Source organism: Camellia sinensis, chromosome 15, assembly GCF_055761805.1.
Source record: "Camellia sinensis isolate YWXY chromosome 15, ASM5576180v1, whole genome shotgun sequence".
In the NCBI taxonomy this organism is placed as follows: domain Eukaryota; kingdom Viridiplantae; phylum Streptophyta; class Magnoliopsida; order Ericales; family Theaceae; genus Camellia; species Camellia sinensis.
In genome coordinates this window covers 106731157-107019514 of record NC_138975.1, presented here as the reverse complement: position 1 = coordinate 107019514, position 288358 = coordinate 106731157, and the positions used below count along the sequence as shown (strand labels likewise).

The 288358-nt window shown below is 36.9% G+C and overlaps 3 protein-coding genes and 5 pseudogenes across 12 annotated transcripts; 3 read left to right on the top strand and 5 right to left on the bottom strand.

The window, feature by feature from the left end:
• Window positions 1-27225: 27225 nt before the first annotated feature.
• LOC114301583 (ABC transporter A family member 12-like) lies at window positions 27226-53943 on the bottom strand (annotated as a pseudogene). Its single transcript, XR_014356287.1, has 17 exons — window positions 53707-53943; window positions 52592-52943; window positions 52405-52481; window positions 51909-52044; window positions 51264-51383; window positions 51053-51177; window positions 49369-49530; window positions 48267-48631; window positions 48064-48147; window positions 35147-35514; window positions 34421-34621; window positions 34050-34159; window positions 33852-33936; window positions 32402-32528; window positions 32191-32296; window positions 31997-32085; window positions 27226-27699 (listed from the first exon to the last, which is right to left on the bottom strand). The product of XR_014356287.1 is annotated as an ABC transporter A family member 12-like (transcript).
• A 17363-nt stretch (window positions 53944-71306) lies between these two features.
• Window positions 71307-84754, top strand: LOC114320172 (ABC transporter A family member 2-like; annotated as a pseudogene). Its single transcript, XR_014356288.1, has 12 exons — window positions 71307-71619; window positions 80260-80413; window positions 80767-80961; window positions 81136-81295; window positions 81385-81586; window positions 81892-82009; window positions 82347-82423; window positions 82566-82661; window positions 82780-82923; window positions 83009-83302; window positions 83388-83468; window positions 83608-84754. The product of XR_014356288.1 is annotated as an ABC transporter A family member 2-like (transcript).
• Window positions 84755-86853: 2099 nt separating this feature from the next.
• On the bottom strand, window positions 86854-91471 carry LOC114320173 (protein IQ-DOMAIN 31-like; annotated as a pseudogene). The gene is made up of 4 exons (XR_014356340.1): window positions 91346-91471; window positions 89342-89413; window positions 87645-88676; window positions 86854-87186 (listed from the first exon to the last, which is right to left on the bottom strand). The product of XR_014356340.1 is annotated as a protein IQ-DOMAIN 31-like (transcript).
• Window positions 86854-267338, bottom strand: LOC114318326 (protein IQ-DOMAIN 31). 3 transcript variants are annotated; one of them, XM_082907942.1, is made up of 8 exons: window positions 266796-266963; window positions 264628-264728; window positions 264111-264404; window positions 263623-263826; window positions 262167-262247; window positions 260476-261508; window positions 259663-259703; window positions 86854-87144 (listed from the first exon to the last, which is right to left on the bottom strand). In XM_082907942.1, exons 2-7 carry the CDS (start codon window positions 264709-264711, stop codon window positions 259672-259674), a joined length of 1728 nt encoding a protein of 575 aa, XP_082764068.1. In that variant the 5' UTR covers window positions 264712-264728; window positions 266796-266963; the 3' UTR covers window positions 86854-87144; window positions 259663-259671. The 3 variants fall into 3 exon arrangements, with proteins under 3 accessions (XP_082764068.1, XP_028120988.2, XP_082764069.1); XM_028265187.2 differs by lacking the exon at window positions 86854-87144 and adding an exon at window positions 266984-267338 and having other exon boundaries at window positions 259429-259703; window positions 266796-266835; XM_082907943.1 differs by lacking the exon at window positions 86854-87144 and adding an exon at window positions 266972-267061 and having other exon boundaries at window positions 259429-259703; window positions 266796-266835.
• On the bottom strand, window positions 110403-120375 carry LOC114320123 (ABC transporter A family member 7). Of its 3 annotated transcripts, none has more exons than XM_028267232.2 (18): window positions 120129-120375; window positions 118555-118936; window positions 117861-117940; window positions 117548-117692; window positions 116908-117027; window positions 116700-116824; window positions 115703-115861; window positions 114559-114721; window positions 114354-114479; window positions 114160-114243; window positions 113038-113411; window positions 112478-112678; window positions 112077-112186; window positions 111868-111952; window positions 111492-111620; window positions 111281-111386; window positions 111055-111143; window positions 110403-110873 (listed from the first exon to the last, which is right to left on the bottom strand). In XM_028267232.2, the coding sequence occupies exons 1-18, from the start codon at window positions 120204-120206 to the stop codon at window positions 110574-110576; spliced, it is 2856 nt and encodes a 951-aa protein (XP_028123033.2). In that variant the 5' UTR covers window positions 120207-120375; the 3' UTR covers window positions 110403-110573. The 3 variants fall into 3 exon arrangements, with proteins under 3 accessions (XP_028123033.2, XP_028123034.2, XP_028123035.2); XM_028267233.2 differs by having other exon boundaries at window positions 115724-115861; window positions 120129-120370; XM_028267234.2 differs by lacking the exon at window positions 112478-112678 and having other exon boundaries at window positions 120129-120370.
• Window positions 176977-184616, top strand: LOC114301582 (ABC transporter A family member 2). The gene is made up of 16 exons (XM_028246529.2): window positions 176977-177515; window positions 180058-180289; window positions 180377-180546; window positions 180641-180826; window positions 180939-181034; window positions 181115-181315; window positions 181481-181640; window positions 181726-181952; window positions 182157-182274; window positions 182361-182437; window positions 182546-182635; window positions 182772-182915; window positions 182996-183298; window positions 183384-183464; window positions 183956-184132; window positions 184238-184616. Exons 1-16 carry the CDS (start codon window positions 177147-177149, stop codon window positions 184502-184504), a joined length of 2898 nt encoding a protein of 965 aa, XP_028102330.2. The 5' UTR covers window positions 176977-177146; the 3' UTR covers window positions 184505-184616.
• Window positions 184306-206061, bottom strand: LOC145789063 (ABC transporter A family member 7-like; annotated as a pseudogene). Its single transcript, XR_014356339.1, has 16 exons — window positions 205892-206061; window positions 204760-205111; window positions 204563-204639; window positions 204127-204207; window positions 202636-202820; window positions 198650-198813; window positions 198448-198573; window positions 198233-198316; window positions 194020-194384; window positions 192545-192745; window positions 192171-192280; window positions 191978-192062; window positions 187474-187602; window positions 187260-187365; window positions 187060-187148; window positions 184306-186195 (listed from the first exon to the last, which is right to left on the bottom strand). The product of XR_014356339.1 is annotated as an ABC transporter A family member 7-like (transcript).
• On the top strand, window positions 252431-258821 carry LOC114298658 (ABC transporter A family member 2-like; annotated as a pseudogene). Its single transcript, XR_014356291.1, has 16 exons — window positions 252431-252878; window positions 253813-254044; window positions 254280-254485; window positions 254604-254790; window positions 254934-255028; window positions 255171-255365; window positions 255537-255658; window positions 255748-255974; window positions 256224-256341; window positions 256447-256523; window positions 256666-256755; window positions 256872-257015; window positions 257101-257394; window positions 257497-257574; window positions 257704-257880; window positions 258459-258821. The product of XR_014356291.1 is annotated as an ABC transporter A family member 2-like (transcript).
• Window positions 267339-288358: the final 21020 nt, after the last annotated feature.

The window sequence follows — 288358 nt, the reverse complement described above, 5'->3', positions numbered from 1 at the left end:
GAGCAGCAACACAGCAGCTTTTGGACCAAGAAATGGTGCTCCTATCCTCTGAAAAACAGCCTCAAGTTGCTGGAATGGAGTTTGGAGGTCTTGTGTTATGTGTTGTAGTGTAAATGGTGCAAGGCTTTTAGGGTTTAGAGGGTTGAAGTAGAGAGAGAGTGAGAGTTGTAGGCAAAGGCTCAAAACCAATTTTTGTAGCCCTCAAACAAGGAGCTGAGGGGCTGGTTTTATAGAGGAGAGGAGTGGAGAAAAGGGGGGAAAATCAAATTCAAATTTCCCCCCCAAAAGACCCCCCATCGGATACAAGATCTGGGGGGAAACAGAGGGTGCAGCTGTAAGGAACCAGGTGAGAGGGTCATGGCCGGCCAGGTTCAGAAGGTTCAGGGGGCCGGCCGGCCACCCCCCATGGCCGGCCGACCAAGGGTCAAAAGGATCAATAACAATTGCTGGTCGGCCACCTCAAAAAGGTGTCCTCCCATGTGTGCACAACACAACTATGTGGTCAAAACCCAAAAAATGTGAACCAGGAGAGAGAAAAACCCATTTTTCAGAGGGGTTCAAAAGGGTCAGGCACAATTACTGGTCGGCCACCAAATATTGGTGGCCTCCCAGGTGTGTACAACACAAATATGGGGTTTAGGGTTCAAGAAAGTGGCCCCGGGGTGGTCAACATTGGCTTTCAATTGAGGAAAACGGGCGTCGGAGAGCGATGAAGAAATAAAGCTGGCTTTTCAGAACAATTGCTGGCCTCCCACCCTCCTACAAGCTTCCTAACTATGAAAATAAGGTCTCCACCAAAAATGAACCAAAACGGATGCAAAACGGAGGTTCGGGGACCGAAACGCACGGCCTGGGGCCCCGGAAATGGGCTGTTAAGCACCGGAGGTGGCATTCGACCATGAAGTTGGTCTCTTGGGCCACAGTGTCCTCCAAAAGGGAGTAAATAAGGTGTATACCAAAAACCAGAGCAAACGGAGGTGGTTAGGTGGTCCCGAACCGAGGCACACGGCCGTCAGCTCCGAAAAATCGAAAACCGGGCTCCAAACGGGAAAAATGGCCTACGACCACGAAACATAGCCTACGGCCACTAAGAGATGGTCTACGAGACCTCTCCCTCCCTTTGGGAAGAGAAAACAGAGAAAACAGAGCCTGGTTCGCAAACCGAGGCAAGGCACGAAAGAGTTCGAAAGTCCGGAGGCAAGGCTTGCAGCCGGGACTCTGAAACTTCTGAACGAGCACAATATGCAATATCACCAAGCGCTCAACTAGTGACGTCTGAGTCTTAAGGTCGGTCAAAAATGGAGTGTCTACAAACTCTTGTGCAGGTCCTCAGGTGGGCTTGGTCATTCGAACATAGGCCTAAGGAGCGTGGATCAGTCCGGCTCGTCCAACCATCACAAACTGTAACATCACTATTAATGCTCCTCCTTAAATTATACAAAATTAATTTTGTATTTTAAAAATTTTAAAAGTAGTCTATTATATATTGGCCATTCATTCTTGTATACTCCGAAAAGTTAATGGTAAGAATTGAATTAATTGATCATTTGTTTAGTTGATCATTTTTCTCCATTGTGGGGCTCGAGTTGATAGTGTTGAACTTATTAATCGTGGATTGAGTTGAGTTGTTAATTGTGAATTTCTAAGCCATATCGATATATAATTCTCGTTATAATTGTAATATTGAATCTCAACAATCTCTTGTTGTTTATTGTGAGCAATTTGTAGCCCCTCTGCATTGAATCAAAACTTCACAACAAAAAAAAAATGGAAAATTTAAAATGGATAGGACGATGAAACCTTGTTAGAAGGAATAGGACAAGTAGGATTGTTGTTCATAATTCGGTGGACAATGGATACAATTAGAGCAGTATCATTGCCGCTCCAGGCGAAGTCGATACAGGGGAGAGTGATGAAAAACTTGTCCTCGCAGGGAGGAATTGGAGGAGCGAGAATGTAACAACCCTCACCTTACTCTTGTCATACTTGCATACATTCATGCATGATCTTGCCTTGATATGTTGATTGAAAGGATTGGTTTGCCTTATTTTGTTTGTGTTGCTTGCGTAGTTTTGTTCCTTGTTTGGTGTGTGTGTGTGTGTGTGTGTGGCCGAGGTCATCTTGAGCTTAGTTCGCCTTTGAACCCTTGTACTTACAACTGATTTGAGACCTTGGTCAACCCCCATCTTCACCTCGGGCATTATTGCCGAGATGTTTTACACGTAGTGAACCCTGTCCGCAGGCAGGTATGGCCTAGGCCGAGATGTGGCACACCCCGGCCAAGGTGTGGCACAGCTTAGTCCAGCGTCGTCCTCCCTAGCCGATGTCTTTGTTATCCTGTTTCCGGATCCTTGATTTGAGCCGATGTCATTTCTTGTCGGTGTGTCTTACCCGAGCTTGCTGCATACGCTTTGTCAGAGACTTGTCTTATCAATCAATCACCTTTTTGAGCTGAACCAACCCGATAGTGCCACGTGTCTGAGCTGATTGTTAAGACAGCCGGCAGACCTTGAAACAAATCATTTTCTTGACTCAAATCTTTGCCTTTAGAGAGAGAAGCTCTAGAGAGAAGGAGGAGAAGTTCTTGAGTGAGAATAGATTTTTCCAAGCTTGATCTTCGTGGTTCGAGCCGTTAGATTCGAGCTTTGGGGTAAGAATCTTGATCTACCTTGGTTGTTGTTGTTGATCATCTAGCTGCATTGCAGGATCGGGATCGTTTTGCAAGTCATGCATCGATTTGAAGTTGGTTTTGGAAAAGAGAAAATGGTTTTCATGTGTTCTTGAAGGAAGTCTCGTTTTGATCCAAAAGTTTGGAGCGAAAACCATGTTTTCATGTTTGTTCTTGCATGATCTTCTTGTATGGGTACCCAGGTCCATGTTTTGAACTCTTGGCATGAAATCTCGGTTTTTTTTGTAACAAGTTTTGATCTTGCATTCATCTTTCTCATGATCATGTTCTTCATGTGCTTAAAAAGGGAAACCCAGGTTTTCCCGACTTTGCTTTTGAATGAGGCCAGCGGGACCACACCTCGGCAAGGATGTGTGGGACCTCGGCAAAGACCTAGATGGTACCCAGTGTGTTTTCATGAGACGAGAGCAGTGTTTAAACTCCCAGCATGTTTTGCTTTGATATTTACTTGGATCTGGTGAGAATGCCGAGATCATTTGCGTGCATATAGAGCTTGTTTTGAGAATGTGATTTGCCATGTGATTGTAGGTCCTTGATATTTGCTTTGAGCCTACACCCGTGGAAAACTATGTGAGTGGTATTATTGATAAAGCTATGTTATACTTGTTTTGATAAATCTTGCTTTGCTTTGTTTTGACGAAAGTATTTGTTAAGCATGAATGAATAGCTCTATTTTGATGTATCCAGTATAAGCTTCGTTTGATGTTAACCTTGGAAAGTCCCTTGTACTGGAGGACTCTAAACTTTCGCAGTACTAAGTATAAAAGGATACGGTCCTCTCTTGGAAAGTCCCTCGCACTGGAGGACTCTAAACTTTCGCGGTGCTAAGCATAAAAGGATATGGTCCTTGTTAAATCGGGCTACGGGCCTAAGTAACACCAGTTTTGCTATGTTAAATCGGGCTACGGGCCTAAGTAACACAAGTCCCTTGTGCTGGAGGACTATAAACTTCCGCAGTACCTTTGACTAAACGATTACGGAACGTACAGCCCTCGTTTTGATGAGCTTGATGTGTTTTGCCGATGTCAGTAAGCATTCCTTGTGACTTGTGATACTTGATTGATGAATACGGTTCATCCCTTATTTTGCCGATGTCAGTAAGCATCCCTTGACACTTGTAATACTCGACAGATGAATACGGTTCATCCCTTATTTTGACGATGTCAGTAAGCATCCCTTGACACTTGTAATACTCGACAGATGAATACGGTTCATCCCTTATTTTGCCGATGTCAGTAAGCATTCCTTGTGACTTGTGATACTTGATTGATGAATACGGTTCATCCCTTATTTTGCCGATGTCAGTAAGCATCCCTTGACACTTGTAATACTCGACAGATGAATACGGTTCTTCCCTTATTTTGCCGATGTCAGTAAGCATCCCTTGACACTTGTAATACTTGACAGATGAATACGGTTCATCCTTTGTTTGTTCGGAAAGCTCGATACTTGTAAGATTTGATTGATGAATACGGTTCATCCCTTGTCTTGATAAAGTTTGATGCGTTTGTTTTGAAAGACTTCGGCTATATTCATGCAAAACCTTTATTTCTAGTACCATTCACTGAGTATCCAAGTTCACCCTCTCTATATATATGTAGGTGATGAGCAGGACGTCGGCGACGCCCAGACTGTTTTGAAAGCTTATTTGGACTCTTGCTTGTGTCGGCTTTGTTTTGTATTTACGTCGGCAATGTCATTTATCTTTATGTCGGCAATTCTTGAAAATCATGCTTCTTGGCTCGTATTAACTGTATTTTGTATATGTCGGCTCAAGAAGCCTTTTGATCAAGATGTAATCCGTCTTTTACTTTGCTGTATTCAAGTTGTAAAGTTAATTGGAAATGTATGGCATTACATTTGATCTATGCACAGCTCTTATGGACCACTCGTATTTGATTTATTTCTTCCGCATTTGTGAGCCCCCCTATATCCATACTCTGATTGTGTTAAGTTTTTGAAAGTTGGCCTTTGGTAATTACGGATTTCTGGCCATCACGGCACCAAACTACTAGGGGCGGTTTGGGGTCGTGACAGAATGGTATCAGAGCACAAGTTCCTCGATATACGTTAATCACACACTTTGAGTCCTTTAGAGCATAGGATTTCCCTTAGAAAGATGTTAGGGTTGCATCATGGTATTTGCTGTTTGAGTGAGGTGTGCATTGTCTTGATATGCTTATTTGTTGCTTGCCTACGGGGTTATTTGCTTATTTGTTTTAAAGTCGTACTTTGCACACTCATAGCATCATGAGGAGAGGTAGACCTCCAATTGGTCGGGATCAGCCCGAAGACAGAATGGATAAACTGGAAAGATTAGTTGAGGGTTTGGCCCGCGAGTTGAGGCAAACAAGACAGCAGTTCGCCAGTGCTACGTCGACTCAGGCCGAGCAGACCAACGGCCGAAATGTAGTTCCACCTCCACCTCCTCCAGTGCCGCAAGTTCCCCCGCAGCCTGCCTTATATGGGGATGGCACGATAGCTTTGATTCGGGAGTTCAAGAAAATGAGACCACCAAGATTCTCTGGGGGTATAGAGCCAATGAAGGCTGAGGCATGGGTTTTGGAGATGGAAAAGTTGTTCGAGATCTTCCCTAGCACCGACGCTCAGAAAGTGACGTTAGCAGCATTCACATTAGATGATGACGCTCGCAGATAGTGGATGATGGTTAGAGGGAGCAATCCAGATCTGACTTGGACTCGATTCTTAGAGTTGTTCTACAAGAAACATTTTCCCCTAAGTGTTCGAAACCGCAAGGCTACCGAATTTCACACTTTGACGCAAGGCAACAGAACAGTGGCGGAATATGACCGCACTTTTACTGAATTGGTGAGGTTTGTACCTCACATGGCCAACGATGAATATATGAAGGCCAGGAAGTTCGAGTGTGGGCTTCGTGGACCGATTCAAGACCGGGTTAATTTGCTCGATATGCCGACTTATGCTGAAGTATTGGACAAAGCCATTCAGGCCGAAGCTAATTTGAATCGATACCAGAGCTCGGGAGAGAACCAGCGAAAGAGGCAGAACTATGACAATCGCCCAGGACAGCTGGGCACCAAGAAGAGAACGAACAGGGGCAATACTAGTGACCCAAGACAGGAAGGGAGTACTAAGCCGACGTGTTCGGACTGTGGGAAGCAACATTTCGGGATCTGTCGTCGGACGTCTGGAGCTTGTTATGAATGTGGCGAGATGGGCCATTATGTGAGAGATTGCCCCAAGACAAAGACTGATAACAACAAGAAAGGTGAGAATACCTCGGGTTCCGTTCAGAAGGGAAATGCTGGGAAAGGACAGATGAGACAGGGCAGAGTATTTGCGTTAGTACCAGGAGACACTCAGAATGCTGAGGCAGTGGTGTCAGGTATACTTCTAATTTGCTCCCAAGATGCTTATGTGTTGATTGATTCGGGTTCTACGCATTCGTTTATATCTACTAAGTTTGCCGAGAAAATTGATAGAGAACTAGAGCCCCTTGATTTCATATTATCTGTGTCTACTCCATCTGGGAGACCTATGATTGTTGTGTCCATTTATAGAGCTTGTGTTGTTATGATTCAGAACGTCGAACTGTTAGTAGATTTAATGTCTCTGGATATGATCCATTTTGATGTTATACTGGGAATGGATTGGTTGGCCGCAAATCATGCATCTATTAATTGTGTTTCGAAAACTGTCACATTGAGACCCCCAAACCTAGCTGAGGTTACCTTCCAGGGTAAAGGGCTAGTGCCCCCACCTTACTTGATTTCGTCCATTAAGGCCTGTAAGTTAATTCAGAAGGGTTGCCGAGGCTACTTGTGTAGTATACTGAGTGTTCAGAATGGAAATGTTAGCTTAGCCGACATCCCAGTTGTTAATGATTTCCCCGACGTCTTCCCAGACGAATTGCCTGGCCACTTGACCGATAGAGAAATAGAGTTTACTGTTGACATCATGTCGGGAACACAGCCGATCTCCAAAACACCTTATAGGATGGCCCCAGCTGAACTTAGAGAGTTGAAATTGCAATTGCAAGAGTTGTTAGATAAGGGATTTATTCGGCCGAGCACTTCACCATGGGGAGCACCTGTTTTATTTGTTAAGAAGAAGGATGGCACACTCCGTCTTTGCGTCGACTATAGAGAACTTAATAAGGTCACCATCAAGAACAAGTACCCATTGCCTAGGATCGATGATCTACTTGACCAATTACAAGGAGCACGAGTCTTTTCTAAGATCGACCTTAGGTCTGGTTACCATCAGCTTAGAGTTAAAGCCGAAGATGTTGAGAAGACCGCTTTTCGGACAAGATATGGCCACTACGAGTTTTTAGTAATACCTTTTGGAGTGACTAATGCCCCTGCTGCATTTATGGATTTGATGAACAGAGTCTTCAAACCGTATTTAGATGAGTTTGTAGCTGTCTTCATTGATGATATATTGATCTATTCCAAGAGTGAAGTTGAACATAAAAATCATTTGAGACTTGCCTTGCAGATCTTGAGAGAACGGAAATTGTATGCTAAGTTTAACAAGTGTGAATTTTGGCTTTCTACTATCTCATTCTTGGGTCATGTGATTAATGAAGAAGGTATCTCGGTAGATCCTAACAAAGTTGAAGCCGTAGTAAATTGGCCAAGACCGACTAATGTATCCGAGATTCGTAGTTTTCTGGGTTTGGCAGGTTATTACAGAAAGTTTGTAAAAGATTTCTCAAGGATTGCAATTCCATTAACGCAACTGACTAAGAAGGGAACACTGTACGAATGGACTGAAGATCGGGAATCAACTTTCCAGGAACTGAAGACGAGGTTAGTTACAGCACCAGTACTCGTACTTCCATCAGGTAACGAAGAGTTTCATGTCTATAGTGATGCATCGCATAAGGGTTTGGGTTGTGTGTTAATGCAAGGGGGTAAAGTTATAGCTTATGCATCCCGTCAGTTGAAACCCCATGAGAAGAACTATCCTACCCATGATTTAGAGTTAGCGGCCGTGGTATTTGCTTTGAAGATTTGGCGTCACTATTTGTATGGAGCTTCTTGTTAGGTTTTTACAGATCATAAGAGTTTGAAGTATCTATTCACACAGAAGGAATTGAATTTGAGACAGAGAAGGTGGCTTGAGTTGTTGAAGGACTATGATATGCAAATTCAATATCACCCGAGTAAAGCTAACAGCGTAGCCGACGCTTTGAGCAGAAAGTCAGATGGAAACTTGGCGTGTTTGACCATGATAACAGTGCAGCCGACTATTGTTGATGAGGTAAAGACAAGACAGATGGAAGATAACTTCTTCAAGAAAACAGCCGAGGAAATTGTCACAAAGCCGAGACCAGGGTATACCATCGAAAATGAAGTACTCAAGTTTGAGGGAAGGTTATGTGTGGCCGACATCCCAGAGTTGAAAAGGAAAATTTTGCAGGAAGCTCACGGTTCCAAGTTTGCTGTTCATCCAGGGAACACCAAAATGTATCAAGATGTGAAGCAGACCTTCTGGTGGCCAAACATGAAAAGAGAGATAGCCGAATTCGTGTCCCAGTGTTTACATTGTCAACAAGTGAAAGCAGAACATCAAAGACCAGCAGGACTTCTTCAACCTTTGCCGATTCCTGAGTGGAAATGGGAACACATCTCCATGGATTTTGTGACTGGTTTACCGAAGACACCGAAAGGTATGGATTCGATTTGGGTTGTTGTTGATAGATTAACTAAGTCAGCACACTTTTTACCTGTTAAGACTACCTTCAACGCCGATCAACTTGCTCTGTTATATGTGAACGAGATCGTCAGACTTCATGGAGTGCCGATATCAATTGTGTCAGACCGAGATCCTAAATTTGTTTCTAGATTTTGGCAGAGCTTACAGAGGGCTTTCGGAGCCGAGCTGAGATTTAGTACAGCTTTTCATCCCCAGACAGATGGGCAGACAGAGAGGACAATTCAGACACTCGAAGATATGCTTAGACTTTGTGTATTGGACTTCCTAGGGAGTTGGGGAACACATTTGCCCTTAGTGGAATTCGCTTACAACAACAGTTATCAAGCTAGCATTGGCATGGCGCCGTATGAGGCCTTGTACGGAAGAAAATGTAGGTCGCCGATATGTTGGACCGAAGTTGGAGACAGAGCTCTGCTTGGTCCCGAATTGATTCAAGTGACGACAGAAAAGATTAAACTTATCCAACAGAGGATTAAAACTGCCCAGAGCTGACAAAAGAGCTACGCCGATCAGAGAAGGAATGAGTTAGAATTCGAAGTCGGGAATCATGTATTCCTGAAGGTTTCACCCATGAAAGGAGTTTCCAGATTTGGGAAGAAAGGTAAGTTAGCACCTCGGTATATTGGACCATTTGAAATTCTTGAGAAAATTAACCCCGTTGCCTACAGACTTGCTTTGCCGCCGGATTTGAGCCAAGTCCACAATGTGTTTCATGTTTCGATGTTGAGGAAGTACATCCGAGATCCACTACATATAATCGATCACTCCGAGATCATGGTTAATGAGGATTTGGGCTACGAGGAGAAGCCGATGAGGATTATTGATAGACAAGTGAGGCAGTTGAGAAACAAATCGATACCGTTGGAAAAGGTCGAATGGAAGGAACATTATGGCACAGAAGCCACGTGGGAAAAGGAAGAGGATGTGAGAATCCGTTATCCAGAGTTGTTTATAGAGCAAGGTAATCTAAAGTTTGGGGACCAAACTTCTTTAAGGGGGGTAGGATGTAACAACCCTCACCTTACTCTTGTCATACTTGCATACATTCATGCATGATCTTGCCTTGATATGTTGATTGGAAGGATTGGTTTGCCTTATTTTGTTTGTGTTGCTTGCGTAGTTTTGTTCCTTGTTTGGTGTGTGTGTGTGTGTGTGTGTGGCCGAGGTCATCTTGAGCTTAGTTCGCCTTTGAACCCTTGTACTTACAACTGATTTGAGACCTTGGTCAACCCCCATCTTCACCTCGGGCATTATTGCCGAGATGTTTTACACGTAGTGAACCCTGTCCGCAGGCAGGTATGGCCTAGGCCGAGATGTGGCACACCCCGGCCAAGGTGTGGCACAGCTTAGTCAAGCGTCGTCCTCCCTAGCCGATGTCTTTGTTATCCTGTTGTCGGATCCTTGATTTGAGCCGATGTCATTTCTTGTCGGTGTGTCTTACCCGAGCTTGCTGCATACGCTTTGTCAGAGACTTGTCTTATCAATCAATCACCTTTTTGAGCTGAACCAACCCGATAGCGCCACGTGTCTGAGCTGATTGTTAAGACAGCCGGCAGACCTTGAAACAAATCATTTTCTTGACTCAAATCTTTGCCTTTAGAGAGAGAAGCTCTAGAGAGAAGGAGGAGAAGTTCTTGAGTGAGAATAGATTTTTCCAAGCTTGATCTTCGTGGTTCGAGCCGTTAGATTCGAGCTTTGGGGTAAGAATCTTGATCTACCTTGGTTGTTGTTGTTGATCATCTAGCTGCATTGCATGATCGGGATCGTTTTGCAAGTCATGCATCGATTTGAAGTTGGTTTTGGAAAAGAGAAAATGGTTTTCATGTGTTCTTGAAGGAAGTCTCGTTTTGATCCGAAAGTTTGGAGCGAAAACCATGTTTTCATGTTTGTTCTTGCATGATCTTCTTGTATGGGTACCCAGGTCCATGTTTTGAACTCTTGGCATGAAATCTCGGTTTTTTTTGTAACAAGTTTTGATCTTGCATTCATCTTTCTCATGATCATGTTCTTCATGTGCTTAAAAAGGGAAACCCAGGTTTTCCCGACTTTGCTTTTGAATGAGGCCAGCGGGACCACACCTCGGCAAGGATGTGTGGGACCTCGGCAAAGACCTGGATGGTAGCCAGTGTGTTTTCATGAGACGAGAGCAGTGTTTAAACTCCCAGCATGTTTTGCTTTGATATTTACTTGGATCTGGTGAGAATGTCGAGATCATTTGCGTGCATATAGAGCTTGTTTTGAGAATGTGATTTGCCATGTGATTGTAGGTCCTTGATATTTGCTTTGAGCCTACACCCGTGGAAAACTATGTGAGTGGTATTATTGATAAAGCTATGTTATACTTGTTTTGATAAATCTTGCTTTGCTTTGTTTTGACGAAAGTATTTGTTAAGCATGAATGAATAGCTCTATTTTGATGTATCCAGTATAAGCTTCATTTGATGTTAACCTTGGAAAGTCCCTTGTACTGGAGGACTCTAAACTTTCGCAGTACTAAGTATAAAAGGATACGGTCCTTTCTTGGAAAGTCCCTTGTACTGGAGGACTCTAAACTTTCGCAGTACTAAGTATAAAAGGATACGGTCCTCTCTTGGAAAGTCCCTCGCACTGGAGGACTCTAAACTTTCGCGGTGCTAAGCATAAAAGGATATGGTCCTTGTTAAATCGGGCTACGGGCCTAAGTAACACCAGTTTTGCTATGTTAAATCGGGCTACGGGCCTAAGTAACACAAGTCCCTTGTGCTGGAGGACTATAAACTTCCGCAGTACCTTTGACTAAACGATTACGGAACGTACAGCCCTCGTTTTGATGAGCTTGATGTGTTTTGCCGATGTCAGTAAGCATTCCTTGTGACTTGTGATACTTGATTGATGAATACGGTTCATCCCTTATTTTGCCGATGTCAGTAAGCATCCCTTGACACTTGTAATACTCGACAGATGAATACGGTTCATCCCTTATTTTGCCGATGTCAGTAAGCATCCCTTGACACTTGTAATACTCGACAGATGAATACGGTTCATCCCTTATTTTGCCGATGTCAGTAAGCATTCCTTGTGACTTGTGATACTTGATTGATGAATACGGTTCATCCCTTATTTTGCCGATGTCAGTAAGCATCCCTTGACACTTGTAATACTCGACAGATGAATACGGTTCTTCCCTTATTTTGCCGATGTCAGTAAGCATCCCTTGACACTTGTAATACTTGACAGATGAATACGGTTCATCCTTTGTTTGTTCGGAAAGCTCGATACTTGTAAGATTTGATTGATGAATACGGTTCATCCCTTGTCTTGATAAAGTTTGATGCGTTTGTTTTGAAAGACTTCGGCTATATTCATGCAAAACCTTTATTTCTAGTACCATTCACTGAGTATCCAAGTTCACCCTCTCTATATATATGTAGGTGATGAGCAGGACGTCGGCGACGCCCAGACTGTTTTGAAAGCTTATTTGGACTCTTGCTTGTGTCGGCTTTGTTTTGTATTTACGTTGGCAATGTCATTTATCTTTATGTCGGCAATTCTTGAAAATCATGCTTCTTGGCTCGTATTAACTGTATTTTGTATATGTCGGCTCAAGAAGCCTTTTGATCAAGATGTAATCCGTCTTTTACTTTGCTGTATTCAAGTTGTAAAGTTAATTGGAAATGTATGGCATTACATTTGATCTATGCACAGCTCTTATGGACCACTCGTATTTGATTTATTTCTTCCGCATTTGTGAGCCCCCCTATATCCATACTCTGATTGTGTTAAGTTTTTGAAAGTTGGCCTTCGGTAATTACGGATTTCTGGCCATCACGGCACCAAACTACTAGGGGCGGTTTGGGGTCGTGACAGAGAAGAGGCTGGGGATCGTAGATGGAGTTTGGTTGATTGGCTAGGGCTTGACTGATGGCGTAGAGGAAGAAGACGAAGAAGAAAGGAGAGAGAAGTTGAGCAATTGTGGATCGCTTGTTACGCCATGAAAGGATAATGTTCTTCTTCAACAGAGCTTTGTATTATTGAATCAACAGACCCAATCCACTCTGCAACTCCATTTCTCTCTCTCCCTCTCTCTCCTTCCTTTCTCTCTCAGTTTTTCTATTTTTTTTCCCTCTCTAGAAATCTATGGTGGGGCGTTCAGGTCAGTTATAGAGAGGAGGTCGATTCTGATGTTACAGTTCATGATGATTGGACGAGTCGGACTGATCCACGCTCCTTAGGCCTATGTCCGAATGACCAAGCCCACCTAGGAACCTGCACAAGAGTTCAACGGGGAACTGGGAGTCCCCCAGCGAACCCTCCGACGAGCAAGTTAGACAGAGAAGTGGAATATAGAGATAGAGTAGTGATAAAAAACTTAACCTTCTTTCTGTCTTGGACCTTTGCTTATATCCTCTGGTAATCATTTCGTCGTCCCTTCCGACCTGTCACCTTGGCCAAAAGTTTATGCTCTAGCTTACCTTGTTCATGGTGAAGACGTTTTGTCCCGACGGAGAGGGCTTATCATAATAAATGCTGTAAGGGGCTTTATTAATGGCGATGTGCAGTGGCAATAACTTTGCAGATCTTTGTCTGCTTATGTGGCTTGCCCTTCTCCTGACACGTGTCTTGATGTCATTGGTTCTTATTGCTATGTGGGGCTTCAGTAGTGTTGGGCTTCATTAATTGGGTTATGTATTAGGCCCTAAGTGGTGGGCTTGGGTTGTTTATAGTGGGCTGTAGCCTTTATGGGCCTACCCATGTCAGTAGTCCCTCATTCCCAAGTACAGCTTTAGCCCAACAAAGGGAATAATGAAGAAAATAAGGGTTGTTAAAGACCGGCAGGACGGGGGCCGACCAATAGGAGTGACCGAGTGGATGGACCGACCATGAGGAGGGCCGACCGCGGAGGGTGGCCCAGTGGAGGGACCGACCATGAGGAGAGGGAGGTGGCGGGGTGCGGGGCTCGAGAGGCAGCGGGTCACGTGGTGACTTGAAGTGAAAAAGACAGGGTAGGGGAAGGGGGCAGTGAATCGTGGCCGTACACGTGGCAGAATCACGTGGTGGGGAAGGTTAGGCGTTGGGCCAGAAGTGAAACGATAAGTCATTATGGGTGTTGAAAAAACAGTTTTTGCGGATGGTTGAAATTTTTTTAAATTGGCGAAAATTAATTATGACCCCTGGAATACTTTGGGCTTTTGGTATTATACGTTTTACCTATCTTTTTTTGAAAAATCAAAATACTCCAAGTATAGACTCCTTTGTTGCGAGTGATACACCCTTGCGATATTTTTTGAATTTCCTTGCGCCTGCATCCGAAGCTATTCGTAGACACGCCACAGAAATGACCCAAGAAGAAACTGCAAACGCCAGGGTTGATCCGTTGGGGGACGACGACGTAGTGGATTTGGCAGAGCAATATAGGACGGAGAGGCGAGTAGGGAGTAGGGAGCAGCCGTCGGGGCGACTGGCCTTGGGAAGCAAATGCAGAGTGGTGGGGTCGGCGCTGAGCCAAGGATGGAGCCAAGGAAACAGCCACAACCACAGGGGGGTCTGGCACCCCAAGGAGAGGAAGAGAGGGCTGTGTTGAAGATCGCCTTCTACCATGTCCCTGCGGTGTTTAGGTGAGTGGAAGGGGAAGGGAGAGAGGCCAAGATGGCTGCAAACCGCCTCTTGGGGGTGGTAGAAGACGCAGTCGTTCGCTCAGTGGCTGGTTATACTGAGGTTGAGCTGATGAAGGGGTTGTGCTCAGCCTAGATGAAGGCGGCTGCTTTAGCAGGAGCCCTGTTGAATAAGGCGGTGGTGGCGAAGGGCGAATGGAGGAGGGAGAGGGAGAAATTGGGACAGGTGGAGGCCCAACTTGAAAATTTCAAGAGGGAGAGCGTGGGTTGGAGGAGGGCTGAGCGGAGTGTGTGTGCCAGGGGGTTGGAGGAGGCGCAAAAAGCGAAGAAGATGGAAGTGTTGGCGATCGTGCAGCGTAACGTTTCCGCACGAGCCCATGCTGAGCTGCATGCGGTCAAGGTGGAGCTAGAGGACGAACGCCGCAAGGTAGTGTCGCTCGAGCTCCAGCTGGCTGGTGAGCAGAAGAAGCTGGGGGATGCTCGAAATGCCCGCACGATCGCCACCGAGCGATTTGAAGAGGCTATGACCAGCAATGAAGAACTGCGTGCCCAGCAAATCAAAGAAAAGGATTAAGCAGACCTGAAGATTGCTGGGCTGCAGAAGGAGCTGAAAGATGAGCGTGCGAAGGCAATGGAGGAGAACGGGAGGTTGGAGAAAGAGTTAGAAGAGGAAAAAACCAATGCAGCCTCTGAAAGGGCAGCATACCCCGACCTGTATGTCGCAGCAGTGGAGCAATTCAAGGGGTCTGCTGACTTCCAGATGGCGATTGATGCCGCCGTTGCCAGCAACTTGGCGAGAGAGGGGGCTGGGGGGGCTGGCCCGTCGAGAGCGGCCGCTGGGGACAGGAGTGAAGCAGAAGTGATCGAGAGCTTCCGGCAGTCGGACTTCTACAAACACGAAATGGCTGAGTTCTGGGATAGCGGGTGGAAAATGTTCAAGCGTAAAGCAGAAGAGCTGTTCCCAGACATAGACTTCAGCAATGTTAGAATTGACGAAGACGACGTGGCCAAGACCCCCCTAGATGAGGGCATTGAAGAGGAGGATCTCGCCTCAAGTGAAGAAGAGGAGTGAGTGGAGCGGAGAGAATATGTACTTAAAGTTTTTGTTGTTGTTGTTGTTTTTTTTTTTTTTTTGAATGGCTATAATAAACTTATGTACCAATTTGTGGATAAATAAAATTTGAGTCTTGTTTTCATGCTATTGCTTTTGTTTGTACATCTGAAATGAATGAGAATGGTGACTTGTATAAGGCTTGTGTATAAATCATTGTGAAGTGCAAAATGTGAGGAAAACTCAATGTAAAGTGAAGTTTAAAATGTAAGGCAACCTGAGGAATGTTAAAAATGAAGTTCAGCTTGTAAGAATGTTAAAAATCGAAAGTTTCAAATCATGACCCAAAAGTGGAGTCAGTCTGGTTCGTAAGGGTCCCCAAGAGTGAAGTTTTTAAATGACGATGTAAGTAGGGCTGTAATCGAGCCGAGCCAAGCCGAATTCTACAATATTCGAGCTCGGCTCAACTTATTTATAAGGTATTCGAGCTCAGCTCGAGCTCGGCTCGTCTAAAATTTATATAACTCGAGCTCGGCTCGTAATGGCTCGTTAAGCCAAAAGAGATCCATGGAAACCACAAACTAACCCTCTGCACTTGCACTTATATAAAATTTTGTCCAACTTAAAATGAATTTTGCAATCGATGTGGGACTCCAAACAAAGACACCAAACGACGTCGTTTGGCACAACATTTCCGTTTATTCTTTGAGTCCCACATCGCTGGGAAAGGAAAAACTCTTCTGTCCAAATGCTTATAAAGTCATGAGTTGTTGGCAGTCAACGAAAGTAAAGAAAAGCAATGGCAAACATTTGAATATTTTTTATATTAAAATAATAAGAATCAATAATGATGATGGACCAGTTAAAATATTTTAACTGTTAAAGTATTTTCATATAATAAATATAATATAATATATATTTAAAATATAAAAATATAAATTAATATTTATATTTTGAGCTCGCGAGCCTATGCGAGTCAAGCAATAGTAAGCTCGAGTTCGGCTCGTTTATTAATCGAGCTTGAAATTTAAGCTCGAGCTCGGCTCATTTATTAATTGAGTCGAGTTCGAACGAGCCTTAACGAGTCGAACTCAAGCTTGTTCATGAACAGCTCGGTTCGTTTACAGCCCTAGGTGTAAGGGTGTTGATAAATGAAAGATTAGTTTGGAATTTGACTAAGTAAAGAATGTTGTAAAAACATAGACCTGAAATTTTGACTAAGTGTGGCCAGTATGCCATAACCATGAAGTTTGCATGACTGGCCTTGACCGAGCTCTACATCCGTGCTCAGTTTGGGAAAAGCTATGATTAACTGACCCTTCAAGTAATTCAGTAGCTTCAAGTAACTTAGTTTGGCTGAGCTCTTCGGGCTCAGTCTGGCTGAGGCCTTAAGGAACTCAGGCTGGCTGAGGCTTGTTATGCTCAGTCTGGCTGAGGCGTTGACTAACTCGGTCTGGCCGAGGTCTTCGTGCTCAGTCTGGCTGAGGCTATGAGTCACTCGGTTTGGCCGAGGTCTTCGTGCTCAGTCCGGCTGAGGCTATGAGTCACTCGGTCTAGCCGAGGTCTTTGCGCTCAGTCTGGCTGAGGCTTTAAGTTACTCGGTTTGGCCGAGGTCTTCGTGCTCAGTCTGGCTGAGGCTTTAAGTCACTCGGTCTGGCCGAGGTCTTCATGCTCAGTCTGGCTGAGGCTTTTTATGCTCAGTCTGGCTGAGGCGTTGAGTAACTCGGTTTGGCCAAGGTCTGCGTGCTCAGTTTGGCTGAGGCTATGATCAGAGCGTTATCGGAATATCACGCTAACAACTGAGATATAAGCTTGTTGTCATTAAAGTGTAGCCCATTTAATCAGAAATTTACATCATGTGAAAGAAGAATAAGAACAATAAAGTGTGCAAATTGCCAAAAAGAAAATACAACAAAAGATTGATACAAGAATTGGACTTTTATTGAAAATAGCACTTCAAGTGCTCGGCGTTCCATGGGTGGGGGAGATCTCGGCCTTCCATGTCCTGAAGTCGGTAAGTGCTTCGCCGAGGTCTGGCTTTCACAACGTAAGGTCCACTCCATTTGGCTGCCAGCTTGCCCTCAGTCGGATTTTTGGTGGCAAGAGTAACTTCTCGCAAAACAAGATCCCCCACGGCGAATTCCCTCGGTTTGACTTTGCAGTTGTAGTGTGTTCTCATTTTCTATTAGCATGAGGCCCGTCTGACAGTGGTGGTTTCTCGAAGTTCTTCGATCAGATCTAGGTCTGCCCGACGCAGCTCTTCAGTTAGTTCTGGATTCAGGTGTAAAACCCTTGGGGTTGGCAGACCGACTTCTACTGGGATGACCGCCTTAGCGCCATATGTTAGGTAAAAAGGAGTCTCCCCAGTGGGAGTCCGAGTGGTGGTGCGGTAAGCCCAGAGTACATTGGGTAATTCCTCAGCCCAAAGTCCCTTAGCAGCTTCCAGCTTGGTTTTGATGATCTTCAGGAGGGAACGGTTGGTGACCTCAACTTGGCCATTGGCTTGGGAATGACCTGGAGAGGAGAAGCATGGCTGGATTTGGAGTTCCGCACAAAATTTCCTGAACTTGGCATTGTCAAATTGTTTACCGTTGTCGGAGACGATGGCTTGGGGAATGCCAAATCTGCAGACGATCGACTGTCAGATAAATCTGGTTGTGTTCCGCTCGGTGATTGCATTTAGTGAAGTAATCGATGGCGACAACGGCGAATTTGGTTTGGCCTCGGCCAGTGGGCAATGGGCCGACCAGGTCGATTCCCCATTTGGCGAACGGGTATGGACTGCAGAGTGTGATCAATTCTGTAGGAGGAGCATGGGGGATGTTGGCAAAGCGTTGGCACTTATCACATTTGAGCACGAAGTCTGTCGCGTCTTGATTGAGAGTGGGCCAGAAATAACCAGTGCGAAGTATTTTGTGGGCTAGGGATCTACCACCCGAATGATTGCCACATACACCCTCATGGATTTCTCTCATCACGTAAGTCGCCTGAGCAGGATTGAGGCATCTGAGGTATGGGCGTGAAAAGCCCCTTTTGTATAAAAGACCATCAACAAGAATTTAATTGGACGATCGGGCCCTGACTTTGGCGGCCTGCTGTTTGTCGGCTGGAACTTCCCCCGTTGTCAGATACAGAAAGATGTCTGCCGCCCAGGGGATAGGTTCGTTTTGGAGAAAGTAGACTTCCTGTTGGTTTGGGGAAATGACAGGGTGAGTCAGGTATTCAAGGCGGACACCGTGACTGAGATTTGACTGGTCTGCCTAGGCCAACTGAACCATCTCATCTACCTTGGAGTTTTCCGCCTGAGGGATATGCTGGATGTGGAAGTATTGAAGAGGTGAACAAGGGCGAGTGCCATATCCCTGTAAGCTCGCATTTTGTCCTCCTTGGCATCGAATTCCCCCGTAATTTGTCCGACAATGAGCTGGGAGTCGCTAAACACCCGGATGTGGCTGACACCAATATCCTTGGCTAGGCGGAGACCTGCTATCAATGCCTCATATTCGGCCTCATTGTTACTGGCCTCGAACAAGAAACGGAGAGCACATTTGAAATAACCACCCTCAGGGGTAGTGAGGATGAGACCAGCTCCACTGCCTTCCCTGCAGGATGATCCGTCGACGTTGAGAGTCCAAGAGTGAGGGTCTTCTAGGTTGGTAAGGGTTGGTGGGGGTAGAGGGGCCGTGGTTGGGGTAGGATTAGTGAATTCCAGGATGAAATCGGCGACCGTCTGCCCCTTAATCGCTGTTCGAGGCCGGTAGGAGATGTCAAACTGGCTGAATTCCACTGACCACTGCATGAGTCTGCCGGAGAGTTCTGGCTACTACATTACCTTCTTCAAGGGTTAGTCAGTGAGGACCACTATGGAATGGGCTTGGAAGTAAGGACGGAGTCGTCTGGAGGCGGTGACCAAGGCCAAGGACAATTTTTCTAACAGTGGGTAATTCTACTCCGCTCTCCTGAGAGCCCGACTGATGTAGTAGACCGGCCGTTGGACAGAGCCACCTTCCCTGATAAGAGCTGCACTGACTGCGGTGCTTGACACGGCTAAATAGAGAAAGAGGGGTTTGCCCGTGATTGCCTGTGAAAGGAGAAGGGGTTGGCCATGCACTGTTTCAACTACTGAAAAGTCTCTTCAGATTCGGTCGTCCATTCAAAAGTTTGCCGAAGAACTTTGAAGAAGGGGAGGCACTTATCCATTGCGCGGGAAATGAAGCGGTTGAGGGCGGCAACTTGGCCAGTGAGTCTTTGAACCTCCTTAACTGTTCTGGGTGACTGCATTTCAATCAAGGCCTTGATCTTTTCAGGGTTGGCTTCAATGCCCCGCTGACTAACCATGAAACCCAAAAACTTCCCAGATCCTACGCCGAAGGCGCACTTCTCTGGGTTGAGCTTCATTTGGTACTTTCGTAGGGTGGCGAAGGTCTCCCACAGGTCGGTCAGATGATCAGCGGAGAGTTTGCTCTTGACTAGTATGTCGTCGACATATACTTTCATATTTCGACCTATCTGATGATGGAAGACAGCATTGACCAACCGTTGGTAGGTGGCCCCAGCATTTTTCAGTCCAAATGGCATCACACGGTAATGGTAGGTACCTCAGTCGGTAATGAAGGAGGTGTGTTCCCGATCAGATGGGTGCATCAGAATTTGGTTGTACCCAGAGAAGGCATCCATGAAGCTAAGCATTTGATGAGCGGCCGTGGCGTCAACCAGTAGATCGGATAGCTATCTTTGGGGCAACCTCGGTTGAGGTCGGAGTAGTCGACACAGAGTCGCCATTTACCATTGTTCTTACGGACCAGGACGACGTTTGACAACCATCTAGGGTAGTCCACGTTTTGGATGAATTGTGACTCAAGGAGCTTGTCGACCTCTGCGGCAATGAGAGTGTTGCGCTCCGGATGAAAGATGCGCTGCTTCTGGCGGTAAGGTCGAAAATGGGGTTCAATGCTAAGGCAGTGGGTTATAAATGAGGGGTCAATACCCGGCATGTCTGAGTGGGTCCAGGCGAATACATCGTTATGCTCGATCAGGATGGCAATAAGGTCGGCCTTTGCTTGGGGGGATAATTGGCTGCCGATTTTGGAAGTTTTCGTCGGGTTGGCGGGGCCGATGGGAACCTCAACGAGCTACTTCACAGGCTCCCCCCTGACTAGCTCGTCCTCATCTCGGACATCGAGCCCTTCAATGATCATTGCCTCTTTCAGCTTGACTTCTTTGAGTGAGGCGACATAACATTCCCTGGCAACTGTCTGCTCTCTCCTCACTGTCCCGACCCCCAAATCGGTGGGGAACTTGATGGAAAGGTAGTAAGTTGACATGATAGCTTGAAAAGCATTTAGGGTGGTGCGACCAAGGATGATGTTATAGGCGGAGGGGCAGTCGACAACAAGAAAGGTGAGCAACTTTGTGGTCTGCCTGGGGTACTCGCCAATTGTGATAGGAAGATCGATGGAGCCGATGGAGGTCACCCAGTCGCCAGTGAAACTGACCAAAGGGGTTTGGAGGGGAGACAGACTTTCTTTCCCAATCTTGAGCTGGCGGAAGCAGTTGAGGAAAATGATGTCTAAAGAACTGCCGTTGTCGACGAGAACCCATCTGACCTTGTAATTGGAGAAGAGGATAGAAATGACGAGAGGGTCATCATAAGGATAACGGATGCCTGTGCAGTCGGCGTCCATAAAGGTGATAGGCACGGTCCACTGCCTGGGGTGTTTGGAGGGTCGATCCAATGTGGCAACTTCTTTGTCTGAGCCTTGCCTTATTTTTCTAAGTTCTGCCCGCTGAGCCGAGCGAGATGGTCCTCCACACGCAAGCCTGCCGGAAATAACTCTGATTTCTCCAACAGGTGGGGCGGGATTACCTTGTGCCCGAGGTTGCTGTGGTGGGCGATCATGGCCTTGGTTAGGTTGGACTGGCTGCCGGGAAGGGGTGCGCCGGCAGTTGTTTCTGATGGACTCAGTCCTTTGCCTCTGCTGAGGACAGGTATCTGTGAACCGGCTAAGGCGTCCCTGACGTATTAAGGTCTCAACCTGATCTTTGAGGTTGACACAGTCATCGGTATTATGGCCGTGGTCTTGGTGAAAACGGTAATATTTGAACTGGTCTTTCCGATTGGAGGGGGTTCGTGATGGTTGGGGCCATTTGAGGGGGTAATCCCGCTGGATCTGATTAAGGACTTGTTCCATGGGAGAATTAAGGAGTGTGTACCGCTCGAACCGGCCGGGCGGTCAGGCTGGTGCCGACCGGTCGGCTCGGGGGGGTCGGTCGGTATAATGCGGTGTTTGGTTATTGTACTGGGTGTTTCTGACTTCTGAGTCTTTTCGCTTTTCTCGGGAGGACGGGTTTTTTGTTGTAGGGTCTTGGCGAGCGGCTAGGGAATCTTCTGCGTTCATGTATTTTTGGGCTTTGGCGAGTAGGGCTGCCATGGAGGTCGGGGGGTTTTTTGAGAGGGAGAAAAGGAAATCAGACGACCGTAGGCCGGCCATGAAAGCCGTAAGGATGACCTTGTCATCGTTTTCTGCTACCTGCAAGGCTTCGGTGTTGAAGCGGGTAACAAAACTGCGTAGCGACTCCCCCTTGGTCTGATGGATATCGAGGAGTTAGGTTGCTGGGCGTCACTGGTGCTGGGCCCCTATGAAATGGCTAAGGAAGGAGTCGCTGGGGTGCTGGAAAGTGGAGACGGAGTCTGCTGGGAGTTGACTAAACCAAAGTCGAGCCAACCCCTTGAGTGTTATGGGGAAAGCCCGACACATGATTTCGTCGGGGAATGCATGGAGGATCATGAGGGTTCTGTAGGTCTTTAAGTGATCGACTAGGTCTGGTGTACCGTCGAAAGAGTCGATGGTGAGCATTTTGAACTTAGGAGGGAGAGGTTTGTCTCTGATGGAGGCAACAAACGAGGAGTTGGCTGTGGTAGGTGGTTTATGTTGTATGTTCTGCATGACCCCTTGGAGTTGGAGCTTCATGGCTCGGAGTTCTGCGTCCCAGAGAGGGATGTTGTCACCACCGGAGGGCAGCGGGGCTGGACGCTGCTGGCCTCCCTTTCAGGGGTTGGTGTCGGGATCGATGGTTGTGGGCCCCGAGGTGGCAGGTTTATGCCCAGGGGAGGGGGTTGCAAGCCTTCCCAGTTAGGTGGATTAGGCTGCTGGATAGTATGGCTCGGGGCTCGTTCTTGGTTGGGGGGAATATCTGGAGGTGGTGGATGGGGCATAGGAGGGTTTCTTTGGAGTAGAGCATTAATCAGGACTTGGTTTTGCTCGGCCATGCGATTAATGCTGTTGGTAAGCTCGATAAAATATTGTGGTGGGTTGTTTGGATTGGGGGGGTCGGTCTGATGGTCGGCAGCATTATGGTGAGAAGCCATGGATCTAGTCGTGACCATACACTTTGATGGGTAGTAGGAAAGCGTTATTGGGACAGGGTCTCCAACGACAATGAGCACAACTGACGTGCGGAGCAAAGCTTTCCCACAGACGGCGCCAACTGATGTTACAGTTCGTGATGGTTGGACGGGTCGGACTGATCCACGCTCCTTAGGCCTATGTCCGAATGACCAAGCCCACCTGAGGACCTGCACAAGAGTTCAACGGGAAACTGGGAGTCCCCTAGCGAACCCTCCGACGAGCAAGTTAGAGAGAGAAGTGGAATATAGAGAAGGAGTAGTGATAAAAAACTTAACCTTCTTTCTGTCTCGGACCTTTGCTTATATCCTCTGGTAATCATTTCGTCGTCCCTTCCGACCTGTCACCTTGGCCGAAAGTCTATGCTCTACCTTACCTTGTTCATGGTGAAGACGTTCTGTCTCGACGGAGAGGGCTTGTCGCAATAAATGCTGGAGGGGCTTCATTAATGGCGATGTGCAGTGGCAATAACTTTGCAAATCTTTGTTTGCTTATGTGGCTTGCCCTTCTCCTGACACGTGCCTTGATGTCATTGGTTCTTATTGCTGTGTGGGGCTTCAGTAGTACTGGGCTTCATTAATTGGGTTATGTATTGGGCCCTAAGTGGTGGGCTTGGATTGTTCATAGTAGGCTGTAGCCTTTATGGGCCTACCCATGTCAAATAGTAAATATTACAAACTTACGGGCGTACGTGACTTCCCTAGTCCTATGTTGGCTCTTATTTTTCTAAAATTTCTTTCTTTTGTTGCCTTGTGTTTTGAGTTTGCAAACTCTGCTTACATAATGATACAAGTTTTGGGTGGGTGGGGGGGGGGGGGGGGGAGGAGATGCTACATCATGTAATTATAGCATGTTTTTTTGAATTTTAGATTTGTTAGATGCAGTAAAACAAAAGTTCTATTTTGGTTTGAGTTAAATCTGTTTGGTTTTGCTTCCAAAATCTCTTTTTTTTTTTTCTTTTTTTTTAAAAATGTTAGAAAGTAATTTGGTTAAACTAATGTCAAAAATATGTTTTCTAGTTTTCAAAAAACACTTCTGCACAAAACAACATGAAAATGAAACGGCTTTTGAATTAATTGTTTTTATTCACCAGATTAGTTTTTGGTGTTTTTTGGAAAACAGATTCTAGAAACGAAACCAAATAGAAACATTGATTAGATGTGGTATTCATAGTTTTGCTGATACTTTTTAAAATTTCTTTCTGGTTCTGTATTTTGAGTTTGCAAATTCTCAAGTAATAGTGATAAATGCAAACCATTTTATGTTTTTCGGTTGTTAGTTTGTGTCTGTAGACTCTAGCATTTTTGGCTAGATCAGTGAAATGAAACGCATTAACTTTGACATTTGAAGAAGACGTGAGCATGGAAAATGTTTTTGTCTATGCTTTTCCCCCTTGTAATAGTGCATATGATCACATATATAACCCTATATAAAATTGTGCAGGTTAAATCATTTAGAACAAAGAAGGAAGTAGATGCATGGCTTTATAACAATCCTACGCATTGCCCTGGAGCTCTGCACTTTGCAGTAAGAAATAAAACTGTCATAAGCTATGGTGTACAAACCAATTCAACTCAAATTGCCAAGCGAAATCAAAATGAAGATCCCACTTTTAAATTCCAAATACCACTTCAAATAGCCTCTGAGCGTGAAATAGCAAGGACTTTAATTGGAGGTATTAAATGCAGATTCATGTTATGAGATCCGTTGTTTCCAATTTGCATTGAGATGCTTTGATGCCTGAAACTGGCACAAGATCCTCTGTATCCAAATTTCTTTAATTGGGAGTGCATTGAGTATAGAGAAATAGAGATTTTGATCACAGAATTTTGGGTACAGAGGATATCTGGACATATGTAACTTTATTTGGCTAAATGTACCGCGTATTCTGTGATTTTGTATGTGCTCAGATCCCAACTTTAGTTGGGTGGTCAGTCTGAAGAAATTTGCTCACCCTGGATTGGGAGCTTCTCTTAATGACCCTAATGAGCAAGCCAAGTTAAAAAGTAAGCTTATACAAGAAGCAGGCCCAGCCTTTTTCCTTGCAATTGCAATGTTTGGTTTTGTCTTTCAAATTAGCTCTTTGGTGACTGAGAAGGAACTCAAACTTCGCCAGGTAATGATTTGTTACTATATGTTTGTTCTTAAGAGAAACTAGACTTCTTTGGTCCTTGATTCCCAGAATAATTTGTTATTATTTTTTTTCCACATAACATTTGACTCACAGGCAATGACTATGATGGGTCTTTATGATACTGCCTACTGGTTGTCATGGCTTACACGGGAGACACTTTTTACACTCTTTTCATCGCTTCTCACTGTTCTCTGTGGAATGATGTTTCAGTTTCCCTTTTTCACGGCAACAGCTTTGCAATTGTCTTTCTTGTGTTCTTTCTCTTCCAATTCAGTATGGTAATTCTCTTTCTTCCAGTCTAAATTTTCTATCTGTATACTCAGGCCTAGACACCTGGTTTCCTATTTCTGATCAAGACTCGAGCAAGCCTCAGTATGAGATTTTGATAGCTGATCTACTTTCCCTTGCTCCTGACACTAGATTGGTTTTGCCTTCACGCTGTCAACTGTCATTCAAAGGTCATCTGCAGCCACAACTATGGGTTTCTTAATATTTATTCTTGGCTTTATGGGCCAGGCAAGTTTTATTCATCTATTAATTTTTTTCCATCTCCACTATAGTTGTAACATAATGGAAAGAGTTCTTGGGTCTCCTTTTATAAATTCTGAAGTGAGCTATTGACTGAATGGTCATAACAGATCTCTTTTTTTTCTTTTTCTTTTTTCTAATTGGCAATTTTGTCCCCACAGAATTTCTTTGCAGAGCTCCAAGATAGACAGGGAGAATTCGGCATAGCAGATATCCAACTCGGACTTACAACTCTTGAAGAAGTTTTCCTAAACATTGCAAAGCAAGCAGAGCTGGAATCTGCTGCAGCAGAGGGGAGCTTGGCAACTCTAACTTTGACTTCTGGAAATTCAGTTCAGGTGTGCAATGGATTTGATTTTCTCTGTTGTATAATAATAAACTACATTAGCACACTTGTTACAAATGGATTTCAATTTCCCTCCCTTTTCACAATGATTATGCAGATACCTGTCGGAGCCAGGTTCGTCGGGGTTCCAGGAACAGAATCTGCAGAGAATCCGAGAGGTGTTATGGTTGAAGTATACTGGGATCAAGACGATTCCGGTGCCCTCTGCATTTCTGGTAACTCTCCTGAAACTCCAATACCGGCTCATGTTCAACTAGTGGCTTCTTCAGCAACCAATTCCAGCAGAACTATCTTAGGCTGAGCAGGACCAGTTCGAGGAATCGTCATCGATCCTAATCAAATTGGTACTATATAAATTCTCAATGATATTGTTAATCAGCAATGCTAGGTATCATGAAAAATCTTTCATGAAAATGATCATGAAAGATTTGTGACCTTTAGATTACACTTAGAATAAAGCACCACACACTAATCAAGGTAATCTAAGAGTCACAAATTTTTCATGATCATTTTCATAAAAAAAATTTCATAATCCCTAACATTTCTCATTGTTGATATATAGTTTGATGTAGTTGCTATTTATTTTATTTGAACTTTTTTTTTTTTTTGGTAAAAGATCACAGAATTACAAAACTTGCTTTAATAATATTGTTGTATATTGTTTTTGTTATCATTCATACGCTAACTTTTTTCACTTTTAACATGGAATGAATACAATGAGTAAATTAAAAGTGCAATGATTTTAGTGTCACAATTGCTTGCTGGAAAAGGACATGGTTTTCACAATTTCTGGCTCTAGTACTAGTAACTTATTGATGCAGAGCTCCACAAACTCTACATTCCAGTGAATCCTAAACCCATGATTACTTATCATATGTTAGGTTTAGAATACTTTTGGATTTAGAGGAAGGATTAGTTAAATCTTATCTTATCACATGTTGTTTGAAATCACCAAATAGACAGTGTAGTCCAGAGGTAGAGCGGCGATCAATAGGGCAGCCTGCTTTCATTTTTAAAATTATGATGGTAGGGGTGCTTGTAGTTTGGGGGCGTGCTAGCCTGCTGAAAAACGTAAGGGCGTAGACACCTTTAATCTACTATTTTGTATTCCTCTCATGGGACTCTATATATAATCCCTAATATGGGGATATCTAGGACTCTTCTCATCTAAAAGTCCGCTTTACATCCAAATTAAGGGTTGACCAGGACATAATTTAATCCCATACCCTTATCCCCAAAAAAAGAAATTATGGCATTCCATGAATCAATGGTTCTATCTGCCATCTCACCAAAAAAAAAAAGCCTCTTTGGCATTCCTTCTAACTCCCAAAAAAATATGACAAAGGAAAGAAGCAAAGAGCAAGTATACAAATTGTTGATTGCCTTATGCCAGGTCAAAAAAATAAGTATGCTCTCTCTCTCTCTCTCTCTCTCTCTCTCTCTCTCTCTGTGCTTTGTGTTGTGTTCCTCTTTGCAATCCCTTTCCATTTGTTGCAACCATCCAAGAGCTAGTCCTGCGATCATGTTGTGAGCTTCTATCAAACTTGTCTCCATAGAATGGTGTGTTGACAATTGATGTAGACATTGGTGCAAACCATTCTGCTTATGGTGCTGGTGAAGGTGAAGATGAACGTTTTGATGATCAAGCTGTCAAGGCAGCTGACTTTGTTGACACACTCAGGCTCCAATAGCAAAGAAGAACATCAAAGTGGGCTTCTAAGTTTCACTCACAAAGCTCAGTGAGCTTCAATTTTTCATGGAAGAGCGTGCATGATGACAGTAGTCTGCTGTTTTCATACCACAGGGATGGTGCCAAAGGGTTGAAGGAAGCCGAAGTGTTATGAAAATGAAATGGACTACTACCGAAAAAGGGGTCAAAATTGTGCCCCAAATTGAGCACGCCAACTTGAGGGACACCTCGTCCTTTCAAAAAAAAAATTGCCTGTTATATGAATCATGCAACATTGAACACCTAGACCCCGCGTGAAACCTTGATGAAGACATCCTCCAAAGTAGTATCAACAAGTCCCCGTGCCTGAACTGTGAACCTGTTCTTGGCCTCATCAACTGCTTGGAACACATCTGCAATTCTGACCTCATGTTTGGGCACAAACTTCTGGGTTCCTGATATGTGGTATGTCTTGTTTGCACTCGGGAAGAGACGACGTACCATGCTGTCCACTTCTTGCTCATAGTTTGATGGTGTTGTAATAGTGAACACGTAAGAGCCCCCGTATCTGGCCTTCAACTGCCAGTTACACGTTTGAAGAATAAATATGCACAAAAGCCTGTTTAAGTAGCTCATACATGTACCTAAAAGGAGTTTTAAAAAAAAAAATAGGAATTTTTATATAATTATGACCAAAGTTGTGTCTGGCACAAAAGATTTTCTGTTATTGGTGTACAAAATTACCAAAAATGAAAATAGATCATCTAAGAGAGGGCTACAGCTGTTTGAGTCCTTTGGAGTTAATACTCACCCTCATTGTGGATTGTAGGAGATACAGTTTCTGTGGGATACAAAGTCTCCTTCACCTTTAGGTTGTGGGTTTCAATGGCGGTGGTGGGTTTTGTTGCAGGGACGATGGCTGATCTCTCTCTCTCTCTCACAGATGTGGAGGTTGGTTTCAATGGTTGTGGTGCTAATCTCAGGTGGGCTTGGAAGGTAGTTGCCAGTGGTTTCTAAGTGTTCCCTCAAGTTTTGGCCCAAAAAAATCGAGCTTTGATGTTTTATGTTAAAATCCACCCACTACACCACTACCACCTCACCTACTCCACTAAACCTAACCCACTACACCACTATCACCTCCACTTCACCTACTCCACTAAACCTAACCCACTACACCACTACCACCTCCACTTCACCTACTCCACCTACCACCTACTACCACCTACTTTTCTATATATAGGAATCATTGTAACATATCTATACATCAATCAATAATACATCAATTTATTTTACATAGTATCAGAGCAAGGTTAAGAAGCTAGTAATTTTGCTTCACCTGCGGGCGGCAGCCTCGCCTTGGCCGCCCGCCGGACCTCTACACATACCTTGACTCCGCTGCCACTAAACCCAATTCAACATTCACCTTCAAGATCAGAGCATCATCACCATCATCCATCTTGGTCACCTCCACCAACACACATGAGCTAAGACCAAGGCCTCTCTCTCTGTCTTTTCTGCAAAAAGGGCCGACCCGTCAGAATCTCGCATTTTCGAAGCCGTGCAAGTCATTCACTCTATTCAATGGCTGATGAAGCCACTTCCTCCTTCTGGTTTGCCACCCATTGCTTAGCAACCAAACCAGCCTTCAATATCTCTGTTACCAAAAATGCATTCTTGGGTTGTTCCGAGGCAATTAGTTATCAAAAAAAAGACCCATCATCTATCCCCGATGCAGTTAACAGAGCTGGATTGATGCTACCTCTTGTTGCAAAGCCTTTGGTTGTCGATGGAAGTGCAAAGTCACATGAATTGTCACTAGCATATGATCAATACTCCCTCCAGATACTTGAACCTCCACTTGTTCTACAGGAGTTTGTTAACCATGGAGGTGTTCTCTTCAAGGTTTACATCGTTGGGGAAGCTATTAAGGTTGTCAGGCGCTTCTCTTTACCTGATGTTAGTAAACGTGAGCTATCAACAAATACTGGGGTATTCCGCTTTCCAAGGGTTTCTTGTGCTGCAGCATCTGCTGATGATGCAGATCTGGACCCCATGGTTGCTGAGCTTCCTCCACGACCTTTGCTTGAGAGACTTGCCAGGGAACTTCGTCGGCGACTGGGCCTTCGGCTATTCAACTTGGATATTATTAGAGAGCATGAGAGCCTCACCATATCTCTAGCAACTTTTTACTTATTTTATAATAATAATAATTATTATTATTATTTTCTCTCCTCTTTTTTGGCAGTTTGAAAACATACTTTTCACACTCTCTCTCTCTCCACACAAGGACACCCACCATTTTGTCAACTTTCTAACCTATCTTCTTTCACCTTTTGCACCCCACTCACCGACTCCCTCACCACCAAAAGGAATACCTTTATTTATTTATCTTATCTTTCTTGTGTTCCATTTTTCACAAAAAAAAAAAAAAAAAAAAACAAACAAACAAACAAACAAAAAAAACAAATCTTACTGATTCCAATTACCCCCACTTTCCTTTTATTTATTTTATTTTATCTTCCTTTTTTTTTCGTAATCAAAAAAAAAAAAAAAAAAAATCCATTCCCAACCAACTCGGTTTTCATTCCACAAACTTGTCATTTTTTCATATCGGGATCAAGCCCGATCACCATTTTACACCACAACAACAAAAAAAAAAAAAAAACAAAAAAAACAAAAAACACAAAACAAAACAAAACCAACACAAATCGGAACAGTGGCATTTTTCTTCTCTACTCTGCCGCCGGCCTCTTCTTCTTGCCTCCGTCCTGAGCGGCCCTTGACGGTGCTGCCTCCGTGTTTTCCACGCCGCCGAGCACGTTCACTCCCCCATACTCCTCCACTGCAGCATATGGCGGACCTCCAAATCGGAACATCACGGTGGCCTTCCGCTTCAGCTCCTTGTTTTCCTCCTTTAGCACACTTATCTCTGCTCGCGCATTCTTATACATGCGCTGGAGCAGAGCCAGTTGGGCGTTTAACTGCTGCACCTCATTTGTCCTACTCTGCAGCCGGTGCAACAAGTTTGTGACCGCAGTCATGGTTTCCACACATGACTTCAGAGTATACTGATTGGCCTCAATATCAGTTTGCACCGCCATTTTTTACTCCACCGACCGCATCGGAAAGTTCAACGGAGCAAACACAGAGGTGTTTGGTTGAGGTTCACTGGCCACCGCACCAGTTCTCTCTCTTGTTAACTCATTGAGGTCGGGAAAGAGAGTGAGTAGACCACGGGATGAAGAGGCCATATTCTGGGTAGCTGAACGGGAAGAAGAGGCCATGTTTTTTAGGTTGCTGAGTGTTTCCGAGAAGGGTTGGATACAGAGTATTTACAGATTGTTTCAGAATAACAAGTTCAGAGGTTTCAGTCTGGTTTGGTTTCCTCCGCCTCCGCATTGGTTTATATTGACACAGACGACGCGGCCGACACGCCGCTCTGTCGCTCACGTGCCTCGCCGCGTCTCCGGCTCACCTTTTGATGGCTCGACGCTTTCTGTCGGGCACGACTTTTGATGAAGTGGGCGCGCCTTTTAAGGGCGCAACTTTTAATGGCACGCCTTTTTATGGATTGGGCACGCATTTTGATGGCACGTCTTTTTATGGATTGGGCACGCCTTTTGATAGCACGCCTTTTGAAAGATTGGGCACACCTTTTGAGGGTGCGACTTTTTAGGGGTCCGACAAGACTCTGTAAACTGTCCCGACATTGATTCCGGTTAGCTCCTTCAAGGGTCCGACAAGACTCTGTAAACTGTCCCGACATTGATTCCGGTTAGCTCCTTCATGGGTCCGACAAGACTCTGTAAACTGTCCCGACATTGATTTCGGTTAGTTTCTACAAGGATCCAGCAAGACTCCGTAAACTGTCACAACATTGTCTGCTACAACGGTCCGACATGACCCCATAAACTGTCTTCTACATCGGTCTGACACCGCCATCCAGTGTCCTCTACACCGTTATGACACTACCATACAGTGTCCTCTACAACGTTATGACACCCCCATACAGTGTCCTCTACAACGTTATGACACCACCATCCAGTGTCTTCACCAATGGTCTGACACGACCATACAGTGTCTCCTATCCTCTTTTATTTTTATGTATTTTCTTGTTTTGTTACTCTCTCCAAACTCAAGTTGGTTAGTTCCTATCCCCCTTGAGTTTGCGGGGGGCTGTTAAAATCCACCCACTACACCACTACCACCTCACCTACTCCACTAAACCTAACCCACTACACCACTATCACCTCCACTTCACCTACTCCACTAAACCTAACCCACTACACCACTACCACCTCCACTTCACCTACTCCACCTACCACCTACTACCACCTACTCTTCTATATATAGGAATCATTGTAACATATCTATACATCAATCAATAATACATCAATTTATTTTACAGTTTTTTTGGTTGTTGATAGTGGCGGGGCTGGGAGTTGTGGGAGGGTGATGCTGGGGATTCAGGGTTGGTAGTGGCTGGTGGTAGCAATGGCAGCAAGTTTCCAAGTATGGGGAAGATGGGCAGTTGTAGTAAATATACCATTTTGCCCCTAGAAAAGAAATATGGCACATGAGGTGCACATTTTCATTTTCCGTCAAAAACCTAACACCCGTTATTGATTGGACCAAATTGAGATGAAATCAAAAAATTCGAAGGCAAACTCGAGTCAATTGGAATTACAATGAGCAAATTGACACAAGGGACAAAGAACGGGGACTACAAATGTATTTTGCCCTTTTATTATTACATTGGCAAAGAAGATTTTATCTTTATATATGCCATCACCATGTCAAGGATATTGCACATTTTACCACACTAGAAGCATTTAGGAGAACTCCACTAGACAAATGAAAATACTACAAGCATTACCTGTTTTGCATTTCCTATGCACTGCAAACTGCCATCCACAAATATTCCTAGTCGGTCACAGAGATGTTCTGCCTCTTCCATGGAATGTGCTGAAACCATTGAGCTATATCAGTGAAATTGTATGGGGAAAACAATTAAGACCAAGTTCAAAACTAGTGAGAAAGAAACTAGTGAGAGAGAGAGAGAGAGAGTACTAGTGAGAAGAATTGCTCTATCCCTCTCTGCCTTCATTACAACATTCCACAATTCATTTCTTGAATCTGGATCCAATCCGGTACTTGGTTCATCCATGTAGACAACCTTACAAAAATTTTCAAAAATATCGATATATTAGCATGTTGGGGATACAAATCCATATCAAAAAAGATTTGAATAGCCTAGGTAAACATGATGATAAAGACATACTTTGGGATCTCCAATCAGTGAAATGGCAACACTAAGCCTCCTTTTCATACCCCCACTGTATTTTCCAGCTTCCTTATGCAACTCCTCCACTATGTAGATTGACGCCCTTAAGAGATTCTTCCACTGCCTGCACCAACAGAATAGGAAAGGATAATAATACGTCAAAACTTGTCTCCTCAAGAGGACCACCAAAAAAATACACACAAGAAAAATACACAAAGATGTAAGTGGTTCAGCTCAGCACAACTATGCCTACGTCCATGGGCAACAAAGATGATACACTAGATATGAAGTATGGGTATTTTGAAAAACATGCCATACCCGTACCGGATACTTACCGGTATATGGTACCTCGTATGGTAGGCGTACCCAGACGTACTTACTATATACCCAAGTCGTACCGTACCTCAGTTGAAACAATATTTTCTTTTACTACAGAGATAAAACTCATTTCACTAAACTTCTTTTTTATTTTTAGTTTTATGTTTAGCATGTTTTTAAAATTAAACTATGATTTATAAGTTATTTAATATATTGACATTTAATTTTGATTGATACTTTTACTTTTGGCATTAAATGTTAATTGTATGGAGGATCTTAACAAATTAAAGCATTTAATTAATTTATGCATTACTCTAAATTAAAAATAACTATTTTTTTACAAGCATGCCAAGCCGTACTCGTACCCTACTTTTTTTGAATTTTATCGTATCGACGTACTCGTATCGTACCCGTACCAATACTCCTATCCATACCCATGCTTCATAGACTAGAAAATAGTGGAGATTACAAATATGAGATATAAAATAACTAAAAACCTAAGCCCTGAAATTGTACATACTTCCCATGCTCACTCATCTCACCCTCTCCTCTCTTGCTCTGTCCGTGTGCAAACCCAGAGCACCACTTTTTTTCAGTCACCAGTTTCTTCATACAATTCGACACTTCCCATAAACCTGTACTGGTTGCCAATCAAATATCCATTTTATCCATGGATGTATGCTATAAGCTGAACCAAGTAAATCATTTGAGTATTTGTGTGTGCTAGTGTTTATTTCCCATTGATTATTGCTTGTTACTTTGATACCCAAATCGCCACCATTCCATAACAAGAACAACATGTAACCATATTAATCCATAAATTTGCTTCGAGCCCATAATCTTGTTGCCATCCAAATACAACCTAAGCTTTCTGGCTTTCTATAAATCATGATATAAGCTAAGTCTCCCAAACTTCAGTGAAGTAAAATGGCCATTGGACATTAAGTTCATATCCTAACAAATGATTAAATCATTTTTACCATTCTCAACGAAAAAGTCCATTAACCTATGGAGGGGCCTGGCAACCCTCCAAATACAACTTCCTGTTCTCTATTAATCATCAGTTTGTTCTCAAATGGAAATGGATCTTAGCATGATAATCTCAAAAGTGAAGGGTGCATTGACTTACTTGGTTTAACGCAGAACCTTTAAGATTCTTAAGCCTTCCATAGAAAAGTAGGTGCTCCCTCGCTGTAAGTGTTTCCCAGAGCAAGCTGAATAATTGTTCAAGAAATTGAAAGAAAAAAAAAAAAAAATTGAGAATTTCTCGACTGCGAAAAAAGAAGCAATGGAAACAGCTTACAGAGTTTAGACACTTCAACCTTACTCGTGCTGCGGACATACACCCATGCTGTTATATATTCTATCCATATCAGTACTCATATCCAAGCCCTGAACATATGCTGTGCCAGAGCTTGGCTCTGTCAGTCCGATCATCTGCCGACAAGGTCATGTCAGCAGACCAAATCTATTTCAAATATTGTAAGAGAAGAACAAAGACATAAAAGACCCAATGAAGCTTGGTTCAACATTATCGAGGATCTTATATAAAGCAAGAGCTGAAGAGATCGCAACTATGAAGCTACCTTGATTAGTAACAGAATTTGGACCTAAAAATCTCTCAGAAATATTTGACGAGGACAGAATATTTTAAAAAAATGTCTACATATTATTTAAAGAGCGGTTTTTTATACTGACCATCTTGATAAATGAGGTTTTGCCTGCACCATTGGGGCCGAGCATACCAAAACATTCCCCTCAAGGCAAAGCTAGAGACAACCCTCTCACTGCTAATTTGGGAGGGTTTCCATCCACTGCCGGATACACTTTCTTCAGGTCATCACAAATGATGGCGTAATTCGGGTCTGGTTCAGTTAGCAATTGTTCAACCTTTTCTCTCTATCAAAAATAAATTAAAAATTAAAATTAACCAAAAATAAAATGTTGAGGTGAAATAATCAATCATGCACTTACATGAAGCACATCATGAGAGTGAGAGAAACCTGATCCAAAATCAACAGAAACCAATACAAGGTACAAAACAATACAAAGATTCATAAACTTTACATTCCTACTGTGACAAATTTTGCTAACATGCAATAGTGAAATTCAACAGAAGTGCCACATAGAAATCACTTTTTTCGATAGACACACGCAAATGGAACGATCCTCTGCATCACTGTTTTGGATGGTGAAGACCATGATTGACGATCCCATCCCAAAGGATACAAATAAAAATAATAATTAGAAATGAAATCATTAGATTGCTTTGATGCAAAATTAGGATAATCTTGTCTAATAAGTTTTCAAATAAACGATGTGCGAGTGATGGGAACAATATGTATCACACTTGCATGGGGAACAAATAGACGCTACGTTTACAAAGCTCTTTTATGAATAAATAACAAGAATTAAAAAAGTTACCTCTCGAGCAACATCAGCTTTCTCCGCTTGATCAGAATCTCTAGATCCATCACTAATCAAACTAGTTTTTCCGGAAGATGAAAAAGGCTGCCCTTGGAACTTTCGCAAGAGAAATAGAGGACTCTTTCTAACACCGCTTCCTGATGATATAACTTGATCTATGTAATATGCGACAAAAAGTAACACAAACCATTCCACAACCATGATTATCAAGAGTTCTTTCATGCCATTAGTGCTATCATTCAGATCTTTCCATTTCATCCCGCCTGCGTTCGTATCACTTCCCTGTATGGCATATTCTGAAAACTCATATAACATACGATATAGAGCCAAGCCAGGATATAATTCCATAACAGCAATCCAGCCTCCTACAACAACGAAATATCAATCTTGTGATGAATAGATTCCACAGAAAAGCATAAACCTTAAGACAAATTGGAGGCAAACATAAAACACAAAGAAATCAAAAGCCAAAAGCTTTTTTGGTGCAGTTTTTGTAAGCTGAAAACTAATAATCAGAAAACAGAGGACAAAAACACCCCTCCTCCAACTTCCAGATAATCAGCTATTTTTAGCTTATTTAAGCTATTTTGCCTACTAAGTTGAAAGCTGAAGTTGCACCAAACAGTCTGACATAGACTCCCAAAATAAAAAATAAAAAAAAAAAGCTATAAGCAGCTCATATAAGTTGTACCAAACAGCCCCAAAAGAACCAATAAGCAGATACCATTCTCCCGACCAACAACATAACAACGTATTTGATGTATTGAAACACTGCTCCAACAATGGAAGTCATATAACATAAAATCTCAGTAGCGTTTCCCAAATGCCATTATTGTTGAGTCGTCCCTATATTACTAATTTGGAGCATCGCATTTGTTCATAAAAGAACACACAATGGCTTCTCTTCTTACCTTGGGAATGGAAAACCAGCAGTTGGACAGAAAAAGCACATAGAAACTTATTTCATGCCTTTAATGGTATCAAATTACTTATGCAGCAAATTTCTCCCATTGGAAAGAGTAACAAAAATGAATTTATCATCTACGAAACAAGTTTTAATTGCATGACCCAAAATTTGGCATTTTAGAACATGTGGTTGCAGTCTGAGGGTTTTTTGGACAAGGTCCATGGGTGGTGGAATAATTATGTGGTCAATGGAACCCCTAGTTGCATGTTTGCTCAGAAATTAAAGTTGCTGAAAGGAGACTTGAAACAGTGGAATAAAGAGATTTTTTGCCATGTGGAGGTTTAGAAAGCGGAAGTGTTGGGTCTTCTTCAGTCCTTGGATGAGCAAGAGGTCTCTAGCGGGCTCCTAGACGGGGACGTTGCTAGAAGGGAGGCGGCTAGGCAAGATTATATTCATATAGCTCGGATGGAAGAGATTTGTTTTAGATAAAAATCTCAATATTTGTGGCTAAAAGATGGAGATCGGAATCCTAAGTTTTTTCACAGAACGGCAAATGGTTACTGGAGGGCCAACCAGATTGTGAGGATGCAGGAGGATAGAAGATGCTGGAAATTGTGTTCATGCATATAATATGATAGTGGTGTTGGTGGTAGATAGTGGCATGTATAGAATATGATAGTGGTGTTGGTGGTAGATAGTGGTATGTATAGAATATGATAGTGGTGTTGGTTGTAGATAGTGGCATGTATAGAATATGATAGTGGTGTTGGTGGTAGATAGTGGCATGTATATAATATGATAGTGGTAGATAGTGGTAATATATAATATGTAAGTGGCATATAATGGGTTATGATGATGTTTGTAATATCTCCTATATAAGGAGTGTCATTTGGTCTTGTAAGATAAGAAGTTTTGAATATAACTGAAATATATTCCTTCTTCCTCATATTTTCGGAGTTCTTCTTCTTCATATTTTCTAAGTTGGTATCAGAGCAACAAAAAAAACAGCAGCCCTAAAACCGTCATAGCCATGTCGGAAGTCACGTCCGGAACCACTTCAACCCCTGCCGCTGCCATTCCGGTGAAAACGTCCAACTCTCACTCTGTCCAAATCACCACCATCCGCCTAAATGGTGATAATTTTCTCCGCTGGTCACAATCTGTCCGGATGTATATCCGTGGGCAAGGAAAGATCGGTTACATCACTGGTGACAAGAAGGCTCCTGCTGTTAATGATCCGTTGTTCGACAATTGGGACGCTGAAAACTCCATGGTTATGACATGGTTGGTCAATTCCATGGAGGAGGATATAAGCTCTAATTACATGTGCTATACTACTGCACAAGAATTGTGGGATAATGTTAGTCAGATGTATTCTGACCTAGGAAATCAATCTCAAGTTTTCGAATTAACTTTGAAGTTGGGAGAGATTCGTCAAGGAGATGATTCCGTCACCAAATATTTCAATTCGTTGAAAAGGTTGTGGCAGGATCTTGACATCTTCAACACATACGAATGGAAATCGGTTGACAACTGCAACCACCACAAGAAAACTGTGGAAGACAGCCGTATTTACAAGTTTCTTGCCGGCCTCAACATTGAGTTCGATGAAGTGCGAGGAAGAATTATTGGCAGACCTCCTCTCCCATCCATTGGCGAAGTATTTGCTGAAGTCAGAAGGGAAGAGAGCCGAAGGAGCGTCATGCTTAAGAAAAAAGGTAATGGTGAATCAATTGAAATTTCTGCTTTAATTAGCGATGCTGCGGCCAACAAGGCTGCAAATTACCAGCGCAGGTTTGATGATAAGCCACGGGTCTGGTGTGATTTTTGCAACAAGCCTCGCCATACACGCGAAACGTGTTGGAAGATTCATGGCAAACCTGTCAACTGGAAAAGCAGCAAACAAGGAGAGAAGAATCGTGGCTTTCCTACCGCTAATGAAGCCGATTCAGGTCCCTTCAACAAAGAGCAGATTGATCAACTCTTAAAGCTGATAAAATCCAACTCCTCAACCGGTACTCCTAATGTTTTGTTGGCACAAACAGGTAGAAATCCTAAAGCCTTCTCTTGCCTAAACTTCTCTCCGTGGATCATAGATTCCGGTGCCTCCGATCACATGACTAGTTTTTCCCATTTATTTAGTACCTATTTCCCTTGTTCTGGTCATGACAAAATCAGAATAGCCGATGGTAGTTTTTCACCTATTGCAGGAAAAGGATTTATTAAACTAACTGAGAAAATTAATCTCAATGCTGTTCTTCACGTCCCCAACTTAGCCTGTAACCTTTTGTCTGTCAGTAAACTATCTAAGGATTCTAATTGTCGTGTTACATTTTTTGAATCCCATTGTGAATTTCAAGACCAGAACTCGGGGATGATGATTGGGCGTGCTAGGATGCTTGAAGGTCTTTACTACTTTGATGAAGTACCTGTTAGTAATAAAAAAGCTCAGAGCTTTAATAGTACCAGTTCAATCTCTTGTTTAGGGGGAGAAGTACTACAAAATGATCTAAATCCTGAGCTTCAGGTTTATACTAGGAAGCGATTTCATCTGAGGAATAATGACCCGAATGTCCATCCTAATGACCCGAATGTCCACCCGAGTTCTGGCATCGAAATTTTAGGTAATCCTATTCCTTCTATTTCCGACCTTGATGTACCTATAGCAATTAGGAAAGGTGTCCGAAATTGCATTAAACATCCTATTGCAAATTACCTCTCCTATCAAAGACTGTCTAAAAACCATAGAGCTTTCACATCTAGGATTTCACACTTGTTTGTTCCAAGGAATATACAGGAAGCATTGGATGATCCGAATTGGAAATTAGCAGTCATGGAGGAGATGAATGCTTTAAGGAGAAGTGGTACTTGGGAGATAGTTGATCTACCCAAAGACAAGAAAACAGTTGGGTGTAAATGGGTGTTTACGATAAAATGTAACGCAGATGGAAGCGTTGAGCGATACAAGGCGAGACTGGTAGCTAAAGGCTTCACTCAAACTTATGGGATCGACTATCAGGAGACGTTTGCTCCTGTTGCTAAAATAAATTCCATCAGAGTACTGTTATCTCTTGCAGTAAATTCAGATTGGCCTCTACATCAACTTGACATTAAAAATGCATTTCTCAATGGTGATCTTGAAGAGGAGGTGTTCATGAGCCTACCGCCGGGATTTGAGCAGAGACTTGGAAGTGACAGAGTATGCAGATTGAACCAGTCATTATACGGACTCAAACAATCACCAAGAGCGTGGTTTGAACGCTTTGGGAAGGCAGTTATCAGTTGTGGCTTCTCGCAGAGTCAAGCAGATCACACAATATTTTATAAACATTCAAAAAACAGTAAAATTGCAATTTTGATTGTTTATGTTGATGACATCATTTTAACTGGTAATGATGAAGCAGAGTTAGCAGCCCTCAAAGAGAAACTCGCAAAAGAATTTCACATTAAGGATCTGGGAGCCCTCAAGTATTTCCTCGGAATGGAATTTGCAAGATCCAAGGAAGGTATATTCGTTAATCAGAGAAAATATGTTCTTGATCTCCTTGGAGAAACAGGTATGCTTGGTTGTAAGATGGCGGAGACTCCGATCGAGCCTAACTTGAAGTTACAAGCTGCTAAGGCTGAAGAAGTCAAAGAGAGAAAACAATATCAGCGACTTGTAGGGAAATTGATTTACTTGTCTCATACGCGGCCTGATATTGCCTTTGCAGTCAGCATGGTAAGTCAGTTCATGCACTCACCAGGGGCAGAGCACTTTAAGGCCGTTTATAAGATCTTAAGATATTTGAAAGGAACTCCAGGGAGAGGCTTACTATTCAAGAAACATGGACATCTTCAAGTTGAAATATACACAGATGCAGACTGGGCAGGAAGTGTTACAGACAGGAGATCAACATCCGGATACTGCTCCTTTGTAGGTGGGAACCTAGTTACTTGGCGGAGTAAAAAACAGAATGTGGTAGCTAGAAGTAGTGCAGAAGCAGAGTTCAGAGCTGTTGCCCATGGAATCTGTGAAGTAATGTGGATTAAAAGAATTCTTGAAGAATTAAAGCTTTCTCACCCGACACCTATGAAGGTCTATTGTGACAACAAAGCAGCTATATCTATAGCTCATAATCCAGTTCTACATGATCGCACCAAACATATAGAAGTGGATAAACATTTCATCAAGGAGAAAATCAATGCTGGCATAATCTGTATGACCTACCTTCCAACAGGTGAACAATTAGCTGATGTGCTAACGAAGGGACTACACAAGAAGCAATTTGATAAGCTGACTAGCAAGCTGGCTATGGAAGATATCTTCAAACCAGCTTGAGGGGGAGTGCTGGAAATTGTGTTCATGCATATAATATGATAGTGGTGTTGGTGGTAGATAGTGGCATGTATAGAATATGATAGTGGTGTTGGTGGTAGATAGTGGTATGTATAGAATATGATAGTGGTGTTGGTTGTAGATAGTGGCATGTATAGAATATGATAGTGGTGTTGGTGGTAGATAGTGGCATGTATATAATATGATAGTGGTAGATAGTGGTAATATATAATATGTAAGTGGCATATAATGGGTTATGATGATGTTTGTAATATCTCCTATATAAGGAGTGTCATTTGGTCTTGTAAGATAAGAAGTTTTGAATATAACTGAAATATATTCCTTCTTCCTCATATTTTCGGAGTTCTTCTTCTTCATATTTTCTAAGTGAAGAGACTTGCTTATGGATGAAGAGATTATTGGGGGGTATTGTGGGTTTCTATCAGAGGCTTTTTCGAGCTCAGGAAGGGGATTGGAGGCCGAGTCTGGATGGAGTTATGTTTGATGTTATTTCTGCAGGGGATAAGGAGGGGTTGGAGAGGATGCAGGAGGATACAAGAGACTTGCTTATGGATGAAGAGATTATGGGGGGGTATTGTGGGTTTCTATCAGAGGCTTTTTCGAGCTCAGGAAGGGGATTGGAGGCCGAGTCTGGATGGAGTTATGTTTGATGTTATTTCTGCAGGGGATAAGGAGGGGTTGGAGCAGGCTTTTACGGAAGGGGAGGTGTTTGAAGCTCTGAAGACCATGTGTGGTGACAAGGCTCCAGGTCCAGACGGATTTACTATGGCTTTCTTCCAACATTGCTGGAGTGTGGTTAAGAAGGATGTTATGGCAATGGCTGAGGATTTTTTCACTACCGAACAGTATGAGAGGATTTTTAATGTGACCTTTTTAGCTTTGATCCCGAATAAAGGGGTGTTGAGGATGTAAAGGATTTCAAGCCTAGCTTGGGAGTGTGTATAAGTTGCTAGCAAAAGTTTTGGTGAACAGGCTTTGAGAGGTGTTGCAAAACGTGGTGTCTGAGTCTCAGAATGCATTTTGTAACAATCCCGACCCATGATTAACGTTAATCCATGCTTAATTATGCCTAACAAGAAATTAACGTGAAAATTTGTACCATGTGTTGTTCTATTTGTGTTTATATCTGTTTAACGTAGAAAGATATGTTCATGTTTTTATTCGGTTTGCGAATTGAAAGCCTTATCGGCATCCGATTCAGAAATTGATTTGATTTGCGTGTTATTTAAAATTTTTAGAATTTTAATGTTGGTCCAATTGAAATTCGGTTCAGAACGATTAAATTAGATTAATTTAATGGCTCATTTGATTAGTCTTAGCCTCCGTTTGGGAAGTGGGTTGGCTTTTTGACTTTTTTGGCTAATTTAACCTGGGGCTAAAAAAGCTGGTTTGGGAAGGGCTTTTTGACTTTTTGGCTTTTTTGACTTTTTGGTGAGGTGTCTTCATGGTGTATGACCAAACTGCCCTTGAAGTGATTTTTTTTATTTTTATTCCTTGCCATACATCCTCCACGTCAGCATCATTGGTGCGGATTTTTATTTTTTTTTTTATTTTTTTTTTGGAGGGGGGGGATTAGACGTATTTTTATGGTTTTTTTTTTTAATTTATGTTTTTGTCATTTTTCTTTTTGTATACATTAATTTGTTCTTTTTCTTTAATTTACGTTTTTGTCTTATTTATTTTTCTTGGTATACAATAATTTGTTTTTATTTTTCAAAAATGGGTTTTCATGTGTTTTATTTATTTGTAAATTACGTGACAAATGGTAATTTCTGTTTTTAATTTTTTTTTTTTTGGATGAGGTGTATTTTTCCGGTTCTTTTTTTTTAATTTACGTTTTTGTCATTTTTATTTTTATTTGTATACATTAATTTGTTTTTATTTTTCAAAAATGATTTTTCATGTGTTTTATTTATTTTTAAATTACGTGGCAGATGCTAATTTCTGTTTTTAATTTTTTTTTTTTTGGATGAGGCGTATTTTTGATGTTCTTTTTTTTTTAATTTACGTTTTTCTCATTTTTATTTTTATTTGTATACATTAATTTGTTTTTATTTTTCAAAAATGATTTTTCATGTGTTTTATTTATTTTAAAATTACGTGGCAGATGCTAATTTCTGTTTTTAATTTTTTTTTTTTTTTGGATGAGGCGTATTTTTGATGTTCTTTTTTTTTTAATTTACGTTTTTCTCATTTTTATTTTTATTTGTATACATTAATTTGTTTTTATTTTTCAAAAATGATTTTTCATGTGTTTTATTTATTTTAAAATTACGTGGCAACTGCTAATTTCTGTTTTTAATTTTTTTTTTTTTTTTTTTTGGGTTGGATGAGGCGTATTTTTGTGGTTCTTTTTTTTTCATTTACGTTTTTGTCATTTTTTTTTTATTGTTTTCAATTTGCTTTTTTTTGGGGGGGTTTGGAAAAAGCTTTTTTATGTTTTGTTTTTTTTAACATGACGTTGAAAATGTAAATTTGGGTGTTATGTTGTTGTCTTCTTTTATATATATATATATATATATATTAATTTGTTTTTTTTTATTTTGGAAAAGGCTTTTTCATTTTTTTTTTTTTTTTGAAATGACGTGGAAACTGCTAATTTCGGTTTCATTTTATTGACTTTTTATTTTGTTTAAATTTTTTTTTTTTTTGAAAAGGTTTTTTCTTGTTTTTTAATTTTAAATGACGTTGACAATGCTTATTTCAGTTTCATTTTAATGTGTTTTTTTGTTGTTTTTTATTTGTTTTTTTTGTTGGAAAAGGCTTTATTATGTTTTTTTTTTTTTTTCAAATGACTTGAAAAATGATAATTTCGGTTTTTTTTGTTTTTTTGTTTTAATTTGTTTTTTGTTTTTGGAAAAGGATTTTTTATGTTTTTTTTAAATGACGTGGAAAATGCTAATTTTTGGATGAGGCGTATTTTTGTGGTTCTTTTTTTTCCATTTACGTTTTTGTCACTTTTTTTTATTTGTATACATTAATTTGTTTTTATTTTTCAAAAATGGGTTTTCATTTTTTTTTAAATTACATGGCAAATGCTAATTTCTGTTTTTAATTTTTTTTTTTTTTTTTGTGGATGAGGCGTATTTTTGTGGTTCTTTTTTTTTTAATTTACGTTTTTGTCATTTTTATTTTTATTTGTATACATTAACTTGTTTTTATTTGTCGTTTTTCATTTGGGGGGAGTTGGGGGGAGTTTGGTAAATTTACCTTGAAGTGGGTTGTTGCCAATCAATTGCAGTGGCTTTTGTCTCCATTTGGCTACTTTAGCCTCTTTTGTCCCGTAGTGGCTAAAATAGTCCCAATTTGCATTGTCAAATGGTGCCTTAATTATCTACCATTAGACAAGCCTATATAAGGCTTCTTGTGTACTCCTACTCACTCTTTTCCCTCATGTCAACACATTTTGAGCTCACACACACACAACCAACGTGAAAGAGGGAGAGAGAAGAGAAGTTGAGCCCAAATTATTGAGATTGCTAGAGAACTTGTGAATTTGGACTTAGGAACTCAAGGATCAAACTTCTAGCTCTCATCTAGACAAGTTTAGGTAAGAATCCAACCCTTTGTTTGGACAACTATGAAGTGTAAGACATGAACTCTAGAGATTTGAGTTGATTAATGTAAGAATTGGGTTAGAAATGAAAAGTATTGAGCCATACCATGCATGCATGCATATTTTCTCATATTTTGAGTTAATTTCCAAGAATTCCCTCATGCATGTCTTGAATTCACCTTAATTTTGGGAAATCATCAAGTTTCATGTTATTTTGTAGCATTTGATCATGTTTGAGAAGATTAAGTTCAAAGAAATTCATGCATGTCATGTTCATGGAACATTCATAAATTTTAAGTTGAATTTTTTGCACAATTGGCAAGCTATTGGGCCATGATTTCTTGAAATGATCCTTAATTCATGATGTTTTATGAGTTTCTAAGTGTTCCCTCAAGTTTTGGCCCAAAAAAATTGAGCTTTGATGTTTTAAGATTGAGTTTTGAAGCTTGGAAGCAATTCTAGAAATTTCAGAATTCTGCTTCCGCGCTCGAGCGACGGATTCCACGCTCGAGCGACCATTCTGTGTCTCACACTTCCGCTCGAGTGACAAAGGGCTGGCTTGAGCGTAAAATGCATGCTCTCAGAAGTTCTTACGTTTTGTAGCACGCTCGAGCGACAACAGTTGCACTCGAGCGAGGGCATGTCTCTTACGCTCAAGCGAGCGTCAAGTGGGAAAAGCAAACAACCAGTACTTTTTCAAGTTTGCAAACTACTCGAGCAAAGGAAGTTGCGCTCGAGCGGACCCTCACATTTTGCATGTCCGCTCCAGCGAGGAAAGCCACGCTCGAGCGTAGACCCTATTTTCAGCAAGTTTTGAAAAATATTTTCAAGTACAATTTTTGCATCCTCATTCCATCCTAGGCATTCCTAGGCCAAAATCAAGACACACTGTGATGAGGATAAAGGCTAGGAAATGAAATAAGTTATGTACAATCCGAGCATGTGTTCCAATGTATGTATCTGTCATGTTATGTAGGTCACAGGCCTCAAGTTAAACGAATTGCCTACTCTACTCGTCTATTTGGAGCCACTGGTTATTTGTGAGTAATAACTTAGTAAAGTTATGTTCAAGTTAAATTATTTTCTGTCTATGAATAAGATCTATTTTATGAAATGTTATGAATGATTGTCCAATTTTCGATAAGTATTTATGATAAGTATGTTATCTGTTCCCGGACTGGAGGTTCCTTATGAAACTGACAAGTTATCTATACCCGACTGGAGGTTCCTTTATGGAACTAACAAGTTATCCGTCCTCAGTCCGGAGGTTCCTTTATGGAACTGACAAGTTATCCGTACTCGGCCAGAGGTTCCTTTATGGAACTGACAAGTATAATCTATGATGCTCTGTATATAATCTATTAGCGCTAATGGATAAACCATGTATGATCAAGCATAAATTCTGAATTCTGCATATGATTTGAATAAGAATACAAATGTGAACTAGCTTAGTCATGGGGCATCATTCATTTAACCCCTTTATTCTGTTATTATTCACTGGGCTCCCGCTCACTATTTATATTATGTATGTAGGTAATCAGGCACATGACCAGGCTCAAAGTTAAGGACCTGGCGTCTCAGTTTTTGTCAGCCTACCTTTGCGCCTCTCAAGGAGGTTCCAGATTAAGTCAAGTCTAGTGGCTGTGTTGTTATGATTGTATAAGATATTGTTCTTTTGCTCCCTGAACAAGTTTCTCTGTTTTTATGTACATGAAGTGACGTGTAAATACTGTATTTTTTGACGTCACTCACATATTTGTAAAAGTTTAAGATTATCTATTCCATGTATGTCTTCACAGCTCGATGGACTATATATACATTATATGTAATTACTTCCGCAGCCCCTAATTATACATTATTATGTTATGAGGCCTTTGGTAATCTAAGGATTACTAGCCGGTTACAACGCTAAACCTATAAGAGCGGGTTTGGGTCGTGACGCATTTGTAGGGGGACGGCAAATTTTGGATGCAGTTTTGGTGGCCAATGAGTGTGTTGATGCTCAAATTCGGCAAGGGTGGCCTGGTTTGATATGCAAGTTGGATATTGAGAAAGCCTATGATAATGTAAATTGGGAATTTCTTCTTTACATTATGAATCAGATGGGTTTTGGGGCTAAGTGGTGTCAATGGATGGAATTTTGTGTATCCACGGTGCAGATGTCAGTTCTGGTGAATGGTTCACTGGCGGGTTTCTTTCCGACTTTTCGGGATCTTCAGCAGGGGGATCCTCTATCTCTTTTGCTGTTTATTTTGGTTATGGAGGCATTTAATAGACTGTTATCCAAGGCTATGCATGGAGGTTCGTTGGAAGGTTTTAGTGTGCATTTGCCATCTAGGATTGTCATTGGTGTGTCTCATTTATTATATGCGGATGTGGAGCAGCTAAGGTACCTACGATGTGTGTTGCTTTGTTTTGAGGCAGTTTCGAGTTTACGGGTTAATTTGAGCAAGTCACAATTGATCCCGGTTGGGGAGGTTAGGAGGATGTCCACATTGGCAACGATTCTGGGATGTAAGGTGGCGTCTTTACCGGTGACTTATTTGGGGTTGCTGTTGGGTGCTAGTTTTAAGGCGAAAGGGGTATGGGATAGGGTGGTGGAACGGGTGTAACGTCGTTTGGCAGGATGGAAAAGGAAATATCTATCGAAAGGTGAACGGTTGACATTGATGGAAAGTGTGTTGAGCAGCATTTCAACATATTTTATGTTATTGCATGATATTCCAGTTTCTGTGGCTAGGCAGTTAGAGAAACTTCAGAGGGATTTCTTATGGGGGAGTGTTGGGGAGGATTTCAGATATCACTTGGTTGATTGGGGGGGCGGAATTGTTGTCCAAAGAAAGTGGGTGGTTTAGGGATGCGGAGTTTGGTGCAGTTTTAATAGGGCATTGTGCAGTTTGTAGGGGAGTAGGATCGGTTATGGCGCAGGGTAGTGGCTTCCAAGTTTGGGTGGATGAAGGGGATTGGCAACCGAAGGATGTGATGAGATCTCGTGGGTGGATTTATGGAAAGGGATTTGGTTGGGAAGGGGAGAGTTTTGGGATAGGGTGGATTTTCGAGTAGGGACAAGGGAGAAGGTCCACTTTTGGAAGAATAGATGGTGTGTGGAGGTTGTATTAGAGGTACGGTTCCCTTTGATCTTTGGCATTGCTCGGGATAGAGAAGCCACTGTTGCTTCTTGTTTGGGGGGAAGGGATGTAGTGGTTTGGGATATTCAGTTTCGACGCCAAGTTCAAGTTTGGAAGGTTTGTCAGTTGAGGGAGTTGCTCAGTTTTTTGTATGGTTTGGGAATTTTGGGTATGGGGGAAGATATGGTGGTTTGAAATGTGGTGGATGCTAAAGGCCAGTTCTCGGTTTGATCCTTATATCAAAGTTTGGTGGGGGAGGTGGTGGGTGAATTTCCCTAGAGGAGTATCTGGGTGCCTCACATTCCTTCTAAGATGGTGTTCTTGTGGATGACCACTTTAGGTCGGAACCTTACAATTGATAACTTGGTACATCAAGGGCATGTGTTAGTTACTTGGTATTGTATGTGTTGTGCTGCTGCGGAGTTGGTTGATCATTTATTTCTTCATTGTTCTGTTGCTTCGCATCTTTGGGGGTTGATTTGTTCGTTGTTTGGGATTATTTGGGTTCAGCAAAAGGGGGTTTGGGAGATGTTGTGGAGTTGGAGAAGGGCTCGAGTTGGGTGGCGGCAGCGACGAGTGTGGTCGTTGGTGCCGTTCTGTCTAATGTGGTTGGTTTGGTTGGAGAGGAATAGGTGAACTTTTCAAGAAATTCATCATTCTATGTCGTGGTTGGACAATCGGCTTTTAGTTACTTTGCATAGTTGGTTAAAGAGTAGAGTTGATCCGAATTTGTTTGCATTCTTGCATTTTTTGGATGATGTAATTGGTTAGGCGTGTTTAATTTTCTTTTATAGTTTCTTATATTTTTTGCATTATCTTGATGCTTTTTCAACGAAGTTCTATTATTTATCCAAAAAAAGAGAAGAAAAGAAAAGAAAAGGTAGCAAATAAATAAATAAATAAGAGGAAGAAGAAATGAGCAAAAGCATACAACATTCATTATAGACTAATAAAAGCTCTATTTCCGATATTTCTTCTACTTACTTGAGAAAGCTGAATCATCAACTTTTTTCCCAAAATAAAAGGATCCAAGGAGCCCAGTTCCAAAGACCATTGCATATGCTATGACTGTAATCATCAAAATTATCATCAGACCACTCATGTTACTCATTTTTTTTTTTTTTTTTGGAAGTGAGGAGGAATTCAACTCATTACTCTAACAAACATCAATAACTTGAGATACAAACCTGAAGCAGTCTTCACTTTTGAGAAAATTCCAGCAGCAAGAAAAGAAAAGGCAATTTGCAAATTGAGATAGACACAATAAAACACGAATTGCAAACTGTAGTCATTGGCTTCAAAGAATTTTATATCTGCAATGAAGCAAGATGTACTGAGGCATATCAAATACAAGTCAGGAAGAAAATTGTTAATTTTCAGTATTATTACCAAGAATTGAGCAGGATAGCACAAAACATAACATGTAAGCTAAAGATATGACAAGGAAATAAATGTAAGAAATCATCCAATAAGGGCCATCGCCAAGCCCATGCATTTTCATCATGATACGTAAATTCTCTTGCTTCTCATAAACCAGAGATGTCAACATAACCTACATCAAAAAACAAGAGATGCATAACATAAAATAATCGGAAAAATAAATAGCATAAAGCTGATACAAGGAAACTAAAACGGAGATACGAATAGGAGGGGACCATTTTCCTCAAAAAAGAAGCTGTCAATGTCATTAGCCAATGCCTAACATTATTGATCATAGGAAATATTTCAAGAGTTTGTTGCTGAAAACTTGGGAATAAACATAGATATAAACGACACCAAGAAAGAAACAAGAACATATCTAAGACCGTTTAATCACCAAATTAATCATCACAAAGCATCAGTTTATGAAGATTGATTTTGCTAAAGAACAGTTTTTTGATACGGAATAGTCACTCACATTCATGATAAGATGACTACACTCAGTCCCATACACCTCCAATATGTAGACAATTTTTAGGATGCATTTATTTCAAACTTTCAGCAGATATATTCATTTCAATTTTTTACACTTTCTTTTATTTTTTATGGGGCATATCTGCAGGAAAATCTCAATTATGTCTTTGTCTCACCTATCTTGGTGGCTTCAGTTTTCTTTGTGCTAGAATATTCAAATCATGATCTCACAGTCAGGATAAAGAAAAACAAAATCTAATGAAATTGTTAAAATAAAAGCCTTGTCAAGTATAATTTGATAGAATGGATAGATTTTTAGCAATAAAGTAGAACATGCAAGACTCAAAACAATTCACTAAAAAAATTCCTAGTCTGGCAGACCATTTAAATGCTTACCGGATATAGTTGTAGAATGACCCATGTAAAGAAGAGTGTACTAACAATATAAGAAATATCAAACCCTCCACTAATGGTTGGATGCTGGGGCATTTCTTTGACAAAATCAAATAGAATCTTGACACCAGGCCCACGCAGAAACTCAAGGTAGGCATTGGAGGCCTGTATATTTATGCATGGTGAAAGTCAGTATCTGCCCTTATTGGTTGTTTGAAGCTTTTCTCATAGTTGGACATTTAATACAGTTAAATATACACAAACAAAACATTCATGAACCCAGCAAGCGGAGATTTAATGTCATGTGGGGGGAAAGAAGAAAAAAAAAGCCCTACAGTGCTAACTAACAATGAAATGCATCTTAAGGAAACCATATTCTAGTACGGAACTAAACTAATCAAGGTACATCAGAACAAAGGCATGTGACAAGAAAAAAAGAAATTGTTTTCCTCCACAATATTAAATTAACTAGAGAATCTTGAGATAGCATTGTATATACTTTTGATGACTATAGACAAAACCCACCTCTATAGGCGAGTTTTAGCTTTCCCTTGTTTGGAAGTTTAAAAAGTGGAATGGGGAGGGACACAGAGGAAGATGAAGCTTTAAAAAGTAGACCCTTCTCATCAAAAACTTGGAGAGCATGATTGGAATTTGGACCTGATTGCCTGTAGAGAGGGCACGATTTTACTGCAAACATGGCCCATGCAGACATGAACCTGTCAGCAGTATTTAGCCATGAAGATTAACATTTTGTAAGGATGTGAGACTATTATCTGATGAGTCACATTCAAAGATGACATATCATCTTATAAAAAAAGATTTGACGGTTGGAATACTTTTAAAATGTTTGAGGAATCAAAAGGTTAAATTTCTTTAAAACAAACCGAGTTTTTTGAGAGCAATACATTTTACTATTTTAGCAAAAACTACGAATGGTAGGACCTGACTTTTTAATAAAATAAAAACATGGCAAAAATCTGAATGACAGCACCAAACTCAACCCCAATAGAGAAAGAGCCCCGACCACTCAAAACATTCTCCTCCTTAAGTTTGTACCAATGAGGAAAGGAAAGGCTCCTACAAGGGCAAAACTTGGAAGCTATGATGAATTCTAGGACTGCCAAAAATTGAAGAGACGTACAGGAAAGTGCACCCTATGATTTATGTTTTCTTGACCATACTAATGTTAAATAAAGAGTAATGATATACAAAGTAATAAACAGAACTTTAATTTAAAAATAAAAAAATCATGTTATAGGAGCTTTGTTTCACCTCTTTGATGCAGTACGCATGAATAAAGTTTTTTTTATGCGCATGTAGGGTTTTGTTTACCGACCCCTTTTTTTACTTGTCACTATTTATAGTTCCAAGTTCCAACGTTAAGCTATTTGATAGCTCTCAATTCCACCACATCTTTCTACATACAATATTTGTATATTTTTTCTATTTTCATAGGCATTTGCCAAGCAAATAACAAAAGTAGTGGCAACATAAAAGAATTCAGTCGAAAAATAATACTCCTTTGTATACCACTTATTGTATTGTGTGCATGATAGATACATTTATATCCGAGAAAAACAGGTCAAGGAGGCAAAGACAAATAGGTTTGGAATTTGAGCTTCCCAACACGTCACATTGCAACCACTGCAATCTGGAAATAGATTGAGAAGCTTAGAAAAGATACCAAATTCACTAGGCGAGAAACCCGCGCCACTACATACTCCCCATTATCTGCAGGATCGCTCATGGTAGAATTGTACCATATATTCACATTAAAGTTTTTGTTGCTCGAGTTCAAGAAATCATAGGCTGTGAAAAATTAAAGGCCAAATGAGGTAATTGAGAATACAATTATTTATCTTGCAAAAACCATGAAGAGTATCCAGTAAACCAACCTGCTACTATTTCATTGGTCCTCTTCTCTGAATTACCATTCCAGTAACCCTTAAAAAGCTCATCATTGATCTCATTAGATCTATTTCGCCACAAATTCAAACCCTGAAGACATTGTATCACTAGAGAGAGAAAGGGAGGGAGGGAGGGAGGAAGAATTAGACAAAAACCTTTCCAAGTTAATAACCAAAACAGTACTTAACATGGGTCCATTTGTCAACTAGTCCACCCTACATCAAGTGAGTACCACTTACATTTTTAGAATCTCCCAAATGAACAACAAAACAAACACACTTTCTAGTGACTCTTTAATTTGTGAGTTTCCAGAAGTTTAGTGATCGTGCAGAAGAATTTCATGATGAAACAGATGGTAGGATTTGACTAAAAAGACACAAATCTCTTAGGCAGAATGCAAAAATGGAAGCTTTCTTTACTAGATATGTTACCCAAAGATAAGTCGAAGTCCTATTTTCTCTAGCCAGGCTTTGTCAGTGTGGCTGTAACACGTGGATTCTGTGACTTGTGTCCATGTATGCATGATATAGATGCGAACTTGAAACTTATATGACAGGAATTTAAAAGAAGATAAAATAAAGGGAAATGCTTTCCTAAAATAAATAAATTAATAAAGAATTGTGGAGCAATACGCATCGCTGTTCGTTTTCCAGTGGGAATCAAAACTACATCGCTTGGACTGCATGTAGGTTGAAGGATATAGATAGGAAAGGGAACCAATAAAGCTGGATCAACGAACATTGTCTGTGCAGGCTTGGAAACTGTTCCCTGAAATAATTTCACTACTCGCAGTAGGAGCAGAACTGATATTATAAATAAATAAATAAGTATGCAACAACAAGAGAATCAAAAATAAAAAATAAAAAACATTTGGAGCGCTAATGACTAAGAAAGAAAGATGTTGGGTTGCCTTACTAATCATTCAAGAAGAATAGCTCAAATTTAATTATGGTAGTTGAGATATGGATGATTATTGCATTTAAGGGCTGCTCAATCTATCCATAATAGCTAACTCTTCTACAATTTTTATAAAGTTTAACCTCAAATTTTTCTATTGAAATTCATACATCCAAATGGAACCTTAAAAATTAAGAACAAAGGAATTAATTAAATAAAAAGAAAACTTACAAATACACCATTGGGTAAAGTATTTACGACAGGTGATTTAAAAATAGAAGACCTTGGGAAAAAGCGACCACCCAAATCTATCAAAAATTAAAGGATCAAGATTAGAACACATTCAGATATTGATTATTACCAAAACATCAGAATTCAGATAGATGTCTGCTGTTGAAGAGAGAGAGAGTAGGATTACCTAATCCAAGGGTTTTGTTATTCCCAGTAAGAAGAATAGTTGCAGGACATGAATTGGTCTTCTTGCATGACTCATCTGGCAAGTCTTCAAATGGTGTAAAAGGATTTCTTGTTGCGCGATCATTGGGAAGTGGAATTTGCAACATTGGAGGGTTTTCAGGTGGGCTAGGGATGTTGCATCGGGTGTCTCTGTCCATGTCAATGGCGGGGCAGACATACCCAGGTGGGAATGGTTCTAGGTTTAGCCCCTTTCCCTTAAAATATTTTCTCGCATAATAATTGATAACAGCAAGCAATACACACAGGAAAAATGGGAAGGAGATGAGCCAACAGTTTGCCTTCTAGTTTCGTTTCTGGAAAAAAAAAAAACTCAAAAACACAGAAAACAATCTCAACAACAAGACATATCTGCAACAGAATAATTTAAAAGTTGCCAAATTTTATAACCAGAAATGATGCTATCAAGCCTAATTTCATGAGAATTCAATAGAAAACATTGAGAATATCCAGAAATGATGTTATCAAGCCTAATTTCATGAAAAAACACCAAGATTGGCCGAGCCGTGAAGACTTGAGAATAAAATCCAAGGTCTCGAGTTCAGGTCATCCCAAGAGCCACTGAAAGTTTGTCCGGTTGTTAATTTCAAGCCCTGAAACTAATCAAAATGCGCACAAGTTGACACGTTATATATATATATTTTTAAAAGGCCTAATATCATGAGAATTTCAATGACAAAAAAAGTTTAAAAGAAAAAAAAAACATTGAGAATATCCAGATATATGTAGGAAAAATAATTTGAAAAAATTGTGTTTCTTAAACGGTGAGTTGATTCAAGAAATTTTTTCAAAATAGTAGATTTCCAAAAAAACAAAAATGAAAATAAAAACAATACCAAACAAGCATTTTTGTAGAATCGCCCATATCAAAATCCCAAACAATTTTTAAAAATCTAAAAGCAATGAAAAATAATTGAAGATTATTAATGAATTTAAGCGAGTATCATCATGAATTCACCACATTTTGGGGTTTCAACCAAACATTCAAATCTCCCAATAGATTTATCACATTTTCGGGTAAAAAAATTGATTGATTGAGAGAGAGAGAGAGAGAGAGACCTGGTAAGCCAAATTCTTTCGAAGCAAAGCATCTGTTTGGGTACAGAAGTTGGCAGGACCTAGCGATGGATTGTCCATTGAAGGATGGAGCTTAGAGGTAGAGACCCAGATCCAAATGTGACCGTTACAGAAAAAAGTTCTCTCTTGTCCCTCCCTCCATAGGAGAGAACTATTTCTCTCTCTCTCTCTCTCTCTGTTTTTCAACTCAGAATCGCACTACCTCTGCGCCCCGTTTGTTTCCACCGATAGAAAAGAAGATTAATAGTGAAAGGGTGAAGTAAACTTGTATTTGTTTTTGATAGTAGTCGTTGGTCTGATTGTTAAATTATTTTTATATAAAATAAATATAAAATAATAAAATAAATATAAAAAATATAAAAATATTAAATATGAATGTTTTAAAAAACTCTCAACATGCAAAAAATAAAAATAAAAAAAAATAATGATTTTTACTTAACAAAAAATATAAAAAATTAAACATTAATGTTCAAAAAAAATACCCGACATATAAAAAATAAAATAAAAATAAATAAAAATAAAAAATTTCTAATCCGCCAGACTATTTTTCTAATACCAAGTCTTAAAGGCCCATCTGAATCCCCTTAGAGAGGCCTATTATAATCCGGAATTCACTATCAATCCCCTCCTCATCTCTCAAAACAAACACAGTATTAGTGGGTCTCATCTCACTACCAATCACAATCCCCCCTCTAACTCTCCAAACAAACAGGGCTTTATCGTTATATAGTTCGTTATAAAACGGTTACAGTAATAAGAATTAAAAAACAAAATTAAATGGTTAAAGGGAAAAAAAAAAAAATATATATATATATATATGTAATAATGATACATCTCTCTAAGTCAATGAGCTCTAATGACATAAAAAGTCAAAAAAAAAAAAAATACAAACATCACTATCACAGTAGGACTCACACCCCATTAGAGCTATTAAAACTCCTTCATAAGAGTTCCAAAATATTTTTGATATATATAAGGGTGATGCTACTCAGATTCAAAAATTAAATTTATTTTTTAAACTCAATGATATCGTAATTCTCTCTTGCGTTCTGCTCTAATTATCAATGGACTTGTATTTTATCTTTCTATAAAAGAATAGTCCAAAAAAACAAATTAAAATGGGTCCGCCTTAAGTTAGTTGTAAGAAAAATTACAAATCAAGTATAATTTTCAAAAAATAATTACATTCTCATGAAAAAATTTATAACTTTAATAATTAAAATTTGTTAGATTTAGGATGAATCTGAAAAAAGAAAAAAAGAAAAAAATCAACCACACGCTAATTAGTTTTCTCCTTTGTTTTTTACTTTTTTTATTTTTATTTTATAGAGAGTGCTTTTTCTGATTCTTGAGTAGGGATGGCAATTTAAACTCGGCCTGACGCGAACCCGCCTCCCCAACCCCGATTCAAGCGGTTTTTCTCCGAAAAATACCCCTGACGGGCCGGGGATGGTATTTAAAAATGAATCCCCGATACGTTTCCCAACCCTGTCCCGGCCCCGACCCCCGCCCCCTTCTCCCTGAAATAAAATTACTACTTTACCCCTGTGTATATATATGCGTGTCTTTATGTTGGCAGTGCCACTTCGCTGCTGCGTGAGAAAAATGGAGTGAGAGGGAGCTGCGTGAGAAAAATAGAGTGAGAGGGAGGGAAGGAGGGAGGGAGAGAGAGAGAAAGAGAGTCAATCCTCCGCCGTCGCCAATCTCCTCCACCAAGAGAAAAGAGTCATCTTCTTTACAGCGCCGACCTCCTTTACCTACTCCTTCGTCGATCTCCTCCGCCGCCCTCCTCCGTCGACTCCTTTACCGATCTCCTCTTCACAGCGCTGATCTCTATCCCTCTCTCTTTCTCTGTGTTATCGTCACGACCCAAACCCGCCCCTATGGGTTTAGCACCATAACCGGCCAGTAATCCGTGATTACCAAATGCCTGCTTAACAGTAATGATAGTAATACAGAGTAAGGGGCTAACGGAAGCCAAACTGTAAATTAAAGATGTCCAATGAGCTGTGACAGTCTGAATGCGAAAAGACTTTTATAAACAAACCACATTCATAAACAAAACATATATATACGTCTCAAATACATAAAAACATTCAGGTTAGAGCATCTCCAACGCTTAACTTCTTTTTTCATCAAATCTGATGAAAAAAATGACGATTTTTTCAATTTGATACGAGGCGCTCCAACGGTGAGCATCAAAGCAGAATTGGGGAGGTGGTCGACCGGGTGGTCGACCGGCCGGTTGACCAACCGGTCGACCGGTTTGGGCAATTTTTTTTTTTTTTTTTTACCTGTTTGAACCTTTTTTGACCGGTTTGAACCTAGTTATTTCAAAGGGAACTGGTTGACCGGTTGGTCAACCGGCCGGGCAACCGATGTATCTCTTTCAACGGTCAGTAACAGTGATTTGGTAAAATCCGGAGCTTGTTCTCAGTTTGATACTTTTTTTGCTGATTTCTCATTTTGATATTCATTTGATGCAACGGTTGGAGCATGGAAAAGTATATTTTTCATCAAAATTTAAATCTGATATCAATTTTGGTTCACCGTTGGAGATGGTCTTAGGGACCAAATCCCTTCACTATAGTTGTACAGCCAAGTCTTAAACATTTACTACAGAACAGAGACAAAGGGTGAAACTGAGACACCCCAAAATAGCCCTAGCTTGGACAGACTTGGAACCTCGAGTGAGGCACAACGGTTGGCTTAACAAAACGGGAGCTTGACTTGACGCTCCTAACTTCACTCCGGTGCCTGGACACCTACATATAAATATATATAGTGAGCTAAAGCCCAGTGAATAACAGTTGTGTAAAGAGGTTAAGAATGAATGTCCTTTCAGTAATTAAACAGTCATATCAGTCACTTAGAAGCCATAGCAGTCATATGTGGTACATCCAATAGCAAAACAGTACAGTAGGTCTTAACAGACCAAACAGTCAGTTGATGGCCATCATAACAGTAAACAGTAGTAGTTCCAAACATGGGAACCGATAGAGATCTCTGTGACAGTAGCACTAACAGTACAGTAACAGTAAGTTGCTATGGATGCCATGAATACAGTTTACAGAAAGGACAAACATTCATTCATTAAACAATAACGTTTTAGTAAGCAGAACAGTTGATCATTCAGAAAATAATCATAATTGAACATATCTTTACAACATTGTTACTCACAGAGCACTGGGCTATAGAAAAGCTAACGAGCGTCCTTGGATGCCAACCCTACAGTTGCAGAACAAACACACATTCAGGATTAATAACTTAGCCCCTATTTATACTTGGTGTGGTTCTATAACATTATCATCATTAAGATGCCTTAATTATGGCTTTGGAATGCCTAGGATGAAATGAGGATGCAAAGATGTACTTTAAAACACTTTTCAAAATTTGCTGAAAACAGGGGTTTCGCTCGAGCGTGGCTTTCTTCGCTTGAGCGAGCTTATCAAAACAAAGGGGTCGCTCGAGCGTAAACTCCTCCGCTCGAGCGGTCTGTAAAAATGCAAAAGTACTAGTTGTTGAAAATCTCTGCTCGATGCTCGCTCGAGCGTGAGACACAGTCCTTGCTCGAGCATAGGCTTCTTCGCTCGAGCGTACGTCTGCACACACAGAAAACCTGAGAGCTTGCAATCTACACTCGAGCCAGCATTCCTTCGCTCGAGCGGAGTTCTGAACAAAAGATGGTCGCTCGAGCGTGGAATCCTTCGCTCAAGCGAGGAAGCCAAATTCTGGGTTTTCCAGATTTGCCTTCAAAGCTCAAACAAAGCAATCAACACATCAAAACTCAACCTTTTGGGCCCATTTTCTAGAAAACACTTGAAAACTCATACTACAACATGTTTTGAAGATCAATTTTGTAAAATCAAGCCCAAAGGTAAGCTAATTGAACACAATTCCAAATGTAAACATGAAGAACAATGCAAAGCCATACATGCATGAGTTCCCATGAACTCTAATGTTCCAAAACATGATCAAATGCAAGATTTAGCTCAAAATCATGGTGAATTCATGGGCTACAACTAAAATATGGACATGCATGTAAGGATTTCATGAAGAACAACTTCAAATTTCAAGAACATGTATATGCATGCATAAATTCACTCTCAACTCAACAGTTTAAACCAATTCTTGACTTAGATCACTAATTTTCCCATGAATCATGCAAGAATAACTTAAATTCACAACCAAGAAGGTGAATTCTTTACCTTAAGTCTTGAATTCCAAATATGCTAGCTCAATTTTGCAATTAACCTTCAAATCTTCTAAGTTCAAGCAAAATCTAGGTGAATTCAACCTTTTTCTCCTACTCTCCCTCTCTCATACGGTTTTGGTCTAGAAAAGGCTGAGGAGATGATATGAAATGCAACAATGAAGTCCAAACAAAGTTTGTAGGAAATGGCCACTCAATGGCAATTTGATAATAACCTCAAACTAATGTGATTTATCTTCATTTATTCTAATTTAATCATTCCAAATCAAATTTAAATTAAATCTACCATAAAATCACATAAATTCTAATTAGCATAAAATACCGATCAATTTCAGATTCGATCGCCGATAAGGCCTTCAATTTATAGTTCAAAACTTAAAACATGAACAGATCAATTAATGGCAAACAGATAGAGATGCAATTAAAGCAACATACACATGCAATCAGTTCAGAATTTCAGTTTAATCAATTATTTATCATGCTCAGTCATAGTTTAACACTAATCAGAGGTGAGGGTTGTCACAGTTACACACACACATATATATGTATATATATTATAGATTGAAGCTTAGATCTTGAGATCTATTCTATGATGATGATAATATGTTGTTGATCTGTTTTTTTTTTTTTTTTTTTTTTTGGATCTGTTGGTTTTTTTTTATCTGTTATGTTATGTTATGTTCTTTTTTTTTTTTTAATCTGTTGTTGATGATGATACATGATGACGATGATCTGTTGGTGTTGACCTCTCTGTTTCTCCATATTGATCTTCTTTTTTTTGATCCTCCAGCTTCAAAGCAGTTTTCCAAAAAAAAAAAAGTCAAGGGTTGTTCAAGGTCGGGGAAACCCGATCCCCGTTAGGGGGCGGGGGCAGGAGCGGATATAGGTTCCCTGTCAGGGATCGGGGCCGAGGACGGGGGGAGTGTGATCCCCGACACCGCCTCGCCCCGTTGCCATTCCTATTCTTGAGTTATTTTTCACGACGATGGCTTTTCTTTTGTGATACTTGGATTGAAATTCTTTTTATTATATTAATATAATAAGTAAAATCTTTGAGTTTATGATTAATAATTACATAACATTAACATTGATATATATTTATAAAAATATGAGAGACTCCAAAAATTTTACTAAATATCGTATGCGACCCATATGGGACCCACATTGTGTGGATCCACACATAGGTGAGACATTTGACAGAATTTTTAATAGAATTTTTGAGATCTCTAGCATTGCTCATATATTTATTATAATTTTGATTTGAAAATGTTTAAATGTGATTTTAAAATTTAAATATTGTATTATAATATTATTTATTGAAATAGAAATATTTGTTCAAAGCATGTTATGGAGAGGAGCTAAATTCATGTTTAACTATGGTAATAGCAACCCCTATTATCTTTATTTGAAATTGAATTCAATAAAGATAATCAAATTACCTGAAAAAGAAAGGTCAAGTTTCACTTCTGCTTATGAGTTTTGAAGGAGATTTCAGCCGGTCTGATGGTCTTTTCGGGGTGTTGCTTAGTAGCTCAAATGATGTGGTGATGATGTGAAAAATTATTCAGTTTGCTTGGTTTCATTTTTTAAAAAACCCTTTTTAGAAAATTCTACTTTTTTATTTTTCGTTTTTTTTTGTTTTTACTGAATTTTTTTAATATTTTAAACAATTTTTTACTTTTCAGACACACCTAACATAAATACACCTAAAAAGTAAAAAAATTGTAAAAAAAATCTTTTAAAAATTCACTATATATCAAAAATACAAAAAAATACAAGAATTCATTGTATTTTTATGTATTTATTAATTTTTAAAAATATTTTTTTTTACAAATTTTTTACTTTTTAGATACATCTAAGTAAGGTGTATCTAAAAATGTAAAAAAAATGTTTAAAATTTTAAAAATATTCACTAAAAACAAAAAAACACGAAAATCAAAAAAGTTAATTTTCAAAAAACTTAATCCAAAAAACTCAAACCAAACACGCTGATTGATTTTCTATTTTTTTAGGATACTAAATCTAATTGTTCTTGATAATATACGATTTCTTAAGATATTTTATCAATTCTTTTTCTTGTAAATTCTATATTTTTAACAATACCAGTATTTAGTAGATTTTGTAAAAATCCATAACGTTGGACAGTTTGCTATTAATATTATTACTTGATTACGATCTAGCAATAAGTCTTGGATATAGAAATAGAGATAAAAACTCATAAAAAAAGGAAAAAGTTTTAGATGTTTTGATTTTAGGCCCACTATGCTTCCAAAATAAAACAGTATCTAAAGATTTTGACTGTTACTTGAACGTAGTGCGCATGGCTTTGGCATTGGCAAACTTCCAATTTACAAAGGTAGCTATCGTCAACTTTTTCTTCCTTAGATTAGGTTTGGCACAGATCTGTTTCGTTTCCTACCTCAGACCGTAACTTCAGAAACTACTTATTTGGTTATGCAGGAAACCTAAGATCAATAACTTAACATACAATAATAACGCACTCTCTTCTAAAAATGAAAACTTTTTTATTTATTGAACAAAGATTTACAAGGAAATGGGTGTCTGTAGACTGCTGGATTGCTAGAGTATTGTTTGCTCTAAGAAGGCTTGAGAACAAGACTTATTATTTTAGTTTCAAGTATACTCTAAGTAATCCGTCCCCTTTTTCTCTCCCTCAAGACCTTTATATAGGCACCTTGTGGACTTCCAAGTCTGGATTTCTACCAATATTTTATATTTTATATATTATATTTTATTGTTACTAGAAGACAAACAAGAGACAAACAAACAAGCAACATGGCTACATGTTGATTTATTTATGAACAAGAGACAACTAGTGGAGTAGTCACATGGAAGTGTAGTCTTCAGCCTATGGCTTTGCCAAACTGCTCATGGTTTTGTCAATCCATTGCATTGTCTAGATTCCACATCCCTTCATCACCCATGATATTACTAAGATCATAGTTCTCATCATACTCTTCAAATATCTCATCACATTCTTCTAGATCTTGTTCCATAAGATATTTCTCCAAAATTTTACATCCTCTTTTAGATAAATATGTCCTCGATTCTACTTGTTCCAAATAATCATATACTGATTCATAAGACAATCCTGGAATAATTAATTTTTCTTCCAAGGACAGTGTTATTGCAAACATAGTCCTCCCATAATGAACTAATTTGAATCCAACTCTTGTTAATTCTGTAGTTTCGTGAGATATTAGGAAAAATCCTCTTGCCCTTGCTTCTGGTGGATATAATATAAAAAGTTTATCCCAATCTTTGAACCAATCACATTTGGAGAGGATCACGTCTTTATTGTCTTTGACTTTTATCAGATAATGAGTTGCATTTAGACGTTCATCATTTACTTATGTTTGGGCAGTTGTAAATGTAATGGGTGCCATGCTTGGATATATTCTTCAAAGACTTTATAAATTCTTCTGAACATGAATTGTGGGTGAGATGGAACGTCGAATGTATTGATTATTCCCAATTTTCACATTTGAACCAAAGGATCTTTTGGGTTGATAACATTGTTTGGATCGAATGAAACTTTTAACATTCTATAACTATACAAGGCGGTCCGCCCGTTGAAGTAGCACCACTAAGTTTTCCAGATAAGTGACACATTTTTCATACTATTTTAGAAATAACTTAATAAACGTACATCTTTTTATTTTATCTTGGATGTCATCGGGTAGTTGAAGAAACGAATATAATACTTCTAATCTTAAAAAAGTTTTTGCTACTAAATAGGTTGTTCTAATAAGCTTGTTCATAGAACATCTCTTCCCTGCAGCTTACATTTTTCTGATAATTTCAACACTGTCTTGTGTCACTAAGTCCAGCACTTCTTGAGTTTCTACCAGAAGTGTTTCTGCCAGGAATGTTTCCTTCTCTGGCGGTGTAAGTCTTGTGGATGTAGATGTCTTTTGCAAGTTCTCGAGTTAGAGTATCGACTAAACTATTTTTATTACCATTAAAATGTTCTATATCAAAGGTAAATTATTTTAACCAGAGTTGCCATCGTAAAAGCCTTCATTGCGCCTGCATGTTAGATAAATTCTTATTTACGAATTCTAGTAGGCCTTTGCAATCAGTTCTTATTAAAAACAGTTTTGGTGCCAAAAATATTTAAAAAAATTCTATGCCTTTTATTATGGCTAATAATTTTCTTTCCATGGTGGGATAATTACATTCAACTTGATTAAAACTCTCACTACAATACCTACATAGTTGATTATTTTCTTTTACTTTTAGCACTGCGCTCCTGTGATTGTACTTGCATCAAGTTCTAATACTAACTTATCATTTTCATTACAAAGAGTTAAGGTAGGTAAATCTTTACATTTTTTTTAAGAATTTTACTAAAGTGGAGACGACGGAATTCCAAGTCCAACTCTCATCCTTTTTTAGTTTCTTTTGTAAAGATTTTCTTATTTTGACTAGGTCTTTTATAAAATCTGAGGCATAAGTTAAACATCCTAAAAATCTTTCTAATTGTTTTTTATCCGTGAGTTTATCAGGAAATTTATTAATTTTTTCAAGAACACGACTTTGCATTTCTATTAATCTTGCCTTGATTTCAAGTCCTAAAAATTTTATTTCCTTTTGTGCATATACACATTTCTTTTCACCTAACACTATTTCACGTTCTTCACATTTTTCTGTTATTATTTTGATATCTATTCTACGTTGTTCTATGGATCTAGAAAAAATTAAAATATCATCTATATATACAGGACAAATATTATTCAATTCTTTAAAAATGTTATCCATTCTTCTTTGAAATATTTAAGGTGCATTTTTTAACTCAAATGGCATTACAAGCCATTCATAATGTCCTTGTGATACACTAAAGGCTGTTAGTAAGATACTTGTGAGACCCCTAACTTTTGTAAACCTTGTTAGGTCCCTAAATTTTGAGTTATTATAATAAAGCCCTTAGTTCGTCTATTATTCACAAATTAAACTCTAGAACCGAAAACGCATCACGGATGAACCCATACAAACTTTAATCAACCCTGGAAGCTTAGAAATCATTTCTAACACTCTAATATTAATTATTTAACTCTAAAATTTTATATTAATCACTCTAAACCTTAACTTTTGATTTTCACAGTTTTCGTTCGATTATTTACCTTTAAATTCAAAGCAAGATAACACAAACCGAATTATTTTTCCTAATACTAATTTATTAACTCTACACTTGAAATACATACTTTAATTGAGCCCAAGCCCTCACATTTTTATTAAATCACAAATTGACTCCAAACAAGTACCATTATATATTTATATATACACTTGTACCCTAAAATCTTTTTTTTAACATTATATTTTACAATTTTCAAGATTTGCACACAAAAAAATATAAAAGAAGTCCCTCAAATCACCATTTATGGCCAGCCATACCTACATAGATATGATGAATGTACTTTTTGAGACAATTTTGCATGATTTAAGGAAAAAAATCTTTGACTTGGTACAAACTTTTATATATATGTATATATGCAACTAGATTGGTTTGATTAAGAGGAAAACCTTAACTAGATCATATTTAGGAACCTAATTAAGACCTTTAATCCTCCACTATTCCATTAAATTCAAACTAAATCCAAACTATCCAATCCAATTCCAACCAAGGGGCATTTAGTACCTTTTGCACCAAATTCATTATATAAACAACCCCTCCCTTAGCATTTTACATACAAGAACAACACTTATACACACTATATTCAGCTAAGAGAGAAGAAAGGAAGGAAGGTGAGCTTGGTAGAAGAGAGAAGAGAAAGAAAAAGTTTGCTAGCAATTCCAACAATCCTCAAGCAAGTCACAATACAACTCTCTCTTTCGTTTTCCTTTTTCAAATACATGTTATTAGAAGTTTAAAATGGTATTTTCAGATGTGTTCTAATGGTATTCTTGTGTTAAAAATGAAAGGAGTTGAGCCTTGATTCTACCATTCTTCTATTTCTCTTAATCTGTATAAGACTACCTTTTTTCCATATCAATCTCTCAAAATTTTCAAAGGCACACCTTCACCTTAAATTTCTGAGTTTAATACATATTATCTAGCATGTTTTCATCACAAGAGAAGTGGAAAATTTCCCCTAGCTGACCTCTTTTCTCACCAACTTTCTATTTTCAAGAACTGTGCCAGAAAAATCTGTTTTACAGCCACCTTGCAAAAATTTTAGAAAAATGTATAAAAATCTTATGGACCTCCATTTTATATCAAAATATTTCTTAAGGATTTATCTTTCAAGGAAAATTGGTTCATTGAAAACAAGTGAGCGGTTTGTGAGAAGATCTGATTTTCGTAACGGTCGACAAATCTGGACAAAGCTGGAGTATTTCTGAAATAACTAAAAATCTAGAAAAGCTATTCCATTTCCAAAAAATGTTCTGAGAACTAGATAAAATTCCCTACGAACCATAGGAAGGTCGGGCTCTGGAAAAATCTTAAATAGCCTTTTTGAGTATAATCTTTAGGTAGTACTAAATCTGGAAACTTTGTTTTCATGGGTGTTTTATGCTCTTGTTTTCATGAATATGCTTATTAATTTATGATCATGTCTCAGTATGATATTACACGTGTCATAGGTTTATGTATTTTATTTTAATCCTTCGATGGTGCTCACACTTATGCAAATCTGAAAATTATATTCTTGTGCAAAATTATTCCCTTAACTACTTGAATATTCCTAGAGCTACTTGTGCCTATCTTCATATGTGAATCTCATGTGTTGTAACTTTACTTCCTTCTATTTGTACTATTTAGTTGTTCATACTTGTGCAATAGATGTTGTTTCAAGAGCATGTCCTAACTCTGACTTAAACTATCTAACTCAAACGGGAAACTTAATGGGTGATAATGGGTTGCAAATTTTTGGACAAGTTACTAAGATATTGATTGGTTGATGGGATGCGTTCCTTATTTGGAAGTTAAAGTCTTGCACAAATAGTTTTCGGAACCTTTGAACGGAGCGGTTGTATTCGGACCTTAGGTATTTGGTGTAAGGAGGGATTTGGGCAAGGCCAATTATTACCATCTCTTTTGAGGCCCTGCGGTTGGTGCTACGCGGTATATAACCATTGCTAAGCATCCGAGGAAAGTTCTGTAACAAAGCAGTAAAAGATGGGGCATACCGAATAATCCGCGTCAGATTCTTGCGGTTGGGAGGACGAAATATCTTTGGGGGATTTCTAGACTACTAACAACTAACCCTGTAACTTGTGTTAGTTACTTGAATGTCATGCTCCTTTCCTCTATTGTTAAAATTTACTATTGTGTATTAGATTGGGAAAAATAGACGGGGTATGTGTGTGTTTACTAGGCATTCAAAGCTCATGGCATTTCATGCCAGGTATCGAAGAAATGTATGAAGCCAACGAAGAGTCAAAGACTTTTGAAGACTTAAGTTTGCCTTAGAGAAAGTTCAGAACCATTTCACTTATTACTTTGACTGTGCTTTTATTTATTTTTAGATTGTAATAGTAATGGGACTCGTTTGTTAAATTTAAAATTTGAGACACTGTAATTATTATTTACCTTGTAATCCTATACCTATCTCTGCGTTGCTTATGAGACTTTGCGATAATGTCTTTTAAGATTTGTCAAAAGAGTAGTGCGCTACCTAAGAAAGCTGGAGTTAGAAGGGAGGCTAACTTGACTCCTCCGGCGATCTGGGATCTTACTTAGTTATTGGCCATAGGACTCATTAGTGTCGTTTCTTAGACTCCTAACCTTAGATAAACTCTGTATTTAATTTTTAATATATTCTCTGATGTTCGCGATTTTTGGGACGTCACAATACTGTCTTTATCCATTTTTATTTGCCAGTATCCATTTTTACAGTTCATTTTGAAGAACCAGGAGGCGCTTGTTAAAACCTTCTTCTTTTGTTGAAATTATAGGGTTTTTTCTTATATTTTTCTCCTCTTTGCTTATTAAAACTTTTTCTTTTATAAAATATTTTCTTTTTCTTATTGTATGTTTTGTGTTCTTGAAGGCTCACATCCCCATGAATTAGATGTTTGCCAGCAATGTAAATATTATTTTTGTCATTTTTCTTCTTTGTTTCATTTTCATGCATTGATGCTCTACCTATTCTCTTAGATATTTAATTCTATGACTATTGTTTGGGGTGTCTTAAATAAGTGCACTTTTTGTCTTTTTAGACTAAAAAGTTGAGGGAAAAAATATGGATGTTTGGGTTACTTTTTGACTTTTTATGAAAAAATGTGTATTAAAAAATTGTATAAATCTATACTATATATTAAGCAAAAGGAGGTTTTTAACCCCAAGCCTTGTGGGAGCTCCAATCTCTCAATCTAAATTTTCTGATTTTTTGATTTAAAAAAAAAAAAACCTTAGCATTTATTAACTTCTCCCAACCCCCAAGTCTTACCCTCATAATAACATTTTAATGCATTAAAACAAGCATAAAAAAAAATTCTTTGAAATCCAACACATATGAATTCCTTGAAAAGTCCCAACACATATGATTATTATCCTTCATAATAACACTTTAATGCATTAAGAACAAGCATAAAAAAAATTTCTTAAAAAGTCCAACACATATGATTATTATCAAAATATTAAACTTTAATATAATATAATAAAAAAAAGAAGACATTTAATTCCTTGAAAAGTCCAACACATATAATTATTATCAAAATATTAAACTTTAATATAATATAAAAAAGCAAAAAAAAAAAGACATTTAAAAATTGCAATTCATATATATAGATAATTGTAAATATATTAAGAAAAATGGGGTTTTTAAGCCCCAAGCCTTGTGGGAGCTCCAATCTCTCAATCTTAATTTTCTAAATTTTTGATTAAAAAAAAAAAAACTCAGTATTTATTGATTTGGTCAAAATCTCCTGATCACCATTTATTGACTTTTTTCAATCCACATGCCTGCATTTATTGATTTGGTCAAAATCCCTGATTAACATTTAAAATCCCCTCATACAAATAATTATAGATACAGCCCGTGCATAGTTACTGCAGTAGCTTTTTTAATTTCTCCTGTACACTATGGATATTGATAAGATTGTTAAATTATTTTTATAAAAAATCTTTAAAAACATAATTTATATATTAAAAAAAATTAAAACAAATATAAATATCTATAATTATCCCGTGCATAGCACGGGTGATAGGCTAGTTAGTGTGTAAGGGAAAATTAGGATTGAGAGTTGTGCAGCCGTACTTTTTGACTTTTGGTGAATAGTGATAACTTTTTAACTTTTTAAGTAACTTTTTGACTTTTTGGTTTTTTTTCAACTTGCCAAACTTGGCCAAAGTGTCACTTGTGACATCCCCTAATTCTTTTAACCATTTTCCGTATTTGTCTTTTATATTAACATTTATAGGATATGGTAATTTCTGAAAAAAACATGGTTCAATGAATTGTATTTCTACCTATTTGATAATAACAATAGGATCATTCACATGTATAATTTTTTATATATTCCATATTACATATTTCTATGTTATTTAGTGGATGTTTGGCATCCCCTAAAAAAGTTAAAAAGTCACTGAAAAAATAAAAAAGGTAACACCATTCACAAGTTTGGGCGGGAAAAAAATCTGAATAGATAGAGGGCAAAATTATGAATTTGCCCTTTTGAATTTAACACTTTTGAGTGTTTGTCAGTGCTGATAAATGTACCTATCTTTACGAATTTTACCAAAGGCACTGATGTGCCTAATTGTAAGCCACAAATTCCCAAAGTCAACAAAATTTTGACATGCACTGAGCACTGATGTACCTATCAGTATGTGTCTAGAAGGTACAAGTCAAAAATTTAATATTTGATATAATATTTTATTACACATTTTTTTGTAAAAAATTAAAAAGTTATCCCAAACATATATTTTGTTTCTCTACTTTTTTAACCAAAAAGTCAAAAAGTGCACTTATATAAATCATCCCAAACAACCCCTAAGTTCCTAACTCATTCTCTTTTTCTTTTATCTTCATCCCGCTCTTTTCCTACTAATTCTTCTTCAATATATTTTACAAATATGTTTAACATACTTTCCGGGGTAGTTTCTACTATTAATTTTTCTATCACTTTCTCTTAGGTTGTCATACCAGCTTGCTACTATACTCGTAAAGCTATGTTCAATATAATTTAGAAAACTTTGCGCGCTTCAACTGCTGCTATGGATATTTAAGACATGGTGCATGCCTCTCTTCCATTGTTTTATTACCTCACTTGTATTTGTAGCATAATCAATATCTAATAAATACCATGTATTACTTATTGGTTTTAATGGATCTCCTTTTAGAATACTTCCTTCCTAGAGGTTAAATCAGCATAATTGGATGTTCCTCTAACAAAAGACCCTCTATTTAGATAACTATAATGTCTCGTTCTTCTTCTACATTCATAATTTCTGGTATCATTTTATAGTTGTTGTCTGGTAAAATTTCTAAAATCTGGATGATTTGGATTATGTGGGGCAGACGAGCTACTTTCTTCTTGTTTTACTACTGCCATATCGATATCATTAGCGCTATTAGTTTCTTCTTCTAAGGCATTATCTTTTTCTATGTCTTTGAAATTTTCTAGTATATTATTTTCTTTTTCTTTTTCTGCGTCATTATTTTCCATTATTAATGTGCTCCATTTCTCCCAAGTTGATTAATCCTAATTGTTTATAGATATCTTCTTCTAATTCTATTCTCTCATTATTTATTTCTTCTATTATTTCTTCATCTACCATATCAATAGTTCAGTTATTTGTAATATTGTCTTATATTTTATTTCCTTATCATTTTCTTTTTCAACCATTTCTTCTAACTGTTTTAAGCTATAGTTAGTTAACTCTATTATCTTTTTGTTTTGCAGGTGAGATTAATTCATACAAAAAGAATTATTTCTTTTATATGGATAGGGATATAGATCTAATTCTTTTTGTTTTTCTTCAAATAAGGCTACTTGTTTTTTCAGATCTTGTACAAAATGTCGAATTTCGTTTATTATTTCTAATTGATTAGTTCTAAGTTTTTTGTTAATTTCTTTTAATAGACTAATTAAGGTATTATTTTGTTCTATTATTATTTGTAAAGAAGTATTATTATTTAAGTTATCAGATTCTACTTCTTTACTATATTTAATACTCATGCAAATATTATTGGCAAGGCCGAGAAACCGGGCTCTGATACCAATTTGCGATGAATCTAATTTAATATTAACTCTTGTAATAGTTTTCATTGATATTCTACACATGACTTTTTTAATGATATTTTATTTTTAATTCTAGCAATTCTTTAACAATAATTTATTATAGATTGTCCTAAGGCAATAGCCAAAAGAGAATTTAATCTATTTAACTCACTTTCTAATTCAGAAATATAATCTAAACTATCTTTTATTTTAGCTCTAAGTGTTATGATTAAAAGCATATAATTACTAATTCTAAGTTTATTCGAAAATATAATTTTTATTTACTATGTATAATTTTTGTAATTTTATTTTATTTTATTTTTTTATTGGGTCAATTTATATTTTTATGGAAATTATAGATGACAAGGATTACTAAGGTGGCTTTGATTTAGTGAAGTGAATGTCCAGATAAGATTTGAGCTAAATTGTGACTCAATCTCTTGAGCTACTAGAAATTAGTGGTCTTTTTGGGCAAGAAAAATGTTTCAGAGCTCGAAATTTTCGAGGCTCGAGTGGCCCCGAATTCAAAATGACATCGTTTTGAATTCTTTATTTTTTCTTCTCTTTTATCTGTGAAACAAAAGGAGGGAGGAAGAGAGAAAGAGAGAGGAAGAGAGAAGAAAGGAAGAGAGAATAGGGAGAGGGAATAGAGAGACCTACGCCATCTTCTACAGATTTGTGTATACAAAGATCTGTATTGATCTGTGTATCTCTCTGATTGGTTTTGATTTGAAACTCTCTGGGTTTGATTTTTGGTTTTGATTTGTGGGTTTGATTTTTGGGTTTGATTTGTATTGATTTCTCTATTTGTTTCTTAGGATACTTTTCTCGGAAAATGTAATCTTCGTTCAAGCCATAGGAGTACCAGTTACCTATATTTTTCCCCCACTTGATAAATGTGGAGTCCTTGCCCAAAAATTTCTAGTCTTCGGAGTTGCTACTTTTTCTAATCCACTGTGACTTGTTCGACCTTGTCCTACTCTTTGAAAATCAATCCCAGAGAGAGAGAAAGGGAGAGAGATATTCACATAGCATTCCTCATGAATCTGTATGTATGGGTTTTGATTGAATTTTGAGCTTCCACTTCACATGTTCACATGTTGATGTCAAGATTTGTGGTTTCTATGGAGAAAGCAAAGTATGCAACTCTGGAACTGGTCTCAGTGGTAATTTTGTGCTTATGCAACGCCTCTGTGCAAGTGCAATGACAAAAGAGGTCCTCAATTAATCATGTCTTCTTCTTTCTTATTTCCTCTTCTACGAGTTATGGATCTTCTTCTCCTTTCATCTTCTCTTCTTTCTTCTTCCTTCGTTCTTCTTCTTTTTTTTTTTTTTTTCTACGAGTTATGGGTCTTCTTTCTCCTCATCTCCTCCTCTTCTTTCTTCTTCTTTTGTAAGTTACAGAAAGGAAGAAAAGAGAAAAAAATTAAATTAAATAAAAGTCAAAATGACGTTGTTTTGGAATTTCAGGCAACTTGCGCCTCTAATTTTCAAACTACCTAGCGGGATTGATCGAGCAAAGACCATTAAGGTCTCTGGCAAAATGTCTAATTGGCAACTAAGCAAAAGGCCTAACTTTGGAAACATAGCAGACATTTTGCACACTTGAGCATAGCAAAGCATTTGATCGAACAAAGACCAACAAGGCCTCTCACATCTACCATTATCACCACCGCTATTGTTATCATCACCGTTATTATCACTGTCACTACCACCCTACCATCATGCCACGACCTCTACCCTCGTTTCACCACCCCTATCACCAAATATAAAAAACTAATTTTATTCACAAAATGTTTTTTAAAAAATGTTTTTCACTTGGCATGAGCTATTTTGGCTAAATTATCCAACAAGGACAAAACAGATTAATTTAATCGATAATATAAAATATCACATCTAAATCATAATGAATTTATTTTTTCTTTCATAACTATCAAATCAATTATAAAAAAAGACCTCAAAATTTATCAAACACAACTTTTGTAATCATGTTAAATTAGCTCATCCCAAACGATCTATCATGGTTTCTTATTTTTTCTACAACTCAATTGGCGAAGCACACCAATACAAAGCTGTTCTATAACCATAGCATAATTTCTTAAGGCCTTCGAAAATGGAATTGCCCCCCTCTCTATGACTGACCTGAACGCCCCGCCATAGATTTCTAGAGAGGAAAAAAAAAAAACAGAAAAACAGAGACAGGAAGGAAGGGGGGAGAGAGAGAGAGAGAGAGAGAGTTGCAGAGTGGATTGGGTCTATTGATTCAACAATACAAAGCTCTGTTGAAGAAGAACATTATCCTTTCATGGCGTGACAGGCGATCCACAATTGCTCATCTTCTCTCTCCTCTCTACGCTATCAGTCAAGCCCTACTCAATCAACGAAACTCCGTCTCCCCAGCCTCTTCTCGCTCCTCCAATACCGCTCTAATTGTATCCATTGTCCACCGAATTATGAACAGCAATCCTGCTCGTCCTATTCCTCCTAACAAGGTTTCATCGTCCTATCCATTTCAAATTTTCCAGTTTTTTTTTTTTTTTTTTTTTTTGTGAAGTTTTGATTCAATGCAGAGGGGCTACAAATTGCTCACAATAAACAACAAGAGGTTGTTGAGATTCAATATTACAATTATAACCAGAATTATATCGATATGGCTTAGAAATTCACAATTAACAACTCAACTGAATCCACGATTAATAAGTTCAATACTATCAACTCGAGCTCCACAATGGAGAAAAATAATCAACTATACAAATGATCAATTAATTCAATTCTTACCATTAACTTTTCAGAGTATACAAGAATGAATGGCCAATATATAATAGACTACTGTTGGCACCATAAATCTGCAATTTTTTGCAGGACACGTGGCATCCTCTTATTCATTTGGAAATTAAAAGAAGTTATAGAGATGATGGAGAATATGAAGGACAAAGTAGATGAGTGGAAGGACACATGGCAAGACAAGAATAAAGATGGAAGAAATGGGTAGTTACTAAGTAGTTATTGCTGTATTTTTTCCTCTATAAATAGCCATTAATGGCTACATTGTAAAGGGATCCAGAATTCATAATCAAAGACAATTGATTTTAATATTTCTTGTCATTTTCCTTATCTTAGGAGTAGTTTAACATATATTTATATTTCGAAGTATTTATTTTCAGCATTTCCATTTCGAAGCATTTTATGCACTTCCTTTTTGAAGCATAGGAGTAGAGGTAAGTAATTATTACTTTGATTGTTCACTCAATCGTCTTTCTCCGTCTCCCTCATTCTTCTTTTAATTTTTCTTTTTTCTACACTTGGCAATTTTGAAGTCCTCTTTGTTGAGGCAAAAGAACCGTCAACACAATCGCTTGATAATTGGCTTGAATTTAATCTGTAAGGATTTTTCAATTCTTGCTGGCACGCTCGCATTTATGATATTTTCCTTCGTAGGAAAAATAAGCCAACAATTTTTGGCACGCCCAGTGGGACTGCCAAGTGTAAGAAATGACAAACGATTTGGATTTCGCCATTCGAACTTGTCAATTTGAAATATATTGGCGTGAAAGAAAAATTTTGGATCTTCAAGAAGAGATCCATTTTCTTGATGAAATAAACTTTCATCCATTACAGTATTATTTGGTGAAAGAAAAAAGACACCATTTAATTGGAGAAATTCATCAACTTGATATGGAAATTCGCCAATGGAATGATGAGTTATCAACTCTCACTACCAAGTCTTTAACTGAGGCTTTAATGGCCGGAATTGGTGAATTTTTTCAGAATTTTTCTATGGTTGAAAATAGCAAAAGCAAAGAGTTGATTTCATCAATAGCTCGGGGGGTTCAAGAGTCCGTTTTTAAAGTGCCAAATTATGAAATTAACATAACGAAAGAGCATGTTTTTGAGCCAAATTTGGCTAAGAATGATGTTTCATACATGGCTCAGGGGGTCCAAAAACCAATTTTTAGAGAGTCAAGTCATGAAAATAACATTCTTATGGGGGATTTTCATAAGCTATTAATGGCTAACATGAAAAAACAACCCACTTTGCCAAAGAATTATGAAAATCAATTCGGCGAAAGTCATGTTTTTAAACCAAACATGGTCAAGAATAATGAACAAGCCACTGTTCATGAATTCAAAATTTTTGACATTTTTCAAAATGTCAAAAAGTATGAATTTTCATGGTCACACTATACCATGACTTTTGGTGTTCAAAATCCTTTTTGGATTTGTGGTTCACATCAAAATATAATTCTGATGATGTGGCTAATAAAACTAACAAATTGTTCTTATGAGTTCGAAGCATGAACTTGGCTAGAACAAGGGATGACCATTTAAAATGCATGAACTTGGCTAGAAAAAGTCTATGCATTTAAATAAATGGTTGAAAATGGCTTATCTTTTCAAATTGATGGCCAGTTGTACACAATCAAAGCATCGAAGATACATTTGAAGCATTAAGAGTTGTTTCGAAGGTTGATTACTTCGCCTTCGAAGCTGTATAAAGCTTTGAAGATACATTCGAAGCATTAAGAGTTGTTTCGAAGGTGAACACCTTCGACATTCGAAGCATCAAGAGTTGTTTCGAAGGTTGATTACTTCACCTTCGAAACTGTATAAAGCTTTGAAGATACATTCGAAGCATCAAGAGTTGTTTCGAAGGTTGATTACTTCACCTTCGAAACTGTATAAAGCTTCGAAGATACATTCGAAGCATCAAGCCTAACCTTGAAACTTCATTGTAAGTATCATCATCCTATATCAATGCTTCCAACCTTCGAAGGGTGATGTTGTTCCTTCAAATTTGTGCCGAAGACCTTTGAACGATGAATTTGGTCTTTTATACCACCTTCGAAGCTTGTTATTGGTCATCTAGTCATAATTTCATGCTCATTCGAAACACTTTATTGGTGCTATTATATCATTCGAAGCACTTTGTTGATATTATTCGAAGCACTTTATTGCTTAGATTAGTTGTGTGCTTGATTTGGCCCTTCAAAAATTCAAAGTAAATATCATTTTTAAGGGCCGCGGGGGGTAATGTTGGCACCATAAATCTGTAATTTTTTGCAGGACACGTGGCATTCTCTTATTTATTTGGAATTTAAAAGAAGTTATAGAGATGATGGAGAATATGAAGGACAAAGTGGATGAGTGGAAGGACAAAGTGAATGAGTAGAAGCACACATGGCAAGACAAGAATAAAGATGGAAGAAATGGGTAGTTACTAAGTAGTTATTGCTGTATTTTTTCCTCTATAAATAGCCATTAATGGCTACATTGTAAAGGGATCCAGAATTCATAATCAAAGACAATTGATTTCAATATTTCTTGTCATTTTCCTTATCTTAAGAGTAGTTTAACATATATTTATATTTCAAAGCATTTATTTTCAGCATTTCCATTTCGAAGCATTTTATGCACTTCCTTTTCAAAGTATAGAAGTAGAGGTAAGTAATTATTACTTTGATTGATCACTCAATCGTCTTTCTCCGTCTCCCTCATTCTTCTTTTAATTTTTCTTTTTTCTACACTTGGCAATTTTGAAGTCCTCTTTGTTGAGGCAAAAGAACCGTCAACGCAATCGCTTGATAATTGGCTTGAATTTAATCTGTAAGGATTTTTCAATTCTTGCTGGCACGCTCGCATTTATGATATTTTTCTTCGTAGGAAAAATAAGCCAACAACTACTTTTAAAATTTTTAAAATACAAAATTAATTTTACATAATTTAAGGAGGAGCATTAATAGTAAATATTACATGACTTCCCTAGCCCTATGTGGGCTCTTATTTTTCTGAAATTCCTTTCTTTTGTTGCTTTGTATTTTGAGTTTGCGAACTCTGCTTACGTAATAATACAAGTTTTGGGGGGAAAAAAATGCTACATCATGTAATTATAGCATGTTTCTGTGAATTTTAGATTTGTTAGATACAGGAAAACAAAAGTTCTATTTTGGTTTGAATTGAATTTGTTTGGTTTTGCTTCCAAAATCTGTTTTTTTATTTATTTTTTATTTAAAATTATTAGAATGTAATTTGGTTGTACTAATGCCAAAAATATGTTTTCTAATTTTCAAAAAACACTTCTGCACAAAACAACATGAAAATGAAACGGCTTTTGAATTAATTGTTTTTTTCACCATATTAGTTTTTGGTGTTTTTCGGAAAACAAATTCTAAAAACGAAACCAAATAGGAACATTGGTTAGATGTGGTATTCATAGTTTTGCCGATACTTTTTAAATTTTTTTTCTGGTTCTATATTTTGGAGGCTTTTCCCAATATAAGCCTTTTTTACATTGTATTTCCAAAACTAGGCCAACTTCTGACGGAATTCCAAAACTAAGCTAAAACGCCATTACTATTGGCGATTTTACTGTTAGGAGCGCAAAAGTAGATGAACAGCAAAATCGCTATTACAAATAGCGACTTTGATTAAGAAGTCGCTGTTACGAATAGCACTTCTAGGGTTAATTTTTTTTCCCAAGGAAAACGCTGTTAAGAACAGCGCTTTTTACACAAAATTTTTTTGCGAAAAAACGCTATTGCTAATAGCGCTTTCACTGTACATATAATTTTTTTTTTTTTTTTTAGAAAACGTTATTTCAAATAACGTTTTTACTGTTGAGACATTCACCAAAACCAACCCACCTCTGACACACGCACACACCCACACACACCCAACCCACACTAAGCATTGCTTTTAATATAATTTTTATATATAATAATAAATTATATAATTTTTATAATTTTCGTAAATATAAATCATTTTTAGGTTATGGATGGTTTGATTTATAACACGTATATAAGGGTAAAAAATTTTGTAATCAAAAATAATTTTTGCAATTTTTATAATCAAAAATAATTTATAAATTACCAAAAATAATTTATAATACGTATGTATTATTTAAATCTTTACATTTTTTATTTAAATTTTTTTACAGTAAACCCATCTTCACATTTTATAATACGTATGTATTATTCAAAAATAATTTATAAAAATTTATAATTAATACGTATGTAAATAATTTAATACGTATCTTCACATTTACATTTACAGTAAACTCATCTTCACATTTACATACGTATGGTTTAAGGGTAAAATTTTTGATAAATGATAAATCAAACCATCCATAACCTAAAATAATTATTATATATTTATTAATAATTTATTTAAAGTAAATAATTTATATATATAATACATACGTATCAAAAATAATTTATTTAAAGTAAATATATAAAAATTATATATATAATACATACGTATGTAAATGTGAAGATGGGTTTACTGTAAATGTAAATGTGAAGATACGTATTAAATTATTTACATACGTATTAATTATAAATTTTTATAAATTATTTTTGAATAATACATACGTATTATAAAATGTGAAGATGGGTTTACTGTAAAAAGTTTTAAATAAAAAATGTAAAGATTTAAATAATACATACGTATTATAAATTATTATAAAAAATTTTATAATACATATGTGTTATAAAATTTTATTAGTAATTTATTTTATAAAATAATTATTATATATTTATTAATAATTTATTTAAAGTATATATATAATACGTACGTATCAAAAATAATTTATTTAAAGTAAATATATAAAAATTATATATATAATACATACGGATTATATATAATTTATTTAAAGTAAATACATATATATTATAAATTATTATAAAAAAATTTTATAATACATACGTATTATAAATTATTTTTGGTAATTTATAAATTATTTTTTATTATAAAAATTGTAAAAATTATTTTTGATTACAAAATTTTTTACCCTTACATACGTGTTATAAATTAAACCATCCATAACCTAAAAATGATTTATATTTACGAAAATTATAAAAATTATATAATTTATTATTATATATAAAAATTATATTAAAAGCAATGCTTAGTGTGGGTTGGGTGTGTGTGGGTGTGTGCGTGTGTCAGAGGTGGGTTGGTTTTGGTGAATGTCTCAACAGTAAAAACGTTATTTGAAATAACGTTTTCTAAAAAAAAAAAAAAAAATTATATGTACAATGAAAGCGCTATTAGCAATAGCGTTTTTTTCGCAAAAAAATTTTGTGTAAAAAGTGCTGTTCTTAACAGCGTTTTCCTTGGGAAAAAAATTAACCCTAGAAGCGCTATTCGTAACAGCGACTTCTTAATCAAAGTCGCTATTTGTAATAGCGATTTTGCTGTTCATCTACTTTTGCGCTTCTAACAGTAAAAGCGCGAATAGTAATGGCGCTTTAGCTTAGTTTTGGAATTCCGTCAGAAGTTGGCCTAGTTTTGGAAATACAATGTAAAAAAGGCTTATATTGGGAAAAGCCTCTATATTTTGAGTTTGCAAATTCTCAAGTAATAGTGATAAATGCAAACCATTTTATGTTTTTCGGTTGTTAGTTTCGTGTCTGTAGACTCTAGCATTTTTGGCCAGATTGGTGAAATGAAACGCATTAACTTCGACATTTGAAGAAGATGTGAGCATGGAAAATGTTTTTGTCTATGCTTTTCCCCCTTGTAATAGTGCATATGATCACATATATAACCCTATATAAAATTGTGCAGGTTAAATCATTTAGAACAAAGAAGGAAGTAGATTAATGGCTTTATAACAATCCTACACATTGCCCTGGAGCTCTGGACTTTGCAATAAGAAACAAAACTGTCGTAAGCTATGGTGTACAGACCAATTCAACTCAAATTGCCAAGCGAAATCAAAATGAAGATCCCACTTTTAATGATTTGTTACTACATGTTTGTTCTTAAGAGAAACTAGCCTTCTTTGGTCCTTGATTCCCAGAATAATTTGTTATTATTCTTTTTCCATATCACATTTGACTCAGAGGCAATGACTATGATGGGTCTTTATGTTACTGCCTACTGGTTGTCATGGCTTACATGGGAGACACTTTTTGCGCTCTTTTCATCGCTTCTCACTGTTCTCTGTGGAATGATGTTTCAGTTTCCCTTTTTCACGTGCAACAGCTTTGCAATTGTCTTTCTTGTGTTCTTTCTCTTCCAATTCAGTATGGTAATCCTCTTTCTTCCAGTCTAAATTTTCTATCTGCATACTCAGGCCTAGACACCCGGTTTCCTATTTCTGATCAAGACTCGAGCAAGCCTCAGTATGAGATTTTGATAGCTGATCTACTTTCCTTTGCTCCTGACACTAGATTGGTTTTGCCTTCATGCTGTCAACTGTCATTCAAAGGTCATCTGCAGCCACAACTATGGGTTTTTTAATATTTATTCTGGGCTTTATGGGTCAGGCAATGTGACGATCGTGTCTCTTTTCCCTTTCTTTTCATCCTTTGTTCACTCCATTCTCCTTACTCTCATTGGGTTTAAGACGTTCGGAAACTATTTCTGATTCTTGTTTTTGGTTCGGTGGTCTAATTTCATCCAGTTCGGAGTGGGCACGGTCGAGTCCGGGATGTCCGGGAATCGAGCCAGAAAAATTTGGGCTGGAAAACAGGGGCCGCACGTGCGGGAAGTGGTGTGTTTGGCTGGGCAGCACATTGCTTAAAAAGCAAGTGCGGGCTGAGGTGCGGGAGGACTTCCGCACGTGTGGGGTGAAGGCCGCACGTGCGGGAAGGGGGCTCCGCACGTGTGGGAATGGGTGCCGCACGTGCGGCACTCTGGCAGTCCAAAGACCCTGTTTTTCTATCTCATTTTGGCCGAAAATATCTCATTTGCTAACCCATTTCTCTCACTCTAAAAGTCATTTTAGCTCCTCCTCTCTAAAAACTTCCTACAAACCTCCAAAACCCTTGATTTCCTTGTGATTCCTTGGGCTTAGGATCATCACCATCCTCCATCCTTGAAGATTAAAGCTAGAAGTTCTTCTTGGTGTAGTAGAAGAGTGGAAGATCCTCCATTTAAGCTAGGGTTTCATCATTTTCTTCTCCAAAACATTGAGGTAGGGAAATCTCCATGAGTTATATATATATTTATGTTAGATTTGGTTGTTTTTTTTAAGGTTCCATTAATGGCACTAAATGTGTAGATTTGCCTCATAAATGCCAGGGTTTCAAATCAAATCACAAATGGGTTTTTGATTTCTCTCTTTCCTTAATCTATTCTCTTGAAGCTTATAACTCATATAATAGTAGGTATGCTATTTTGAGAGAACAACCCTCTCAAAAGAGGGGGAAAATGGTTGTTTTGGCTTTTGACTTAAAACCCTAGAAAATAGTTTTGGGAATTTTGAAAGGTGAAGTCATGTTTAGAGATATCTTGTGGTTTTCAAAGATTAGAGAATGATATTTTCATTACATTGTGTAGCATAGTGGTAATTCACCTAATGTATGAGAAAAGGGTTATTATCTTAACATTATTATTGAACATTTGAAAGTGTATTGTTGTGAGATAATAAGTGGTTGTGCATCTTGGTTAGAGAAAATTGTGAATATTGAAATTGGCAATTGAAGGCATCGCATGTGACCTTGAAGAGGCTAAATTGTTATAAGTGGAGCACAAATAAATGTTGATATAGCTATGAATGGATGGCATGGCCATTGGTGCATTAATGTTGAGGAGAAGTAACGAGTAAAGTGGTGAATTGGTTTTGTTGTAGAAATGTTTTGAAATGGAAAGATGTTTGTAATATTTATATTGCATCATGTTCCCATTTGATTCATCGTTATTATTGCACACTCATCATCATGTTGTTTTGAGTAAGCTTGCACTATAATGAGATCTATGAAACTGTGTATAGGGTAAATACGGTGGTAAGTTCGGTTAGGGGGTGTAGATGAATTTGAGAAGTTGGCTGGAGTGTCCATGGTGAAAGATCAGAAAACTGCGCGCATAGGTATCGAGCCTTCCGGTTAATACCGGTAAAAATGACAGTTTGGTAGTACTTGTAGAGTCTAGTTGCAGACATCAGCTTAGGGATTACCAGTGTCGTATTTGCTGCCTCTTGTGCGTAAAAGGTTTAAATTGGAAATTGATGAGATTGTAATTGTTGATGAAAGGCATGGTGATTTTCAAGAAAGACATGAATAATATTTTGAAAAAGTATTGCATCGCATAGCACTTGCATTCGATTTTGGCCATAAACATAAATGTATATACTTTGTTTGGTATTTCTCTACTGTGCTTTATGCTCACCCCTATGGGTTTTGGTGCAGGTAAAGACGTGGTGATCCCGCCAAGTTGAAGGCGTGGATAACTGTAAAGAGCACATGGCTCTTCTTTTGTTGTGATTTCTTTTTCAAAGCCAAGGGCTAACGTGTATGAGTTCGAAAGACCCCTTTGTGCAACCGGGCTATTGCCTCGGAAGATGTAAGCCCTTAAGGGCATTTTGTAAATTGAGACTAAGTGCTTTACATGCTATAGATTCATATGTTTTGTATTGATGAATGTACATCCGCATGTGAAACTTTTGGTAAAGACTCATTATTAAGTATGTAAAGATGGATAGATTATTGTCATTATTGGATGAATGTTGATTATCATGAGTAGCTCATGTTGAATAGATTTCGGGGTGTTACAGGCAAGTTTTATTTATCTATTAATTTTTTTCCATCTCCACTATAGTTGCAACATAATGGAAAGAGTTCTTCGGTCTCCTTTTCAAAATTCTGAAGTGAGCTATTGACTGAATGGTCATAACAGATCTCTTTTTGTCTTTGCAGATGCTACGATTAACAGGTTTTCCCTACAAGAAGAAAGTTGTTGTTATATATCGAATCATGTGGTCACTCTTCCCTCCAAATCTTATTTCCAAAGCCATTGAGTTACTTGCATTTGCAACTGCTACCACTAAAAGTGATGGGATCAGCTGGAGTAAACGATCTGAGTGTTCAGTGCCAGATTGTGTGATAACAATTGTATGTTTACAGCTAGCCTGATATATTCGCATGATTTGGTCTCTTATACTTTCTACTTTAAAGTAATCCCACGAATGTCTTTATCTGAATCTCTTTTGTTCTCTTCGTGGTCTTGCTCTCCAATAAAGCTCAATGCATGCATTGAAGTTGATTCCGTTTCCATGTTTTTGACAGAATGGCATTTTGATATGGTTTTTAGCAACATTCTACGTTTGGTTTGTTTTGGCTCTCTACTTGGACAATATTATTCCAAACTCATCTGGTGTGAGAAAGTCTGTCATCTACTTTTTGAACCCAGGGTACTGGACAGGGAAAGGTGGAAACAAGGTTGAAGGTAATTGAATTTGAAATTATTATCTAATTTCCTTTTGCTCTCTTGTTGTTGGCTAGTTTTGGTGACACCCTTTATCTTTGTTTCTTTAGACGGTAGCATTTTTAGTTTCCTAAATTCAGTCCCACAAGTTGAACATAAAACTCCAGATGATGAGGATGTCTTTGAAGAGGAAAACACGGTCAAAATCCAAACGTTGCAGTTCAAATATGTGGGCTTGTAAAGACATATCCTGGGAAGATAGAGATCGGTTGCTGTAAGTTAACAAGGAAGTCACATTTCGATGCTGTTAAGGTAAACATCTGCTTTTACCTTTCGCCTTTAGTCCTCGGCAGTGTCTACTTGGTCAGGTTGAGATAAAGCACTATATTGTATCATTTACACTATAATTGAGGTCCAACTAACTTATTCATTGTTCCTACTTCCTGCAAACAGCATAGTTAAATTTAGTGTTTACACCCCATGAAAGAAGAAGAATAATGTGCTTGTATCTTCATTGTTTAGCATGAATCATGTTAACTAGTCCAAACACTACAACAAGTTGAGGGAGGAAAGACTTTCTGCTGAGAATAACCATATAACATAAATGCAATCTTCAGGGCATATGGTTGAACATTCCAAAGGATCAGCTATTCTGCCTCCTTGGACCTAATGGAGCTGGAAAAACCACTTCAATTAGTTGTTTGACTGGCATTGCCCCCGTGACAAGTGGAGATGGTAATTGGTTTTATTTGAAGTTTTTATGTTCATGAGTTACAACTAACTTGGCTTGCTTGGATAAAGTGAGGAACAACCCAACTAACCATAGGTCTCGTTTGGGAACAAGCTAATTTAGTAACTTTTTGGCTATTTGGCTAAAATATGAGCTAAAAAAAACTAGTATGTTTGGGATGACTTTTTGATTTTTTACGAAAAGATGTGCAAAAAGTAGAGAGAAAAGAGAATCTTTAACTTTTTGGTATGGATTGTTAGCTTTTTGGCTAATTTAGTAACTTTTTGACTTTTTGACTAAAAAAGATGGTTCCCAAACGAGGCCTAAGTATCTTGTTAACAGCACTAATATATGGACATTCTGTTAGAAGCTCCGTTGGCATGACAAATATCCGAAAAATTATAGGAGTCTGTCCCCAGGTAACTTTTTTCCTTCATTTTTTATTATTTTTCTTCAGTATTCAAAGCGTAAAAAAGGGCAGCCAGTGCACGAGGCACTCTTGTTACTGTAGGGTCTAGGAAGGGTCAAAAATTGAGGCTAATTTTGTTCCACTTTTCGTAGTTTGATATCCTTTGGGATGCATTGACTGGTGAAGAGCACCTGCACATCCACCTATTTGCCAGTATCAAAGGCTTGCCGGATTCTTCAATCAAATTGGTGCGTGCTCAACAAACTGCAAACTCTCTTCCAATTGGATGAGCTAAATTAATAGTCAGAATTGACTGGCTAGATTATCAAATGTTTTTCTAAGACTAATGCTTTTATTCATACACAGGTTGCACAGAAATCATTAGCAGAGGTCAGACTTACCGAGGCAGCCCAAAGGAGAGCTGATAGCTACAGCGGAGGAATGAAACGTTGCCTTAGTGTTGCAATAGGCCTTATTGGTGACCCAAAGTTGGTCATTTTAGACGAACCGGTAAACAAATTAGAAGATCATTGCTCTTCATATATATATGCTCATTTACTTGATCTGGCTATGGAAACTTCACTTTATTGTGCAGACAACCGGTATGGATCCAATAACTCGGAGGCATGTCTGGGACATAATTGAGAATGCAAAGAAAGGGCGAGCTATTATCCTAACTACACATTCAATGGAAGAAGCTGACATTTTAAGTGACCGAATACGAATCGTGGCAAAGGGTACGCTTCGCTGCATTGGAACCTCCATCAGACTGAAGTCAAGGTTTGGATCCAGTATAGTTGCTAATATGAGCTTCACCGATACCACTACGTCTGAAGAGGAAGCCATTGCTAAAACACGCCATGAAGCTTTAAAGAAGTTCTTTAAACATGTAAGTTGGGTTTCAGAGCTTGTTTTGAGAAATTTTTTTTTTCGCTGGGGAATGCTTTGTTTTGACTTGTGTATTGTTTTGACAGCATTTGAATGTGGTGCCGAAGGAGGAGACCAACTACTTCCTCAGTTATGTTATTGCCAACGAGAAGGAGCACTTATTGACGGTAAGCATTCATGATTTGATTCGCACAATTCGATACGAGTTTCAAGCCAAAATGCTAATAAAAAGTTTCCCAGTCTACTTTGCCTTGCTTTTGATATGCATTTTCATTCATTTTCTTGCAATTGAATTTTTTGTATCAGAATTTCTTTGCAGAACTACAATAAAGGGAAAGTGAATTTGGTATAGTTGACATACAACTCGGCCTCACAACTCTTGAAGAAGTCTTCTTGAATGTTGCAAGCAAAGCAGCACTAGAAACTGCCACTGTTGAGAATAATTTGGCAAGTCTGACCTTAACATGAGAGACTTCAATGTTGGTAAGTAGATGCCTCTAACCTCTATTATAAATGACAAACAAACAAATAAATCAATGCTCATTATTTAGCCTGAAGGCCACAACTTGGCCTGACCCCAGTGAGAATTGGGCTAGGCTTAGGCCTAGAGTTGAAGCCTGGCTTGCAGTTGGCTTGGTCTGTTGATCCATGTGATGTGGCATGTTGACTTGTGAGAGGCAGCCTATTAGTCCGAACCTCAAGCTAGGTAGAAAATATGAGCAAAAACAAATAAAAATTCCTTGTCACAATCATTGGGTTAACCTCGACAGCCTAGCCCATTGACAAGTGAGAGGTAATCTGATGGTTTGGCCCATGTGCTTGGATAGTTAGCCTATTTGGCCTTGCACCTAATTATTGGCCCGCACCTTATTACGTTAGAAAAAAAACCCATTGTGGGCTTGGGCACTATTTTTGTGGATCGGCCTGGCTCAATCACGATTCTTATACATGCCTAAATGATATGTCTCTTATTTTTTTTCTCTTTTTTTTGGGGGTTGATTTTTGTTGTTAATGAAATGATTTATACAGATACTAGTGGGAGTGAAGCATATAGGAATTCCTAGAACAGAATCACCACTTAACCCTAGAGGACTGATGGTAGAGATATACTGGGGACATGACTCCAATGGAAACCTCTGCATTACTGGGCACTCGGATGAGACACCAATCCCTGATAAAATTCATAATACAGTACTTCCATCTCCTCTCACAAGATTAGGCCATGAAGGGCCGGTTCATGGAATTGTGCTCAACTTGTAAGAATTTTGAAATTTGAAATTCCTGACATCATTGTAGAACAATGGGAGCTGTGTGTTTATAGTTTTTAGAGGTTTTTTTTTTTTTTTTTGATCAACAAAGAAAAATTGCATTAGCAGCATGAAATTAAAGGTACAGGAAGATGACATGCATCGAGAGAGATTCGGAAAGTACAGAATACCCTTACTACTGCTACTCGCATCCATACAACCAACCCCTTGGTCTCACGATTTTTTTTTTTTTAAACAAAAAAGTTAAGAAGAACTTAACTAGAAAATAAAATACATGACTCCCCTCAAAATCAACCCACACAACCCGACTCCCAAGTTGCTGCACTCCCAATTCACCTGTGCTGCCAAGACCCACGCACCCCACCAAAGCCAAGACCCACGCCTGCTAACTCACCATCACCCAACCAAGACCCAATTCACCTGTGCTGCACTCCCAAAGCCCACACCACCCAACCTAAAAACCATTCAGCAACCCACCCAAACCAAGACCCACGCTACCAATACCAAGACCCATGCCTTCCAAGGCCCAAGCCTGGTAACACTTGCCAAATGAATATTAGCCACCTCCTCTACCTCTACTGCTGACTCACCATCATCAGCCTCTTTTTCCACTCTTCTTTCACTCTGCTGTTGCCCCTCTACCTCTGCTCCGAACCTACCCTGGTACACCATCCTCCTTGCCTATGTAACCATCTTTTAACTCCATGCTAGTAACCTCTTTGAAGGCCAACTCCTATGCAAGCCCCTGAACAATAAACTCACACTACCAGCCGAGCCTACCAAGACCCCTGTTAGAACACCCATCTCCATTTCCACGATCGAAACACTGCTTTTCCGATTCAAAACTCACAGCAACCGAGCACTGCTATTCCGATTCAAAACCCACTGCCATCACCAGTTCCATGATCGGACACCTCTGTTCAGATCCAAACTCCGAACACACCCACTGCAGAAGCTCCAAAGTTAACAACCTAGAACAACAAACAACCTCCGAGGCAGCTCCATACATCTGGATGAAGATCACCCCTCAAACACCCACCCGAAAAGGAGCGCTCGAATGAAATCTTAGATCTGGATCGAAGATCTGTATCTAGATTTGAACTCTTAGATCTTAGATCTGGACCGAAGCATCACCATAGATCCGAACCAGAGTTCATCCCTCAAACTCCCACTCGCACAGGAGCGCCCGAATGAAACTCCTAACCAGATTAGAACAACCTCTATTCCGGTTTCAAAACTGACCACCTTCTACTCTGTTTTGACCCCCATACCAAGTACCCCCTGGTGAAACAAAAACATACAACCCCAATGGAAGCTGGACCAGCAGCACCGAAACACACCTAAGTGGGAAAACATTGTGGGAATCAAGTTATTATAAGGAAAAACCAACACACAAACACAAGAGGGAGCTGGACCAGCCGACCGTCATAGCTAAAGACGGCGGCCGGTCAGCCAAAAGTGAGGCCCGGGGGTGGAGGTTTTTAGAGAGAGAGAGAGAGAGAGAGAGAGAACTCAGGCAACAATGTGTTGTTGAAAAAAAAAATCACATTTCTTTGTCACACCAGTTGACCCTAGTAATTTTTCATCCTTCCAACATCTCTACAAACACTTTCAATCTCATTTTTAGAGGTTTTTGAAGAAGCTTTTGCGTCAACAGTCCAGTTTTTCCAAGTGTTGGGTGTTCTTTGTTGTGATACATTTTTGTTGCCAAAATCAAATTATAGTGAAATATGAATGGAGTTACTTCAATTTGCCAGGAGCAAAGTTTAGAGGGTGTTTGGAATTTATTCTTTTAGCGTCTTTTTTTAATTTTCACTTTTTTAGAAGTTTAAAAAGAAAATATAATTGAAAAGTAGTTAAAATATTATTTTATGAATGAAAAAGTTACTTTAGATATTTGACTTTTTTTCAACTGATAACAAACAATTGTTTACATACGCCCCACCCGCTTCAGATCACATTTAGAAGACACTAAACATTTTACAATTTCATAGCGTGCTGCAAATTTTACGAACTCAATAAGCTCACAAGAAGTTCAATAAACAAACTTTGATAGAAAGCATGAAATACTGTAAAGCTCAAAAATTCAAATTCAATCCTGTAAAGCTCAAAAATACTTCTCCATGTATGTTTACAAGATGCATGAAAACAGCACCGGTGAAAATTTAACACATTCATGAAAACAATAGAGAAAAAGCCCATCACTATTGCATTCTAACACACTTAAAAAGGTGATTCCATTGTGTAAACTATTCTGCATTTTCAATTCACTGAGTAGAGCAAGTAGGTCAAAAGCAAAAATGCATTATGAACAGAACGCCAGAACCATGTCAACACCAACCAGTTTCAGAGTAAATTTAATTGCAAGTATATAGCACAACACAACATATGATATACATCACTCAGAAAAAACACCTCAGATGCGAAGAAGACAATATGGAATTGCTTTTTTAACACACCCACATACATCTATAGTTACATGTCAATATAATGGTTTATATGACATAATCATACACCACAAAGACAAACTCAGAATTCTAATGGACTTAAAACCTCGCCTTTGGGACCCTGATTTTCCATCAAAATCATCTTCGCCATTCTGCTTGGATAGCCTTCACTGAAATCAACAGAAACAAGCAAACAACTTTCAAGGATTAGATAAATGGAGAAAATTTTAGTTGGGTTTTTATTTTATTTTTATTTTTTTGACAATTAATTAGTTCTAAGAATAACAGATATCACCTCTGTAATGTAGAAAAATGGTTTGATAGATTGAATCAAATGTGAAGTGGTCAACAATGGACTTTTTCCTTGATTTCTAGATCCTCCCAAAAAGAATATCCTATCAGAAATTAACATGACAATAGTCTATGAACTGTTCAAGGTGTGTTAATCTACCTCAGTCAGCGTCGAGATATTGCACTTCAGTTTGAAAGAACAAAACTACTAGACAATGTGGGGTGGGGTGGGGTGGGGTGGGGTGGAGGATGAAAGTGGAGGAAAGGGCGTTTGTTTCGCATGAGAGCGGTGGAAAATGCACAAAAGTTATCTTTCTTGAGTTCTTCCATTTCTTACCATTTCCATCTCTAGATGACAACATAGATCTATAGCTTTTGTTTCCACCTTTTCCACCCGAATGTATTGGTTTCTGTGCCCTTGGCGACGGCAAATTTGTTTTCATGTTAGTTGAAGCTGGCAAAGAATGGCGCCTAGTGAGATTCTGATTCTCAATTCCATCTTGGTCCAACCTTGGCGAGCCTTGTGCTTTCAGTTTTGCTTTTGCAGATTCTGTTGCTGCCATATAACTTGGCATCGCAGGTCTGTTTTGTACCCCATTCTCCGCACGTTCCTGCTTTGCTGCAGAAGAAGCCTTCCGGGCAGATTTCTGACTCTCATTGACAGTTATATCTTCCCTAGATCTTAACTCTCCATTAGTCACAGGAATACCCTCATGTTTTCCACTATTTTCTGGAGGCTGGATTCTATTGCAGTTTGGTCATCACATAACAAATCAATTGCCTCACTCACCACTGGTGGTTCTAGAGTTGCCTCTATATCAGGCAGTTTGGACACAGTGACAATTGTTCCTTTCTTTATCTTCTCACCTGAGTCACTGATGTTCTCCTCTGCAGTATTTTGATCTAAAAAGCTCAAAACCTTTTCCGGACCATACTTTGGCTTCTCACTATCAGCCTCAGACTGAATGGTGCCATCCGTATTAGGGTTGTGAACCTTTCTCAGACTGCGTTTGACCTTCTCAAGCTCATTTTGTGGATGTTCCTGCACTGAATCTGCTGGATGACTCGAGACTTTCCGAAGGTTACGTCTTGGTTTCTCAATTTCAGAGGTGGATTGAGTCGAGACATTGTCAAGGTTTAAAGGAGGAATCCTCCGGACACTAAGCTTGATCCTGCCTGTTTCAGAGTCAACAGTTTGTGGGTTAACCTTCTTCTTCTGGGATTTTGAGCCCGGAACTTTCTTTGTTGTGGGAATTGGTTTCCACAAGAGGGATGCTGACCAGCGTTCTAACCAGTTTAGGACTGAATTTGGTTCTGTGGAATCATACTGTAGACGTAGAGACTTTGCAGTGGAGGATGAAGCAAGAAGCTATAAAAGACCCCCAAAAAATGAGGTAATCAGTCACCTGCCGAATATGAAACAAAATGGCTACAAAGGAAAAGACCAGAGATCAAGGGACCAATACGCAATTGAAATGGGTACATACTAACGATTAATTATTACTTACTACTTTTTAAACCTAAACTTCCTCACCATCAACTATGAGGTGTGCAAAAAATTCAAAAGTTAATGAGCTTTCTATAGTTAATTTGATTGAGTTGTGTTTTTTTGCAAGTTATGTCACAGGTTTATCTGTTGCCAAATCATGTCGTCAGAATGGTTGAACTTCTAAAAGCCTCTGGAGAAGATTTTAAAAATTATGTCTAAGTTTGCAACTTCATATGCCCATTTCCTACCGAACAATGTTAGCCTAGATCAATTATTAAGACCTCGATCAATCAAAAAATTTAACTTCAATTTTTTATCCGTGACTTGAAATTCTCGGGTGGAAACTATAGATGCAGCACTTTGGCTAGAAGAAGAAGAAACTTGTATAGTAAAACTATGAGCGATTATAAATAAAATTACCACTATCTTGAATTATATGACCTACACTTATGATAACTCTGTGGCTAGTTCAGGAGAAAGAAACATTCACAAATCACAACCACATATCTTCACTCATGATGCAATGCAGAACTTATCTCACGAACAAAAACATATGTTGACAGCTTTGGTATCTTCCCAGATGGGTTAACTCCAATGGGGTCCACAAGTATACTTTCCTGATTAAAAGATGTATATAAACATGTGAGTTAGAATTGAGACATGCAATACTACTTCAACAAGGTTAACCTCAGAATAAGGCATGCAATGTACAAATCTCAATCAACAAACCCTTCCTTCTTAACAAATTAATGATACAAAAGGTTACAAAAACAAAGTTCTTTATTGGCTACTACCTAATGTGAGCCGCCCCCGGACTTAGAAGTACTACATGAAATATAAACAAAAGGCGCACAGGCTTCTACTTTATGAGTAGTAATATCATTGCTCCTTTAGGTAACAATGGTGCCACTCTTTGGCACCATTGTTTATTACTACTCATTGCTTCTTGGATTTTTTTATCAAAACCCTAGCTACTATCAAATTGATTATAAAATATCCATTCGGCCTTCAAACCAACACCAAACCAAACTAAATATTTTTTAAGGGTAAACTATCAATAGGTTCTAATAGTTGAACTTAACTCCCATCAAGTCCTATTAAAAATAAGTCTTGATAAAATTGTCACTAAAAATAAATTTTTTGTGACAATTTTTTATAAATGTCGCTAAAATTGACAATTAGTAACTTTTTTTTTGTCATGATTTTTATAAATTGTTGCTAAAACTTACAATTAGTGACTTTTTTTATGACAAATTTTTCTCATAAGATCTATTGCACAATAAGTCCACTTATTAGGACCTACGTGTAAGTACCCCATATTTTAATAAATCAATTGGGTCCCATACTACACTAAGAAGGTATATCCAACAATTCTCCCCCCATCAACTTAGGTGGAGACATCAACCATACCCGCCAAAGTTCGACACTTCAAATGTTTGTCACTCGACAAAGTCTTAATCAACAAATCTGAAATATTATCATCCGTGTGAACCTTTTCGAGTTGTAACAATTTCGAATCTAACATATTATGAATCCAATGGGCACATCAATGTGTTTCGATCTGAATGAAAAGTGAAATTTTTGCTCAAATGAATAGCACTTTGATTATCTCAATAAAGTACATATCTTTCTTGCTTTAAACCCAACTTTTGCAAAGAATTCTTCAACCATAACTCTTCTTTGCAAGCTTCCGTAGTGGCAATAAATTTAGCTTCGGTAGTTGAGAGAGCAACACATTTTTGTTATTTAGATTGCCGTGTCATAGCTCCTCCTGAAAATGTCATCAAATATCCCGAAGTAGATTTTCTAGAATCAACATTGCCGGCCATGTCAGAATTCGTGAACCCATCAAGCATCAACTTACCATCACCAAAACACAAACACACCTTCGAAGTCCCTCGAAGATATCTTAGAATCCACTTTGCTGCTGCCTAATGTTCTTTACCTGGATTAGAGAGAAACCGACTCACCACACCAACGGCGTGAGCAATATCTGGCCTTGTACAAACCATAGCGTACATCAAAGAACCAACCGCTGAAGCATAAGGAATTTTTTTCATCTCTTTCTTGTCTTTCTCACTTATAGGACATTGATTCGAATTAAGCTTGAAATGACCCGCAAGTGGACAACCAAATGACTTTGTTTTATCTATGTTGAACCTTTCAAGAACTTTTTCAATATAGCTTTCTTGAGACAACCAAATCAGCCCCCTTTTTGCAATCACGAGCAATGTTCATACCAATTTTTTGCTTTGCCGACCCCAAATCTTTCATAGCAAAAGATTTACTCAACTCTAACTTCAACTTATTAATCATAGTAGAATCTTGACCCACAATTAACATGTCATCAACATAAAGCAAAAGAATAATAAATTTGTCATCCGAAATTTTTTTCACAAACACACCATGGTCCAAAGTGGTTTTAGAAAAACCATTATTTATCATGAAAAAGTCAAATTTTTTGTACCATTGCCGCGGGGCTTGCTTGAGGCCACATAAACTTTTTTTCAATTTGCAAACAAATTTCTCTTTCTCTTTCTTCACAAAACCCTCCGGTTTCTCCATGTAAATTTCTTCTTCAAGATCATCATGAAGAAATCAGTCTTCACATCAAGTTGTTCAACTTCAAGATTCATACTTGCAGCAATGTCAAGTACAACCCGAATAGAAGACATCTTCGCAACTGGCGAGAAAATCTCATCAAAGTCAATACTTTTCTTTTGCCCAAAGCCTTTCACAACAAGACGTGCTTTGTACCTCAGATTCTTGCCATCATTTTTCAATTTGAAGACCCACTTATTTTTCAGAATTTTTCTCCCTTTAGGCAACTTCACTAAATCATAAGTGTGATTTTCAAGCAAGGAATTCATCTCCTCTTACATGGCCTTTTTCCAATCATCTTTCTTTGCATGCTCAATTATTTCTTGGTAGCTCTCGGGCTTCCCTTGATCGGAAATCAACACAAATTCATTGGGAGAATACTTTCTCGAAGGTTGCCGGTCCCTTGTAAATTTTCTCAACTCAAGTTGTGGTGGCAGTTCTTGAGTTGGATGCTCTTCCTCAATTTCAGGCTCAACTTCATTTGGAATAGCATCATCATCTACGTCTTTAAGAGGTGGCTGCACATCTCCCCTATTTTCATTATCCATCGAAGACGAAGGAGATGGATCAATGTCAATGAGATCACTAGTTTTTAGCTCCGGTTGATCACCTTTGCCAAAGTTTTCAATTGTTTGGTCTTCAAAAAACACAACATCATGGCTTCGAATAACTTTCTTGTCAACTGGATCCCATAATCTATAACCAAATTCATCACGCCCATAGCCAAGAAAAATACATTGTCTTGACTTACTATCAAGCTTGGACCTTTCATCTTCTGGAATGTAAACGAAAGTTCAGCAACCAAACACTCTCTCAAGTGCTCATAAGACACATCTTTGTCGGTCCAAACTCTTTCAGGAACATCACCATTCAAAGGATAGGAAAGAGACAAATTGATCACGTCAACCGCTGTCCTCATTGCCTCACCCCAAAAGGATCTTAGCAATTTAGCATGCGAAAGTAGACACCTTGTTTTTTCCATAATGGTGCGGTTCATCCTCTCGGCAACGCCATTTTATTGAGGAGTTTTCTTAACTGTCTTTTGGTGCCGAATACCTTGGCTGCAACAATAATCATCAAATGGCCTAATGTATTCACCACCATTGTCTGTTTCGATGCATTTCAATTTATGCCCTGTTTCTCTTTCAACAATAGCCTGAAAATGCTTAAATACATCTAGAACTTAATCTTTAGTTTTTAGTATAAAAGCCCAAACTTTCCTTGAATAATCATCAATGAAAGTAACAAAATAAAGTGCACCACTATGTGTTCTAACTTTTAAAAGACCACAAACATCCAAATAAATCAACTCCAAAATATTTTCTTTTCTAGAAGCAACATTTTTATGAAAAGAAACTCTATGTTGTTTACCTGCCAAACAATGAACACAAGTTTTAAGATGTGTACCTTTCAAACCGGGTAGAAACTCTTTCTTGAACAAAACTTGTAGCCCTTTTTCACTCATGTGCCCAAGCCGCTTGTGCTACAATTCGTGTAGCGATCCTAGTTTTGCCACTTCGCTGAGTATGTCGGGGATCGAGCTACCCGGTCAGCTCGCGGGGGTCCAAGGGGCAGCGCCCCTTGGCTGGTCCTAGGGCAGCGCCCTGGCGGGGTTGAGGGGCAGTGCTCTTGAAGCAAAAATGCAAAATGCATTAGAAGTTGCTTGTCAGCTCGAGCAGTCGTTTATACGCTCGAGCGGAGAATGTTTAGTTCCATAAGTTTAACTTGTCTGTAAAAATACTGAGAAAGTGTATTTGACGCTCAAACGGACCACGTTATATCACTTCGTGAATCTGATATTTCAGATCACTTTTGTATATCTCTCTCTCTAAAAACCCTTTCCTCTTGCTTCTCTCTACATTTCCCTACGTCAAATTGGATCAAAACCTTGATTTCTTAAGATCCATTAAAGTTCTGCCATAAGTTCTTCATCAAAGTTGGTTAACTTCTCGAGGGATTTGTTGTGTGCGGTGAAGATCGAGTTTCGTTACCGTTGATTTTGGGGGTTTCATCTCATTTTTTCTTCAAAACTTGAGGTAGGGATTTTCTTAGAGTTATATATATATTTTTGCAAGATCTATATGATTTTTGAAATCATCTTTCGATAGCTTTGAAAATTAATTGTTGATTTAAGAAGTTGAGCGATTTTGAAAGTGGGTTTATCTCTTGTTCTTTTAAAATGATCTTATGGGTTTTGATCTTCGTTGATTGAAGAAAAGATGATTTTGAAAAGTTTTCTTTCAAAATATTTAAGTTGTATAGTTTTGGTGAGAAAACCTAGAATTTGAGGATTGTTTTTAAAGGAAACTGAAAATCCATGAATGATATTGTCATATTTATTTTGTGTGTCAAAATAAATGGATCTTTGAAAAATTTCTTATTTATATTTATATAAATGATGAATTTCAGAGAATATGAGAATTATTGTTCATTTTGAAAATTATTGTTCAAAACGTTAAAATAGTCTTGAAATGACTAATTGTTGAGGATACTTGAGAAGAGAGAATTGTGTTATTCCTTGGATGATGAATTGGAATAAAAGTATTTATATTCATCTTGTGTTATTGGCATATCAATTCATTTGATTATATTAAACTTTGAAAGTTAATTTGAAAACTTGCATTGAGAAAAGAATGTTGAGAAATAAGTTTTCACGGAATAATTTTGGGGTGAATACGTTAGTAACTCTTGATAGGTGGTGTAGATGATATTGAATAAGTTGGCTTGAGAGTTCGGGGTGACAGACCGAAAACCCGCGCGGATAGGTGTCGAGCCTTCCGGTTAATACCGGTAAAAATGACAATTTGATAGTACTTGTATAATCTACTTGCAAACACCGACCTAGGGATTACTAGAGTCATATTTACCACCCTTGAAATAAATTGTTAAGTTTTGAACAATTAAAATTGCATGACATCATTGAGCATGATGGTTTTCAAAAGATGAAAATGTGATTTATCTTCAAGAAGGGCATAGCATGGCATGTGCATTTCAGCTCTTGAGACTTGTGTAAAATGTATATACTTTGTTAAGGATTTCCTACTGGGCTTTATGCTCACCTTACAGGATTTTTGTGCACGAAAAGATGTGGTGATGCCGCCTAACTAAAGGCGAGGAAATGTGTGTTGAGAGTACGAGACTCTCATTTTGTTGTGACTCTGTGTGTAAGCCAAGGGCTGTATGTGTGTGGGTTTGAATAACCGTTTTGTGTAACCAGGCTCAAGCCTTGGAAACTGGTAAACCCTTGGGGATATTTATTTGTTTATTTACTTCTTGTTCGATTAATGTATTATTGTATGAAGAACTATTGTATCATGTAATGTAAGTTTGGAGATTTATATTTGGTTTTCTTTGAAAGAGCCATGATTGTTATATTATCATTTGGGCTAGAAATTTGGGGCGTTACAAGTTGGTATCAGAGCTACCGGGTTTGAATACTAGGAGCTCGTGGGAAGTGGTTATTTAACCACAATGGATTCATTTAGCATGCTTAGGAAGTGTTATGCATTTTTTGACTATGTGATAACATGGTTATGTGACTAAATGAGTATGAGATTGGACTTTTGGGATGTTGTTTGTACCTGTTAAATTCCTTGAGGTTTTATTAGAAGGGTACTTGATCAATACTCATTCTACTAAGAATTTTTTATTTTTCATGGGACGAATCTCATCACAAGAGTATAATCCGTATGTGTTTATATGACTAGGTGCTTATGTGGAGTGAAATTGAATTGTGTATGTGGTAAACAAATATATAGAATTGTTGTAGTTGAACGTATGAGTCAAGTTACGAGCACATATGAGTTAATGTGCTAATTATTTCTCTTGTGTCCTTTATTAGGATGTCTGGAAGGGGTCAAGTTCGTGGTGGTAGAGGTGGGAGGCGTGGTAGGGCTTGCCGAAGTGTGCATGAGGTACCGGTCCATAAGGTTCCGGTGCAAGAAGAAGGGTTCGGCCAAGCTAATATGGCCGAGCAAGCAGGCCAAGCTAATGTGGCCAAGCAGATGGGACAAACGAGTCAAACCGCAATAGAGGCCCTAGCTTGAGGAATGACAGGGGCTTTAAGAGAGTCTATGAACTTGTTAAGGGTGGAGAATCAAGCCCGAGAGAACACCGCGGAGTCAAGGGCGAGTTTCCTTACTAGAGAGTTCTTACGGGCCAAACTAGATGAGTTCCATGGTGGTCCCGAGCCCAAGAAAGCAGATGAGTGGCTCGAACAAACTGTGAAGACATTTGAGATGCTTCACATCGAAGATAGTGAACTAAGATTGACTCTAGCGAGTTACTACCTTAAGGGAGGCGCGGGTCAATGGTAGAAATATGCCAAGGGTAGAGTGGAGCCAACATGGGAAGCCTTTGCTGTTGCTTTCCAAGATAAGTACATACCTCCCACTACTAAGGAGAGATTGAGGCAAGAGTTCAAAGACCTCAAACAACTCGACATGCCCGTGGCCGAGTGTAGACACCCTATTTTTTACCGTTCTCAAGACTTGGACGTCATCATTTGAACACTCGATGATCATCCATGCTCGTGTTCGTTTTGAGTTCTCGAAGGTCTCGGCTACGTGCCTCACCTCAAGATCTCTCAATTTATCTGTTTTTGTGCTTAGTTGTATACCAAACACTTGTGTTTTTGCTTATGAGGGCAGGGAATGGCTTGTTGGCCATCCCCACACCTCACCGGCCTTGGCTTGAGGCCGTCGGCCCTGTTTTCTTGCTACCAGCCAAATATTTTGGTCGGTCGGCAATGTTTTTGGTCGGCCGGCCCATTTTGTTGGTCAATCTGCCATTTCTGCTGGTCGACCCCTTTCCATCTGCTTTTGGCAGATATTTTATGCCATCTATAATAGCTGATATCCACATTACACCCCCTCCATACACGTGTATGGAGGGATTTGCCTCTTGGTTAGCTTCTCTTAGAGGCTTTAGAATTGAACCTCTATAAGAGGAGGGTTTCTCCTCCCTCCTCTAAGGTTCAGAGAATTAGGGTTAGAGAGTGAGATACAACTTTGTATCTATATTCCCTTATTTGATCCCATTTTGTGCCTCAAAAGTGAGTTTGTGTCTTACTTTTGCACTTGAACACCTAGCATTACACCACCCTTGGGTTGCTGAGGCATTAGAGGATTATTGTTAAGGTTCTTGAGCTGATTTTGATCAGAGAAACCTGCTGGAGCTTGGTTCTTGAAGAGGTTCTACAATGGTGAGTTCTTTGCTTTAGATTTCCCTTTTTTGCACAAGCTTTTAGCCTATCTTGCATCTGTTTTGAAGCTTAAGGTATAACTGATAAAAGTTCTATTTTTAAGTGCTTAAAATAGTTTTCTAAGATCACTTTGGTGTTTGGGATTGTTTACCCTCTCTTAGGCCTTGTTTGGCCTCATTTTTGTGCCTTTTTTGTGAGCTCTGGGACCACCTTGTATTGGCCTTCTCACCACTGAAATCCAAAGGGATTTCAGTGGTGGGGATGGTGTTTTGAGGTCCTAACAAGGAGAGGGCCATCCCCTCTCTTTGTTGTCTTCGATACTTGTCATATTTACTCCATGTGTGAGCACGTTGTTTAAGTTCATGTTGGCCATGTCTTATTTGATATTTGGTGTTATTTTGCCATGATTTACCTCTGTCCAAAGTTGGTTTAGACATGCCATGTATGCTTCATACACTTGTCTTGTAATCCCATGTTTTGGACTTAACATGCATCATGTTGTAACATGTGTTTTTAGCATGATTTTGGCTCAACTCCATGAAGCTTCTAGCCTTGTTTTAACATGCTTGAGCTTTGATTTTCGTTATTTCGGCCATGCTTGACATGCTTCGTATAGCTACCATGCAATCTAGCTGTAGGCTTTGAGTATTGAATCCTCTAGCATGCTCTATTTGGATCATTTCAGTGGTTTGGCATCACTTATAATGTCATTTCAATCCATATAGTATACTTGAATACTTGCATTTATCACCTATTCCATGCCTTGGATAGTTTGTGTTTTATGCCTCATGAGTATGTCATTGCGTATGCCATCATGTTTAGCTCATTGGGATACCACCTAAGTGGGTTTTTGGACTCAATTTGGCATGTTAAAACTCTGTTTTGATTGCCTAAATCATGCTATGTTTGGTTGTCTTAGGTGTAGTGTAACACCTCTTTGTTGGTTTGCATGCCTCATGTTTTAGGAGTTGTGTCCTAGCATGTTTTGGCCTCTTTCCTCGCATGTTTTAGGCTCATTTGGACTTGCCTTAGGACTGTTTTAGGTCCTGTTGGCCCTTTGGGCCTTGCTTCATGTAGCCTTGGTTCGAGTCCTTGGGCTAGTTTCAAGTTTTGGGCTTTATTGCATGTCATGCTTGATTTGTTTATGTGATTTGGCATCACTTCTGGCCTCATTTCAGGACATGTAATGTTGTCACATTTGCATGATTCCCTTTCCTTTTAAGTGTGCTTAAAAGTTGCCCCTTTGATGCTAAGTGTTAAGCCCATTACCATGCATGTTTGCATGTGTATTTCATGCCTTTGTCGCATCATTTTGGCCACTGTTTTGGAGCTATTGGAGAGCTGCCCATCTTGGTGTAAGTCCATCATTTGCATGTTGTTGCATGCTTGCCTAGTATGTTGTTGCATACTTGGCCCATTGCATATTGTTGTATGCTTAAGTTGCATTTTGCATGCTTGTTAGCTTGCATTTTGTCATGAGTTTAATATGTTGTTACATGCTTGCATGTTTGCATGCTTGTTCACATGCTTATGTTGCATTAGTTTGCTTGCATGTCTAGGTTGCATAGCATTGTGCATGTTTGCATCCCTTGCCTCTTGATCAATTATGATAGAGGTTAGGATCATTATGTGTTTGTGTGCATTTCATTTGATATCAAATTGCACACTTGGCATCTTGGGCCGTCATGCATTGAAATGCGTGATTGATGGCCCGAGGGCCTAGAACCATACTCCTTTGAGTCTCAAACATGATAAGGAGGGTGGTGGTGCAAACATTGCTTTGAAAATGCATTGCCATGCTCTGTTTGTCCTCTGCTGCAGCAAAACAGGATTCTGCAGGAAGAGATGGTTGGTCAACCATCTTTAGTGCCGGTCGACCATTCATTGTTAGCTGAGATTACCACAAATGGTCGATGACCAGTTCTCCATGGCCGGTGGTGTTTCTTCTTGGTCGGTGACCTCCCACAGTGCTTAGAGAGTAGTCCAGAAGTAACCTTGAGACTTGTGCAGTCCTCAGAGGTGCACAGCAGTGTAAACAGAGGCAACATGTGACATGGCGGTGGATTTCCGAGCGGAGCCGAGCGTGCATGCATTCGTCCCTCTTCCCGAGGCTGTTTTACTGCTTTCAGTAGTTTAATTAATTTGTTTAATTAATTAAGGGTCTGTAATATTTAATTAGCTTGTTAGTTAATTAATTTGTATTATTCATTCGGACCCTCCGAGAGAGGGCAATTTTGTAATAAGCGTGCATGTGTGTGATGCATGTCTTCCAACCACCATTTCTTTCTCCCTTTTACTTAACCGCTTACAATGGTTAGTTCTAGGGCACGTTTCAATTAGCATCCTTATGCTATGCATGTTTGCATCATTCATCTGTATTGCATACGCCGGGCTCGACACATCATACTAATTACATAGTATTTCAATTCCAACTTGAATACGTGTATCGACTTGTCGCATTTCATATGCCATTCTTAAGGTAGCCGAGCCTATCTTAGTTGCATTTTGCATGCGTTGTATTAGCCATTGCTAACATGAACTAGGATCATGCATGATTACTAACTAGTTTCTTGTTTTGGCTCGGAGTACACTGTGAGTGTTTATGCTTTAGCATCTTGCACGTATGTGAATGTTAACATGATAGCATGTTTGCCCTGATGCTATTTGCTTATGTGATATAACTGCCTGAACGCCTGTGGGTGAAGGTTGAGTTGCTTGAATTAGAATAATTCGTCGAAACCTATGTTTTAGCCTACTTGCGGTAGCAAACTTCAATCCATTTTCAAAACAATCGGATATGTGATGCTTTGTTCCAACTTAGGCAATCCAGTCTATATTTGTATGCTGTGCACATCACATAGTAATTCTAGGTTAATAAACCGGAATAAGAGCACATAATGTTTTCAAAACTCGATATCATGGTTAGTAGAGGCCGATCTTTGATCGGGCAAGCGGTGGTGCTCACGAAGTGACCTTCCCCAATCGTACCCATGTTTCCGAGCCGAGGCAACTTTGGTGATGATGGACACGTGGCCTTAGGCAACGAGTCAGGGTTTTCTAAATTCCCCCAAAATAAAATATTTAGGTGGCAACTCTGTATCTGGCAAAGCAGTCCATGTTTGACACTTCTTTCTAAAAATCAATTTTTCAAAAACGATTTGTCAGATTTGGACTCTTTGGTGATTTATTGGTCTTGCATTGCACTCTGCGAGATTAGATACAGGACCGTGACATTGAGTCCTGAACTGTAGTAAGCCCAAATGAATAAAACGGGATTCTTCCCGGGATGTTCGGGGACGTCTACACCGAGTTTGAGGCGGTTTTCTCTAGTTTGTCCAGATTTGCACCAGAGTTGGTGGCAACGAAAAAGCGTCGTTGCATTGAATTTGAAAAGAAATTGAAAACAAAAATTATATTCAAGCTTGTCGAAAATATGATTTGGGAATATGACCGTCTTGTGGGGATGGCGACAAACGTAGAAATTTCTATACAAGCTGAGGAGGAGAGGCTTCGGAGTTCGAGGCCTAGAGGCCAAGAGTCTAAAGGAGACTATAGGCAGAACAAAAAGAGTAGGAACACCTATCCATCCCAGTCCCAACCACAACAGTCTAGATCCACTTTTCCTTTGCCTAGTGCGGGTCCGGGAAAAAGTGTATCGAGTAGCTTCTCGTGTTTCAATTGTGGCCAACTGGGTCACAAAGCCTTCTCATGCCCACAGAAGGAAGGAGGGAAGTTAATATTACCACCACCTAACCGATCTCAATGTCAGTCTCAGTCTCAAAATAAAGGTCAAGGGTTTAATTATTATCAGTGTGGTCAGCCGGGGCATATGAAGAGAACTTGCCCACAGTTGGGAGGCGCATTTGGTACATCAGGGTCGAGGCAGACTCAGAGCCACCAGCAAGCTCAATCAGTCTAAGCTTCGCGAGTTAATCAGAGAGCCGCTTTGGCTCAGTCATTACAACAAGCCTATGCTCCGAGAGGGGAGCAAGTCAATCAGGGCCCACAGGGGCGCGTATATGCTGTTACCGTGCCAGAGCAGTTGCTAGAATCCTCAATTGTGAGAGGTATTTTTGTTGTGTGTAATTCTTTGGCTAATGTATTGATAGACACGGGTGCGTCTCATTCATTTATATCTACTGCATTTGCTTATGCATTGGGGTTAGAGGTAGCACGGTTAGTGCCTCTACTTAGAGTAGAGTCACCTGTTGGGGGTATAGTTGATTTAGACTGGGGTTGTCGTGATTGTGAAATAGAAGTTGCCAAGCGTCGACTTTCGTTTACTTTTGTGTTGCTAGATATGTCGAGTTTTGATGTCATTTTAGGCATGGACTAGTTGTGTTCTTATCAAGCTGTGATTGATTGTTACTGTCAGAGAGTTACAGTGTGCACTTTGGGTGGTGATCGTTTCTATTTTCTGGGGAACCAAGTTAATAGAGCCTTGTCGCCAGTTGTTGACCCTTGTAGTAGGAGCAAGCTTAGTGGCCTTCTTGCAACTCTCTTGGATAGTGAAAGCGACGGGACTCGTGTTGAGTTACTAAGGGTAGTTTGTGAATACTCGGATGTCTTTCCAAAAGATCTTACTAGTTTACCACCTCACCGGGAGATCGAGTTCCCCATTGAATTAGTGCCTGGCACGGCACCAATTTCTATGTCACTGTATAGATTTGCACCCGCCGAATTGCATGAGTTAAAGATTCAACTCCAAGAACTTTTAGACAAAGGCTTCATTTGCCCTAGTACATCGCCTTAGGGAGCATTTGCTCTCTTTGCGAAGAAGGATGGGTCATTGCGGTTGTATATTGATTACTGCAAGTTGAATAGAGTTACAGTTAAGAACAAATATCCTTTACCCAGAATAGATGATTTGTTTGACCAATTTAGAGGGTCCCGTTGCTTCTCAAAAATAGATTTGAGGTGTGGATACCATCAGTTGAGAGTCTAGGCGGAAGACATTCAGAAAACGGCCTTTTGTACTTGTTATGGCCACTATGAATTCCTTGTAATGCCTTTTGGGTTGACCAATGCACCAGCTTCCTTTATGGATTTGATGAACATAATTTTTCGGGAATACTTAGACTGTTTTGTAGTCATCTTTGTGGACGACATCTTGATTTATTCAACCTCTGAAGAGGAACACGAGACTCACTTGCGGGTAGTGTTGAGTTTACTTAGTGAGCATCAATTGTATGTCAAATTTGAGAAATGCAAGTTTTGGTTAAGCGATGTGAAGTTTTTGGGGCATGTGGTGTCTAAAGAGGGAGTAACTGTGGACTCCTCAAAGATAGATGCCGTACAGGATTGGGAACAACCCAAGAATATTTTTGAAATTCGGAGTTTCTTGGGATTAGCGGGGTATTATCGACGTTTTGTAAAGGACTTCTCTAGACTAGCTGCACCTTTGACTAGGTTGACTAGAAAGGGTATCAAATTTGTGTGGAGTGAACCTTGTGAAAAGTCATTCCAAGAGCTTAAGACTAGATTGACTACCACACCGGTTTTGATAATTTCGGAAAGGGGTTTGAATTACACTGTCTATTGTGATGCGTCCAGGGATGGACTTGGTCGTGTCTTGATGCAAGAGGGAAAAGTTGCGGCCCACGGTTCACGACAATTGAAAAACTCATGAGAAAAATTACTCTACCCATGATCTAGAATTAGCAGCAGTGATTTTTGCTTTGAAAATTTTGAGGCATTATTTGTACGGTGAGAAGTTTGAAGTCTTCTCCGATCAGAAGAGTCTAAAGTATTTGTTTTCTCAAAAAGACTTGAATTTACGACAACGGAGGTGGATGGAATTTATGAAGGATTATGACTTTGAGTTACACTATCATCCAGGGAAGGCCAATGTGGTGGCCGATGCTTTGAGTCGAAAATCTGTGAGTAGTTTGCCAAGTGTGGCCATTCGGGAATGGGTTATGCTAGATGTTATTGGCAAAGTTTGATTTGCACTTGGGTGAGTCCGGAGAGAGTGCTACCTTGTTTACTTTGAATGCTCAACCTACCTTGGTTAGTAAGGTCATAGAGGCACAACGGGGAAACCGTGATATGGAATCAATCCGTGTTAAGATTTCCAATGGAAAAGTAGAGAAAGGTTTGAACGTTCACTCGGATTTAAGTGTACGTTACCTAGACCGTTTGTTTGTACCAGAATCTTGTAGAGAGGAAGTACTTCGGGTGTTCTATCACTCATGCCTTGCGGTACACCCGGGAGGCACTAAAATGTATCATGATCTTAGTCGTCAGTTTTGGTGGAGGGGTATGAAACAAGATGTCGCTTTATTTGTATCGAAGTGCTTTACTTGTTAACAAGTGAAGGCCGAACACCAAAGACCAACAGGTTTATTACAACCCTTACCGATAGCCGAGTAGAAATGGAAGCGTGTTACCTTGGATTTTGTAATTGGGTTTCCTAGAACACAACGAGGCAATGATACCATTTGGGTGATTGTTGATAGGTTGACTAAGTCTACCCATTTCATTCTGATATGCACTAACGACTCAGTTGAACGCTTGGCAGAGTTGTACATTAGAGAGATAGCTCGACTTCATGGAGTCGCTGTGACTATTGTGCTGGATGGGATCCTCGTTTTACTACCCGGTTATGGCAAAGCCTTCAAGAGGCGTTGGGAACTAAGTTGACTCTTAGCAATGCTTATCATCCTTAAACCGATGGACAGTCAGAACGTACTATTCAGATTTTGGAGGACATGCTTAGAGCTTGTGTCATTGATTTTAAGGGGCCTTGGGAAAGACACTTACCATTGATTAAGTTTGCTTCCAACAATAGTTACCAAACTAGTATTGAGGTGGCACCATTTGAGGCCTTGTATGGCCGACCTTGTAGATCACCGGTTTGTTGGGCCGAAGTGGGTGATGCATCGTTACTGGGTCTGAAAATTATTAGAGAGACAACTGAAAAAGTTGTTCTCATTTGAAAGAGGTTAGCTACGGCCCAAAGCTGACAAAAGAGTTATGCTGATAATAGGAGACGACCTTTATCTTTTGAAGTTAGTGACCATGTGTTTTTAAAAATCTCACAAAAGCGGGGTTTGATGAGATTTGGTAAGAGTGGTAAATTATCTCTAAGGTTCATTGGACCTTTTGAGATCTTAGAGCGAATTAGGGAAGTGGCATACCGGTTAGCTTTACCGCCACAACTTTCGGGAGTTCACAACGTATTTCATGTAGCTATGCTTAGGAAATATGAACCCGACCCTTCTCATGCTTGATTGGGCTGATTTGAAGGTAGATGAGGATACCTCTTATGAAGAACGATTGGTTCAAATATTAGATACCCGGGAGCAAGTGCTACAGGGCAAAACTATACCGTTGGTAAGGGTGCTGTGGAGACACCATAGGGTTAAAGAAGCGACGTGGGAATGAGAGGTAGAAGTCCGCTCCAAATATCTGGATTTATTTGAAAATGCTTAAGTTGTTTTTCTTTGTAATATTCCCTAGTGTTGGAAACCTATTTAAAGTTGTTAACCACATGTTGATATGTACGTTGTTGTTTTAAGCATAAGGTTGTTTAGAGTCGCCATTACTTTTTGGGAAATTTCATGTTTATGCATATTTGGGAGGTTGTTGTTAATGAGATAATCTTGGTGGAAATGGTGGAATTTGTAGCGATCCCGGTTTCGATTCTTCTTTCATAGGGAATTGAGCTGCCCAATCAGCTCGCAGGGGTCCAGGGGGCAACGCTCCTTGGCAGGTCTAAGGGTAGCACCCTGGCGGGGTTGAAGGGCAGCGCCCTTGAAGCAAAATGCAAAATGCAATCGAAGTTGCTTGTCCGCTTGAGTGGCCGTTTATGCGCTCGAGCGGAGAATGTTTGGTTTCAGAAGTTTCACCTGTCTGCAAAAATACTGGGATAGTGTATTTGACGCTCGAGCGGACCATGTTATATTAGTTCGTGAATCTAATATTTCAGATCACTTTTTCAGTCCTCTCTCTCTCTAAAACTCTCCAGAATTCCAGATCGGGAGCTCCTCTCTCTGGAAGTCATCTTCTCTCTTTGATTTCTCCAAATCCATTGGGATTTAGACCTAAGTTTTTCACCAAAGTTGGTTATCATCTCGAGGGCTTCGTTGTGTGTAGTGAAAATCGAGTTTCGACACTGTTGATTTTGGGGGTTTCATCTCATTTTTTCTTCAAAACTTGAGATAGGGATTTTCTTAGAGTTATATATATGTTTTTGCAAGATCTATATGATTTTCGAAATCATCTTTCGATAGTTTTGAAAATTGATTGTTGATTCAAGAAGTTGAGCAATTTTAAAAGTGAGTGTGTCTCTTGTTCTTTTAAAATGATCTTATAGGTTTTGGTCTTCGTTGATTGAAGAAAAGATGATTTTGGAAAGTTTTCTTTCAAAAGATTTGAGTTGTATAGTTTTGGTGAGAAAACCTAGAATTTGGAGATTTTTTTTAAGAGACTGAAAATCCATGAATGATATTGTTATATTAAATTTGTGTGTCAAAATAAATGGATCTTTGGAAAATTTCTTATTTATATTTATATAAATGATGAATTTCAGGGAATATGAGAATTATTGTTCATTTTGAAAATTATTGTTCAAAACGTTAAAATAGTCTTGAAATGACTAATTGCTGAGGATACTTGAGAAGAGGGAATTGTGTTATTCCTTGGATGATGAATTGGAATAAAAGTATTTATATTTATCTTGTGAAATTAGCATATCAATTCATTTGATTACATTAAACTTTGAAAGTTGATTTGAAAACTTGCATTGAGAAAAGAATGTTGAGAAACAAGTTTTCACGGAATGATTTTGGGGTAAATACGTTGGTAAGTCTTGATAGGTGGTGCAGATGATATTGAATAAGTTGGCCTGAGAGTTCGGGGTGAAAAACCGAAAATCTGTGCGGATAGGTGTCGAGCCTTCCTATTAATACCAGTAAAAATGACAATTTGGTAGTACTTGTATAGTCTACTTGCAGACACTAACCTAGGGATTACCAGAGTCGTACTTACTGCCCTTGAAATAAATTGTTAAGTTTTGAACAATTGAAATTGCATGACATCATTGAGTATGATGGTTTTCAAAAGATGAAAATATGATTTATCTTCAAAAAGGGCATGGCATGGCATGTGCATTTCATCTCTTGAGACTTGTGTAAAATGTATATACTTTGTTAAGGATTTCCTATTGGGCTTTATGCTCATCCTACGGGATTTTTGTGTAGGAAAAGATGTGGTGATGCCACCTAACTAAAGGTGAGGAAATGTGTGTTGAGAGTACGAGACTCTCATTTTGCTGTGACTCTGTGTGTAATCCAAGGGCTGTATGTGTGTGGGTTTGAATAACCGTTTTGTGTAACCAGGCTCAAGCATTGGAAACTGGTAAACCCTTGGGCGTATTTATTTGTTTATTTTCTTGTTATTGGATTAATGTATTGTTGCATAAAGAACTATTGTATCATATAATGTAAGTTTGGAGATTTATATTCGATTTGCCATGATTGTTGTATTATCATTTGGGTTAGAAATTTGGGGCATTACAGAATTTGGTTAAGAGTTAGTATTGTGATTTGAAAATGAAATAGCGTGGTTTTGATCGCTAGAAACCCTTTGTTTGGGTAGTTTGATTTGAAATTTCGGGGACAAAATTCTTTAAGGGAAGAAGGTTGAAGCGATCCCAGTTTTGCCACTTCGCTGAGTATGTCTGGGATCAAGCTGCCCGGTTAGCTCACGGGAGTCCAGGGGGCAGCGCCTCTTGGCGTGTCCTAGGGCAGTGCCCTGGCGGGGTTGAAGGGCAGCGCCTCTGAAGCAAAAATGCAAAATGCATTAGAAGTTGCTTGTCCGCTCGAGCGGCCGTTTATGCGCTCGAGCGGAGAATGTTGGTTCCAGAAGTGTAACCTGTCTGCAAAAGTACTTGGAAAGTGTATTTGACGCTTGAGCGGGCTTTCCACGCTCGAGTAGACCATGTTATATCAGTTCGTGAATCTGATATTTCAGATCACTTTTGTATATCTCTCTCTCTTTAAAAACCCTTTCCTCTCCCTTCTTTCTACATTTCCCTGCGCCAATTGGATCGAAACCTTGATTTCTCAAGATCCATTAGAGTTCTGCCATAAGTTCTTCATCAAAATTGGTTAACTTCTCGAGGGCCTCGTTATGTGCGGTGAAGATCGAGTTTCGGCACCGTTGATTTTGAGGGTTTTATCTCATTTTATCTTCAAAACTTGAGGTAGGGATTTTCTTAGAGTTATATATATATTTTTACAAGATCTATATAATTTTCGAAATCATTTTTCGATAGCTTTGAAAATTGATTGTTGATTCAAGAAATTGAGCGATTTTGAAAGTGGGTTTGTCTCTTGTTCTTTTAAAATGATCTTATGGGTTTTGATTTTCATTGATTGAAGAAAAGATGATTTTGGAAAGTTTTCTTTCAAAATATTTGAGTTGTATAGTTTCGGTGAAAAAACCTAGAATTTGGGGATTGTTTTTAAAGGAAACTGAAAATCCATGAATGATATTGTTATATTTATTTTGTGTGTCAAAATAAATGGATGTTTGGAAAATTTCTTATTTATATTTATATAAATGATGAATTTCAGGGAATATGAGAATTTTTGTATATTTTGAAAATTATTGTTCAAAACGTTGAAATAGTCTTCAAATAACTAATTGTCGAGGATACTTGAAAAGAGAGAATTGTGTTATTTCTTGGATGATGAATTGGAATAAAAGTATTTATATTCATCTTGTGAAATTGGCATATCAATTCATTTGATTATATTAAACTTTGAAAGTTAATTTGAAAACTAGCATTGAGAAAAGAATGTTGAGAAATAAGTTTTCATGGAATGATTTTGAGGTAAATACGTTGGTAAGTCTTGATAGGTGGTGTAGATGATATTGAATAAATTGGCCTGAGAGTTCGGGGTGAAAGACCGAAAACCCGCGCGAATAGGTGTCGAGCCTTCCTGTTAATACTGGTAAAAATGACAATTTAGTAGTACTTGTATAGTCTACTTGCAGACACCGACCTAGGGATTACTAGAGTCATATTTACTGCCCTTGAAATAAATTGTTAAGTTTTGAACAATTGAAATTGCATGACATCATTGAGCATGATGGTTTTCAAAAGATGAAAATGTGATTTATCTTCAAAAAGGGCATAGCATGGCACGTGCATTTCATCTCTTGAGACTTGTGTAAAATGTATATACTTTGTTAAGGATTTCCTACTAGGCTTTATACTCACCCTACGGGATTTTTGTGCAGGAAAACATGTGGTGATGCCGCCTAACTAAAGGCAAGGAAATGTGTGTTGAGAGTACGAGACTCTCATTTTGCTGTGACTCTGTGTGTAAGCCAAGGGCTGTATGCGTGTGGATTTGAATAACCGTTTTGTGTAACCAGGCTCAAGCCTTGGAAACTTGTAAACCCTTGGAGGTATTTATTTGTTTATTTTCTTATTGTTGGATTAATGTATTGTTGCATGAAGAACTACTGTATCATGTAATGTAAGTTTGGAGATTTATATTCGGTTTTCCTTGAAAGAGCCATGATTGTTGTATTATCATTTGTTCGAGAAATTTGGGGCATTACAATTCGGTAGAAGTATCATCTTCAAGTGCATTTTCCTTGCATCAAATAAAGTATATGACTCTTCTTGCACTTAGCCACTACCAAAGAACCCTTTGTGAGCTTTCATATTCCATCATCGAATTTGTTGTTGTAGCCTTCATCATCTAGCTTCCCGGTAGAGATCAAATTGAGGCGAATGTCGGGAACATGCCTCACATCTTTAAGCAATAACTTGCAGTCCAAATTTGTTTTCAAGCAAACATCACCTATGCCAATAATCTTGGACAAGCCTTCATTACCCATTCGAACAGAATCATAATCTCTTTTGGTGTAGGTAGTGAAGAAATCAACTCAAGAAGTCACATAAAAAGAAGCACTAGAATCAATCACCCAATTACTCTCTTGGCCCACAAAATTGATACAATCATCTTCACAAATAACCATGAGATCATTGGTAGTAACTGCCGTTTTGTCTTCTTGTTTCTTATCTACACTTTCGTTACGCCTTTTCTCCTCTTTCTTGAGCTTTCGGCATTCCCGTTTCATGTGCCCTTTCTCATGGCAATAATAACACTCAATGTCTTTTTTGAAAAAGAATCATCTCTTGATTTGTCACGGCTTTAATCACGACCATGAGAAGTCTTACTTCTCCCCCTTGTTTGATTCGGCCTCTTAAAACAAATGCCTCCGAATAAGAACCTGCTGATTTTCTTCTAGTTTCTTCATTCAACAAGCTACTAGTGACTTGGCTCATTGTGATAACTCCATCGGGCGCCGAATTACTAACTGTCACAATCAAAGTCTCCCAACTTTTAGGCAAAGAATTGAGTAGCATCAAAACCTGCAACCCATCATCAAAAACAATTTTCATAGAAGCAAATTGGTTAACAATACTCTTTATTTCATTCAAATGTTCCGGAATAGGGTTGCCATCTTTATATTTTAAATTAACCAACTTACAAAACAAAAAAACTTTATTTGTGGCTAATTTCCTGTCATAAAGGCCTTCTATTTTTTTTTTTTTTACATAAATCATATGCTGAAATTTCAGTAGCAACATGATGAAACACACTGTCATCAATCCATTGACGGATAACACCAACGGCTTTTCGATTAAGCCTCTTTCATTCATCATCTTGCATACCCTTGGGTTTGCCACTGTTACCCTCAATAGGCCCATACAAATCTTTACAAAATAATAAGTCCTCCAATTTAGTTTTCTAAGTTATCCTATTGTTTTCATTGAAGCTAGACGTGTGACCTACATTCCCCTCCATTGATTTACACAAATAAATAAACCAAAATTAACCGTAAGCTTTGATACCAGATGTTAGGAAAAATATATGATTTCCTACAAGTAAATCAATCAATGGGTATAAAAACTAATATGGAAAAATTAAATCAACAGTGACACAAGAATTTTACGTGATTCCCTCAATGTGAAGTACGTTCACGGGATCGAAATCCGATTCCACTATCAACCAAAGAGTTTCCAAACGATTACAAACGAGACACGAATGGTCTCACAAAACCGCCCTTAGGTGAATTCCAAATAATCACAAATAATCAAAAGGAAAGACCTCACCAAATAAATGAACAAAAGTTTTCGAAACAGAGTTATAGTTGATCCAAAATAACAAACCAAATCAACTTCAAAGTGAAGCTGAAACAAAAGTACAAAGCACTAGATTTGACTAAACCAAGAACAAACAACAGCACTATGTTTATTCACCAATTCCAAACCCACCGAATTGATCTTCACGCCATCGGCCACTACTTCGGAAAATAAACAATATCCCATATATTGTAGATTCTTGGACTTTTTTTGTCAAAACCCTAGCTGCTATCAAAATTGATTATAAAATATCCATTGAGCCTCCAAAAGTTAGGTATAATATATTAAAAATATATTATAACCAACACCAAACCAAACTAAATATTTTAATAAACTAATTGGGTCGCATACTCCACTAAGAAGGTGTATCCAACAAATTCTTGGGAGAGAACTAATTTCTTTCTCCATTATCTACTTTAAGAGTGAAAGTGGAAGATCCATGGGAGAGCCTTGCCATTATTCTCTTTCTAACTACTTTGTCTTCTTCTTCTTCTTCTAATCTCTTATCTCCATCATCTCTTTGCTATCGTGTTTCTAGTTGTGACCCGTTAAAGAATCTAAGCCTTTCATCATTTCTAGAGAATTCGAATTTTTCGACAACATTCTTGAACCTGCTCATACAACTTCAAACTTCAGGGAATTCATAAAAATGTTATTAAAGAATACAACTCTATAATATATACACTGTTTTTGAAGCAAAATAACATAAAATACATAATGCATAAAACCATATGAACATACATACACACACACACATATATATATATATATAAGTAGAGATATTGGCGATCATATTTGAGAATTATGAGAGCACATTGAACGCTTGAGCCCCACGAGCAACCTTGATGAAGACATCTTCCAAGGTTGTATCAGCAAGACCCCAAGCATGAACGGTGAATCTGCCCTTTGCATTCTCAACTGCTTGGAAAACATCTGCAATTCTGACCTCTTGTTTTGGTAGCTCAAACTTTTGAGTCCCCGATAAATGGTATATCTTGTTAGCATTTGGGGACAGATGTTGTACCAAGTTCTCCACTTCCTCTTCGTGATTTGATGTTGTCGTCATTGTGAACACGTAAGACCCTCCATATCTAGCCTTCAACTGTCATTCAAGACAAGAATATTGTTTATTAGGACGTGTTTAATAAGAACCGCCTAAAATCTAATTAGGAGAAGTGGGTATATATTGTTGAAGATGTGACAACATTATATCATTTATTGAGCAATTATGGAGACTATACCCAAAATATTATACAAATTAAGATTACATAATTCAAAATTACCTCTTTGGGATTTCCTATGCACTGCAGGCTTCCATCAACAAAAATTCCTAGGCGATCACACAGATGTTCTGCCTCCTCCATTGAATGTGCTGAAATCATTTGAGTGAGCTAAGTAAATGAAAGTACTTGGGAAAAAAAATTGCAACTGTTTGATGGGATAGTACAAAATTAGCATTTATAAGAAAAGATCTTCACGTAATAAAAATCCAAGAGAGAGAGAGATTACTAGTGAGAATGATTGCTCGATTTTGTTTAGCTTGCTTCACAACATCCCATAAACTCTTTCTTGAAGCTGGATCCAGTCCAGTACTAGGCTCATCCATATAGACAACCTTTGCAAAATTTAGAAGAATTAGACATTTATCAATCGTCAAGAGACATAGTACTAGAAAAAGATTAGACAGCATAGTAGATCATATGGAAATTTTCAGACATACCTTCGGATCCCCAATTAGTGAAATGGCAACACTAAGCCTCCTCTTCATACCTCCACTATATTTCCCAGCTTGTTTGTCAGCAACCCCTCCATGAAATAGGTTAACGCTCTTAAGAGATTCTTCCACTGCCTATAGCAAACGAATATGATAGTAGGAAAAAAATTCAAAAGCTTTCTTGCTTGGGATGACTACAAAATAAAGATTACAATCATTTTTATGAAGTCAATACACTTGAGCTCATATCAATTTCAGCAATTTATTTTCATCTTTCTATAAGTCAGACGATGCAAAGCAACATATAGTGATTCAACACTCGTTCTCAAATGCAAATAGAAATTTACATGAAATGTTTTTGAGTGATACAATGTCTACTTACTTGGGTTAATGCAGACCCTCGAAGGTTTTTAAGCCTTCCATAGAAAAGTAAGTGCTCTCTTCCTGTTAGATTTTCCCAGAGTAGGCTGCATAATTGTCCATGAAATGAAAATAAAAATAAAAAACTCGAAATTAGTCGGACTTCCAAAATTGGAGGAAACAAGGACCAGTGAAACTACTTTCTTCAAATTGAAGAATATCTGTACTTACTCATGTTGTGGACAAACGCCCATGCTGGTATATATTTCATCCATCTGGGTCTGTATATCCAAACCTTCAACATATGCCGTGCCAGAGCTTGGCTTTAGTAGCCCAATCATCTATCAACAAAAACATAAGAAAGTATTGCAAAAATAAATAAATAAAACCAAAAATAAAAGGAATAAATCCCTTTCCAGAATGATTTCATGTAATGAATCGTGGTTGTTATAAAAATAAAGCATGTATGAAACAGGTTACAAAGGGATGACCAATCAAGACAAGACCTCGTGATAACAAATTTAGAACCCATATGCCAAAATACCTTGAGAAACACTTGATCATAAGAAAGAACAGAAATGAGAAGTCACTTAAGTACATCATTTGCAGATCCAAGACCATTTTATACTGACCATATTAATAAAAGAGGTTTTGCCAGCCCCATTGGGGCCAAGCATACCAAAGCATTCCCCTTGAGGCAAAGCAAGTGACAACCCTCTCACTGCATATTTTTCAGGGTTTCCATCCCTTTTTGGATACACCTTTTTGAGGTTATCACAGATGATAGCATGACTTGCTGTCGGTTCAAGTAGCAACTGTTCAACCCTCTCGGTCTGAAAAAGGGAAAGAGAAACATATAAAAGTGGAATCATGAACAAACATTAGACACATTTTAGTGAGTAAAATCAAGAATGCACCTATAAAAGGTACACATGAAATAAAAATTTAAAAATGTTAGATGGTTTAATGCAGACCCATTGAGGACATGAATTTACACATCACCAAGAGGTCTCTTATATATAGGTAATATAATTGTGAGACTGATTTGAGAGAGAGTAAAGACAGATCAAGGGTCTAAAATTCAAGCACAAGAGATCTTGGAGCGACGAGAGCAATTTGCTTTGTATTCTAGTCAATAAAGTTTTCCTAAATTAAAAGATAAGAATACAGATCATAACCAAGAAAAACTTGCCTCTTGGGCAACATCAGGTTTCTCCATTTGAACAAAAACTTTAGACCCTTGCCTTCTCAGACTTGGTTTCCTCATGGATGAAGATGAAAAAGGCTTCTTTCGAAACTTTTCCAAGAAAAATAGAGGACTTCTTCCAACACCACTTCCTGATGATACGACTTGATCTATGTAAAATGCAACAAACAGAACCAGCAACCACTCCACAAACATAATTATTAAAATGTCTCTCATCCCATGACTGCTACCACTTATATCTCCCCAGCGCATCCCTTTAGTCCCCATATAATTTCCTGTGAAGGAATATTGTGAAAACTCATATAACCCGCGATATAGAGAAAAGCCGGGATATAACTCCATAACAACAATCCAGCCTCCTACAACATTGAAAGGTAAGTATCGTGTTGATTAGAGTTATGAAAAGTACAAATGTAAAGACAACACAGAACATGGAAGAAAAGCAGAAGTACTAACGAAAAGACACAAAGGTCAGTGAGCAAACTTGAAAATGGTTTAAATGATATGACTGGTATTCCTAGTACAGTTAACCCAGAAACTCAACCTGATCAGATGATTGTGTTCATCCTCTCTGTTAAATTCATTTGGACAATCAAAACAACACAGTAACAAAGGTGTCATATAAGCCTCATCTCTAAGTGGTGCCGTCCAACCTTAGAAGCCATCACTAATTTGGAGCATCACATTGCCTCAAAAATTAAAAATGCAATGGCTTTCTTGTTCCTTAGTTGGAAACCCTTCTTAACCCATTAGGGTGGAGTGTCTTTTGGCACAAAGACATAAACCAAAAAGTGGCTACAATTTTCAGAATTACCAAATTTGTTATGCATGCATTTCTCTTCCTTCTAGACATAGCAAAAGAAATTTATTTTTATCCTAATATTAATAAAGAAGTTGACGCCAATTTCAAAATATTTTCAAAAAAAAAAAAAAAATAGTCATAAATGCATTGATCTAAAATTAACTTGTTTAGACGGGTATCTAGCAGCAATATGAAGTTTTAGGAAATGATATGTGTGCTTAGATGGATAGGAAGGCAGAGTACACATGCAAGATCTGGTGAACAAGAATTACAGCTGAATCTTTATTAAGGTTCATTCTACTTACTTGGGAATGATGGATCTTCAATAAAAAACTGGAAAAGAAAGCTTCCTAAGAGCCCAGTTCCGAAGACGATAAAGTATGCTACAGCTGTGATCATCAAATCACAAGCAGCATCTCTTATTGTTCAACTAGTCTTTAAATGAAAAGGAAAGAATTTGACACGTTTGTTGAATAAAATCAATTATCTGAGAGCAAACCTGCAGCAGTCTTCACATTTGAGAAAACGGAAGCTATTAGAAAAGCCAGTGAAATTTGCAAGTTTATGTAGATGAAATAAAACACAAATTGGATGCTGTACTCATTGAGTGTGAAGAATTTTAAACCTGCATGGAAATCAACTGCATTAAAGCAACTTGATTAAAAGTCAGAAGAAGGAAAACAGTTCATTTGTTGTCTTTTTACCTACAACTGAGCCAAATATCACAAAACATAACATATAGGCTGAAGATATGACAAGAAAATAAGCATAAGAAATCATCCAATAAGGGCCATCGCCAAGCCCATGCATTTTCATCATGATTCTTAGCTTCTGTTGCTTCTCATAAACCAGAGATGTCAATATGACCTAGATAAAGAAAATTAAAATTAAAAATGATTGAAGTCAATTATAATATATAAATTAAAGCAATTAAACAAAATAAATAACATCTTCATAAATTAAATCAATCATTTCACTGTCCACCTGACACATACCATTCTAAGAAGCACGGACACTTCTCCAAATGTATCTTATTATTTTTTCAAAAAAATATTTTCTTTTATTTTTTAATCCTTAATGGTATTTTTGTCATAAAGGTTTAAATTGAAAAAAATTGATAGATGATGGAGTTGCATGCTACAGACACTTGGGGGACATACGAGTCCATCACTTAGATACAAATGAAACACACTACAAGTTTAACAAAATAACTTAGGATCAAACGATAAAAGAAAAACAATGTAGATATTATACCTATTAATCCCTCCTTTAAACTTTAGAAATTAATGTTGTGTAGTATTTTTTCTTTTATTATCTTTGAATAAAGTATTTATATGTATGACATCTAAAAAATATATAAACTTAAATATTTTAAGCCTGTCACCCACTGGTCGTGTCATGCATGTAAAAAAAACATATTAAGGGTTTTAATGTTTTGAAACATTTCTTATATGTGACATGTTACTTGAAAATTGTGTCAAATCTGATACTAAGTTTATCTCTGTCTAAACTGTTGGTTTTTTACATGATTTTTAGTAGCCTTAGTTGAAAACTGAGTATAATTGATAAATTCTCAACATAATTGCTTTAAAAAATGAATGTTGTTTGTTTCCCACTGCATTCATATCTTATTTTTGCATGGTTTGTGGTATTGGTATGTTTTCCAGTGATGCCATATTCATATGCCTACTCTTTCCATGCTTTTTAGGTAATGATCAATAATTGAGAGCAGCTTACAAGTTACAACTGTAACTGAATAAAACTTTGGAAGAACATGCATGCCTCAAATGACTCTAATTCAACCAAACTCCACTATTAGTGCAAAAAATGATAATAATAATTGCTCACAGGGAATAATTGGATAATAACCCATGTGAAGACGAGTGGTCCGAGGAGAGAAGAGAAATCCAGCCTGAGTTGTTTTTCATGCTGGGGCATTTCTTTGACAAAATCAAATAGCATATTTGTAGCAGGGCCAAGCAAAAATTGGAGGTAGGCATTTGAGACCTGTACATGTATGAATTGTAAAAGTCAATAATTCTCATTGATTTTCATTTATGCTTGTTTGTTTGGGCAGAAAGCATTTTTAACGGAAAACATTTTTCTATGTTTGGTGGTGGGACGAAGGGGGAGGTGGAGGTGGAGATGGTGGCATGGTGGTGGGGTGGCAGTGGTGGTAATGGCGACGGTGATGGTGGCAGTGATAGTGGTGATGATGGTGTGGTGGTTGAGGTGATAATGGTAGTGGTAATGTGGTGACATTGGAAAAACTTTAGTCCGGAAAACATTTTCTGCCTTTTAAAAGTGGAAAAGATTTTGTTCCCAAGGCTTGTTTTCTGTTGACTTTCGTTTTCCATTCTACCAAACGCCAAATAATACAGAAAACATTTTCCAGATAATGTTTTCTGCCAAAACAAATCGAGGCAGCACTACTTTACATAGTTTTTTTTACTTTATGTTGTCAGATACATATTCAGCGAAAGTTTGTGAAGCCAAGAAGAGACCAAGTGAACTTTATTTTGAGAGAAAAAGTACCAAAATTGCAAAAGTGAGTGAAAGTAACACAGACCTATATTCATGGATTAGAAATCAATCTAGAGGCATCAGATAAAGACTACAGTATGACTAGAAAATGGAAAAAGAAGGTTTTACTCTTCTGCAAAAACATTGTACATTTCTTATATTTTTGTACCCAATATTTTAGCTGTGATGACACCTTTATGACCAACATATTTAATGAAAGTGAAAGAAGGAGATAAAAATAAATTGAATTAGATTTTGTACCCGGCAAAGATTACATAGCAGAAAAGGAAAGTAGCTAAGTTATCAAGTTCAGAATAGATACCATATTCACTGAGCGAGGAACCCGCATCAATCCTAGAGGACCATTGCCAGTGTCATTCTTATAGGTAGAATTGTACCATATACTCACATTGAAGTTATTCAAATTTGAGTTCAAGAAGTCATAGGCTGCCACAAAAAATTCACAAGGTCACTCCTAGTCTCATATAATAACATAAAACATGGAAGTCAGGAATACTTTAGCAGACCACCTGCTACCATCTCATCAATCTTCCGTTCTGAATTTCCCTTCCAGAATCCCTTGTATAGCTCATCATTAATTTCAGAAGAATTATTGCGCCACAAATGTAGACCTTGAGCACATCTAATCTCTAGATTCAAGGAAAAAAAGCCAATAAGCAAAAATCATAAAGATTCTACCCAAATTACATACATAAATGCAAACACACACTTGGAGGGATCATCAATTGAACAATTTTTTTTTTTTGGTTTGATAAATATCAATTGGACAAAATTGTTCTAAACAAGAGAATATTGAACAATGTATAATTTAACATAGTCCATATGCCAAATATAAGTCTGAGGCGTAGGTCTCAGAAATCAACCAATACTGGTGTTTGTACATTTTTTTAAATACCAATCTTTAATTTGTGAGTTTTCTAGAGGTCTACTAATCATGCAGAAGATTTTCTTAATAGGATGATACAAAATGGAAGCTTTCCTTACTCTAAGTTAGCTTAGTTCTTGTTTATGTTCTCTGAGTATGCTGTGTCACTGTGACTGAAAAGCATTAGATGTGTCCAGTGCCTCCGTGTGATGTGACATAGATGTGAATCTCAAATATGTTAATGATAATAATAAAATTGGAGTTCCTATTCATATGATTTATACCCGCCGGTACTGAAATGGATGTAATCTGGATTGAAACAGAAGTTCTAGAATTTGTAGGGCACTGTCGTTGGAGGCGATAAAGTGGATAATTTGAAAAGAAAGCTGGGTCAAGAAAATTGGAATATCCAGTCATTGTTTCTGATCCCTGAAATGTTTCAAAGATTCATATTAGCAGCAAAATCAATATAAAAATCAAGAGAAAATAAGATGGATCTAAACAAATATTTTTATAACAAGGAAACTAAGATTTAGAAAGATAGAAAACATAAATAATAATAATAAATAAATAAATAAAAGAGGAAGGACAACTTACCGAGGCATCATTGGCTAAGCTATACAAAATATCAGAGGAATTCAAAGTAGAAGAACTAGGGAACATATTTCCAGCCAAACCTAACAAGATTTGTTGATCAAATAATCATTTAGTGCAATAAAATAAGATGTGTTAATTACACAATTGGTCCCTACTATACGTGTTCTGTTGTTATACTTTAGTCCTCAATCTTTTAATTGTTTCACTTTGGTCCCTACAGTATGCGATTCATTACACTTTAGTCCATAACAATAGCACAGTTCAAAATCAGTATGGGAGGAGTATTTTCAAATTTTTTTTTTTTATAAAAAAATGCAACAAAATTAAAAGAATAAGGATAAAAAAGGCAAAATAGACTAAAATGAAACAAAACAGATATTTTACGAACCAAAATTCTACAAAATGCACATTTTTAGACCATGTGTGTATTTGGTCATTTTGCTTTTCTTGAGGCTTTGTGTAAAATTATAAAAATATATCTCATCCCGTTACTAATTTTGAACGGTGCTGACGTCAGGGACTAAAGTGTAACAAATCACATGTTTTGGGTCCCAAAGTGGAACAATTAAAAGATTAAGTACTAAAGTGTAAAAAGGCACATACTTTGGGACCATTAGTGTAATAATCAACCCAAATAAGACAAAACAAAAAGGGGAGAGAGAGAGAGCGAGAGAGAGAGAGAGAGAGGATATACTTTGTCCAAGAGATTGATTATTCCCGGTAAAAAGAATAGTTGCAGGACAGGACCCCGAAATCCTGCAAGACTCATCTGGCAAGTCTGTGAATGAAAGAAAATCGGTTCTAACTGCACGAAACTCAGGAGCTGGTATTTGCAGCAAGGGAGGCCACTCTGGGGGACTAGTAATCGAACAGCTGCTTGCTTGATCCAAAGTCGAGTACTCAATCCCACACACCTTCTCACATTGACCATCCCCATTTGTATCAATACAAGTGCACCCACACTTGTTTTTGGGTTTATCCAGTTCCTTGTTAACCAAATTTTGGACCAAAACAAGTATCAAGCAGAAATAAAATGGGAAAAAGATGAGCCGAAGATTTGTCCTGATATTTCGTTTCTGCAAAGAGAAATAAAAAAATGAAAGAAAAAAGAATATATGAAGATATCATTACAAAAATCCATGATAAATACTTGTAAAACCCATAAGTTCTGGTATTAGAAATTGAAATTATTAAGTTTTTGCTGCCTAGGAAGTCTAGGATCGTTTGGTAATGGCTTTTTTTAGTTGCCTTTTTGGCTTTTTTTTTTTTACTTTTTTAGCTTGAGATTTTTTTGTTTGTTTGGTTTTCTTGTTTGGTTTTTTTAGCTTTTTGGCTTTGGAATGACAAATTTTTTGTTGACTTTTTTACTTTTTTGTCTTTTTATGATTATTTAGCCTGGGAAGTTTGCCAAACCAGGGCTTACTTTCACAATTCAACCTAAATTTATCGCCTTTCAAGATCAAATTTTCTGAGAAGTGAATTCAAAATTTAAAACATCAAACACTCATGTGACATACGAAACAATCAATTCATTAGGGGTTAACATCAATTAATCCTGAAATCTCATCAATTATATGTGTGTGTGTGTGTTAAAGATCACTCAATCTACAAACAGATCCAAATTTCAATAAATTAATAATGAGTTCAAGTATTATGAACACGTAATTCGATATAATCAGCACTAATAATCAAGTAATTAGCCAATCAACTGTAAATACAAATCCACAAAGCTAAAAAAAAAATAGACTTACATGTAGGTCTTAATAGATGTACTTATTCTCCAATAGTTCTATTATAATTAATACCGTTTTTCATCAAACAATATTAAAAAAGACACTAATTGTTAATTTTCAGAGACAGTTTGACAATCTTGTCACAAAAAATATCATTAATTATAAATTTTAGCGATAGTTTAAAAATATCGTCACTAATTTTCAACTTGCAATGACAGTTTGAAATATTTGTCACAAAAAAATCACTAATTGTTGTAAGTTTTAGGAATAATTTACAAAAATCATAAAAAAAGCTAATTAGCAATTTTTAGCAAGCAAAACAATCGTTATAAAAAATTATTTTTAATAACGAATTTACTAAGTATTATTTTCAATAATATTTCATAAGAATTAACTCAATTTATTAGGACTTATTAGTTCTTAACAAACAAAAAAAAGTCAAAAAAGAAAAAACCAGACAATCAGAAAGGAATCAAAACAAAGCGATCTTAAACAGATCAGCCCTAAATTCAAAACTAGAGAGAGAGAGAGAGACCTGAAAAGTCAAGTTTTTTCTGAGCAAAGCATTGGCTTGATTGCTGAAGCTCGCACGATCATGTGATGAATCCGCCATTGACAGGGTGATTGATAGCTCTCTCTCTCTCTCTCTACTATCTGCCTCTCTGTTTCTACACTGAAATGTGACCGTTGAAATAAAAATTTTGGCGCCAAGCAAGTGTTTTCGGTGATTTCTATCTGTAGAACTCAAGATTCAGAACAGAAGCATGAGCCATCTATGCGTTACTGACTATATATATATATATATATTGAAGGTATGAAATTGTACATATCCAATGGTAAAATGACGGTATTATCCTTTCAATAACTACTCTTAATTAAAGGAAATGACTATAGTGCCCCGCCCTTCCCTTCATGCTTATTTATTTACATTTGATTCCTTGTAAGTACCTATTTACAGGCAATTTCAAATTTTGGAGGACAAATACATGTATCTTTTTATATTTTAAAATAATATTACTATTACTAATATAATGTACATAATTTTTACAATCTCGGACTCTCAAAAGAAGCCAAGGTCTCATGAGCCAAATATGTATCTTGGGTTAAGTGAAAGGGATAGGGCCCATGGGTTCAATGTTTTCCTATTGTGTGAATTTTGACTTAAGCGAAATTTATTTTGAGGAGTCAGGACAAGTTCTAAAATTATAGTCTTTTGCTTGGAACGAACAACATGACACTTTTGTGATCTCTACAAGGGATGCTACTTTGTACCTACAGGGGAGTGAAAGGATTTTCCTGTAATAAAAAAAAAAAAAAAGGATAAGGCCTATGGCTAGCCCATCAATTTAATCTAGTGGGCTTTTCGAAACCCAATCTAAGACTTGGCTCATAGGTCTATCATAATTAGGGATGGCAACGGGTTGGATTTTTTCGAGTTTCACGTGCAAACTTTTTACTTTAAACTCAACTATTTTAATAATATGATTTCGTACTTTACTCTAATGTTGATGGTTTTGACCAACCTACCCTAATACTTTACGCTACCTTATCAGTGCTCTCCAAAACTTTTTTTTTTTTTTATATTAAAATCAAATTGGAACAAATATAATTGGGTTGAGTAATTTTGTCATATGTAATCATAATAGCTCGTGTTAGGCTTATATACACTAAATAATGAAATATTATTTTTTTTTCTCTCTCTCTCTTTCTCTTTTTTTTTTTTAATTTTATTTTTAAATTTTAATATACTTTTGTGTATACAGATAATGCCCTTCTCTCAAAAAGGGAAAGAAAATCACCCCCAACACTACATGCGAGGCTCGAACCTTCAATCTTCATTATGAGGGTTGGACAGCATATTACTGTGACACAAAGCAATATGTTTAAGGGATTTAAGGACTTAAATAAAATCACCTAAATTCCTAATGTGGTGTTAAGGATGTAGATAAAAAATTACTTTTGGCTATATTAGTCAATAAATCAGAAATTTAAAATGTCAATTTGTCATCGATTAAAAAATTCAAAAATTAGATCAATCATCCACTCATAAAAAATTATAGCAAATTCCTAAACACGTTTACTTTTTAAAAAACTAAAAAAGTTAAAAATTCATTAAAAAGAATCAATTTCAAGCTCATCCGTGTCGAGGAAAGTTAAAAGTCAATAAATGCCAAGACATTATGTCATCGAAAGCTAAGTTAATGTTCTTGGCATTCAAAAAAGATAGGGATACAAACTAAATTATCAATTATTCTACCAATTACTAGCATATGAACGGTTAGTAAAATAATTGATAACTGTAGCAAAGCTTGTAGGCATTTGCATGGGCACATCTAGCCAGAGATTAGCTGCATCATTAATCATCGATAATGGACATATATCTCAAGCCAAAGTTGTCATTAATTCTTTAATAGAACTCAGAGGCTTAATTCTTCAGGATATCACCTCATCAACAAACGATATTCCAAGTACGTGTCCATGAATGAAACTTCTTTTAATTGCACAATAGTTTTGTTATGAATACATAAATTAAACACAAAAATAAATTTAGTTTTAGGCTTTCTCAAATGAAAAATGCCTAACACCCTCAGTGGGGGTCACTGGAGGTCGTTTTTCATTGGCCCAAAAATTTTTTTTTTTTTTGTTTTTGTTTTCAGCCAATGGGGGGTGACACCTCACTGGGTTGTTAGTGGGGGTCACCCCACTAGGGGTCTGTAGCATGACCCTTGTCAAATATGGTAGTAAAGTCTCAGCTCTTTTGTTGATTCAAACAAGAAAGGAATTATTGTGCTAAACCATTCATCATGGATCTTACTTTATTCAACATCATTCTACACAACAGATACTTTTTGAATTATAGTGTGTATTTACTAGTGTGAATAAATGGGATAATTTCTTTAAATGAGAATAATATATTGTGGGGGTTATATTATGTGGTTTGTCAAGTGCTTTTAAGTCATTTTTTAGGCTTTTTTAATTTTTTAAAATCATTTTTATGATTTTTTTTTTTTTTTTAAATGCCTCCATTTTTTTTATGGGCCTTTAAATGTCCATGAAAAGTTTTGAAAAATGGTGCTATTTAAAAATTGCAGAAACATATAAAATATTAGATGTCTATCCTTCCAAGAATACAGATCATGGCAATTAAAATAACACAGTTTAATATAGATTGAAAATATATGTGCTTTCTTAGAAGGTATCATGGAAAGGTCTAATGCCATTCTGTGTTGTTGTTAGGATAATCAATATAGATTTGACTATTGAGGGACAAAATTTTAAAAAGAAAAAGACAGAATGAGCAATATTATAATGTTTATTTATTCTTCCAATCTTATATTATTATTTAATGTTTCAGCTTAGTTTTTTGTGCTATATTAGAAATATACACAAGTTGTGAGACATATTACATAAATATTGTGTTGATAAATAAAATCATAGGCTTAATATAATACAAATATATCATTATTAAAAGAAAATTATTTGTTCTCACTACAAGAAATCGCACTTTTGCCGACTAAAAATTTAGTCGGTAAAAATTATTTTTAGTCAGCAAAAGTTATCTGCGACTAATTTTTTTGGTCGCCACTTTGGTCGCCAATTGAGCGTCAGCAAAAATAATTAGCGACTAAAACTTTTGTTAGTTGGGAAAAAGTTGGATTTGAAAATACTTTGGCCGCAAAAAGTGATATTTTCTCGACCAAACATGTTAGTCGCCAATTGTCACATTCTACGACCAAAATGTTTGGTCGCCAATTGTCACATTCCACGACCAAAAAATTTGGTCGCCAATTGTGACATTTCATGACCAAAAATTTTTGGTCACCAATTGTGACATTTCATGACCAAAAAGTTTGGTTGCCGAAAGAAATGTTTGCGCCAACATCTAACAAAATAAATCTGTAATTCATAATAATCCATCAAATCCATTCAATACAATCTGGTCTACTTGATATCTCAACTTCAACACGAATATGTGCATTGCACACACGAAAACACCATAAAGAGATATGGGATAGATTCGAGACTAAACATTAACAATTAAATGATGTGTTTAATAACTTCCGAGTTACAATTATGAGAACGTATGTAAACAACTGTTTAAATAAATATAAAACAGAAGATGAGCATAATGAGATTAAAATGAGGAACCAAAGAAATAAAGGAATACGGGTAATAAATTGTAATGAGATATGATGTTGATTGTCTCATCAGTATCCTTCTTCTATACAAGCACACCCTTAACGAAATACAGCAACTTCGTCCCTGAAGAATTTGAGCAAGTCCTCGATGCTCTCATCTCTAAGATCCCTCATCTCTCTTACTAACACACTTACCTAGAAACATTTAAAAGCATTAGATTGGAGGCATAAAATTCAAACGGTCTGAACAATCAAATTGCAAAATCCATAGGAATTCAGGACAAGATTAACACATGAAACAAAAATGAAATAGGAGATTTAATCACAGAATGTTAGATATGTGAACAATCGAGTGAGCATTCTCCAACATATGCTAAATATCATTTAAAGTGTCTATATATTTGTTTGGTTTGGGTCTCAAATCATGATTTCACGATCATATTCCAACCCTCTGTTCGATTATAGTTTTCAAAATATAATTCCAAAACACATTTCAAAACATGTTTGGTAAACTAGAAAGCTTTTGAATTTTTTGGTCTACCTGAAGGTCCGTCCGGACATCCTCCCGGACGTTTGGCCAGTCGTCCAGCCGGTTGATCGGAACAATGTTTTTTTTTTTTTTTTGCAATTTCCACCTATTATTTGAATATATATATATATATATATATATATTTGTTTTTGATATTTTTTAAATATAAAAGTTATTTTTTTAAGACCAAAATGACAAATTATTGCAACATGAAGCATCCTCAAATCAAGAATGGATACAAGAAAAATTATCAGATGCAATTTAGACAGACTTAGCTTTCTATGCTGCATTTCAAATGAAAATTGCAGAAAATAAACTACTCTCACAGCCAAGTGAAAATAAATTATCATTCAGTATTTGTGATTTATCTAAGTCGATGCTGAATGGCCAGCACATAACCATTATTCTAACACTAAGAAATATATCTACACGACACTACAATATCCATACACCTTCGTTAACAATGCAACCACATATAAAACAAGAGAACCAAGTATAGTGAATCAGTGATACAACAAATTGTGTTCCGTACGTGCATGATCTGACTAGAAGACTAGAATTCGCTTTATTGTTTAGAAAGAGTTCAAACTGGAGGAAGCATGAGTAAGTCTAATAGTTGGGGGCACCATAGAAACAAAATGACTAAGGAAAGCCTTGGTATAATTACTCATGAGTGACCAGTCAATGCTTTGAAGATGGAATTCATCAAAAGCCTTTGCACACCATCAAACAGATGTGAATTAAAAAAGAAAAAAAGAAAAAAAGAAAAAAAAAGGGTACATGACATTGACATACTGTAACGCCACGAAAATTGGACAGGGTATACCTATTTATACTACAAAACCCACTTGATAGACACACACACACACACACATATATATATATATATATAGCTAACTATTCTATACATCCATTTCCATTAAATCCCAAATACCAAATACATGCTATTCACATCTCAATGCCCCAGTTCCAATCCCAAGCATACATTTTACAACAAGTATGAAATGGAAGCCAAACAGATAATAAGTACGCTACAGGCTTACAAATTTATCCAAGAACATTCTTGGTTACACAAAATAGAATTTCAATTCAACGCAAATACAGTCCTGGGCTTACATTCAACAAATAACAATAAAACAAAAATGAAGCCTCAGCTCGAGTCCTCCCAAGTCAATGCCTGGGCGGAGGTATAGCACCTGTACCTGAAATGGTTTCCCTTATAAGGTGAGCCACATCCCAGTAGAGATATACTACACAACATATATGAATCATGACAAGACTAAAGAGGAGTATGCTCATGTCATGCTCATGATAAAACAATTTATCTCTCTTTTTATAAAGCATGCAATATTGAGATGTAACAACAGATATAAAATCATTTCCATTTTAAACCATATCTATTACATGAATACAGGTTCTGTGAATCTTTAGGTGAGTGTCTGCAAGTAGGCCTTAATGTACTACCACTATCATTTTTATTAATAAACTGGAAGGCTCGACACTAACCGCGCGATTTCGCACCCCCTACCCAGATTCACCATGTATTCATCTTTTCGCAAACAGATACATTTACAAACATTTCTCAAAAACAGATACATTTCCAATGAAATGAATGTAATGCAATGTCCAATGCAACAAATGAGAAATGTGGTTCAATTTACCTAAGTCTCATGCCTTTCTACAACAATCATGGCTATCCCCTACCGATAGCCTTAATAGATATTTCTAAACAGATATTTAAACAATTAAATTCCAAAAATTTCAATAAATACAATCTATTCCACATCTCATTAAATATGAACAACTACACTATTTTTCATATCACAATCACGTCTAGTAACCTCTCAAAGTCCATTTCTAACCGTGTTGATTTTATTCCAATAGATACATTAAGCAAAAATAATACCATTAATGCCCAAGAAAACATCATTTTCTTTCCAAACTCATTCTCCAAGCATTATTCAACTATGACATCCTATTTTGATAAAAACCCCCAAAAGTTAAACATAATTCCTTTGTTTTCTTTAAAAATGATCTTTTGGTCGCAAACCGGTAAAAATTTCAAAATCAATCGAATCAAAATCCGTTTTTGTTCAAATTTAAAACATAACTCTTTCATAACCTTACGAACATATTCCAAGTTTACACTTTCGCAATTTGGGCATCAACTTTTTATTTTTCTCAAAATTTCTCTTTTAAGCAAATAAATCATAATTTTTTTAAAAAAATTCTAATTAAATAATATACAACTCTAAACTCCCTAAAATCAAGTAAAAGTGCATAAAGAAGTGTAGGAAAAATACCTACCTCAAGCTAGAAGAGGAAACAAGAAAAAATCCAAATTTTTGATTTTTGTCGAATTTTGATCTCCACTGATCAAAATGTTGCTCTCACCAAACTCTTCACTTTGGCCCCAAGAACTCATTGTCTGTTCCATGCCCAAGTTGACCATATTGTGGAAGACCAGAAGTCAGAATAGAAGCTCCTTAAACAGAAGTTAACCACACTGAAAAATCAGCCCCACAAGTAGCAGTTCTGACACCAGAAACAAGATTGTGTACAGGAGATGATTCAACTTCATTCTTTGATGAACCTGTGCCCAACTGCCCATGTTTGTCCCAGCCAAAGGAGAAAGAGAGTCCATATTTAGTTACCAACACAGTGTGGCTCCTTCCAACTGCAGCTCCAACGACTATATACTGCGAAAGTTTTGAAACAACAACTGGCATATCACGCTGCATTGTATCTCCATGGCCTAGTTGCCCCTTCTCATTGCACCCCCAAGTATAGCAATGTCCATCAAAATCCAATGCCACACAGTGAAAAGATGCACAACTCGACACGACCAAACAAAAGTTGGCACTAACGAGAGGCCGAAGTCAAGCTAGAGAGACGAAGTTTCCAATGTTGCGGCCGCCAATGGCACTCCGAAGCATAGCGCCACAGAACAACAGCTCTCCTCTCTTCATCGCCTCCTCTTCCTGCTCAACCTTCTTCTATGTCTTCATCTCCTACGTCTCTCTGCTCTACTCCAACGAACCAACAGTCGAAATATTCAAAAAAAGAAAATCAAATGTTGCTAACGACTAGTTTAGACTTTAAGGCACCGCTGATGTGAGAAGCGAAGATGACTTGAAGCTTGTTAATGCTGGGGATTACAGATGTAGCGATCCCGGTTTCGATCCTTCTTTCATGTTTTGCCACTTTGACTAGGTCGGTCGGGGATCGAGTTTTTCGATCAGTTCGTGGGGGTTCCAGGGGGTAGCGCCCCTTGGCGAGGTCGAGGGGCAGCACCCCCGAAGAAAAAATGGAAAATGCATTCAAAGTTGCTTGTCCGCTTGAGCGGCCGTTTATGCGCTTGAGCGGAGAATGTTTGGTTTAAGAAGTTTGACCTGTCTGCAAAAGTACTGGGTTAGTGTGTTTAACGCTCGAGCGGGACTTTCCATGCTCGAGCGGACCATGTTATATCAGTTCGTGAATATGATATTTCAGATCACTTTTTCAGTCCTCTCTCTCTCTTTAAAACTCTCCAGAATTCTAGATCGGGAGCTTCTCTCTCTAGAAGTCATCTTCTCTTTTTGATTTCTCCAAATCCATTGGGATTTAGACCTAAGTTCTTCACCAAAGTTGGTTATCATCTCGAGGGCTTCGTTGTGTGTGGTGAAGATTGAGTTTCGACACCGTTGATTTTGAAGGTTTCATCTCATTTCTTCTTCTAAACTTGATGTAGGGATTTTCTTAGAGTTATATATATATTTCTATAAGATCTATATGATTTTTGAAATCATCTTTAGATAGTTTTGAAAATTGATTGTTGATTCAAGAAGTTGAGCGATTTTGAAAGTGGGTTTGTCTCTTGTTCTTTTAAAATGATCTTATAGGTTTTAATCTTCGTTGATTGAAAAAAAAGATGATTTTGGAAAGTTTTGTTTCAAAAGATTTGAGTTGTATAGTTTTGGTGAGAAAACCTAGAATTTGGAGATTTTTTTTTAGAGACTGAAAATTCATAAATGATATTTTTATATTTATTTTGTGTGTCAAAATAAATGGATCTTTGGAAAATTTCTTATTTATATTTATATAAATGATGAATTTCAGGGAACATGAGAATTATTGTTCATTTTGGAAATTATTATTTAAAATGTTGAAATAGTCTTGAAATGACTAATTGTTGAGGATACTTGAGAAGAGGGGATTGTGTTATTCCTTGGATGATGAATTGGAATAAAAGTATTTATATTCATCTTGTGTTATTGGCATATCAATTCATTTGATTACATTAAACTTTGAAGTTGATTTGAAAACTTGCATTGAGAAAAGAATGTTGAGAAACAAGTTTTCATGGAATGGTTTTGGGGTAAATACGTTGATAAGTCTAGATAGATGGTGTAGATGATATTGAATAAGGTGGCCTGAGAGTTCGAGGTGAAAGACCGAAAACCTGTGCAGATAGGTGTCAAGCTTTCCGCGGTAAAAATGACAATTTGGTAATACTTTTATAGTCTACTTGCAGACATCGACCTAGGGATTACCAGAGTCGTATTTACTGCCCTTGAAATAAATTGTTAAGTTTCGAACAATTGAAATTGTATGACATCATTGAGCATAATGGTTTTCAAAAGATGAAAATGTGATTTATCTTCAAAAAGGGGCATAGCATGGCATGTGCATTTCATCTCTTAAGACTTGTATAAAATGTATATACTTTGTTAATGATTTCCTATTGGGCTTTATACTCACCCTACGGGATTTTTGTGCAGGAAAAGATGTGGTGATGTCGCCTAATTAAAGGCGAGGAAATGTGTGTTGAGAGTACGAGACTCTCATTTTGCTGTGACTCTGTGTGTAAGCCAAGGGCTATATGTGTGTGGGTTTGAATAACCGTTTTGTATAACCAAGCTCAAGCCTTGGAAACTTGTAAAACCTTGGGGGTATTTATTTGTTTATTTACTTGTTGTTGGATTAATGTATTGTTGCATGAAGAACTGTTGTATCATGTAATGTAAGTTTGGAGATTTATACTTGGTTTTCCTTAAAAGAGCCATAATTGTTGTATTATCATTTGAGCTAGAAATTTGGGGCGTTACAACGGAGGAGCCGATTGTGGAAGGATTGGAGGATGTGGATAAAGAGGGAGAGAGTAAAATGATAGGCTTAGCCACTTGAGTTATGTTATGTTTATCATTAATAGTGGTGCAAGTCAATGAGTGACCATAGAGAGATATCTTAAACAAAACCCTTCCCACTCACTCTTGTTCCAGCTTTTTCTCTCTAAAGAATATATTCCAACGCCCCACACATCTTGATCCTGATCTTTCTATCTTTTCTTTTTTTTTTTCTCAAATTATGGTCCGAACACTCACAACTCAATTTTAAATTCTGCACTGACTAAAATTTATTATTTTTTAAAAAAAAATTCTAGATCATCACACATACCCACAGAAGTGAAAACTATTCATAAAGACCAGTGATGGATAGATACCTTTAAACTGCTTCTTTGGGCAACCCATAAACAATTGTGACTGAAATTTTGAGTGCATACTATATGTATCCTTTTTAGGGTTTGTGTGTAGTAATACTTTCCTCCAACAAATCTGCATAAACCACCAAAACAGAAACAATATGTAAATAAGTAAAATGATAATACAAAATAAAAGATGGTTGGGGTGCTTCAAGATATTGATGAAAAAAAACCTTGAGAACACCAAAAAAAGAATTTGATTTCATTGAATTATGACATAAAAAATGGGTTTTTTTTTCTTCATCAAGCTAAGAATAGAAGGTTAGTAAAACCACAATTGCATATCAAGTCACCAACCTCCAAGAAAAGCAGGTTATAAGCTTCACATTATTAGTGCAAAACATGTCCTCAGATATCATAGCTATCATAATTCATCAATCTTGAATTCTTATGATTTTTATTGACACCCTCAACACCACAACCACAACACAACACCACACCAATTATAATAATAATAATGATATTACAATAACTTCCACCACCACATTGATTATGATGAAAATGACAAAGATGATGAAGAAAGCTTGTTAACAAAATCTAAGCAACATCTCAAGAGAATGAATGTAACGCTCCAAATTTCTAGCCCAACTGATAATATAACAATCATGGCTCCTTCAAGAAAAATCGAAAATAAATCTCCAAACTTACATTACATGATATAATAGTTTTTCATGCAACAATACATTAATCCAACAACAAATAAATAAACAAATAAATACCCCATAAGGGTTTACAAGTTTCTAAGGCTTGAGCCTAGTTACACAAAACGGTTATTCAAATCCACACACATACAGCCCTTGGCTTACAAACAGAGTCACAGCAAAATGAGAGTCTCGTACTCTCAACATACATTTCCTCGTCTTTCGTTAGGCGGCATCACCACATCTTTTCCTGCACAAAAATCCCGTAAGGTGAGCATATAACCTAGTAGGAAATCCTTAACAAGGTATATACATTTTATACAAGTTTCAAGAGATGAAATGCACATGTCATGCTATGCCCTTTGGAAAGAAATCACATCTTCATTTTTGAAAACCATCATGCTCAATGATGTCATGCAATTTCAATTCTTCAAAACTTAACAATTCATTTCATGAGCGGTAAATACGACTCGGGTAATCCCTAGGTCGGTGTCTGCAAGTAGACTATACAAGTAATACCGATTTGTCATTTTTACCGGTATTAACCGGAGGCTCGACACCTATCCGCGCGAGTTTTTAGTCTTTCACCCCGGACTCTCAGGCCAATTTATTCAATATCATCTACACTACCTATCAAGACTTACCAACATATTTACCCCAAAACCATTCCATGAAAAATTGTTTCTCAACATTCTTTTCTCAATGCAAGTTTTCAAATCAACTTTCAAAATTTAATGTAATCAAATGAATTGATATGCCAATAACACAAGATGAATATAAATACTTTTATTCCAATTCATCATCCAAGGAATAACACAATTTCCTCTTCTCAAGTATCCTCAACAATTAGTCATTTCAAGACTATTTCAACGTTTTGAACAATAATTTTCAAAATGAACAATAATTCTCATATTCCTTGAAATTCATCATTTATACAAATATAAATAAGAAATTTTCCAAACATCCATTTATTTTGACACACAAAATAAACATAACAATATCATTCATGGATTTTCAGTCTCTTAAAAAAAAATCCCCAAATTCTAAGTTTTCTCACAAAAACTATACAAGAGACATTGTCATTTCGATAGCAAGAGACATTTTCTCTACAAGAGACAAAAACTATAGCAAGAGACAAAAACTATACAAGAGACATTTTCTCACAAAAATCCCCAAATTCTAGGTTTTCTCACAAAAATCCACCTTGTCATTTCGATAGCTTACAACTCAAATCTTTTGAAAGAAAACTTTCCAAAATCATCTTTGCTTTAATCAACGAAGATCAAAACCCATAAGATCATTTAAAAAGAACAAGAGACAAACCCACTTCAAAATCGCTCAACTTCTTGAACCAATAATCAATTGTCTAAGCTATCGAAAGATGATTTCAAAAATCATATAGATCTTGCAAAAATATATATATATATATAACTCTAAGAAATCCCTACCTCAAGTATTGAAGAAGAGTAGAGATGAAATCCCAAAATCAACGACATCAAAACACGATCTTCACCGCACACAATGAACCCCCGAGGAGCTAACCAACTTTGATAAAGAACTTAGGTCCAAATCCCAAAGGATTTGAAGAAATCAAAGATCTTGTGAGGTTTTTTGTAAGAAATGTAGAGAGAATGGAAAGGAAATGTTTTTAGAGAGAGAGATATACAAAAGTGATTCAACTTTAGCTCAAATAGAGAAGAAAAAGGAAAAAAATTTGGATCTCACCAACCCACCGCACCTCACTCCCGCACCTGCCTTTTTAGTAGTGTGCAAGCTGCTCTTCTTTGAAATCCCCACATGCAGCTTGCTCTCCCACTCAAGCGGACAAGCAACTTCGAATGCATTTTGCATTTTTGTTTCGGGGGCGCTGCCCCTCGACCCCACCAGGGCGCTGCCCTCGGACCGGCCAAGGGGTGCTGTCCCTTGGACCCCCACGAGCTAACCCGGCAGCTCGATCCCTGACCTACCCAGTCGAAGTGGCAAAACATGAAAGAAGGATCGAAACCGAGATTGCTAAAACCTTCCCCTTTTAAAGAATTTCGTCCCCGAAATTTCAAATCAAACTACCCAAACAAAGGGGTTTCAAGCGATCAAAGCCACACTATTTCATTTTCAAATCACAATACTAACTCTTAACCAAATTCCACCATTTTCACCATGGTTATCTCATTAACAACAACCTCCCAAATACGTATAAACATGAAATTTCTTAAAAAGTAATGGTAACTCTCAACAACCTTATGCTTAAAACAACAACGCACATATCAATATATGGTTTACAACTTTAAATATGTTTCCTCAACACTAGGGAATATTACAAAGAAAAGCAACTTAAGCTTTTTCAAACAACCCTGGATATTTGGAGCGGACTTCCGCCTCCCGTTCCTACGTCGCTTCTTCAACCCTATGGTGTCTCCACAACACCTTTACCAACGGTATAGTTTTGTCCCATAGCACTTGCTCCCGGGTATCTAATATTTGAACCAATAATTCTTTGTAAGAGGCATCCTCATTTACCTCCAAGTCAACCCAATCAAGAACATGAGAAAGGTCGGGTTCATACTTCCTCAGCATAGATACATGAAATATGTTGTGAACTCCCGAAAGTTGTGGCAATAAAGCAAACCAGTATGCTACTTCCCCAATTCGCTCTAAGATCTCAAAAAGCCCAATGAACCTTAGAGATAATTTACCACTCTTACCAAATCTCATCGAACCCCATCTTGGTGAGATTTTTAGAAACACATGGTCACCAACTTCAAAAGATAAAGGTCATCTCCTCTTATCGGCATAACTCTTTTGTCGGCTTTGGGCTGTAGCTAACCTCTCCCGAATGAGAACAACTTTCTCAGTTGTCTCCCTAACAATATTTGGACCTAGTAACGGTGCATCACCCACTTTGGCCTAATAAACCGGTGATCTGCAAGGTCAGCCATACAAGGCCTCAAATGGTTCCATCCCAATACTAGCTTGGTACCTATTGTTGTAAGTAAACTCAATCAATGGTAAGTGCCTTTCCCAAGGCCCCTTAAAATCAAGGACACAAGCTCTAAGCATGTCCTCTAAAATCTGAATGGTATGTTCTGACTGTCCATCGGTTTGAGAATAATAAGCAGTGCTAAGAGTCAACTTAGTTCCCAACGCTTCTTGAAGGCTTTGCCATAACCAGGCAGTAAAACGAGGATCCCTATCTGACACAGTAGTCACAGGGACTCCAAGAAGTTGAACTATCTCTCTAATGTACAACTCTGCCAAACGTTCAACTGAGTCGCTAGTGCATATCGGAATGAAATGTGTAGACTTAGAAAACCTATCAATAATCACCCAAATGGCATCATTGCCTCGTTGTGTTCTAGGAAGCCCAACTACAAAATCCATGGTAACACGCTCCCACTTCCACTCGGCTATCGGTAAGGGTTGTAACAAACCCGCTGGTCTTTGGTGTTCGATCTTCATTTGTTGACAAGTAAGGCACTTCAATACAAATAAAGCGACATCCCATTTCATACCCCTCCACTAAAACTAACGACTAAGATCATGATACATTTTAGTGCCTCCTGGGTGTACCGCAAGGCGTGAGTGATGGAACTCCCGAATTACTTCCTCTCTACAAGATTCTGGTACAAAAAAACTGTCTAGGTACCGTACACTTAGATCCGAGTGAACGCTCAAGCCTTCCTTCTCATTGGAAATCTTAACACGGATTGATTCCACATCACGGTCTCCTCGTTGTGCCTCTATGACCTTACTAGCCAAGGTAGGTTGAGCATTCAAAGTAAACAAGGTAGCATTCTTTGCAGACTCACCCAAGTGCAAATCAAACTTTGCCAATAACATCTAGCATATCCCATTCCTAAATGGCCACACTTGCCAAACTACTCACAGATTTTCGACTCAAAGCATCGGCTACCACATTGGCCTTCCTCAGATGATAGTGTAACTCAAAGTCATAATCCTCCATAAATTCCATCCACCTTCGTTGTCGTAAATTCAAGTCTTTTTGAGAAAACAAATACTTTTGACTCTTATGATCAGAGAAGACTTCAAACTTCTCACTGTACAAGTAATGCCTCCAAGTTTTCAAAGCAAAAATTACCGCTGCTAATTCTAGATCATGGGTGGGATAATTCTTCTTGTGAGTTTTCAATTATCGTGAACCGTAGGCCACAACTTTTCCCTCTTGCATCAAGACACAACCAAGTCCATCCCCGGACACATCACAATAGATAGTGTAATTTAAATCCCTTTCCGGAATTATCAAAACCGGTGCGGTAGTCAATCTAGTCTTAAGCTCTTGGAATGACTTTTCACAAGCCTCACTCCACACAAATTTGATACCCTTTCTAGTCAACCTAGTCAAAGGTGCAGCTAGTCTACAAAAGTCCCTTACAAAACGTCGATAATACCCCGCTAATCCCAAGAAACTCCGGATCTCAAAAATATTCTTGGGTTGTTCCCAATCTTGTACAACATCTATCTTTGAGGAGTCCACAGTTACTCCCTCTCAAGACACTACATGCCTTAAAAACTTCACCTCCGTTAACCAAAACTCATATTTTTCAAATTTAGCAAACAATTGGTGCTTACTAAGTAAACCCAACATTACCTGTAAGTGAGTCTCGTGTTCTTTTTTAGAGGTTGAATAAATCAAGATGTCGTCCACAAAGACGACCACAAAACGGTCTAAGTATTCCTAAAAAATTTTGTTCATCAAATCTATAAAGGAAGCCGGTGCATTGGTCAACCCAAAAGGCATTACAAGGAATTTATAGTGGCCATAACAAGGACAAAAGGCCATTTTCTGAATGTCCTTCTCCCGGACTCTCAACTGATGGTACCCCGACCTCAAATCTATTTTTGAGAAGCAACGAGACCCTCTAAATTGGTCAAACAAATCATATATTCTGGGTAGGGTTACTTGTTTTTAATTGTAACTCTATTCAACTTGCGGTAATCAATACACAACCACAATGACCCATCTTTCTTCTTCAGAAAGAGAGCCGGCGCTCCTCAAGGTGATATACTAAGGTGAATGAAGCCCTTGTCTAAAAGTTCTTGGAGTTGAATCTTTAACTCATGCAATTCGACGGGTGCAAATCTATACGGTGACAGGGAAATTGGTGCCGTGCCAGGCACTAATTCAATGGAGAACTCGATCTCCCGATGAGATGGTAAACTAGTAAGATCTTTTGAAAAGACATCCGGGTATTCACAAACTACCCTTGGTAACTCAACACGAGCCTCGTCTCTCTCACTATCCAAGAGAGTTGCAAGAAGGCCACTAAGCTTGATCCTACTACGAGGGTCAACAACTGGCGACAAGGCTCTATCAACTCGGTTCCCTAGAAAATAGAAACGATCACCACCTGAAGTGCACACTATAACTCTCTGACGGTAACAATCAATCATAGCTTGATAAAAACATAACTAATCCATGCCCAAAATGACATCAAAACTTGACATATCTAGCAACTCAAAAGCAAACGGAAGTCGATGCCCGGCAACTTCTATTTAACAATCACGACAACCCCGGTCTAAATCAACTGTACCCTTAACAGGTGACTCTACTCTGAGTGGAGGCACTAACCGTGCTACCTCTAACCCCAATGCAAAAACAAATGCAGTAGATATAAATGAATGAGACGCACGCATGTCTATCAATACATTAGCCAAAGAATTGCGCACAACAAAAATACCTCTCACAACTGAAGATTCTGGTAACTACTCTAGCACGGTAACAGCATACACACGCCTCTGTGGCCCCTGATTAACTTGTTCCCCTCTCGGAGCATAGGCCTGTTGTACTGACTGAGCCGAAATGGCTCCCTGATTAACTCACGAAGCTTGGACTGATTGAGTCTGCTGGTGGCTCTGAGTCTAGCTCGACCCAGATGCGCCAGATGTGCCTTCCAACTGTAGGCAAGTTCTCTTCATATGCCCGGCCGACCACACTAATAACAATTAAACCCTTGACCTTTATTCTGAGACTGAGACTGACTTTGAGATCGGTTAGGTGGTGCTAATATTAACTGCCTTCCTCCCTTCTGTGGGCATGAGAAGGCTTTGTGATGTGGTTGGCCATACTTGAAACACGAGAAGCTACTCGATGCACTTTTTCTCGGACCCGCACTAGGTAAAGGAAAAGTGGATCTAGATTGCTGTGGTTAGGACTGGGATGGATAGGTGTTCCTGCTCTTCTTGTTCTTCCTATAGTCTCTTTGAGACTCTTGGCCCCTAGACCTCGAACTCCGAAGTCTCTCCTCCTCGGCTTGTATGGAAATTTCTACGTGTGTCGCTGTTTCCACAAGACGGTCATATTCCCGAATCATATTTCCGACAAGTTTGAACATAATTTTTATTTTCAATTTCTTTTCAAATTCAATACAACGACGCTCTTTTGTTGCCACCAACTTTGGTGCAAATCTGGACAAACTAGAGAAGACTTCCTCAAACTCGGCCACGGGCATGTCGAGTTGTTTGAGGTCTTTAAACTCTTGCCTCAATCTCTCCTAGCAGTGGGGGTATGTACTTATCTTGGAAAGTAACCGCAAAGGCATCCCATGTCGGCTCCACTTTACTCTTGGCATATTTCCACCATTGACCCACGTTTCCCTTAAGGTAGTAACTCGCTAGAGTCACTCTTAGTTCACTATCTTTGATGTGAAGCATTTTAAATATCTTCACAGTTTGTTCGAGCCACTCGTTCGCTTTCTTGAGCTCGAGGCCATCATGGAACTCGACTGGTTTGGCCTGCAAGAACTTTCTAGTAAGGAAACTTGCCCTTGACTTCGCAGTGTTCTCTCGGGCTTGATTCTCCACCCTCAACAAGTTCATAGACTCTCTTAAAGCCCCTGCCATTTCTCGAGCTAGGGGGCCCATTGCGGTTTGACCTGCTTGTCCCACCTGCTCGGCCACATTAGCTTGGCCACATTAGCTTGGCCGAACACTTCTTCTTGCACCGGAACCCTATGGACCGGTACCTCATGCATACCTCGGCGAGCCCTACCATGCCTTCCGCCTCTACCACAGTGGACTTGACCCATTCCTAACATCCTAATAAAGGACACAAGAGAAATAATTTAGCACATTAACTCATATGTGCTCGTAACTTGACTCACACATTCAACTATAACAATTCCATATATTTCTTTACCATATACACAATTCAATTTCACTCCACATAAGCACTTAGTCATGTAAACACATACGGAATATTCTTTTACGATGAAATCCGTCCCACCAAAAACCAAGAATTCTTAGTAGAACGAGTATTGATCAAGTACCATTCTAATGAGACCTCAAGGAATTTAACAGGCGCAAACAACATCCCAAAAGTCCAATCCCATACCCATATAGTCACATAAGTATGTTATCACATAATCACAAAATGCATAACACTTCCTAGACATGCTAAATGAACCCATTGTGGTTAAACAACCACTTCCCATGAGCTCCAAGTATTCAAACCCGGTAGCTCTGATACCAAGTTGTAACGCCCCAAATTTCTAGCCCAAATGATAATACAACAATCATGGCTCTTTCAAGGAAAATCGAATATAAATCTCCAAACTTACATTACATGATACAAGAATTCTTCATGTAACAATACATTAATCCAACAACAAGTAAATAAACAAATAAATACCCTCAAAGGTTTACAAGTTTTCAAGGCTTGAGCCTGGTTACACAAAACGGTATTCAAATCCACACACAAACAGCCATTAACTTACACACAGAGTTACAGCAAAATGAGAGTTTCGTACTCCCAACACACATTTCCTCACCTTTAGTTAGGCGGCATCACAACATCTTTTCCTGCACAAAAATCTCATAGGGTGAGCATAAAGCCCAGTAGAAAATCCTTAACAAAGTATATACATTTCATGCAAGTCTCAAGAGATGAAATGTATATGTCATGCTATGCCCTTTGGAAAGAAAATCACATCTTCATCTTTAAAAACCATCATGCTCAATGATGTCATGCAATTTCAATTCTTCAAAACTTAACAATTCATTTCATGAGCGGTAAATACGACTCGGGTAATCCCTAGGTCGGTGTCTGCAAGTAGACTATACAAGTACTACCAATTTGTCATTTTTACCGGTATTAACCGGAAGACTCGACACCTACTCGCGCGGATTTTCGGTCTTTCACCCCGAACTCTCAAGCCAACTTATTCAATATCATCTACACCACCTATCAAGACTTACCAATGTATTTATCCTAAAACCATTTCATGAAAACTTGTTTCTCAACATTCTTTTCTCAATGTAAGTTTTCAAATCAACTTTCAAAGTTTAATGTAATCAAATGAATTGATATGCCAATAACACAAGATGAATATAAATACTTTTATTCCAATTCATCATCCAAGGAATAACACAATTTCCTTTTCTCAAGTATCCTCAACAATGAGTCATTTCAAGACTATTTCAACGTTTTGAACAATAATTTCCAAAATGAACAATAATTCTTATATTCCTTGAAATTCATTATTTATATAAATATAAATAAGAAAATTTCCAAACATCTATTTATTTTGACACACAAAATAAATATAGCAATATCATTCATGGATTTTCAGTCTCTTAAAAAAAAATCCCCAAATTCTATGTTTTCTCACCAAAATTATACAACTCAAATCTTTTGAAAGAAAACTTTTCAAAATCATATTTTCTTCAATCAACGAAGATCAATACCCATAAGATCATTTTAAAAGAACAAGAGACAAACCCACTTTCAAAATCGCTCAACTTGTCGAATCAATAATCAATTTTCAAAGCTATCGAAAGATGATTTTGAAAATCATATAGATCTTGCAAAAAAATATATATATAATTCTAAGAAAATTCCTACCTCAAGTATTGAAGAAGAGTAGAGATGAAACCCCAAAATCAACGACGTCGAAACACGATCTTCACCGCACACAGCGAAGCCCTCGAGGAGCTAACCAAGTTTGATGAAGGACTTAGGTCCAAATCCCAAAGGATTTGAAGAAATCAAAGATCTTGTGAGGTTTTTGGTAGAAAATGTAGAGAGAATGGAGAGGAAATTTTTTTAGAGAGAGAGATATACAAAAGTGATTCAACTTTAGCCCAAAGAGAGAAAAAAAGGGAAAAAAATTCGGAGCTCACCAACCCACCGCACCTCGCTCCCTCACTTGCCTTTTTAACAGTGTGCAAGTTGCTCTCCCCTGAAATCCACACATGCGGCTTGCTCTCCCGCTCGAACGGACAAGCAACTTTGAATGCATTTTGCATTTTGCTTCGAGGTTGTTGCCCCTTGGCCCCGTCAGGACGCTACCCTCGAACCTGCCAAGGGGTGCAGTCCTTGGACCCCTGCGAGTTGATCAGGCAGCTCGATCCCCGACCTGCCCAGTCGAAGTGGCAAAATATGAAAGAAGGATCGAAATTGAGATCGCTACAATGAATTCTATCATTAGGCACCATCAAAGATCTTAAAATCTAAAATATATTTTAGAAAACAGAATACTTGTTTAAAAAAAATTGTAAGATCAACATCAATATCATATCAGTAACTCAATCCCCTTGCTAGCTTGCCCAGCAAAATCCACCATTTCAAAAACACTTGTAAAAGCCCTTAGATTTCATAGCTATCATAATTCCTTGTTGGTTGAAGTCATATGGTTTATCATCAGAAGCCTCTCCCAACTAAATAATAATAATAATAATAATAATAATAATAATAATAATAGAAGAAGAAGAAGAAGAAGAAGAAGAAGAAGAAGAAGAAGATGATGATGATGATGATGATTCTCAAGTATTTCTATGGCTATTTCACAATTATGTCCTTAAAACGCCTGTTTTCAAGCTTAAGGTGTTATGCTTTACAATGCTTAAGGCCTTAAACCCTGCTGGCTCTGTTTTAGAGTCAAGCTAAAAGCACCAAACTAGTGTTATTAAAGGCGATAGGCGCACCAAAGCGCCAAGGTCTCCTGGGGCCTAGGCTCAAGGTGCAAGGCAAGGAGCAGGCTTCACCGAAGTGAGGCACATCTTGTACGGAAAAAAAAAATAATTTAATATAAGTAAATAATGAAATTCTATCAGTATGATAGAAAAGAGTATTTACAATCATTAAGATTAAACTTGAGTAAAAAGTGGACTCTTGGTAGATATTATACTGTCAAAATAGTTCTTCTCCATACTTTTCTGTCTAACAAAATCAGTCTATGAGATCTTCCTAAGCTCAGTGCAAAAGTACACATAACTACAGCTCTTGAAGTGTAAGGTTTATAGATGCAGGGGGTTGGAATTGGCTTGATTTAAAAGGTAGGAGACGTAATTCAGCTAACTCTTCTAGTGAAAAACTACAGAAAATACGAAATCTCATTGAATTTTCTTATTTCCTTTTCTTAGCAACAAAAAAAAAATGAACTACAATAGAAAGAAAGAAAGAAAGTAAGAAAGAAAGAAAAAAAAAAAGCACAGCAAATTAAAACTATAGAAAAGTGATTAATCAACTTAATCTCAGAGCTCAATCACTACAGATCCATACTCGAACCTCTGCAAAATCCAACGAAAAAAAGAGCTAAACATAAAAAAAATATGTAATTTAACAACACATCAAATTGAACATGAATTCTGAAAAAACAAAGAAGGAACAGATTGCATCAATCGATAAAAACTGGTATAGAGAAAAATTCAAAAAAAATAAAAAATAAAGCCAGAAATTGATTAGAGAATAGGGGCTAAAATTCGAAAGAAGAAATCGAAGAGAGTACCTTCAAGATTCATACCAGTCGTATTACTGTGAGAGAGAGAGATAGAGTGAGCGAAGTGACCGATCAGTGTTTGTGTAGGGCAAATATAAGGAAAAGGGAATATATATATATATATATATATATATATATAAACGTTAGGGTTTACTGAGAGAGAGAAAAAAGAACAATATACACACCAATTATTATGGAGAGGCCGGTGATGACGAGAAGCCATGCTCATCGGCGGTGGTGACGGAAGAAGAGAAGAGATGAGTTGCGTGAAGGTGGGGAGAACTACGGACGGTGAGGGAAATTCGAACATTAGGAAATTTGGGAGGGAGGTAAAAATTGAGGTCTTGGTTGATTTTCTTTTAAAAAAATGTATTTTTAAATTTTTAAAAATTGCTTAGTTTTAATTTTTTGGATTCAATTTTTTGAAATTGAGTTTTTTATTTTTTGTATTTTTTTAATTTTTAGTGTATTTTTCAAATTTTAAGTAATATTTTTAGATGTATCTAAAAAGTAATATATTTGTCCAAATTTTTTTTAAAAATCAATAAATATACACGAATACGAAAAATGTACTGAATTCTCATATATATATATATATATAGTATTTACTAAATTTTCTAAAGATTTTTTTTCCCCACAAATATTATACTTTTAAAGTGCATTTATATTTGGTGTATCTAAAAATTAAAAATATGCTTAAAATATTCAAAAAATTTAGTGAGAACAAAAGACATAGAAAACAAAAAAAGTTAATTTTCTGAAAATTGCATACTAAAAATCCAAACCAAATAAGCTGATCATACTCTTCGTAAAATTATATAAAATTGACAAGTATGATAGTTTTGATTTTTAAAAAATTTTCACGAAACTAAGTTTTAGTCTTTAAAAAATAAATTTAAGTCAAGTTTAAGCAATCAAACTAAACATGACCACCACCTCAACTTTGGAAAAAGTTTCAATTCTCTTAATTTGGTTATGTCAATTTTGAATTATGTGAGCTCATTTTGAAACCGATTTTGGCAATCCAAACCATTCACTTTTTATAACTTATTGACTAGAATATTCAAGAAAAAAAAATCAAGAAAATCGAATGTCGGTAACTGTATGTTTTAAACACATTTAGATGGACAATTTGAGAGAATCCAAACTCTTTTATAAAGTTTTAATAAAAACGCAAGTCATGAAACCATCTTGTTTCACTGACAAAAGTTTTGCCAACATATAATTTTGTCGTCACTAAATATTTAACTCTTTGCCCACGTTAACTTATTGTCGCCAAAAGTAAACAAACTAATAGCAACGCTTATTGTGTTGCCAAAAAATAACCCTTGTCGCTAAAAGTTTCGAAATTTTTGTGCCAACTAATAATTTTGGCATTGGGTGACTGTTATATTTTTTTAGCGACGATAGTATATTGCGTAGTTAAAGATCTACTTTTACCGACAAAATTGATCACTGTGTCTCCAAAAATATACTTTTGGCTATGAAAAATTGACATCGTTTCCAAAAGTAGTTGCCAAAAATACAATTTCTTGTAGTGTGTTGCCGATACTTCGGTGGTGGTGAAGGAAGTGGTTTGACCGTGGTTTGGATTTGTGTGACTTTACTCTAGTAAGTGTGGTTTATTAAAGAAAAAATGATACTTTGTGTGTTGCTCTCCCGACAGAGAGTGAGAGAGAGATGGTGTGTATCTAGATGTGCGAATACATAAATATATGTGCGAAATATATATTGGTCATTTTACACTATTCACAACTAAATATTTTGGTCGTGAATTAATTTATAAATCTTTTCAAAATTTAAAAAGCTCCCTCCAAATATTTTAGTTATTTGGCGACTAAACATTTTTTTAGTGGCTAAAAATAATTTTTGACGACCAAACTTTTGGTTGTCAAAGTTACAAAATAAATTTTTGTTTTTTATTTATCAACTAAATAATTTTAGTAGCCAAAATTAACTATACAACGACTAAAATATTTTTTAGCCGCTAAAAATAAATTTTTGTTTTTCATTCGGCGACTAAATAATTTTAGTAGTCAAAACTAACTATACAGCGACTAAAATAGTTTTTTGGTCGCTAAAAATAAATTTTTGGCAACCAAACTTTTGGTCGCCAAAGATAAAAAATAATTTTCTGTTTTTCATTCTGCGACTAAATAATTTTAGTAGCCAAAACTAATTATACGGCAACTAAAATATTTTTTAGTCACTGAAAATAAATTTTTGGCGACCAAACTTTAAAAATAATTTTTTATTTTTCATTTCGCGACTAAATAATTTTAGTAGTCAAAACTAACTATGCAACGACTATTTTTTAATCGCTGAAAATAAATTTTTGACGACCAAATTTTTGGTCGCCAAAGATTAAAAATAATATTTTGCCTTCCGCCTATATTTTTTTTTTTTGATCAGCAAAAAGAAGCTTTATTGATGTAAAATTAGCACAAGGTACAAAAACAATACACCAATAAAGAGAAGAGGAGTGCAGGAGCATCACAATGAGCTGAATGATCCCAACTAGGATTCCGCCTATATTTTTAGCGACAAATATTTTAAATTGGTCGCAAAAAATCACTTTTTTTGCAACAAAATTACTTTAGTCAGTAATAGTATCAATTTTTAGGTCAGCAAATGTCATTTTTTTGCGATCAAAATTTTTTTAATCGGCAAATGTGTAATTTCTTGTAGTGTCTGCACACAATTTTTATTGTCAAAATTTGAAAAATTAAAAAAATTAGTAGTAGCTTAGATGGGTGGAGACAATTGCAGTGGTAGAATCAATAGAAATCATGACATAATAGCTTTGTGTAGGTGGATTGAACTTTTTTTCTTTTTCTTTTTTTTCAGTTGTAGAGCCCATTGGTTGTTGTCAAACTGTTATAATGCTTATCTTTTTAACAATGTCTATTCCAATAGTGTAAATTTCATTTTGCCATATCTAGATAAATGTTTATTAAATTTTGTTAAATTGCACCTTTAGAATACATGTTAAAATACAAAATGTTCAATCATTTAAAACTTATTAACATGTGTCATAAGACACAAATTAATAAGACTTGTGTTTATTTATGCATGTTAGATGTCACACATTCAAATCATTTGATTAAAATTCTCTCTTAAGTGAGTTGAGTTGGGACAAATAACATTATCAAACTTTGTATCAAATTTAACAAAAAGTCTGACAATTCTATCTTTTGTAGACATTTTGATAGGCCTCTAGAGAGGATTTATGAAGTAAAGTTGTCGTAATTTGATTATAACATCCATTATTTTAGCTCTTATTTCTCATTCTCTCTCTTGTTTATTCTTGTTAATATTTTGACAATTAACTTTACTATAGACAAAATAGAAATATATAAATATATATATTAAAAAAATAGCATACACAAAATAGACATAAAGGGTATGTGTGAAGCCCACCAATTGGTATGGGGTTACTCACGCTAACCCTTTTGTCTATTTGTTACTTTGTGCTTTTTTATTGTCTCAATATTTTCTTTGTTTTAAAATACTTGGATTGATCTCAACAATAATGTCTACAAAAGTTCAAAATAATTGATCTCACTATGGATGCTTTAGTTTTCAGACAAAAGTTCAAAAGCCTGTAGCAATAAGTAAGAATTTGAAATATGAATATATAACGAGCTTAATTCATGAATAATGCCTAACCTATGAGAGACAATGTGATAGGTTATTTTTTTTTTATAGAAATATATAATAATAATAATAGGTCCACATCAGGTGAAATTTCCCAACTCTTGTTTTGAAGAGTAATATATACAGATGCCACCAATTAAACTCAAAGCAACTACTTGGTCATGGAGAGAGAACAATAATTAACTAAAACTTCAAGCTCCAACTCGCCAAAGCGCTCGAGTGAAATACCTGGAAGCTCCTGCTGAAACAGCTACTGCAGCAAGGTTCAAGCAGACGAGGACAAACTGAAGACAAAGCCTGGACACACCAACCACTAACCCGTAGCAATGAAGCACACCAAGGAGGGATGAAAACGGGGGACTCAAGTTTATTGAAATGAAAAAACTGACAAGGAAAAGGAAAAGAACAAGCTAGGCCAGCCGACCGCCATCGCCAAAGGCGGCGGCCAGCCGGCCCAAAAAGAGGCCGGAGATGGAGGTTTTCAGAAAAAGAAAAGAGAGGTTTTTAGAGAGAGAGAGAGGGTTCCTCTTGAAAAAAAAAAAAAAAAAAAAAAAAAAAAAAATTGGGTGTAGGGTAGTTCATTTAGTTTGTATTGGGTGTTTTAGTGGGTTGAATATGTGGGGATTCATGTATTTTATTTCTCTAGTTAAGTTCTTCTTAACTTTTTTATTTAAAAAATTGAGAGGCTTAGGGGTTGGTTGTATGGATGCGAGTAGCAGTAGTAGGGGTATTTTTATACTTCCGAATCTCTCTCGATGCATCTCATCTTCTTGTACCTTTAATTTCATGCTATTAAATGAAATTTCTCTTTGCTGATCAAAAAAAAAAAAAAAAAAAAAGATATTAATTTTTTTACAAACTTATATAGCATGCAAAATAAAACTGTTGTGTGTAAAATGGGACTTGTTGATTATTTGTGTTAGTTTTTAGGTTTATATGTATTGTTGGAGTAATATGATTGTCTAGTATTTGGTGTAGCTTATTATAAATTAAAAGTTAATAATTAGGAAATAGAAATCAAAAGCACCAATCTTCCAACTAATCAATTTTTTTTCAAATTATTTAAACTACTTATGTCTAATAAGATGTAAATATAAATGCACCAAACAGTGTGGCTCAGACTCCCAGAATAATATATATATATATATATATAAGCAATTTTGATGAGCTGTACCAAACAAACCCATTGTAATTCTAGTGATTAAATTATAACTTGATAACTTTCCATATCAGTTTGTAAAATAAACTTGTAAATTTTGTTTATTTATATAGCATTGCTCTTAAGTACCTCATCAATTTCCACTAGAGAGATTCATCATAAACAATTACATAAAGTCAAAGTCCACTTGGGTTGTTAGTATAGAGTTCATGTGCTTGACAATTTTTTTTTTTCCTTCTTTTGGGGTGAGTAAATATAGTTTGTACTCCCTTTGAATTAGTATATATAAGATCTAAACATATAAAACCTCTTCTCAATGATCACCTATTGTTTTAATCAAGCGAAACTGTTGTCACCTTCTTAATAAATAAAGTTTACATTCACGTCTCTAATAATATACATTGTTGGGTTTTGACAATTAGCAAGGATACACAAAGAAATTGATCACAAAAGACTAACCTAATTAAAATTAATATATACTTTTGAACATGAATGTAGCTACCAGGAAGGGCATTTTATATATTGTATTATTTCTTAGTAACTAAAAAAGAAAGGGAAAAAAAAATGCTACTTTCAAATGCTAATAGATGATTCTGTGCAAGTCATATACAATTAGAAGAAGCAGTTGACCAGCAAAAAATAAAATAAAATTTGACAGAGATCCAGAAATTTGTGATAAATTGAACATGTCTAAAGAATCAAAATAAGAAATAAACTATTTGATCCGCACGCGACTGCATGATCTTCTATTTTTCAAAAAAGATGATCATTCATCTTAGAGCAAATTACACTGATAGTCCTTACATTTTGCCTTTTGTGTCATTTTAGTATTTACACTTTCAATTGGGTTAAATTTGACCATTAATTTTAAATTTTGTGTCAATTTATTTCAATTGATATCGCCGTTAGTATTTTTGAAGAAAAATGAGTAACACTTGCTGAGTTGAGCAAGTTTAGAATTTTGCCTTTAAAAGCATATGTCACTTATGTATATATTTTTTATTAAAAAATATTAACAATTGTAAGTAATTAGGTTAAATTGAAACTAAGTCATAAATTCAAGATTAAAATCGAGCCAATTAAAATTACAAGAACCTATATGACACAAAGACTAAAATACATAGACTATTAACGTAATTTGCCCTTTGTCTTATTATTAGATAGACACAAAAACAGGTGGTATAAGCCTGACCTACCAACAATCCTTGTGAGTGTTATAGTATTCGCAACACTTCTCATAAAATTAAATAAATGGGCCTTCTAGTTTTTTCAAGGTTTCAGTTTGATCATTCTACTTTGAATTTCATCAATTTGGTCTTTGAACTTTTCAATTTGTTCCAATCTAATCCTAACAATCTTTCTAAGATTTTGTTTATTATACTCTTGCCGCTTAAGTTTTGTTGCATTATAATTTTTTTTATTATTTATTTATCAAAATCTATAATTACAATTATTGATTTATATATGTTTAACAATAGCTCTGTTTATTATTATATTTGTAAGTTGTTTGGTTTTAGACCTACTATGCTTCCAAATACAGACTAATTTATTAACAAATGTGGATTAATTTATTAATAAATCTTGTAAAACTCATCTTTGGAATTCTACAATTGCCTTTTGTAAGGGCTATTTGCACCTTAGTGACAGCAATTCTTTGACTATAAATCACTATGGATTGTCTAGACGCAATAGATAAAAGAAATTTTAATTTATTTAATTGATTTTTTAGGAATATATGCTAAACTACTATTTATTTCATGCTCTTATTTCTGCAATTAAAAGCATAGGAAGGTTTGAAACAAACTTAACCTAACATTTTAAGACTTGATACATTAGCTACTAAATAGATAGGGCTTTTTGGTAATTAGTCAAACATTTGGGCTGATAAATTATTTATATTTTAGGCATAGGAACTAAATTGATTTGAACTGAAACTTGAGAGACTTAATTGATACAACTGATACTACAAGGATTAAAATGAAACGGGTGTCAAACTTGAGGGACTATGGCTATAATTCACTCTAAAATTAACATAACAATACTATGCACTTACAAAAAGTACTTCAAAAATTACTCAAATAATGAAATGTGTGAATCAAATTTATTTTGAATGTGACCCACACTATATTAAATTTAAATTTACATTATACATTTTATTTTTAAAGTATTTTTTTTTTTGAATGCATAAATTTTTTTCCCTACCTTTGCATTTGAAATTACATGCTTTAAGTAAACACTAGAGATAATATTAGGGATCACTACACTATTCCAACTGCTCATTTAATAATCATACAACAACAACAACAACAACAACAACAATAATAATAATAATAATAATAATAATAATAATAATGAGAAATAATCTTTTGATTGATTTTAGAACACAATTTGGTCAATCTATCTTTAAAAAATACACTACTACAATCCTTATCTAAAGTAACTAACAACATTTAGGACATTTGACTAAGGACTATCAGCTAGGGAATACATCAGAAAACATGTTAGTGTAAAATGCTAAGATCCTTCTCTACAAAAATGTCACATTTTGATAATATAGTCAACTCTCAAAATTGTATAAGATTAAAAAAAAAACAAAATAAAAAAAAAAAACAAACAAGCAAACAAAGAAAAGAAGGTGTATGAGCATGTGAACACAAATAAATATATAATTGTCAACTTAACAAGTGAGCACCAATCTAACGCAAATCAAATGTTATAAATGAAGTCTTATTACACGCTTTCTATTGCTTACAAATAGTAAACATTCAATTTTTTAAGTTGGAAAATGATATTTATTAAGGTTATGAAATTAACCAAACTATTTGAATTTGATTTTTGTGTTGGACTTTTGAAAAACACGTACAAGAATAAAAACAACTCGTTAAGTTTCTAAATAAACTTCAAAACCAAATAGTCATCTCCATAAGTTCAAATGTACTACAAAAACTAAACTAATTAAATTTAGCTAGGTTCTCATATCGGTTCGAAAAATAAACAAGCCAAGTTTAAAAGAAATTTTCGGGTATAGGGAGGGTAGATGTCACATAGTACTTTTCTTTGCTGTGATTGGTGTGAAAATAGAATCCATTACATTTATGTTGGGTCTATGAGAGACAATAGAAAAACATATGCATTTGTGATATTGGTGGAAGCTCCTTCCAGTATGCAATAATTTTTTGAAGTTTGAACATGATTTAAAAGTTGGTTAATTACACTTACTCTCTTTATAGTTTGATTCAAATTTTACCTTAGTCTCTATTGTTTCAATTTTAATAATTTAGTCCCCATACTTTAAGTCCAGTTTCAATTTGGTCTTTTCATCTAAATTTCTGTTTGTCTACGTGTACAACTTAAAAAATTGACAAGTGTCAAAATTATTAATTTTAACCTCCAATTTGAAAAAATGACCAAATTGAAAGTACACTTATAGTGTAGGGAACAAATTGTTTAATTTAAAATTACAGAAACTAAAGTAAAATTTGAATCAAATTATAAAAGTGAAAAATGTAATTAACCCTTCAAAATTTTTTAAGTTTTTCAAATCAAGCTTTAACAATCTACCAATCAATTCATTTCGACTCATTTACAACCTTAATATTGATCATTAAGCAAATTTTTCCAATCTTTCTTTCTTTTTTTTTCTTTTTTTTTTTAATCAAATCTACTCAACAAACAAAGCTTTCGTATTATTATGTTGTCTCAATCCCACTTGGAGGAGTTGCAGTTCAACCATTTTTGGATGAAAAAATGATTAGGGAGTTACAGATGAAAGAAAAAGAAGTGTGAGACAGCTTCGCATGGATCTTAGTCACGTTATTTGGGGTGGAATCGGGGGACTTCAATTAGGGGATGTAGATTTATGTTCAGTGATTTATGTTCAGTGTCAACGTTGCGTTTGAAATCGGATGGCATTCCTTGAGCTAATTAGAGAAGGTCCATAATACCACTGTAGGCTACATCACATTTCAGATTTTCCATTCCCAATCGTTGAGGTTAAACACTCGCTTGGGGCCAACTACTTTTCATATGTTCAAAACATGGACTTAAAATTTAGGGTTAATTACATTTGATATTCCTATAATTATATTTTCATTTGATTCTCTACTTTCAATTGTGACAATTAATTCCTTACACATTAAGTTAGGTTTCATTGTCACTGTTTCATTCATTGTTAATTAATTGGCATGTGCGCTAGAGCTCTTTTTTTTTTTCTTCTGAGAGTTCAATTAAAAATTGAGAGACCAAAAATACAATTTCAGTAAGAGTATATGAGTTCAAAACAGGATTTTGGTGAAAGTACAACTAGACTAGCAAGGCGAGAAAAATATCACTTGTTGATTTTTGTCAGCCTCCTAATTTAAAATGGAATGAGTTCATTCACATTTGACTATGAAAGAGTCAAAATGAAATTTTAATAAAAATATATAAATACTAATATAGTTAACCCTAAAATTTATGCACAATGCTAATACGAAGTGCATTCAAAGAACTATTGTTTTATATTTTTGTTATATATATTCCTTAGTGACTACGAAAAAAAAAAAATTGTAACTTTCAAATGCTAAGATATCCTTTTATAGAAATGAAACAATTAAAGTAAACAATAGTTCACTATTTTTTGCCGATCAAAAAAAAAAACAATTAAAGTAAACAGTTGATCATTGGGGGTCAAAAGAATTGAGAGCTCAAAAAAATTTGCGGCAAATTAATATATGGGCAAACTTCACTTTACCCCCTATAATTTTGGTCATTTGCAGATTACCATCTGACTTTCGAATATCACCACATAATCCCCTGTGGTTGATAGAGTAAAGTGCACAGTTAACACCGTTAATGACAAGCGTAAAAAGACCAATTTACCCTTGCATATATAACTCTTATTTATCATTTCTCATTCAATGTGCATTTGAGAAGAGTTTCAATTACATTTCCTAGGTTCATCAATTTACACAAAATCATCACATTTTCAGTCACAAAATAAATCATCACATTTACAGTAGGGGAAATATGATGATTTTGATTTTGTTCTCTCTCTTAATTTCTTATGATAGTAACACATCAATCTAGAGAGAGAAACAAAGAAAGAGAGAGAGAGAGAGAGAGAGAACGAAGAAATGGAGCAAGTTAGCAAACTTTCCAGTGGAATCCAATGTATATAATTGGTAGCAATATATATGTATATATGTATATATATAATCTTCTTTGATTTCAATGAAGATCCAGCTGACTTACTTCTTCCATGCGCCACCACCGCCACCGTCGACTTCCCATTTTCTGCAATTGAAGATGAAACCCAGTAAAAAGATGAAGAGGATGAGGAAGTGATGAAACCCCGATCTAGAAACTCTCCAGCCAAACACCGTCGGGTTCGGACTCTCACTGTCATCCACTACCACCGTCATCACCGCAAACTCCTTCCTCTTCTTCGATCTCTGCGACAACGAACCTACCGACGAGGAATCACTTTTGTCTCTCTCTCTAGCTTTCTCTCTCTATCTCTCTCTTTCTCTCTATAGTATTTTTGAATTCGAATCAGATTCTCCTTCTTGCTACCCTCTCAAAGTACATGGGAAAAACCTATGCTAAGAAGTTTGCTTGAAAGCTCCTTATTTACACGTCACATTATAATAAATGTAGTTGACTTTGAAAAATATATAAAATTAAAAATGTAGTGAAGGAAACTAAAAATTTACTTTTGGATAAATCAACAGTTTAGACTCCTCTTGTCCAACTCTCTAATGGGTATAATTCTTATGATTATATTTAGAAAGGATTTCACACGAAGTACTGGTTTCCTTTTCTACTCGTTTTCGTTTAGGGGGAAAAAAAAAACCAAATTTATTTGTCCTTGATGATCTAAGAGTTCTTTTATATATCAATGTGTTCGGGACTTCACCTCGAGTACATATGATTCTCGTTTTGCACATATTTAAGTAATTATGGGCATAAGTTCTCAAGGTAATCAATTGATGTATTTACGTAGAGAGATCAAAATAAAATTTTGATGGAAGTGTAAGAGTGAAAAATAGAATTTGGTGGCTGTGCAAGTGTGTTAATGAGGCAAAAAAAATGTCCCTAAATTAATAGTTTACTCTCAATCTTCTTTGAAAAACTGTATTGAAACTAAGGAATACATGAGAAAATCTACAGCTTGAAAATGCCATGAAATTTGCTGGGAAGTTTCTTCTCTATATGTCACATTATGAGAATGTAGTTGACTCGGAAAAATATATAAAACTAAAAATTTAGTGAAGTAAAAACAATTGAAAAGCCTCTTCCGTCGGGCTTTCCAAATTCCAGACAACAGGTAGAAGTTCCAATGGCTATGCTTAAGATGGATTGTTATTGCTGGTCATCCTTTTTTATCCTTTTTTTTACGTAGAAGCAAAAATGCTTAATTTATTTGTCCTTGAGTGTTTTTATTTTTATTTTTATATATATTATTATTATTATTATTATTATTATTATTATTATTACAATGGTGTTCAAGGTTTCTCCTTGACTAGTGACCAGGTTCAAATGAGTCATGCTACATTTATTATCTTTTTATACCATTTTTAGTAAAAGTGGTACACTAAGGTTACGTTTAGATCGTGTATTTGTGAAGAGATTTTGAAAGTGAAAGGAAAAATGTGAGTGAAATGTGAAATAAATATAATTTAAATAATTTATGTTGGCTTTTTTGACTTTCGAAGGTTAATAATGTAATTTTAAGCGTGCCAATAAGGATCAATTAGTCCTTACAGAATATTAATCGCCAACCAATTATTAGATGATTGTGTTTTAGTTCTCTCAGCCTCAATGAAAAGGACTTTTACTGGTGGCTTGTTTTAGGAGAATTTAATAAATAACAACAAGTGAAGAATAATTTCAGAATTTCATTAAGTAAAATGAAAAACTTACAATGATCAGACCCAGCCACGTAGAGGTTTACAGCAACAAGCTATTTGAAACTAATCCTAGAAATGAAGTGCAGTACAGGAATTGAAGTGCAGAAATGTAAAGAACTATAAAAACTAAAAGGAAAAACGAAGTAAATAAACTGATTTTTTTATCTGAGTCTGAATGCTTCATTCTGGGGCTTTCTTTACTATTTATACTTTTCAATGATAACCGTTGAAGTGGGCTTCTAACTGTCAAAATGTCCTCCCGTGATTGCTAAACATGCTCTCTCACAGTCAGTCCCACTACGCCACTCTTGCAGTTAGGCTTCCCTCTTGATTTTGAATTTGAACTTTGTGAGTAACCGTTAGGCCACATCACCTTGTATCCCTCGATTGTTCTAGTGCTATGCAGATCCACTATTATCAATACAGGCTGACACGTGTCAGACTTTGGTTGGCAACTTATATTAACTCCCTAAATTGTCCTCTTCATGCTACGTGTTGAACTATGATTGTTCTATATAAAATATGCAGCCAACATTACCCCCCGCACTAATACACCAAATACTTGGTGATATTAGTGAAATAGTGCAATTTACCCACGTTCTAAGACGTGCATGGACTCTGTGTATTCGGGTAGCATAACCGTTTTTTGAATAATGAAGCTGTGAACTTCATTAAATCCTTGTATCTTGCACTTCCATTCTTTGAGTAGACGAAAAGATTGGTACATTCCCAATGGCCAACCACACCTTCTCCTACATTGATCGAGCATACGAGGAGTCTATGGAAGATGATTATAGGCCTTGAAAGAACCTCAATGCATTTATTGATTACACATATTCGCCTCAATTTATGCAAGTTATGGAAGCTTTTACAACGTACCAACCTTTAGATCCAAAGTTTGCCAACTACGAACCTTTGGATCAAGCATTTGCAAAAATAGATCTTGGAAACTCCTCTTTTGCGTCACCATCCTCTGCATGGGACATAGATACTTCTTTCTCTGCCCCACCACCCTCTGTATAGGGACACAGTTGCTCCTTCTTTCTCCAGGTTTACTGGTTGGAGAAGCTGGCCAGAACCTAATGAATCCAAACTAAGAGAGCAAATTCACCATCGACTCGTCGAATTCGCTGATCCTCTGTCTATTCCTCTTTCTGCTCGGAGCTCAGTGGTTCACCCCTATGTATCCATTGATCACCGACACAGTCTGGAGGACAACCTACTTGTGGCATGGTACACATTTTCCATACCCACGAAGATAGTGCGAGTAACTCCTCATCCAGAGGAAGCACAAGAATACAATCCATCATTCTTGGCCAAAAAGGCAAAATTTTGCTCTTCTGACTGGCTCGAATGTGTGAACAATCCCAGTTCCCCTCTTCCTTTGGGATGGACCATCTTGCGCCTCCTCTTCCTCAGAATCCTCACTAGATGGAGGAACTGAAACTTACTCTCTTCGAGAATCAGTTTCTTTCTTCCTACCAACCTCCAGATTTTCCCACTACATTTGAGCGATACCAAGCTCAACTTCTGCTTGTAGCCTTTTCTTATTTGCCCTTCAATGTTCTTGGAGATGAGACTCTTCTTAAGAACTTTCGATGCCTGCGACATTATGACTCGAGGTCATGTTCCCAACCCCATTACTCAAGCAGAGCTTCAGCGTTTTTTGGATCAACTCTCGCTTCTTCTCCATTGGTACCAAATTTCTTTGGCTACTACTAATTCTTTGGACAAAATCTCGACCAAACGAATTCAAACCCAGTACGACACAGAGAGTCTTATTGACAAATATAATGACTTTAAGAATAAGGATTCTGCATATTAGGATGATTTAGAGATGGACAAAATGGAATAAGGATTAAAGGAGATAGAGTTCGAAATGAAAGCTGAACAACTTTTCCATCAAATAAGAACTTATCAGCTACAGCAATCCAGCTTGGATAGGACAGAGGACAAAATAAAGAAGGAACATAAATTCATTAACCACTGCTGGGACAAATTTTATGACCTTGTTGTTCTTTCTATTCCTTATTTTTATGAGATTGAATTTGTAGCCAAGAAGGCTTTCTAATGTAATTATTTACGTATCAATAAAGCTAGGTTTTTCTTTCTTTATTCGACATGGTCTGGTTTTATGTTCCAATTGTATGCTTGGTTGTATGATTGATATGACCTTACTTCTAACTTAGAAGCTATTATGTTCACAAAAACTTCAAACCAATCAAACTTACTCTCAAAGTGTGGAGACGGAATTTTTTCTTACGGAAGACAACTTTTGCCCTAAGCTTCACATTCCAATTGCATAACCAATCAGCTTCGAACTTAAACATTTTTGCTTCGAAGAACAGTCTATGTACTTCAAAGTATGGAAACCTCCCTTAGGAATTATACTGCTTACTTTTTCAAGAGTGAGCTTCTTTCGAGTTTCTTCGCTACTTGACCAAATACTGGTTTGTAATGTTTTGTTTACCTCGAAGCTCAAAATATCAAGCATGAACCATGTTCTTACAAAAGGCTCCTTCGAAGGACTTCATCCTTCATTGAAAACCTAAAAACATGCTTTTAAGTCTTTCGAACCAAATTAATCCCAATTACTCTTGAATTTGGGACATGATTCTTGTTTCGAAGTCAATTGCTTACTCCTAAAACCGTTTGACAATCAGGCTTTGAAGCCAGCCTCTTATTTTAAAGATCTATAGAGACTTCGAAACCAACTGCACTTTGCCAAGCTGGATTCTCAACATATGTTTCCCTCCAGAAACCTCTTCATTTTAAATTTGGGACCCTCCATACTTTAAAATAAGAGTTTTAATTTCACATGGACCCAAACCATAAAATAATCATTTCGGATCCACTTGACCTACTCAACTTGTTCGAGTAACTTTTGGACAGAAGGGTTTAAAAATCCCTTTCCTTCGTATTCCACCTATCTGCTGGCCCAAAATTTCCTTTTCTCCCTTTTGATCTTGTCTGTAACTTTTCGCTTCTCATCCACCTTCCTTTTTCACCTCTTCAGTAATGGCTTCTCTGAAAGTACAAGCTGTTAAGCGTGTGTGTCCCTCTGTAGCTTTAAGGAGACTCATCAATAAGAATCTGAAAAATACAAAGTTGGTGAACAGTGTGCTATTGATGGACGCATTTTTATTCCTTGTCGTCATGCTCAAGGAGAGTACGTACTTAGACCTATGTTTAGAGAGGCCCTTGCTCAGCTCTCTGCCTTATACCCTCGTCTAGAGGATCATTGCTTACTCTACGAGGAGGACCTTGACAGGGGAAGCTTGAGGTTGAACCGACCCCACCGTTGCTGACCTACAATGCGAACTGAATGGGAAGAATGATACGATCGAGTTGTCTCCGCTAAGACACTTGACCTTCAAGAACTTAGCCTCCTTAATGCCCTTCGATTGGCTAGATTTTCTATTCCTGAAGACCCTTTCTTCATACCTGCTGCATTATGTTTTTGGAATTCCTCTTTTAATTTTTTCCAATTTAAATGTGGCATAATGGCCCCTACCATTTTGGATATATGCCATCTCTTAGGGTTATCCCTCATTGGCACTCCTTTTGGTCATGACTATTCCAATCTTAATGTGCCTTTTTCCATCCCTCCTTTGAACTCATTCTTGACAGGGAAGGCCCTATGTCAGACAGAGAGTTCTTCTCATTTCTTTTGTATTGACTTTGTAAATTATTGTTTTGTACTTCTTCTCAGAGGATTATGCCTGACTTTGCCCCACTTGCCAAGGCTCTTGCCTCAAAGAAGATGATAGCCTTGACTCCTTATGTTTTAGGCCATGTTTATAGAGCTTGCTCCTAATTTTACGAGAAACTTCTGGATGTCGACCAAGGAGGCCGTCTATGGGTATTACAACTCTGGCTCTTTGCATATTTTACTGGTCTACATTCCAAGTGCTTGAGATTTTTGGTGCAAGAACCCACTACTTATGGAGAGAAATTTGCCAGGATTTCTTTATACCCCTCCAGCTTTGCCTCTATTTTAATTTCTTCCATCAACTTTCAGTTTCCCCTCATTCTCACACCTTCTTCTGTCCCTCCGAAACCAATATTGGCCAAGCCTACTTAAGGACTTTCTTGGCTGATAGAAACTGTTCCTAGCCCCAGCACAGGGATATGTGGGCTTATATTCTAACTCCAAGAGAGCTTTTCATTGGCACTTTAAACCCTAGAGCCTACAAATGCATAGCAGAATCCTACTGCCCTGCTCAATTTGCCAGGCAATTTGGGCGTACCCAAGGGATCCCTATTCCTCTTTGTAGTCAAACTAACCCCAATCTTGTCACTAGAGAGCTGAAGGTTCAAAGATCACGGTTAGAGGAGGCAACCTCCAAATTAATTCAAGACTTAATCGAATTTCAGTTCATTCCTGTAATAACTCTCACCACTGCTTACCGTTAAACATTGATTACCGTTAAACTGAACTGATTGTGACTAATAATTGAACTGATTAAAGTACTGAACTGACTGACTGAAAACTGGAACTGGATTGAATGAGTACATCTGTTTGAATTGCATTTTATCTATTGATTGATTATTTGATCTGTTTGTGTTTTGTGTTTAAACTGCTAATTGAAGGCCTTATCGGCGGCCGAATCGGGAATTGATTGGTGTTTTATGATCCTCATAATTAATGTGATTTTATAGTGTATTTATCTGAAAGCTGATTAGGTATGATTAAATTAGATTAAAACGAGTTAATTGCAAAGTTTGCCGTAATTACCAAATTGCCACCCTTAGTGGCTCACTCAATATAACATGTGAGCCTTGTATACACTTGAAACAAACATTTCCTCAGCCCTTTCTTGAGCCTTGCCGACCTAGAGAGTAGAGAGGGAGAGAAATTGGTTTTTCACCTTGAATTGCTCGGAAACTTGAAGAATTGCTTGGTAATTGAAGGGTAGATTGCTAAATTGGACCTCTAGACTTGCATTCAAGGAACCTAGGTAAGGATTTCATCTTCTCATTCTTGTGTTTGAACTAATTCTTGCATGGTCCATGTTAAATTGTAGAGCTAAGTCATGTTTTAGTTCATACATGTTGATATAGAGCATAATTCATGCATGCATGTTTGAATTGTAGATGCTTGAGTTGTTTTCATGGCAAAAGGTTACATGCATGTTCATAATTATGTTTAAGTCCATGATTTCACCATGTTTTAAAAAGAATTGGCTCCTTAAAGCATCAAATTGGAGCTTCAAAATGATTTAAATTCATGCATGATTGCATGTCCTCCATGTTTATGTTATTGGTTTGAAATTGAGTGTGAATTAACCACCCTTGGGCCTTGATTTCTCAAAATTGAGCTTTGAATCATATTATTCCATGTGTTTATAAGAGTTTTCCAGAAAATGAGCCCAAGAGGATCGGTTTTGAGTTGTTAACAACTTGGTTTTGAGCTTGGAGGTGCAATCTGGGTTTTCCAGATTTTGCACTTCCGCTTGAGCGGGGAAAGTAACGCTCGAGCGTGAAATCCGAGCATCCAGCATCTCTCTGCACTGTTTTACAGTCCGCTCGAGTGGAGGATTGGGCGCTCGAGCGGAGTCATGTCTCAAGCTCGAGCGGGCGTCGAGCGGAGATTTCACCCATCCAGTATTTTTACAGTACGCTCGAGCGGGAAAGTTTACGCTCGAGCGTATACCTTTGTTGCATGTCCGCTCGAGCGGGGAAATATGCGCGCCGGAATCTGTTTTTCTGAAAATTCCGAGACTGTTTTCTGATCACATCTTTGCATCCTCATCCCATTCTAGGCATTCTTAGACCTAGTTTAAGGCATCTTATTGAGGATATAGATGTAGAACACACCGAGGCAAATTAGGGATTAAGTTGTTATCTTTCCCAACTGTGTAGCTTAGTGTGTGTTCAACCTGTGAACTGTGTAGGGTTGGCGACTGGGGAGACACTCTCTAGCATACTGTAGCCCAAATTCTGTGAGTAACAATTGTGTAAAGATATGTTCAAATGATTATCTTCTGAATACTGAACTGAACTGTTTACTGAACTGATATTGTTTACTGAATGAATGTATGTCCTATCTTCTGAACTGTATTGTGGCATCCTTAGCACCTACTGTTTACTGTTACTGTTACGGAGATCTCTGTCGGTTCTCTCGTGGGACCACTACTGTTTACTGATTGATGGCCATCATTACTGTTTGGTCTTTAAGACCTACTGTTTACTGCTATGCTAATGGATGTACCACATATGACTGAATAACTGTTCTGACTGAAAGACTGAAGTATTGTTTAATGAACTGATTTCATTACTGTAAGGACATTTCATTCATAACCCCTTTACGCATTATGTTATTCACTGGGCTTTAGCTCACTGTTTATATATATATGTAGGTGCTCAGCCGCCAGATCGGAGCTAGGAGCGTGGGTTAGACTCCAGTTTTGTCAAGCCAGTCTTTGTGCCTCACTGAGAGGTTCCGAGTTGCCATGCTATGGCTTTGGGGTGTCTTGTTTTTCCCCCGTCTGTCTCCATACTGTTTGGATTAGTGTATAGACTGTTAACTGCTAACCGTACTGTTATCAAGGGATTAGGTCCCTGTACTGTGTGACTGTAAATTTTGTATAGACTGTACTGTTGGTATATGTGAATGCATGAAAAATCTTTTTGGCATACAGACTGACACAGCTCAATGGACATTATTCATTTGCTGTATTGGCTTCCGCCAGGCCCTGTACTCTGTTTTACTGTACTACTGTTCTGCAGGCCTTTGGTAATCTCGGATTACTGGCCGGTTACGGTGCTAAACCCATAGGGCCGGGTTTGGGTCGTGACAATTCCCTTTATCCCACAAGGCACTGCATTAAAGAGGTACCAGAACTGGTGGTCAGCAAATATGGAGGTACACTTAGCCATTCCCCCTCAAGATCTACTGGTAAGTCTAGGCTTACTTTCTCAGGCCCAGCCTAAGGGGACTTGGCTCATCACTCCTTCTACTGCTCCTGCTACCACTACTGTTATTGCCTCTCCTCCTTCTCCTAGAGTCACCAGGGTTGTTTCGAAGAGAGGCATGCATTTCTATTTTTTCCTTTCTCTTCTCTCTATGATGTTTATAAGGCCTTGTCCATCTACTTATGGCTTTCTTTTTTAATGCAAGAGATTCACAAGTAGAATCTCCTCAGAGAGTTCAGGCTTTGAATGTCCTCAAAGGCAAGCAACAACAACAAAGGAAAAAAAGACTTTTGCTTGATCCTGAAGAGGAGATACTTGAAACTCACTTGGAAGAGGAAGAAACAGAAAAAGAGAAAGAGATACCATTAAAAAGAAGGAAGAAAATGACAGTTTCTCCTTCTGGCCTTATTGGGGACTCTACTCATGAAGCAGCTGCCAAAGCAATAGAAGATGAGCACTCCAAAGAAATCATTGTACATCAGAGGTTTGAGAAGGGGAGGCAACAACAAGTATTAAAGGACGAACCCATTGCTGCTGATGCACTCCAAAGAGAAGCTGCAAGGAGGCAACAAACTGCTGAACATTATACCCATCGCAGTTCTCCAACCATTACTACCACTTCTGAAACTGGTAGTTTCCTTTTGTATCTCTAGTAATTTCCTTTCCCAAGTTTTCAATAATGAAACTTAACATTGCTTCATATTTCTTATTTTGCAGCAACAGTTATTCTACCTCCTCATTCGATAAGGGTTTCTTCAGACTTATCTGAAGTTGAAAGACCACTAGAAGCAACTTCGAAAAGAATGAAGAAAATCGACACTAAAGTGCCTTTAAGTGTAAAGCCTATCCAGGCAATACTTCCACTTCCTGGTTCTACACTTTTCATACCTTTTTTTAGGCAAAGCATTCCTATATCTTTATCCTTTGGCTTAACTCCATATCTTCCTCATCTAACCTTTACCTTAGCCCATTTTACTCTCCCTACAGTCCTTGCTTCTCCTTCCCCTCCTGAGGAGACCCCAGTTATCACTTCATCTCCAATGATAGCTAATACTCCCAGAGAAGATACTGGTAGCTCACCAATTCTTTGCCCACCATCATTACCCAGCTCCAGTCCTTCTTTTCTTGACTTACTGGTGGCTAGAACTATAGACACTGCTAGGGACACTTCATCCTCCTCTCTTATCCCTATGCATCCATCTCTTCCTTCCACTAGAGACCTTTCTGCACTTCTAATGTCAATGGAAGAGATGGACATTTTTTAAACTAGGCTGGCTAGCCTTTTTGACATACCTTCTACCATTCCATCAGCTAGTAATGAAGCTGAGCCATTGGTTCTGGCTGACTCTTTCTTGGAAATTTTTGAGAGCTCTTCAACTATCAGTAGGGCTTCTTCACCTCCACTAGACTTGGGCACCTATTTGGAATTGCTGACATCATTCTCAAGGATCCCATTCGCAGCCTTACAAAGACCTATCACCAAGAATGGTTTCCTCCGATGCTGTAAGGTCATTGAGTAATCCAATATAGCTATTTCAAGTCACTTGTCTCAAGCAACAGCTACCATAGATTTTTATGTCAACATTTGCCATATTGCCAAAGCTGCAGAGGAAAAGCTATCAAAAGATAAGGAATTTATTTCTCATATATATGCTGAGGTGTTTGAATTGAAAGGACAACCTTCCTCTTCTTCTCAATTTCGAACCCAGCTCTTGGAGAAGGCTCAATTAGATGAAGAGTTATCAGCAGTTAATCTGGCTTTGGATCGAATTACTACAAAGTTGCAAATCACCAACCAAGGGCTAGCTGATCGATAGCAGGACATGGCTACAGCCATTCAATTGTTCCCATCCTTTAGGAGTAGAGAATTAATTGTAAAGGAACAACTGAAACATTGTACTGATTTTTGAGCCAATTTATGGCTGCATGTACTCAATTCTATATGAAATAAAATCTTTATTCATTATTTGAGTGTCTTTATGCTTCTATTGTTTAGCATTTTCTACATTCCTTGTGTTTCTCACATAGTTGGATAATAAGGTTTCAAGTATCTGCCATTAATTTTCTTAGGATGCATATATCCATTCAGATTTCTTAAATGATATGTTCTCCTAGGAAGAACTCTATGAATTTAATATGGACCTTCCTAATTAGGTGACCATTTGCCAAACTTATGGTTTTTAATTCCTATTAGAAGTATTGTCTTCCATACCAAGTCACCTTCATCAAAACTAATGTGCTTAACCTTCTTATTGTAGCTCTTGGCTGCCTTTTTCTTTTGGAACAAAATATTATTTAATGCAAGAATTCGAGCTTCATTTATGCTCTCTAATTCCAAAAACATGCTCTGATGGTATCACTCCGAAGTTAACTGATTCTGGCATTTCACCCTCAAAGACTTAATGTTCATTTCTACAGACAACACTGCATAATGTCCATATACTAAAGCATAAGGTGTTACTCATGTACTTGATCTTGGAGAAGTCCTGTAAGCCCATAATACATCCAACAACAAATTATGCCAATCCCTAGGATTGTCTTCCACAACTCTTTGTATTCCCTTTTTCAAGGACGTGTTGGATGATTCTGCTTGACCATGTGCTTGTGCATAGTAAGGGGTGGAATTAACAAGACTAATCCCAAATTCTGTTGTGAGAGACTTTACTATCTTTCCATCAAATACAATCCCATTATCTATAGTTATGGTCTGTGGGATGCCAAATCTGTGGATCAGATCTTTAATAAATCCAATAACCTCAGTTTGATCCATAGCTTTATATGGTTTAGCTTTAACCCACTTAGTGAAGTAATTTGTAGCCACTAGGATAAAACAATGGTGCTTCGAAGAGGGAGGATATATTTTCCCTATCATATCCATAGCCCAACCTCTAAATGGCCAGGGCTTCACAATTGTATTTAAATTAGTTATTGGTACATGTCTTATCATGCCATGTTTTTGGCATGCCTGGCAACCTCTAGCATACTCTATACAATCATTAAGGATGGTTGGCTAATAGTAGGAATGCCTTCGAAGCAACCATCTCATCTTCACACCAACCTGATGAGCACCACAAATGACTTCATGAACTTCAGCCATGACTATCAATGCTTCCTTCCACCCTAGACATTCCAATAACAATCCATCTGCTCTCCGTTTATAAAGAGCATGACCATACACTATGTATTGCATAGATTGTAATTTGATCTTTTTGCTGGCTATCAAAGATGGGCCAGTTAGGTACTACATTATTGGATGCCTTCAATCTTGATCTGGTAAGTCATTATGATTGACTTCTAACACCATATTCCTTTTAGCTAAATGTGGTATTAATTTTTGATATGTTACTTGACTTATGTTCATTTGAGTGTCATCCCTTTTTTTGAAATTTGAAGCTTTCTGAGCTACATCATTGGCTTTGTTATTTATGAACCTTGGGATATAAGTCACATGCTATCTAAAACTGAGAAAGCAAATGTAATGCAACAACATAGCATGGCAATATGCTTACACTTTGACATTTGAAAATTCCTTTCACTTAGTTGACCACCAATTGAGAATCTCCAAATATATTAACTGCATGAGATTGTGATCCAATAAGCATTTCTAGTCCCATTATTAAAGCTTCATATTCAGCTTGATTATTGGAACAAGTGGTTTCATCTACTCTAAAACCGTGTGTGGTTTCTACCCCCTGTGATGACTTAATTACAACACCAATCCTAATCAGACCATTGGCCTTTGACCCGTCCAACCACATCTGCAATGGCTCAACATTGATCATACCAAGATCCATTATCTCCTGGCTTTCCATTTGACATGGATGATCTGCCAAAAAGTTAGTCAAAACCTATATTTTTACTGCCTTTTAGGGGACATATTCTAGATGAAACTCTGACAAAGCTAATATCCATTTGTCAATTCTTCCTCTCAACATTGGTCTAGATAACATATACTCAACCAAGTCTGTGGTTGCAATTACCGAGACAACATTAGGCAAAAGATAATATCTTGATTTCATTGCTGCAAAGTACAATGCGAGGCACAACCTTTCTACAGTTGAATATTTACATTCACAAGAATTTAAAAACCTACTAAGGTAATAAACTGCTTGCTCCTTGCCTTCTTCATTGTCCTGGGCTAGGAAAGCTCCCAATGAATCCTCTATTGTAACAATGTATAACTTCAAAGGCTTGTTGTTCTTTGGTGGCATCAACACTGGAGGTTGGGCCAAGTAGGCTTTAATTCCTTCGAAAGCAGTTTGATGCTCTGCTGTCCACACAAACTTCTCTTCATCTTTCAACTTTAATAAAGTAGAAAATACTTTAATTTTCCCTGCAGTGTTAGAAATAAATCTTCGAAGAAAATTAACCTGACCAAGGAACTTTTGTACTTCTTTCTTACTTGATGGAGGCTTGGCCTCAATGATGGTTTTGGCTTTATTCTGATCAATCTATGTTCCCTTATTGTGTACTATATGGCCCAAGAAGTTTCCAGCTGATACACTAAAAGCACATTTGACAGGATTAAGTTTCAACTTGAACTTTCTCATTTTTTTGAAAGCTGTTTCCAAGCGAACCAAGTGTTTCTCCATAGACTGGGATTTTACTACAATGTCATCAATGTAACACTCTAAATATCCTCCAATGAGATCATAAAAGATAGTGTTCATTGCCCTTTGATATGTGACCCCAGCATTCTTCAAACCAAATGGCATTTTAACCCATTCGAATGTGTCAATGTTCCCAGGACATCTGAATGCTATCTTATAGACATCCTCCTCTGTAATGCAGATTTGGTTGTAACCAGAATGTCCATCCATCATAGACAAAATCTTGTGCCCTGCTGAACTGTTCACCAATAAGTCTACTATGGGCATGGGGTACTCATCTTTTGGAGTTGCTATGTTCAGGTTTCTAAAATCGATGCATACCCTCATTTTACCATTCTTCTTAACTACAGATATAATATTGTACAACCAATCAACATATCTGGCTGTTCTAATAAAGCCTACCTTAAGGAGCCTAAGAATTTCCTCCTTGACCTTCTGAACCATTTCAAGACTCATCCTTCTTGGCTTCTGCTTGTATAGCTTGAAATTAGACTTCAAAGGGAGCCTATGTTCTACTAATGATCTGTCCAATCTAGGCAACTCATTATAAGACCAAGCAAAACAATCCTTATATTGTTTTAAGACAACCAATAACTGGCTTCTATCACAAAGATTTAACCAAGCACTGATATAAATGGGTTGTTGTGCAGAACTTCCCCCTAAATTAACTTTTTCCAAGGGGTCTTGTACTTAAACACTAACTAATGCTTCACTTTTGATTTCTTCTGCCCTTGAAGCAACTTCTTGGTTTTGTTCTGCTCCCACTTTCTCTCATTCAACATCTTTACCTTTTTCCTCATAGACAAAGTCTGTCCATGAGGCTTTTTCTTCCTGTATTTCTTGGACTTTTATTTCGATGTCCAATGCACAGTATTTACCAAAGGTCAAAGACCCGACCTGTTATTGCTCCTACTTACAGCCAATTACCATGGCTTTTTTCTCTTGTTCTTGAACCTTATGGACTATCAATTTTATGTCCAACATTGAAAACTTAACTAAAGCCATGGGCTTGCCTTCTTGGATTTCATCTTCTTGCCTACAACCAGGCATCATTATCATCCTTGATGACAAATTCTTCATCAGCACTCTCTTGCACTAAGTGTTTCAGGTGTGCTACTTCCTCATCAACCGTCACTTCGGCTGAACCATCAGGTTTTCTCAATAGACTGAGGGGTGTCACTCCTTCAGTATATAACTTGGCCTCTGCAAAGTCAGCACAAACGATAAAGGGTTGAGGGTCTGCAGTGATCTCCTCTGTCTCTCCATTGCATAAGGCCATCATTATCTTCTGATGTAGAGAGGAAGGCACACATTTTTCGGTGTGTATCCAATTCCTACTAAGTAAAGCATTATACTTGGCATTACTATCTATAACAAAGAATGTCGTCATACAATCTCTAGTTTCCACACTCAGGTTGATGGACAAGATACCCTGAACCATCTGCTTATCCCCAACGAAGCCAGCAATGGTTGTGCTGGTTGGGATTAATTTGGGGTTTATTTTTCCCAGTTTTTTCTAAGAGGACTTCAGAAGCAGGTTCATTACTGCCCCATTATCCACCAATACCCTGTTCAGCTGTATCCCATCAAAAAAAACCTTGATATACAAGGGCTTAACATGTTATGTCATGCATGTTGTAAGATACTCAAAAGGATATGAGAGATTAATACTCACTTTATCACTCTCATCTTCAGTGTCCATTGGTGTGGCCACTTCAGACTCATCTTGAACCATGCTAACCTGTGAATCTTCACTAGAAACTGGAATATGGTCAATCTCCTGACCTTCTTGGTTTCCATCTTCAGCCTGGAACTCCTATGGCAATATATGCACCATATTTACTAACACTGGAGGAAATGAGCCAAACTGAACTGCTGGCTGCACTTGTTTCTTTTCTAAGCTAACTTGTTCAGTTATTTCAGAAGCAACTTCCATGCTGCACTCTGGTACTTCAGTACTAGTGACTTCCTTCGAATGGTCTGTTCCTACTGGTTTTTTGACCAAAAATGTCTATTTAGCCATGAAGGCTTTAAACATCTCATCGTCAGCCATTTCTTTCTTTTGGCCTAATTCAACTTTTCCTTCTGTTTCACTGTCGCTTTCTATCAAGGCCTTTTCAAGACCTGCTAAGCTGGATCTTTCCTTGGATTTTAGTTCAGTATGAACTTTAGCCAACTACTCTTTGCTGAAACTTCTTTTGTTTTGAGGAGCTAACTTTGGACTAGGATCCAATTTTGGACTTTCTCTTTCCTCTATCTAGCCTTTAGATTGGGCCAATGAAGAAGTCTCTCCACTTTCCTTCAGATCCTTTTGGTACTGAGTGTAGCTACGCTGGATCTTCCTCTTTTGAGACCTAGAGATTACTGGAACCATATCTGGTTCCTTTGTTTTGGGGTGCTTTAGTAATACCCAATTATTTGGAGCCACCAAAGGGGGTTTAACCATTCTGCCCTGGTCTCCAAAGACACTTCTCTGGGCAGGCATTTCTTTACGCTTGTTCTGCATGACAAACCAATCTGGAACCCCAGGTACCCATGAACTTACTAGTTCAGTTACTGAACTAGCTCTTTCTGCCTTTGAAGCCAGCTTTGAAGCTACTTGTGGGGGCCATTGCTTGGCCCTGAAACCCTGTCCTGATCCTAATTCAAACCTTCTGTCAGGGTGGTTACCTTACATCTTGTTTGAGGCTGATCTTGGAGGCCAATCTTTGGCTCTGATTCCATAACTTGAGCCCACTTCAGGCTTCCTCTCAGGATAATTGCCTTCCATCCTATAGTAGTTAGGTGGTCTGAACTCATGCAGAGGTCTCTTACCCCTTGGGGTGCACTCTAGCGGCTGGTGGTCCAACGAAGAACGGCTGCTGTCTGGGACCAGTTGGGTATGGCCTCTTATTGTAGGTACTGGTTGGTTTAGGGCATCTTTGCACATCCTTGTAATACTGTTTTCCATCAATTGGGAGACCTTTTAACCATTTGTAACTTAACCTGTATCTGGGACACATCCTTTGCATGACAGCTGCCTCTAGAAAGTCCTCCTTTTAGTCTGCAAAGCTCTGTCCATCTGCCGGTGAACTTCTGATATCTTTCTTGGAAGTAGTCTGGCTGGCAACATGCATTTGCATATTAACCTCCTCCAATTCCTTCCAGGATAGGTTTTGGAAGTCAAGCACACCAACATTGGCTGTAACTTCCCCAATCTCTAGGAATGGGCTAGAGTCAATCCCCATAGCTTTCTCTGCTTTGGTTGGGAACTTTAAACTCCCCTTTCGAATCTGTTCTTGGATCCTGTCCTGAAAAACAATATAGTTTTTAGTTAAATGAGATCAAGAATTGTGCCATTTACAATATATTTTCCCTTTAAGTTCTTCTAGGGAAGGAATTTTAACTCCCTTTGATAACTTTTGGAAATTTGCTACAAACAAATGATCAAAAATGTCATCTGACTTTGTTAAATCAAAAGAATATTTACTATGAAAGTCTTTCTTTTTAAACTACTGGTCTATTATAGTATCCTTATGAATTAATGCCTCACAGGTCATAGGCTCTTTCCCTACGATCTCTGCTGCATTAATCTCGTAATTAGGGTCTCTATAATAAGTCTTCTATGATGCATTACTTCGATCTTGTTCTTCCTTAAGTAATGATTCATATCTAGACATCTTATAGTTTAATTCCACTAAGTCTCGAAACTCAGTTGAGTCGAACTTCTTTCGAAGCCTAAACTCTAAGCCATTTTGAGTCAATCTCACAAATTCATGCTCTGGTAGAATGACCCTACACTTGTTTCGTGCTTTTTTGAATTTGGCTATAAATTGAACTGCCTTCTCATCAGGCCTTTAACTCAACCTTGCCAAGTTTTCCATGGAAACTTCTGGCTCTGTTTGGAAGAATTGGGTGTGAAATACCTCCTCCATTTGTTACCAAGTTTGGATAGAGCCAAGTGTAAGGTTAATATACTATACAAAAGCTTCCCCAGTTAGAGAATTTGAAAAAAGTCTTAACTTCATGTAACCATTATTAGTAAATTCACCACATTGGACGGCGAACCTAACAATGTGTTCTACTGTTGACTGGTTTCCATTCCCATAAAAGAGAGCAAAGTCTGGTATTCTAAACCCCCTTGGGTATTTATGCACCCTATCCATCCATTCTGGGTATGGCTTTCTATATACAGCAGTTTGAACCCCCCGAGCCATAGGTCCACACATTTCTCTGACAATATCAGCAATTTGGTCCCTAAGAACCATATTTTGTGCTTGTTAGACTACCACTGAAGGAACAAACACGTGATTTGGTAGAAACCCTTATGCCCGAGGTCTTCTTGGTCCATAGGGAGGTATATTTGGGACTAGCTGTCCCTGTAGTACTGGCTGCTGTTGAGAGTATGGTTGACCTCTTTGAGCCTGTCCTACGAAAGGACCTGCAAAAGGTGTTGCAATAGGAGGAACAGGTGTTATTTCTCTTCCAACCGCAGGAAACCTTTCCAACTCGTCGGGTGTGAATTCGAACAGGGGATTGGTGAACCCCTTTGTGCCAGGTATAGCTTTGAACATAGGATTTGGAAACACTCTCATGCCATTTTCTTGTGTTGGCCCAAATCCACCAATTTGTATGGCTTCGCTATTAGGTAATGAGCCATTTTGATTTACCACAGGCCTTGAAAGAGGCTCATACCATTAGTATGTCCATTACTTTGCATAGACTGTTTATCTCTAGCCAATCTTTGCTGAGGAACATTTGAATTTTCCTCCATATGCCTTGTGCTAGTTGGTTGATGGGAATTCATTCGATCCATAAAGGATGTTAACCATTTCTCCGTTGTGTACATTAACTACTGTCCCATGGCATCTACCAAGCCACCCCATAGATTCATTGGCTGGATGGATGGAACAGTGGATGGCCCAATTCTATTGTCTTGTCCAATGAATTGTTGGTCTATTCGACCATAGGTTCTAATAAGATAGGTGCTTCCATAGGATGTGTTATCACATTATCCTCTAGATCAGATACTTCTACCTCTCCTTCTAGACCTTCTTCTAGACATTCATTTTTTCCTTGTCCCCTATGGCTAGCCATTTCCATTAGTCCCACTGGGCGTGCCAAAAATATATGTTGGTTTTTTTGACTTTCGAAGGTTAATAATGTAATTTTAAGCATGCCAGCAAGGATCAATCAGTCCTTACAGAATATTAAATGCCAACCAATTATCAGACGATTGTGTTTTAGTTTTCTCAACCTCAATGAAAATGACTATTACTAGTGGCTTGTTTTAAGAGAATTTAGTAAATAACAATAAGTGAAAAATAATTTCATAATTTCATTAAATAAAATGAAAAACTTACAATGATCATACCCAGCCTCGTAGAGGTTTACAGCAACAAGCTATTTGAAACTACTCCTAGAAATGAAGTGCAGTACAGGAATTGAAGTGCAGAAATGTAAAGAACTATAAAAACTGGAAGAAAAAACGAAGTAAGTAAACTGATTTTTTTTATCTGAGTCTGGATGCTTCATTCTGGAGCCTTCTCTGCTATTTATATTTTTTAATGATAACCGTCAAAGTGAGATTCTAACCGTCAAAATGTCCTCCCATGATTGCTGAATATGCTCTCTCACAATCAGTCCCATTGTGCCACTCTTGCAGTTAAGTTTCCCTCCTGATTTTGAATTTGAACTTTGTGAGTAACCGTTAGACCACATCACCTTGTATCCCTCGATTGTTCCAGTGCTACGCAAATCTATTATTATCAGCACAGGCTAACACATGTCAGAATTTGGTTGGCGACTTGAATTAACCCCCTAAATTGTCCTCTTCATGCTACGTGTTAAACTGTGATTGGCTTATACAAAATATGCAGCCAACAAATATGGGAACCAAACTGATACAATTTAAATATTAGGGACCAAAATAATACAAAACTCATACTTTTAGAATAAAAATGTAATTATCCCTTAATAAATGGGAAGTTCTATTTGTACACTATATGAAATCTTAGTACACACCATTTGTTCATTCGGATATATATTTTTTAACAAAATTTAGATATTCGGACCCAAATTTGCGGGGAAAAAAATTGAATTATTCATATACATGTAATTCGTTCAACTGTTTATGTCTGAATAACTACTTTTTTTCATAAATTTATGTTCGAAAATTTAACTTTTGTTTGAAAATTTATATACAAACAACATAGATGGCGTGTATTGAGATTTTATGAAGTGTGTAAATAGAATTACCCAAATAATATATGGTTGGGGCTTGCTGAGTCCACCATTTGGACTGGAGAGTCCAGTTCGGCCCATTGAATCCACTTTTGGGTCTCTTTCGATAATTCGAACTGTTCACATTTTAGAGTTTGTTGAGTACATTATTCTTGTAAAAAATCACTTCGATCAGACAACAGATACTATGTATTCGGATTACTTTTTTTATAAGCTATTAATTTTCTGACTATCCTTTTTTTTTTAGACAAAAGTAATCCGAATACATAGTATCCGTTATCCGATCGACGTATTTTTTTACAGAAATAATGTACTCAACAAATCTTAAAATATAAATGGTTCTAATTATTGGAAAGGGGCCCAAAAGTGGGTCTAATAAGCTAAACCGGACCAGACTATTCCAGACCTGAACTAGATACAGTCCGCACCCATAATATATACATTAATGCATTTTGTACTTATCAGGGCAAATTGATCATCTCACAATGTCGTTCAAACTTGGAAAAGCTACAATTCAACTACTTGTTATGTCATTATGTTCAGTTTTCCATTGGCATTGCATTTTGAAATCCAACGGCATTCCTTAAACTTATCAGAGCAGGTCCAACTGCATTTTGAAATCCAACGGCATTCCACCTACACTTCAGATTTTCCCACTCTAACCGTTGAGTTTCAATCATTGTTTGCGATCAACTAATTTTCAAATATTCAAAACACATTTGAATAGATACAACACTAGAACTAGAATATATGTTTTGTGCATTGGTCCACCTTATATAGAATATATAGACTTAACATACAAGTAAACCACAGAAGACTTTCTTGAGAAATTTCCCATTAGATTATAACATGACACGGCAATATATATTTATTTATTTATTTACGTTGTGCTGAACTCACCCCGTTATTAAATTATACCTAATTTGACTAGCGAACCCAAAATATAATTTTTAATGCAATTGTATGACTGTTGAAATTTTGATTTAGTGCTTGATTTATATGTTTATCGAGTTAAGTCCTTTGTACTTATTCCAAACTATCTGATTTTATAATTTTTAGTATCACATACACATAATTAATTAGCACATTGTGTAATGTCATGTTTGCCATTCACCATTTTCAACCTAAATGACCTGTGTATCGTTCTTATTGTAAAATTAGAAAAATTATTAGATACTCGCAGAGTATCACGTAGCATTGTCTATTTGGTACTCTTGACAAATAAAAAATCTCAATACACATTAAGAAAATCATTATTTATCTTTCAACCACTTAATAAAAGTGAATCAACATGTCCCCCCACCTATAGATTTTTTTGCAATATAATTGATTTAAAACACTACGTAAATAATATACTACATAATGTTTCGGAACTACTGAATAATTATATGTGGAACTAGCCACCACACATCTTAAATGCCAAGGGCCAAAAAGATATAATAATTCTTGGGTAAATTACACTGACACCCCCTGAGGTTTATGTTTATTACAGTTTTCCCCTCATCTTTTGAAAATTACATCTCCCCCTGAGGTTTAAAGTTTCATTACAGATTCTTCCTTTCAGCAATTTAATTTTTTTAAATACCAATTTTGCCCTCATTAGGTAAATTACATTGACACCCCTCACATTTTAAAAATTACAATCCCCTCCCTAAGGTTTAAAGTAGCATTACCAATTGCCCCATTGGTTAGTGTTAGTTGGAAAAAAAATTATTTGAAAAAAAAAATTGTTAGTAAATTTTTTAAATTTCTGTTTAAAAACCAACGTAAGCTCATTTTTTGAATTTACGTTTTTTGAATTTACGTAATTATCAATTTATATTTACAAAAATTTTAAAAACTGTCATAAAAACTTGTTTGACAATTTTGTTGGTTTATAAATGGTTGTCTAAGTTTGTAAATTTAAGGAAAAAACGTAAATTTAAAAAATGAGTTTACGTTGGTTTTTAAACAGAAATTTAAAAACCTTACTAACAAAATTTTTTTCAATTAATTTTTTTTCCAATTAATTTTTTTTTCAATGAATTTTTTTTCCAACTAATACTAACCAAGGAGCAATTGGTAATGCTACTTTAAACCTTAGGGAGGGGATTGTAATTTTTAAAATGTGAGGGGTGTCAATGTAATTTACCTATTGAGGGCAAAATTGACATTTAAAAAAATTAAATTGCTGAAGAGGGGAATCTATAATAAAACTTTAAACCTTAGAAGGGAAAATGTAATTTTCAAATAGTGAGGGAGAAAATTATAATAAACATAAACCTCAAGGGGTGTGAGTGTAATTTACCCATAATTCTTTGTTGTTGTTAAGTTCACTCAAAGAATATTCATAAATTAAGGCATCTTCGGAGGATCTCTACTAAAGCAAGGTGCAACTTTTCGCATAACATGTAACTTTTTAAGGAGTGGTTAGAAACAGATGTTTAGGGTTCACTCCTTGAGAAGTAACTAACAATAAACCAATGGCTTGTGGTTGCCCCTTTGCATTTGCAATACTTCAAGATTATTAGAGTTTTCAAAGCTCTAGGGGACCTCCAAAGGAAGAATTAGTATAGTGCATACTTTAGGCATTATATATATATATAATAGATTGTATCTTGAGAAAATAAGAATCTTACATATAACAAAACTTAAACTCTTGACTTCTAACAAAACTTGAACTCAAACCCTAGTGAAATACAGAAGTTTTGATCAATTAAACTAGCTACAGTTAGTTTAGGCTTAATGTTATCACTAAGGAAAGACAACTTGTCATTGAGAATATGACAATTTTTATATGAAAAATGCTTCAGACCCCCACTGGGGGTCGATCCCCAGTGAGGTGGCGCGTTGTGATTGGACAAAAAAAAAACTGTTTTATTTTATTTATTTTTTTGAGTTTCAGCCAGTGGGGGCTCGCCACCTCACTGGGGGTGCGACCCCCACTGGGGGTTTGCAGCAGCTCTCTTTTGATATATATGATTGTCAATTTTGTTGTAAATTTCACACTAGCTCATTGGTTATGTACTAAAATGGTTAGCGATAATTAACATTCTTTCGGAATATCCTACTTATTATTTTGGTTTATTCCCAATTATTTATGCATTTTGATAAATTAAAAGTTGATAATATATATATACTTTGAGTTTTAACCTTAATCCTACATGTAATATAAAAAAGAAAAATGATCCGGACCCCCTTTCCCTCCACCTCCTTTGACCCCCTCTCTTTCTGATTGGCCAGTTTTTCTTTTTTCTTTTTCTTCTTTTTCCTTCTCCTCTAATCACCACCCGCCACATATGTGTGGGGGTTGTGGGGGTGGTGATTGGAGGGGGTCTCAATCACATCCCTATAAAAAATTGTGAGCAAAGCTTTTTTTTCGCCCTCAAAATGTAAGCAAGATATTTTATAACTCACAGTTGGCTTGTATTTTGAGGTGAAAAAAGATACTATTTAAAGCAAGACTCACATGTATTAAAACATATTCTCGATAGAGCCGTGCTTCCGACTCTCAATGGGGGTCGCACTCCCAGTGACGTGGCAGCATGGGGTTGGTGGAAAATAATTAAAAAAAAAATACAATTTTTTTTTTTAAACCAATCACACACGACCCCAGTACCCCCAGTGGGGGTCCGAAGCTTTTTCCTTCTCGATATTTCAAAAAAATGTCTTATCCATTTAGAAAGAGAACATTCAATTATTCATTTAAACCTTAACAGGATGCATGGTAGTGTGAGTAAGTTATAAGTATAAATTGCAAAACTTCAATTTTCTTTTTGTAATGATAATGAAATTAATGCATGCGTATTCCATAAATACTCTTCATATTTTCAAATATAGGACTTTATGGGTTTGTAACTATTTACCACACATGATTTAATTGTAATAATAATCTAGCTTGAACTTCTGAAATATTGATAATTTCACAATCTCATACAGTTATCTTATGAAAATTATAATTCACTTCTTTTATTGGATTAAATTAAATTTTCACTGGTAAAGTATTACTCATTTCCCACTTTAGTTTTTAAAAGAAAAGTTTCTTTCATATTGGGTCCCTCAAAATGAACTTAATTTGGTACAATTTGCAATGAAGGTGGCCCAAAAAGAGTAGTTTTCAAATTTTGTATTTTATATTTCCCTCTTTGGACACTTGTGTTGTAAATTAGTCCTTCAAATATCTAGCACAATCTAACTAAATGGAGAGAATTCCCACCATTGAAAGTCCCATCACCGAACACCCTACACCACTAAGCCCTTTCCTTCTCGCTCCAACACAATCGACAAACAACTCTATGTCAAATAAAGAAGAAAAAAATATATATTTGGATTTGGATCCAAGTCTAGGTGGGAGTCTAGGTGGGTTATTGGTTGTTAATATAGCATTTTTAGTCAAAATTGGAATTGGGCCAAACTGAAAATGATTAGAAAATTTAAGGCCCTAATTATGTAAAATAAACTTTAAGGCCAAAGTAAGAATTCAATAACAATTTAGAGAGCAAAATGTAATTTACTCATTTTTCATATTTCCCAAGTTATCCCTAATTACGAGTAGATTTTTTTTTTTTTTTTGTTGAATTAGAAAAAAAAAAGGAAGCTCTGTGGGGGCATCATACCTTCTACAGGCCATGGTTCCGATATAACCAATTACCAGTCAGATTTAACTCAACTCAAAGGAAAGGACCCCCCACCAAGGTAACAATGGGCTCTACACCCATTCCACAATAAAGGTTTTAAAACTTCGTGAAACACATTCTTTAGAAAAAAGTTACACTCACGAGTATCAAATCCAAACATCTGTAGGAAGGGAAAATGAAGGTCCACTAGAACACCACCTAGTCGTCCTAATTACCAATAGAATACAAGTCGTTTTGTGCTACGTATCTTCGTCACAAAACCATAACATTCTTTGGACATTGGACTAATTAAATTGAAAAAGTTCTGATAGTTGATGAATCATTTCAACATTGAACTAATGAAATTGAAAAAAAGTTTATGAGAACTTTTTTTTTTGAAGATCAAAATAGGAAACAGATAATACTTGATGGGTAAAAATGTAATTTACTCATAAAAGGTTGCAATACAAAAAAGTTAGGGTAAATTATACTTTTCCCTTTTTAAGTTCATATTTTTTTCATTTTGATCCTTAATGTTAAATTTTTTTCTTAATATACTCACAAAACAAATTTCATTAAATTTTGGACTGAAAATGCCACATTGGTAGCCCTTTAAATTAATTTTTTTACTTTGACCTTTAAATTATTTTGTTTTTCCAATTTGAACTTTGAAATTGCGGATTTTGAGTTATGCCCTTGGAAAATTGTGAAACTTAAAGACAGCGGATCATAATTTATTCATTTTTATGTTAGGCGGGTACAAGTTAGTTTTGAGAGTAAAGGAGAAAAATTACAAATTTTAGGGGTTAAATTTGAAAAATATATATTTTAAGAGTTAAAATGGAAAAATTATGAAACTTAAAGGAACATAATCACCTTGTTTGGGTTTGACTGATTTTCTAAAAAATAATTTTTAATTTTTTTTATTTTTAATGAATTTTTTAATATTTTAAGTAATTTTTTTGCTTTCTATGTGCACATAACTTAGATACACTTAAAAAATAAATTATTTATGAAAAAATATTTTAAAAATTCAATAAATATACAAATATATGAAAATGTACTGAATTTTTGTATATTTTTGTATTTGATGAATTTTTAAAATAAAAAAAAATCATAAAATATTATACTTTGTAAGTACATTTAAATTAGGTGTATATAAAAAAATAAAATAATTTTGACTAAAAATAAAAAGGGGAACCTATGTGTAGGTAGACTTATTCTCTAATAGATCATATGATAATTAATGGTGTTTTTATCAAACACTATTAAAAAAATATTCCTAATTGTTAATTTTCGTCAATGGTTTGAAAATTATTACAAAAAATGTTACTTATTTTCAATGTTCAGCGACAGTTGAAAAATTTGTTATTGAAAAATGTCACTATTTGTAAATTTTAATTATAATTTATAAAAATCATGACAAAAAAGTCATTAACTGTCAATTTTTAATGACATATACAAAAAATCATTACAAAATTTTTGTTTAACAGTAATTTTATTAGGATTTAATAAAAATCAAGTCTAACTATTAAGACCTAAGAATAATTTATTCAAATAAAAAGTATAAAAATAAATAAAATAAAAGTGGGAACCAAACAAGATGGGTGTAATTTAACCACCGTTGGCGGGAAGCCCAACCCTGGCAGATCTCGTTATTTGGACAAAAACCAAGGGCATAATCCATCACAAAACCGCGCGTATATTTTTTTTCGTCGTCAGCATTTCATCTTCCCCAGTAGTTACTATAAAAACCAGTCTCACCTTTACAATTCTCAACTTACACACAGCAAACCCTCTCTCTCTCTCTCTCTCTCTCTCTCTCTCTCTCTATGTATATGTATATATGTATGTATGGTATGATTTGTTTCTCTGTCTAAATCTGTTTTTTCTGCTTTAGAGAGAGAGAGAGAGAGAGGGGTTTGGAGAGAGAAAGAGGATGGAGTTGAGGAGGGGATTGGGGTTACTGACACAGCAATTCAGAGCTCTGTTGAAGAAAAACATCCTCCTCTCATGGCGACACAAGCGTTCCACATTTCTCCAACTCTTCTCTTCTCTCTTCTTCATCTTCGTCATCTTCTGCATCCAAAAAGCCATTCAATCTCGATACTCCTCCACCACCACCTACGACAACGTCTTCGATCCCAAACCCCTCCTCTCTCCTCCCATTCCTCCCTGCGAAGACAAGTTCTACATCAAGTTCCCCTGCTTCGATTTCGTCTGGAGCGGCAACGATAGCACTCGAATCGGATCCATTGTTACTCGGATTTTGGCTAATAACCCTGGACGACGTATTCCTTCCAATAAGGTAAATTTAGACAGCTTTGAAATTTTTTAAATTCTTCCTTTTTTTTCTTTTTTTTCTTTTTTTGTTTTCTTGTAGGTTTTGAAATGGTAAAATTTATGTTTGTGTTGCTTGATTTGTCAATTTACTGAGGATTAGGCTTAATCGAGTAGAGGTTACTTGTATTTCCAATTTTGCTTTGTGATTAGGATATAATCATTATTTTATTTTATTTTTGAAAAAATTATCAAAAGTCTTTTCAATGTGGATAATTAAGTCCTATTTTTTTTATTTTATAAATTCTTAAAAAAAATAAATAAATTCCTCTTTATCTCAATTTTACCCTTCTTATTAAAATATGAACAAAAAAATTAATAGTAAATAATTTTAAATTTTTTTTAATTGTTGAAATTAAATACTTCCATAAACAAAAGCATTGGTAGAAGATTCACTAATCATTTTATGCATTGAAAATATATGTATTGGTAGCTATGATGGAATTTTAATAAAATTTGTCCTTTTTGGATTTTTTATTATTTTTTTTCATATTTTGAAACAATAGAAAATGATGAATTTTATCCATAGTTCCTTCTTGGGAAATGCTACAATCTGCATCCCTAAAAATGTGTACATCGTAAGAAAAGTTACGATTTTTGCAATGAAAGTTACGATTTTTTTTATGGAAGATACGATTTTTGTGTTGAAAGTTATGAATAAATGAAAATTGTTTATGAAATTATTGTTCATATTAAATGAGAAGGATAAAATTAGAATACAATACACCATTATAAAGAATTAAACTTTTTGAAACAATTTATAAAAAATAGAATTTAGTTATCTATATTAAAACTTTATAGGACTCGATAGTACAATAAGACTTATTGGTAATTTTTCCTTTTCTTTTTTTTTTTATTTTAATTTTTTAAGCTGTAAACTTAGTGTTTGTGTAGCTTGATTTACCAACTTATTGAGGATTAGGCATAACTGAGTAGGTTGTATTTGCAATTTTACTTTGTGCTTTTCCAAACAAAGGTGTGTTGAACGAAACAAAAATTAAGATTCAGTATATTGTCATGAAATATTTTTTTTTCAGTTTTTTGAAATGGTAAAATTAGTGTTTGTGTAGTTTGATTTGTTAACTTACTTAGAATTAATAGCTTAATTGAGCAGAAATAGTTGTACTTTCAATTTTCCCTTTTTCTTTTCCAAACACATGTTGAAAAAAACACAAAGTAAGATTCAGTATCAAGTCATGAAAAAAAAAAAAAAGTATATAGTCATGAAAGCACCTCGTAGAAGGGGACAAAGGAGCTAGAAATCTTACAATTCACTGCCCAGCAATACCTTCTTTAGCCGTTATATGGATAGGGCTCTTTCAATTTGGGTCATTGTGTCATTTCTTTAACTTATTTTCTTTGATCTTATTTCTCATGGAAAGCAACCCTTGAAAGTCATTGTCTAATTGTTCACAATTTTATCTTCTCCTGCTAATTTTTTATTGCATTTGGTCTTTCTTTTTTTTTAATTTGTTTTGTGAAGAATACCTATACATTTAAGTGCACTGATTTCATAGTGATTGTTTGATGATTTTAATTGATCATTATTTTAAATGGGCCTACTTTTTTCAACTCTCAGTCCCTCCAATGCATCAGAAGTAACTTGGTGCTGCTTTCAATACACGCACTCGCTTTGAGTTTTTTTTTTTATTTTTTGGCACCTTGACTTGATTGACCATTACCTTCCACTTGTGGCATACTTGAAAACAAATATTCCTTCTTCGACTTACAAGATTTCACATTCATTCCCCTCTCTAAGTGGCTTTGTCTTGTTGCCTTGTATTGTTTCAATTATTCTGTGAGAACATCAATGATATACTTTGTCTCTTTATACACATTTTCCTCATAAACTATACCTCAAAATCATTTGCTTCGATGTCAATTCATTGTAATTCTACCCTCTTCCCCTTCCTAAAACTATCTACGATAGCACTAATTTCAATATCTGCAAATTCAGTTTCCTCGAGCAGGCTTCCTAACCTGCTGTATTCATTACTTCCTCCTCATCATGTGACTCCTTAACTTAAATGTTAAATCTACTGTCTTGGAATTTGCACGGTAATCTACAATAGTCGAGATAATTTTTCAGTTATTTTAATAAGGTAACAATAATGCAACATCTTTTTTTGTTTTCATCAGCTCCCTAACTCTGCACAACTTGTTAATTGCTGCATCTATTGGGATTTGCGTGGAAAAACAACAATTGTACTACAAAATTTAACAGCTTGTAGCACAAAGGCTCCTCTTTTCAGCTTTTTCCCAAAAAAAAATTATAAAAAAATAAAAATAAAAAATAAAAAAATAATATTGAAGTGTCTTTCTTTGTTCAGGGTAATTCTATACAGACAAAATTATATGCAGAAACTTCATACATAAGAATATCAGAAGGCCCACAGCTGTGTCTATAATGGCAAAAAAATTTCATTAGCATTTTCCTTTCCAATAATACTACAAAAGGAATAAATCTCAATAAAATCATAGAATCACTCTTCTATGCCTTGTTTGAGCAGGTTAAATCATTCAGAACGAAAAGAGAAGTGGATCAATGGCTTTTCAGCAATCCCATGCAATGCCCTGGAGCTCTCCATTTTGTGGAAAGAAATGCTACTGTAATAAGCTATGGTTTACAAACTAATTCTACTCCGGTTGGAAAGCAAGGGCATTTTGAAGATCCCACATTCAAATTCCAAATTCCTCTTCAAATTGCAGCAGAGCGTGAAATTGCAAGGTCTTTGATTGGAGGTATTAAATATCACAATTTTATGTGATACTAATTAAATCTTAATATGTGACGAAATGCATCACTAACTCCAATGTCCACAACCTCAGATCCAAACTTTAGCTGGGTTGTCAGTCTGAAGGAATTTGCACACCCTGCGCTGCAGATTTTCTCTGCTGTGGGTACAGTAGGACCAACTTTTTTCCTTGTAATTGCCATGTTTGGTTTTGTCTTTCAAATTAGTTCTTTGATTGCGGAGAAAGAACTCAAACTTCGCCAGGTATAGACTTCTTACCCAATTTGATCATAAAACAAAATCTTGCATTCACAATCAAAACAGTGTTCATTTTTTTCAAGTCACATTTCCTTAACAGGCAATGACTATGATGGGTCTTTATGATACTGCATATTGGTTCTCGTGGCTCACGTGGGAAGGGATCATCACGCTTATTTCATCACTTCTCACAGTTCTCTTTGGAATGATGTTTCAATTTGATTTTTTCAAGCACAATGGCTTTGTAGTTGTGTTCCTTCTTTTCTTTCTTTTCCAATTCAATATGGTAAGCTTCTTTCTAGCAGATAAAATTTTGATGCAATTCAATATCGTCTTTTTGATCAAGCCAACCTTATTTTTGAATTCTAATGGCTGATCTGTCTTTCTTCTAATTCTAGATTGGTCTTGCCTTTATGCTGTCAGCCTTCATTAGCAAATCATCTTCATCGACAACTGTGGGTTTCTCCATATTTATTATTGGTTTTGTAGCTCAGGCAAGTTCCCTTCTTTAAATTATAGATCAGATTTTATTATGGACACAGTCATCATAACAGATCTCTCTTAATTTTTGCAGCTTGTTACACAATTTGGATTCCCCTATAGTACTAGCTTCACTAGTACCTATCGGATTATCTGGTCATTTTTCCCACCAAACCTTCTTGCTGAAGGTATTATATTGCTTTCTGACGCAACTGCCACTCCCGAAGATCCGGGAATCAGTTGGAGTAGAAGAGCAAAATGTGCACCAAATGATACGGAGTGTGTGTTCTCAATTGTATGTTCACTCATTTCAACATGAATACTGAACATTTATAATCCTCTGTGTTTTTGTGCGTTTTTTCTTATGTATGTATGAGCTTGTATGTGTTTCTCATTCTTGTATCACTTTTGTCTCCAACAAAGCTCAACACTGGCCATTGACTTTCATATGTTTTGGCAGAATGATATTTATATATGGCTCATATCAACATTCGTACTGTGGTTTGTTTTGGCAATCTACTTTGACAATATTATCCAAAACTCATCTGGTGTGAGAAAACCAGTATTCTACTTTCTAAATCCTGGGTATTGGACAGGGAAAGGTGGAAACAAGGTGACAGGTAATTGAATTTAAACCAATAATCTATTTTCCTCAAATTCTGTTGGTTGGCTGGTGACTAATGCTTTGTCATGTTCTTCTTTTAGACGGCGGAATTTGTAGCTGCACAAGTTCAGTTCCTTCACTGGAAAACATTACTCTAGATGATGAGGACGTACTTGAAGAGGAAAGCACTGTGAAGCAACAAGCAATGGAAGATGTAGTTGATCCAAATATTGCTGTTCAAATACGTGGTCTTGTAAAGTTATATCCTGGTAAAACAAAGATTGGTTTCTGTAAATGTAAGAAGACCTCACATTATCATGCCCTCAAGGTAAAAATGTCCTTCAACCTTGTGCACTTGGTAGTTTTTGGACTATGCTTAGAGGGAAAGATGAGTTTATTGTTCAAATAGCACATTTTCCCATTTGGTTTATTATTATTATCAGATGTTTGATAGTCCAATTTATTTAATCACACTATCACAGTAAGACATAAAATGATGTGTAAAATAAAAAGAAAGTGACCTTACTTTCAGGGCTTATGGGTGAACTTTCCAAAAGGTCAACTGTTCTGTCTTCTTGGACCCAATGGAGCTGGAAAAACTACCGCAATTAATTGTTTGACTGGAATTACACCAGTGACGGCAGGAGATGGTAATGAGGTTTTCATGTCCATCAATTATGATTTGTTTGGATAAATTTAACAGGAAGTTAACCAACCATGACATGTCTTGGTACAGCATTAATATATGGGGATTCTGTTCGGAGCTCTGTTGGCATGTCAAATATTCAAAGAATCATAGGAGTTTGTCCCCAGGTGATTCCTTTTGTACTTTTCCATTTCTTTTTAGTTTTCACTCTTTCAATGAGATCATAGATTTGATTATCCCACTATTTCTATTGATTTCTGTTTCACTGTTTATAGTTTGATATTCTCTGGGATGCATTGTCTGGTGAAGAGCACCTCCACCTCTTTGCAAGTATTAAGGGTTTGCCCCCTTCTTCAATTGAATCGGTGCGTGCTATACAAACCTGATACTGATTTTCTGGATACTCATTTTGTTGCGTATCCACTTGATATTGTGTAAATTACAATAGACTCCAAAGGTTATTATTATATTCTAAGACAGTCCCTTTTTTCTCAAGCACAGGTGGCACAAGAATCATTAGCAGAGGTGAGACTCACTGAATCAGCCAAAATAAGAGCTGGTAGTTACAGTGGAGGAATGAAACGCCGCCTTAGTGTTGCAATTGCCCTAATTGGTGATCCGAAGTTAGTCATATTGGATGAACCGGTATGCAGATAAGAGAATCTTCATTCTTCATTAAATTTATTCACTTCATCTGCTCACCAGAAGTTTCCTTTAATGTGTAGACAACTGGTATGGATCCAATCACTCGGAGGCACGTTTGGGATATAATTGAGGATGCAAAGAAAGGGCGGGCCATTATCCTAACTACCCATTCAATGGAAGAAGCTGACATTTTAAGTGACCGCATAGGAATAATGGCAAAGGGTAGGCTTCGCTGCATTGGAACGTCAATTAGGTTGAAATCAAAGTTCGGAACTGGTTTTATTGCTAATATAAGCTTCTCTGGGGGCACTAGTGGAACTCCTGATAGAGGAGAAGATGTTACCATGATGCATCATGAGACTGTGAAACAATTCTTTAAATCTGTAAGTTAGATAACAGAGCTTGTTTAACAATGTTGTTTAACCCATAAATATTGAATTTTCATTTTGGGATTGTTTATTTTGACAGCATTTGGATGTGGTACCAAAAGAGGAGAACAAGGCATTCTTGACCTATGTCATTCCCCATGACAGGGAGGAGCTAATGACGGTAAACAGATACTTTTTAAACTGTTTAAAAGCTTTTGTGCTTATTGCAGGAAGAGATTGATATATCAGTTTTTAAAATAAAAATAAAAAATCTCAAGATGAATTTTCATCTTTTTTGCTCTTTCTTTCTTTCCTCGTTTATTGTCTCTCTTTTTTTCCTATTTGGGTCTATCTTCATTTTTCTGTTTTGGCAATTTTTTTTTTTGGAGCCATTGGATTCAAGATTCAATTAGCGATGCAATTTCATAGTTCCCATGTTTCTTGAAGCCATCATTTTTTAGTTTGTTGCACTTCCTTTTTAAGGTTTCAGCATCCACTTTTGATTAGTACACATTTCTCCCAGCTGTCATTTTGCCTAATGATTTTAAAAGCAACTAAAGTGTTTTGTGAATATGAATAGTAGACCCAGAATTTATTTATGAATTCACAAAAATCTCTTCTTCTTTTTCTTCTTTTTTTTTTTTCTTCTAATTGGCAATTTTGTCCCCACAGAATTTCTTTGCAGAGCTCCAAGACAGACAGGGAGAATTTGGCATAGCAGATATCCAACTCGGACTTACAACCCTTGAAGAAGTTTTCCTAAACATTGCAAGGCAAGCAGAGCTGGAATCTGCAGCAGCAGAGGGGAGCTTGGCAACTCTAACTTTGACCTCTGGAAATTCAGTTCAGGTGTGCAACGGATTTGATTATCTCTGTTGTATAATAATAAACTACATTAGCACACTTGTTACAAATGGATTTCAATTTCCCTCCCTTTTCACAATGATTATGCAGATACCTGTCGGAGCCAGGTTCGTCGGGATTCCAGGAACAGAATCTGCAGAGAATCCAAGAGGTGTTATGGTTGAAGTATACTGGGATCAAGACGATTCTGGTGCCCTCTGCATTTCTGGTAACTCTACTGAAACTCCAATACCATCTCATGTTCAACTAGTGGCTTCTTCAGCAACCAATTCCAACAGAGCCATCTTAGGCCGAGCAAGACCGGTTCAGGGAATCGTCATTGATCCTAATCAAATTGGTACTTTAAATTCTCAATGATATGGTTGATATATAGTTTCATGTGGTTGCTATTTATTTTATTTTTTTGTAAAATATCACAGAATTACAAAATTTGCTTTAATAATATTGTTGTATATTGTTTTTGTTATCATTCATACACTAACTTTTTTCACGTTTAGCATGGAATGAGTACAATGTGAAAATTAAAAGTGCAATGATTTTAGTGTCACGATTGCTTGCTGGAAAAGGACATGGTTTTCACAATTTTCTAGCTCTAGTACTAGTAACTTATTGATGGAGAGCTCCACAAGCTCTACATTCCAGTGAATCCTAAACCCATGATTACTTATCATATCTTAGGTTTAGAATACATTTGAATTTAGAGGAAGGATTAGTAAAATCTTATCTTATCACAGGTTGTTTGAAATCACCAAATAGACAGTGTAGTCCAGTGGTAGAGCGGCGATCAATAGGGTAGCAGCCTGCTTTCATTTTTAAAATTATAATGGTAGGGGCGCTTGTAGTTTAGGGGTGTACTAGCCTGCTGAAAAATATAAGGGCATAGACATCTTTAATCTACCATTTTGTATTCCTCTCATGGGCAACATATATAATCCCTAATATGGGGATATCTAGGACTCTTCTCATCCAAAAGTCCACTTTATATCCAAATTAAGGGTTGACCAGGACATAATTCAATCCCATACCCTTATCCCGAAAACAAGAAAGCATGGCATTCCATGAATCAATGGTTCTATCTGCCATCTCACAAAAAATAAATAAATAAATAAATAAAAATCTCTTTGGCATTCCTTCAAACTCCAAAAAAATATGACAAAGGAAAGAAGCAAAGAGCAAGTATACAAATTGTTGATTGCCTTATGCCAGGTCAAAAAAATAAGTATGCTCTCTCTCTCTCTCTCTCCCTGCTTTGTGTTGTGTTCCTCTTTGCAATCCCTTTCCATTTGTTGCAACCATCCAAGAGCTAGTCCTGCAATCATGTTGTGAGCTTCTATCAAACTTGTCTCCATAGAATGGTGTGTTGACAATCAATGTAGACATTGGTGCAAACCATTCTGCTTAAGGTGCTGGTGAAGGTGAAGATGAACGTGTTGATGATCAAGCTGTCAAAGCGGCTGACTTTGTTGACACACTCAGGCTCCAATAGCAAAGAAGAACATCAAGTGGGCTTCTAAGTTTCACTCACGAAGCTCAGTGAGCTTCAATTTTTTGTGGAAGAGTGTGCATGATGACAGTAGTCTGCTGTTTTCATACCACAAGGATGGTGCCAAAGGATTGAAGGAAGCCAAAGTGTTATGAAAATGAAATGTACTACCGAAAAAGGGGTCCAAATTGTGCCACAAATTGAGCACGCCAACTTGAGGGATACCTCGTCCTTTCAAAAAAAAAAAAAAAATTGCCTGTTATATGAATCATGCAACATTGAACACCTAGACCCCGCGTGAAACCTTGATGAAGACATCCTCCAAAGTAGTATCAACAAGACCCCATGCCTGAACCGTGAACCTGTTCTTGGCATTGTCAACTGCTTGGAACACATCTGCAATTCTGACCTCATGTTTGAGCAGCTCAAACTTCTGGGTTCCTGATATGTGGTATGTCTTGTTTGCGCTCGAGAAGAGACGACATACCATGCTGTCCACTTCTTGCTCATAGTTTGATGGTGTTGTAATAGTGAACACGTAAGAGCCCCCGTATCTGGCCTTCAACTGCCAGTTACACATTTGAAGAATAAGTATGTGCCTAAAAGAAGTTTAAAAAAACATTCGGAATTTTTATATAATTTTGACCAAAGTTGTGTCTGGCGCAAAAGATTTACTGTTATTCAGCATTTTGTACCAAAAAGTAAAATAGATCATCTAAGAGAAGGCTACAGCTGTTTGAGTCCTTTGGAGTTGATGCTCACCCTCGTTATGGATTGTAGGAGTAGATACAGTTTCTGTGGGATACAAGGTTGTGGGTTTCAATGGCGGTGGTGGGTTTTGTTGCAAGGACGATGGCCGATCTCTCTCTCTCTCTCTCTCTCTCTTACAAATGTGGAGGTTGGTTTCAATGGTTGTGGTGCTAATCTCAGGTGGGCTTGGATGGTGGTTGCCAGATGTTTTTCTGGTTGTTGGTAGTGGTGGGGCTGGGAGTTGTAGGAGAGTAATGTGGGGCTGGGGGTTCAGAGTTGGTTGTGGCTGGTGGTAGCAATGGCAGCAAGTTTCCAAAAATGGGGAAGATGAGCAGTTGTAGTGATTATACCATTTTGCCCCTAGAAAAGAAATATGGCACATGAGGCGCACATTGCCATTTTCCGTCAAAAACCTAACACCCGTTATGATTGGACTAAATTGAGATGAAATCAAAAAATTCAAAGGCAAAATCAAGTCAGTTGGAATTGCAATGACCAAATGGACAGAAGGGACAAAGAACGGGGACTACAAATGTATTTTGCCCTTTTATTATTACATTGGCAAAGAAGATTTTATCTTTATATATGCCATCACCATGTCGAGGTTATTTCACATTTTACCACAGTAGAAGCATTTAGGAGAACTCCACTAGACAAATGAAAATACTACAAGCATTACCTGTTTTGCATTTTCTACGCACTGCAAACTGCCATCCACAAATATTCCTAGTCGGTCACAGAGATGTTCCACCTCTTCCATGGAATGCGCTGAAACCATTGAGCTATATCAGTGAAATTGTATGGGGAAAACAATTAAGACCAAGTTCAAAACTAGTGAGAAAGAAACTAGCGAGAGAGAGAGAGAGAGAGAGAGAGTACTAGTGAGAAGAATTGCTCTATCCCTCTTTGCCTTCATTACAACATTCCACAATTCATTTCTTGAAGCTGGATCCAATCCGGTACTTGGTTCATCCATGTAGACAACCTTGCAAAAATTTTCAAAAATATCGATATATTAGCATGTTGGGGATACAAATCAATATCAAAAAAGATTTGAATAGCCTAGGTAAACAACATGACGATAGAGACATACTTTGGGATCTCCAATCAGTGAAATGGCAACACTAAGCCTCCTTTTCATGCCCCCACTGTATTTTCCGGCTTCCTTATCAGCAACTCCTCCACTATGTAGATTGACCCCCTAAAGAGATTCTTCTACTGCCTGCACCAACAGAATAGGAAAGGATAACAATACATCAAAACTTGGAGAGGACCAACAACAAAATACACTCAAGAAAATTACACGAAGATGTAAGTGGTTCGGCTCAGCACAACTATGCCTACGTCCATGGACAACAGAGATGATACACTAGAAAATAGTGGAGATTACAAATATGAGATATAAAATACCTAAAAAACCTAAAAAACCTAAGCCCTGAAATTGTACATACTTCCCTTGCTCACTCATCTCACCCTCTCCTCTCTTGCTCTCTCCCGTGTGCAAACCCAGCACACCACTTTTTTCAGTCACCAGTTTCTTCATATAATTCGACACTTCCCATAAACCTGTACTGGCCTGCCAATCAAATGTCCATTTTATCCATGGATGTAGGCTATAAGCTGAACCAAGTAAATCATTTGAGTATTTGTGTGTGCTAGTTTTTATTTCCCATTGATTATTGCTTGTTACTTTGATACCCAAATCGCCACCGTTCCATAACAAGAACAACATGTAACCATATTAATCCATAAATTTGCCTCAGGACCATAATCTTGTTGCCATCCAAATACAACATAAGCTTTCTGGCTTTCTATAAATCATGATATAAGCTAAGTCTCCCAAACTTCAGTGAAGTAAAATGGCCCTTGGACATTAAGTTCATATCCTAACAAATGATTAAATCATTTTTACCATTCTCAACGAAAAAGTCCACTAACCTATGGAGGGGCCTGGCAACCCTCCAAATGCAACTTCCCGTTCTCTATTAATCATCAGTTTTGTTAATGTAATTTGTAAATGTAAATTACCACCCACTCCACCTACCACCTCCACTACCACCCACTCCACTTCACCTACACCTACACCTACTACCACCTTCTCTTCTATATATAGGAATTGTAAACATTGTAAACATACAACACTTAACAATCAATCAATAATACATGTATATTAACATGGTATCAGAGCCATAAGATTTAGGCCTATACTCCTTTCTTTCCGGCGGGCAGCCGGCGGGCAACCTTGCCTTCGCTGCCCGCGGGAGTTTTTCAACACATATCACTTACACATACCTCTTACTCCTACAGCTTCTCCTCCTACTTCAAATCAAGCACGAACAGAACCCCTTTGTGATCTCCGAATCGCTGTCGGCTCTGAATCTCATTACTTCCAACCACACCTGGGTCGTACAACCCATGACCCGATCCGATTCCAATCGATCTGACCACCAGCCCCACGGCGGCGGCACCTCCTGTGGTGTCCGCTCCGCCGAGAGGCAGCCCAGCCGGAATCTGAAAAGTGATCCTCCAATCTCTCTTCCCCAAAAGCAGAATCCAAAACCCATCAAAAAATTATACACAGTATCATTATACACAGTATCATGTATAAGTCGCTCATGGCGCACTGTGCATCACCACAACCTCTGCTACGTTGCCGTTGCCGTCGATGAGGTGGCAGCTCTTGACGAAGTGCTTGTACGCTTGTGGGTTGTCGAAGCGGCGGACGACGGACCAGACGGTGGAGACGGGAGCGGCGATGTGGTGGATGGCGGCGGAGCAGCACTGGTTGGGACCCACGTCATCTCCGGCCTCCCCGCCATGTCCTCCAACGGGAGGAGACCGTTGGGCAAACCCACTTCTTTGAGCAAGAGCTTTGCTTTCTCTTGGCATAGGTCGTTTCCTTGGTAGAACTCTGCTTTTGCTTTGACCTCTTCTATGATCAGAGACATGTTTTTGCTTTACCCTCTTCTGTGATCAGAGACCATTCATTAGGCAGGCTACTTTTCACAAATCCACCACTAGCACTCTTTCACACCATTAGCACACTTTTTCTTTTATTTATTTATTTTACTTTTTTTTTTTATTCTCTTTATACCATACCCTCCCGTCCATGTCATCCCACTTGCTGACCATGCCATGTTCACCAGACACGGTCTCTCTCTCTCTCTATAATTGCTACCACACCCACCACAGCACCGATCTCTCTCTCTACTCACGGACAAAACCTTTTTTTTTTTTTTATTTAATCCCACCCACTACGCTTGTTTCCCTCTCCTTATCACATGCATGTGCACTTTTTTTTATTCTACTTTTTGGCAGGTTAATGGCTTGACACTTTTCAACCCATGTGCCTCTCTTTTTTTTTTTTCTTTTATTCTACTATTTTGACTCATCTTTCCACCACTTTTTTTATTCTACTGTTTTGCCCCATGCAACACGCAGCATATAGAAATTTTTTTCTTATTATTAAAAAGTGATCTAATCAATACCCTCATGTTTTCCACTGGCCGTGTCCATTTTTTGCGCTCCACTTTCTTTATTTTATTTTATTTTATTTCTTTATTTTTTTTTATTTTTTATTTTTATTTCTTTATTTATTTTTTCATTAAAAAAAAAAAAAAAAACAAAACAAAACAAAACACACCATTGCAGATTTTCACTCTCTCGAATTTTACGCATCTTCTTTTTGATTTCACACGCAGATGAACTGCCAACCAAACTCCACCTCATTTTATTCCTGTCGGGCCTCCCCTGATCACCATACAAAAAAAAAAAAAAAAAAAAAAAAAAAAAAACAAACCAACAAAACCACACCAAAACAACAACATCCACAGGCGGGATTTTTCTCTACTCTGCCGCCGGTCTCTTCTTTTTGCCTCCGTCCTGGACGGCCCTTGCCGGTGTTGCCTCCGTGTTTCCCACTCCACTGGGCATGTTCACTCCCCCATCCTCCTCCACTGCAGCATATGGAGGACCTCCAAATCGGAACATCACGGTGGCCTTCCGCTTCAGCTCCTTGTTTTCTGCCCTTAGCACGCTTATCTCTGCTCGCGCATCCTTATACATGCGTTGGAGCAGAGCCAGCTGGGCGTTTAACTGCTGCACTTCATTTGTCCTACTCTGCAGCCGGTGCGACAAATTTGTGACCGTCGTCATGGACTCCACACATGCCTTCAAAGTATACTGATTGGCCTCCACATCCGACTGCACCGCCATTTTTTGTTCCACCGACCGCATCGGAAAGTTCAACGGCGCAAAACCGGCAGTGTTTGGTTGAGGTTCACTGGCCACCGCACCCGTTATCTCTCTTGTTGACTCGTTGAGGTCAGGAAAGAGAGTCAGCAGACCACGGGACGACGAAGCCATTTTTCTCTCGCAACAGAGTGTTATAGCCTCTCTCTCTCAGCACAACGAAGAGTTTTACAGAGGATTTCGCAGGTTTTTTGCTTCTGCCTCGGCCTCAGGCTCTGTCTTGGTTAAATAGCCGAGGCAGCCACGCGCATCGCGCGCCTCTTGACGCCAGACAAACGGGCACGCCAGCCAAGGCACTCACGTGCCTCGCCATCATATTTGGCCCGCCTTTTGATGCATCGGGCACGCCTTTTGATGGCACGCCTTTTGATAGCTTGGGCACACCTTTTGAGGGCACGACTTTTGAGGGCTCGATATCTACATCCATGTATATTTTTTGGGCAGCTTATATACACACTCATACAGTGTCTTCTACACCAGTCAGCTTTATCAATCCCTTTTCAACCTCAAATAGGTTTTTATCTTCACACCTATTTGAGTTTGAGGGGGGGTTATACACAGTATCATGTATAAGTCGCTCATGGCGCACTGTGCATCACCACAACCTCTGCTACAACGGTCCGACATGACCCCGTAAACTGTCTTCTACAACGGTCCGACATGACCTCGTAAACTGTCCTGCTACAACGGTCCGACATGACCCCGTAAACTGTCTTTTACAACGGTCCGACATGACCCCATAAACTGTCCCGACATTGATTCCGGTCAGCTTCTACATCGGTCCGACATGACCCCATAAACTGTCCCGACATTGATTCCGGTCAGCTTCTACATCGGTCCGACATGACCCCATAAACTGTCTTCTACATCGGTCTGACACGACCCCACAGTGTCCTGCTACATCGGTCCGACATGACCCGGTCCAACATGACCCCGTAAACTGTCTGCTACAACGGTCCGACACGACCATACCGTGTCTCCTACAACGGTTTGACACGACCATACCGTGTCTCCTATCCTGTTTTATTTTATCAGTTTATTTTTCTGTTTTGTTACTCTCTCCAAACTCAAGTTGGCTAGTACCTATCCTCCTTGAGTTTGAGGGGGGCTGTTAATGTAATTTGTAAATGTAAATTACCACCCACTCCACCTACCACCTCCACTACCACCCACTCCACTTCACCTACACCTACTACCACCTTCTCTTCTATATATAGGAATTGTAAACATTGTAAACATACAACACTTAACAATCAATCAATAATACATGTATATTAACAAGTTTGTTCTCAAATGGAAATGGATCTAAGCGTGATAATCTCAAAGTGAAGGGTGCATTGACTTACTTGGTTTAACGCAGAACCTTTAAGATTCTTAAGCCTTCCATAGAAAAGTAGGTGCTCCCTCGCTGTAAGTGTTTCCCAGAGCAAGCTGAATAATTGTTCAAGAAATTGAAAGAAAAAAAAAATGAGAATTTTCTCGACTGCGAAAAAAGAAGCAATGGAAACAGCTTACAGAGGTTACACACTTCAAGCTTACTCGTGCTGCAGACATACACCCATGCTGGTATATATTCTATCCATGTCAGTACTCATATCCAAGCGCTGAGCATATGCTGTGCCAGAGCTTGGCTCTGTCAGTCCGATAATCTGCCGACAAGGATATGTCAGCAGACCCAATCTATTTCTAATATTGTAAGAGAAGAACAAAGACTTAAAAGACCCAATGAAGCTTGGTTCAATATTATCGAGGATCTTATATAAAGCAAGATCTGAAGAGATCGCAACTATGAAGCTACCTTGATTTAGTAACAGAATTTGGACCTAAAAATCTCTCTCAGAAATATTTGATGAGAACAAAATATTTTTAAAAAATGTCTACATATCATTTAAAGAGCGGTTTTTCATACTGACCACCTTGATAAATGAGGTTTTGCCTACACCATTGGGGCCAAGCATACCAAAACATTCCCCTCGAGGCAAAGCTAGAGACAACCCTCTCACTGCTAATCTACGAGGGTTTCCATCCACTGCCGGATACACTTTCTTCAGGTCATCACAAACGATGGCGTAATTCGGGCCTGGTTCAGTTAGCAACTGTTCAACCTTTTCTCTCTATCAAAAATAAATTTAAAATTAACCAAAAATAAAATGTTAAGGTGAAATAATCAATCATGCACTTACATGAAGCACATCATGAGAGTGAGAGAAACCTGATCCAAAATCTACAGAAACCATTACAAGGTACAAAACAGTACAAAGATTCATCAACTTTACATTCCTACTGTGACAAATTTTGCAAACATGCACGAGTGAAATTCAACAGAAATGCCACATAGAAATCACTTTTTTCGATAGACACACAATTAGTTAAAATTATGCTAGGCCTTGATCGACAGTAACCAAGCAATAATTTAAACGAACAATTTATATAGGAAACCAATCGATTGTATAAAGGTTCTAAATGCCTTGAAAGTACAAGGACTTTTTTGGAACAATTAACAATCGAAAGAGTGAAGTATCCAAACAAACAAAGACAACTCTAGATGAAATTATCTAAGTTTACAAGAATTACAAGTCACAAATTACAGAGAAAACTACACTCCTAAGACTTAAGGTGTAGACTACTCCTAAAGATAAAGAAAAAAACTATGATAAGTTTGATGATTTGTTGATGTCCTCTCTCTCTACAAACTTTTCAGCCTTTATAGCTCTTCTTTACCACGACCCCATGATCTCCTCTATCTGCAACTACTACTGTGTAACTGCTGCAACGGCTCCCTCACTTCCAAATCCTCTAACCACATCAAGCCTTCACTTCCACCTGTTGATCTTCACTTCCTTTGAGTTGACACGTGTCCCTAGGTCCTTTCAACCTTCCTTCGATAGAGAAAAATCCCCAACTTGTTCATGTTTTGTCTCTACAAGTCACCCACTGAGCCCATGACTTAGCCAAAAACTGCTCCATCATCTACACTATTTAATGCACATTCTCAACCTCTCTCCAATTGCTTACCCCCTTAAACAACCGTTGAACCCTCACTTGATTTTGCCACATGTCGTATCCCAACTGGTCCACTTGTTGACAGGAACCAGCAAAAATGGGTGCAAACACACACGTAAATGGAACCATCCTCTCCATCACTGTTTTGGATGGTGAAGACCATGATTGACGATCCCATCCCAAAGGATACAAATAAAAATAATAATTAGAAATGAAATCATTAGATTGCTTTGATGCAAAATTAGGATAATCTTGTCTAATAAGTTTTCAAATAAACGATGTGCAAGTGATGGGACCAATATGTATCACACTTGCATGGGGAACAAATAGACGCTACGTTTACAAAGCTCTTTTATGAATAAATAATGAGAATAAAAAGAGTTACCTCTCAAGCAACATCAACTTTCTCCGCCTGATCAAAATCTCTAGATTCATCGCTAATCAAACTAGTTTTTCCAGAAGATGAAGGCTGCCCTTGGAACTTTCGCAAGAGAAATAGGGGACTCTTTCTAACACCGCTTCTTGATGATATAACTTGATCTACGTAATATGCGACAAAAAGTAACACAAACCATTCCACAACCATGATTATCAAGAGTTCTTTCATGCCATTAGTGCTATCATTCAGATCTTTCCATTTCATCCAGCCTGCATTCGTATCACTTCCCTGTAGGGCATATTTTGAAAACTCATATAACATATGATATAGAGCCAAGCCAGGATATAATTCCATAACAGCAATCCAACCTCCTATAACAACGAAAAATCAATCATGTGATGAATAGATTCCACAGAAAAGCATAAACCTTAAGACAAATTGGAGGCAAATATAAAACATAGAGAAATCAGAAGCCAAAAGCTTTTTTGGTGCAACTTTTGTAAGCTGAAAGCTAATAATCAGACAGCAGAGGACAAAAGCACCCCACCTCCAACTTCCAGATAATCAGCTATTTTCAACTTATGTAAGCTATTTTGCCTACTAAGCTGAAAGTAGAAGTTACACTAAACAGTCTGACATAGATTCCCAAACTAAAAAATAAAAAAGAAGCTATAAGCAGCTCATATAAGTTGTACCAAACAGCCCTGAAAGAACCAATAAGCAGACACCATTCTCCCGACTAACAACATAACAACGTATTTGATGTACATAAAGGAAGTTGAACTGGGCTTCAATTAAACCAGAAATTCAACCTCAACTGATTATTTTAACAGTTTATTTACTCAATTCTATTTAAGTGATTAAAACACTGCTCCAATAATGGAAGTCATATAACGTAAAATCTCAATAGCTTTTCCTAAATGCCATTATTGTTGAGTCGTCCCTATATTTACTAATTTGGAGCATCGCATTTGTTCATAAAAGAACACACAATGGCTTCTCTTCTTACCTTGGAAATGGAAAACCAGTGCTTGGACAGAAAAAGCATATACAAACTTATTTCATGCCTTTAACGGTGTCAAATTACTTATGCAGCAAATTTCTCCTACTGGAAAAAGTAACAAAAATGAATTTATCATCTACGAAACAAGTTTTAACTGCATGACCCAAAATTTGGCATTTTAGAACATGTGGTTGCAATCGGAGGGTTTTTTGGACAAGGTCCGTGGGTGGTGGAATAATTATGTGGTCAGCGAAACCCCTAGTTGCATGTTGGCTCAGAAATTAAAGTTGCTAAAAGGAGACTTGAAATAGTGAAATAAGGAGGTTATTGGCCGTGTGGAGGTTCAGAAAGCGGAAGTGTTGGGTCTTCTTCAGTCCTTGGATGAGTAGGAGGTCTCTGGAGGGCTCATAGACGGGGATGTTGCTAGAAGGGAGGCAGTTAGGCAAGATTATGTTCATATAGCTCAGATGGAAGAGATTTCTTTTAGATAAAAATCTCGATATTTGTGGCTGAAAGATGGGGATCGGAATACTAAGTTTTTTCACAGAATGGCAAATGGTCACCAGAGGGCCAACCAAATTGTGAGGATGCGGGTAGATGGGAGAGCCTTGCTTACGGATGAAGAGATTATGGAGGGTATTGTGGGCTTCTATCAGAGGCTTTTTTGAGCTCAGGAAGGGGATTGGAGGCCAGGTCTGGATAGAGTTATGTTTGATGTTATTTCTGCAGGGGATAGGAAGGGGTTGAAGCGGGCTTTTACGAACAAGGAGGTGTTTGGGGCTCTGAAGACCATGTGTGGTGACAAGGCTCCAGGTCCGAACGGATTTACTATGGCTTTCTTCCAACATTGCTGGAGTATGGTTAAGAAGAATGTTATGGCAATGGCTTTGGCTTTTTTCACTACCGACTAGTTTGAGAGGATTTTTAATACAACCTTTTTAGCTTTGATCCTGAAGAAAGGGAGGCTAAGGATGTAAGGGATTTCAGGCCTAGCTTGGGAGTATGTATAAGTTGCTAGAAAAAGTTTTGGCGAACAAGCTTTAAGGGGTGTTGCAGAATGTGGTGTCTGAATATCAAAATGCATTTGTAGGGGGGGCGGCAGATTTTGATATCCAATGAGTGTGTTGATATGCAAGTTGATGCTCAAATTCGACAAAGGTGGCCTAGTTTGATATGCAAGTTGGATATTGAGAAAACCTATGATAATGTAAATTGGGAATTTCTTCTTTATATTATGGGTCGGATGGGTTTTGGGGCTAAGTGGTGTCAATGGATGAAATTTTGTGTATCCATGGCGTAGATATTGGTTTTGGTGAATGGCTCACCAGCGGGTTTCTTTCCAACTTTTCGGGGTCTTCAGCAGGGGGATCCTTTATCTCTTTTGCTGTTTATTTTGGTTATGGAGGCGTTTAGTAGACTGTTATCCAAGGCTATGCATGGAGGTTTGTTGGAAGGTTTTAGTGTGGGTTCGCCATCTGGGATTGTCATTGGTGTGTCTCATTTATTATATGCGGATGATGCATTGGTCTTCTGTAATGCGAATGTGGAGCAGTTAGGGTACCTACGATGTGTGTTGCTTTGTTTCGGGGCAGTTTCGAGTTTACGGGTTAATTTGAGCTAGTCAGAATTGATCCTCGTGGGGGAGGTTAGGAGGATGTCCACATTGGCAGCAATTCTGGGATGTAAGGTGGCGACTTTACCGGTGACTTATTTGGGATTGCCGTTGGGTGCTAGTTTTAAGGCGAAAGGGGTATGGAATAGGGTGGTGGAATTGGTGCAACGTCGTTTAGCGGGATGGAAGAGACAATATCTATCGAAAGGTGGACGATTGACATTGATCAAGAGTGTGTTGAGCAGTATTCCAACATATTTTATGTCATTGCATGTTATTCCGATTTCTGTGGCTGGGGCAGTTAGAGAAACTTCAGAGGGATTTCTTGTGGGGGAATGGTGGGGTGGATTTCAGATATTACTTGGTTGATTGGGGGCGGATTTATCGTCCAAAGGAAGTGGGTGGTTTGGGGGTGCGGAGTTTGGTGCAGTTTAACAGGGCATTGTTAGGGAAATGGATGTGGCGGTTTGTATGGAAGTGGGAATGGGAGCGGGATCGGGATCGGGATCGGTTATGATGCAAGGTGGTGGCTTCCAAGTTTGGGTGGATGAAGGGGATTGGTAACCGAAGGATGTGATGGGATCTCATGGGCGGGATTTATGGAAAAAGGATTTGGTTGGGGAGGGGGGAGTTTTGGGATAGGGTGGACTTTCGGGTGGGGACAGGGAATAAGGTCTGCTTTTAGAAGGATAGATGGTGTGTGGAGGTTGTGTTAGAGGTACGGTTCCCTTTGATCTTTGGCATTGCTGGGGATAGGGAGGCCACTGTTGCTTCTCCTTTAGGGGGAGGGGATGTGGTGGTTTGGGATATTCAGCTTCGACACCGAGTCCAGGTTTTGGAGGTTGGTCAGTTGAGGGAGTTGCTCAGTTTTTTGTATGGTTTGGGGCTTTCGGGTAAGGGGGAAGATGTGGTGGTTTGGAATGTGGTGGGTGCTATAGGCCAGTTCTTGGTTCGGTCCTTTTATCGAAGTTTGGTGGGGGAGGTGGTGGGTGAATTTCCTTGGAGAAGTATATGGGTGCCTCGTGTTCCTTCTAAGGTGCCTCGTGTGCTGCTGCGGAGTCGATTGATCATTTATTTCTTCTTTGTTCTGTTGCTTATCGTCTTTGGGGGTTAATTTGTTCGTTGTTTGGGATTGTTTAGGTTCAGCAAAAGGAGGTTTGGGAGATGCTGTGGAGTTGGAGGAGGGCTCGAGTTGGGCGGCATTGGCGACAAGTGTGGTCGTCGGTGCCGTTCTGCCTAATGTGGTTGGTTTGATTGGAGAGGAATAGGCGAACTTTCAAGAAATTCATCATTTTGTGTCGTGGTTGGAGAATCGGCTTTTAGTTACTTTGTATAGTTGGTTGGCGAGTAGAGTTGATCTGGATTTGTTTGCATTCTTGGATTTTTTGAATGATATAATTGGTTAGACGTATTTAGTTTTCTTTTATAGTTTCTTTGTATTTTTTGCATCATATTGATACTTTTTCAATAAAGTTTTATTATTTATCAAAAAAAAAAAAATGAGAGAAAAGAAAAGGTAATAAGAGGAAGAAGAAACAAGCAAAAGCATACAACATTCATTATAGACTAATAAAAGCTCAATTTCCAATATTTCTTCTACTTACTTGAGAATGTTGGATCATCTACTTTTTTCCCAAAATAAAAGGATCCAAGGAGCCGAGTTCCAAAGACCATTGCATATGCTATGACTGTAATCATCAAAATTATCATCAGACCACTCATGTTATTCATTTTTTTTATTTTACTTTATTTTTTTCTGAAGTGAGAAGAGGAATTCAACTCATTACTCTAAAAAACATCAATAACTTGAGATACAAACCTGAAGCAGTCTTCACTTTTCAGAAAATTCCAGCAGCAAGAAAAGTAAAGGCAATTTGCAAATTGAGATAGACACAATAAAACACAAATTGCAAACTGTAGTCATTGGCTTCAAAGAATTCTATATCTGCAAGGAAGCAAGATGTACTGAGGCATATCAAATACGAGTCAGGAAGAAAATTGTTAATTTTCAGTATTATTACCTAGAATTGAGCAGGATAGCACAAAACATAACATCTAAGCTAAAGATATGACAAGGAAATAAATGTAAGAAAGCGTCCAATAAGGGCCATCGCCAAGCCCATGCATTTTCATCATGATTCGTAAATTCTCTTGCTTCTCATAAACCAGAGATGTCAACATAACGTACATAAAAAAGCAAGAGATGCATAACATAAAATAATCGGAAAAATAAATAACATAAAGCTAATACAAGGAAACTAAAACGGCGATACATATAGGAGGGGACAATTTTCCTCAAAAAAGAAGCTGTCAATGTCGTTAGCCAATGCCTAACATTATTGATCATAGGAAATATTTCAAGAGTTTGTTGCTGAAAACTTCGGACTAAACATAGATATATACAACACCAAGAAAGAAACAAGAACATATCTAAGACCATTTAATCTCCAAATTAATCATCACAAAGCATCATTTTATGAAGATTGATTTTGCTAAAAAACAGTTTTTTGATACAGAATAGTCGCTCACATTCATGATAAGATGACTACACTCAGTCCCATACACCTCCAATATATAGACAATTTTTAGGATTGTAAAAATTTATGTATTATTGATTGATGTCTTGATGTGTTGTTGTATTACAATTACAAAGATTCCTATTATATAGGAGTGTGTTTGGGAGTAGGTGGAGAGTAGGAGAAGTGTGGTAGGTGGTAGTGGTAGAGTGGGTTAGGTTTAGTGGAGTAGGTGAGGTGGTAGTGGTGGTAGGTGATGGTAAATTCTAACAGCCCCCCGCAAACTCAAGGAGGATAGAAACTAACCAACTTGAGTTTGAAGAGAGGAACAAAACAAGAAAATACATAAAAAAAAAAAAATGATAGGAGACACTGTATGGTCGTGTCAGACCGTTGGTGAAGACACTGTATGGTGGTGTCATAACGTTGTAGAGGACACTGTATGGTGGTGTCATAACGTTGTAGAGGACACTGTATGGTGGTGTCATAACGGTGTAGAGGACACTGGATGGCGGTGTCAGACCGATGTAGAAGACAGTTTATGGGGTCATGTCGGACCGTTGTAGCAGACAATGTTGTGACAGTTGTTGTGACAGTTTACGGAGTCTTGCTGGACCCTTGTAGAAACTAACCGGAATCAATGTCGGGACAGTTTACAGAGTCTTGTCGGACCCTTGTAGAAACTAACCGGAATCTATGTCGGGACAGTTTACAGAGTCTTGTCGGACCCTTGTAGAAACTAACCGGAATCGATGTCGGGACAGTTTACAGAGTCTTGTCGGACCCATAAAGGAGCTAACCGGAATCAATGTCGGGACAGTTTATGGGGTCGTGTCGGACCGTTGAAAAAGTTGCACCCTCAAAAGGTGTGCCCAATTTTGTCAAAAGGTGTGCCATCAAAAGGCGTGCCCAATTCATCAAAAGACGAGCCATCAAAAGGCGCGCCAGACACGCGGCGATGCACGTGATCGACAGTGCGCGTTTCGGCCTCTTTGTCATGTTCTATATAAAGCAATGCGGAGGCTGAGAGAACATGTGGAAATCAAACCAGTCTGAAACCTCTGAAAAACTCTTCGTGGGCTGAGAGAGATACACTGGTAACACTCTGTAAACACTCTGTAACCAACCCATCTCTGAAACACTCAGCAACCATAACATGGCCTCTTCTTCCCGTCCAGCTACCCAGAACATGGCCTTCTCTTCCCGTGGTCTGCTCACGCTCTTTCCAGAACTCAACGAGTCAACAAGAGAGACAACTGGTGCGGTGGCACTGGAACCTCAACCAAGCGCCCCGGAGTTTACTCCGTTGAACTTTCCGATGCGGTCTGTGGAGCAAAGAATGGCAGTGCAGTCGGATGTGGAGGCCAATCAGTATACTTTGAAGGCATGTGTGGAAAGCATGACGGCGGTCACAAACTTGTCGAACCGGCTGCAGAGTAGGACAAATGAGGTGCAGCATTTAAATGCCCAACTGGCTCTGCTCCAACGCATGTATAAGGATGCGCGAGCAGAGATAAGTGTGCTGAAAGCAGAAAATAAGGAGCTGAAGCGGAAGGCCACTGTGATGATCCGATTTGGAGGTCCGCCGTATGCTGCAGTGGAGGAGCAGGGAGGAGTGATCGTGCCCAGTGGAGTGGGAAACACGGAGGCAACACCGTCAAGGGCCGCCCAGGACGGAGGAAAGAAGAAGAGATCTGCAGCAGAGTAGAGAAGAAAAATCCCACTGTGGGTGTTGGGTGTGTTATGGTGGTTTTTTTTTTTTTCGTGTAAAATTATGATCGGGGTTGATCCTGACATGAATAAAATAAGTGTGTTTGGCAAACTCGAATGGTAGGTGTGGTAAGGCAGAAAAATCAACTGGAATGAATTTTTTTTTTTTTTTTTTTTGGTGAAAATAATAATAATAATAATAATAATAATAATAATATTAATATGGAAATCATGGAGTGGGCGGTGGTACAAAAATATTGTGTAGAAAAAGAGGGAGATGGTGGAAAAGAGAGGCCACTCATGTTATTAAAATAAATTAAGGAATTAAAAAAAGTGATATTGGTTTTGTTTTCAAAAAGATGGATTAAAATAAATATAAAAAAAGGAAAAGAAAGTGGAGACCATGATGAAAGGTGGGAACAAGTGTGCTGGTGCTGTGTTGTAATGGTTAGAAAGAGAGATAAGAAAATAAAATAAAATAAATTTCAAGGTGCTGTGTTGTAATGGCATTGAAATATCCACCATCATAAAGAGTATCAGTGGTGCTGCATATGTTTATGAGCATTATTTGAGGCCTTTCTTTCTTAACCCACAGCAGACTGTTAACGTCTGGTATGTCCCAAGGAAGAAGGACATCTTCAGTAAGCCAGATGACATTCTAACTGCTGCTGAGAAGTACATAGAAGAACATGGCCCGGAAGCATTTGAGAAGCTTGTTAGCAAGGATAGGGAAACCAAGTTCAGGAGTAGCAATTACACGTATTTTGATGAGGACCACAGCTATTGAGCCTTGTTTGGCTGAGGGAAACACCTTTTTTCCGCTGCTGTTAGGAGTATCTTTCCGGTGGAGACCTTGTTTTGCTGTTAATATAGGAGATGCCGGTGCTGTTGAGGGCTTGCTTAGACAGAGGAGGGAATACCAGTGGTGTCGCCGTAGGCAGAGATGGAGACGGTGGAGAAGCTGCTATGGACTATTTGGGGAGAGTGATGTCGAAAGCCGGAGCCTTGGATCTCGCCACCGGCGTCGGCGGAAAGATCGAGAAAGACGATGTTCTCTCCGCTGTCCAGAAGTATGAGCAGTATCACGGCTACTATGATGCCGAGAGAGAATGAGATGTTATGAAGATATGATGAGGAGGTAGGTATGTAGTAGACAATTCTAGCGGACTAGGTTGAGGTCCGGCGGGCGGTCAAGGCGAGGTTGCCGCCCGCCGGTGAAGCGAAAAATACTAAATTCTTAACCTTGCTCTGATACCATGTAAAAATTTATGTATTATTGATTGATGTCTTGATGTGTTGTTGTATTACAATTACAAAGATTCCTATTATATAGGAGTGTGTTTGGGAGTAGGTGGAGAGTAGGAGAAGTGTGGTAGGTGGTAGTGGTAGAGTGGGTTAGGTTTAGTGGAGTAGGTGAGGTGGTAGTGGTGGTAGGTGATGGTAAATTCTAACAAGGATGCATTTATTTCAAACTTTCAGCAGATATATTCATTTCAATGTTTTACACCTTTTATTTTTTATGGGGCATATCTGCAGGAAAATCTCAATTATGTCTGTCTCACCTATCTTGGTGGCTTCAGTTTTCTTTGTGCTAGAATATTCAAATCATGATCTCAGTCAGGATAAAGAAGAACAAAATCTAATGAAATTCTTAAAATAAAAGCCTTGTCAAGTATAATTTGATAGAATGGATGGATTTTTAGCAATAAAGTAGAACATGTAAGACTCAAAACACTTCACTAAAAACATTTCTAGTCTGGCAGACCATTTAAATGCTTACCGGATATAGTTGTAGAATGACCCATGTAAAGAAGAGTGTACTAACAATATAAGAAATATCAAACCCCCCACTAACGGTTGGATGCTGGGGCATTTCTTTGACAAAATCAAATAGAATCTTGACACCAGGCCCACACAGAAACTCAAGGTAGGCATTGGAGGCCTGTATATTTATGCATGGTGAAAGTCAGTATCAGCCCTTATTGGTTGTTTGAAGCTTTTCTCATAGTTTGACATTTAATACAGTTAAATATACAAAAACAAAACATTCATGAACCCAACAAGCGGAGATTTAATGTCATGTGGGGGGAAGGAAGGGAAAAAAAGCCCTACAGTGCTAACTAACAATGAAATGCATCTTAAGGAAGCCATATTCTAGTATGGAAGTAAACTAATCAACGTACATCAGAACAAAGGCATGTGACAGGACAAAAAGAAATTGTTTTCGTCCACAACATTAAATTAACTAGAGAATCTTGAGATAGCATTGTATATACTTTTGATGATTATAGACAAAACCAACCTCTATAGGCGAGTTTTAGCTTTCCCTTGTTTGGAAGTTTAAAAGTGGAATGGGGAGGGACACAGAGGAAGATGGAGCTTTAAAAAGTAGACCCTTCATCAAAAACTTGGAGAGCATGATTGGAATTTGGACCTGATACCCCGTAGAGAGGGCACGATTTTACTGCAAACATGGCCCATGCAGACATGAACTGTCAGCAGTATTTAGCCATGAAGATTAACATTTTGTAAAGATGTGAGACTATTATTTGATGAGTCACATTTAAAGATGACATATCATCTTATACAAAAAGATTTGACGGTTGGAATACTTTTAAAATGTTTGAGGAATCAAAAGGTTAAATTTCTTTAAAACAAACCGAGTTTTTTGAGAGCAATACATTTTACTATTTTAGCAAAAAATACGAATGGTAGGACCTGACTTTTTATAATAAAATAAAAGCATGGCAAAAATCTGAATGACAGTACATGACTGTACACTTTTTACAGCACCAAACTTAACCCCAGTAGAGAAAGAGCCCCGACCACTCAAAACATGCTCCTCGTTAAGTTTGTACCAATGAGGAAAGGAAAAGCTCCTACAAGGGCAAAACTTGGAAGCTACGATGAATTCTAGGACTGCCAAAAATTGAAGAGACGTGCAGGAAAGTGCACCCTATGATTTATGTTTTCTTGACCATACTAATGTTAAATAAAGAGTAATGATATACAAAGTAATAAACAGAACTTTAATTTAAAAATTAAAAAAATCATGTTATAGGAGCTTTGTTTCACCTCTTAGATGCAGTACGCATGAATCATGTGACTTGTGTCCATGTATGCAAGATATAGATGTGAACTTGAAACTTATATGAAAGGAATTTAAAAGAAGATAACATAAAGGGAAATGCTTTCCTAAAATAAATAAATAAAGAATTGTGGAGCAATACGCATTGCTGTTCATTTTCCAGTGGGAATCAAAACTACATCACTTGGACTGCATGTAGGTTGAAGGATATAGATAGGAAAGTGAACCAATAAAGCTGGATCAACGAACATTTGGAAACTGTTCCCTGAAATAATTTCACTACTCGCATTAGGAGCAGAACTGATATTATAAACAAATAAATAAGTATGCAACAACAAGAGAATCAAAAAAAAAAAAAAGCATTTGGAGCGCTAATGAATAAGAAAGAAAGATGTTGGGTTGCCTTACTAATCATTCAAGAAGAATAGCTCAAATTTAATTATGGTAGTTGAGATATGGATGATTATTGCATTTAAGGGCTGCTCAATCTATCCATAATAGCTAACTCTTCTACAATTTTTATAAAGTTTAACCTCAAATTTTCTATTGAAATTCATACATCCAAATGGAACCTTAAAAATTAAGAACAAAGGAATTAATTAAATAAAAAGAAAACTTACAAATACACCATTGGGTAAAGTATTTACGACAACCGATTTAAAAATAGAAGACCTTGGGAAAAAGCGACCACCCAAATCTATCAAAAATTAAAGGATTGAGATTAGAACACATTCAAATATTGATTATTACCAAAACATCAGAATTCAGATAGATGTTTGCTGTTGAAGAGAGAGAGAGAGAGAGAGAGTAGGATTACCTAATCCAAGGGTTTTGTTATTCCCAGTAAGAAGAATAGTTGCAGGACATGAATTGGTCTTCTTGCATGACTCATCTGGCAAGCCTTCAAATGGTGTAAAAGGATTTCTTGTTGCGCGATCATTGGGAAGTGGAATTTGCAACATTGGAGGGTTTTCAGGTGGGTTAGGGATGTTGCATCGGGTGTCTCTGTCCATGTCAATGGCGGGGCAGACATACCCAGGTGGGAATGGTTCTAGGTTTAGCCCCTTTACCTTCAAATATTTTCTGGCATAATAATTGATAACAGCAAGCAATGCACAGAGGAAAAATGGGAAGGAGATGAGCCGGCAGTTCTCCTTCTTGTTTCGTTTCTGGAAAAAAACAAAATCAAAAACACAGAAAACAATCTCAAACACAAGACATATCTGCAACAGAATAATTTAAAAGTTGCTAAATTTTATAACCAGAAATGATGCTATCAAGCCTAATTTCATGAGAATTCAATAGAAAACATTGAGAATATCCAGAAATGATGTTATCAAGCCTAATTTCATGAAAAAAACACCAAGGTTGGCTAAGCCGTGAAGACTTGAGAATAAAATCCAAACTCTCGAGTTCGAGTCATCCCAAGAGGCACTGAAAGTTTGTCCGGTCGTTAATTTCAAGTCCTCAGACTAATCAAAATGCGCACAAGTTGACAAGGACACAAATTTATATTTTTTTTAAAAAAAGGCCTAATATCATGAGAATTTCAATAACAAAAAAAATTAGAAGGAAAAAATCATTGAGAATATCCAGATATATGTAGGAAAAATAATTTGAAAAAATTGTGTTTCTTAAATGGTGAGTTGATTCAAGAAATTTTTTTCAAAAGAGTAGATTTCCAAAAAAACAAAAATGAAAATAAAAACAATACCAAACAAGCATTTTTGTAGAATCGCTCATATCAAAATCCCAAACAATTTTTAAAAATCTAAAACCAATGAAAAATAATTGAAGATTATTAATGAATTTAAGCGAGTATCATCATGAATTCACCACATTTTGGGGTTTCAACCAAACATTCAAATCTCCCAATAGATTTATCACATTTTTGGGTAAAAAAATTGATTGATTGATTGATTGATTGTGAGAGAGAGAGAGAGAGAGACCTGGTAAGCCAAATTCTTCCGAAGCAAAGCATCTGTTTGGGTACAGAAGTTGGCAGGACCTAGCGATGGATTGTCCATTGAATGATGGAGCTTAGAGGTAGAGACCCAGATCCAAATGTGACCGTCACAGAAAAAAGCTCTCTCTTGTCCCTCCCTCCATAGAAGAGAACTCTCTCTCTCTCTCTCTCTCTCTCTCTCTCTCTCTCTCTCTGTTTTTCAACTCAGAATCGCGCTTCCTATATCGTTATATAGTTCGTTATAAAACGGTTACAGTAAAAGAATAAAAAACAAAATTAAATGGTTAAAGGGAAAATATATATGTACAATATCTATACTATTATTAAAAGCCAACAGGAACTTTGGCGTCCTGAAGTCTCTCTTACAAATTTTTTTTCATTTTTCCTAAAATGGCCATAACTTCTTAAATAACTATATTATTTTTTCACTAATATCAATTTGTAGTTACGAATAACATGATAAATTCAAACCAACCAATTCCACCACCCCCACGCTTCCAAACTGCACAACAGTTCTAAATCAGTTTCAACATCTTCGCATTCTGTTTTGAATGATTGAAACCTTGGGAGAGAGAGAGAGAGAGAGATCAGATCTGGTGAAGCAGAGATTGGAGAATGAAAGGCTTCATCAACAATGGAGATTTCATAAAATCATCAACATTCCTAAAGATCTCAGGTCTCATTTTCATATCACTCACTTTTTGGTTGGGTATTGAATTAGAAACATTAAAAAGAATTGTGTAGATTTTTTATATATATTATCTTTGTGAGTATATTTTTATTTTATTTGAGATAATGCAGAAGTATACGAAAATGTGTGTATATATATCATATTAAATTCAGGAAAAAATGCAATCAAATATATATATTAAAAAAAAAAAAAAACAAATTGAGTGCCCAAGTGAGTTTCCAAATGAGTTTACACACGTATCGCGTGTGCCCAGTCGCTAGTATATATATATATATATATACTATATATAAAGTGAACATCTTTTATGGTGTCATGAAGCCTTGCTTCTTATGTTGCCAAGTGTCTATGTTTCTATTTAAAATTTGAAAAAAAATAGATAAATAAGATGCGTTAACTGAAGGTCAAAGGTTCGAGTTTCACGCATCTTATTTATTTATTTATTTTCAAATTTTAAATAGAAACATAGACACTTGGCAACATAAGAAGCCAAGGCTAATAGTCCGATGGATTACAATCTCTCCTTATTCAGTCCATCCAAACAAACATGCCTTTAATGAGTTGTCAAAAATAGTGTCTGGCAATATAGTAACATCGCAGTGGTGGTACTGGTACTGGTGGTGGTGGTGAGAAGTGGAAATATTGCAAATTTTAATTCTAACGCAAAATGAGATGAGCAAAATGTGAGTGAATGAAAGATAAGAATGAAGCTTACAATGAAATAGTAACCAGTGACTCCAGCAAATGAAGTAGCCATAGTTGCACTGGAGAGAGAGAGCTCTCTGAGCTGCCCTAAGAACACAACCGATATCATCCGTATGCTGTACTGCAAAAAACCAACTATGACTAAAGGTCCTGCCAACTGCAATTGTTTCTTCAGTTCTTCTGCACTAATAATAATGGTGTTTGATGATGTCTCAAGCTCAAGTGCTTCCCTGTATATATATATATATATATATATAACGGTGATGTTACTCAAATTCAAAAATAAAATTTATTTTTTAAACTCAATGATATCGCAATTCTCTTTTGCATATCTACTCTAATTATCAATCAATTAGACTTGTATTTTATATTTCCATAAAAAAGTTAAGTCCAAAAAAACAAATTAATATGGGTCCACCTTAATTTATTTGTAAGAAAAATTACAAATCAAGTGTAATTTTCAAAAATAATTGCATCCTCATGAAACAATTTATAACTTCAATAATTAAAATTTGTTAATTTTAGGATGAATCTGAAAAAAAAAAAAATAAATAAATAAATTAAAGAGAATTAGGGCCTTTTCCCAAAATACGCAATGGCCTTTTCCCAAAATACGCCAACTTACTAACCTATTTCCCAAACTAAGCCTAGTTTGGCCGAAATTCCCAAAATAATCTGAACCGTGTTTCCAAAATATGCTTTCAGCATGTTTCTGGCCCAAGCGCACAAAATAAATCATAAAAGCGTAGTTACAAATCACGCTTTTAATTAAGAAAACGCTATTCCTATTAATGTTTTCATCTTTAGTGAAAGCGTGTTTCAGAATCGCGCTCTCAATAAAAAGCGTGGTTAGAAACTACACTTTTAAAGAAAATTTGCTTTCAAAAGAAAGCGTGGCTTGTAACCACGCTTTTAAACTGAAATTAGTAAGTGACTGTTTATTATTATTATTTTGATTGATTTCTCTTCAATCCACATTCTATAATTTACTCAATCATCTTTTAGATCTCTATATATAATTATTCATATAAAATATCGTATTGATAAACAATCTTAGCTACCAAATTTTATTATTTTAATATTTAAAAATAAATTATGTAATTTTAAAATTATGTTTCTCATCCATTATTTTTTTTTAAAATGATAAAATTATATATACGATTATCAGATCAATTTGATATTTACATAAATAATTTATATATAATTTTTTAAAAAAATAAACAGCATGAATTGTCTAAAGAGTGGTGATTAAGAGTTCTAAAACTAGAATTCTGATTTAAGCTGTAATGATGTGGCCAAAACAAAAAAACCACAAACAAACATGCATAAACATCATATCAAAGATTATTAGATTAAGATTTTACCATTGAATCAATGATCACCGCTATGACTTTAAAAATATAAAAGTAAAAAAAAATATGAAAAAATATAAATTAAATATTTGCTTAATTTACCTAATTATTTTGTTTTTTTAATTTTTATTTAAATTTATAATTCAAATACGATGGACAAAAATAAAAACAACAAATTAAAAATTAAAAAAGAAGAAAATAATGGCCTCGAGACACGCACTCTCCCCAGAGAACATTTTGCACAGTTTCAGAGAGATTTTGTCGGGGCTTTTCCAAACTAAGCCCCTATACTAATTTATTTCCCAAACTAAGCCTACTTTTCGCGGAATTTTCGAAACTAAATATTTGTTGTTCCCTTAAATATTTGTTGCCAAGAAATATTTAAATAAAACTTCACACAGTATATACAAAGTATTTAATTTGCTAATTACTACTACGAACAGGAAAACAAAATAAAGGTATGACTATAACACTTATAACACTTCAGAACGACGTAGCTAGTTCAAACATAAGTATCCCACAAAAATAATTTGTGGAAACATTCAACATAACACAATACATAAAATAAAACGACGAGTACAATACTTAACAATTACATAGACAAATATTAGACAAACCTTTCACAAACTCATTGTCGAAAGAGTTATTTTAACACACATAATACATAATTATGTATAACCTAATATAATTTAGTAGACAGATAGACGCCTAATCCTCGCTCAAATCGGCAATCTCAGAGTCCGAACAATCTGAGAGCTCAGGGTCAGAGACAAGTGCAGGATCCTCCTTAATAGCCTTGATAGCCTCACCATTTGGTGCTATTCTGTTCTTCTTGGCATCCGACTTAAGTATAGATAGTTTCATATCGCGGGCTAACCTACGGCGCATTTGAGAAATCTCAAGTCGAAGTCTTTCACATAGTCGATCAACATTATCTAGATCTTCTTTTTGGATCTCAACTGAACATGCTTTCGACACCTTCAGTCGATTTTCCCAACATAATCTTTCCATTTGCACGTGCTCTATACATAGTGTGGGCCACTTTAGAAGTGTAGTGTCTCCTAAACCATATCTTGTTTGATTAACAGATGGATCCTCCATGAAACCACATGGATCTCAATAGTACTTGGGCATGACAAAATGTCGCTTCCCAAACCTATCATGATAAGCACAAGAGGCATCTAACAAAGCAAACGGTGTTTCAACTTTAGCATCGCCACTTCCCCTTCTCGTTCCTCTTCCTTAGCGTGAACTTTCACCTCTTTCGAAGTTCCTACCCCCTGCGAGTCCCCTTCCTGTTCCTCTTCCTCGTCGTGAACTCTCACCTCTGCGATTCCTACCCCTTGCCGTAAATGTATACTCCATTTGATTTTTTCTCAATAAATGAATGATAGTTTCCTAGGGAGAACTGAGTGGAAAGGTTGTGTGTTTACCATCACTTATATATAGTTGTTTGTCAACACTATTGCCATGTGGTCACATTAATGTGATTAATAATTCAAATCTGAAATGTGAGGAAAAAACAAAGCATCTAAGTCGCACTGCACAAAGTCACATGCCATTAAAAGACCAATCATCCGTACGCTATTTACTGTGGCCATGTGAACTTGGCCATTTCATTGAGTACTTTAATTTATTACGTCTGTGAAAGTCACTGCATCACTACATGACTGAGAAATGTTGGAGGTATCACTGCGATGACTTTGACGAGACTACTCACTGTATGAAAAAAAGCAAGAGGTCGTATCATAGCTATTGTGCCCATGTGAACTTCAGCAATTCATAATAGGATGAGGGGGTGTCAGAACAAAACAACAAAGCAATTAGACCCTTTGTGTTTAAAAAGCCACCCTATGCAGCTTCAAATAAATTCATAAACCTTGAAGATAAAATATTATAGAGTTGGAATGTATTGAAGATTAATTTGTAGTAGAGTACTTATAGATGGGTTTTTTGATGTATAGAACTTGAAAGTGTTACAGATAAAAGTTAGCCTAGTATGCAGATAAGAACAACACCGACTTAAATCAACACATAGTTAACTTGAAATTAAATTGGTTAAATTTTTTCAATTAAATTAAATTAAATATGTAAGGTAAAAAGTGAAATTAAACTATTGTATAATGAAAAATAAATTGAATTATATTTGTAAGCGAAAAAGTGAAATTAAATTTTTAATTGGATTCGAACTTTGCTTAAAACCTTCAGATATGCACTGACTAGTCAATAAAAGTCGAAGTGACAACTCCTATAAAGTTGATGCATAGTTGTTCAGGTCATAAAGGTTGACGTGACAACTCTTTTACAATAATTTGAAACATACAACTACCATGTGAACTTCCTGAAGTATCAGTACTTCATTGTCGGCATGTGAGTTTAGAGTTTATAAGACATGAATACTTGCGTCTATCTCCATTTTGAAGTTGTGCATGTTACAACAACTGTGTATATGTGGTATAAATATTGCATCATACCACAACAAAAGTTTTATAGATATATCGAGCGATATCATCATGAGATATACGGTGGTTGATCTATATTCAGCAATGGGTCACCATTGGGTTGCAGATGGAGATGAATTTCAATACCCATTAAATTCAAATTTGCGTTACTCACATGCCGCCGTCAATACCATGAGAGCTGAGTGGGAATTTCTCATAACTTGAGCAAACGTTCTCGTTGAGCTATGTCGTGAAGTTAATAAATTTCCTCACCAGTTAGCCATGCATATGCCAATTGACACTCCACAGTTGTTGCAAAGGGCATTGCATCGTATCTGCAACAAAGTTAATTGCATGACCCAACGTTTGCAAAGGTCCGAACTAATGAAGACTGCAAATGAGCGTGTCGAAGATGGGTTAATGGATGATGCGCACCAATACTTCACCTGGAGCATGGATGCTATGTATGAATCTAATATTGAGATGTCAGATGATGATGATAATGAATGAAATTGTTTGGATGAATGACCAAACCATTTATCTTGTAATGGATTTGTAATGCTTATCCACAACTTATCAATGAAGAGAGAAATTTCAATAGTTTTTGAATAGTTCTTGTAATTCTACAAATAACAATTACCTTTGTTTTCTCTCCGTTATTGTTATTTTGAAGAACACTAATTGAACTAGGCTTTCATGATTTTATGCATTATTGAAATAGAATATAATGATGCTACTGAATGAACTTGGTTGCATGTATGACCAAACGTTTTCATTCATTGTAATGGCTTTGCAATGCTTATACATGAGTTATCAATAGGAAGAGAAATTTGTAATGAATCTTGACATGTGTACTTATAAATGTAGTGATTTCATAAACTTCAGGTTCATATAACAAACAGTTGAAATACATCCGTAAACTAGATAAACAACAACATTATCTTACACTCCAATAACGAAGATACGACACAACATACAAACATATATGAAAGATAAAGGTGTTTGATTTCTCATTCCTCATCTGACATGTAGTAGTCGGAGAGATATTTTTCATTATTTAAGACATTATTTCGCTCAATCACTATCAATTCTCTGTTGCTTGCTTCTGCCATTTCGGTGGCTAGCTGAAGCATGAAATATCGACATCTCCGCATCAACATTCTGTTGTTCTCCTTCTTAATTCTGATAACTGCTTTTTCATAGTCACTCACATTTCGTCTAGCCATGGTCAATGAACGACAATGAGGTATCGGTGCCCCAAAGTTACGTAGATCATTAAACAATCCTTCTTGCTCCGTTACTCTGAACGCCCATTCTGCTCGGATTCCAACATAATAATCCTTCGAACTCCAGTACTTTTCGCTCTTATAGTCATAAGTAAATGGAGGTAGTACCCACACTTTTGGATTTCTTTGACAGCGTGAACTTCCTGCACCTCTTGAAGACATTGTTCATAAAATAAAAATAATAATAATAGTAATAGTAATTGTAAATATATTACTATTGTTATGACTTGAACAAACATCATACTGGGGGTAATGCTATTTATAAACATGCAAAAGAGATGACATGGTGACGATAATTGAGATGTTGGGCCATTGTGGAAGAAGTGATACCTGTGATATTATTTTATCTTATTCATTTCATGCAATCCTGAGTACCCGTGACTTTGTATACCCGTGATACAATCACTTTGGCAGACTTAATTGCCATTCAATTCATTATAAATGCTTTTCTGACACCCCTCATCTCACTATGACAAGCTCAAGTAACATGGCTTGTTTTGGTGTTGTAGTGAGTAGTCGTATCAGACATGCACTTGCAAACCAAAATTACAATTTCATAAACTTAGAAACGAAAGTAGAAAATGAACGGATGTGGTTATCAGATAAAATAATAATTGTAGGTCACCTTTTTCACAATGCAATCCCCTCATATTCAAGCAGTGAGTTGTCAAATTAATCAGTAATGCAGTGAGTTGTCACATCGCCACAGTAAACTGTTTTCTGATGCTTGCTTTTTTAATACAGTAAGTAGTCACTTCGAACTGACGATTTCAGTACAAATTGTTGTTTGCAAAAAATTATAAATTAAATCATAAAATGAAACAGAGGCTTCAATTTTCTTTGTTTTAAAGCAATATTGTTCATAAACAACTATGAAACAGAGTGCAAGTAAATACACAACCTTCCAACTCACTTCGACCTACAAAACTATCGTTAATTTTTTCACCAAAACAATGTTCAAAACAAAACAAAATAATAAAATGGCCATCTGATATGTAAAGAAGATTGGCACTGCAGCCTATATTTTATCTTATTTTCACTTTACGAGACTTCACAATCATCCCCTTTTCTCCTCTTTGCATTTTCTGCTTCTTTTTGTATTTGGTAAATTACACTTACCTCCCTTGAGATTTTTGACAAATACATAAATCTCTCCTGTAATTTTAATAATTATAGAAGTTTGCCCTACTTTAACTGACAATATCAAGATTCTCTCATTTTTGTACTGTTGTCCACCCAACTAACCGAAGCTACTGATGTCATCAAAAATAAATACTGAAATGCCCATAATACCCTCAAGTGTCTTAAAATGCCCATGAGCTAAGTTACATGAGATAAAACCGAAATTATTTTCTCAGTCGCAGACAGCACCGTGAAACACACCCACAGTGAAGTACCTAGATATAGAACATGTACCTCAGTCAAAAACTTATGTTGCTTGGGGTTCTTCGAATACTGAGGGGAGTAAAGTTGAAATACAATCTTAAACCGAGCATGAGAATGAGTCACCCACAGTCAAGTAAGAAGATGTAGAGCATGTACCTCAGTCAAAAACTTCTCTTGCTTAGGGTTCTTCGAATACTGAGGGGAGTAAAGTTGAAATACAATCTCAAAACAAGCATGAGAATGAGTCACCCACTAATATCTGAGGAACGACACAACGTCAAAGGCAAATGGCTGAAGGTCTAGTAGAGGGGGTTCAGGTTCTTCGGGTGAAGAGGGCCATAGTAAAGTTGAATTACAATCGTAGACAGGATGGCAGAAAGATTCACTAGGCGATTCTTGGAAGAAGTTGAGTAAGAACGATGACGACAGTGATGATGTGAAGAAATGAATGTGGGGTTGGACAATTAAAGAATTTGGGTGCTGGAGAAACTGTTTATTATTAAAGACAGAATACTGGCTTCATTCAAAATTACAGAGAAGCTCAATCCTATTTCACAAATAAAAAATTTCTTCTTCATAATTGAACTTCCATTAATTAAGAACCTGTTCATAGTGTTGGAAAAATGGTTTAATATAGGCATATTTTTTAGCCCAAATTTGAGTGGACCCCAAACGTTTTTTTTGGGTGGGTCCGAAGAGGTGAAATGTTCCTTGCCGCGTGGCAAGTCACACGGTAAAGACGAAACGCCAAAACCATTTATGAGTGAATGGGAAGTTGACGTCGTTTTCGGGTTTAACATTACTTTTTTAGATAAAATTCTTTTGAATTTTTTCAATAAAAATTATTGTGGGAATTTAATTTAATTCTATATTCAAATTTTGGATTCCTAAGTGGTTTCATAAAGTTTATACCTCTTATTTTATTTATTAAACTATTTAAATAGTTTAATATATATATATATATATATTTTTTAAATAGTTTAATTAATAGATATTAGTTCCAACAGTTACAAACGGAACAGTTTTCAAAAGTTTGAATAATGCATTCAAATGGCAAACGGTCAAAATTGTTTGACTTTAGTGCACCTGCTCATTTGAAACAAATCTATTCAAAACAGTGGTGCACCGGTTCTTTTTCAGATTGCACCTATTCGGGTCTATTAATTTTGCCTATAAATACTCCATGAATCCAGCAGTTTTTGGGATCAAATTTTTATCCGAAAATCAGCACTTATGCATTATTCTTCATATTATTTGTTCCTTTGTGCTGTCCAGATTTTATTTTGCATTTTAATCTTCATTCTAGTTTAAGGAAAAATAAAAGAGAGCTTAGAACACAAGGTTTGGTTCGCCGAACAAATTGTTTGGAGTACTACTACAATTTGTGAAGATCATTGTATCCTGGGAGATAGACGCCACTCACCGTAAGTGCCGTAGCGGGGCGAATCTGTCTTAAGATTGTTGGAACAATCTTCTGTGTAAATAAAATAACTTGAAATAAATTCAAACAAAATAAATAAATAATATACCAGATTTCTTTATCGAACCGAAATAAAATTAAGACCAAGTCGACGTTTTTTTTGGGTGGGTCCGAAGAGGTGAAATGTTCCTTGCCGCGTGGCAAGTCACACGGTGAAGACGAAACGTCAAAACCATTTATGAGTGAATGGGAAGTTGACGTCGTTTTCGGGTTTAACATTAATTTTTTAGATAAAATTCTTTTGAATTTTTTCAATAAAAATTATTGTGGGAATTTAATTTAATTCTATATTCAAATTTTGGATTCCTAAGTGGTTTCATAAAGTTTATACCTCTTATTTTATTTATTAAACTATTTAAATAGTTTAATATATATATATATATATTCAAATAGTTTAATATATATATATATATATTTTTTAAATAGTTTAATTAATAGATATTAGTTCCAACAGTTACAAACGGAACAGTTTTCAAAAGTTTGAATAATGCATTCAAATGGCAAACGGTCAAAATTGTTTGACTTTAGTGCACCTGCTCATTTGAAACAAATCTATTCAAAACAGTGGTGCACCGGTTCTTTTTCAGATTGCACCTATTCGAGTCTATTAATTTTGCCTATAAATACTCCATGAATCCAGCAGTTTTGGGGATCAAATTTTTATCCGAAAATCAGCACTTATGCATTATTCTTCATATTATTTGTTCCTTTGTGCTGTCCAGATTTTATTTTGCATTTTAATCTTCATTCTGGTTTAAGGAAAAATAAAAGAGAGCTTAGAACACAAGGTTTGGTTTCCAAACAGACTTGTATTGCTAGATCTACTATGGAATCTGAATTCATAGCTTTAGACAAAGCAGGGGAAAAGGCAGAATGGCTTCGCCACTTCCTTGAAGATATTCCAATATGGCCAAAACCGGTGCCTGCTATATGCATACATTGCGATAGTCAATCAGTAATAGGTAGAGCACAGAGTCATATGTATAACGGTAAGTCACGACACATTCGTCGTCGACATAACACCGTGAGACAACTACTCTCTAATGGAATTATTTCCATAGAATATGTTAAGTCTAAAGACAACATAGCAGATCCACTAACCAAAGGGTTAGCAAGAGAGTTAGTTGAGAATTCATCGAGGGGAATGGGACTTAAGCCTATTAAATAAGAGTTACCACAACGGCAACCCAACTTAGTTGACTGGAGATCCCAAGATCTAGGTTCAAAGGGACAACCGAGTTGTGATTGACTCAGAAGGATCACTGGGGAGTCTAACTCCTACCCATTTCTTTGATGAAATAGTGATGTCTGCAGCGTTAAAGGTTAAGTAAAATTTTAATGATTCTTATATCTAGGTAAACCTAGTGGAGTATGGCAAGATACTCTTCATAAGAATCACCTATGTGAGTGTGAACTGGGCCGGTTCTATGAGATTTGTGAAGGGCTACAATTCTCTAGAACACTCATGAAAGACCAGGTTGTTCAGGGCCAAAATGAACACAATAGTGAGAACTAAACTGTGTCTGGAAATATACTGTGTGAGTTCTATTGTCTTGGTTTACACAAACGGCTGAACAGTTCAAGACATCATGTTCACTAGTTAGCTAGTAAATCCGATAGTGCTCACAAGGGAAGGTTCAAAGCCAAAAGCTACCTATCCTTTGCAGAATATTTTCAATTTCTGTACTCTCTGTATTTAGATCATGTTGTTGCATTTTCTCTCCATCAAATTCCATTCATGTGGGGGATTATTGGAAAAATGGTTTAATATAGGCATATTTTTTAGCCCAAATTTGAGTGGACCCCAAACGTTTTTTTTGGGTGGGTCCGAAGAGGTGAAATGTTCCTTGCCGCGTGGCAAGTCACACGGTGAAGACGAAACGTCAAAACCATTTGAGTGAATGGGAAGTTGACGTCGTTTTCGGGTTTAACATTAATTTTTTAGATAAAATTCTTTTGAATTTTTTCAATAAAAATTATTGTGGGAATTTAATTTAATTCTATATTCAAATTTTGGATTCCTAAGTGGTTTCATAAAGTTTATACCTCTTATTTTATTTATTAAACTATTTAAATAGTTTAATATATATATATATATATTTTAAATAGTTTAATTAATAGATATTAGTTCCAACAGTTACAAACGGAACAGTTTTCAAAAGTTTGAATAATGCATTCAAATGGCAAACGGTCAAAATTGTTTGACTTTAGTGCACCTGTTCATTTGAAACAAATCTATTCAAAACAGTGGTGCACCGGTTCTTTTTCAGATTGCACCTATTCGGGTCTATTAATTTTACCTATAAATACTCCATGAATCCAGCAGTTTTTGGGATCAAATTTTTATCCGAAAATCAGCACTTATGCATTATTCTTCATATTATTTGTTCCTTTGTGTTGTCCAGATTTTATTTTGCATTTTAATCTTCATTCTAGTTTAAGGAAAAATAAAAGAGAGCTTAGAACACAAGGTTTGGTTCACCGAACAAATTGTTTGGAGTACTACTACAATTTGTGAAGATCATTGTATCTTGGGAGATAGACACCACTCAACCGTAAGTACCGTAGCGGGGCGAATCTGTCTTAAGGACAGAGTATCACACACTCGACTTGGTCTTAATTTTATTTCGGTTCGATAAATAAATCTGGTATGTTATTTATTTATTTTGTTTGAATTTATTTCAAGTTATTTTATTTACACAGAAAATTGTTCCAACACATAGTACCAGATGAACCTGTTCTGCAAGCTCGTAATCCAGTTGACATGTGAGTAGAAGAGATAATTGGGGGTCAGGGCCTACAGTGTCCAAAGCAAGTGGTTGGTCCAATTGCAGAGCTCACACAGTCAAGTAAGAAGATGTAGAGAATGGACCTCAGTCAAAAACTTCTGTTGCTTGGGGTTCTTCGAATACTGAGGGGAGTAAAGTTGAAATACAATCTCAAACCAAGCATAAGAATAAGTCACCCGCTAATATCTGGAGTTGTAATACAAATAGCGAGTCCAATGGTAGCAACGAATAGGCTGTTGACAAAAATCATATTTTGGGGAACAACACAACGTCAAAGGCAAATGGTTGAGGGTCCAATAAAGGGGGTTGGGGTTCTTCGAGTGAAGAGGGCCACAGTGATGATGGGAAGGAAGGAATGTGGGGTTGGCAAATTACAGAATTTGGGAGCTGTAAAAACAATCTCATTTACAAGTTATTGGTCCAGTTGGAGGGTTAATCTATTCTATTATTAAAAAGGAACACCAATTTTGGTATCATGAATCTGAAGCCTGGCTTACAAATTTTTTTCTATTTTTCCTAAAATGACCATAACTTGTTAAATAATCTATTATTTTAAAACTTATATCAATTTGTAAATATGGGTAAAATCGTAAATTACTAACTCAGTAAATAACTTCCACTTTTCCACTTCCCACATTTTAGAAACTGGTGTGCAGTTCCACGTTTCACCATCTTCCCTCTCTTTTTTTTAATTTTTTTTTATTTTATATTTTATATTTTAAATTTATAACAAACTGTTGTGTAAGTTCCACAGTTCATCATCTTCACTTTATTCAAAAACTAAAATTTGTTCTTTTTTTTTTTTTTTGGAGAAAGACTATTCAAGTATTCAAGAACTTTTTTCTTTCCTTCTTTCTTTCTTTTTTTTTATTTAATTTTTTTTTTTTTTTTTTTTTTTTGTGTGGAGAAAGACTATTGAAGAACATTGCAATCTTATAGTTTTATTGCAAGTTGATAGAGTGGTTGTTTAAAATATATATCTACTGCTCATCTTGCACGACAAGTGTAATATTGTTAATTATAATTTTTATCTTCTTCATTAAAAAGTTTCATTATGTAATCAGGTTTTTTAGGGGAACAAAAGCAGAGTATAAAAAATTTGTGTGTTTGTTTTCTTAATGTTGTACGTGTGTGTGCGCGCGTGTTATTTAAAAAAATCAATGTTCTTAAAATTTCTATTATATTATCAGATTCTGTAACTTTTTTTTTTTTTTGGGTAGTTTCTTTAATCTTAAATTTTTGTGTGTGTGTGTGTTTCAAAAAAAAAGTGTTCTTAAATTTTTCATTATGTTATCAAATTCTTTGGGAAAAAAAGTACAGAATAAGAAATAAAATTTATTTATTGTGTTTTTTGTAAAGAAATAATTCATTGTTCTTAAAAAAAAAAATTTAAAAAAACTATTTAAAAAATTATATAGTTTATTATTGTAAAACGAAAATCTATATGGTACCAAATGCAGCACAACTTCAATCTCTTATGTATATAATCACCCTGTTTAAACCCATTGTGACATCATGATTTGAATATTTGAAGTATTTAGGAAAGCTTCAGAATAAATAAGAATAAAAAATTGTAAAATTATATTTTGGAATAAATAAATATAGCACATTTACATCCTCTGTACAAGTTTGATTTACAAAAACTATAACAAAAACTATAAATAAAAAATACTGTACACTCCATATCACACCCTCTAATGCCCTAACTTGCCCCCAGTCCCACAACCCCGACCGTAGACCTCCCTCCTCGGTCTCTTGCCATAGACTCTCTAAATATGTGGCTTCCCCAATCGCAAATGCGGATCCTAAGGCGCTCCCTCCCCTACATGTGGCCCTCCAGCAACTGCTTGTGGAGCCTGTGACTGTGACCCTCTCTCTCCTGGCTATGCTACCCCTGATCCTCCCTCTGGCCCAACATCGGATACTGCTGTGAGCTATAAAACTCTCTCATCTGGTGCAACTGTATCACGATCTGAAGCTGGACCTTGACCTCTGCCTTTGCCCGCACCCCGACCTCGGCCGCGACGTCCGCCATGGCCATAACCTCAGCCTCTCCCTCATTTGATATTTTGTTATAATTGAGTAGATGTGTGTGAGAGAAAAAGTGATTGAGAAAGAGAGAGGAGAGAGAAAAAGTGATTGATTGATAGGTAAGAGAGAGAAAGTGATTTTGGAAATTGTTTTAGAAAATTTACAAACCAAACAAATTTTTTAGAAAATTTTTCTCAAAATCACTCTACAAATCCAGACCAAACATACCCAAAATTTATTCATAAATATTAAATTTTCAAATGGTAGAAAAATTATTTGATTAAGTATAGAATTTTGTAATACACATTTTCAAGCAAGTACACAATAAAAAACTTAGGCCTATGTGCTACAGTTAAATTTATTTGCATACATATTTAGTTAATTTATTTGCTTAGTATATTGGTTGTAAATTTTTTTAATATAAAACAATTACAATAAATAAAGAATTAAAAATTAAAAATGATATATTTAGAGTTCAAATTAAGAAAATGACTGTAGGGTTTACAAAATGTTCAATTGGTCTAACCTTTAAAACATTAGTAAATTTAATTAATTAATAGTTTAACATGGGGTCATTTGCATTACAAGCTAAAAATTCACATGGGCTATCCAATTACAATCTCACAATTAAAAAGCGTAACCATTTTACAATTTCACAATTCACGAAACTCATGTAAGCATTACATAGTCTTCATCGACCAAGCCACGCTGGACATGTTCGCTTGTCATGACCTGTCTACTGGCACTCACTGCAACGAGCGGTCAAACGCCTATCTGATATATCCATCTCATTTGGAATATAGGACATAGATTTACGACCCCATTTTACTTCTCGCAGACGAAGTACATTAGGCATTAAGGTCCACTGCGGATCATCCTAATAATCTTGATGTGGTATTTGATTGAATTTAGTTTCCCAAACCCTCATGTATACAGGAAGCCTATATACTGGATCAACGTACTCAAATGGATTGTCACCGTATTCAGACATAATAGCGAGCATATGGGAACACGGATAGTGTCTTATCTCGTATTTGCCACAACTACACATGGGTTGATTCATGCGCACAATCTGTGTATTGCGACCTTGTCCATGGCGAAAAGATGTTTGCACCTTAAATACGCAGCAAGGCCTATCAGACAATGTTGATCGAAAGTAATCAAGTTCATGTTTTTAGGTGTAATTAACTTCATAACATAATAAGCACAATTTAGTTTACATTACAAACTAACCTGTCATACGATATCAACTGGAAATTATTTCCCCTTATGATGCCCTCCTCGATAGTTTTTTGCATCTCTGTAGGGTATTGGAACTCATTTCGTGCATCTATTTCTGCTTGGGCTCCCATCTCGTCAAAATATTTTACGAGCCGTCGAAATATAAACTCAACCATAGCTGAGATAGGTAAGTTCCTTGCACCTTTCAAGACACTGTTGAAGTACTCTGCATCATTGCTGGTCAATACTCCCCACCGATATCGACCGTCATACACAAGGGCCCACTCCACAGGATTTATCTTGCAGACCCAATCGATGGCATCTTGGTTAATAGCCTGTATCTGTTCTAAGTAAGCATTACACTTTCGTCGTTGATGAGCACTCCCTGCTTTCCATAGAAGTTGTTTCAGCTCCTTATTTTTAAACTTTGTGTTAAAGTTACTACAAACATGTCGAAGGCAGTGCCAATGATATCCAACAAATTGGAGCAAGGGATTCAGCCAAGGCCGCCTCACAGCAGCTAAAATACTCTCAGCCCGATCAGATATCAAAGTCACTCCCTGTCGGTCCATGATAATATGTTCCCTGATATTTGAAATGAAGAACAACCAAGACTCCAAACTCTCCTTGTCGACAACAGCGAATGCAAGCGGTAACTTTCCATTGGTAGTGACGATCGTTGCTGCAAGCAGCACACTAATGTATTTGCCGTATAAAAATATACCATCTATGGTTATAACAGGCCTATAATATCTGAATCCATCAATGACGGGTTTGAAAGACTAGAAAACAAAGTGGAAGACGGGCATAATGGTTGTACCTCCGGTATATCTATGCTGCCATTGAACGATGGTGCTAGGATTAGATGTCTGTAATGCATGTATGAATTTAAGCAACTGCCTATATGATTCATCCCAATTCCCGAATACCATTCTAATTGCCTTTGCCCTTGCATGCCACGCCTTCTTGTATGATATACTGTAGTTCATGGTCTTTTTGATATCTTCGATGACATTCTTAATTGGCATATGAGGTTCATTCTACATACGACAATCAAATATGAGTTGGATTATTTGGGTATGAACACTATAAACAAACATATATATATATATATAAATTTATTTTTTATACTCGCCACAACTTGTCCCAAAAGATGAGAAGCAATGTAACTGGAGTCAATATTAGTGTGGTCCCTGTTCACTCGTGGGTATAAACAATGGTGAGGACCCCTGTACTGCTTTATTTCAAAAAGACAATGTTTCTTATTAAGAGATGCACGCAACCACCAACTGCAATCGTGCTTGCAAGCAGACACCCAAAGGTCTCGCTTGGAGGTTACAACCTTATACTTTCGATTATTTATTGCGTGGTACAATTTCACAGGATGTTGCTTCTTATCGATGAAAACCATCCCTTTGTCCAACTTTGGATTTTCAACATTCCAGATCCGGTTATAGAAAACAACATCACAGCTACTCATGTCAAAATCACCACCCATGTGAATGTTCTCATAGAAAGGGATTTCAAGTCAAGGTGGAATGGGGACATTTTCAGGGTCAACAGGGCCGTCAGCATCATCTTCTTCATCATCATCATCTGATCCAGCCAATAAATTTTCTTCATCACACATTTCATTTTCATCATCGTCTAGGGCGACATCAGGACCATACATGTCATTGTCAGCAATATTGTCAGCAAATTGCACATAATCCACCATTTCCGCCATATTCCCAGCAACTTCAACTAGAGTGGTATGATGGCTACAGATGGGCATATCTTCTCTGTTATTGTGAAATTCATAATCATATCCACCACGTGAACTTGATTCCATACCATGGCCCTCACATGTCTGTTGTGTGTAGCCTAGTGCATAACATTAATCTGATGCATACATAGGAGACCGAAACGCTGTCGTGTCAATCCCTTGTGTAAGCAATGTAGTGAAGGGACGAGAATCCATTTGTGTCATATTCGAGACATTGTGTACAACCTCTTTATTAATGTACACTTCCAAACAATTTGGTGGTTGGAAACTTGCACCGATACTTAATACGGTATTCAACGTCTCATCGTCATTGATTGGTAATATCTTGTATTTGCTGATTACTTGCCACTGGCGATAAGGATATCTACATTTGAAGTTCAATCGGACACTTTCACCATAACTTGCCACTTTGGACATGAACATCTCCTCCAAATTGTTAAGCGTGGTGCCAAGTTGCACCCCATATATCCCTTTCGGCTCAGCATCATATGACACACCTTCATCGGGATCCCGAATTATGTTTCCCCCCAGTAGAAGATAATTGGAACACTCTCCATATACTTGCTTCAATAAAACAAAAAACATTAAAATATCAACAATATACTTATATTGGATTTTACTTGTAAAAAAATTATATGGATTTTAACTCATTCAATTACAATTACTTGTGAGTCAAGAACTTTATTTAAGTAATCAGCAATTATAATCCAACAATCGTTATTGATTTTTTAATTAAAATATGAGTTAAAATAATTATTATGTTTTGGACTTTTTAGCTTTTTAAGAAAAAAAGTTTACAGTACATAAAGAATGATGGTTTGTTTTGACATAACTGTCTATGGAACTCCTGTGTTCTGCTTTTTTCATTATTTATTACCATTAACACCATGCTCTTGTGCACGTTAAGTGTAAATTTTTCTTTTTCCATGTTTCTTCTTCTTTGTTTTGGTAATATTTCAGTGTTGATTTGATTTTTTAAAATTAACCTACTTTTATTTTTGTGTTGGTTATTTGAATTTGTTTAGGCGGACACTTGGTGGAAGGAAGTTGTGGGAGTCAAAAGACAACAAGAAATGGGGGCTTGACAAGTTTGAGGAGATGACTCTCCAAGAAAGGCACTATTTATAAGTAAGGGTTTCATTGAGCTATTTGGTTGATGAATGTGGCTCATATCATAAGTGACATTTTCCTATAAAAATCAGCCCTCTCATTTTTGTTATTTTATATTTTCCAGGGTACAAGGAACTCTAGAGGTGAAACATTACTTCTAGACCACTAAATGTATAATGGTATGAAATGATATACCATAGAATGTGAAATATTACTTCAAGACCACTAAATAAGAAAGGATGGAATGTAATTATAGTTGTTAAAATATAAGTTTTGTAGTATTTTGATGTTTTAAGTTTTAATTTTATCAATTTCATCTCGTAATATTTTCAAGTTCAGTCAAATGAATTGGTTTAATATCAAACAAATAGTTTAAGTTATTGACAGAATGATACTAAATTGCATATTCAGTAGGTACACATATTTTTCATTTATTTTAAGTAGGATATATATATCCATTTTCAAATAAAAAAATATAATAGATTTATCAAACAGTAGAAAGTTATGATGAGATGAGAGTTGAGACAAGGAAAACACTTTTTTTATTTTTATCCTGCCCCAAAAACAATTCCATTCCCAATATTTCAGAAGAACAATTATATGAAGATAATTATAGTAGACCCAATGGTTGACCCAATATTAATCACTGACCATTTAATGATGTACGCATCACAAAAGTAATAATCAAACCCAAATATATCATATCAGAGCAACAAATAAGTATATATTTATATGAGGTGCAATTATTTAGACAACTTTAGTGACATTTGAGCTTGTGTTTGAGGCTTTGTCTTGGAGTATGGACATCTCATTGTCTCATTACGAATTTTTACTTCACAGTGACTAAAGGTTCAACAAAGACAACAATCATTGACCAGAAAATAAGGAACAACTCTTAGTCAATGTGGATGGACTCTGAAATAATTCATTGTCGTCATCATTGGTGTGACCCTTTCAATTAGATATATCAAATATATACAGAATGAGCAAAATATATAAGAGAAATATTAAATATGTCCTTTTTTTTAATAATAAAATTATTATTGAATCCGATTAACACTATATCGAGAGGTGTTAATAAAGGATTAGACTTTTATCCAGTTCACATTGTAGAATAGACAATATAATCTAGGCATGTGAGGTTTATTACAGGTCTCACTTTAATGATTTAATTTGTTTATTTTATTTACTTTATGCGTTGTTTATTCATGTAAAAATTAAATTGATCCGATAATTATAATCGTATAATTTCATTATGTTTGTTTTTTAAAAGAAAATTAAAATTATACTAGTCATTAATTTTTTTAAAAATAAATGTGAATTAATTTGATTTTCTTATGAATAATACATATACGAGGGCTTACAAAATAAAAATAAAAAATTAAATCATCAAAATGAGATCTGTTAGAACCTATGGTCTAGATACCACTGTTCAATTTAGACCCGATGAAAAAATTATCACACCAGTTGAGAATTTTCTTATATATAATTTTAAAGAGTAAGACAACTTGTATTTTTTCCAAACCTTAAAGGATGTGGATGCAATTTACCCAATTAACAATGATCATATAGAATCAATGTATTGGCGTAAACAATAATTATGGGTTGATTAAATCAATAGATTAATTAGACATAAGATATTATTCAAATTTAGCTGGTGTTTGATAAAAATGAAAATTAAATACTGAAAATTAATAGTTAAAACTGAAAAATTAGTAGTTAAAGCTATTTAAAATTTATTATTAAATATTGAAAATTAGTAGTTAAAATTATTTAAAATTTAAAACTTATTATTTTCAAATTGTAGTAAAAATTATTTTGGTATGTTGTTTTTGCGTGAAGGTTCTTTTTCTCTATTTAGTAATTATTTTATATTTTGTACTTAGATTTATTTTATTAGATGACTTATTGTTAGATGTATAATATATTAAATTTTGTGTTTTCTCATAAAAAAAAAATAAATAATTAAGACTTGTACTAAAATTTAAATTTGATATTGTAATTTTGACACAAATAGACATGCAATGTATTCTATTATATAAATGAAGGATGTCACACTTAAAAATAAAATCAAAAAAAAAAAAAAAGGAACACTCCTTGCATACAATCACTATCACATTTAATATTTGCTAAATGATTTTTTTCTTATTAATCAAAACGATTAACACTTGTAAGAGGAGCTAATTTGAGCCCACTAAATTAATTAGGCCCAATAGTCCAAAGATGGTGGGCCCGAATTTATCGCAAGTCCAAGATTAGTGGGCCCAGATTTATCGCCATCAAACGGGCCGAATCACTCTAAGCCTCGAAAGGGTTCGGATCCACGAACTTAGAGACTTACTTGGGCTTGGACTCGAAAGGGTATTGAGCAAGCCTAGAGATCCGAGGCACTCGAACTTGAAAGGGTTCGGATCTACGAACCTAGAGATCCGAAGCACTTGGCTTCGAACGGATTCAGACGCAATCTAGAAGTCGCTCCGTTAATGAGTCCCAAAACACTTGTGGGCTCGGAGCTTTCCGGGATCTACGCACCAGAACCATGGGCGTAATGGAGTTCGAACAAAGGACCCGATCCCGAGGACGGTGAGTGGAGATAAATTCACTTTTCGGTTAAACTAGCCTATACCCGGGTCGAGTTGACACGATCTAGGGGGTCCCTGAGACTCGGCAATATTTGCGACAGGGCGTTCTCTTGAACTACCCCCGACCCTTATGCGGCAGGATGTCCTTTGGGATGATTAGGGATCATTGGTTAGGTGTGGCTAAGAAGAAGGGTTCGCCGAGAGGTTGATCTCCTCTTCGGGGTTTTCCTCATCCTCGGAAAGGTCACCTCCTCGGACAAGGTGGTTAGAGAGAATATTCCACATGGGCTCCATCCTACATCATGAGGTGCCTATAAATAGCACCCACCCATAGCTTTACAAGGAATGAATTTTTTGAGAGATGACTCTTGGGAAAGAACTAATTTCTCATCTCCATTATCAACCTTGAGAGTGAAAGTGGGAGATCCATGGGAGAGCCTTGCCATTATTCTCTTTCTAGCTACTTTGCCTTCTTCTTCACCCAATCTTTAATCTCCATCATTTCCTTTACTCTTGTGTTCTTAAGTTGAGACTATTGAAGAATCTAAGCCTCTCATCATCTTCTAGAGAATTCGAGGTTATTCTTCAAGGATCTTCGAAGATCTTCGAATTTTCCCATGACGTTCTTGAACCCTCTTATACATTTTGGCGACTCTGCTGGGGAGGGGGATTGGTTAATGGTTTCAACGAGATCTGGAACTCATACAACACCGACAAAAATGGCAAATAATGAGACTCATCAACAAGGCTCTTCCAATGGTGGTGATGAAAGGACTTAAGTTCAAGACTCACCTCTCATCCTTGAAGCCATTCAAGAACTCCAACACACTCAACAAGAGATTATCACGACCCTTCAAAATCTCACCCACACCATGTTGGTGATGGGTTCGAATTTCGTACCACCAACAACAAATGGAGGTCAAGTCGGCACTGACAAGCATTAACAATTTCATGGTAATGTTGGAAATGGTCAAAACCATCAAGATCTACCCCAAATTCTCCCTGAAGTTGTACAAAATGGTGTGCAAAATCAAGTGCTAGGAGAAACAAGTCATGACCAACCTGCGGCCCATGGAGCGCAAAATCACACACCTGGAGGATCGAGCCATAATCCAGCGGTGGTTGGAGAAGTTTCCGGTGCAATGAATGGTGTTCCAGCGGCTGTGGAAGTTCAAGGAAGGCCTACAGAAATTCCTCTACAAAATGGTGTTCTATCCATGCCTAATTTTATTCCACCGGTTGTAAATTCTACTCATGTATTGAGTGGGTCTCCTTTGGCTCCGACAACGGCTTTCCAAGCCCAACCTAGCATACCCATAGCGTGTAATGGAGTGTATGGAACTCAATTCAATACTCCATCACCGAATGTTATATCCATAGATGCCAATGGTCAACATCACCACATTCCTACACCGATGGTGAATTCTCAACACCCAAATGGCCAAGTTGCTCCATGTTCAGTCCTCGGGTCTACAAGTTCTGGAAATACCACCATCAAGTTCTCTCCCTCAACAATTTCTCACCCTTGCAGATGTGCAAGCCATGTTCGAGCTAGAACGGAGCAAGAAAACTTTACCCTCTTTGCCTGATCCAGATGTCAAGCCACCATACCCTATCGAGATGTTGAGTTATCCATACCCGGATGGGTACACGGTGCCGAAGTTCATCAAATTCGATGGCAAACAAGAAAATACTCGAGAACATGTTGTGTGGTTCATCGAGACTCTAGGTATTCATGGTTCAAACCACGTCCTCCGGCTGAGAGAATTCTCCAAGTCCCTCACCGACCGAGCATATAGTTAGTACGTTAACTTGACCCCAAACTCTGTTCGGAGTTGGGAGGAGATGGTCAACAAATTCCACACCAAATTCTTTCAAGCGGCTGAGAAGGTAACCGTACTTACCCTATGTAAGGAAAAGCAGCGGGAAAGTGAAGACATTCTCGAATATGTGAAGAGGTTTCAAGACAAAGTCGTAGACTGTCATGAGGCTATGGAGGAAAGCTACTTGGTCCAAATCTGTATTGAAAGGGCATTGAACGGATACAAGATGCTTCTAGTTAATCACAAGCTACCCACCTTCTCGGTACTAATTGAAGCATGTCGGAACATCAACATACCTCAATCTCAGGAGATCGGGTTCGAGACTAGTTATAAAACCATCTTTAAGTCATCTCGAAGACCTTCTGTCACTGCGACTTCCGCGTCTTCTACACGAAAGTCGCAGGGAGAGGAATTCAAAGGTCAGAAGAGAAAATACTACAAAGATGACACTCCTTTTCCATGTAGTGTTGAGGAAGTGAAGGCCTTAGTTAAAGAATGGGTGGCAGATGGGGAATTGAAGTTGCCTCGTATCGAAAAGCTTTTGCCGAAGAAGGATCGCGAGGGCCCTAATTATTGTGTTTTCCACCGATCATTAGGACATCCTACAGAAAAGTGTCGGACGCTTAAGAAGATCTTTAGAAAGAAAGTCGAAGCAGATGAGCTAGAGTTCAAAGAACAGGGGCCCCAAGATATCTTAGAAGATGTGGCTATGATGGTGTATGACGGCCACAGCCCGAGCAGCTAGTGAAAGCTTTCCAAATGATCTTGCAACTCTAGGGGCAAATGTCAACATTCTGCATAATAAGTCTATCTATGATATTTACAATTTGTATTTACTGCATTGTCCAAGAATTTCCTATCTTTCTTTCTTATGTTATGAAGAAAGTTATTTCCTCCATATTATGTATCTCCATTAGAAGTTATTTTCTCTACATTGTATATCTTCATTATGTTATGTTGCTTGAAACAGTTTTCAATTTTTGTTACCCCTCAAAGAAGAAAAGAGGAATAGTAGACACGGTTACTAACCTGAAGGGACCTTTCTTGACGCAGTAGAAGTGTACTCCCACTCAGACTTCCAAGAGACGAAGTAAAGTGTGCTCCCACTCGGACTTCTGAGAGACAGCCTTCATTAGTTGTTGAAATAGTGTATGTTCCCACCTGGACCTCCGAAGAGTAGCCATTGCTTCCATCAATGCAAGCTTTGAGGGTTTTTCTTGCTGAAGTAGAGTGTGTGCTCCCACTCGGACTTCCGAAGAATAGCCCTTACTTCTGTCAGTGCGAGCTTCGAGGATCTGTCTTGTTGAAGTAAAGTGTGTGCTCCCACTCAGACTTTCGAAGGACAGGCCTCGCTTCTATCAGTGCGAGCCTCAAGAATCTTCTTGCCAAAGTAGGGTGTGTGCTACTATTCAAACTCCTGAGGGACAGCCTTGCTTCCATTTGAACTGCCGAGGGACAACTCTTGCTCTTATTAGTGCGGGTCCGAAGAACAGCCCTTGATTTCATCTATACAAGCTCCGAGGATCTTTCTTTTCAAAGTAGAGTGGACTCTTACTCGAATTCCCGAGGGATAGCCTTTGCTTCCATTAGCTGTCGAAGTAGAAACGCGCATCCACTCGGACTTCCGAGAGACAGCCTTGTTTCTGCTCGGACTTCTGAGGGAGAGCCTTCCGAGGGACAACTCTTGCTCTCATTAGTGCGAGTCCGAAGAACAGCCCTTGATTTCATCAATACGAGCTCCGAGGATCTTTCTTTTCAAAGTAGAGTGGACTCTTACTCGAACTCCCGAGGGATAGCCTTTGCTTCTATTAGCTGCCGAAGTAGAAGTGCGCATCCACTCGGACTTCTGAGGGACAGCCTTGTTTCTGCTCGAACTTCTGAGGGACAGCCTTGTTTCCGCTCGAACTTCTGAGGGACAGCCTTGTTTCTGCTCGGACTTCTGAGGGAGAGCCTTGTTTCCGCTTGAACTTCTGAGGGACAGCCTTGCTTTTGCTCGAACTTCTGAGAGACAATCTTTACTTCTATTGGTGCAAGCTTGGTAGACTCGGTTGCCGTCCAGAGGGATCTTTCTTGCCGAAGTAGGGTGTATGCTACTTTCGGACTCGTAAGGGACAGTTTTGGTCTCGTTCAGACTTTCTAAGGATAACCCTTGCTCTCATTAGTGAAGATTCTGAAGGCCTCGGGGTCGTGGATTTCGCACAAAAATTTATTTGCCTGAAATAGTAAAACCGACAAATGAGATGAGCAATATCAATTTCATATTCTGATTCAGGCATTATCGGAATGGGGCAACATCAACAAATAATAATGATCTATTTAAGCTACAACAATTTTATTACTCTAAGCAAGTTCTTGAAAATGCAACAATCAAGGTTTTGTCTATTCGAGTCGATTCCTCTAAAGCCAACGTAAAGCAACAATGTTCGAACAAAAGCCCAGCATCAACTATTTATTTCCTGAGCATCCACTGGATCAACAACAAACAATGATATACGGCTTTATTTCTTTTACAATGACATTTTTTATTCTCCCAAGCAAATGTTCAAGAAATTCAAGACTTGAGAGTTCATTTGCCGAGTATACAGTATTCAACAAATTCATCCCCTCGGATATCAAATTCAAAGGTTATAATATGCAAACAACGCTTCATCATTCCCAAATCAACAAAACAGTGCTGTGAGTACTTCCAATAGCAACAATGAATTAGTGGAGATAGGCAAGATTGCAAAAATTCCAAATATGTATTTCGCAAATCAAAGCTCAAAGCATAAATATATATGTGTATATATATATAATATGGTATAAGAAGAAGGAGAAGAGGGCTTTGGTAGAAGTAGCAAGATCAGATTCAAAGCAACAATGAGCAAAGAAGAAATTGAGAATGGAGCAAGCAGGTGGCGGAATGGCTACGCAGACCGACACCGTGCTGAGTCAGCCATGTGGTTGGCGTTGATTAATCACTGCTGGAACCAGTGAGTGTAAAGCAAGGCCGAGATCTATGTGTTCGGAGCTTTGAAAAAAAATGTTGCTAAGCCAGGAGGGCACACCAACGACGAGCTGAACAGCGTTAGGCAAGACCACACGACGCGTTGAACGGGCGACGTGTGTGGTGATGAAAATGGTGTTAATCGGCAGAGGCTCCTTGAAGAAGAAGAGACCTGGGTTAGTCTCTCTGTGTAGAGAGAGAGAGAGCCGAAATGACTCTGCTTGCCGAAATGGGTTTTGGCCAAAAATGAGTAGGGTTTTTTGTCCTTATCCTTAGAAAATAAAATAAAAAAAATGTGATGGCCCTCAAATATGCTAAGGCTAAGGCTCGATATATAGGAATCCGGATCCTCGGCCGCCCTTCCCGGCCGCCCTCCCAGCAGCCCTCCAAAACGACGTCGTTTTGGAGAGTTTTTTTTTTTTTTTTTCAGTCTGTTTGGTTTTTGAAGAAAATAGAGAGGAAGGGAGGGGAAGAAGAGACGTAGGGAGAAGAAGAGGGGAGAAGAAGAAGGCCGTCGCAGAAATTCACTATTGTTCTCCAACATTCAAAGAGTATATATGCACAGTTTATGATCCAACATTAAGCCTATTATGCACAGTTTATGATCCAACATTCATGCTTCATTAATATATTAGCAACAAGCCAATAACAAAACAAAGAATCGAGAGATCAAATGAATGGCATATTCTAAACAATTTCAAACATTCCACAAAAGGAACTAACAAAAACCCATATGCCCAAACTTCCATGAGCAAAATATAAAACAAACCCAGTAACAAAAACTAAAACAAATTAAGAAAAATTAAACCAAAACCTCACTAAATTGAACAAAATCAAAGAGAACCCAACAAAACCCAGATACATACCACACAATTACAACCGATTCTTCGAGCTGTTGAGCATCGGCAACCACTCGATCGAACTGGCTCTCGCTTGAAATGGGTTCTAACTTGACCGAAACAAGCGAAGACTCGAGCCCCTGAACAGACCCTTCTTCGCTGTGGCTAGTCAAAGCCTTAATACGATCATACCCACCAAAAGCTCTCCTAAAGGCTGATTTTGGGTAGTGTTGATCACATGAAAAACAGAGTGATTTGAAGGGCAGAGAGAATCTTAAGAACAATATATATGTGTGTATATATATATATACTCTTTGATTTTTTAAGAACAATAGTGAATTTCTGCAGATCATCAACATCAACAAAAAAAAAAAATTTGTTCATCAACAAGGTTTGCCCTTTATCTTCAGTTTTGAACATCATCGTCACCTTCAACATCATCATCATCTTCATCAACAATCAAATCCAGATCTACTGGAAAGGGCGACCGATCACCGACATCACCAACCTCGATGACCGACCCTCGTTCTGTTTTTTTTTTTAGATATAAAGATATATATATATATATATATATATGGATGAACCCAGCCAGCAGACCCTCGTTCTGTTCTGTGTTTTTTTCTTTTTTTCTTTTTTTGGGAAAATGGGCCCCAAAACGACGTCGTTTTGGGCCCTGCTAGAAAGGGCTGCTGGATGGGGCGGCCGAGGATCCGGACTCGATATATAGATAGTGGGCCTTTAAATATTCTGGGAATTTGCGGATTTGATAGTTGTTGAAGAAAATGCAAAGTGAAGTTTGACTCAAATATTTCAAATATATATATATATATATATATATAAATAGAGGCCTTTGATTTGGACACCTGCAGAATTAAAAAAAAAAAAGTGGTTAGGCTTTTGATCATTTTGGTTTCAAGGAAGAAAAAGAATTATTATTATTATTATTATTTTTTTTGAACAACTTAGGCTAAGTTTGGCTATTTTAAATAAGTACGTATTTTTTATCTTTTTTTCATTCCATCATCTCTCTATTTTTCTGTACATCTTTTCGTAAAAAGACAAAAAGTACACTTATTTAGGTCATCCCAAACAACCCCTTAGTTGGTGCCATATTAATTACATGTCCAGGTTGGTTTGGTGAGGCATTAAACAATTCAAGTTTTGATTTTCTTTCACAAAAAAAAAAAAAAAAAAAAAAAAAAAAAAAAAAAAAAAAACTTAGAAAAAAAAGAGGAAAAAAAAGTTATTTATTTATTTATTTTTTAATATTACTTATCGATTTTATCTGTAAATTACGGTGAGCCCTCAGCTTTATCCATGGACTCTGTAAAGACCAAACATTCCTGAAGACGTAATGTGAAGCATGGCTGATAAGGTGAAATTATGTATGTCCGAGAAATCTACAATTTCTCATACACGCAAGGGGCAAATGTAAGAGGGGCAAATGTAAGAGGGGCTAATTTGAGCCCACTAAATTAATTAAGCCCAATAGTCCAAGGATGGTAGGCCCGAATTTATCGCACGTCCAAGATTAGTGGGCCCGGATTTATCGCCATCAAACGGGCCGAATCACTCTAAGCCTCGAAAGGATTCGGATCCACGAACTTAGAGACTTACTTGGGCCCGGACTCCAAAAGGTATTGAGCAAGCCTAGAGATCCGAGGCACTCGGACTCGAAAGGGTTCGGATCCACGAACCTAGAGATCCGAAGCACTTGACTTCGAACGGATTCAGACACAATCTAGAAGTCACTCCGTTAATGAGTCCCAGAACACTTGCGGGCTCGGAACTTTCCGGGATCTACACACCAGAACCATGGGCGTAATGGAGTTCGAACAAAGGACCCGATCCCGAGGACGGTGAGTGGAGATAAATTCACTCTTCGGTTAAACTAGCCTATACCCGGGTCGAGGTGGCACGATCTAGGGGATCCCTGAGACTCGGCAATATTTACGACAGGGCGTTCTCTTGAACTACCCCTGACCCTTATGTGGCAGGACGTCCTCTGGGACTACCCCTGACCCTTTGGGATGATTGGGGATCATTGGTTAGGTGTGGCTAAGAAGAAGGGTTCGCCGAGAGATTAATCTCCTCTTCGGGGTTTTCCTCATCCTCGGAGAGGTCACCTCCTCGGACAAGGTGGTTAGAGAGAATATTCCCCATGTGCCTTGCACATGGGCTCCATCCTACATCATGAGGTGCCTATAAATAGCACCCACCCATAGCTTTACAAGGAATGAATTTTTTGAGAGATGACTCTTGGAAAAGAACTAATTTCCCATCTCCATTATCAACCTTGAGAGTGAAAGTGGGAGATCCATGGGAGAGCCATGCCATTATTCTCTTTCTAGCTACTTTGCCTTCTTCTTCACCCAATCTCTAATCTCCATCATCTCCTTTATTCTTGTGTTCTTAAGTTGAGACTATTGAAAAATCTAAGCCTCTCATTATCTTCTAGAGAATTCGAGATTGTTCTTCAAGGATCTTCGAAGATCTTCGAATTTTCCCATGACGTTCTTGAACCCTCTCATACAACACTGTTAAATAATTCTTTTTATTTATCAAAAACTATCTAAAAATTTAATATAAAATTATAAATTCATAGCATTTGCACCTACTTCTGAGTTACATGAATTAGGTATATTTTACATTTGTTAGAAAACTAGTATATTACCAAAAAAAAAAAAGAAACTTGTGACTTGTCCACTTCAAGAACTTTTATGGTAAGAGCTCATCATAGGTCCACCTAGAAGAAAAACCTTAATCGAACCCATAGGAACACACCACACTATTCTATTTCGTGCAGTGTACCTAAAAAATTAAAAAATTACATACAAAATTCAAATATAATAACTTAATTGAGTTTTGAATAGAGATGGTAATTTTTCCCAATATCACTTCAATGACAAAATAGGGTGGGGACGGAGAAATTCTATTTTTACAAATTTAATTAATTCAGTACACATCTTTTTTTTAAAAAAAAAATTATTACATTTCTATCCTTCAATCAAATTACCAACACACCCCTCATTTTCTCCCTCCCTCCCTCCCTCCCTCCCAACTCAACCCTAACGTTTGCCATTTCTGACCACCGGCAATCACCTCCCTCCCTTCCAATCATCACCACCTTCATAGCATTCATCTCCTCTTGCCCGACATCCATTACATAGACCATCTCCATTATATTAATCAAAGTTTTAATTTGTGTATGGTGTAAAATATATAAATGGTATATACTTAGATAAGTAAGGATGTTTAAATAGAATTACTTGTGGGGACGCATTTTCCTATTCTCACCCCCATCTCCATTATACTAATCAAATATAGTTTTATATAATATATATAATTTAATTTTTTAAAAATATAATAAGACTAAAACACTTAAATATTATACTTAAAACACTCATTTTCATTTCTTTATTTTTCATTTTACATTTTTTAAGTCTCATTTTTTATAATTTATGAAAAATGCTAATAAAAGCCCTAAGGCTTATTATTATTATTATTATTTATATAGATAAGCCCTAACACTTATTGATAGTGTGGAAAAAATGTGTAACATGTATATTAAAAGTGTATTGAAATGTGTAAAAATATTCTAGAATATATGGGAAAATGTATTGGGATTATAATTTTTTTGATCTTGTTATGGGTACTTATTAACAACCCTTAGCATGACCTATAAATTATTATCTATAATACACTATATTGTCTCTCATTTTTATTAATACCGCCATCCATAAGATTATAAAATTACATCGTCCGTATTTATCTCTCTCAATCTGATATGAGTAGATCCCTACATTGGCCTGTCCCATTATCATTCTTAATTTTGAGTCTATCATTTTAAAACAAAAATTTTAAATTCAAAATTATGTAAAAATTGGGATCCAAAAAATTTATATATTTTATACTAAGTTCAAAATTAAAATATTCTTAATAAGCCTCACTCAAATAGAGTCCAAATCCAAAAGGTCCAAAATTATTATTTTTAATTCAGCTAGCAAACAAACAAAAAAAATAAAATAAAAAGAGTAATGTTTAATTAGTAATTTTGCAGTTTATTATATTATCCATTGAAAAGGATATAATAGATAAGCTTCATTATGCAAGTTTAATTAGTAACTTTGTAATTAAAAATATAAGAAGAGTAACATTTAAGTGAAATTTTGTTGCATTTAAATTATTGTTTTCATATAATTTTATTTTTAAAAAATTGTGTACTGAATTTTAGTAAACTATGAAGTAACAAAATCATTTATTTATTTATTTTTTATCTTTTTGAATTCTTGAAATGATTCCTTAATATCTTAATCCGTATAAGCAAATTTTAGTAATTATGTTCAAACAATACTAATAAACATAAAAAATAATATAAAAAAAAGTCTTTAAGAGAGTTTAAAAGAATTATTCATTCTCTGTTGCACTCATTTTTATACATAATTTACAATTTTTATAAGATTCTTATTATCTGTTTTAAGAGAGTTTAAATTTTTTATTTTATATTATTTTTGTGAACATTTGTCTGACAATCAAAAAATAAAAACCCTAGAATCCAATTGTGAATTAAAAAATAAAAAATAAAAATAAAAATAAATAAAAAAACTATAACCCTAATTTGTGAATTCAAATTCAATTGAAAACCCTAGAATTAGGTTAGGACTTGGGCTCAATTCGCATTACAAACTTTGGGATAGGGTTAGGGTTCAATTTGAAACCCTGGAATTGGGTTAGTGCTAAGGCTACGGTTCAATCTGTGAATTCAAAACCACAATTTCAATTCACAAACCTTATTCTACCCACATTGATATCAATTTCAATTCACAACATTTTCACATTCACAAACCCTATTCTACCAACATTTTCATCAATTCACAACATTTTCACATTCACAAACCCTATTCTACCCACATTCACATTTTCACAAACAAAATCAACACATAAAATTCAAACTGAGAGACAGACAGACAGACAGTCCGCATACCAGCGAGAGAAAGAGAACAGAGAGCGACCCATAGAAAGAGCAGAGAACCCAAGAAGAGAGAAAGTAAGAGCAGAGAACCCACGAAAAGAGAGAGTGAGAGCAGAGGGAGAACTAATCGGGGGGAAAAAAACAAAGTTAAAAAGCGTGGTTGCAAATGAGAGGGGTGGGCCATTTTATATAACTTTTAAAAGCGTGATAACAAGCCACACTTTCTTTTAAAAGCAAATTTTTTTTAAAGCATGGTTTCTAACCATGCTTTCTATTAAAAGCGCGATTATGAAACAGGCTTTCACTAAAGATGAAAACACTAATAGGAACAACGTTTTCTTAATTAAAAGTGTGATTTGTAACCACGCTTTTATGATGTTTTTCATTTTGTGCAGCTGGCCCAAAAACATGCTGAAAGCGTGATTTGGAAACACGTTTCAGCTTATTTTGAGAATTTCGACCAAAGTAAGCTTAATTTGAGAAATAGGTTAGTAGGTTGGCTTATTTTGGAAAAAGCCTCAGAGAATCAACCACACACTGATTAGTTTTCTCTTTTTTTTTCTTTTTTTATTTTTATTTTTATTTTTATAGAGAGTGCTTTTCTGATTCTTGAGTTACTTGTCATGAGGATGGCTTTTCTTTTGTGATACTTGGATTGAAATTCTCTTCATTATATTAACATAATAAGTAAGATATTTGCTTCTATGATTAATAATCACATAACATAAACATTGATATATATTTATTATAATTTTGATTTGAAAATGTTTAAATGTGATTTTAAAATTTAAATACTGTATTATAATCTTATTTATTGAAATAGAAATATTTGTTCAAAGCATGTTATGGAGAGAAGCTAAATTCATGTTTAAATATGGTAATAGCAACCCCTATTATCTTTACTTGAAATTGAATTCAATAAAGATAATCAAATTACCTGAAAAAGAAAGGTCAAGTTTCACAGAGTATTGAGAGGGAGATTTCAGCCGAATTGATGACCATTAAGGTCTCTGGCAACAGGCCGAGCCTGAGATTTAAGAGGCTGAAGGTAAATTTTGGAAATAGGAGTTCTTCTTACATTGAAAAAAAAAAATTATGGATAAAATAATAAATTATAACTTTTTTATTTGTTTGTAACCACAAAAAAATTTACTTGCACATATAATCATTAAAATTATAAACAAAACAATTTAATAAAACAAAATTAGGACAAAAAAATTATGAAAAAATTATTCAATTAAAACTAATAAAGACCTAGGTAAAAAAATTATGGCAAAATTATTTATTCTACTAAAATCTAATAGATAAAGAAGGAAAAAAAAATTAGGGCCCATATATTGTATGTATTGTTCTTTTTAAGCCCAAATACTTTTTTTTTAATATATATTTTCATTTTAATAAATATGGGTCAAACTACACATATAAATAAATATGGGCTAAACCATATATAGATCCAATAAAATATTTTGGAGTCCTTTAAATTGTACCTAAAAAAAAATTAGCCGATAACATTTACTAAATTTAGGACCCTATTTTTGGGCCTTGGGCCAGGGCTGGCCCTGGCTAGCAAAATGTCTAACTGGCAACTAAGCAAAACGCCTAATTCTGGAAACATGGCAGACATTTTGCACACTTGAGCATGAGTCCGGATCTTCTGCCATACATTCCTGCCATACATTCCTGCAGTGCTATACAAGACGACGTCGTTTTGTATTAATTTTTTTTTTTTCCTCGTTTCTTTTACGTTGCTTCAGAACTGTTTAGAACCCTAGTGTTGCTTCAGAACTCAGACGAATTGAGAGTAGAGGCGAAACGACGAGGAGAGGAGAGGCAGCGGTGAGGCGAGGGGAAACGACGGCGACGGCGGCGAAACGACAGCGACAAGGTCCGTTCGTCTTCAGGATCATTTTTCTCCCTTCGTCTTTTATTACTTTTTTTTATATGATTTTGTTGCCAATAGATGCTTTTGATTTATGTTGAGTTTGATGGATTTGTTGTTGAAACAGATTTGGTGTGATTTCTGTTAAATTTTTGCAAATTTTTTTTGATTTGGTGTTATTCCGAAATTATTCCCAATGTTTGTGTTAATCTGTTCAATGTTCACCATTTGATGTAATTAGATCAAATAGAGACACGATTGAAAATGAATTTTTATGTGTGTTAATCTGGGTTCAAAATGAATTTTTTCCCCTTTTTTTATGTGTGTTAATCTGGGTTCAAAATGTATGATTCAAAATGAATTTTTATGATTCAAAATGAATTTTTCCGAAATTAGATTTGTGTTAATCTGGGTTCCACATTTCTATTAAAAAAGAATTTTTTTTTTCCTTTTATTTGACACTTTTGACACAGAATCATTGAGGAATTCATTTTTGAGTCTTTGAGTCCTTGAATTCATTTATTTCCTTATCAACTCGCATGTTGGGAAATCAACTGTTGCAGATAAAACATTCAGAATAATACTCTCCTCTGGTTTAATGTACTCCATTATGATCCCTGAAATCTGCTCATAGATATCAGGAACACCTTCTAGTGATTCCAGGACTACCCTGTTTGATCTAAGAGAGACATGATTCAAATTTTTTTCCTTTTATATAGCAACAGAATGAGGCACAAGAACAATATAGATCAAATAGTGACATGATTCAAATAGGACTGCCCTGTTTAGTTTTGGTATTTTTGAAAAAAAATTTAAAAAAAAATCTGAAAATTGAACCAAACATCCAAAACATCCAAGATCCAAAAACAGAGCTTGACAGTGTATTATTGGTGGGGTAGTGTAGTGATAGCAAATGAAGAAGGAACATGGATTGAAGGGTAACTTGAATCAAACCTCACACAAGCGTGTGGAAGAAAAAACTGTGATGCTAGAGATACCAGTGAGTCATACCATGTATATGGACCTTATATGACCATATGGAATGACTTGGTGGTATGACTTGATGGTTTATCATTTCCGGACAAAACATTGACACATATCATTATGATAGGCACCTCCACATGTTTGCTATGTCTATGCTGCACAAGAAATGGGTTAACCATAGTCATATTGAGCCTAATTTATTGGCAGCTGGGGTTATGGCCGGCATTTTAGACCTTGAGGTCACAGAAAGTGTATAGGTGTGAATTTTCAAGAAAACATTGACACATAACATTGATCCATTAGTGAAAATATTAAAGTGAGCATGAAAATGTAGTGCAAGAAAACCATGAAACATAATAACCTTTTTTATCAACTTTGTTGAATTTTATATGGCAGGACTGTTTGATCAATATTGGACCAATGTAGAGCAATACATGATTCAGCAGGACTGTTTGATCTATATTGGTCCCATTGTCAAAAAAAACAGAAGAAAACATAAATGTTGACAATGGTTATTGAAAACATGAATAAACAGGGTAGTTGCCTGTGTCAAACAAAACATGAATAATGGCAATGCATGTAAACAACAGTTTGCTATTTTACTGGTTTGAACATGAACTATGTATATGATCTAAAAATGAACATGAACTATGTATATGACTAGGATGAACATGAACATGAACTATGTATATGATCTAGGACTGAACATGAACTGTGTATAGGATGAACATGAACATGAATTATGTATATGACTAGGATGAACATGAACATGAATATAACATTAAGAATTAACATGAACATGAAAATGACAATGTTTATTAGACAAATGGTTATTATATCATTGATTAGTGCTTTATTTTACAGCTTTGTTTGAATGTTGTCTTAATGGACTGATTGTAATTGTGGAAAATGCTCTTACTAGGATCATGTCAATGTCAATGGGTTCAAACATTGATGCTGGATATTTGCAAAATCAAAGATGCAATTGTGGAAAAAAAGTTGCAGTGTTCATATCAGAATCAGAGAAAAATCCAGGGAGGCTGTATTTCAAGTGTCCAAATAGGATGTGCGAGTTCTTTGGGTGGGGACCGGCTTCGACTGGGAATGCATCAGATAGCCAAAGGAAAAGTAAAGCTAGTCATATGAAGAATGAAGATGAGAGAGGCTATGATTATGATGTTGACAAACTCAATCAAATTATAAATAAATTGGAACGAGTTGAAGCAAACCAAGAAGCTATGAAACTGTTTATGTTCACAGCCATAGTGTTGATTGGTTTTACCATGCTAATAGCACTACTGAAGTGAATGTAACCTTTTAGTTATTTTTTTGGTATTTTGTTTTTTTTTTTTGGTGGATGTATTTGGGTTTTGAATGTTGTAGACCTTAAACTATGAATGTTGTAAACCTTAAACTATGAATGTTGTACACCTTAAACTATGAATGTTGATATGTAAAGCTTAATGGAATTACCTACGTTTGACGAATGTGATGTGCTTCTTTTTTGTTTCTGTCAATGACGTTACCTGAAATTACCTATGCTTGACGACTTCATTATTTTATAATGTTGTGAACAGATCTCATTATTTTATAATGTTGTGGACAGATTTCATTATTTTATATTCTTATTATTGGTCAAGTCATACTTGTTCTTCACCAAATCTGTCCACAACATAACACAACCAAATATGTCCACAACATAACCGAATCTGTCCAAAACAGTATACATGTATCCAAATCTGTCCAGAATCCACATCTGTGCAGACAACACAAAATAACACTGTCCAAAACCAAATCTGTCCAAAAAAAAAAAAAAAAAACTTGTCCAAAACAAAAAAAAATTGTCCAAATCTGTCCAGATCATTCCAAAATCTGTCCACAACATTATAAACCTGTGCAACACAAAATAAGACAACCAAAACTGTCCAAAATCAGTCCAAAACCAAAAAATCTGTGCAGATCATTATAAACTTGTCTAAATCTGTCCAAAACCCAGATCATTATAAACCAGTCCAAATCTGTCCAAAACCAAAAAAAATTGTCCAAAACCAAAAAATCAGTCCAAAACCAAAAAATCAGTACAGATCATTATAAACCTGTCCAAATCTGTCCAAAACCAAAAAATCTGTGCAGATCATTATAAACCTATCCAAATCTGTCCAAAACCAAAAAAAACTGTCCAAAACCAAAAAATCTGTCCAAAATAAAAGCAAACTATCCATAGGATGTCCATATCATTCAAAATTTGTCCGCAACATTATAAACCTGTGCAACACAAAATAGCACAACCAAATCTGTCCAACATTCATGATACCAAATCTGTCCAAAATAAAAGAAAACTGTCAAAATCTATCCACATCATTATAAATCTGTCCAACACAAAATACATTTGTCCAAAACAAATGAAGATAAAATAAAATTCTCAGGGATGTCCATCTACATGACTGTCAGCAGGACTATGTGACGCTTGCGAGAGATGGACTGCAAAGTTTTCAACACTTGTACCTCGAAGCAACCCCTGAAAAGATCTGTGAGTGGGATACACAGAAGGCATTGACTGAGCCGTGTTATTCCCCTGCAATACACCAAACCATGTATTCAACTTCGATTACAATGTATACTACATTTTAAATGTAAACTATGTCACTAATTATAACTCACATCATATGTACCATACGTAAGAGGAGGACCACTTGTACCACCCATAAGAACTTGAGGTCGAGGTTGAGATGGAGAAATGTACATATCATGACGATGATCCTAAATTAATACCCATGACGAAAAACAAAAAAAAAAGATTAATAACCAAAAAATTTTAAAAACAAAAGAAACATCATTGAACATTAATATTACCTTATTATAATTAATACCCATGACAAAACGAGGTTGTGATTGAGAAAAATTGACACCAAGACCATGATCCTAAATACAACCAATAGAAACTATGTAAACAAAATATTTGAATAAAAAACATGGTCATTATTTAACATTTTCTTAAAAACTTGCACACAAAAAACTATTACTTGAGTAGAATTACCACCCATGACGAAACGCGATTGTGATTGAACTTGGTAAGTATAAATAGCATCACCCGACTGCATTGCCAGACAAACCAATTACAGATAAAAATAATTAAATGCCAAGCAACCCAACTTGGGAAGTGTAAACAGTAATGAGGTTGTGATTCACCCATGAATAAAATTACCACCCATGATTCACCCATTAAATACCTGAATAGAATTACCACCCATGACGAAATGAGGTTGTGATTCACCTTGGGAAGTGTAAACAGTACCACCCGACTACATTGCGAAGCAAACCAATTACACATAACAACAATTAACCATATAATGAACGAACTTAATGAAATGAACTCATCAAACTAACCATATAAAGACCACATTACTATTAAATATTACCTTAATAGAATTATTACCCAAGCGGAAATGAGGCTGAGATTCACATTGGGGAGTATAATCAGCGCCACCCTACACACAACGAAAAACCTTAATGAAAGTGGGTCATTACTAAATAAAATCAATGTTTTAGTTTACTAATCTACTGTATTTTAATCGTATGCAATTTGTCATGTCCAAACCTGAATAAATTGCATCCTTTTCTTCTTTACAATAGCTTTTTCCATCCCGCCTTTGATCCTCCTTCTTCCCTTACTAGTTGACTCTCTTTTCTTCAGTCCCTTAGCTTGGATTGGACAATCTACTTCATCACTCTGTGGGCATGCGTTGCTTGACGAATTTCTCAAATCAGTTACCTCCACTTGACCACAAATGTGGAGACTTAATTTGTCTTCAACCATTACACTCAATTCTTTACCTTTTGAAACTAACAACTGATAAGTTTCTTCACTTTCAGCGGCTCTACTCGCTATTGCTCTAAACATGGTCATTAATGACCGATATCAGTCACTTTGATGTAATTTGACATCAGCCTTCACTTCATACCCACGTCTATCTTTCACTCGTTCAGCCCTTGCTTTTTTAGTCCATCGTTTGAGTATATACTGTGGAGGAAGTTCCGTTGCATTGAATATATCTCTAAACACCTTGAGACAATGTCGACATAACATGCCCTTCACTTCAAACTTCTTGCAACTACAACTCAAACAACCCCCTCTATCCATTGTCACAATCTTATCTTTTTTCCCATCTACCATTGTTCTTATTGTGAATTTGGTGCTCTCACCATCATTAGTAGTGCCTATAATGGATGCTACAATAGACTGCACATACTCGTTTTGGAATTCCTCAAAAACAGTTTTCGTGTAAATCTCTGCCACTTGCTTTAACATCACAGTTGGAATTGAAACCCTCGGTAATTTTTGGAACAAATTATACTCCGCTTCCAATTCCTTATACCTCTTCTCATAAAGCACCCTCTCAAAGTGCTTGAAGAACTCCATCAAATTATGGTCACAATTCAGATAATCCTTCAGAAATGCATTAAAGGATTCACTAAGTTGAGTAGTACTCATTCCAGCTGCCCAAGAATTCATAATATATGGCTATCCACATTTCTCTTTCACGCGAAAAGTCTGCTCCAACCAATGATTGTCGAATGCATCATACTTATCAAGCATTTGGTCCCACTGTATTCGGAATTCTTCTTCATCATCAATGTCATGCATAAATTTTGAAAACACACCCTTCACCCCTACATCATCGAAAACAGAACTTACATGGTTGACAGCATTTTGCATCAAATGCCACGTACAAAGACGATGGTTTGTATCGGGCATGACAATTGGAATGGCCTTAGCCATCGCAACATCTTGATCTGTGAAAATAGTTTTCGGAGCTTTGTTTGACATTGCCTCCAAAAAAATTTGAAACAACCATGTAAAAGATTCAGCAGTCTCATCATACATCAACGCTGCACCGAATATAACTGTTTCTCGATGATGATTAAATCCAACAAATGATCCAAAAGGTCTATGCTCATTATTTAGTTTGTAAGTAGTGTCAAATGTCACTACATCACCGAACTAAGCATTGTCCATGATCATTTGAGTGTAGACACCCCATTTTTGACCGACCTTAAGACTCAGACGTCACCAGTTGAGCGCTTGGTGATACTGCATATCGTGCTCATCCAGAAGTTTCAGAGTCTCGGCTGCGAGCCTTGCCTCCGGACTTCCGGACTCTTTTGTGCTTGGCCTCGGTTTGCGAACCAGGCTCGGTTTTCTCTGTTTCTTTTCCTGAGGGGAGGGAGAGGTCCCGTGGACCATCTCTCAGTGGCCGTGGGCTACATTTTGTGGCTGTAGGCCATTTTTCCCATTTCGGAGCCCGGTTCCCGGTTTTTAGAGCCGTCAGGCCGTGTGCCTCGGTTCGGGACCGCTTAACCATCTCTTATTGCCCCAGTTTTTGGCATGCATCTTATTTACTCCCTTTTAAGGGACAATGAGGTCTGAGAGACCCACTTCGTGGTCGAATGCCACTTTTGGTGCTTAATAGGCAGTTTTCGGGGCCCCGAACTGCGTGTTCTGGCCCCTGAACATTCGTTTTGCATCGGTTTTCGTTCATTTTTGGCAGGTACCTTTGTTTCATCCCCAGGAAGGCCGTAGAAGGGTGGGAGGCCAGCAATTATTTCAGCAACCAGTTATATTCCTCCGGCGCCCTCCGATGCCCGCTTTTTCTCACTTTCAAGCCAATGTTGAACACCCTTGGGCCATTTTCTTGAACTTTTAACCACATATTTGTGTTGTAGACACATGGGAGGACACCAAAAGTTGGTGGCCGGCCAGTAATTCCACCTGACCCTTTTGAACCCTTCCTAAAAATGGCCTATTCTCTCTCCTATTTTACAGTTGACAATTTTGAACCACAGGGTTGTGTTGAGGACACCTGGGAGGACACCAATTTGTGGTGGCCGGCCATTAATCTCACTTGACCTTTTTGACCCTTGGCCGGCCGGCCATGGGGGGTGGCCGGCCGGCCACCTGCAGCTCCAAAAACTGGCCGGCCATGATCCTTGCAGTGTGTATATTCCAGCTGTATATCTGTTTTCCCTCCAAAAAACCTGTATTCGGGGACAACTTTTGGGGAAAACTTGGCTTGTTTTCCCCCCAATTTTTCCCTCATTTTCTCCCCCTCTTTGGTCTATATACTTGGCCTCCAACATTGGTCCAAGGGTTACAAAAAATTCCCTAAGAGCCTCTTGCATTGTATCCCTCTCCATCTCTATCTCCAAGCTCAAAAACACCCAAATCCTACCCCATTTTCACACCATCACCTAACACCACTCCACCACTTCCATTTCCAGCAGCTTGGGGAGCTTTCCAGCAGCTAGGAGGCACCACTTCTCAAGCCAAGAAGCAACCAAAGTTTGGTCTTCAAGGGTGAGTACCATTCCCACTCTTTTGAGCTTATTCTTGTATCATTTCTTAGCCATGCATGCTTGCTGTTTTGAGCTCCGGCCCTAACTGAAAGTGGCATTTTTTTGAGCTCCTTTTCACTTTTGTTTAAGGGCCCCTCACTGTTTGAGGCCCCCTTGGTGCACTTGCTTCATTATCCTTTTTGTATGCCATAATCTTGCATAGTATTTTTGGCCTGTGTATGATCTGTTTTGGAGCATGATGTAAACTGTAGATAGGCTTATTTTGAGCCCCTCTTCAACATTGAAGAAGGGCTCATCACTGTTTGGGACCTCCATGTGCCACTTGTCATTATACCCCTCTCTGGTCCCCATTTTTGCATGATTTATTAGCCTATTGTGCTTCTGTTTTTGGGCTCTTTTTAGAACTGAAAACAGTCTTATTTTGGCCCATTCTTCATGTTTCATTAAGGGTCATTCATGGTTTGAGGCATCTTTTATATACTTTGTGTTATATCTCTCTTTTTGGCCTCATTTTGCATAGCATTTTGGACATATTTGCATACTGTTTTGGGTGCGGCCATCAACTGTAAAATACATTATTCTTGGCCCCTCTTCAACATTTTTGAAGGGCCCCTTTGTGTTTAAGGCCAGAAACCACCACTTGCTTCTTTGGCCATCTTTTGGCCCATTTCTTGCATGAGAGTTTATCCATACCTGTGCTGGTTTTTGTGGTTTGCCATAAACTGTAAAAGATCATATTTTGGGCCCCTCTTCAACTTTGTTGAAGGGCCCTAATCTGTTTGGGGTCAGCATCTGCGAGTTGTTTCATTATCTCACATTTAGGGCCATTTTTGCATGCTATTTTTGCCCTATTTGTGTTTGCTGTTTGGCCATGCTTTGAACTGTAAAAATTCTTATCTAGGGGCTTCCTTGCTTCTGTCTTTTCATCTCATGTTCAAATTATGCATGCATTGCATAGCTATAGGCCATTTCATGCGCCAAAATCCATGTTTCGGGGCTCGTTCCATGTATCGGGTTTCATTTTACCGGGTTTCGGGGCTGTTTTGCATCTCATTTTACCTCTGATTTTTGCATTATAATGTGCCATATTCCATATCTTTGCCATGTCTCATTAGAGTGGCATTTCGGTGCCTAAGGGCCGGTCCTCGGTTTGCGTGCACGCGTGCACGCATTTCGAGTTGTCTTATTTTCATCTGATGGCCTCCTATGTGAGTGTGGCTGAGGCTCACTCATGTTGGTGTAAGCCCATTATTGCATTGCGTATGCCATTTCATCCATAGCATTGTGTATGCTCGGTTGTGTATTACCTTATTGCATTGTGTATGCCATTCCATAACATTGTGTATGTTAGGATTGTATCTTAGTTGCATTTCATACATGTCATACATATTGCATCGTATTCGGGATAGGAGTTAGCCCGGGCACGGGAAACGAGGTACGTTTCGTACTCCGAGTGACGGAACGTGTCTCAATTCCCAATCACCGACACTCCGGATTATCCATGATGGAGTTAGGTTCTTGTTGTGTTTATATGTGCATTCATTCTACATTGAACTGCACAATTCGACCCCTCGGCCATCATGCATCGATATGCGTGATTGGTGGCACGAGGATCGAGGCATGCATATATCTGTGAAAATACATTGCCATGCCCCTTTCCTGCTCTCTGTTGCAGCAAAATGAAGAATCAGCAAATTTTCAGAGCTTGGCACGCATTTCAAGAATAGGTGCAAACAGAGGCTAATTGGGGCATCGTCATGGATTTCCGCGCAAAGGCAACCCGGGCATGCATCATTCATCATCCGGAATGGAATCAAGGCAGTCCCTGGCTTGCATGCCAGTTTACAGCTTTCTTAGTTAATTTGTAAATTAATTAGGAATTTGTTTATATTCGGACTGTATATATTTGGACTGTAATATTTATTTGGACTGTACTATTCTTTCATTTGGGACTGTATTATTTATTCGGACCCTCTGCGCGAGGGCAATGTTGTAATAAGTGTACGTGAGTGTGATGTATGTCTTCCAACCCCACATCTTTCTTCCCTTTTATTTACCTGCTTATGATGGTTAGATTAGGGCATGTTTCAATTAGCATACAGTATGACAGCATATTTGCATCATTCATCTGTTTTGCATGCACCGGGCTCGGCACATCATACTAACTGCATTTGTATTTTAATTTCAAAGTTGAATACTTGTTAGCTGTTGCATCTCATATGCCATGTTTAGAATAGTCGAGCCTGCTATAGTTGCATTTTTGCATGTGTTGCATTAGGCACTTCTGTATAATTAGGATCATGCATAGATTTCTAATTAGCTTCTTTTTTGGCTTGGAGTACTCGGTGAGTTTTATGCTTTAGCATCCTTGCATGCGTGTGAGTGATTGCCATGAATAGCATGCTTACCATGAGGCCATTTACTTATGTGATATAACTGCCTGAATGCCTGTGGGTGAAGGTTGGGTTACTTGGATTGGAATAAATCATCAACTGTTTGTTTTAAGCCCACTAGATAGTGGCAAAACCATCTTTTCTAAGCCCACCCGAGGGTGGAAAAATCTGCATTTTAAGCCTACTTGCGAGTAGCAAACCATATTCCAAAAACAAACATGAAATGTTTTCTTCCAATTCGAGTGATCCAGTCTATACTTGTATGCTGTGCGCATCACATAGTAACCTAGGCTAATAACCGGAATAAGGACACACAATATTTTCAAAACTTGATATCACGGTTAGTAGAGGCCGATCTTTGACCGGGCGAGCGGGGGTGCTCACGAAGTGACCTTCCCCAATCGTACTCAAGTTCCCGAGCCGAGGCAACTTTGGTGATGACGGACACGTGGCCTTTGGCACCGAGTCAGGGTTTCCTAAATTTCCCCAAAATAAAATATTTAGGTGGCGACTCTGTATCTGGCAAAGCAGTCCATGTTTGGCACTTCTTTCAAAAATTAGTTTTCTCAAAACGATTTGCCAGATTTGGACTCTTTGGTTCAGACTTAGAACCGTGACAATTTGAGAGTCCTGAGCTGTAGTGACCCCAAATGAACAAAACGGGAGCTCAACCCTCCCGGGGCGTTCGGGGACGTCTACATTGAGCATCAGCCCAAAATATATTACTTATTTGCTCATCACAATCTAATTGGACTGCATAAAAAAAAGATGGATTTTCCACAGTTTTCTTACGAAATAATGCAGCACACTACCCGCTTCCCCATATTCCAAACCTTTTTGTCTCTTCGATCTTAGGTAATTTTTTTAGTCCAATTTGGTGAAACCAAGTGATGCTCTTCCACCAGATTCCCTACCAAATAGTTCATAAGCAGACCTAAGAGAAATTCTAGATTGTGAAGCTAATTCTACTTCAATTGCTTGGGTGGTAGAAATTTTTCTTTGGGATGGCAACATATGAATGCAATCTTGAGGCACAAGATCATGATTATAATGTTCAACAAAATCACAAGCAATATATTTTCCTGATATTCTATCTAACTTGATACTAAATCCGGCGCCACAACCACATCTTACCTCTTGTCTTGGATTTTTGACAAGTGGATCTCGTTTGTCAATACCCCGACTTCCCTCTTTGTAACATACAAACGTGCGTGATGTTATCTCCTTCTGTCTGTTCTTGTTTGCATATGCCTTCCTAATACTAAAGCCCACCTTTCCCCCAAACGTATTGTAAAAGTCATATACGGCTTGTTCAGAGTCAAATGGCATTCCCACTTTCGGCTTCCAACCACAATCGTCAACAATATTATTTTCTTCCATTACCTACAATTCATATATATAAACCACATTTATACTTAATTGCAGGTTCATATATATAAATCACATTTACCTACAATTTATATATATAAACCATATAATTATATGAATCCATAACTAAATTTATGAATCTGAAAATAGATCAATGTGATTAACTATATATATAGAACATAAAATTGCATATGAAAAAATCTGACTTACTTCACTGACTAAACTCATTTCATATGAAAAAATTTGAATTAATTGATTTCAAAAATCTAAATTTGAATTAACAGATCAAAATCTGAATCAACTATATTCAAATCAAATTTGAATTAACATGGGTTAATCTGAATCAAATTTGAATCAATTTGAATTAAAATTTGAATTGAATTTGAATTAATCTGAATCAAATTTGAATTAATCTGAATAAAAAATATTAAAATCTGGATTTGAATTAACAGATTAAACCTAGGCAACAGATTAAAATCTGAAATGGGTTAATAAACCATCTATACATATATACATATATATCAAAACAAATCTGAAACAAACAATAACAACCATATATGTATATATACATATATATCTATGAATCCCCAACAGATACAGATTTTAACTTGTGAATAAATAACAACCATCTATGAATCAATTTGAAATGGGTTAAAATCTGAAAAAACTCTATACATATATATACATATATATATATATATATAACAGTAAGATAACATCATTTTTCTATGAATCAAACTGAAATGGGTAAATCTGAAACAAATCTATATATATATATATATATATATATATGTAACAGCAAGATGATGAAATACACCTCGCTGTCGCCGCAATGTGGCCTTCCCGCCATCGCATCGCCGCCGGACTCACCATCGCGCTGCTCCTCCATCTCTTTCGCGTCAGTGCCTCACTCCGCCTTTTCAGTCGCCTCTCACGATGCCTCTATCTCTCTGTTAGGGTTCACTGACTCAGATAGATGGTGCAAAGGCGAAGAAGACGATATAGAGAAAGAGAAAATGGGGGAAGGACGACTCAGAGAAGGGGTAAAACACGACTCAGAAAAGGGGGGAAAACACGACATAGAGAAAGAGAAAAGGAGGGAAACAAGGAAGTCTATCTATTTTTTGAATAAAAAAAAATTAATACAAAACGACGTCATTTTGTATAGCACTGCAGGAATATATGGCAGGAATGTATGGCAGAAGATCCGGACTCACTTGAGCATAGCAAAGCATTGGATCGGGCAAAGACCCATCAAGTCCTCTCACCTCCACCGTCACCACAGCCACTACTATTGCTATTATCACTTTTACCACTATCCTATCATCATGCCACCATCTTCACCCTCATTTTACCACCACCACCAAATATAAAAACATATATATTTTATTCACAAAATATTTTTAAAAAAAATGTTTTTCACATAACCAAAGCTATTAGACAAAACAAACTAATTCAATCAATAATACAAAATGTCACATCAAATCATAATCATTTCATTTTTTTCTCTCATAACTATCAAATTAACTATTAAAAAACTACCTATCAAATCAACTACTAAAAATATTTTTAAAAAAATGCAAAGTTGATCTTAAACAAAAAAAAAATAGTCATGTTAAGGAGTTGTTTGGGATGACCTAAATAAGTGCACTTTTTATCTTTTTACGAAAAGATATGCAGAAAAGTAGAGAGGTGATGTGATGTGATGGAAAAAAAATAAAAAGATGATTATTTTTGGGTTGCCAAACTTGACCTAAATTAGCTCATTGCGAACGTGGACAGAGTGGACCATGATTTCTTATTTTTTCTACAACTCAATTGGTGAAGCACACCAAGAAAAATTTTAGCCTCTTTCAGGCTAAAATCTATAAAAAAATAAAATAAGTTAAAATAATTAATAAAATAAAAGATTACATCAAATTCATAATCGCTTCACTTTTTCTTTTATAAATATCACATTCAATTACAAAAAAATCTAATCATTATCTTAAACATAAAAAATTTAATTTATTAAAACAACCGAGCATCTTCTCATACACCAGACGTATAAACCGCGCGTTTTTTTTAGCAAGGCCTTTGAAAATGGAATCGACCCCCTCTCTATAACTGACCTAAATCCCCCACCATAGATTTCTAGAGAGGAAAAAAAAAACAGAAAAACAGAGAGAGAGAGAGAGAAATGGAGTTGCAGAGTGGATTGGGTCTGTTGATTCAACAATACAAAGCTCTGTTGAAGAACATTATCCTTTCATGGCGTAACAGGCGATCCACAATTGCTCAACTTCTCTCTCCTTTCTTCTTCGTCTTCCTCCTCTACGCCATCAGTCAAGCCCTAGCCAATCAACCAAACTCCGTCTACGATCCCCAGCCTCTTCTCGTTCCTCCAACTCCTCCCTGCGAGGACAAGTTTTTCATCACTCTCCCCTGTTTCGACTTCGCTTGGAGCGGCAATGATACCGCTCTAATTGTATCCATTGTCGACCGAATTATGAATAACAATCCTGCTCGTCCTACTCGTCCTATTCCTCCTAACAAGGTTTCATCGTCCTATTCATTTCTAATTTTCCATTTTTTTTTTTCTTTTTTTTGTGAATTTTTGATTTGTTGGATGATGATGTTTGTATTAAGTGGCGGAGACAGAAATCCAATGCAGAGGGGCTACAAATTGCTCACAATAAACAACTCAACTGAATCCACGATTAATAAGTTCAACACTATCAACTGAATCCACGATTAATAAGTGACTTCCCTAGTCCTATGTTGGCTCTTATTTTTCTGAAATTTCTTTCTTTTGTTGCTTTGTATTTTGAGTTTGCGAACTCAGCTTACGTAATGATACAAGTTTTGGGGGGGAAAGATGCTACATCATGTAATTATAGCATGTTGTTGTGAATTTTGGATTTGTTAGATACAGTAAAACAAAAGTTCTATTTTGGTTTGAGTTAAATCTGTTTGGTTTTGCTTCCAAAATCATTTTTTTTTTTTTTTTTTTTGTTAATTATTAGAAAGTAATTTGGTTAAACTAATGTCAAAAATATGTTTTCTAATTTTCAAAAAACACTTCTGCACAAAATAACATGAAAATGAAACGGCTTTCAAGTTAATTGTTTTTTTCACCAGATTAGTTTTTGGTGTTTTTCGGAAAACAGATTCTGAAAACGAAACCAAATAGAAACATTGATTAGATGTGGTATTCATAGTTTTGCTGATACTTTTTAAAATTTCTCTCTGGTTCTGTATTTTGAGTATGCAAATTCTCAAGTAATAGTGATAAATGCAAACCATTTTATGTTTTTTGGTTGTTAGTTTCTTGTCTGTAAACTCTAGCATTTTTGCCTAGATTGGTGACATGAAACGCACTAACTTCGATATTTGAAGAAGACGTGAGCATGGAAAATGTTTTTGTCTATGCTTTCCCCCCCGTAACAGTGCATATGATCACATATATAACCCTATACAAAATTGTGCAGGTTAAATCATTTAGAGCAAAGAAGGAAGTAGATGAATGGCTTTATAACAATCCTACGCATTGCCCTGGAGCTCTGCACTTTGCAGTAAGAAATAGAACTGTCATAAGCTATGGTGTACAAACCAATTCAACTCAAATTGCCAAGCGAAATCAAAATGAAGATCCCACTTTTAAATTCGAAATACCACTTCAAATAGCCGCTGAGCGTGAAATAGCAAGGACTTTAATTGGAGGTATTAAATGCAGATTCATGTTATGAGATCCGTTGTTTTCAATATGCATTAAGATGCTTTGATGCCTGAAACTGGCACAAGATCCTCTGTATCCAAATTTCTTTAACTGGGAGTGCATTGAGTATAGAGAAATAGAGATTTTGATCCCAGAATTTTGGGTACAGAGGATATCTGGACTTATGTAACTTTATTTGGCTAAATATACCGCGTATTCTGTGGTTTTGTATGTGCTCAGATCCCAACTTTAGCTGGGTGGTTAGTCTGAAGAAATTTGCTCACCCTGGATTGGGAGCTTCTCTTAATGACCCTAATGAGCAAGCCAAGTTAAAAAGTAAGCTTATACAAGAAGCAGGACCAGCCTTTTTCCTTGCAATTGCAATGTTTGGTTTTGTCTTTCAAATTAGGTCTTTGGTGACTGAGAAGGAACTCAAACTTCACCAGGTAATGATTTGTTACCATATGTTTGTTCTTAAGAGAAACTAGCCTTCTTTGGTCCTTGATTCCCAGAATAATTTGTTATTGTTTTTGTTTTTTTTTCCATATCACATTTGATTCACAGGCAATGACTATGATGGGTCTTTATGATACTGCCTACTGGTTGTCATGGCTTACATGGGAGACACTTTTTGCTCTCTTTTCATCGCTTCTCACTGTTCTCTGTGGAATGATGTTTCAGTTTCCCTTTTTCACGCGCAACAGCTTTGCAATTGTCTTTCTTGTGTTCTTTCTCTTCCAATTCAGTATGGTAATTCTCTTTCTTCCAGTCTAAATTTTCTATCTGCATACTCAGGCCTAGACACTTGGTTTCCTATTTCTGATCAAGACTCGAGCAAGCCTCAGTATGAGATTTTGATAGCTGATCTACTTTCCCTTGCTCCTGACACTAGATTTGGTTTTGCCTTCACGCTGTCAACTGTCATTCAAAGGTCATCTGCAGCCACAACTATGGGTTTCTTAATATTTATTCTTGGCTTTATGGGTCAGGCAAGTTTTATTTATCTATTAATTTTTTTCCATCTGCACTATAGTTGTAACAGAACGGAAAGAGTTCTTGGGTCTCCTTTTCGAAATTCTGAAGTGAGCTATTAACTGAATGGTCATAACAGATCTCTTTTTGTCTTTGCAGATGCTACGATTAACAGGTTTTCCCTACAAGAAGAAAGTTGCTGTTATATATCGAATCATGTGGTCACTCTTCCCTCCAAATCTTCTTTCCAAAGCCATTGAGTTACTTGCATTTGCAACTGCTACCGCTAAATGTGATGGGATCAGCTGGAGTAAACGATCTGAGTGTTCAGTGCCAGATTGTGTGATAACAATTGTATGTTTACTGCTAGCCTGATATATTCGAATGATTTGGTCTCTTATACTTTCTACTTAAAAGTAATCCCACGAATGTCTTTATCTGAATTTCTTTTGTTCTCTGTGGTCTTGCTCTCCAATAAAGCTCAATGCATGCATTGAAGTTGATTCCGTTCCATGTTTTTGACAGAATGGCATTTTGATATGGTTTTGATCAACATTCTGCATTTGGTTTGTTTTGGCTCTCTACTTGGACAATATACTTTTTGAACCCAGGGTACTGGACAGGGAAAGGTGGAAACAAGGTTGAAGGTAATTGAATTTGAAATTATTATCGGATTTCCTTTTGCTCTCTTGTTGTTGGCTAGTTTTGGTGACACCCTTTATCTTTGTTTCTTTAGACGGTAGCATTTTTAGTTTCCTAAATTCAGTCCCACAAGTTGAACATAAAACTCCAGATGATGAGGATGTCTTTGAAGAGGAAAACACGGTCAAACAGCAAGCAAAGGAAGGTATAGTTGATCCAAACGTTGCAGTTCAAATACGTGGGCTTGTAAAGACATATCCTGGGAAGATAGAGATCGGTTGCTGTAAGTTAACAAGGAAGTCACATTTCCATGCTGTTAAGGTAAACATCTTCTTTTACCTTTTGCCTTTAGTACCCGGCAGTGTCTACTTGGTCAGGTTGAGATAAAGCACTATATTGTAAACACCATAGTTAAATTTATTGTTTACACCCCATGAAAGAAGAAGAATAATGTGCTTGTAACTTCATTGTTTAGCATGAATCATGTTAACTAGTCCAAACACTACAACAAGTTGAGGGAGGAAAGACTTTCTGCTGAGAATAACCATATAACATAAATGCAATCTTCAGGGCGTATGGTTGAACATTCCAAAGGATCAGCTATTCTGCCTCCTTGGACCTAATGGAGCTGGAAAAACCACTTCAATTATTTGTTTGACTGGCATTGCCCCCGTGACAAGTGGAGATGGTAATTGGTTTTATTTGAAGTTTTATGTTCATGAGTTACAACTAACTTGGCTTGCTTGGATAAAGTGAGGAACAACCCAACTAACCATAAGTATCTTGTTAACAGCACTAATATATGGACATTCTGTTAGAAGCTCTGTTGGCATGACAAATATCCGGAAAATTATAGGAGTCTGTCCCCAGGTAACTTTTTTCCTTCATTTTTTAATATTTTTCTTCAGTATTCAAACCATAAAAAAGGGCAGCCAGTGCACGAGGCACTCTTGTTACCGTAGGGTCTAGGAAGGGTCAAAAAGTGAGACTAATTTTGTTCCACTTTTTGTAGTTTGATATCCTTTGGGATATATTGACTGGTGAAGAGCACCTCCACCTTTTTGCCAGTATCAAAGGCCTGCCAGATTCTTCAATCAAATTGGTGCGTGCTCAACAAACTGCAAACTCTCTTCCAATTAGATGAGCTAAATTAATAGTCAGAATTGATTGGCTAGATTATCAAATGTTTTTCTAAGACTAATGCTTATTCATAAACAGGTTGCACAGAAATCATTAGCAGAGGTCAGACTTACCGAAGCAACCCAAAGGAGAGCTGGTAGCTACAGCGGAGGAATGAAACGTCGCCTTAGTGTTGCAATAGCCCTTATTGGTGACCCAAAGTTGGTCATTTTAGACGAACCGGTAAACAAATTAGAAGATCATTGCTCTTCATATATCTATGCTCGTTTACTTGATCTGGCTATGGAAACTTCACTTTATTGTGCAGACAACCGGTATGGATCCAATAACTCAGAGGCATGTCTGGGACATAATTGAGAATGCAAAGAAAGGGCGAGCTATTATCCTAACTACACATTCAATGGAAGAAGCTGACATTTTAAGTGACCGAATAGGAATCGTGGCAAAGGGTACACTTTGCTGCATTGGAACCTCCATCAGACTGAAGTCAAGGTTTGGATCCGGTATAGTTGCTAATATGAGCTTCACCGATACCACTACATCCGAAGAGGAAGCCATTGCTAAAACACGCCATGAAACTTTAAGGAAGTTCTTTAAACCTGTAAGTTCGGTTTCAGAGCTTGTTTTGGGAAATTTTTTTTTTCTTTTTTTTTTTTTTTTTGCCGTGGAATGTTTTGTTTTGGCTTGTGGATTATTTTGACAGCATTTGAATGTGGTGCCGAAGGAGGAGACCAACTACTTCCTCAGCTATGTCATTGCCAACGAGGAGCACTTATTGACGGTAAGCATTCATGATTTGATTCGGACAATTCAATTCGAGTTTCTAGCCAAAATGCTAATAAAAAGTTTCCCAGTCTATTTTGCCTTCCTTTTGATATGCATTTTCTTGCAATTGAATTTTTTGTATCAGAATTTCTTTGCGGAACTACAAGAAAGGGAAAGTGAATTTGGTATAGCTGACATACAACTCGGCCTCACAACTCTTGAAGAAGTCTTCTTGAATGTTGCAAGCAAAGCAGCACTAGAAACTGCCACTGTTGAGAATAATTTGGTAACTCTGACCTTGACGTCAGGGACTTCAATGTTGGTAAGTAGGTGCCTCTAACCTCTATTATAAATGAGAAACAAAGAAATTAATCAACGCTCATTATTTAGCCTGAAGGCCTGCAACTTGGCCTGACCCAAGTGAGAATTGGGCTAAGCTTGGGCCCAGAGTTGAAGCCTGGCCCGCAGTTGGCTTGGTCTGTTGATCCATGTGATGTGGCATGTTGACTTTTGAGAGGCAGCCTATTAGTCTGAACCTCAAGCTAGGTAGAAAATGAGGAAAAACAAATAAAAAATCCTTGTCACAATCATTGGGTTAACCTCGACGGCCTAGCCCATTGACAAGTGAGAGGTAATCTGATGGTTTGGCCTGTGTGCTTGGATAGTTAGCCTGTCTAGGCCAAACCCATTGGATAGTTAGCCTGTCTGGGCTTGCACGTAAGTATTGGCCCGCACCCTATAGCGTTAGAAAAAAAAAACCCATTGTGGGCTTGGGCACTAATTTTGTGGATCGGCCTGGCTCAATCATGATTCTTATACATGCCTAATTGATATATCTCTTATTTTTTTCTCGTTTTTTTTGGGGGGTCATTTTTGTTGTTGATGAAATGATTTATACAGATACCAGTGGGAGTGAAGCATATAGGAATTCCTAGAACAGAATCACCACATAACCCTAGAGGACTGATGGTAAAGATATACTGGGGACAAGACTCCAATGGAAACCTCTGCATTATCGGGCACTCAGATGAGACACCAATCCCTAATAAAGTTCATAATTTAGTACTTCCATCTCCTCCCACGAGATTAGGCCATGAAGGACCGGTTCATGGAATTGTGCTAAACTTGTAAGAATTTTGAAATTCCAGATATCATTGTAGAACAATGGGTGCCGTGTGTTAATAGTTTTTAGAGGTTTTTGAAGAAACTTTTGCGGTCCAATTTTTCCAAGTGTTGGGTGTTCTTTGTTGTAATACATTTTTGTCGCCAAAATCAAATTAGTGATAATAGATTTATAGTGAAATATAGATGGAATTACTTCAATTTGCCAGGAGCAATGTTTAGAGGGTGTTTGGGACTTAATTCTTTTAGCGTCTTTTTTTAATTTTTCACTTTCTTAGAAGTTCAAAAAGAAAATATAATTGAAAAGTAGTTAAAATATTATCTTGTGAATGAAAGAGTTACTTTAGATATTTGACTTTTTTTCAACTGATAACAAACAATTGTTTACATACACCCCACCCACTTCAGATCACATTTAGAAGACACTAAACTATTTACAATTTCATAGCGTGCTCTCAATAAGCTCACAAAAAGTTCAATAAACAAACTTTGATAGAAAGCACAAGATTTATGTTCTAAATTCAATCCTGTAAAGCTCAAAAATACTTCTCCATGTATGTTTACAAGATGCATGAAAACAGCACCAGTGAAAATTTAACACGTTCATGAAAACAGAGAAAAAGCTCATCAGTATTGCATTCTAACACACTTACAAAGGTGATTCCATTGTGGAAACTATTCTGCATTTTCAGTTCACTGAGTAGAGCAAGTAGGTCAAAAGCAAAAATGCATTATGAACCCAGAATCATGTCAACACCAACCAGTTTCAGAGTAAATTTAATTGCAAGTATATAGCACAACACAACATATGATATACATCACTCAGAAAAAACACCTCTGATGCGAAGAAGACAATATGGAATGGCTTTTTTAACAAACCCACATACATCTATAGTTACATGTCAATATAATGGTTTATATGACATAATCATACCCCACAAAGACAAACTCAGAATTCTAATGGACTTAAAACCTCGCCTTTCCGTCAAAATCATCTTCGCCATTCTGCTTGGATACCCTTCACTAAAATCAAGAGAAACAAGCAAACAACTTTCAAGGATTAGATAAAAGGAGAAAATTTTAGTTGGGTTTTTATTTTATTTTTATTTTTTTGACAATTAATTAGTTCTAAGAATAATAGATATCACCTCTGTAATGTAGAAAAATGGTTTGATATATTGAATCAAATGTGAAGTGGTCAACAATGGACTCTTTCCTTGATTTATAGATCCTCCAAAAAAGTATATCCTATCAGAAATTAACATGACTATAGTCTATGAACTGTTCAAGCTGTGTTAATCTACCTCAGTCAGCGTCGAGATATTGCACTTCAGTTTGGAAGAACAAAAGTACTAGACAATGTGGGGTGGGGTGGGGTGGGGTGGGGTGGGGGATGAAAGTGGAGGAAAGGGCGTTTGTTTCGCATGAGAGCAGTGGAAAATGCACGAAAGTTATCTTTCTTGTACAATCCATATTAGCATAGTAAATTAACTTCCAGTTTCTTGAAAACAATTCAGGAATTTTTTTATTTTATTTTTTATTTTTATAGTGAAAGTAGCAAACCATTTCAACTTTCTCATAAAAATTTCATCTTAACCAAATTGCATACTATAAAATAAATTTTCCTTCTTTATTTCTTTCACTTAATTTTCTATCACCTTACTTTCCATCATATGTTTCACTCTATCAAAAGACTTCCAAAAGACTTTAAAAAAACAGAAATGAACATAGTTGTGCATGGGAAGATAAAAAATATTAAAAAAAAAAAAAAGTTTTGAGTTCTTCCATTTCTTACCATTTCCATCTCTAGATGACAACATAGATCTATCGCTTTTGTTTCCACCTTTTCCACCCGACTGTATGGGTCTCTGTGCCCTTGGCGACGGCGAATTTGTTTTCTTGTTAGTTGAAGCTGGCAAAGAATGACGCCTAGTGAGATTCTGATTCTCAATTCCATCTTGGTCCAACCTTTGCGAGCCTTGTGCTTTCAGTTTTGCTTTTGCAGATTCAGTCGCTGCCATATAACTTGGCACCGCAGGTCTGTTTTGTACCCCATTCTCCGCACGTTCCTGCTTTGCTGCAGAAGAAGCCTTCCTAGCAGATTTCTGACTCTCATTGACAGTTATATCTTCCCTAGATCTTAACTCTCCATTAGTCACAGGAATACCCTCATGTTTTCCACTATTTTCTGGAGGCTGGGATTCTATTGCAGTTTGATCACCACATAACAAATCAATTGCCTCACTCACCACTGGTGGTTCTAGAGTTGCTTCTATATCAGGCAGTTTGGACACAGTGATAGTTGTTCCTTTCTTTATCTTCTCACCGGAGTCACTGATGTTCTCCTCTGCAGTATTTTGATCTGAAAAGCTCAAAACCTTTTCCAGACCATACTTTGGCTTCTCACTGTCAGCCTCAGACTGAATGGTGCCCTCTGTATTAGGGTTGTGAACCTTTCTCAGACTGCGTTTGACCTTCTCAAGCTCATTTTGTGGATGTTCCTGCACTGAATCTGCTGGATGACTCAAGACTTTCCGAAGGTTACGTCTTGGTTTCTCAATTTCAGAGGTGGATTGAATCGAGACATTGTCAAGGTTTAAAGGAGGAATCCTCCGGACACTAAGCTTTACCCTGCCTGTTTCAGAGTCAACAGTTTGTGGGTTAACCTTCTTCTTCTGGGATTTTGAGCTGGGAACTTTCTTTGTTGAGGGAATTGGTTTCCACAAGAGGGATGCTGACCAGCGTTCTAACCAGTTTAGGACTGAATTTGGTTCTGTGGAATCATATTGTAGACGTAGAGACTTTGCAGTGGGGGATGAAGCAAGAAGCTATAAAAGACCCCAAAAAAATGAGGTAATCGGTCACCTGCTGAATATGAAACAAAAGGGCTACAAAGGAAAAGACCAGAGATCAAGGGACCAATACGCAATTGAAATGGGTACATACTAACAATTAGTTATTACTTACTGCTTTTTAAACTTAAACTTCCTCACCATCAACTATGAGGTGTGCAAAAAATTCAAAAGTTAATGAGCTTTCTATAGTTAATTTGATTGAGTTGTGTTTTTTTGCGAGTTATGTCACAGGTTTATCTGTTGCCAAATCATGTCGTCAGAATGGTTTGAACTTCTAAAAGCCTCTGGAGAAGATTTTAAAAATTATGTTTCAGTTTGCAACTTCATATGCCCATTTTCTAGTGAACAATGTTAGCCTAGATCAATTATTAAGACCTTGATCAATCTAAAAATTTAACTTCAATTTTTTATCCGTGACTTGAAATTCTCGGGTAGAAACTATAGATGCAGCACTTTGGCTAGAAGAAGAAGAAACTTGTGTAGTAAAACTATGAGCGATTATAAATAAAATTACCTACCATCTTGAATTATATGACCTACACTAATGATACCTCTGTGGCTAGTTCAGGAGAAAGAAACATTCACAAATCACAACCACATATCTTCACTCATGATGCAATGCAGAACTTACCTCACGAACAAAAACATTTGCTGACAGCTTTGGTATCTTCACAGATGGGTTAACTCCAATGGGGTTCACAAGAATGCTTTCCTGATTAAAAGATGTATATAAACATGTGAGTTAGAATTGAGACATGCAATACTACTTCAACAAGGTTAACCTCAGAAAAAGGCATGCAACGTACAAATCTCAATCAACAAACCCTTCCTTGTCAACAAATTAATGATACGAAAGGTTACAAAAACAAAGTTCTTTATTGGCTACTACCTAATGCGACCCGCCCCCTGGAATTAGAAGTACTACATGAAATATAAACAAAAGGCGCACAGGCTTCTACTTTATGAGTAGTAATATCATCGCTCCTTTAGGTAACAGTGGTGCCACTCTTTGGCAAAGCAACAGTCTAGGAGATATGGTTTTTTTAATTTTCTTCCCTTAGAAGGCATGTCATGTCCTATCATTAAGTGTTGCAACAGGAGGGTTGTTCATTCCTATCATCTCAGAAGTAGGAGTTGTAACTAAGCTAATGGCAGCCTTAACCTTTTCTGATAGAGGGGGATTGAGAAAGAAATTGATTTTTGAATCGCCTAATTCAATAGCTCAAACAATAGGTGGAATTTGCCCTTTGAAGAATAGCTAACATTTGCAAAAGGGGGGTTGTTCAGTGAACGGGAAGCAAAGTTTCACTATAAACAGCTGAGGTCACCATAACTTCAGAAAAAAATACTAGCTGACCCAATAAGCCGAAGCAAGATTGGTCTTCTCTTCTCTCTCCAATCAAGTGAGGTGAGGCAATACAGATAACCTACCAGCCCAAGGGCATTAGTCACTATAGCTGACCTGGGACAACTAGGCTCTAAAGGAGGGCTTGCTTCCTTCTCTATTTTCTATTTTTAACTAACAAAGCTGGAAGAGTTTGCCAAGATGTCTTGGTAAACAAGCGCCAACTTCCAGTTTGTTCTCTCTCTTTTTTTTTCCTTTTTTTCTTGACATAAATATATAATTTCCTTCCATCGGATGACAAATTAAGAATTGAAGTACATTACAGATTATTTTTTTTTCCTTGTAATAAACAACAATAATGCACCAAATTCCATGTTTTATTGGGGAGAAGAGAACCAAATTTCGAAGAATGTATGCAAGTCAATACAAATTTACATTGTATACAGCTGTATCATTAATCAAGTCATTATTTGTAAATAGAGTATATGAACCAGATAGTGTGTCTATCATTAGAAATCTAGAAGGCAAGGGGAAACGTTGCATGCAACTTTTACAAGATTGATGGTATGAAATCACCCAATTAGATTGACTCTAAAGAATGTCACTATTTGAGCCATGAACTTTTCATAAATGTCAAACATGAACTCTTAACATATGCAAGAAAATAATGAGCAACTTTGGCAGATGATGACAGATTTTGTATGACCTTAAAACTACTACCATTGTCCTTTTAAGAGGTTACCAGAGGCTTTATGAGAATGCATTTCTTTTGCACTTGAAGGCCAACATCAGAACGCCTGATGTTTATTCCACGAGCAAGGGCCTGTAACTTGACAATTCCCAGCATACAGTGCAGAGTAGAAACAGCTTGTCTCCTCACCAAGTGCCCACGAACAAGCGCCTGCAACCTTATTATCCCTTTGAGGGCCCAAAATGCTCGTCGAGCCTTCAAATAAAACACTCAAATCAGTAGTGATATTTTTTTAAAACAAATAAAACTTACCAAAAATGTTATAAGAGAGAGAATATACTTAAGAAACATTTTTTCCTTGTAAGATATGTATAATATATTTTTACTATCAGAGTTTGTTGAATTCAATTGAGAATTTGATACACAATCAGAGCCAGAATGTTGGCAGAAAATTGATACCCAACCCCTAACCTATTGAAGGCAACAACTTTTCACCACAAAAATAGTACTCTGGGACTTTTTGGGGGAGTGAAAATTACCAAATAACCCTTGAAAGCAGCCTGGACCTTGGTGGCAGATTGGTCTCGTCTGGTTCTTTCAGGATCATTCAGTGCATCTAGTTGTGAGGTTCCTTCTGTATCTGTATCTCTATTCCCAGGAAGTAATATCCCCGCTTCAAGAGGTAGGTCTGCACCCTCTCCATGTTCTTCCAAGTTCTTTTCATTTGTAGCAACCGTATTCAAGGCAACATATGAAGCCATGGGAGGATCCAATGCTAAATCAGCTTCTGGTGCCTTTGCAGCAACCCATACCTCTTTCTCATTTCCTACTTTCTTCACATAAGAACCAAAGCATATATTAGGAAACAGTTTCCATATGCGTGGAAAATCTTGTTGAATTGAAGCAATTGCAAACGCAAGTTAAAACTAATAAATTAAAAGTATCAACTGGTAGAAAGGGTTATGAGAAATAGACATTTTCATTAAGTTCAATCCATTTTCAAGCTACAACCCATCCAAGAATTTAGCTGCCCATTAACCAATACATTCACAGTACCTCTCTTCCTTTGGAAAAATTAGATTTGGATGATTTCTTCCCAAAAAGCACGGTTTTGATCCATTTTCCTGGTGATTTACCCATTGCACGTCGACCAAAATCTGAAACCAAAACAACCTGAACTCAATTCTGTGCATTAATTCACACAATTACAGCTCAAACATATGTAACGCAAACTGAGAATGATACAAAACCAATTGGATATCATGCAACCTGGGAAGATTCAAAAAAGTAAAAAACAAAGATAAAGAACACGCAGAAGCAGTAGGGTTATGTTCTCATACTCAAACGTACACCGATGTTGCAAGACCAATATAGACTACAGAATGTCAATTAAGTTCTAAATTTCCACCATTAGAGAGATTCTGCTTTTCTTGATCTCTAGAGATTGGATGGCTTTTTGTGACACATAATTTTTTATCTCTGTGTCATTTTTGTGTGGTTTTTATTTTGTCCTTTTTCTTTTGATCTTTGAGGACTCCTTGTCCTCCTTTGTGCTGTTTTTCTTTTTACTCGGTAAAATTACTTATGTTGCTGTTCAAAAATATAAAAAAAAAAAAAAAAGTTGCAAATTTCCATACATCAATTTTGCCATGTGGAAGATGAAACTTGACTTAGAGAACTCAAAGTTTCATATTATTGTGTTATGAATACTACCATGATGCTCTATTTGATATACATGAATGTACATGAGTGTTTGTGTGTGTGTGTGTCTTCTAAATAATTGCATATTTTCCTACAGGAAAGGTGTGCATACACTTTTGGTAGCCATACGTACGGTATGATATCAAATTTTGGTTTAATATACCAAAGGAAAATTTTGGTTACTTTTGGTTTGTCCTATTTTCAGGTGTTAAACACCACTTCTAAATAAATGTGATGGTGCTATAAAGGACATGTTGTTGGGTGCCAGAAAAATGTGGACTTGAGTGTCTAATATAGTGGAAAAATTGACATACAGTGGATACACGCATAAAGTGACAGATGTATTTTTAGGAACACCCAAGAAGTACCAGTGTTCAACACATTTGACCATGGTTGTTAGAATCGTACGATTCACGATTTGATTCATACGATACGATATGAGTTTCAACAAAAACGATTCGAATCGTGTTCTTGAATCAAAAATTGAGTGTATCGTGCAATTCACTAAGATTCATTGCGATTCACTACCATTCAGTACGATTCGCTGCGATTCAGTTTTTTTCTTTTTTTTCTTTTTTTTTTTTTTGCTTACATAATGCATGAAACAATGTCATTTTTACCAAACTATCCAGACATATAGAAGAGATCAATTAGTTATATTGACATACATAATATTATATGTATATACATTCATAAAATTTAGTTAGATTGATATTTACATCATTTTAAACACTATGAATGAATTTTTATACAAAAATATAAAATTATATATTATATATTAAATAAAATGAATCTTACCAAAATGATTCATGATTTGACAACAATGCATTCGAGATCAACGAACATAATAACAACATAGAAGTTTCTCTACTAAGATTGTCTCATCCAAAACTTTTACTAATATTCCAACATACATAGCCCTGTAGTTGGAAAACATGTTCAGATAGTCTTCCTCATGCAAATATTTTAGAACCTTATAAAGGGCACTACCACCCAACTTCCTTTAGAGAAACCTCTAGGGCCACCAAAAAAAAAAAATTAAGAAATTATAATTAGAATCCATTCTAAAGGCAAAAAAAAAAAAAAAAAAAGGGCTTCCAACTATCCATGAAAGCTGTTTAAGCAGCAATTGTGATGAAAATAGAACCCATTAGTCACAGTTATGCAATTAATTATCTTTGACATCTTTTTATGCAAATTTAAGCATCAAGAACAAAAGCCCATCAACTACACCGAGTTGCCTCTAAAGTTCAGTTCCATACACTAAACAGTAAAAACCCCACTATGAATCAGATGGCAAAGTAATGTTAATCAGATCGTGCATAACCAAACAAATGCAGAACCACTATAATTCATTCAGCTAATTGATTTGAAAATGGAAAATCACACACATTCCAAGCAAATTCACATATCAAGAAATAAAAACCCTAAATTCCTCCAAGATCTATTCCTAATTACAGAAATACAACAAAACACAGTGATAGATCAACAAGAGCACAAATTGAATCAGATCTGAGTATTACCAGACAAATGCAGCTCTTTCAAACCCCAAATCTAACATTCCTGAAAATCAAAAATCACTACATATCTTCAGATTATCAAAAATGAAACATACACTGAATGAATGTGTACAGAGAGAGAGAGAGAAGGAGAGATATAAAAGTAGAGATATAGAAAGAGAGAGAGAGAGTAGAGAGACAGAAAGGTAAACCATGTGAGTGAGCTTGCAAATTAAGGGAATGCAATGTTGCTTTTCATCATATCACATCTCTCTCTACTGAACACTGAGCCTCTAAATGGAAAAAAATATTTTTTTGGCTAAAATATTTTTATATACACAGCCTCTAAAAGGGCAAAAAAAAAAATGACTATGTTTGGATGGGTTTTGAAATTATATTTCTACCTTGTCGCTTCTGTTTCACATTTGGATATCATTTTCAAAATAGAATTCTATCATATAATTTAAATTACAATTTGAAAACATGTTTGGCAGTTTTGTGACTTATTTCACCACTTTCAACCTCTTCAACCTTCTTTCTCTTCCTTTCTGAAAAGTTTTCATGTTCATCGTCTCTGAAAAGGTTCACGTGAACTGATCTACTCATCTTTCTCTGTTTCAAAGATCAAGACTGAAGATTCGTCACGCATAATGTTCAAAGAGAACTCAGACCATTTTATAAATCATGAATCATATAAACCCGCTCCCTACACATATCATCTCCCACAAATCAAATAAATTACAATTTGTGCGTTGTGAAATATTCATTTTACGAGCAACCAAACAACGACAACACCGATGTCAAATAAATCATAAATTTATTTCACATATTTTCTTACAAGTCACGGATTTGAAAATTTTAAAGATAATAAGATATTTTTTTATTAAAATTAATAAAATTTTAAATGTTTTTATATATTTTATAAACAATGGTGAAAGGTATTTGTTAACATTTGAAAAAAAAAAAAAACAACATGGAATTGAAAAAGAATAAAGGTCGAGGGGAAGGGATAGGGTGTGGACGGCCTCACGATAGGAGGATTGTGGTTTTCATCTGAACCGTTAGAATGGAATATTCTATTGGGATTTGCTTGGCACGAGTATCGAGGGATGAGAAAGGTTGGACTCACGGTGGACCCGCGTTGCAATGGTGGCAAACAGGACCAGCAGACAGATGAGTAGAGTGAGGTGTACTTTATAAATGCAGTTATTTGTGGGACACGTGTCTGGAACTTGTTTTGTTTAAGACGCGTTGTGAAGTTACTTGAATGCCCTCTTTTTATGTGACGTGTCGGTGCGCACGTGAGGTATATCTGGGAGTGTAGATTAGGACAATTTATTTATTTTTTATTTTTTTTTGGTTACGAAAAAATCTTCCCTATCCTCTCGCAGGTCCAAGACAGTACCCCTTGCAGAGATTACCAGGGTGTCTTATTAGCCGTTCCGAGTAAGAAGACTATAACCTGGAAACTTGCCCCAACCTTTCAAGACAAGTTCCGCTTAAGTCAGGACTCACATAGCGGGAAATATTGAACCCACACCAAGTGCTGATTAGATAACTTGAGATCCAACCTCCTAACCAACTGTGCTTCGCCTAAAAAATTGACCCAAGAGAGAGGAGAATTAAACCTGTGACCTTGAGACTAGGAGTTGTTTGGGATAAATTAAATAAGTGCACTTTTTGACTTTTTATGAAATATGGGTTGAGTTTGAAATGATGTGATAGAGAGGTGATATAACTTAAATAAGATGATGTAACTTAAATAGAATAGCAACTTTTTAACTTTTTGACTTTTTTAAATTATGCCAAACCAAGCCTAAATTCCAAACTTAAACCATAATGCCACCCAACCCAGGGTTTAGACTAGGACACTTGTGTGGTCGTTGGATGAAAAACTGTTTTGGATCTTTAGTGAGTGGTGCACCGAAGCCACGACGACATTCAAGAATAAGACAGGCTAACAATTTCATTTCGGATGGGTTGATTTTTTAATTTTTTTAATTGAATAATATTAGAAATTTTAAAAATTTTATTAAAGGTTTCATATATATATATATATATATCTGTAAGATATTTGATAAAATTTTTGAAATTTAGTATTTTTGTTTTTTAATTATTTAAGTTTGTAGTTAAAAAGTATCATTTAAAATAATTTTTTGACTTTTTTAACTTTTATAGAAAAAAATGAAATAATTATGATTTGAATATAACATTTTATCTTATTAGACTAAAAAAATTATTTTACCCTTTTATAATTATTTTAGCCCCAATTCACCTCAATCCAACGTCCCAAATGAGTGCTTAATTTAGGTTTCATTTAGAAATTAATTTTTATGAAAAAATTTATAAAAACAGAAAAGTAAAGAAAATTAGGCAAATTACATTAATGTTGTGTTTAGTTGAGAGATTTGAGAAAGGGATTTGGAAAGAGAAATGAAAAAGGTAGGTGAAATATGAATAAAATATACCTATATTTCACCTAATTTCACACACATTTTCCCTTTCATTTTTCAATCTCTCCTTAAATCCCTCAATCAATCACAACGTAAAGGACCCTATAATTTGGGGTTGTGTCACTTTGATCCATGACTTTTCAATTGTGACATATTTGACCCTGAATTTTAAATCTTATTTCAAATAAGGACAATTGAATATACATTTGCTCAATTTCAAAGGTAAAGTCATCAATTTGATAAAATATAAACTAATTTGACAAAAATAAATGTCAAAAAATATTTTTAATTTTTTTAAAATTATTTCTACCCAGTAATGATAAAATTATGTAAAATTCATAAATTTTTTGCACATTTATTTTTTTTTACTAAATTAATTTTTATTCTGTGTTTGGATGATAATCATGTAATGGGTGGTTGTTTTTATTTTCATTAAATTAGTTTCCATTTTTTCAAAAGTTAAATATGGCGACAATTTTGATATCATTATTAAATCAATCTATGAAATCAAAAAATTTTAAATTAAAAACATTTCATATATTACATATATCGATTACATATTAAAAGTCTAGCAACCACCCATTATATGATCATTATTCAAACACATAATAAAAATTAATTTAGTTAAAAAAATAAATAAATGTGTAAAAGATTTATCAATTTTACATACTAATTTTATCTTTGGTGGGTAGAAATAATTTTTAAAAATTCAAAAATATTTTTTTGACATTTATTTTTGTTAAATTAGTTTATGTTTTATCAAATTGACATTTTTGCCTTCGAAATTGAGCAATGGTATCTTCAATTATTCTTATTTGAAAAAACATTTAAAATCCAAGGTCAAATGTGTCATAATTGAAAAGTAAGTGACCAAATTGACATAAGCCCCAAACTATAGAGACTGTTAGTATAATTTGTCCATAATTAATTAATTTTTTGTAATTTTTTTTGAATTGTTTTTTTGCTAAAACCATGTCTTCCAAACGATATCTTAATTTATTCATATTTCTTGGAACAACATGTTAGAGTAATTCCAAAGTTACTTTTTATTTTTCATTATGGTTAATTACACTTTACCCTTTTTATATTTGTCATTTTCTCACTTTGATCTATAAAATTTATTTTTTTCACTTTGACCTTTCATATTTCAAATTTTTCTTACTTTACTCATAAAACTAAATTAAACAGAAAATAACACATTGATAATCACATGATATAAAAATATTTTATTATATATGACTTACACCTTTGACATAAATTTAGAAAATAATATATTTTTTATATTATATGACTATTGATGTGAAGTTTTTTTTCTAATTTTGAACATAAGTTAGCTTTATGAATAAAGTAGAAAAAACTTGAGACATAAAGAGTTAAAATGAAAAAATAAAAAAATAAAAAAAATAAAAAATAATTAAAGGCCAAAATTGAAAAGTGACTAGACATAGAAGGGGTAAAGAATAATTTATCCTTTCATTATTTAAAGTTTAAAAAATGAATGCTTCATTTTTAAGGGTTTACAATAACTTCATTTTTAAGGGTTTAGAATTTAAGATTTAAGGATAAAAAATTGAGTCTGGGTAAACTAATAATTTTATATCTTATTAAACTTGAAGTAAACCAATAAGTGTACTGAAAATATTTAAAATATTATTTTTTATTGAATTGAGTGACTAAAATATATTTTTCACCCATTTTAGTTAATAAAAATAGGTAAATAGATAGATAATTTATATTGAAAATAAATAAATAAAAATTATAATTTAAATTAACAAAATTAAAATTTAAAATCTTATTTCATTACAATAGTCATATCCTATATTTTTAAAAATATATATATATATATATATATTACAATTTTAAATGGGATGCACTCGACACATTTGTTTATGAAATGAAAAAATGATCATAGGTGTGGGAACAATTCCATATCTATCTATCTATCTATCTATATATTATATAAGTAAAATAGAATTTTTAGTGAGAAGAACTAAGAGAGTTCTAAGTGCTCAATTTAAATTTCTTAATTTTTTAATTTAAAAAAATAATTAATAAATCACACACTAACACTTTCTTTTTTAAACAAAAAATGTATTTTTTATTTCCAAAATCATTCCTTCATTACCATCAAATAAGGAAAGAGTTTTCCAATTAAAAAAAATAATTAATAAATCACATACTCAAAAAATGAGATTTTTCAATTAAAAAAATTAACAAATCACAAACTCAAAAATATTTTCTATGAAAATATTTTAAATTCTTTACCATAAAGTATAAAATAATTTATATAATTAAAATTCCGTAACATGTTTTTTTTTCCCCTCTCACCATGGCCATTACCACTCAATGTATATATCAAATCTCATTATTTTATACACAATAAATGTTAATATGGTTCTTTAATGTTCAAACTCTCAATTCAATTTTTTTTTTTTAAATAATGAAAATACTAAATGCCATTATGTGTTGCATTTTAATTAGTTCATAATTAAATTCATGGAGTTTTATATTAAACCCTTAAATTATGATACCATAATTACCATTTCAAATTACTTCCTTAATTTATGTTTACCATACCAAATTTATTTTCAAAATTGTTTCCCTAAGATTGCATTAATGCATGATTTTGATACATTCATACATACACATATGGAAAATAATTAATTTTTTAACTTAAAATTTAAACATTATTGAATCTTTAACATGGCTTGGGCTTCTTTTCAGTCCTCCATCAGATTGGAAAGGTGTTGTTGGGCCTTGTGGTTCACTTTTGAGCCACATTTTGATAATCTGTACTATTCATATTTTAAAATTCGTCAAGTACATCAATCTTATAAAAAATCAAATCGATCAGATAACGGTGAACATGCGTTTATTGTTAGATAATGTCTCAATGGGACCACATAATTAAATGTGGTGTTATCATTTATAAGAAGCCTACAATTTAAGTGATTCAATTTAGTTAATAGGCTTAAGGGTATATGTGTTATGGACCTAATGTGTAGATACTAGTTGTATAATTTTTATTTCTATGAGGGGCAGAAATAGAAATTAAAACATATTGGTTAAAGTTGGTTTTCATTCTTTTGAACTTCCACAACCTTTCAGTTTTGAAAACCAATTACAACCTTTAAAAGGTTATGGTCCCTATTCCTTTCCAAGTGGAAAAATAAGAACACTGGCATTTTGTTTTTCTAAATCCTCTCAAGGAGAAACATAAGGCACCAAAGGGGAAAGGATTAGAAGGCAATAACATAGTCAATATCAAAGGTTTTATTGACAATCAGACGCTTCCGTTTAACCGTTCATCGATGGATTCGGGTAAGTTTTAGTCTTGTTTTCTTGATGATATACATGGTAGATGATCCGAAACATGAAGTTTCATGTTCTGAAATTTATGTTTACAAGTGGTATCAGAGCGGTTATATCATGTGTATTATCAGAATAGATATGCTTTTATTCATCCTATTTAGTTTCCTGGAATCAGATTCTGTTTTTTGTATTTCTGTTTTTTCCTCTGCTGCAAATTCTGTTTTGTTTTCTGGAAATGGAACATAATTCGGATGGGCGGTTCATTTTTCAAATGGATGAACATCATGTATTTATATATATATAGATATATCTTGCGATTTGATCGGTTTAATTTTGAACATCATAAAAAAAAAAAAAAAAAAACTATTTGTTTTTGGACCCGTCAATTCTATTTATATATGTATATATATAATTGGAATTGCTGCAGATTATATAACATATACGGGGTAACAAATTTAGAAATCTTTAAATTTAATGTAATTTCATACAACGTCTACGGAAATTTAATTTTCTAATGTTCTAAATATAAGTCAATTCAAACAAGATGTCACAAAAGTGATCTCTCTTGTCTAGATTGTTTTATATGGAATGTTTTGAAGTTCATGTCTGTGTATCTCATGCGGGTATTTATCAGTCCAAAGACATGATTAATACTTGGCAGAATTACACACACATTTTGTGGTGATAAACATGTGCCAATTATCAAGGAAACCTAATGTGAATAATAAATCCATCAAAAGATAGATTTGTTATTTGACATAACTTATTGTCAATGTTTGATCATTACAACAAGAATACCACTTACAGTTAATATCACTACCCAAAGGCTTGGTATTAATGTTGTGCTAGGTATCTTGAGATGTTGTCATTAAATTAATTTATTTAGAGATTATCTGTTTGGTTACTTAATATGAGCATAATTGTTTATTCGTTTTATTTTATTCGGCTTTAATGTCGACTACTTCAATCTCTGCCAACATGAACAATGTTCCAATGTTAAATGGAACAAACTTTAAGGACTAGAAAGAGAACATATTGATTGTTCTCGGCTGCATGGACATAGACTTGGCATTAAGGATGCCAAAACCGAATGATCTCACTGCACAAAGTACTCCTGAGGAAATTGTGTACTTTGAAAAGTGGGATCGTTCTAACAGGCTAAGTCTTATGATCATGAAGCGTGGGATTCCAGAAGTTTTTCGGGGTGCAATAACAGAGGATGTTACCGTTGCCGGTGAATTTCTTTCAGAAATTCAAAAGCGTTTTGCTAAAAACGATAAGGCTGAAACAAGCACGCTTTTAGCAAGCTTGATTTCAATAAAGTATAAAGGCAAGGGTAATGTTCGCGAGTACATCATGGAGGTGTCTCATCTTGCTTCAAAACTTAAGGCACTAAAGCTCGACCTATCTGATGATTTGCTCGTGTATTTAGTTCTCATCTCTCTTCCTGCACAATTTAACCAATTTAAGGTCAGTTATAACTGCCAGAAGGAGAAATAGACTCTCAATGAGCTCATTTCATTTTGTGTGCAAGAGGAAGAGAGATTGAAGCAAGAAAGGACTGAAAGTGCTCATCTGGCAAGCACCTCCAAGCATACGGGCAAAAGAAAGCATAAGGGAAAGGAAGTTGCTATTCCTCAGGGTCCGGAACCAAAGAAACAGAAAGTGCAGAGTGGGCAGATTTCCATAGAGCACATTGGGACAAACTCCATGATAGCGGATCCACTTACGAAGGGACTACCACCCAAGGTCTTTCATGAGCACACTGCTCAGATGGGTGTTGTTCTATTTGAGAACATTCTAGTTTAGTGGGAGTTTGTATTTATATTACTGCTTTATGTCAGCCTTGAGTTTTATCTATATAATTAGATTAATTTCTGCAGAAATGAAATATTCAATTTATTACGCTCTGTTACGTATTGTGAAGTATTGATCTCAATAAAGTTAAGTAGGACCAGTTGGAAATAGGCATGTATGGATCACATCACATGTAATTTCCATGCTACGCATCCATGATTGATCTATGTCATTTAGCTGTATTAGTATACGTGACCATTGGTGGGTCGAGTTACGATTGATGTAACGAAGACCGCTTTGATCCTATATTAATATAGTTAATGGTCAAGATTGTTTGGATACCCTCAAATTATGATAACAAATTTCTGAGCTCACTAAAGTTAAGCACATTTTTCAGGATACATATGTGGTCCAGTGGGAGATTGTTAGATAATGTCTCAATGGGACCACATAATTAAATGTGGTGTTATCATTTATAAGAAGCCTACAATTTAAGTGATTCAATTTAGTTAATAGACTTAAGGGTATATTTGTTATGGACCTAATGTGTAGATATTAGTTGTATAATTTCTATTTCTATGAAGGGCAGAAATAGAAATTAAAACATATTGGTTAAAGTTGGTTTTCATTCTTTTGAACTTGCACAACCTTTCAGTTTTGAAAACCAATTACAACCTTTAAAAGGTTATGGTCCCTATTCCTTCCCAAGTGGAAAAATAAGAACACTGGCATTTTGTTTTTCTAAATCCTCTCAAGGAGAAACATAAGGCACCAAAGGGGAAAGGATTAGAAGGCAATAACATAGTCAATATCAAAGGTTTTATTGACAATCAGACGCTTCCGTTTAACCGTTCATCGATGGATTCGGGTAAGTTTTAGTCTTGTTTTCTTGATGATATACATGGTAGATGATCCGAAACATGAAGTTTCATGTTCTGAAATTTATGTTTACATTTATATCAGTTTTGTATGGAAAAAAATTGATGGTGCAAAAATGAACAATTTATACAAAATTGATCCAAACATGTGATTTCTATTATCTAATTGACTTGATTTTTTGCAAGGATGATATAATCGGCAAATCCTAAAATGTGAACGGTTCGAATAATCAAAATGAGGCCCAAAAATTGGCCTATTGAATGTTTAATCCAATATTAGAACCCTCAAACTAATTCATACCGATCACAAATCGATAAATTATGATATAATTTATACATATTATTTAAATTTACTATTATCAAATATTTTTATTAAGATTAAAGCTAAAATATGATATATAATTTAGGACGGCTCTATCTTAAATAATTTTTTAATATATGAATATATGTAACTATATATTTCATAGTGTTAACATAAATATATAATTTTTTACTTAAGTTCAAAATTTTTAATAGATATGCATAAATATGTTCATTTTTCTTATTTAAAAAATAAAAAATAATTATAGACATTTATTTACTAATTTAATAAATAAATGGGTCAAGTAATTCATAAGACAATTTTTAATGATTAGGTAAAAATCAGTTTGGCATAAATATACAGGTCATTTATGTGTAGCTCTAATAAAAAATTAAAATGAATAAAATTTAATTGATTATAAATCATTTTTACTACATATTTTAGATAAATTTATATTATTATTTAATTTTAAAACTAATTATTGAGTATTTATTTATACTCATACATAGCACTACAATTGCCACTTTACCGGCTCTTAACACAAATTCAAAATAAAATTAATTAAGATTTTAAAGAGAAAAGTGATGTTTTTTTTAATATTTATTTAATAGTTTCAGAATACCAAAATTACTAAAATTTATAGATTATTGACACAAAACAAAATTAAAATGAAACTAAGATTTTAAAAAGAATAGTGATTGAAATTTATAGGTTATTGACACAAAAAAAAAATAATAAATAAAAAGGTGATCCCTTGAATTATTATTATTTTTTAATTAAGTAGTTTTAGAATACAAAAATTGTTAAAAATTATTAGTAGTAGACACAAAATAGAGTTAAAATTTGTATAATAAGATATCATAAATGCTTATTTTTTAACTATACAAAATTTAAATTTTAAAATTTTATTGTTGCCATTTAACTCTTATCTAATTTTTAACTTACTATACCTCAATTCTTATTTTTGAGGGGTTTTTTTTTTTTTTTTTACAAATTTTAACAAATTATATGTGACATTTCACTCTTGTCCAATTTTTAAACTACTACCCTCTTTTGTTCTTCTATTATTAGAATTATATTAGTTTTTTTTAAAGATTTTTCTTATTTTATTTTTGAATTTTTAAATTTCAACTTTATTTCTTTTTTTCAATCTTCATTTGATATTAGCAGAATTTCTCTCTAGCTCATTTTTCTGGAATTTATTTAATTTTCTCTTTTTATATTGTTATAGTTCATCCTCAAATTTAAACTTAATTTTTTTATCTTTATCTTGTATTTCCATAATTCACTATCACTCTTGGTTTTTAGTTGAGTTTTTTTTTTTTTTTTTTTTGAAAGATTTATTTAATTTTCTCTTTCTAAATTCATCTTCATATTTAAACTTAAATTAATTAGTCCTACATATTTATACAAACATAATGAAATCACTCAAATCTATTATTTAACTACCCATCTAAAGTAATATCATAGTATTTAGTTAATTTTTAACATGTTTAGTGTAGGGGAGTTCAAGGTTGGGAAGGTGTTTAGAGAGGCAAAACTATGCTAATGGTCCAACAATGGTGGAATGACTAGAGGATGAGCAGCAGCAATTGTCTGGGAGGTTGGAGAGTGATTAGCTGGGTGAAGATGAAGCAGGTAGCTCAAGAAGAAATGCATAGCAGCGCCAAAATGGGCAACATCTCCCTCAACTATCCAAAATTTCTCTTCTTGGACCTTGGGAAATAGGTCCTATTTATAGGCTTTTCCTTAGTACCAAGAGGACACCAAGTGGCCAAATAGAGAGAAGACTGTCCCAGAGGATCACGTGGAATATTTTGCCTTGAGCCACCAGGCTGAAAGTGCCACGTGTTCCTCTGTATGTACTGTGTACTATCTGTTTGCCTCCGCAACTATCTTTTTGAGCCTTAGCAAGTGTAGTTGCGACGGGAATCTTTGGCGCTGCAACTCCCTTTTAAGTCTCAGTGAGTGCAGTTGCGGTGGGAGTATTTGCCGCTGCACTTGTCTTCTCAGCTTGAACCTCAGTAAGTGCACTTACAGCGATAGACCTTGTTGCTGCACTCGCCTTTTTAGTTCCACTAAGCCAATATATGCATTCTCAGGACTGTATTAGCCTGCTATCAGCTATGTTCATGTTCACTTCAGCGAAGCCTTCACCGTTAGCCACCTAACTTCAAACTCCCCAACTTCTCAGGGCGAAGACCACAGCCAAGCTTGCTATTAGCCATGTTGTGCCTTAATACCATGCCCAAGTGGGCTTCCTTAGTCCTGCCTGTGTGACTAAGGCAAGTTCGTGACCTAGGTAAAAGGAAAGGGAGTCCCTTGTGCTGCTCTGCTCCCATCTTCGCGGGGTAAAGCAGTAAACTGGTATCTTTGGGCCTACTATTAGCTCCAACCAGTAAGTCTTGGGACCTGCTATCACCGCCAAGGTAATGAACTCTGGAGTTTGCTATCAGCCCTAGGCTAGTAATGCCTTGGGGCATGCTATCAGTGCCAAGCATTAGCCTCTACTTGTAGAGGGGAAGCTTTTCCCAAAGGTTATTATCACCTTGGCGGGATGTTTCCTCTGCAAGTTGGTTGCGGCGGCTGTAGTTGCTGCAGTAGTCATTTCTCGCAGCAAGTTCAAATGGAAAAAGCGATAATATTGGAGATGGCGGCGCCAACAAAGTGCCTCTACAACTTGGATGCTGCAAGTAATGCCTCTGTAACTTAATTGCTTGGGTTTTCTCCTTCCCTCAACAACTCCAGGTGGTGGCGGAACCGGCAATACTTGGAATGGCGACGATATCGACAATACTTGGAATGGCGGTGCTAAGACAAAGTGCCTCCACAACTTGGCCGTCGTAAGTGTCGCCTCTGCAACTTAGTTGCTTCAGCTTTCTCTTTCCCTTAGAAACTTCAGATGGCGGCTGAACCGACATTATTAGGGAATAGCAGTGCTGAGGCAAAGTGCTGAGGCAACTTGACCGCCACAAGTGTTCCCTCTGCGACTTGACCATTGCAAGTGTTCCCTCTGTAACTTGACCATTGCATATGTTGCCTCTGTAACTGGGCTTAGGCATTTTCCTTCATGGAGTTTGTTTGAACTCTTGGTGGGTCGGCCCTGCTTTGGCCACTTCTTTTGGGCTTTAGTCCATGCTTTTTTTTCATTCTTAATCGCCTTAGAAGGGCGACCTCAACACTTAGGCCCATACTTAACTTGGGGTTTAATTTCTGACCCTTTACATTTTCCCCCTACGCGTATGAGGGACATGCTCCTTGTTTCCCACGTATGCATGACGTTAGCAAGTAACCTAAAGGTTGCGTCGGTTGGGTCAGAAGTTGCGTCGATTTTTTACTGAGTCATAATGGCTCTGAAAAGGTACCTTTTGACTGATAGTCATGATAAGCCTAGGGAGGCGTGTTGGCGCCTTTTTGCTGCTTTCTCTATAAATAGCGCCTCTTGGGTCCACTAGTCCCCCACTTCCGCCACAACACACTTTTCTTGTCTCATTGCCTTCTTACCTTCCAAAGTTTTCTTCTCTTTCTTTATTCTTCTTCATGGTTGCCACCAAGTTTCTACCATACAGGGTTGTCCCACCCAGTATTGAGTGGAGGAGGGCCCCATATTTTGGGGGACTTGCCGACCCATTCTGGAAGACAGGTGATTCCTTGGTCCTTGATGTCCTTTCTCTGAAAAGGCCTTTGCTCGTTTTTGTTGAGGCCTCTTTGGATGACGCTGACATGGTGAACCCAGACTTAGTGCTGCGGTTTCGTATGGAGCATGGCAATTTTCCTCATTCATACATTTATTACCGCACTCACTTAGGCCTTCCAGCAAACTGGTCCCTCTAGGTTGATGATATCATTGCAAATGACGGCTTCGAGCAGCGCTTGAGGGATGTTCATCTCTTCAACGCCATTTTGATCTCAAGGGAGTTGTCTGTGCGCAAGGTACAGACCAATACTGATACGATTGTTTCCCGCTGGAGCCGCAACACTCACACATTCGTGCTGGCTTGGGGGGAGATAGCCCAAACCCTTGAAGGCGTTGTTGTTCTCCTTTAGTTGAGCACCCGTGTGGACTCCCCTTTTGATCCCGCATTTCTGACTGCTGTGAAACAGACTGCTGTCACTGCTCTTCAAGGTGCCTTTCGAGAGGCACGAAAGCATAGCTCTTGGTACAATCTGAGGACTGGGGAATTGCTTCAAGTGTGAAAACTCGCATTTAATTATTCTTAAAAAAAATAAGAATTAATTAATTAATTGATTTTATCTAGAGTTTGTCTGAAATATATTAATGTATAAGTTAGTTTTAAATTAATCTAATTAAATCACTAACAAAGACATTATTAAGAATAATAATTTTGTGGGTATTCAATATTTATTATTTATAAATTATTTTAATTAGGATTTAACATGATAATTATTCTTACTAAATTCCTTAGTTAAAAATCTTAGTGTATCAATTTTGAGAAACCCATACATATACACACGCAAAAAAAAAAAAATTTAAAAATATCATAATCGAATTCTCGGTGGCAGAATAATGCCACATGTTTGTTTGTATGTTAATGTAGGAACCATAACCCCATCATACTTTTTGGATTTAGAAGATATGAAGTGACCGGAGAGAATGATGAGAATAGAGAGAGAGAGGGAGAGAGGGAAAGCCTCAGCATGTTTATATATACGCATAGGAATGGCAACGGGGCGGGGGCGGGGATCATCCTCCCCGTCCCCAATCCTCGATGGTGAAAATTACCCCGTCCCCGGCCCCGATCCCTGACGGGGGACCCATCATCGTCCCCGCCCCCGTCCCCTAACGGGGATCGGTTTTCCCCGACCCCGAACATTCCCCGGGCAAAAAAAAAAAAAAATAGCAGCAACAATAATAATTTGTTTTAGATCTAAGATGAACAACAATAATAATCTAACAACAATGATCCTCTGTTTCTTCTTCGTCAATAACAACAACATCAACAATCAACAACAATAATGAGATGATACATACATATATACATACAAGTTAATCTATATTTATATATATTGAAAAATCAATGAGATGATACATACATATATATATATATATATATAGAGAGATCTAAGGGCTTCACGATTCACGATCTGTTGGCGATCAGCGGAGGCGAGAGTGATTCACGATCTGTTGGCGAACGGCAAGGTGGTGATTCACGATTTGTTGGTGATTCACAGAGTGTGATCAAATCTGAGAGAGAAAAGTGAGAGCGAGAATGACAGAGGAGAAGAGAGAAGAGAGTAGTTCTTCGATTGACGATTGGTGGTGAGTCGGTTACAAGGCAGCAACGGAGGTGAGGAGAAGATAGAGAGAGAGAGGGGGCTTAGGGTGAGACGAAGACGAAGATGAAATCTAGATTAGGGTGTGTGCGTGAGAGAGAGAGAGAGAGAGAGAGAGTAATGTGGAGGAGAATTGATTTAGTGAAATCAGTGAATAAATGAGTGTAGATGAGTGAATAGAAAAGTATATATATATACGGGGATAAGTTCGGGGATAAACCGGGCCGGGAAACAGGGACGGGGCCGGGCCGGGTACGGGGCTAGAACACTTATCCCCGTCCCCGACCCGAATCTGTTCGAGGATTGATTTTTAAATACCATCCCCGTCCCGTCGGGGGTATTTTTCGGGAAAAACCTGCTCAATTCGGGGTCGGGTCCCCATCGGGCCGGTTTCAAATTGCCATCCCTATATATGCATGCTACTCTTTGATTAGAAAATGTAAAGAAACCTTCGAAAGAAAATCTGCGAAGTGGAGTTAGAGAATAAGAGGAGGAGGTTAAAAATGTTGCATATTTTCCTACCATTTCACTATTCCATTTCAATCCTACAACTAAGTAAGAAAACCCTCTCAACCCTCTCATTTTTTTTAATTGTTGAAATTTTCAGATTATATTCATATGATAAAATGACTAACTTATAGATAGAAATTTTTATATATAGGTATATAAATTTGTGATGTGTATATCAAATATTTGAAGATATTGATAGTCTTAAAGTCATGGTATTATTGTAGAAATAGGCTTGCATTTATACCATTAAAGAGAGGATTGAAGATTTTATTTGACCCTTAAATTTGCTAGAAAATTTGTATAAATTTTTAGACAATTTTATACTCAAAATTTGAAGATGATTTCTTCTACAAAGTTGTTGATAATGATGTGTACTTCACCCAGGAAGTTTTGCAACAATTATTGAGCTTTTTACGAATTTACACAAAATTTTAATTAAATTTGAAACTGTAAGACATATTTGACTATATGTTTGAAAATTTATTAAGAATTCTATATTAAGCCAAATCTGGTAATTTCTAACTAAAAGATAAAATTTGAGAAGTCTAGTTTCATGATAAATTTTTATATTATGGAGTTGATCTATGAATTTAAGTATGGAATTAATTTAAGAAAATGTGATAAATCTGTGTCATAAAATTTCTGAGAATTTTAAAGAATTATTTATAACTTACTTTTGGGAAATTATTTTTGAAAAATGACCTAAACATCTTTATTGAATATTCTGTACATTTTCACGAATTTTAGAATTGTGTAAATAAATTATTTATAATTTTTATTACTTAAGGTATAACCTGGAAATTTCTGGACAGGTTTAAGATCATCACTTCAATTATTTATTTGGATAAAATCAATTATTGTGTTGGTCTAATTCATCAAATATTGTAAATTAGTAATCTATATATGGGTGTATTGTGGTTTATTTAAATTTGTGCTAGTCTAATCATGTAAATTAAAAATCTATGCATGTGTGTGATTATGGTTTATTTTCTTTGTATCCAAATTATTATTTCATAGCATGGTCTAAATTAATTGTTTATTTAAATTTTGTACATTGAATTATTATTGTGTGACATGTGTAATATTTTATGTTGGGAATTTTAATGAGTTGGTATAACATTATTGGTGATTGACATTTGAATAATTTGTGATTAATATAAAAACTAACCGAAATGATTAATGGTATATATAAAGTTAATGATAGAGGGTTAATAACAGTTGTTCAGGGTGAGCCCTAGTTTTTAATAATTTTTATGTAAATTGTGTCGCAAAACCCTAAGATGGCACATGGCTTATTTGAACCCTTATGGTTTGATTATTTTCTCTTAAAAAGAATGGTAGGTTGGTTATATTTTCTTACTGTGTTACAAAACTCATGGCATATATTTTGTTGCCTTCGCGTTTCATGCTAAATTATGTCAAAGAAGGGACTAAGACTGAATTTCGAACTGCTGCTAATATTGAACCTTTGCTAACTTAAAGTCAAGACTTTATCAAAATAAAATTTTATTATCTCTTGTATTAGTATTTAAAAATGTTGTAACGTTGAATGTAAACTTGTAATATATTTTTTTTTGTTGAACTTTGACCATGTGAGAATTTAAATTTTCCTAATTAGATGTTAAACTTTTTATTTAGCAAGTTATTTGTTATTTAAATTTTATGATATTTCAAAAATTTGGGGCGTCACATCAAGAGAGGCCCAAGAGGGACAAGACCACTTACCTCTCTTTGTTGAAGCATTTTTTTAAGGACTTGCAACTGATTGTAGCCGACATTACCGAAGACAATCGTGAGTCCATAGTTGGGCCGAGCTATCGCGACAACTTGTACCTGGCTGCTGTTTTTAGCTATTTTATCTCCTTTTTTGTCCTCCCCAACAACCCTGCTAAAAGCATAAATCCTCTAGTGTTCCCCCTTGCCGTTAAACTTTGCAACGGCAGTCAGATCCCCTTGGCTCCATCTTCTTGGGAAATTTATACTTTCGTCTGGACCTCGTTCATCTGAACATGGAAAGATTCATGGGCCGCTATGATGTATGGAGCTTTGTTCATACCCAGTTCCTGACCGCTTTTTTCTACAAGCAATTTTCTGCCATGGGCCCCGTCCTTAAAGAGCATGAGCCTTTTTTTACCGACAAAGTCCTTGATGTAGAGGGTCGTCCTGTCCTAGAAACAGAGGGATGGCCCGTCACAAGGCAAGTGCGCCATTCCTTTCTTTGTATTTCCAGGTGGTCTAGTGTTGGCACCAACAAACCCTTCGTGGACTACATCGACCGCATGGAGGAGTGTGTGTTCCACTTTTTTATCCAACTTCTTCCAGGCATCTCTGTTGTTCCATTCTATTTTTCCAAGGCTCGTCATGTTGATTTTTCTCTTGACAGCGTCCAGGCCAACTCCCTTCTTATTGCTGCTATGATACGCCTGGGGTTTTTGCCCGTGTGGAATGAGGAGGGCATGTCTAGTGTCGTCTATCGACCGAACAGGGTCCTTAGATAGTTTAGTATAGATCAGGGTGTTCCACAAGCCCCTCCACCTCAGGCAGATTTTCATTAGAGCTTTCAGCGGTTTGCCCGTGATTATACTGCCTTACTTGTGGAGGGCTTAGGCCTTATGGAGTTGCCCTTACTTGGAAGGAAAAATGTCTTCACCCCTAGCAATAGGCTGTTCTGGCATCACAACCTCAACTCTTTTTTCAATTTTTGCAACAGTGATCTAATTGTTCCTACAATGGAACCCATTCTGCAACCTGATCTATCTCTTCATCTCCCCTCTGGTCACAAGAAGCAGACTAGTGTATTTTTCCGTTTCAAGCTTTTGTCATTGCTTGCAGTAGATGAGCCTCATCTGTCTAGGGTAATATCTGTCCAACCTCTGTAAGTTGCTTTCCTCCCAATTGGTACACCAGTGCGTATGACCCATTCCTGCCTCAAGGCAGTCCAAGAGGTAGAGGCATCAGTTGCTGAGGGCCTGTAGACTCGACTTTCTTCGCGCCCCCCTTTCGGAGAGCATCGAATTGGTCTCCTACAGTTCGGACTCCTGTCACGGTTCTGAATCTAATCTCACAAAGTGCAATGTGAGACTGATAAACACCAAAAAGTCCATTCCGACAAATCATTTTTGAAAAATTGATTTTAGATCAAATAATGCCAAAACTAGACTACTTTGCCAGATTACAGAGTCACCACCTAAATATTTTATTTTTGAAAAATTTAGGAAACCCTGACTCGTGCCAAAGGCCACGCGTCTGTCATCACGAAAGTTGCCTCGGCTCGGGAACTTGGGTACAAGAGGGGAAGGTCATGACATGAGCACCCCTGCTCGCCCGATCAAAGGATCGGCCTCTACTAAGCATGATATGTTGTTTTATAAACACATGTGCTCTTATTCCGATTATTTAGCTAACTTTACTATGTGATACGCACAGCATACAAGTATAGACTAAAATCGCAAGAATTGGAACAAAGCAACTAATGTTTGTCTTTCAAAAATAGTTTGAAAGTGCCACCCTCAAGTGGGCTAAAGCGCGGATTTGCCATCAAACAAGACGGGCTTGAAACATGTTTTGCCACTTCGTAAAGTGGGCTTAACACTCACAATTGATGAATTGTCCCAATTCAAGCAATAAAGCCTTCATCAATAGGCATTCTTGCAGTTAATCACTTAAGCAAATAGCCTCATGGCAAGCATGCTATCATGGCAACACTCACACTCATGCAAGTATGCTAAAGCGTAAAACTTATAATGTACTACAAGCCAAAACAAAAGCTAGTTAGAAACAAAGCATGATCCTAACTATGTTAAAATGCCTAATGCAACACATGCAATATGAATTAACAGGCTCGGCTACTAATATGACATTTGAATGCAACAATTTGATAACATGCTTTGAAACACGTATTCAAATAAGTATTGAAATACAATGCAGTTTGAATGATGCGTCGAGCTCGATGCATGCAATACAAATGAATGATGCAAACATGCAAGCATAAGGTATGCTAATCAAAACATGACCTTAAACTAACCATCGAAAGCGGTTAAGTAAAAGGGAGAAAAAAGTGAGGTTGGAAGACACGCACGCACCCTTATTACAACATTATGCCCTCACGAAGGAAGGTCCAAATAAATAAGCTAAGCTAATCTAAGCTAAGCTAATTATTACAAAACAAACTAATTAACTAACTTAGCTAATTAATTATTACAACACAATTGAATAACTAGCTATGCTAAGTTAATTAAAATATTACAAAACAAATTGAATTAATTAATTACAACACATGTAATAATTAGCTACAACTAGCTAATAGAGCGATAAAGTGGCCTCGCGGGCGAGAGAGATATGCATGCTCCGTTGGCTTCTTCCCGAAAATCCACCGCCTTGCCTTTGGATGCCTCTGTTTGCACTTTGTTTTGACCTCTAAACCTCATACCAATTAACAGACTGCCTTTGTTCCAAAACAAGAACACATTGAACAACTCTTCAATTGGTGGCCGGCCGGCTACCATAGGTGGCTGTTGGCCACTGTCACTGGCCGGTCAGCCACTATTTGTGGCTGTCGGCCACCACTGGTGGCCGGTCGGCCACCCTTTCCCTGGAATTCTCTTTTTTGCTGCAATGGAGAGCAAACAGAGGCAAAGCAGTGTATTCTTCAAGGAATGTGTGTACTGCCACCTCCTTATTATGTCTCAAGCTCAAAGGAGTATGGCACTTGGCTCTTAAGCCACCAATCAAGCATCTCAATGCATGATGGACAAAGGACCAAGCTTGTACAATCTTAATAAATGCACACATAAGACTCGAATGGCCACTATCCTATCATGCATGATCAATGGTGACGACGACCAAGAAATGCGACACGCTTCATCACTTTGAGTATGAAACGTCCCTCATTCCTCGTGTTTGGATTAATGTCCGATCCAAACACATTCAATGCAACGCAAATGCTTATTTTGTTCATGTTTTACTTTGCTCATATTGTTTACACATTTTACATTACCGATTAATCTTTTAACCGATTAAGTTCAATGTGAAAGTCCTCTAATTTGAGAGGGGTCAACCAAGGGATGATTTAAGACATGAGAGAGATCATGCCTTTAGTTAGGAGGAACCCTCAAAAGAGGGTTAAAGCCATTTGAGCACAAACTCTAACTCGTGCTTAAACACAACCTTAGGGCTAACAAACCCTCAAAATAAAAGGAAAAGTGAATAAATAAGGGAGGTTGCAGACTTTTAGTGTTGAAATGGCATGGCAAAATAATGCTAAACATGTAAGCAACATATACACAACATGTTAAGCGCCAAAAACATTAAAACTAGTGAAGAACACTACACTAGAGGCATGCAATACCAAACTTAAATGACCAAACCAGCTTTGGATAGAGCTAAAACATGCCAAAACAATGGTCTAAACATGCTGAGATAGAAGCTCAAAAAACTAGGAGAACATGCACACATGTTAGCTCACAAACATGGCATAATGCATAACCCTCAAAAGCAATGAAGAAGTGAAGTATGAGAGAGTGTGATAGAGGTTTATGCACTGAAATACATGCTAAATGATGCTATGGCATGCAAACAACCCAAGCAAAGCATGTTGAAGGCCTTGAAACACAAAGCTAGTGAGGCCAACTACATTATAGCCATGAAAACAAGCCTCAAAGGACCAAGACCACTCAAAACAGAGTTAAAGCATGCTAAATCAGTAGCAAAAATGTGTTGGAGTTAAGCTAACACAAGCTAGAACAATAGGCTAAATCATCAAATATGCTAGGCTAGTAAGCATGATTGCATTACAAGTACAAAAAGCAAGCAACAAGTGACCCAACCAGCCAAAAACAGAGTAAAGCATGTCGAAGTAAAGCCTAAAACATGCTTGAACTAAGCTTCAAAAAGGTAGAAATACATGCACATATGTTAGGCCATCAACACATGCAAACAAGATACAAGGAGAGGAGGCCACCCCCTCCTAGTTTGGACCTCAAAACCAACTTTCTACCACTGAAATTCCCCTGGAATTCAGTGGTTAAAAGGCCAAAAACGAATTGTTTGAAAAGTTTGAAAATATAGCACAACTCTTAGCAAATAGGCAACAAAAGAAACTGGACCACCCCCAACTCCAAAAAGACCTTAAACCACTATTTTTAAACCTTAAAAACAGAGGTTTTTGTAGTTGAAAAGTAGGCCAAAAACAGCATGCAAAGGTGACTAAACTAGCAACTAAAACAAAACTTTAAAGAGGGTAAGGCTTTACCCTTGAAGTACAGCAACAAACAGCACTAATTCTGAGCTCAAACCAAGCTTATGACCTCAAACCAAGCTTCAAGAGACCTTAACTCCAAGGTGAAGGTGTTTGGCTAAGGGGTTGTATGCAAATATGTAAAGAAAACTCACTTTCAAGCACTAAATAGGAAGAGAGAGAGAGAGTGAAATTTTGCTTCTAAAATTTCTGAATCCTCAAAATGGGGGAGGGACCTCCCCTTATATATAAAAATAAGCCAAAAGCTTGGCTTCATCCTTCCATACACGTGTATGGAGGATACACTCAGTGATCAACAATTGGCACCAACTGGCAAATAAATATCTAAAAAATGAGAAAAATGGCCGTTAGCCATCAGTAGTGGCCGATCGGCCACCACTGATGGCCGGCAGGCACAAGCCATGGCCGATGGACACTGGAGATAGCCGACAAGCCATCCTCTTCTCCAGATTCAAAGCAAAAAGTTCTTGGTCCACAACCAAGCACAAAACAGACAAGTTGAGAGGCTCCAAGGTAAGGCGCTCAGCTGAGACCTTCAGAGACTCAAAACGAACACGAGCATGCGCAATCATTGGGTGTTCAAACGATGACGTGCAAGTCTTGAGGACGGTCAAAAATGAGGTGTCTATAGGCCCATGCCTCACCAAGTAGGAAGAGACTCCGGAAGGGAAATATTCTGCATTTTTTTATACTTCTTTGGGCTTTTTTATCTTTACTTTAGTAATCACATGATTTTTTCCTTTTTAGGGCCTATCGGCTATACCACCTTTGGGCCCCAGAGGTTC

Coding starts and splice junctions, on each gene's coding strand:
- LOC114320123 (XM_028267232.2), bottom strand. CDS start 120,206: ATGGCGGATTCATCACATGATCGTGCGAGCTTCAGCAATCAAGCCAAT. Junction 115,862..116,699: donor TTCCTCGCTCAGTGAATATG/GTATCTATTCTG, acceptor ATACATGTACAG/GTCTCAAATGCCTACCTCCA. Junction 114,722..115,702: donor TTATTATCCAATTATTCCCT/GTGAGCAATTAT, acceptor TTCTTTATCTAG/GTCATATTGACATCTCTGGT.
- LOC114301582 (XM_028246529.2), top strand. CDS start 177,147: ATGGAGTTGAGGAGGGGATTGGGGTTACTGACACAGCAATTCAGAGCT. Junction 181,953..182,156: donor CACATTATCATGCCCTCAAG/GTAAAAATGTCC, acceptor CCTTACTTTCAG/GGCTTATGGGTGAACTTTCC. Junction 182,275..182,360: donor ACCAGTGACGGCAGGAGATG/GTAATGAGGTTT, acceptor GTCTTGGTACAG/CATTAATATATGGGGATTCT.
- LOC114318326 (XM_028265187.2), bottom strand. CDS start 264,711: ATGGGTAAATCACCAGGAAAATGGATCAAAACCGTGCTTTTTGGGAAG. Junction 264,405..264,627: donor ATTTTTCCAAAGGAAGAGAG/GTACTGTGAATG, acceptor TCTTATGTGAAG/AAAGTAGGAAATGAGAAAGA. Junction 262,248..263,622: donor GCATTCTCATAAAGCCTCTG/GTAACCTCTTAA, acceptor TCTTTTAATCAG/GAAAGCATTCTTGTGAACCC.